Genomic DNA, 261,281 nt, shown 5'->3' with positions numbered 1-261,281 from the left:
ACACAGCGCTCTTTATGCCCACTACAAGAATCATGCTGTTCTTCTCCCAAAGATGTTTGTGAGTGTAGTTTATCTGTTGTGCCTTAATGGAAATCGTAACGTTTTTGTCATTTTATCGCAAGTGCCTGTGACTCTGACACTCTCAGCCCTCATCCCTCTTTCCCTTCCCCGCCTGCTCCGGAGGTGAGAGGTCAGATGGACCAGGTCATCGCTTCAAGGCATCATCTGCTCTCATTAACAGGGGTCAGCACTGTGTTCAAGTGTATCCGAAACCTTTCATTTTTAAAGTTCCCCTTACCTGAGTTATGTCCTCACTGCAAACTTGACTCAGGTAAAGCCGGGTGTAAAAACACAGCATCAGAGCTCAGACTGTTGAGGTGATCCCTCTGCTTATCTCTGTGTCCGTGTGTGCTTTGTGTTGTGCCTGCAGCGCTTCTTCCCTGGTTGTGGTGTCCCTCTCCCGTCTGACCCTCAGTCCCAGTGCAGGTGTTGTGCAGTTCTAGAAGTAATGATTGAATAATAATGTCACTTTTTGAACCATCACTAAAAGTGTTTGAGTTTATGGTTGGCTGAACAAACAAAGCCAGCAAATTCCATCCACCCTGTAAAAAAACAACATAAAACTACAGCACTCACAACAAACCATCAGCAGACGTGATGCAGCAGCGTTATTCATTATGGGGTTTTTCTGGAGACACCCCCCCTCCCTTTGTCCCTCTGTGCCTTCTTAACTATTCCTGTGACCTGCTCTTTGATGTCTTTGATTCCTCATACAAAGCTGGTGTTATTTAACAAAATGTGAATTAAATCTTTTACTCGTCTTAAGCTGATTTATTCTGGTGTCGTGTGTGTATTATAAGTGTCATTATGTCGACTCAGAGCAGAGCTACAGCCCAAAGGAGTGAAAACAGTGGTGTAATAGTTAAGCAAAATGTAAAAAATAATAATAATTAAAAGCTAGTCGAATTCCAAAAAAAAGACACTGAGTCAGTTGTAATTAAAACCAGAATTCAATGATTTGCAAACAAGAGAACATAGATGACACATCAAATGTTTAAGCTGAGTCAGTGTGCCATTTTAAGAAAAATAAGAGCTCATTTTGAATTTGATGGCAGCATCGGGTTTAAAAATAGTCGAGACGGGGCAACAAAAGGCAAGAAAAGTAAGTAGTGCTAAAAAGAAGGTTAGGTTAAATAGCATCAGATCATTAACATGACTGGAGTGTAAAAAGAGCGTTTCAGAGCGGCACAGCTTCTCAGAAGCAAAGGTGGATGGAGGTTTACCAATCTGCAAAAACCTGCCTGTACAAATTATGGAACAATTCAGAATAATATTCCTCAACATAAATGTCTGTGATCTTTGGGCCCTCAGATGGAGCTGAAGTGAAAACAGATGTGGTTCTGCCATGAAATTCACTGCATTAGCTCAAAAACACACCCAGAAATCACCCGCTGTGAACACTAGTGATGTGTCGGTCACGAACGAAACGGCTCTTAGAGCCGAATCTTTGAAGTGAACTACGCGAGCCGGCTCCTTATTGGGACCCGTGGGGTTTTTTTTTTTCTTTCTCTCACCCTCTCTATCGCACGTTTTTTTACTCTTCACTCCGCACGCGAGCCTTGTGCTTTGCCCTGGGAAGAGGGGGGAGGGGCGGTAGTTACACTCGCAGTAGCACAGGAACAGAGACGGAGGGAAAGAGAGAGAAAGAGAGCCAGGGACAACAACGTCACATTAGAAAGGTATAGTAATCATCCACAACTATTTTCAGTTGCGGATGATAAAGGATTCAGAAAGTTTATTCATGCAGGCCTATATGACAGAGAATATGCATCTGCTTTTTGTTTTCATATTTTAATTTATATTTAATTGTGTTGTGGTTTGCAGTGTTTTGTGTTGCTTCACTTTAAATTTGTTTAAAAGGAAAAAGCTGAAAATTTAAATAGTTAAAAGTTGAAATGTAAATAGTTGGTTTTTGTATTATATGATTTATTAATTACATTTTATGTGGAGTGAATAAAAAAAGTATATTTACGGTGGCTGCTAGAGACAAAGCACGTACAAACTCCAAAACACGTAAAAACTCCGAAGCACGTACAAACTCCAAAACACGTAAAAACTCCGAAGCACGTACAAACTCCAAAACACGTGCAAAACACAACAGAAGTGCTCCAGCATGCTAAGCGCAGTGTTGAGCTTTTGTTACCTAGTGGCTACACAAGCCAGGAAGTGCCAACGACCGGATTTGGTGTGTGGTAGTAACAGGTAAATGAACATTTTTTTGAATTATTTGAATATATATGAGTGCTTGTGTATAAATACACAAACAATACACATAAGCTTTCAATTTTGTAATTTAAGTGATCTAGGGTAGCTTTGTTTTGGAAGTTCAGTTAACGCTAGAAATGTGTTTTGGAGTTTGTATGTGCTTTTTGGAGTTTGTACGTGCTTTTTGGAGTTTGTATGTGCTTTGTCTCTAGAGGTCACCATATATATTTATATATAAACATATATAAATAAAACCACGTTTTTTTTTACATTAGTAATTCCTTTTGTGCATAATTTTATATTGTTGTTAATAATAAATTAATTAAAGCAACAAAACAACCTGAAGAGCCGGTTGGGAGCCGAAAGAGACAGCTCTTTTTAGTGAGCCGAGCCGAAAGAGCCGGTTCTCTATAAAGAGCCGGAAATCCCATCACCAGTGAACACAGTTCACTGTACCATCCACAAATACAGGCTGAAGCTCTACCGTGCAGAGAAGAAGCCATACGTGAACATGATCCAGAAACACCATCTCCTTTGTGCCAAAGCTCATTTAAAATGAAGTGACGTAAAGTAGTCAGTCAAACTGAAATTTCAAATTCTTTTATGGGAAACACTGATGACTCCATAAAGAGGGACCATAAGGTTTATTATCAGCACACAGTTCAAAAGCCAGCATTTGGTATGGTGTGTCAGTGCCTGGGAGATTGTACATATAGAAAGGCATGATCTGTGCTGAAAAAATAATGGCTCCCTCTTGTTAAATCATGAATTTGCTGTGATTAACCAAATTTGTTGGAAAGCTGAGTTTAATTCTGCCAGCTACACTGAGGCCTGATTACTGCCAGAGCTGCTGAATCAAGAAATCATCTGACAAAGTGAAGCAGGTTAAAAGTTCCCAAAAAGCAACACATGATGTCACGATCTAAAACTCAAGAACAGCTGAGAAAGAAAGTCAGTGACACCAGTCTGGAAAGAGTTACAGAGCCAGTTCCAAGGCTTGTGGGAGAAAACTTGGAACATTGGTCAACCTTCCGGGGAGTCGCCAGCCTACCAAAGCACATCGACAACTCATCCTGGAGGGTTGCAAAAGACCCCAGAACAACATCTAAATAACTGCAGACCTCACATGCGTCAGTTAAGGTCAGAGTTCGTGATTCAGCAATAAGAAAGAAAGAGGGCAAAAATGGTAACGTTCTAAGGAGAAAACCACCGCTCACCAAAAAAGAACACAAAGGCTCATCTCACATTTGGGTGCTGCCTCCTTCAATGGCCAGTGAGAGTTTGGGGAAGATATTTTGTGGACTTATGAGACAAAAGTTGAACTTTTTGTAAGGTTTTAGTCCCGTTACACCAGGTGTAAAACCAACACAGCATTTCATAAAAAGAACATCATACCAACAGTCAAACATGGTGCTGGTAGTGTGATGGTCTGGGGCTGCTTTGCTGCTTCAGGACATGGACGACTTTTTGTAACTGATGGAACCATGAATTCTGCTCTCTACCAGAAAATCCTGAATTTTATGCCCTGAAGCTCAAACACACATGAGTTATGTATGAGTTATGGTGGTGGTGTAATGGTGTGGGCGATGTTTTCTTGCTATACTCTGCAGTACCAACTGAGCGTTAAGTCTCACAGCATTCCTAAAAATTGTTGCTGATCATGTCACTTCCTTTATGGCCACACCTGTCTTCTAAGCAAGATAATGTCAAATCATCTCAAACTGGTTTCTTAAACATGGCAATAAATTGGAAACATCTGGGTCCACACCTCAAAGCCCGTACGGCCCTGATGAGGGCCAGGCAACGTTGCTGAGAAAGCGAAAGAACTGACACACACACGTTTCACTGACAAGTGGGTAATTAACTTACTGGTGTTGGAAACTATAACCAAGGGCACTGTTGAGAGAGCATGTTTAAACCAAAATGCATTCAAGCAAATAATATAATCCAAAAGGTTGGAACACAACTGGGGAAACCAGGAGGCAGACAACTGGAAGAGAGACTGACAAACCAACAAAGTTTGAGGGTGAGATGGAACTAGATATACACTGGGGGATAATGGAAACAGAGACAAAGGTGGCACCATGAAAGCAACAGAGGAATTAGACATATTGTCTAATGCAGGGGTGGGCAATCTCAGTCCACGAGGGCCGGTGTCCCTGCAGGTTTTAGATGTGTCCTCGAACCAACACAGCTGATTTAAATGGCTAAATTAGCTCCTCAACATGTCCTGAAGTTCTCCAGAGGCCTGGTAACGAACTAATCATGTGATTCAGGTGTGTTGACCCAAGGTGAGATCTAAAACCTGCAGGGACACCGGCCCTCGTGGACTGAGATTGCCCACCCCTGGTCTAATGAATAAATGCTTGAACAAATCCTATAACCTTGCATGAATGTGAACAAAATTTCCTGGTAATCATCTGATTGCTGTGAAGGCAACAGGCTTCAGTGTAATGACAAGTGTAAAAAAAAAGAAAGAAAGAAAGAAAGAAAGAAAGAAAGAAAGAAAGAAAGAAAGAAAGAAAGAAAGAAAGAAAGAAAGAAAAGAAAAAGGAAAAATAAACTTGCTCTGGGAACAATGAGAGTGTGCAAAATGTTCATTGGCAGTGAACACTCTGACCAGGTGGTGGAGCTATAGGACAAGTCAGTGGATCACGAGACATTAATTTTCATCATCTGGAAACAGTGGGTGTTTGTGCACAAATTTGTTGCAGTTGCACTGCAAATTTGTTGCAGTGTTTTATTATTGCTGTTTTAATATTTCATTCCAGGTGGTTGACAGAGCAGCTGACACTTGAGCCAGCACGGTAGCGTGGCTGGAAATATTCTGGCCGCTTTCTTCGTGACAATGTCACAATAAACAGAAGCAGTCAGCAGCCAAATTACTCATAAAAGGACTCAATAACAGATGGATAAGTGTTTGGACTTTCATTTAGTGAAATTTTAGGCCTCTAGCTTCTCGACTGGAATTCTCTGTAGAGTGTGTATTTGCATAAACCAAATACCATCAAGATCTCAGCAGGACACCAGGAGAGCTGAGGCTCAGAGAGTAGTGCTGGGGTGGAGCAACAGAGGGAAAGAGTTCATCACGCAAGAGACTAAACCAAATCTGGGCCAGAAGGAGGGCAAGAGAAAGGGTAAGAGTTTGAGGCCTAACAATACCACTTCCACTTGTCATAAATGTCATACACCACATAGACAACCTTTACTTCTAGGTTTAGCAATACAGCCTGCTTTTTGAGACAAAACACACTGTAGCTTATCTTTTTCAGGCCAGTCTTGTCCCCTCAGTGTGTGTGTGTGTGTGCGCGCGCGCCTGTGTGCCTGCACGTCTTCATGCCAGGACACTCTGCAGTGATAAGATGCCTTCCTCTTTTATCTCTTCAGCATTTAATTGAATCTCCCACTTTGAGGTCCTCACTGCGGGCTCCTTCGGATAAATTCAAGAATTGTAAAATCGGGATAAATCACCACAGTGCATGGATGTCAGTGCTGAGATTATTTTAAAAATTCCCTTATGAAGTGAGACACACAGAGTAGCAAGTACCAATGCGTTTATTTTACTTGGAAGGAAGCATGTAAAAATAGTAAACAAGAAGAAGTGCTTGTGTGAATTGATGAATGAGAAGTTGTCTAAAGTGCTCTGAGTAGAAAAGCGCTATGTAAGAACCAGTCCATTTACATACACAGTGAAAGCAAGTGCTCACCAGGGCAATACCACAAGATTAATTCTTCCAACACTGTCATGGGAACAACCTTAATGCTCTTATAATTATATAGAAACAGCTACATAATGTACTCGTACATGATTGTTACTGTGCGTTGGATCACAGATAGCAGAGGAGCTACGACAAGGCCTGAGAAAAGGACAGATTAGTGGGACAGACAGGGAAAGATTCATTCAGAGTGTACCAAAAAGACTGTTGCATAGCTTTAATTTTAGAGTGTTGCATAACTTCAATAATTTTCTATTAGTGCTTCTGCTGCCTTTTTCTGTTCAGTCTCATTATGAAGTCCAGCATTGAAGCAGTGTTTTATTATTGCAGTTGTGCATGCTGCCACTAGAGGGCAGAGAGAAACCACTAATGCAGATTCAATAGAAACCAGTAAATGTTGTCATTCAAGCACATGTCATTTTTGGATTCATTTATTTTTTTTCCACACGTGATGCCCTCGTTTGGTGTTTTAAGAATTATTTGCATGCACACAAAGACACATGGAGGGCGGTCTTGCTGTCACATTAATCCTGAACTGGGGTTAGTCATGTTGTCCCTGGGCTTCTTTTGCTGGTTGACATATGGCACTTATGTTGCTTTCATCACTCCATTCTGAGCTGTGATAGCCAGAGGCTCATCCAGTCTCGGATTGACATACCAGGCTTAGTCACTGTAACCACTTTCCAGTCCCACGCTGCAAGGCTCTGACAGCGTTTGCTTTCCAGTCTACACAAAGGTTGTGTAACTGCAGCATGCACCAGAGCAGCTGCATGGGAAGTGGCAGCACCACATCTGCTGTGGGGCTGCTGTTTTTGCTTTATTTTACAAAGGTGTCAATGCAGGTGCACACACAAGCACACACCCATGCTCCAGCACCGCCACCTTTAGCCACACCGTCTCTCTTTATTAGACTATAGCTCTGCTCCTGGCTCCACTGCAGCTTGCTGTGATATGAAATCTGACACTGTCAATTTACCTCCCAATCCGTCAGACTGTGAATTGGATTCAGATGGCAATGTGGTGAGGACAGGGGACTTGGAGCTGCGACCTTGGCAACCACTAGCCATCCATCCGCCCACATCCATATCCCAACAAGTTCCTTCAACAGTGAAATCGTTTGCAATCTTCCGTTAAATGTTCCCACTGCATGCTCGGTGTTAGATTGTTTGTTTGTGCTGGGGTATCAGGGGCAGTCTGAATTCCTCCCCTAGGCACTGAGGTGAACTAGTGTCAGAATTCATTTTAAATGTAAATATGGTTTTATTAAGTGCAAGCTGAAAGCTTGGTGATAAAAAAAATGGTAAACGGCCTGTATTTGTATAGCGCTTTACTTAGTCCCTAAGGACCCCAAAGCGCTTTACACTACATTCAGTCATTCACCCATTCACACACACATTCAGACACTGGTGATGGCAAGCTACATTGTAGCCACAACTGCCCTGGGGCGCACTGACAGAGGCGAGGCTGCCGGACACTGGGCATCTCAGTGTCCAGCATCTCATGCCTTTATCATCGAGTTCAGAGATCATTAGTTTTCCTATAGTGGCTATGGCCGTCGGTTTTGACTCCACCATCGACTGAATGTGAGTATGAATGGTTGACTGTCTGTCTGTGTTAACCCTGTGACAGTCCAGGGTGTGTCCTGCATCTGGGATAAGCCTCAGTCCCCCTGTGACCCTGATAAGAATAAACGGAAGAGAATCGAGGGATGTTATTGAATCTCTTTTAAAAGAAACCCAATCTAGATCCATTACTTTTTAGCAGCTACAGTGGAAAAAAAAAACTATTTGATCCACTGCTAATTCGTAAGTTTGCTCACTTACAAAGAAATGAAGGTTTCTCATTTTTATGGTAGTTTAATTTTATGGGAGCGAGACAGACTATCAACCAGATATCCAGAAAAACACACATCAAATAAACTTATAAATTAATTTGTGTAAAATTAATTTGTTTTAGCCAGAATTCTGACTCCCACAGATTGGCTGTATGCCGCTATGACACACAGATTACTATCTATCAATCAATTACAAATTGAAAGTTTGATTTGAAGTTGTAGACCTGCACAAGGCTAGAATGGACTACAAGACCATCAACAAGAAGCTTGGTGAGAATGTGACAACTGTTGGTGTGATTATTCAGAAGTGAACAAATGTGGATGTGTCTTCCAGTGTGACAATGATCCAAAGGCAACAAAAGAGTGGCTAAAGATTGAGCATATTAAGGTGACGGAGTTGCCTAGCCAGTCTGCAGACCTCAGTCCTATAGAAAATCTCTGGAAGGAATCTCCCAGTTACCAAGCAGCAGCCAGAAAACCTAAAGGATTTAGAGAGTTTCTGTAAAGAGAAGTGGTTCAAAATCACTGTCTCCAGTCGTAAAACCTCACTGGATCGTCTGCAGCTTGTACAAAACACTACTGCAAAGCTCCTTACCAGATCCACATCACACCCCTCACACTGCACTGGCTCCCCATTAAATTCAAAATTCAAAATGGTCACTGCACCCATTTCTCATTTTTCTAACAAAATATAAAGAAATTAAGGGAGACTCAAGACTACTATAGGAGAGTGAAAGGTACCTGGAATGCTGACTTAATTTGAAAACTTCAGCTTTGAGGAAGTAATGAAGGTAAATAGGGAGATGCATTTTGTTCTGGTTTCACTGACTATCTATAATCTTAACACAAAGACAGCTTCCAAGAATAGGCAGAATTAGAAAGAACAGCTTAGCAACATTGTCAACGTACCCAATGTACTCGATTAGTCAGTCAGTCCAATTATCAATACAAAATTAATAAAGTATTTCAGTGATACAATGTTACTACAGCCTGGGATTAAGAATCCTCAACATTCCTCTTCATAAATGGAGCAATCCTTTTAAAGTATTAGCATAGCCAAAACTCCGGCTCCTCTGTGAACACAACTAACAAACACATTAGGGTTTTGCTTGCAAACAGATTCCACCACTGCTTTGTGTTTTCCTCTTCGGGGAAGCCACATAAGTATCACTTTAGATTTATGATTGAAAAAGCATCTTCGAGAGCAAAAGTGCAAAGCTTTCATAGCCAGACATGCAAGTGTGTGTGTGTGTGTGTGTGTGTGTGTGTGTGTGTGTGTGTGTGTGTGTGTGTGTGTGTGTGTAGTACAGCAGCTTGCAGTGTGATACTGACCATCCCAAACCCTTGTGCTTTTCTCTAGGTGAATGAAATTCTTGTTTTATTAGTCTATTACTTAGACCTAATTAGCAAATATGTGTTCTGTGTGTTTCACCTTTTACAATTTATGAATGTATTCATAAACATGTGGGTGGGAATCCTGCTCAGGGCCAGACCTGTAGCTTTTCCGACAATGACAATATCACTGAGCATTGAAATAACAGAAACAAAGGGAAAGAAATGCTTTCTGTTATAGTTTATTCTTTGCATTTGAAAATACAGCACACACACACACACACACACACACACACACACACACACACACACACACACACACATGCACACACACAGAGGCAGAAAAAAAGTGAATGAATGAGACGTGTTGTATGAAGCACTTTAAATGCTCATGTAGAATAGAAAAGCACTGTATAAGAACTGGTCCATTTACCAGTTTGCACTGTAGTGTTTTAGTGTTTCAGGAAGTCCTAAAAACTCCCTGAAAAGTCTTCAATTAATCCAAAATAATGCAGCAATTGTACTGACAGGGACTAGAAAGAGAGAGCACATTTCTCCTGTATTGGCTTCCCTTCATTGGCTTCCTGTTAAATCCAGAATTGAATTCAAAATCCTGCTCCTCACATACAAGGTCTTAAATAATCAGGCCCCATCTTATCTTAATGACCTTGTAGTACCATATCACCCCATTAGAGCACTTCGCTCTCGCACTGCAGGCTTACTTGTTGTTCCTAGAGTATTTAAAAGTAGAATGGGAGTTAAAAGTAGAATGGGAGGAAGAGCCTTCAGTTTTCAGGCCCCTCTTCTGTGGAACTAGCGTCCAGTTTGGATTCGGGAGACAGACACTATCTCTACTTTTAAGATTAGGCTTAAAACTTTCCTTTTTGCTAAAGCATATAGTTAGGGCTGGACCAGGTGACCCTGAATCCTCCCTTAGTTATGCTGCAATAGACGTAGGCTCCCGGGGGATTCCCATGATGCATTGATGCATTTTTCCTTTCCAGTCACCTTTCTCGCTCACGCCGGGGTGGCTGTAGCTCAGGCGGTAGAGCAGGTCATCTACTGATCGGAGGGTTGGTGGTTCGATTCCTGGCTTCCCCTAGACTGCATGCCAAATATCCTTGGGCAAGATACTAACCCCAAATTGCTCTCTGATGCATCCATCGCAGTATGAATGTGTGTGTGAATGTTAGTTAGAAAGCACTTAGAAAATGTGCTTGTGTGAATGGGTAAATGCACAAGTTGTGTAAAGCGCTTTGAGTGCTCAGAAGAGTAGAAAAGCGCTATGTAAGAACCCATCCATTTACCATTCACTTGTCCCTTATGAAATAAATTTGGTCTAGTTACTCTGTAACTTGTAGTAATTAAAAAAGGGTCAGAAATAACAGCAGTTTGAAAAATATAACTTGTCTCCAAGAATACCTTCTAACTGCACTTTAGTATATTTATTAAACATTAATTAAGGAATACATTTCAACTTCAAAATCCTGAACTGCTAACCCAAAGTCATAGGGTTTCAATTTCTTTAAATACCAAACAACTACCCTTCATTCACTGGCACCATCAAAGAACCTTGAGTCCTCAGTTAAGCTGTATATTACAGGGAACAGAGCCAACGTTGCCTCTCCTGACTTACAGAGCTGGTCTTCTATGAAATACTGGGGCCAGGATGGAGCTATCCCAGCCGGCACTGAGCCTGAGGTCTTCACCGTTCTCCTCATCTCACTCTGCTATAGGCTTTCTAACTTATTGTCCAGGGCTGGTGGGACCGACGCCAGATTTATTGCAAGATCCTCAATTGATTACAGCATCGTCTCTTGTCAGACATTTCAATTTGGTTGGAAGAGGGAAAAAATGAGCTTTCCAGTTGTCTGCCATCATGATTTATGGAATGTGTTTGCAGGTATGTTATCATGCACGGAGAAAGAAAAAACTGACAAATCTGCCTCCAGGTTAGAGTAGCATTGCTGGGTTTATAACAACTTAAAGGAGTATTATTTTTAATTAAGAATATCCCACTCTGTTTGGTATGATGGATATGACTTTATTCATAAGGGAGCCGTGACAATGGATTTTATTAGCAAAGGTCAGGGTTCACAGTACCAGGGTTCACCATATATATAAATAATCATAGTCCAAAAGTATCTCAGTATTCTTTTAATATTACCCCCAAAAAAGTGTTTGTAATATCCAGGAGCCGAGTCTGTTGCTTATTTTTACTCTAGAGTTCCACAAAGATCCCAGTACCTAGCAGGACCATTAGCCTCACAATGGCTTCTTGGTGACATTGACAGAGCACTGATGAGAATTTCCTCTGATATGGGGCCATCAGAGCCTAGTAATGATCAACATCAGTCACTCTGTCAAAGCACATAGACAAAAGAAAGTGAGTGCGACAGGAAAAGTTAGTGAGAGGTAAGATCTTTAGAAAGGTGAGAGGACAAAGGAGGTGGCAGTGCAGAAACATTTAGAGGAAGTGAAGAAGAGAAAAGGGAGAGAACTGGACTTGTTTTCTTTCTGACAGGAGGAACTTCTTCATAGTTTGGAGGGGTTTTCTTTTTTAGCTCTTACCTTAGGGTAGATAACTTCCCAGCACAAGAGAAACATCCAAACTGTAAAGAAATACTGTTTGAGGTTCAGCATTTTATTTTTTTTTATTTTTTTTATTTTTTGTATTTTGAAAGAGAGAATTGGTTCATTATATTTAGAAAGTGTTCTGCTGGAGGAGAGTGAAAGTAAATGACACAGCTACAGGATCTCTTAAAAGGATGTTTCCTGACAGGTGACACAAGAACATCAACCCAAAGCAGCAACACAGAGGGCTCTGCATCCTCTCAGCTTCCTCTGATGGTGGGTGAGAGAGTAGTCAAATCAAATTATACGAGCTCGAGAGTTTTAATTCCAGCCATGGCTGGTACGTCACTCTCTCTAGCCCTGCAGGCCTTTCCATCAGCACTCTAAAGTGATAAATAAATGGGGTAAATAGTAAATCCACCAAAGGCTGCAGTGGGAAGGAGGAGAGGGAGGGAGAGTTGGGGGAGGCTCTCTGAGTCTTAATCCCTCGAGTGAAATAGCTGCAGCACAAGTCGAGCCCTGGAACCCAATATAGTTTATTTCACTCGCACTCACTCTTGTTTTCTCTCTCTATACAGCTCTACTCTCCTGTCTCCTGCACGTGTAGGTAAATGGTCCATTACAGTGAAAGCAGAGAAATAAACACTCAAGTGCAACACTTAAGGGAATCAGCTGACATCGTCATTTTCCCAGCTGGTTAAAATGTGTTCCATTTTAAATGCGTAATGCCCTTGAGGGTGGAAATAGCTAATCACAACTCATTCTAAATTAGTCTTGACAAATGGCAACCTGGCTTAATCATATCAGAACGCTAACTATGTGGAGTGTTATCAGATTATTCTACCTCAACGAAGACCCAGCGTGAGAGCTCACTTCTGCAGGGGAAGTTGGGATTTGTGTGTGCATGCATGGAAATGCATCATTGTGCAACGACGCAAGAGCATGATCGCATTCCATCTGCTCACCTGTAGAGCCAACATCACAGGGTGGGAAAGTTTCACAACAAGACCAGGAAATAATAGGAAGAATGTGTCAGAGTAACAGCTTACTGTATTCATATATCACTATGTTGTGGGTGAACTGAGCAATAGAAGTGCTGGTGCATCTGGTATGCTACCAAACACTAGGCTTTCCCAATGAGAACTACATCAAAAGGAATCAATACTGGCAATACTTAGTTTGGCAGGACGATACTCAGTAAGTCAGTAAGTCAAACTCTCATAATCATGAGGGAACTCATCTTCATCATTAAAGGCTGTGTACTGTTTTTAGCTCACAGTCCTACATTCAATCCTTTGAGAGCCGTGTCCTAGTGTAGTTGCTTTGTGATTATGAGTGAAGGTCAGCTTTTAATGCTGAGAAAATAAATAGTAAGCAACAGTTACTAGAGAGAAAACTTAAGAATACACTGGCTCTGTACATGGATTGTCAGAGAAAATGAGAAAAACTGCACGTTGCAAGTTTATGTTAGCACAATTCTATACTTGTGAGGATGATATACATATATATAATCATGGACAGGAACAAGCTCTGAGCACAAGATCCACTGAGGCTGGGGTCTATCACATCAGGCAAGACCCCAGCTCCAGGCTGTGTAAAGATGCCCCTGAGACAATCCAGCACATAACAGCAGGGTGTAAGATGCTAGCAGGCAGGGCATACATGAAACGCCATAACCAAGTGACATCGTATACAGAAACATCTGTGCTGAATACGGCCTGGAAGTCCCGAGATCAACATGGGAGACGCCCCCAAGGGTGGTGGAGAGTGACCAAGCTAAGATCTTGTAGGACTTCCAGATACAGAGGGACAAAATGGTGGTGGCTAACCAACCTGACATAGTGATGGTAGACAAGAAAATGGCCGTAGTGATAGATGTAGCATTTCTGAATGACAGCAACATCAGGAAGAAGGAACATGAGAAGCTCGAGAAATACCAAGGGCTCAGAGAAGAGCTCGAGAAGATGTGGAGGGTGAAGGTAACAGTGGTCCCATGGTAATCGGAGCACTAGGTGCGGTGACTCCCAAGCTAGGGGAGTGGCTCCAGCAGATCCCAGGAACAACATCGGAGATCTCTATACAGAAGAGCGCAGTCCTAGGAACATCCAAGATACTGTGCAGGGTAAGAGGGGAATTTATATACATTAGTCCAGATATTGTTCAGGAGGCTTCGTAGTAGGCCGTGCTGTTGTGTTCCTTTTAAAAAACAGAAGAAGAGGCTTCCTTCTGGCAGTACCTCCAAACAAGCCATACTTGTTTGATCTTTTTCTAGCTCTACTGTCATGAACTTTAACATTTAAAAAGCTAATCGAGGCCTGAAGCCTCTGACATGTAGCTCTTGGGCCTTTTGGAGTTTGACTGAGCACTGCATGGAATGACCTTTGGTTGAATTTCCTGGGACGCCCACTCCTTGGAAGATTGGCAACTGTCTAAAACATTTCCCACGATTGAATACTCTTTCTTACCATAAAATGAGCAAACCTTGAAAGTGTTTGGAAACAGCCTTATGATGTTTCTTACTGAAGTGTTTGTTGCTGAACAAACACTTCAGTAAGGTCATTACGCTGGCTGAGGGCACCAGAATGCTCCAGACCTGAAAACATCTGAAACCTGAGCTTCTGTGGAGGTTAATCGCCAGTTAATCAAGTACAGCAGCACAAGGCTGTTACTTTTCTTCTTAATTTCTATGGAAGTAGTAAGGGTGTACTTTGTTTTTCACACACTCCCTCTGTATTTTGCTTTAGTTGGTGCATTACTTGCGTAAGTGCTCAGAATGGAACTCGCAGGGACTGACCTGAAGTCAGCAGCAGCACTGGAAGGGGCCCGGAGGTGCACAAGGAGAAAACCATGGAGGAAGATTAGGAAATTTAATTTAAAAAAAAAACAAAAAAAACATGAGTTTTGATTTTTGCAGACAGACTGAATGATTGAACGTTAATATACAAAGTGGCAGAACCCATAAAGTAACTGAAGATTTATTTTTGAAACATTATTTTCCGTTGTTTTGGAGTTTTTAATACAGGATGTCATGCTGCATTCTTTGTGTTAATGTTGTTGTTGTTTTGATTTTTACGAGCTTCCCGCTATTCACTGAAGCCCATTAATCGCAATCTGAGCGCAGCTGAATGCGAGTAAATTACCATTTCTACACAAACCTTGCCAACCTCCAAGTCTCTCTTTTGTTCTATCCTCACACTTTTGTGTTCTGTGCACCACTCCGCCCGTTTTAGTCACCAAACAACACCTCAGCAGGGCCGCGCATTTAAGGTGTAAATGCAGCTCTGTGTGTGTGCGAGTGTGCGGTAGTTTCTCTGTGATTAGCATCCATTAGCATTCAACTTGACTGCAATTATATGCTTTCATTTTCTCTGTCACACGAAGAGTCATTGTTTATTATTATGGCTCCCTCGCGTGCCTTTGTGGCGCTGCCATCTCTCGTCATCAATAACGCTGATATGCCAAATGGGGCAATGAACTACTTTCACCTCACACTTTTGGAAATACAGAAAGATTGGAAAATACTCGTCAGCAGATTTAATTTTTTTTAAAGAAAATGTTGATATGGGCCCACTGCAGCACTGGCAGCCTTCAGTTCTCTGTGTTTCATATTTGATGCTCAGACATGATGACAAGTCTGTGAATGTGACAAGCTTGTATGTCTTGATTTTTCTTATCATCAAAATGGATTAATATAAATGTAAACCCTGGCAAGGACGAGTGAGTAGAGAATCTAAAATGACGAAAGTGCTTGTAGGAAACCAAAGCCTCGGTGCTGGCCTAACTTAAAATATCTGGATTCTTATTTAAGGAGTTCCTGCAAGTTCAAAAGAGTGTGATGCATTTTTCACAGAGGTTTCATCAGGATAGGTAAAGGGAAAAACAGGCTGTCGTGACTGAAACCAGCTCCCAATATTTTTTGCATGATTTTACCCCCTTTCAACCTGCTGATCAGTAATGCTTCCTCTTACGTTCAGGGCCCATTGTTCCCCTCTCACCCTGCAGTGCTCCCTGTTGTTTCTGACCTTCAGCCATCACTTGACTCAGCCACATACACACCTGTTCACAATTCCCTTTTCAGTTGCCTGCAACTCTCCTTTAGCCACTTACATTTTCCTTCCTCTTTCCTGCCTCTCTTGCTGTACACACACATGTATGTAGTGTGTATGTGTTACCAGTATGCATTGAATTAATTCTAATCTATAAAAATGCCAAAGATAACACAGGTTAGTAGATATGAAACAGTATTTATGTGTAGTATGCATCTCAAAAACCTGGCTTATGGCTGCATGGTGTGCAGTGTGTCCTAGAAAACAAGTGGAGGACAAAAGATGTTGTGGTAGGTATGAAAATAACTGTACAGCAGATGAACAGGATCTGAAAGAGTAATTAATATAAATGCTTTTTACTTTCCTTCCATTTTCCACTTTCAAATTTCTTGGTTGATCAATATGTGCTGAGGAGATAAGGAAAGTGGAAGGAAAGTAAAAAGCGCTACATCAGACAGAACAGAACAGAATCAACTTCCTGGGATTTCCTTACCTGGATTATTGACCATGGATCAATACATCACTTGCAAATATTTCCTAAGTAGCACTAACTAGCAATAGGAATGCCACTGGTTTTTCAGGCACTAAAGTTTCACATCAGTTCATCCTGATTTTTTACAGTTTATCTTAAGAAGTATCAGTGAACGTCTGTACCAGATGTCATTCAAATTGATTCAAGGACTGCGTTAAGATATTTGTATAAGTAGAACAACATTGCCATCTGTTGACTCATGTTACTGCAACACATTCTCACTCCTAGAAACATGTAGATTACAATACTGAAAAAACTAGTCATATTTTAAAGCAGCATTTACCTTTACCATCATTGTCCAAGGCAAAGGGATGGTCCTTTGGGATCTGCCTTCAAGGAGAGAAATGGCAAGAAATCTTAAAAAGACTCGGAGAGGAGTAGCAGATATCCAGTGATGGCAAAAGCACAGATACATGTTTTAAAATCATAAAACGTTGAAGTGCAGATTCAACTGATTTACTCAAGTAAAAGCAGAAAAGTACAGGCTCTGAAAGATACTCAGACTAAGAAAGTAGCTCTTTGAATGACGTATTTTGTGCAAACCTCACTGAAACTTTCCTATAGTGATATACTAACATTAGTATGTGGCAATGCAAACTTTCTTTCAGTTTGCCAAATCCAGGAACAGAAAAGTGAACATGATCAGGGATTAAAGAAAGATTTGGCAGTTTGGGGGAACAATAAGATCATGTAAGAGTCAATATCTGTGAATTTCCCAACTCTGATACAAATCTTTTCTTAAAAAAATCAGGAAATTACACATAAGCTTTAAATTTACAGTTTATCAAATGCCACTGAGCAGTCCTTACCTTTAAATCTAACATCTTTTCTTTCTCTCCTGTCCTTTTTCTTACCTCTTTCTCCATCTTTAAGTGAAGTAGGCGTTCATTCTGTTTCTCTCCTTGGGAAATATAACATCTGGACCTTTAGCTAGCAACACAATGGGTGACAAAATGCACACAAACACAAACGCTAGATTTGGAATGACCTGCCACTTAAAAAAAGTTACTCTCTTTATGTTCACACCTCTTCAGTAACACCAGCTAGATACTGAAGCACCTCAACCACAACCCATGGACAAAAATGCTGTTCTGTATCATACCAGTCCAATTTAACCCTGAGTATAGCACTATAAATTATGCATAAATTATATGATTTTTGCCTTTGTCACCCCTTTGTTTGCAATAAGTACTGGTGATTAATGCACCAATATGACTTCTCCGACCTTTGATTACCATCGCTAGACTTCCTGTGATAGTGACACCAATACAGCAGTTTTGCCTGTGGTCTCATTGTTTGTATTTCAGAAGAAGATGGGCTCCTGTTGAAATCTGTTGCACATCCAAGTAAGTTGAAAAATGATGCTAAAGGGGGTTTTGGTGTATCACTTTGTGTGTTTGGAGTAAGACCGGGATAGACACTAGCATTCTGTGTGTTCAAGACAAACCTCTAAAAAGTTAAACAGGAGGCATTTAGGTAAAGAACGCAGATAATACTCAATAAACAGCACAATTAGAAAGGAAGAGCTTCATTTGAGGTGCTGAAAATATAATTACTACACTGGTGTATATTCATCTTCATGTCATTTTTATACACACAAAGGATACTCTGGAGATCTGTTCCCCCACCCACGCTGTGAACCCAATTGAATTTTTTTTTTAATTCAGAACCTGTGAGGAGAGGGTGAATGAATCCATTATCCTGCTAATTAAATTCAAATAGTGGAAAGCTGTTGAGTGAAATCTTTTTTTTTTTTCATTCATATCACGTTTATGGTGCCTCTCATCATGAAACAGTGATAAGAGACATCCATTTATATACAAATGGTCTGAGGTACGCTGTGGAAAACAGAATAATCATTGCACCAATCAAAAATGGATTGGAGGGGCCACCTCATCTTCCGCTAGCATTTAAGGAAACGAATGTCAAATTTTATATGGCAGCAGAAGAATGCACACTTCCACTTGCTCTTGTAGACACGCACGAGCACTGCTTCCTCCTTTAAGCATGTGGAGGAGGGACAAACAATCAAGAGGCACACTATAGGCCAGGGGTCCCCAATCCCAGTCCGCGAGGGCCGGTGTCCCTGCAGGTTTTAGATCTCACCCTGGGTCAACATACCTGAATCACATGATTAGTTCTTTACCAGGGGCCCGTTCTTCGTACCTCGCTTACTACATCCAAGATCAAATCATCGCGCTAACCTTGAGCTCGCTAATCCGGTTCTCCGAACACACCTGTTGTTGACGATTAGTATAGCTGGATGAAGTAATCTGAGATCACTGGGTGGCTTAAAAGGGGCTACGCATCGATAGTAGAAACATTGATCGGCAACCCTGTGATTGGTCGGCGAAGATGTCGAAGGAGTGCGCTCAGTATTTTACGGCAGCAGAGCAAGAAATCTTGATTGAGGGATATCAGGAGTTTCAGAGTCTAATTAAAACGCAGGGGAACACTGCAAAGGCTGCAAAAGCAAGGAGAGAGGAATGGCAGAAAGTTGCTGACAAATTAAACTCGTAAGTGATCCATGATATTACATTATATCATGTGATATTATATTATACCACATTATATTATATTACACCATATCCTCTTTCACATTAGAGCCACAACAGGACCCACTAGAACATGGGAACAAGTAAAAGTGAAATATAAGAATATTCTACAGAATGGTAATATTTATCACTTATATTGCTTTTAGTCTCTTGAAAAGAGACCCTGCAATAATCTGTTTGTTTATAACAGCAACCAAGAAAAGGGCAGAGCAAATAAAGACAGGTGGTGGTCCTGCACCCCCTCGTCACACCCCGGCTTTTTGTACCGTGACATTTATTGACATTGTGGGGTTTTTTGTGTGCAGTTTTACATAATACTCCATCACTTTTACCTGTTCCCATGCGAGGGGTGACTGAAGCATGCACAGTAAGTTGGGAGATAGATCTATCTATCCATCTATCCATCCATCCATATATATATATATATATATATATGGATGGATGGATGGATGGATGGCTAGATCTATCCATCCATCCATATCCATATATATATATATATATATATATATATATATATATATATATATATATATATATATATATATATATATATATATATATATATATATATATATATATATATATATATAGAGAGAGAGAGAGAGAGAGAGAGAGAGAGAGAGAGAGAGAGAGAGAGAGAGAGAGAGAGAGAGAGAGAGAGAGAGAGAGTGTGTTAAGTAAATAACAAAAAAAGCGATATCTCTCTATGAGCACACTGTCGCGCTGAGCTAAAGGATCCTGTCTATCCCACAATATACGCTGAATTCTGAAAACTCTCCTTATCAATCTTGCACCTTCCGCAATGGGCTGCTCGCGTACAAACGGACAGGACATGGCTGCGACAGACTTCCCAAATCCACCTTCGCTTTTATAGTCGTGGTCTCTCATCTTGATTACACGAAGTCATTTACTATTACTACTCTAAAATATGAATTACATCTGAAATAATCAAATACATGACATAGAATGATTAATAGTACATTTCCCTTTTTTTTAGGAAATGACCTGTATGTATCTGTATGAAATCAATAAAAGAATGCTGCATTATATTTAGTTACATTGATAATATTTATTTATGGTAAAACAGTGGCGAAATATCGCTGTTGCTTTCATATAACTGCAGCGGACATACCTGAGTGGCCGCGATCTAATCCTGTTTACATAAAGTAAACCTGCTCCCGAGCAGGTTTACGCTTACGGATCTGTTGCTATGACAGCAAGTCCCAGATGAGCTTCGGAGAACCGAACGATCCAAGATCACGCGAAATCGTCAACATTCAAATCCGGCTAACTTACTTAGCGAGGTACGAAGAACGAGCCCCAGGCCTCTGGAGAATTTCAAGACATGTTGAGAAGGTAATTTATCCATTTAAATCAGCTGTGATGGATCAAGGACACATCTAAAACCTGCAGGGACACTAGCCCTCGTGGACGGGGATTGGGGACCCCTGCTATAGGCTCTCAGATTTATTGCTATTGCAGTGGAGACAGCCTCAGGAATTGTTATCCCTCTCTTCCCTATTCACGGATGGCGGCTTCACTCTCCATCTCCCATCTCCCAGGCATGACCCCATTCACACGCTCCACTGGCTACTTGCATTGTGGGCAAACGCTGCTGATAGCTGCGCTGCAGAGCCTGGTGAGAGGCTGACCTCACCTCTATCGCTGACACACAGATGGGGCTCCAAGAGTGGGAGGGTGGGCTGTCTACGTAAGAGAGAAGGAGGCAGCCACTGGGATGGAAGTGAGAAGAGACAGTTGAGAGAAGTTTAGTGATAGGTGTAAATCTAACTGTATGAGTAGCTTTTCTCTTGACCTCTGTGGTGCAGCATGCAGTCTGAATGACTGCAGCTAGCCTTAGCTGGCTGTCATTACTGTAATCATGACTGTTATTGTCACGGACCTGGGTTTGAGGGACCCAGGGTTATTGAATATGTTATGGGCATGTGTATTTTTGGTGCTGCTGTCGCTCGTCTTCCTGGTTTGTGTGTGTGTGTGTGTGAGGGTGTGTGTACAGAGCGCCGGTCTACAGGCATCATCAGGCCTGGTGGGTGTGTTCAGCCTGGAGGCTGGCCACGCCTGAGGCAGAGGATCACACACCTGCAGCTGATCAGGATCGTCGGGGGAGCTACAAAGCAGTGTGGCTGAGAGCGCCTCGACGCTGGATTGTTGCGTAAGACTCCACGTCAGTGTCTTCGCTTAAGTTAAAATCAGTTAGTGCATACCTGCGAGAGTGTGTGTCTTGACGGCTGCCTCTGGTATTTTTCCCCCAGGAGGAGCGTGGAAACAGGAGGGCAGCGAGCACAGGGAGTGCGAAGACACGGATTTTTGGGAGAAGACACGACATGGGAGTCAAGGGAGCACACGAGGATTTATTGTCATTTTCTGCACTGTAAATAAACGCACCGTTCACTGCACAGAGTCCAGCGTTTGGGTCCTCCTTCCCCACGGTCTGCCACTCAGACCGTGATAGTTATGGCTGTTGTGACTCATCAGCATTAACCAGGCTACAAGCAAAAATTGTATGTGTGCAGTCAGTTTCTGTGGTTGTGTTGCCTGTATGGAGCAACTAAACTCCTTAAGTTTAAGAGTAGCAAATGTGTCATTACTGGCAAAAGCACCATTTAATGCAATATTGTGCAAAAGTCTTGAGCCTTGCATGTTCTTCTATGCTAGGATGCTTTTATTACATTAACAGCGTTATTTGGGATTATTGTCATGCTTAAAATAATACCAGTGAGAGGCTTTCCATCCAGTACTGCAAAATCTGATTGTACTTTTCTGCATTCATAATTTCCCAGCAAACCCTGGGAGAGCCTCCACCATGTTTTAAAGATGGCTGTAGATGCTCACTGATGACCTGCTCCGTATCTACTGGCGATGGCTTGAACCAAAAAATGTCTGGGTTGGATTCATCACTCTAACACCCATTGACTCTGATATTCAGTCCAGCTCTTATATAACTTGTTGTACCTCAGCCCTTTCTCCATGTTATCCTTCCTTAAGAATGGCTTATTGGAAACCACCCTGAGGCTTTTCTGATGAGGGCAACAGTAGATGGATGCCTGGGGCCAGGACAGCTTTTTAAATGTAAAAAAAAAAACAAAACCAAAAAAGCATCATTTAAAAATTGCATCTCGCATTTACTCAGTATATCTTTTATGATATTTAAATTAGCTTGAGCTGAAACATCAAAGTGTGACAAATTCTTCATATAAGAAGAAATGAGGAACGGGACAAATACTTTTTCACAGCAGTGTAGGTGGGCTAACAACCCCAGAGAGAGCGTTGGAGTTTATTTACATGCCTCTGAAAATGGTCCGGTATAAGGACTGAACTGAAAAGGAGTCAAAAAGCAGCCAATGAAAAATTTTGAACTCTACTTTAAAAGCTAAAAGTCTGACTTTTTAAAAGAAAAATTAAGACCTACTAAGCACCAGATGATTTGTTATTAAATTCTGATGCAAAACTTCAGAATTGAAAACAGTACACTTCCTTTTTCATCCGACTACATAAACAACTGACAAAAATACACATAATTAAAAATACAAATGCCCAACCAGAAATGGAGCTGCAGTAATAGCATTAAGCACAACCGTGGCTTCACTCACCACAGCCAGACAGAGAGGCAGCATCTGTGCTAGCAAGCACAGGCATTTGAAATTAGTAATGAGCGATAGACACATCATGTGAAATGTCAAATTGTCTGTAGTTTGTGGAGGGCATTTCCCACAGGCGTCCATTAAGTGCACTGCTCCAACATACATCAGGAAAGCAGAAATATTTTAAATAAATAGTCTCATCATGATCTGAATTTTAAGTTAGTTACGTTTATAAATAAGTATAAACAAAAGAAAAAGAGCGAGTGAGTGAGAGAGAGCTGCACACAGGCCAGCATGCTTTATAAGTAAAACCAAAAACAGAGTGTTCATTTCTGCTTAACTAAAGCTCACTACTTACCTGTTCTCGGTTTATAAAACTACACTTAGTGTCTGTGAATAGTCGGACATATAAAAAATTGGAATCACTTCATTGTTAGTTTTGATTCTTGTGTGGGCCTTGAAGCTTTAAGTAACTAATTAAATTCCTCCAGTCGTATTTCAGAGGTGAAAAGCACTGTTGGTGCTATTAAAGAAAGAGGCACCACACCACCAGCGCAACACCAAACACATTCTGTCTTCTCTTTATCTGTTTCATACAGTTACAGTTATGCACACACACACATTTTTTTTTTTCATAGCTTTAAAAAAATTGGGTCACTTGCATAACATCAGCACTTAAGAATTATTACCTATATTTCTAACTTGGAAGTGTAAGCAAATCCAGGCTGTGCATAAAAAATGTTGCTTACCTTTGTGATGAAAGTGTGATTTTAAAAAATGGGTGACTGTTCCCATTTGTGACACAGAAAAGAAACTTTGATCTTAGAGCCAGCCTGATACGGCAGTGGCATATTTACTGTATTACACCCATGCAGTGAAAAATCCTCCACTTAAAAGTCTTTTTTACTCTGTGTTCTCTTTTTACATTTACTTTGAAGTCCTCTTCAAGAAGGAAGAGGTGAAAACCAGGTGTGACGTTAGGGTTAATTAAAACATTTTTGAGGGGAAAATTGCAAAGCTTGAATCAGTTGCAGGGAACCACACTGAGTTATTTTACCGTGCTTGGTTGTGGTTCACATTAACGTAGTAACACAGCAGATTGCTGCAACATTTGACCATCTTCATGTCATGATTGCTTGTCCAATGTACAACCCTAATTTGCAAAAAATGGGACGCAGTGTAAAATTTAATAAACACTAAATGAAATAATTTGGAAATCTCATAAATGCATATTATATTTATTGTACAGACCAGGGAAAATGTTTGAACTTGGAGATTTTACTCTTTTGTAAAATATGAGCTCTTTTTGAATTTAGGGGCTAAAACACATCTCAAAAAATTTGGGATCCTGGGAGAAAAAAAGTCAAGAAAAGCAAGTGTTGGTTAAACAAAACAGCTGAATGTAGCAATCAGGTTTATTTGCAAGAGGTCAGGAACATGATTGGGTATATAAAGAGCATTTCTCAGACGTTAAGATGGGCACAGGTTCACCAATCTGAAACGAACTGTGTCTACAAATTACGAAATAATTTCAGAATAATGTCGCTCCATGTAAAACTGTGAATATTTGCTCATGATGTCAGTCCGTAATCATCCAGTAATGGATGCCTGTGATCTTTGAACCCTGAAGCAGCACTGCAGTAAAAACTGGCATGAATCTGTCATGGAAATGGCATCATGGGCTCAGGAACACTTTGAGAAATTAGTGTCTGTGAACAGTTTACTATGCCATCCACAAATGCAGGTAAAGCTTTATGCAAAGAAGCCATGTGTGAACATGATCCAGAAATGATGCCATCTTCTCTGAGTCAAAGCTCATTTAAAATGGACTGAAGCAAAGTAGGAAACCCGTTCTGTGGTCAGATGAAATTTCATTTGGAAAACATGGACACTGGGTCCACCACATCTATAAAAGCACCATCAATGCTGAAAGGTATATACAAGTTTTAGAGTGACATGAGCTCCAACACAGATGACTTCTCTTCCTGAAAAGGGATTGCATATTTCAGAATGACATTCCTAATACTCCAAATGGCTTTATAGTAAAAGAGTTCGGGTGCTGAAATGGCCTTCCTGTAAGTCCAGACCTTTCATCAAGTGACAACATTTGGCACCTCATACGATGAAAAATACAAGAAAGAAGACTCAAATATCAAACAAGAACATTCCTCTCCTGAAAGTTTAGCAGCTGCTCTCCTCAGCTCCCGGATGTTTACAGACTGTTGTTAAAAGAAGAGGAGATGCTACTCATCAAACGTTTTAAAATGTACCGTTTAAAACAAAAACACTGTGTTTTCTATGTTCTATTGTCAATAATTGTTGTTTTTATTCAAATTTTACACAAAGACAAATTTTTTGGGACTTCTCTTTAAACTCTGGAGAGCTACTAATGGACCTGCTAGTCTTGAACTCACAGGTTTAGGTGATGTACTGAAAAAAATGCAAGATTTTGTTATCATTTTTAAATGTTTTTAGGTTTTCTCAGATCATTAAACTGTCTGTGAGAATTACTCACTGTATCTGTGGAGTTTGGTCAGAGAATAGGTGCCGTTAAATGAGATACGAGGTACTATTGTATCACACCTTTGAAGTGTTAAGCAGGAAGATTTAAAAAATGAACAAAAGTCAGTGATGGGATTGGGGCTGACATGCCTGGCCTGAGCAGCAATCTTTCTCAGTAACACATGTGGGCTCTTGGTATTCCGGTCCTCAACGGCAAAGACTCAGCATTCAGCCTGATTCATCGTGCTCACCAACAAACACCACTGGCCATGTTTGCAGATTCTCAGCCTTCCCACCCTTGTTGCCGCTCTCACTGGTGCGTCCACAGGGACTGAGGCCAAGGAGTCTGAAACAGTCCACTGTCAGCAGTAGCAACAACACAGAGCCACTGCTATGCACGTTCATCCTGGGTACACAGCCCTCAGCGGCCATCCTCAATCTCCACCTGCAACGTCTGACACCCAGATGTTGTCTCATTCAGCTTCCACTGCCTAAAGGCTCAACAGCAAACAACCAGCTGCTGATGCCTTCATTTCAGCACGCACCATTTACCAGCCAGTCTCAGTTTTGGCTTTGCTGTCAGGAGGAAAAATGTGATTTTTTTTTTCTCTTTTAAATGTGAGTGTGATTGTTTTTAATGTGCAATTAGTCGTATTTAAGTTTCATTTACAATTTTGTTCTTTGGTTCCCAGCAACTATTAAAACAAGATAATTGGGGTTGAAATGATTATTGTGTCACAATCTGTTTTGCAGTGATGTTCTCGTTTTGCATTTCAGATGCCAAATTTTCTTCCCAAATCCACTCCTCACCGGGCTGTGGCATGTTTAGTTTGGGCCATGAGTCATTCTTTCTTATTTAATTAATTTCTGTTCAATTACAATGAAAGGAATATATAAGAAATATTTTTTTTACTTGTTTTTTAGTTCAATAAATCCACTGTTTTTACACAGACTGACCAATGATGTTAAAGGATTGTGATCTTAACCTTGAATAAACTTGTTGTGATTATAGCCATTGTCGTGATCAACCAGTCCTGCTTTGCTGTGACTAACTTTGCTCACCAGAATATTTTCATTACCAGGACTTTGTCTGCTTCAAACACAAAGTCCTGGACTTTGTGTTTGAAGCAGACAAAGTCCAGGACTTTGTGTACCAGGACTTCGTCTGCTTCAAACACTGCAATTTCATTACAGGGGTTTTGTAGAGTTTCTTCCACCATATTGTCTATATACATTTACTGAAGGCTAGAAACCATGAATGAATAATGACAGCTGGATAATTCACGCTTTTTGCCCCGTGAGCTGCTCTTTAACACCTCAAAAGAGAACAAGTTCTTGTCTCTTCACCTTCCAAACAGATAAATCTTAAAAAACTGAAATAAAAACATCATAATTTGGCCCTAAATGGGAAAAAAAGTGCTTTTCTGGTTGAAAAGTGTCTTCAAGTTCAGTGGTCAGATGATTCACGGTTGTACCCAAGCATTAAGTTCTGAAAGAGCTGTGTCTCGTGCACAGTCGCTGAGGCAGGACAGAGACGGCCACCTTTGATCTCGAGCGCTCTCTGTGAACTCTGTTTTCTTGGAAACTGATTGACAGATAAAAGAACTCAAATAAAGGAGCAACAACAAGGAGGCCTGAAACATTTACTACAAGCCACTATTAAACACCTACCTAAGGCAAGATATTATTAGATATAAGATATTATTCTTTTAAGTGTGTCATGCCACTGTTGATGTCAACTTGTGATCATATAATCCTTGTGAGCGGCCAGTATGCGCTCTCTCAGTTGTAAGACTCCTATCTGAATCTAAAAGCAAAGACGCAAGAGCCAAAGAAATCTTCCACTGAGTCTCCCCCACTGAAGCCCCAGGCTCATTCATTCATCAGTTTCCAGTTCAAATATTCTGATTCATCAGTGCATCATTACTTCATCACATTTTTTTTTCTAATTGGACTCAGCTTTCCAACATAAAAAGACTTCCCAGTGTGCTCATACCCAAATTAAAGTTCCTTATTGTACATTTAGAAGTACAGCAGCTTGGAATTGGAGCAGTCCCCACTAAGGTATTGGTGCTGTAGCACTGACATGTGCTTTGCAGCTTAGAGAGGTCAGCATTGAACCTCTGATGACAGTTTTGTTTCAGAAAGGGAAGCTGAAAGCCGACCAGCTAATTAACATCAGCGAATTTACAGATGCACCTATACCAACCTTAGAATCAGCATAAATGACCTGTGTGTTTCTGCACAGTCAGAGCAAACTGAGCACAGGGAGAACTGTTCCTGGCAAATTCAAACCCAGAAGCAAATACAATACAGCTAAAGAGCTGCAAGAATGTATTAAGTGCTTTACATTCAATATAAGGGGAAAACATCTAAGAGAAAAAATTTATAGTTCAACTTTATTGGACAGTTCCAGCAAAGGGGGGGAGTATACACGGCAAAGGGTAACAGGTTGGACTCGAACCCAGGCTGTTGCTCTCTGGCCATGCTGCATGTGGTTGCCTGCTTACCTGCTGAGCTCAGCCAGCACCCTGTTGGTCGCTAGCTGACAGAAAACAGAGTGTATCCTGCTTTTGCATTTAAAAATGAGGGGAGGGAAACTCCTTTTTCTACCTTTTCTGTACTCAAAAAGGTGAAATTAGCTTCAGGTCCAGTAATTAGTCCTAGGGAGTATGTTTAACTTCACACAAATGGACTTTTAATGTACCCCTATTCCTGAGAGTGCAACAGTATGCCCACAAACCTTAGATAATGTGCTGCAATGGGCTGATTTACTATTTCTCGAGGTACCACTCATTTTATTTGTCCAAAGTACACTCAGCTGTTTGTTTATTCACGCACTGCAGCTTTGTATTTCTGTTCCCCATTGTCCTTTAGTGTGTTTAGTTTTAGTTGTAGCAGTTACTAATTGCTGTGTTTTTCACTGGAGCATTAATAATAGCAGTCACATGTAATCAGAGTGAACTTTTTTGTGTTTTTTCCTTTCTCTATTTTCTTGGCCTGAAAGAAGTTATTATTGTTACTATTTCAGCATCGTAAATTGCTTGTGTTAAAATAAGTGCTAAAGAGTTCCATCCATTCATTTCCTTCCATTAACCCAGTTCAGGGGGGTTGGAGCCAATCACAGCTTTCATAAAGCAAGAAGCATAGTGCACCCTGGACATCCTTTGCCTAGACAGGTGATCAGTCTGTTACAGGGCTCTGCTAAGAGTTGAAAACCTGAAAATTACTAATAGAAGCTCTACAATAGCATATATTTTCTCTCTGCCAGCTCTTTGGCTCTGTTTGAATAACTGTTTCCTCTGTATGTTGACCAATATTATCAGCAGAAACCTGTGGTCAGCGGTGGTCTGTCTGACCCCTCTCCCTATACCATCCCCATGTTTCTCTTTCTTTCTCGAATCATTGCCACTGTCTCTTCACCCCCCTCCGTGTCTCTCCCCTTTCAGTTTTCGCTTCTCCATCTGCCTCCCTTACAATTTCTCTCAGTGCCAGCTCAGACCTGACATTTGGTTTCGTGCCGCAAGCAGCAGGATAGATAGAGAGTGCGATAGGAGACTCAACGTGAGGAGGAAGAACACGGGGGGAAAAGTGGTACTACTAAAAAACCTTAGTAGAAAAAAGAGGTGATAATCAAGGCGGAGGCGTTAATGAAGAGATAACAATGAACGTGATGAATGTATGGTATGAATGGAGGTAGAAAGATGCAGAATGCAGGAGCCAGACCAAAAGCAACTGAGGAGGGGTGAGATGGAAAGAGGGAGGGAGGGAAGTAGTTTCCATAGTAACATGTAGTTGTGCGAGTCTGGGATGAGGTAGGAGGAGAGAGAAAGGTGGAGGGAGAGACAGAGATAGAGAGTTGTGTCGTGCTTTAATTGCTCCTCTCCAGTCTAATCTCCTGTAGGCCCAATGAATTTCTAAAAGCCTCCTCTGTCCACAAAGAGGACGAGACTCCCCCTAAAAAGCTGTTCGAGCTACAGTCTGAGGACAGAGTTTCTAAAGCTTATAAGCCTATAAGCTAGACCTGCTGCTCTCTGAGGTATACAGTGTGTATTTACTGATGACAGATAATGTACAGAGGAGAAAAATGAGACAAATGCTTTATATGTGTTAAAGGGCAACACCAGTTTCTTCACATAAACACATAAACATACCTAAGCCTTACTAAACGTAATCTTGTATTTACAGAAGCTTTTGAAGGCTTCAGTGTCTTGATTATTGGGTCACTTTACCTCAAAAAGAGCAACATCTGCTCGACCATCTAATTGACTTTCATGCCCTTTTTCTTTTTCTTGCACAATTTTAAATCTGAGGCAACGTTTGAACATGAACAGAGTTTTTCTTATTATTAACGTGAATCAGCATTTGTTGAGTTAGATGCATCATAAATTGTCTGAGTATTGGCTAGCTTCAATATTTGAGCACACGTTATTAAAAAAAATTCACATGGCAAAAGACAAGTAGTGACAACTTCTGAATGGTATATAGTTGAATTTCACAATAACACAAACTAAAGCTTGTAGAATACTTTTCAACAAGAAATTCAAGAAATTTGTTTTACATGAGCAGTTTTTGAATGTGCCATGTCCATATAACATAATTGGGGAAGCTAGTTAGCAACATTCAAAAACATCGTTTAGTTATAAAAAATCTATACACTCCAGAAATTGGTTCTATTTGAATTCAACTATCTGCTGATGTTTTTGTTTTTGTGGTACAACTTGTCATATTTGCTCAATCCAGCATGAAAGTTAAATGAAAATCGCATTTTCTTTGTTTTAGGAGTTAAAAAGTATTCTACATGCTTTATTTTGCACTATTGTGAAATTCAGAAGTTCAGAAGTTGTCACTAGTCATCTTTTGTAATGTAAAGTCTTTTAATAATGTCTGCTCAATTTTCTTTTTTCATATTTTAATAAATCAATAGCCAATACTCTAACTTTTTTTAATGCATCTGTCCCAAATTACAGATCCTTATTCCTTTTGATGGTAAGAAGCACCAATGAAATATTCAGGCTTTTATCTTCAATAATTTTTGAGATATTCATGTTCAAACATTGCCTCATATTTCGGTGTGTGGCCTGAAAGTGGGTCAATGGACCATCTTTAGAAAAAAAATTGTAAAGTTACTGATATATGAAACTAAAATTTCACAGCACTCATTTAAGATCATTTTTATGCAACTCTCAGATGTCTGAGCAGAGGGTCCATGTTGATTTGAGATGGAATTACTCAGTAATGCTGTTGAGACCTCCAAAGAGCAAAATGTTAACTTTGTACAAGCTTGGGAGGTTTGTTAGCAGAAATGTAGTTTGTTCAGTTTGTTGTTTGTCATCCCTAAGCTATACTCTTCATTTCCCTCATTCCCTGAGCATGGTGGAGATCATATAACTATGATGTTGAAGGATCTTAACCTTACAATATAAAGGTAAGTATAAAGTTTATTTTAAGAATGTTGCCCTACACACTTGGACAGGGTGAAGTTAGACAGGGCTGCTAAGTTTCTTTGGTTGCGGTCTGTAGCCTCAGTGAAATCTGGTTCTTTAACTAGTGAGCCTACCACTTCTGTAGGTGGATTCTGTTTACTTTAGCTCATGTCCAATACTTCCAGCTTGTGTACAAAAGCCCAGCTGGCATAGATGAGGAGGATATTATTTAGCAGTTGCTGACTTTGGTATTTCCCAAAATGTCAATCTATTCTTCAGAGTTTAGGGAACAACTGGCCACACGCCCTCTTTTCTCAGGGGTGATTCTGCCACTTCCTTCAAAAGTATCACACAGTCTCGTACCAGTAAAACCATAAAAGTTCTTATTTTCCATTTTCAGGAAGAAGAAGAAGACAGACTGCTGTGCTTTTAGCACTCCTTTCTTCTCCTCTGCACACAGTTACATTTACAGTTATCAAGTGTGTGGCATCGGGCCCTTGCATTTTTGCCAGAAGGCATATGAGCAAGATCCAAATGTGTTGCTCTCTTCAGAATCTGGCAGTGGTTTGAGGTGAGTGTATGAGTGTGTTTGTATTGATACACTGAGTGTGTATGTGACCTGTATGCACAACTGTGTGCATGCATGTGTTTGGTTTTTAATAACCTAATTCCCTTCAGAGGAGAGTAGAGAGGCAGTGGCCCAAGCAGCTGAGGGAGATAAAGCTCTCCGAGAAGGTTCTACTGCAGCACACACACCCTCAGCACCCAAATACACTCCTCATTTATCGCCCTGCTCGGGAGAATCTGTAAGAATATTCCAAATATTCCAGTGTCGGGAATCTCCTGAGCTGCTGTTTTCACTGGCGACCTGAATCCATACTTGCTTATGCGGTATGCAAAATGACAGCCGTGTGTGTGTGTGTGTAGAATTCAATGTGGCTTTATACTTACTAGAAATGGAGAGCAACTATAGTGGGCATAAGAGTGGAAGCAGATGGAAAACCCTGGTCTTCCCCTTGTCCAAAGGTAGCTAAAGCTACCCGATGCTAACTAAATTATGTTATTTAGCTTGCTTATTCAGCACATAGAAGTCCAAATATGATATACAGCAGATATAAACAGATCATATGTTACACTATGTATTGGACCAGTGTAGCGAGATACCATTGTTTTGTTGTTGTTTTTTTACTGTACCTCTGGTAAGCATTAATCTTACCAGCTATGTGGAAACAGGACAGAAGGACGGAACGGTATGAGTGATAAAAAGATCAGCAAACGTCAGCACTGAATTGTTTGGTCTTCAAATCAGTTCTTCCTTTCTTCCTTGAATTTCTCTCCAGCATTTCCCACAAAGACGGAGGTTTCTGGTTTCTGAGATGACCAATATTTCAAAACTAGGAGCTGGTTGCTGGCTGGAACTTTGACCTGCTGCATGTCCTTTCCAGCTCGTTGTCTCTGAAAAGCTAGCTGAGACAAGTCAGTTTTTTGTTGCCTTTGCCAACTCTCTCTTTCCTGTGCACCTTGCCTCCCAGTACTCCTCTCTACTTTCTTCATTTCCCTGACTAATCCACCTTTTCTTTGATAACCTCTTCCTTTAAGTATCTAACTTCATTTTGTCATTCCACCACCAAGTCTACTTGTCCTCTTTCTTCTGTACAGACCATACACCAAACGCCTTCTTGCCAGTTTCTCTGAGCACTACAGCTGTCCTCCTCCAGTCATGTCATCAACTCTTCTCCACCAATCAGAGTTGCTCTCATCTACTGCCTAAACACTGAACAATCTTTATCCTTCTTTAACTTCCCGTACTTAATCCTTGCCTCTGCTTTTACTCGCTTCCTCTTTTTGATGCTAAACTACACACTATCATCCAATGCTGCCTAGCTACCACGTTGCAGTCTCCTATCTCCTATCACCTTCTGTGTGAGTTGTTCACCCATCTCCACCTTCCTCCACTCTTATATGTTACCCTATGTTCCTCCCTCTTCTTAATTTATATGTTCACCACGGCCATTTCCATCCTTTTCCCAAAGTCCACTACCATCTGTCCTCCTGCATTTCTCTCCTTAACACCATACCTACGTAACACCTCCTTAATTTTAGCTGCCGCAAGTGTGACTCCACACAGAGTTGCAATGTGCATATGCTTACTGGAATGGAAGTGTGGATACATGCCTTATTGTCTTTGGCTATATCCTCTTATGCACTGGTATCTCTTTTGTTTTGTTTTTTGTTTGTTTTTAATTTAGTTTTTGTTTGTTGTTTTTTTTTATTCTTTCCATATGAGCACTGTTTTGTCTCAATCCATATGAAAGTGCAAAAACACAACGTCACATGCTCCTCACAGCATGTGTTTGTCAAGGTGAGAGGCCAGCAGCATTTTTCTGTTCCAGTCTTGGATGGGAGTGTACCAGGCAAGCTGCTGGTGGTACTGAGATCAGTTACCATCTGTGCTTTGAGTGGTAACAGAGCTAGCATTAGCAAGTAGGGAAGGGAATCGATAAGAATTTAGTAATTCTGATTCCATTATCGACATCACTTATCGATTCAATTCATTATTGGTTCTCACTGGCTGCACTTTGGGAGACACCACAATTGTGCATGTTATTTGCATGCTGTGTGGTTACATTTCCATGCATGTTGGAGGTGTTTCCTCTCTTTGTTATTACAAGTGTTCAGGTCCTTACTAAAAAAAAAAGCTTATTACACATATTACAAAGGACACTTTGCCTAAAAGTAATGTATTAGTTTACTTCATTACTCACCAGAGAAAGTAATTAGTTAAACCAACACAAGCCAACAAACTGCTTTCATTTTTCATCAACATTTTTATTATCCTAGAAAGTATTGATGATATTAACCATGTCACACACTGCTTAAGCTGATTTTTTGTTATTAATATATTGTAATATACTTTTATTTTGATCTGAGCTCATTAACAGCTACTTTTTAGAAACATATGTTCCTCACTGGAAAGCCACTACAAAGATGATTTTATGTATGAAGAGTATGAAGGGTTTAAATGAACGCCTTGAACATTTGCAGCAGTAATATTAATCCATATAACACTGGCTGTCCTGTCCTGCAGAGTAATGTCCCTCCATGCGTCACAGTCCATAAGTTTAGGTTCAAAGCTTGTATGTGCACGAAAATGGTGGAACAACTAAACAGCTGTCCATCCACCCATGTTCTGCTTGTTATCTGAATCTGTGGGTCGCAAGGCAGCAGCCTAAACAAAGAAGTTCTGGGTTGCTCTACTGAAAGCACAAGCCTGAAACAGCTCATCTAGGAGGTATCTGCCTGACAAAACCAAAGAACCTCATCATCTGAAAAAAGCAAAACCTCTGCTGTTTGGATGGTCCTGGGAATTCTTTCCAAAATAGTTATGAACAGAATCAGTGACAATGGGCATCCCTGGCAGACTCCAACTATCACAGTGAACAGGTCTAACTTACTGCCAGCAACCCAAGGAACCCAACTCAGACTACTGGGTGTACAGGGACCTAATGGCCCATGACAATAAAGCAGAAATCCTCTATTCCCAAAGCACTCCCCACAGGACTTTCCAAAGTACGCATTCAAATGTCTTGTCTAAGGGCACAAAACAACAGGCTGTAAAATAACAAGAAACACAACAAAGCACCAACCAGAGAAAAGAACAACAACCATTAGCTGGTCAGTGTGGTTGCAAACTTTGCAAAGTGTGAACTTTCAGGAAACATTATCTTTGCAAACGAAAGGAAACTAAACACATTATTTATACCTGAAGGATACACAGAATGCATTTAGGCTAGAAATACCCAATCTGATCTCTTTGGAAAGAACCTCCACAGGGTATCTCTCCGCCTCTGAGTTGTCAACTGAGCATTTCGAAAGCTTACAAAAGAGCCTGAACTCTTACGAAAAAACAGTTCTTTGTAGAATCATTTACCAGAACTCCGCTATTAAGCTGTCAGCATATTTGTCAAGCTGTTGTCTTTTTTAAACCCACCCACCCGACTAACCAGGTCTGTTTCTGTTTGATGTGAAAAATGAACCGTCCTTTAGATGAGTAAGAAGAAGCCAGAGGAGGAGAAAATGAAGTCATATGGTGAGTGTGATGGCAAGCAGTGGGAAGAAAGGAAAAGAGAGGGTGAAGAGCTGCAGGAGGTGCATCCTTGTGGCCCGAGGGTGAGATCATGGGGAATGAAAGTGATGAGCTCATTTAAAAGCAGCTTCCTCTGTTGTGTGTACCACATAAGGAGCGTACTACTAAAGATGTGGAGCTCAAGGTCCCCACTGGGCTAAAATTTGACATCTCCACAGGCAGGTACTGGCTTTATCAAGATGTCAATAATAATGAGAATCCTCTGCAGTGTTAATCATCATTTACCGTACAACACGCGGGTTCTTGAAGGATATGATAAAGAAAGCAGGTCATATATTAGCAATCGATAGAACTCATAGAAAAGATATGGACACAATAATACAGTACTGTGCAAAAATCTTGATGCACCCCTCAATTCTTTACTTTTTGAGACATAGGTGCAGTGATTTATTGAAACATTCATGAAAATAGAGCATATAAGTGAAAACTTGACTTTGTACAGTTGTAATGAGGTCAAAGAGAGTCAAAGAAAAGCTGAAGTTGTTACAGCTGCAAAGGGTGAGCTGACATCATATTAAACACTATGTAAGGTAATAGCAGTAGCAATAGCACTTTTTCTGTAGAGCATCAGACATGACAGCTTCTATCCATCCATCCATCCATCTTCTTCCGCTTATCCAGGGCTGAGTCACGGGGCAGCAGCCTAAGCAGGAAGCCCAGACCTACCTCTCCCCGGCCACCTCCTACAGCTTGTCCGTGAGAACACCAAGGTGTTCCCAGGCCAGCCAAGAGATATAATCTCTCCAGCATGTCCTGGGTCTGTCCCAGGGCCTCCTCCCCATGGGACATGCCCAGAACACCTCACCTAGGAGGCGCCCAGGAACCATCCTTATCAGATGCCCAAACCACCTCAGCTGGCTCCTTTCGATGTGAAGGAGCAGTGGCTCTACTCTGAGCCCCTCCCAGATGGCTGACCTCCTCACCCTATCTCTAAGGGAGAGGCTACCCACCCTTCGGTGGAAGCCCATTTTCCACCACTTTTATCCACGATCTCATTTTTCGGTCACTACCCACAGCTCATGACCGTAATTGAGGGTAGGGATGTAGATTGACCAGTAAATCGAGAGCTTCACTTTTACACAGGCTTTATGACAGGTTCCTTCACCTTTTAAAGAGGGACAAGTTTTAAAATTCGCATTATGCTGAGCACATTTATCATATAACATGTGAATTGCCCAGCCTCGCCCCCCTTAGTTCCACCTTACCACCTTCATGCTCTGTCTCCGCAGTCTGATGTGTGATGTGTGGAGGGTCCAGGCTGTGAGGATTATGGCAGTGGTGACTTTTCCCAGGAGAAGCTGGGACCCTGTTTACTAGAAGGTTTTAAAATTTCTGTACTTTTAGGTGACAGAAGGAGACGTGTGGCCTGGTCAAAACACAGAGAGCTGCACTCTAAAAGATCTTTAAATATAGTAAACATACCTTGTGTGCCACAGACTGCTCCCAAACACGAGGGGGCAAATAATACCTCTAAAACACTTAAGTTGGCTTTATTAAACGTTAGATCTTTAGCTGGGAAAACATTTTTAATTAATGATTTAATCACTGAGCACAGCCTTGATTTTATGTTTTTAACTGAAACTTGGTTGGACCAAAGTAACAGTGGAGCTGTTCTCATTGAGACGACCCCTCCTAACTACAGTTTTATCAGTGAGGCCAGGGTGAGCAGGAGAGGAGGAGGGGTTGCTGTCTTATTTAATGAATCATTTCAATGTAAGCAGCTATCTCCTGGAAGTTTTCAGTCTTTTGAATATGTGGCTTTACAGCTAAAGGCCCCATGCAAAGTTGTGTTTCTTAATGTTTACAGGCCTCCCAAATACTGCACAGACTTTTTTAATGACCTCAGTGAACTGCTGTCTGTGATCTGTGTTGATTTCGACTGTGTAATTATTGTTGGGGATTTTAACATCCATGTGGACAACCCTCAGGACAAAGGGACTAAAGACCTGAGTAACACTCTGGGCAACTTTGGGCTGACTCAGGATGTAACAGAGGCCACACATAATAGAGGACACACTCTTGACCTACTGATCTCCAAGGGCCTGAGCATTTCAAAGGTTACTGTGTCTGATGTCGGCCTGTCTGATCATTACTGTGTTTTCTTTGAAAGTAAAATCTCAGCCCACACAAATATATCAACAGCAGTGATCACAAAACGGTGTATAACTGAATACAGTAGTGAGATCTTTAACCAGGTCTTCCCATTAACACCTGACCTGTCCAGAGGTTCAGTCAATGAGCTCGTCACTAGCTTCAATGCTAAAATGTTAAATGTAATGGACACTATTGCTCCCATTAAGGTGAAGGTTATCTCTGGAAGGAAAAAGTCTCCATGGAGAAACTCCACACTGGTGAAAAATGAAAAAAGAGAGTGTAGGAAAGCTGAGCGCAGATGGAGAAAAACAAACCTCCAGGTTCATTATGACATCTATAAAGAGAAACTTCACAATTATAATTTACAACTGAGGAGTGCAAGGAGGTCCTACTTCTCTGACATCATCACCAAAAACAGTCATAACGCTCGGGTCTTATTTTCTACAGTTGACAGGCTAACAAACCCTCCTGTGTCAGTGGCAGCTGAACTTCATTCGACCATGGCCTGCAATGACTTTGCCAAATTCTTCACAGAAAAAATCCAAAAGATTAGACAAGCAATTGGTACATCAACAGCAGATCCAGGACATGTACTGTGTCCACCAAAAAACTGTTTAAACACCATCAAACAGTTTCACCCTATTAACAGCAAAGACCTGGAGGACATCTTAGGTCAACTGAACTCCTCCTCTTGCTGTTTAGATGTCCTGCCAACAAGTTTTTTCAAAAAGGTCTCAAAGACTTTGGAGTCAGACCTGTTACAGATCGTAAACTTTTCTTTAATGTCAGGTGTGTTTCCAGAATCACTAAAAACTGCTGCAATAAAACCTATACTGAAAAAGGACAATCTTGACAAGACACAAATGAATAACTACAGGCCGATCTCAAATCTCCCATTTTTAAGTAAGATCATTGAAAAAGCAGTTTCTCAACAGCTCAATTACTTCTTAACACAGAATAACTGCTATGATGCCTTCCAGTCAGGTTTTAGACAGAACCACAGCACTGAAACCGCTCTGACCAAAGTGTTTAATGACATATGTTTGAATACAGACAGTGGAAAAATGTCAGTCTTAGTTTTACTGGATCTCAGGGCAGCATTTGATACAGTTGACCACAACATATTACTCAAACGACTGGAGAACTGGGCAGGTCTTTCAGGAACTGTACTAAACTGGTTCAAAACATACTTAGAAAACAGGAAATACTTTGTATCAATAGGTAACTTCACATCTGAGCAGACAAGTATCACATGTGGAGTTCCCCAAGGTTCCATCTTGGGACCCCTTCTGTTTAACATCTACATGCTCCCACTGACACAGATTATAAAGAACAACAAAATAAACTATCATAGCTACGCAGATGACACACAAATATATATCACAATGTCACCAGGAGACCGAGGCCCTGTACAGGCTCTTGGTAAATGCATTGAGGAAATTAATGACTGGTTGTGCCACAATTTTCTCCAGCTAAACAAAAACAAAACTGAAGTAATAGTCTTTGGTGCCAAAGAAAAACGATTACAGGTCACCAGAGAACTTCAATCTATACACCTAAAAACCACAAACCAGGCGAGAAATTTGGGTGTAGTGATGGATGCAGACCTAAACTTAGAAAAACACATTAAGACAATAACAAAATCAGCTTACTATCACCTCAAGAATAATTCAAGGATAAAAGATCTGATGTCTCAACAGGACCTGGAAAAACTAGTCCATGCATTCATCTTTAGTAGGCTTGATTACTGTAACAGCATCTTTACAGGTCTACCTAAAAAATCAGTCAGACAAGTACAGCTCATTCAGAACTCTGCTGCTCGAGTCCTCACTAAGACCAAAAAAGTGGACCACATCAGTCCAGCTCTGAGGTCTTTACACTGGCTGCCTGTCCGTCAGAGGATAGACTTTAAAGTTCTGATGCTGGTTTATAAAGCTCTGAATGGTTTAGGACCAAAATACATCAGTGACCTCCTGACCCAGTATGAACCTTCCAGATCCCTCAGGTCATCTGGATCCGGTTTTTTATCAATTCCCAGAGTCAGAACCAGACACGGAGAAGCTGCATTCAGCTTTTATGCTCCTTATATCTGGAACAAACTCCCAGAAAGCCTCAGATCAGCTGAAACACTCAGTTTATTTAAATCCAGGTTGAAGACTCACCTGTTCTCAGCTGCTTTTGAATAAAGCACCAGATCCACACTTTTAAGCTTAAATTTCAAAACTTACATTTTAACTACTGATTTTATCTACTGTTCTGATTTTATCTACTGTTTTAATTTTTGATTTTATATACTGTTTTGTTTGTTTGTTTGTTTGTTTGTTTGTTTGTTTGTTTGTTTGTTTGTTTGTTTGTTTGTTTGTTTGTTTGTTTGCTTGTCTTAATCAATTTCAAATCATGCTTTTTATTTGTTTTTGTTTTTAATGTCTCTGTAAAGCACTTTGAATCACCTTGTTGTTGAATTGTGCTATATAAATAAACTTGCCTTGCCTTGCCTTGAAAATAATGTATAAATGTAATAAACAGTTGGGAAAGAAAGTATTATTCCATTAAGGTACTGCAAGATTATTATGGTCAGTACCTGAAATAAGCAAGATAATAGTAAGAATGCTCACTATTCACCATATAGACATACCGTCTAACCCCTTGGTGTAAAATATTTATTACTATTTGTATTTTAGAGTCCCAGTTAACCTCTTGGTTAGGTAATGAGTAATGTGAATCAGTCAGAAACTGACAAGAATTTTACCCCTTCGCCTCCCCATGGAGGTTAATCCTTGAAATGGATATAGTTCCATTTACTCACATGCTTGCACGTGCTTTAAACTGGCTCATTACTTTAAATCTGATGAGTGCTATCCCAGAGGCACATTACCATTTCACAGGTCGAGTCCTGCTGGTGTAACAAGGGCACATCTCAGTGTGACGTCCTCCTCAGCTTGGCCTTTTATCCACTTACTGTACGCCACCACCTACATCATGAAAGGAATGTCAGCTCCTGGTGTATGTGCCGTTTAATTTTTTCTATTTTGAGAACATCTTTCAGTAATCTCTTATTCAGGTTCCTTGCTTGTAGCTTCCTCCCATCTTTGCATCAGTTTTAGCTCATTCCCTGATGCTACTGGTATTTCAGCCAGTGCCCCCTCCATTAAACCATCAGCATTAACCGTTACATATTTATGTAAGTAAAGTTAGCATCATTAAACAGTTTATTACTTCGGACTTGGGGGTTTTATTAGAAAAATATATTAATAGCATGCACAAATAGAACCTGGTGCACTCACTCCTTCTCTTATCGATGTGGACGTTCAAAACACTAAATGAAACCCACTAAAAGACACTAAAAACACATGATTTCAGTTATGATCCTGCGGTGCATATGATAACTTAGCTGACAAATGAATATCAACACAAGACAAACCTTTCAGTGTCACCATGTAATTTACATCTCTGTATCATCAACATTGCTGACTTCTTAATATGCTGACTTTGAGGAATAGAGGGCACTTTCTGTTTCTACTTTATCTGTAGTTGTACAGCTTGATAAAAAAAAGTGACAGTAAGGTTTTTCAACTCGCAACAGCCTGGGAAGAAAAAAGAAAAGAAACGCTCATTGCTTTAAAGACTTTCAGCTGCATGTGGCAATCCTGCCATTTTTAGCATCTTGTAAAAGCACGCCACTACCGTTGCAAACAATTGACAAACAATAGCCTAGCTGAAAATCCAGCTTCATACTGGAGGCAGGCATCCACAATAAGATTTATGAAACGTGTACATCAGACTATTTGGTTCTTAGCAACTTACGTGAGTCATTCTAGATGAACGATTAATGCTTGCTACCTGCAGGCCGCATTGTTCTATACAAGGGAACACGTTTACCTCAAGGTGAAGTGGAGAAAGCAGTGATGTTACTACCTGAGCACCACTAATGCAAAAGAGCAGGAAAAATATCCAACTGAAGAAACTGAGTCAATGTTGGGTAAGGAGGAAGGAATAAAGATCACACTTTTGAAGACAGTTAAAAGAAAAAAAAATGTTACAAATAATGCAAAGCTTCAGGTGATGATGGATATCAAAACAAGCAATGATATTACGTCTGTGTTAAATATATGTTGTTGTTTGTGCAGTGGCACTTCAGGCTAACTGGAGTGTGATGTCATGCATGTTTATAAATAAGGGTTCATCAAACAGTGATGCTAATAGTGTCTATAATAGATTACTTTGTCTTATACAATGAATATATGTCTTTTCATTACCACAGAGGCTATGTTTTTGGTAGCGTTTGTCTACAAACATGATAGCTCGAGTGGGCTCATGTTAACAATCGATTAGAAATAGTCTTACATCCACCCAAGGTCCTCAAGGTCAACTTCATGATTTCTTGGTTGAAAATTGGCAAAAAGGTTTAACTTGGAAATTATGATTCTTACAAGTTTGGTGCATACTGTCAACATATAGAAAGTACTGTATAAAGATTTAAAATATCACGTCACATCTGACCTCTGACCTCTCTTTGAAGGTCAGTAGATTGAGCTGAAGGTCAAAGTGATAATAATGTTATAGAAGCTTTTCAATACCATAGCAACTGATTATACCACTGATTGTATTGACAACATAAAGGCATACAGGGAATGATATGTGGGGATGGCTTTCAGGTGTGTGTGTGTGTGTGTGTGTGTGTGTGTGTGTGTGTGTGTGTGTGTGTGTGTACGGGTTCGTACTATCCTGGTGGGGACCAAAATCTGACTTTTACTATCCTGGTGGGGACTTTCTGCACCGTGGGGACCAAAATCCAGGTCCCCTCGGGGTTGAAAGCAATTTTCACACTCAAAATGCGGTTTTACTGTCAGGGTTACAATTAGGTTATGGTTAGGTTTAGGGTAAGGGTTAGGGTTAGGCATTCATTTTTAATGGTTAGGGTTAGGGTAAGGGGCTAGGGAAAGCATTATGTCAATGGGATGTCCCCACGAGGATAGCAAACCAGACATGTGTGTGTGTGTGTGTGTGTGTGTGTGTGTGTGTGTGTGTGTGTGAAACCTTTGTATGTTCACACAGATTTGTGTGTATGCGTTGTTTGTGAATCTGGCCCACTCGCCCATTTTTACTGCTTTCACTGTCATCTTCTGTGTTCTCCTTTATGCAAAGTGGGAAGCAGATTTATCAGTAAGCTTAGACCAAAACTTCTGGTCTCAGGTGTGCTTAAAAACCTTTAAATTGATTAAAAATCCCAGTCTGCAATTAATACAATACAAAATACTACATAGAGTGCACTATACTGGTCATCGGATGTTCAAGATGGGCTTTACATCTACCAACAACTGCTCACACTGTCAAGGCAATACACCAGACAATTACATCCACGCTCTTTGGTTCTGTCCACCAGTGCAGAAGTTTTGGCATGAGATATGTGAAGACTTATCAAAGTGTCTGAAATGTAACATTCCAGCCTCCCCTTTAGTATGCTTGTTGGGAAAATTGGATGATGTCACTACAGAAACTAATACAGTCCACATGGTTTTTACTGCCCTATGCATTGCCAAGAAAACGGTCCTCATGAACTGGAAAAATAAAAATAATCTTAATCCTAATCAATATAAAAACCATCTAATAGATCACATTAGTCTCGATACAACCTCTGCCACCACATTAGATCAATCCCTCTGGGCTCCTTTGATCGGCTCCATCACCTAGTGGGGGTGGGGGGGTCGTAGTTTGGTCCCGCCTTAGCTATTGTGGTTGATGTGGAGGTTGGGATGGGCTTAGGGCGCCTGGAGAACCCCTAGAGACGTTATCCCTGGAGGGCTCAACCCGGGGGGTTGTGGTCACAACCTGGTTAGTGGCTCTGGTTGCTCTTAGAGGGTGTTCTCCTCGTGGCTGCGTGCAGCGGGGCTGGGGGATGGTCTGTACTGGCGGACGTAGGTTACTGGCCTGGTAGCCTGGCTGCCCCTGAGTGGATCCGGGGCAGGCGGGGGGGCTTGGGGTTCGGGGGTGCTTCGTCTCCATGATGGGGCTCTGGCTGGGCCTTGGGGGCTTCGGTCCTCGTCGGTGTGTCACCGAGGTTGTGGGCGGGTGGGCGCACAGGGGCTCAGCCCTGGCGCAGGGAGCCTCTGGTGCATCGGCCTAACTGGGGGGCTCTTCAACTGGCAGGGAGGTTGTTCCATCCTTGCAGAAGTCCACTCTGCAGGTGGGGGAGAGACATAGGAGAGGTGGAGAATAAACCTAACCTGGGTGTCTGTTGTCTTGTGTAGTCTGGGAGATGATTGAATGTTGGGGTGGGTACAGTTTCCTCTGCGGTGGGGTAGGGTGGGCTTCCCCGGGTCCTGTGGGGCTTGGCGGTGCTGCTACCGTAGGCCCCGGTCTGGATGGGCCTGGGCTCCCTTGCCTTGGTGGGTACCAGAGGACGGGGGTGCCTACTGGTGTCAGCGGGGGAGCTGGCCCTAGGGAGGGGCATCTTGCCCCTCCCTTCTTTTCCTCCCCATCCCCGGCTGCCTCCCTCTTCCCGCTCCACCACACCCACCCACACAGGTAGGGCCTTGGGGTGCGGGTGTGTCACCAGGGTGCAGGGGAGGCATTCCCCCCCCCCTCTGTCCCCTTCTGGCCACCTGTGCCTCAATTTTATTCCACAACTTAGACATCCACATTCCTCACACTCTCATAACACACACATATATATAGGGCCTTGAGGGTGACCAACGGCGTCCAGTGGACGGTCTGTGTATTCAACCTTACCTCTGGCACCGGTGCCCACCCCTCAATTTTAAATCCATGTAGACATTGAGGGTTCTCGGGAGGGGCCGTGCTAACACCTGCTGCTCTCTGGCAGCAGCACCATGCCCTCCCTTGTTTTAAATGCACTTTAGAACAACACGCAGCAACACTACACATGAGCGGGAGGAGGGAGGTATGGGGTCTTCACACACCCCCGTTCTCTACTAGCCATCGGGGCAGGGGGCTGGGAGGAGGTGTTGGCTGTCCGATGGGCCTCCCTGCTGCCGCGGAGCCTGGGGCGGTCTGCTTGCCTCCACCCCGGGGGAAAGGGTCACATCTCTTGGGTCTGGGTGCCGTTTCCCCCTCTGGGGGTGAGGGTACCTGGACCCGGGGTATAGAGTATGTTTGGGGAGTGTGATTGTGTGTACATGTCCATGTATGTCTATCCCTACGTTGGGTGAGTGCTGAGTGTTTGTATATGTGTGCATGAGGGTGGGAATGCATGTTTGTGTCTGTGTGTGCCTGTTTGTCTGTGTCTATATGTCAGGTCGGGTCTTAGACTCCACCTCTCTGGGAACACCCAGGCCCTCCAAAGTGTGGAGGTCTATCTCCCCTCACCACACTCCCTGCCAGTGACTGATGCCCTCAGGGGTCGGTGTATTGGTGGTTCTTGGTGTCCGGGGCTGGGCGCTCAGGTATGCACCAGCTCACTCCCAGTGGCTACTTGGCGGGGCCTGGTGCCTGTCGCTCGGTCAGGCCTCTTCCGGGGCAAAGGGGACCCCCCGGGCCTCCGGCCTCGGGGTCTGCGGCTCGGTTCACTCTGGCACAGCTGGCTGCCGGCAGAGCCGGCGGGCACGCCAGTGCAGCCCCCTCTGGCTTCTGCTCCGTGGCTACTGGGTGACCCCTCGTCTGGGGATCTCCTCAGCCCTTCCCAGGAGGGTGGCACGGATGCCCCTCCGGTGGTCCTCCTTGGGCTCTCGCACTCTGGGGCCTCTGGATGTCTGAAGACTGGATCTTCTCCATGCCTGCTTTATGCCCTGGGGGACGGGGCTATGGCCCCCCACACCCTCTAGCAGACCGTTACATGGAGAAACCTTTTGTATACAAGCGCGCTGATCCACACAGGTGTGCACACGGGTGTTCACTGTTCGTAGACATGAACTACACCTTTCTTAGCTGCTACTTCAAAGCACATTGTGCGCTGTCTGTCCTGTGTGCTGCACAACAACATTCAATATTTAGTATTTACTGCTGTTCACACTTAGCTAGATTAACGGGATGGTGTTGTGTTTAGTATGTTGCTCTGTTTTTTTTTGCTTGTTTTCTCTTCTTTTTCTCTCAACAGGTGATCCAGGAGATTTTTTTTTCTTTTTCTCTTTGTCTTTGTAAGTGCCCTTTCTCACTGTCCCTCTTCCCTTCTGTTTTTCTTTTCCTTCCTCTCTTTCCTATCCCCCAGTCATGTCTGTCCCATCTGTAACAACCGAAAATAAAATAAATAATAACAACAAAGGTTGATCAAATGGACCAATACGGCAATGCCATGATGATCCATTTGGCAAAATAAATCCATTTGGTATCCTTGTTGGTCTTCAGACAACAATTCTGACGGCTAAAGATCCAAATGGGACAGACAAAAAAAACCCAAAAAAAAACAAAACAAATTTAACGGAGAGAACCTTTTTGTGGCTGGTGGAGCGGGTGTGTAGGTGTGTCTGAGACGAACCAAATGCAAGAGCAGTAAAACAGGTTTCTGAAATCATGACAAAAACTGGAAAGTACCTTGTTTTTTATGGCTCACTTTCCAGCACACTTGTTTTTCAGTCTCTTGTTTCTTTGTGTTTCACTGTTTGCACCACTCTTCGCTTGTACTCCATGGATACTGTCAAGTTAGTAAATGTGTTTTTCCTAATCTGTCTATTTTGCGTCGTGCAGTGTGCCGGGCTCTTGAGGCCACTGTTAAATTGTATCTGCCGAACCCAAAACACACTCAGTGTAGCAGCGGTTAAATAATAAAAAAGGTAATGGACTCATTTTGAGCTTGATTAAAGTAGTGAATGATAATCAGTTTATGTAAGCTAGAGAAGGGTTTGTGTTTTTGTATAAATATGTAAACCCCGCAACTGAATGACTGCCCTACTGAAGGTCTCTAACATTATTGGATTTAAATGACACAGAGACAGCACACTTTAGGGAAAAAATCAGAGTAAATGAAATTAAATAACTGGCCTCACATATTTCCTCTTGCAGCTGTGCCACTGGGTCATGATGCCTCAAGGTCACCAGAGTGTTTTCCAGCTGGAATTGTGCAGTAAACAAAAAGTGTGAAATAACTCAAAACATGTTTTAGATTTTAGATTCTTCAGACCCTTTGCTTTGATTACTGTTTTGCACACTCCTGGCATTCTCTCAATGAGCTTCATGAGGTCGTCACCTAAAATGATTTTCCAGTAGTCTTGATCGAGTTCCTGGAGATGCTGAGCACTTGTTGGCCCTTCACTTTTGCCTTCACTCTGTGGTCCATTTCATCCCAAACCATCCCAACTAGGTTTAGGTCAGGTGACTGTGGAGGCCAGGCCATCTGGCGCAGCACTCCATCACTCTCCTTCTTGGTCAAATACCCCGTACACAGTCTGGAGGTGTGTTTTGGGGTCATTGTCCTGTTGAAAAATAAAATGATGGTCCAACTAAATGTGAACTGGATGGGATGGCATGTTGCTACGGTAACCACGCTGGTTCAGTGCCTTCAATTTTGAAATAATCCCCAACAGTGCCACCAGCAAAGCACCCCCACACCATCACACCTCTTCCTCCATGCTTCATGGTGGGAACCATGTATGTAGAGACCATCTGTTCACCTTTTCTGCATTGCACAAAGACACTCCAGTTGGAACCAAAGATCTCAAATTTGGACTCATCAGACCAAAGCACAGATTTCCACTGGTCTAATGTCCATTTCTTGTTTTTCTTGGCCCAAACAAATGCTTTCTGCTTGTTGCTTTTCCTTAGTAGTGGTTTCTTAGCAGCTATTTGACCATAAAGACCTGATTTACACCATCTCCTCTGAACAGATCTGTCTGCTACTGGAACTCTGTGTGGTCTCTAATCTAGCATACTGTTAACTTGCGATTTCTGAGGCTGGTGACTTGGATGGATTTATCCTCATCAGCAGAGGTGACTCTTGGTCTTCCTTTCATGGGTGGTCCTAATGTGAGCCAGTTTCATTACAGCATTTGATGGTTTTTGCAACTGCACAACTCCAGAATGACTGACCTTCAGTTCTTAAAGTAATGATGGACTATCATTTCTCTTTACTTAGTTCATTGGTTCTTGACATAATATTAAGTCTAACAGTTGTCAAATTGGGCTGTCAGCTGTGCACCAACCTGACTTCTGCATAACACAGCTGATGGTCCCAACCCCACTAAGAAGGCAAGAAATTCCACAAATGAACCCTGACAAGGCACACCTGTGAAGTGAAACGATTACAGGTGACTACATCATGAAGCTCAGTGAGAGAATGCCAAGAGTTTGCAGTGCTGTCAACAATGTAAAGGGGGGCTATTTTCAGGAATCTAAAATATAAGACATATTTAGAGTTATTTATCTATTTTTCTTTGCTACATAATTCCATATATCTTCCTATATTTGATGTCTTCAGTATGTATCTACAATGTACAAAGTAGTAAAAATAAAGAAAAGCCATTAAATGAGAGGGTGTGTCCAAACATTTGACTGGTAGTGTATGTCAGATTGCACCAGTGTGGTGTAAATAAATCCCCCCTTGAATGAAATGAGATAACACTCACTATGTGGTGAAACAACTACGCTATTCAAAGCATCTTTGCTGTAATTTGCAGAAGTAAGAAGTCATGAATTGCATCTTTAATACTGTGGAATTCACTCCTTATAGTATATTAAAGCAGCATTAAGTGACATTTGGTAACAATACGATGTTCTGTTGGCTTATATGCAAACAAATTAATTCATTACACAGTATTATTGGAAAACAAGAGTTATGTTTGCACCTGATTTCTTGGAAATCTCTTTAATTGTGTCGGCTTGTGTTGCGAGGAAACATAACAATAGACTTGCATTACGAAACCAGGGAGAAAAAGAAAAATGCCACTCCACTCTACCACAAGATTCAGATTGTCAAACACAGCTATTTAAAGCAATAAACTAAAAAGGTGGGGTCTTTTCCACAAGTCCATGCAGTCTTTTAATGATATCTTCCTGGAACAGCCGTGTTGGGAACAGGAGATTTCAAAAAGGCATTAGTCATTGTCTGCCAGGCTCTGACAAAGCCTTTAGACATTACAGGTCTGACATTAAAGAGGCTCAGGCAATGAGTGCAGTAAACATTTTTACCAAAATTCCAGCTTGCTTCAAGAAACAAACATGCTCAGACAAAAGCTAAATTGTCAACGCGCTGAAAGGAAACTCAATACTCCAGGAACAGGGTGCCTGAGCTTCTGTCTGCAAAGTGTAAAGAAACTGGTGGCCTCTATTTACTAGTTTCATCAACTTGAGAATGCCAGGAATATGGTCAGATGTGGTAACCTCTCACAGGAACAGCCAAGGGAAGAAGACAAAAAGTATATAATCATCACTAATTATGAGCAATCGAGAACAGATACTGGTTTTACAAAACTTATTCTGCAGATTACCTCATTTTTATTGATAGGTAACACAGAGTCTGGAAAATGATGTTTTTCTTCTGGTTTGTTAGAAATTAACTACTTTGTGTCTCTCCATAAAAAAGAAGTATATCTTTGATAAAAAAACAGTTCACTATGAAACTACAAAGCAGGTGCACCACGATGGCTGGGTTACCGTGGTGACATAACCCACTTACCACCAAGCCACCAACCTCAGACACAAGAAGCCAAAGCTAAAAGTGCATCTGACTTCACCATGAAATGACATTACTGGGAGACAGATTATATCACAACCACTACCAGACTTTCTTTATGTGCTTCGCCAAAGGATGAACACTACATTACTACCCTGTAATGTCATTGGTGCGATCACTTTTGCAGTGACTGAATGTTAAGTGATCAGCCAGTTGTCCAAAAAGTAAGGAGTGGGTTCTAAATGTTGAGACTACATTGAAAATCTGTCTTATTTTCACAGAAACCTGGAAATAATCAGTGAAGAATATTTTCACACAGAAGTTCTGACATGTAAAATTAGGAACTATTGAGGTTCTGCTTTATCTCTGTGTCAGTAGTCAAACTGAACTGCCCTCTGTTAATTTATTTGTTCAAAAGGTCAGACTTCATTGAGCAGTACCCTTCCAGTGAAGCAGCATTCAGAGGGATTAGATCAACTAAACAGAGGTTCAAGTAAGGTGACCTGCAGAGGCAGCTCACCTGTAACTAATATAGATGTTAACTCCACTGAAATCAGAACTATGCTTAAGTGTCAGAGATCATAATCAGTTGTATCCAAATCAGGATCAGGAAACGCAAACATGAAGGTCAGTATATTACAAAGCAACTTCATACACTTGCATATACACTCATTTGGCTGAAATAAGGTTCTGTAGGGATCTCAGAAGAAGCATAGCATCTCTGTGCCACTTCTTAGGAGAAAAAACAAGCATTTCACAGAGGCAGAGAAACATGGCTGTGGTATTAATTCTGGGGGTGTTTTACTATTACAGGACCAGTCACCTGCTGCAAATCAACTCCACCCTGACTAAGGAGAAGCAGCACTCGATTATTCAGAGACATGCTCCACCCTTTGGTTTGCATGTGTTACGGGTCCCAAGGATGAAGACCACGATGACAAATATGTTACCTGTAAAAGCAGGTGAAGAGCAGAGTAAAGAAGACACGATGCGTCTCTGCTTTCCTCCAGAACGTGTCTGAGTCTGATTTATTTCACACAAATAAATGCTATATAAACACTAAACATGAGCTTTCAAAATACTAGTCAGCTGGTTCCTTATTCACATCAATTACATTTACTTATTTCACAACCTCAGTGAAATATACTCTCTTTAACTGGTTCAGTTTCTCAAATTCACACTTCTTTACATAACAGTTACATTCCTTTACCATATCAATAAACACATCACATTGTCTTCTGCAGTGTCTTACTGGCTAAACAGTTATATTCAATAACGGCATGAGTAAATATATCACATTTGTTTTCTACAGTAATTTACTGGCTAAACAGTTATAATCAATAACGGCATCAGTAAATACATCACATTTATTTCCTTCAGTAATTTACTGGCAAAGTCACTATTTAGTGTATCATGAAACCCAGCTTATTTAATTGTGAATGCCTCTGCTAGCTACACAGAGTTGCTCAGAATGCTTGTGTTACACTAGCTAATCTACTCAGTCACTTTAGCATAACTATTAACATTCACATCTCACAGAACTAGTTTGATTGGAACATTACAACACGTTTGCACAGAGCATAGGAGCGTACTGACTCTGCTTCACGAGCGCTCTACTTAACGAGCGGGCTCGCGGTGCGGCCGCGCGGGACACTCCTCTGGTTTCTCCCGTGTTTACATATAAATAACTCGGGCGGACCGCCTTAACTCTCTCATTCACATTAACGTGGGTAACCATGGTAACGATAAACAACATTTTCGGTGCGAGCACCATTTACCGACCTGTAAAAGCAGGTGAAGAGCAGAGTAAAGAAGACACGATGCGTCTCTGCTTTCCTCCAGAACGTGTCTGAGGAAGCAGCGGAAGGTGGGCTCCATTTACTGCACCCCGAAACCCTGGAGCAACCACCAAAGTTCCGCCCTCACTGCTTTCTAACATAAAATGAATCCCTTTTACATGGATTTCCTATCCTTTTAAAGAAACTGAAAATAAATACATATAGTAATGAAAAATGTCCCGTTACATGAGGGTTTTACACAAAATAATATTAATGTGGTCATTCCCTCACAGGGGTGCCACACGCTCCCCTACAACAAAAGTGGCTCCTGACACTTGAAACAAATTTGCACTTACAGTCTCTGTATTCTTATCAAATCTCACACAGTGAATAATCAAAACCCTTAAACTGAAACGTCAAGCACTTAGGAATGTTTGGTTCTCTGGGCTTTAGGTAACCACCATAGTTTATGGCTCCTTCCTAATAACTACATATGGGGTAGAGAAGAGAGAGATATGGGAACTGGATGACCGGTGGGCCTTGGAATGAAGGTGAACATGATTGTGGGGGCCACAAGGCAGCCGAAGGCACGAGGTAAGTATCTACCATGTTTACAGTCGGCCACGACTGGTATGTTGGATGACCTAGTGATGAATATGTTAGCATTTGGCCTGGACGCCTCTGTCGGGTGGATCGCCTCAGTGGGGCAGGTGAGTTCGACGGAGAGTCTGCTGCCTGCTCATCACAACACTCATGTCGAGGTGACTCGGGTTCTACTTCTGACTGAGGCAAGTTAAGGGCTGCCGAACTGTCACTCCCCTCGTGGTCATACTGGTGAGTCTCAACTTCATCCCCAGTCTCAGGCGCCATGGGACCCTCTTTCCCTAGTTGATCCTCCCCGTGGGCCCCAGCCATCTCTGACAGGTTCTCAGCAATGTCCTCGGCATCCGTTACAGGTGTCCTTCGTCCTGGCTCTTCCAGATCCCTCGGGCTCGGAACAGATCCTCCTTCAACCCGAGTCTGCGTCGGCCTCCCCAGTTCCATTCTGTCCTGGCTAACAGCCTGTTTCTCAGAAGGGACGGGTGTTCTGGACTCAACCTGGATCGGTGGTACCCTCAGCCAATAGCCACTGCCTGTGTCATCATCTGAATCAGAGGTCTCAGCATTTTCTATCCGTCTTTCCCTGTCTTTATCCCTCACTCGATCATTGGCCTGTTTGTGTGTCGATCTTAAGGTTAGTTTAGTTGGTTGTGGTGGGAACTCTACTGGCAAATCATTGACCAACAGGAGCAAGTTTCGGTGCAGGGTCCGAGTTCTTCCCTGGTCATTACCCTCTGGATGGACGACATACACTGGGTTATCCGAAACCTGTTCCTTGACCACATATATCCTGTTCTCCCAGTAGGAGCGCAATTTGCCGGGTCCACCACGCTCGCCTAAGTTCCTCACCAACACTCTGTCCCCTGATTTCAGTACCACTCCCCTCACCTTCTGATCATAGTACGACTTCCCCTTAGCACTAGCCGAGAGGCTATTTTTGGTGGCAATCTGATAGGCCTCTGTCATTCTCTTACGCCACTTTTCAGCATACCCCCTGTGCGACACTGGTTCAGTTTCCTCAGCCAGGCCGAACAAAAGATCCACCGGAAGGCGGGGGTGACAGCCAAAAAGCAAGAAATGTGGGGAATAACCAGTGGACTCATGACGAGTACAGTTATATGCGTGTACAACCTGCGGGAGATGATCTTTCCATGTCTCCTTTTCTTTGTCTGTCAGGGTACGCAACATCTGCAGCAAGGTGCGGTTGAATCGTTCTGCGGGATTACTCTGGGGGTGGTAGGGGGATGTCCGAGAATGACCAACCCCTGAGAGCTGCCCAAGAGTTCGGAAGAGCTCATTTTCGAACTCTCGCCCCTGATCATGATGGAGTTTGTTGGGGAACCCGAAGCGAGGTATAAAATCATTGTAGATCCGCTCTGCTGCGGTCCGCCCGGATTTGTTCTTGGTCGGGTAGGCCTGAGCGAACCGTGTAAAGTGGTCGACCACCACCAAAATGTATTCATACCCGCCTTTGCTTTTCTCGAGATGTAGGTAGTCTATACAGACAAGTTCAAGCGGTGAGTTGGACTTCAGGTTGCCCATGGGTGCACGCACATGAACTGTGGGTTTCTTTTGTTTAATGCAACAGCATTTCTTAGTGACGTAGTCCTCTATGCACCTCTTCATGTGAGGCCAATAGAACCTCTCTCGTGCGAGATGGAGGACCCTCTCCGTACCGACATGACCCATCTGGTCATGAAGATGTTTCAATACCATAGGCTGGTACAGGAGAGGTAGGACTAGTTGTTTCCGTTCGGGTGTTCGTCTGTACAAGATTCCATTTTCGAGGTGTAATCGGTCCCACTCGCGGAGGAGTTTACGAGCAGATCCTTCTAACGACCTCCTGATACTCTCACTGAGTCTGACATTAGACTCTTTAAGTCTGATGACCTCCTTCATCGTGGGGTCATCCCTTTGTGCCTGCATCAGGTCATCAGGTTTGACTTCCTGGAGAGCCGCGCCTGGCTGCAGCATAACGTCCTGAGAGGAAGCCAAGAGGACCGCCGCCCACGCAACTTCTTTCTGCTGGGCTATTCTTGCCCCCTCCCAAGCCGCTCTTACCACCTCCTGTGACAACTCTTCAGTACACGCTGACGTGAGGTTGTTCACATCCAGAGGAACACGAGACAACGTGTCGGCATCTATGTTTGTTTTCCCTGGCCTGTATTTGATGCTAAATCGAAAATCCGACAATTCCCCGACCCATCGATGACCAACTGCGTTCAGCTTAGCTGTGCTCATGATATACGTAAGCGGGTTATTGTCTGTGTAAATGGTGAAGTGTGGTGCGTAGAACAGATAATCTCTGAACTTTTCGCACACTGCCCATTTCAGAGCCAGGAACTCCAACTTGCCACTGTGCAGGTGGTAGTTCCGTTCAGCAGGCGACAGGGTTCGTGACCCATAGCCAATGACGCGCAACTTCCCGCCCTGCTGTTGGTAGAGCACAGCGCCCAGTCCCTGCTCGGATGCATCAGTGTGCAAAACAAAGGGCTGGTCAAAGTCTGGATATGCTAGCACTGGAGGATGGACTAGCATGTCGACCAGTTGTTCCAGTACCCTCTGATGCTCAGGAGTCCAGTCTATGGGCGCCCTCGATGGCATTTGGGGCCCTTTGGTTTTACTCTGACGGCCAAGAGTGGGCCGCTCTGAAGACTTGCTCTGGAGTAGCTCGTACAGTGGCTGAGCTATCCGCGAAAAGTTCTGTATGAAAGAGCGATAGTAGCTGAGGAAGCCCAGGACCCTCCTAAGATCACCTACTGTCTGTGGTGACTTGGTCTTCAGAGCCAAGACAGCCTCCAGATCCTTTGGGTCAATCCTGACGCCCTCAGCGCTAACTAAGCGCCCCACATAACGAACTTCTGCTTTGAAAAGCTCACACTTCTCAGGCCGCAGCTTCACACCATGGACCTGTAGGACCTGAAGCACTTTGCGGACCACCTCAACATGGGCTTCAAAAGACTGTGAGTAACAGAGGATGTCGTCAAGATATGGTACGCAACAGTCATCCCTCAGCGAACCTAAGATCTCTTCCATACTTCTCTGGAAGGCGGCGGGTGCATTAGTAAGCCCGAACGGGATTCTCACCCATTCGTATAGGCCCCAGGGTGTGGTGAAGGCGGTGAGATGGCGGGAGCCTTCATCCACAAACCCCTGGTGGTAAGCCTTGCCTTGATCAAGGATGCTGAACCAGGAGTATCCCCCTAAGGTGTCAAGTAGGTCGCGTATCCGAGGTAGTGGGTGTCGGTCTGGAACCGTTTTCTGGTTCAATAGACGGTAGTCTATGCAAAGACGGAGTGAACCGTCTTTCTTCCGTACACACACGATGGGAGCAGCATAAGAGGACTTGGATCTCACTATCCATCCCTTCACCAGGAGGTCTTGCACGTAATCTTTAACCTCCCGTAGCAGCGGCTTAGGTATGGAAGTATATGCTCTCTGCACTGGTATGTCATCCTTTAGGTTTATCACCATTTTCAGATCAGGATTACAACCAATATCATTCCCATCCCTCGCAAAGGCCCTGCACTCATCGAACAACATTCTTTCAACAATCCCTTTTTGTTCCTCCTCCAAATGTTCAAGGTTCACTGGCGGATGCCATGACGTTGGGAGAGGTTCCGCTGGCTCCACCGTTACCTCGCGAACTGTTACGGTAGGTAGGGACTCGTTTGGGGCCTCGGCCTCCACAATACGTTCAACCGGCTGTAAGGTGCCCAGGGCCGTCTTCCTCGTCAAGGTGATATCATGTTTGGTGTCGTTACTCAGAGCAATGGCGACGTACGGCTTAGCTGGATTCTGTATTTCAACTAACCCCGTCCAGACATCCAACTGCTCTAGGGCCTGGTTACCCTCATCAGCCTCAAACAACACCAAACAATCGGACGGATTCATGGTTGATGGAACCCGGCACCTTACCCAGGTGACCTGTCCAGCAGGGATAATCACATCCCTTTCACCTGTTCTCAAGCGCCCTTGTGTCAAGTTTGGCTCTACTGTCTGGATAAAGCTTACCACCACCTCAGCTTTCTCAGGGGGAAGACAGATGGCATTACACAGCAAGGTAACAAGAGTAGGTATCAACCGCTCTGGTTGCCCCTCAATGATCTGTTCCAAGACATTGAAACCGATCAATGGTTTGTCCATAGACAAGGTACTGACGAGGACCGGAGTACTGACGGAGAGGCTGGGGTCTTCACCCCCCGGTAAGTTGATCATGATGGGTACCCAGCCATCAAATAGTATGGTTTCCCCATTGACTGCGCACACTTTTAACTCATCAATTTCCTCGATGATCTCTGACAAAGGTCGCATGACTAAGTCAGGCAAGTATCTGTCTTTCCAATCTCGACTTATGATGCTAACTTGAGCACCTGTGTCAAGTAGTGCTTTCACTGCTAAGCCATTCAAATTACACTGTATGAGAGCTTTCTTACCGATTAGCTTAGCAACTGCCCCACGTTTAGTGTGGGTTGCCATAACACCAGACGTAGCGAGTGCCTCACCCTGCTGCCAGTTAACTACTTCTGATGTGACTGGTGAGGGGGGACTGGGCTTGCTACTGTTAAGGCTAGGTTGGGTCCTCACCTCCCTTAAGCGCTCACTGTGGGGCTCTCTTTTGGACACGGTCACTGGGCGCCCCGCTGCAGAGACCGATTCACGTTTCCCTGGTTCTTAGATTTTTTTAAGCAGCCAACCGCCCTGTGACCCTCTTCCCCACAGATGAAGCAATGGCAACAATCTGGACGGTTCTGTTCAACACAGTTTGGACACCCAAAGGTTTTGTCTTTTCTGTTTCTTGACCTGTTTTGTGAGTATGGGTTCACTAGGTCTGAGGGTCGTGCTAAGGTCTGTTGTCTCATCGCCTCCACCAGCCCAGCAAGCTCATTAACTTTAGTTGTGAGTTCTTTAATCGGGTCAGTCTTGGTCGTGTCAATTGGTCGGTCTTGCTTTCTACATTCCTGGAGGGTGTTGAGCTCAGACTGAGCACTATGTGCGCTAGTTGTGTTCTGTCGACGGGACGAGCCTATTCTCTTTTGCCTCTCACTTTCCTCGCTAGTGATTCTCATTATGTGGCGCAAAATTGTTTCATCACTCACCTCTCCGCTTGACAACAGAGGTTTTAACTCTCGCCTAATGTCACTGTGCTTATACCCAAGCCCCTGGTAGACCGAGTGCAAGAAAACATCCTGAACAGTAGCTGCACTGTACTTTATGCCTGCATCAGACATTTTGGATGTGAAGAGGACCCGCTGCTTCAACCCTATCACCCGGTAGAGAAACTGCTGTGGTGTCTCACTCTCGTCTTGTCTGGCACACATTAATTCCTGAAAGAGTTCTGTACTATTTTTCTCTCTCAGGTGGGCCTGGAGGAACCCCTTCAGTTCAAGTACAGTCAAATCGTCTTTATTGATTAGCATATCTTTAAAAGTTCCAGGCTTTATTATCCTGAGCACTCCACGAACTATCTCTGCGTCAGGGAAGCCTTCTCTAATCCCCTCATCCATCTGTTTGCAAATGTTGTTGTAGCTAATGTCGGATGAATGGTCACCAACTTGACCCCCTTGTACTCTAAATTCTCTTCTCTGGAGATAAGAGAGGTCCCTCAGAGAGATCATCCCCTCACGAGTGGGCTGGGCCCTTGGCTGCCCGGGTGGGTGGGGTTGTAGTGGGTCGCTCTGTGTTAGGTTAGCTTGAACTAGCAAACCCGTTGGCTGTCGAGGTGACTGTTCAGTGGGGACCATTACACTTTGTCTCAGTCTTTTACCAAGCGCCTCATAGCTATTTAACATCTCCTGCAGCTCAGCGTTAGTGATATCAGGGATAGAGCTGGCTAGGCCAGCCGGACTAGTTGTACCTGCAACTGGCGGCCGGTTAACCATGTTAGCTATCGTGGTCACCGGAACAGGCTGTGTAGGACTGTCCCCCATGCCACTTGAGGGGCGAGCTGGTTGCACGGTTTGTGTAAATGTCTGTGTAACAGGTGAATCTACGTCCTCACTATCATCACATATGTGTCGATTTTCAATCACATCATCAATGAAGTCCTTTAACATTAGCAAGTCCACCATCCCACCATCTTCTGCCTCAAGCAATGGCTTACTGTACATGAAAGAACTGATGTGGTCAAAGCAGCCCTCCTGGTCTGTCACGTCGAGCTCTGGCTGACCCGGGTCGGCTGGACCCACCTTCTTAGCGACCTTGTAGAGTTCTCCCGCTGACAGGGTGAGTAGGCTTCTCCTAATGTCCCACACTAGGCTCTTCCTCCCGCCCTCGGCCATGGCTGCAACTCCTTGCTGTCCCTCTCAATGGGCCACTCAGCACGACGATGGATCAGTCTCGGCTCCAACTCTCAGCTCGCTCAGCCTGCATCAGCTCTCGTCCTGGTCCCAGATGTCATTTATGGATCAGCCCCGACCGCAAGGTGGCGCCGATCCCGGACGAGCCCCCAAGATTTGTTACGGGTCCCAAGGATGAAGACCACGATGACAAATATGTTACCTGTAAAAGCAGGTGAAGAGCAGAGTAAAGAAGACACGATGCGTCTCTGCTTTCCTCCAGAACGTGTCTGAGTCTGATTTATTTCACACAAATAAATGCTATATAAACACTAAACATGAGCTTTCAAAATACTAGTCAGCTGGTTCCTTATTCACATCAATTACATTTACTTATTTCACAACCTCAGTGAAATATACTCTCTTTAACTGGTTCAGTTTCTCAAATTCACACTTCTTTACATAACAGTTACATTCCTTTACCATATCAATAAACACATCACATTGTCTTCTGCAGTGTCTTACTGGCTAAACAGTTATATTCAATAACGGCATGAGTAAATATATCACATTTGTTTTCTACAGTAATTTACTGGCTAAACAGTTATAATCAATAACGGCATCAGTAAATACATCACATTTATTTCCTTCAGTAATTTACTGGCAAAGTCACTATTTAGTGTATCATGAAACCCAGCTTATTTAATTGTGAATGCCTCTGCTAGCTACACAGAGTTGCTCAGAATGCTTGTGTTACACTAGCTAATCTACTCAGTCACTTTAGCATAACTATTAACATTCACATCTCACAGAACTAGTTTGATTGGAACATTACAACACGTTTGCACAGAGCATAGGAGCGTACTGACTCTGCTTCACGAGCGCTCTACTTAACGAGCGGGCTCGCGGTGCGGCCGCGCGGGACACTCCTCTGGTTTCTCCCGTGTTTACATATAAATAACTCGGGCGGACCGCCTTAACTCTCTCATTCACATTAACGTGGGTAACCATGGTAACGATAAACAACATTTTCGGTGCGAGCACCATTTACCGACCTGTAAAAGCAGGTGAAGAGCAGAGTAAAGAAGACACGATGCGTCTCTGCTTTCCTCCAGAACGTGTCTGAGGAAGCAGCGGAAGGTGGGCTCCATTTACTGCACCCCGAAACCCTGGAGCAACCACCAAAGTTCCGCCCTCACTGCTTTCTAACATAAAATGAATCCCTTTTACATGGATTTCCTATCCTTTTAAAGAAACTGAAAATAAATACATATAGTAATGAAAAATGTCCCGTTACATGAGGGTTTTACACAAAATAATATTAATGTGGTCATTCCCTCACAGGGGTGCCACACATGTGCACACTGGAAAAATTCACAAACTCTTAGAATGTGCAAAAGTGTTTGTAAACTGAGAAAGATGCTGCCTGAGGCTGAGGTGGTGTGCAGTGACAGGACGTCAGCAGACAGATTTATAGAGGAGTGGGTTTCCAGGGAGAAGGCTCACTGACTGGGATTTAGAACACAGACAGCTGAAAGTAAGTACAAGAAGCAGAAAGCAAAGCAAGCAAAATGACTGAGCCTGAATGTGCAACCACTTGAACTACTGTAACAATCAGTCAGATAGTCCTTAAGTACTTCAGATGGATGATTAGCTGTGCATATGGGGTCATTCAAAGATCCAGCCCGGACTAGGATTCTCACAGGACCTGACAACCTCAGGAAAACCTTTTCACACACAGATACACCAGGCAGAGTCAAACAGAAAGCAAGAGATACAGAGACAGAGGAAAGGAAGGAAAAGCAGAGGAGGGGGCTGCCACCACTAAAGACAAGGGGAGACCATGGCAAAAAGAGCCCCCCATTATCAAAAAAAAGAAAGAATATTAATATAAATATTCTGCAAAATTACTGAGGAGACAACGAAATCTGGGATCTATTTTTTCTGGGAAAAAAATGTTTCTTCTTCAGTGTGCCACAATAAATACAACTATATTCTGTTGATAAAATTGTAGAAAGAGAGTCCTAGATGCCTACATTACAACTATACTCATGTATAGAAGCAAAGCTTGGAAAATAAACAAGAAAACTGCAAACACCATCAATGCAGCAGAGATGTGGTTCATCAGTAGGAGGATGAGAATATGGTACACCAACAGAATGACTAATGTAGAGGTTTTAAAAAGAGCAAACACCAACAGATCACTTTGTAGGAACATTGGAGAGAGACAAGCAAGATTCTTTGGACACATTATGAGAAGAGAAGGGTCGGAATGTGACGTTACATGTGAAAAAATCCAAGGGAAAAGAAGCAGAGGCAGAAGGAGAGAACCCATCAAAATACCAAATTTGGTTACCAAGAGGTATTGCCTCTTTGAGAGATAGGGCGTCTTGGAGGACCATTAACCCTAACCCCGTTCAGCAAGACTCTTAAGAAGAGTATAATTGTAAGCTCTGGATCATAGAAGTAAAACAACAATTCAATTCAATTCAATTCAATTCAATTCAATTCAATTCAATTTTATTTATATAGCGCCAAATCACAACAAAAGTCGCCTCAAGGCGCTTTATATTGTACAGTAGATAGCACAATAATAAGAGAAAAACCCAACAATCATATCATATGACCCCCTATGAGCAAGCACTTTGGCGACAGTGGGAAGGAAAAACTCCCTTTTAACAGGAAGAAACCTCCGGCAGAACCAGGCTCAGGGAGGGGCGGCCATCTGCTGCGACCGGTTGGGGTGAAAGAAGGAAAACAGGATAAAGACATGCTGTGGACGAGAGACAGAGATTAATAACAGATATGATTCGATGCAGAGAGGTCTATTAACACATAGTGAGTGAGAAGGTGACTGGAAAGGAAAAACTCAATGCATCATGGGAATCCCCGGCAGCCTACGTCTATTGCAGCATAACTAAGGGAGGATTCAGGGTCACCTGGTCCAGCCCTAACTATATGCTTTAGCAAAAAGGAAAGTTTTAAGCCTAACCTTGAAAGTAGAGATAGTGTCTGTCTCCTGAATCCAAACTGGAAGCTGGTTCCACAGAAGAGGGGCCTGAAAACTGAAGGCTCTCCCTCCCATTCTACTTTTAAATACTCTAGGAACAACAAGTAAGCCTGCAGAGCGAGAGCGAAGTGCTCTAATAGGGTGATATGGTACTACAAGGTCATTAAGATAAGATGGGGCCTGATTATTTAAGACCTTGTATGTGAGGAGCAGGATTTTGAATTCAATTCTGGATTTAACAGGAAGCCAATGAAGGGAAGCCAGAACAGGAGAAATATGCTCTCTCTTTCTAGTCCCTGTCAGTACTCTTGCTGCAGCATTTTGGATTAACTGAAGACTTTTCAGGGAGTTTTTACGACATCCTGATAATAATGAGTTACAGTAGTCCAGCCTGGAAGTAATGAAGGCATGAACTAGTTTTTCAGCATCACTCTGAGACAGGATATTTCTAATTTTAGAGATGTTGCGCAAATGGAAGAAAGCAGTCTTACATATTTGTTTAATATGTGCCTTGAAGGACATGTCCTGGTCAAAAATGACTCCAAGGTTCCTCACAGCATTACTGGAGGCCAAGGTAATGCCATCCAGAGTAAGGATCTGCTTAGATACCATATTTCTAAGATTTTCAGGGCCGAGTACAATAACCTCAGTTTTATCTGAATTAAGAAGCAGGAAGTTAGCGGCCATCCAGGTCTTTATGTCTTTAAGACATTCCTGCAGTTTAACTAATTGGTGTGTGTTACCTGGCTTCATGGATAGATAGAGCTGCGTATCATCTGCATAGCAGTGAAAATTTATGCTATGTCTTCTAATGATGCTACCTAGGGGAAGCATGTATAATGTAAATAGAATTGGTCCTAGCACTGAACCCTGTGGAACTCCATAATTAACCTCAGCATGTGAAGAAGACTCTCCATTTACTTGAACAAATTGGAGTCTATTAGATAGATATGATACAAACCACTGCAGTGCAGTACCTGTAATACCTACAGCATGTTCTAATCGCTCTAATAGGATATTATGATCAACAGTATCAAACGCTGCACTGAGGTCTAGCAGGACAAGCACAGAGATGAGTCCACTGTCAGAGGCCATAAGAAGATCATTTGTAACCTTCACTAAAGCTGTTTCTGTGCTGTGATGAGCTCTGAAACCTGACTGAAACTCTTCAAATAAGCCATTCCTCTGCAGATGATCTGTTAGCTGTTTGACAACTACTCTTTCAAGGATTTTTGATATGAAAGGAAGGTTGGAGATTGGCCTGTAATTAGCTAAGACAGCTGGGTCTACAGATGGCTTTTTAAGTAAGGGTTTAACTACAGCCACCTTGAAGGCCTGTGGTACATAGCCAATTATTAGAGATAGATTGATCATATTTAAGATTGAAGAATTAATTAATGGCAGGACTTCTTTGAGCAGTTTTGTAGGAATGGGGTCTAAAAGACACGTTGATGGTTTGGAGGAAGTAATTATTGAAGTTAACTCAGAAAGATCGATTGGAGAAAAAGAGTCTAACTTAACATCAATGGTACTAAAAGTAGCTGTAGACGATATTACATCTGTGGGATGATTATTGGTAATTTTTTCTCTAATGATAAAAATTTTATTTCTGAAGAAGTTCATGAAGTCATTACTAGTTAACGTTAAAGGGATTGTTGGCTCAGTAGAGCTCTGACTTTTTGTCAGCCTGGCTACAGTGCTGAAGAGAAACCTGGGGTTGTTCTTATTTTCTTCAATCAGTGACGAATAGTAAGATGCAACACAATCCAAAATTCTGCCAAATGGACTCCCTTTCATGTGTCTCACCTTGATTTGGTTCACTAGCTTCCTTTCCTTAACTTAATTTAAAACAAAGGATGTGTAAGACATCGTACTTTACAATAAAACATGTTGACAGTTTTACCTAGACTGCAGTTTTTAGCTTCATCGCCTCGCTGTGAAATCTTGTACCCCTAATAGGCTGAAACTCGAGTGTCACTCTTGAGTTGAGTATGCCATTCATGCATCAGTTTTGTTTTTGTGCATACAAACACACCTACTGTTTGTATTCAGCACTGCCATCTTGGATTGTTAACTCCGTGTTGGTGGGGTTGCTGCAACTTTCTGAGTTGGAGCTAGAACACAGCATTAATGCATGTTTATGGAGGCAGTAGGTCTGTCCACAATTAAAATCATCAAATGGATGAAGTGGTTATGTTCAATATTTATATCTGATTGAATTTTCTGGTTTTCTGGATACCCACCACCCCTGTGCTACCCATGTAAAGTCCTGGAAATACCCCTGGCATCAGCAGCATAATAATCTCAAACACATCTCAAAGCTCTGAACAACCACTTGCAAACCAAGGAGTCCACTGAGGATGTCCAGAACAAAATCACCACTACTAAAACGCCTGGGAAAGCCGAGCACAAGAATCTCTTTGACACAATGTTAAAATCAACATCAATCTGAACGCAATAAAAATCTTCTAACGGCATCTGATTTCTGAACCTGCTGAAAATTCTCCCAACTGCTTCAGACAGACGTGCGCCTTCATGGAAGAACAGGCAGAGTGAATAATTGTGTTTTCCCCTCCTTCGTCTCTGCCGCCGAGCAACAGCCCATTAAAATGTGTCCATTACATTTCTTCAGCGTGTCTTTCAACTCATCTGTCTGGGGACAAGTACCGCGGGGCACATGAAATTGAGCAAACACCAAAAAGAGCTATTTTTCAATGCAACATATTCACTTGGTGGTTGCCACGCCACACAGCAGAGCTGGAAATGCACACATGAACACAAGTGCAACGATTAATTTCTCTAATAGTTTTTTAAGATGTAACATGAGCCTGCCCAGCTGATTAAGTGCGTGTAAACACACATGTAGATGAAAAAAAGGGTGGTTTATGTCCTCTGTTTGCCCTCTCTCTGGGAAGAAACACCAGATCGAGTTTACACAGGTAGGCTTTTGTGTGTCAGACCCCAGCAGGCAGCATGTGATTATGTGTGACAACTAGTTTTTTTCTACTTCTTCTTCTTTGTGATTTCATTAAGCCGACTACCCCTATGAAGATGAATGCCTTTGAGTAAAATCTACTCAACACAGTACCTCGTGTTTGGGAGTGAACTGCAGGAAGAAACTGAGGTGAAGATTGTTCTAAGGCCATCGTGAAAACAAACCAGAGGAACATGCTAATTCAGCCTCAGGCTTCGGCAGTATGTCGTGTCATGAACAAGGCCCAGTGGATTAAAACCTTGTGCGGTTTTGAGCCTTCAAGTGCTTACTTGTGCTCCTTTCTTTGTGACGTTATCATGGGACATGTAGACTCTCTGGGCAGCAGAAGAAAGAAAGATTTTCTTGGCCCTCGTTTTTGTTTTTTGTGTGTTTTTTTTTCACTCAGAGACACCATTTGCCATTCATCTCATACCTCCTCCTCTAAGCCCTTCTCACCGCCTCCTCCTCCCCACTGCTCCCATGTCCCCGATAAGCACCCTGCAGACAGCACCTCTGCTGCAGTCAGCTAGACCGATGAGCTTCCTGTTTCTCTTACTCACTCACACACAATTATAAATGAATGCAAAGACAAACGCACACATCCACACACCTTGGTTTTGATTCATTGTGTCAGCCACACCGGTAACCAAATTATTCATCTATCCTGCAGGCTGTGATGTCCATTGATCCGTCCCATGTAAACCATCATTGATTTCTCCTTTGTTAATAACAGATGAGCTGCTGTAGTCAGTACGAGGACAGATCTTTGGACCGGGAAGGCTAATAATGATCGCCTCCTGTGTGTTGCTTTTGTTTGCCCCAGGGACAAGATGAAACGTAATTAGTCTCAACTATACAAAACAAAATTTGTATGCCAATTACCATTGGCAGGTTTTGGGTCGGCACGGTAACACGGTAAAAAAAAGTGTAGCGTTCTTGACTCTTGAGTGCTGAAACACAACTCATTAATCAAATTTTGAATTTTTCGGGTCAAACTCACAGAAAGGAAAGATACAAAAACAATAAAAAGTAAGACCGCGTGTTTTTGTATGAAGACTGAAGAGTCAGATGGAGAGACTGTAGAGCCTTAAAAAAACTCCTAAATGGATTCCTGCAGCAAAAAGGATGATGCATTCCACATGCAATACTTTTCCTAAAGCCTCCTAGTGGGGGAGTTTGGTTTACTCTGCTCTTGAAAAATGGAACAAGCTTTGCTTTAGACTCAGCCAGGGGCAAGACTTAATACTCCAAAACCCAAAACCAGCAGAGGATATCATTAAGCAACACTGTCATGATGTGCCTGTGTGATGTGTACCAGTGTGCTTCTTGGGGCTGCATACAGTGTTTCACACATCAGAATCAGTCCCCAGCGACGGGCTGTTTAAAGAGATGTGTACAGAGCAAATACAGTTTGTTCTGAAGCAAGTAAATTAAGCATTAATGGACTGTGTCTGCCAACAATTTGAGTCATAAACCATCTGTTTTTTGAAATCTAATCTCACATAGTACATTCAAAATTTGCTTGAAGTTCCTATATTAACATTTCTTTCTCCTCTGTCACAGACTCCTGCAAAAATAACAGGAAAAAATCTGTAGCTTGTAGAGACACCTTCAGCAGAAGTAACTTGAAGCAATCATTTTCCACATTACTTTATCAGTCTGTCGAATCTTTGTGGAGGAATTTTGGCCTGATCTTGTTTACAGTGTTGCTTCAGTTCATTGAAGTTGGAGGGTATTTGTTTATGTACCACTCTCCTAAGATCCCACTACAGCATTTCAATCAGGCTAGGGCCTGGACTTTGACCGGACCATTCGGACCACTTTGACTCTTTTCGTTTTTAGACATTCTGTTGTACATTTGGGATCATTTCCTGTTGGAGAAACCAAATATATCGAAATAGAACAAAATTCTGAAATATCCAGATGGTACTCGAATTATACCTCACTCCCACTAATCTCAAATTATCAAATTTGTTGAATATTTTCTACTCCAGCTTCACCAATTTGTATAAAATTTTTATGGTTCAAACTTATACATTATATAATGATTGATGTTCATTTTAGCATCATATATCACATTTCTTTTTTAAAGGCCTGTCAAGCCACTTTCATGACATTTTTCTAACACACTGAAATCTAAGGCAATGTTTGAACATGACTATCAAATACTATACAAAAGTTTGACATTTTCACTGCCCTTTCTCAGGATCTGCAACTTGGGACAGATACATGAAAAAATGTCAGCATATTGGCTACTTGACACACTGATTTGTTGAAGTCACATTTGACTCTAGGATCCTTTGGTATAGATTAATTCATGGTTGACATGTTTCAGGGACTATAGTATAAGACAGATAACAATAATTTTGAAAAGTGAGTTATGAAAACGTAAAGTATGAGGCAGTGTTTTAACAGAACCAAAATATCATGAGATAATCTAATTTGAATAGAACAAAACTCTAGAGTTTCCTGATGGTATTTTAATTATAGCTTGGGAAATAATTTGGTTAAATATCTGCATATCTTTCATTTTCATTTTCAACACCTGAAAGTGGCAAATCATCAGATTTTTAGAACAGCTTCTGTTAAACCATCTCCAATTTGCTTAACATTTTTCTGATCCACAGTTTGAACATATATAATGAGTGATGTCACATTTTAGCTTCATATATCAAACACTTTTCTAGATATTTTCTAGAAGCCAGCTAAGCTGACTTTCAGGGCCCCCCTTATTTCGCCCACTTTGAAATCTGAGGTCATGTTTCGCAATATGTGAGAAAATGGTTTGAAAGTGGGTCAAAGGACCATTTTTCAAAAAGATTTGTCTTGAAAAGCATTGGATATATGACATTAAATTTCACATCACTCAGTCAAACTTTGTCCCATGAAATTTGTATGCAAATTGGAGAAGGCTGAGCAGAAGGCTTGGGTGATTTGAGATGGACTGACTCTACTTTAATCTCTGGCTCTCTTCCACAGCATGTCTGTTATCCTGTCTTTCTTCTCTCACCCCAACCAGTCGCGGCAGATGGCCGCCCCTCCCTGAGCCTGGTTCTGCCGGAGGTTTCTTCCTGCTAAAAGGGAGTTTTTCCTTCCCACTGTTGCCAAAGCGTTTGCTCACAGGGGATCATATGACTGTTGGGTTTTTCTCTGTATGTATTATTGTAGGGAGATCTGAATGCTTTTCTTACTTTGTATGCTTGTGTAGCCCTAATTTAGGGTTGTGCACATCACTTCCTTTTTCCTTCTGTTGCCCTAATTCCGATGTCATCATCGGGTTTCATTTCACATTTGTGAAACAGGGATATATTTTTTACTATTATGCAAAGAGGCATGTCTGCTGTCCATGTGCAGATTCACGTTGCTCTCGTAAACCATTTTTAGCAACAGCAGGCAGCTACTTTCAAAGGAAGCACATTCCAGTGTACAGTGCAAACTCAGCACCAAACTGCAAACAGAAAAGGAGACTGAAAGGTGTTTAAATTGAACCTATTTTGTTTATCCTTTCTGGAATATATTTATATACAGTCATAGTGGTGGATGTTCATTTTAAATATGGGAAGACTTTTATATTGAGACTGTCTGAAGGATGTCTGAAGGTAAGGCATCACATGACTATAAACCATTTTTTTTCCTAAGTAATATTCTAACTGACTAATATTTATTTTAAAACATTTACTAAAATTTCAGTTTAGTTATCTTGAGTCGGTTGGATTTTACATTGTAAAAACCCACTTTGACCCAGTGTTCTGTCAGTGCTGGCCTGAATATGGAGAAATAATGTGAACAGGCAAATTGATATCCTTTTAGCACAGTTAAGCACAGTCTGTGTGTGCTTACATAGAAGAGAGCAGCTACCTGCAGTTTAACTGAATATGTGACACATCTTACCCTCGGGGTCACCATCTTGTTTATGTACTGGAAGGGAGGACCAAAAAACAATATTCAGCCAGTAGAAAGAGGATATGTCACACAGTACTGATAGTCATGCTAATGATAGCTTAGTAAGTGCAACAGATTTTTACGCAGCATTAATGTTACACATGCAGTGAATCTGTAGTCTTCGGTGTAACAGAAGAGTAGTATTAGGTGGTTGGCTGGACGACAATTAAATGTAAATTTTGGTAAAACAGCGCTACAATTAAGCCTTGATACTCAGTTCCATTAAGAGCACATGCTGTGTTTAATTTGATACAATAGTACCCAGTGAAAATTCCCTCACAATGCAAATAAATACAGCATGCAGGTATGAAAGTGTACCGACAGAGGTATCATAAACTGAGGAACAATGTATGACTATGCAAACTGTGTTCAGTGTTCAAAACATTCAGTGAATCAGCCAAAAAACAAAACAAAAAGAAAAACCTAAAAATACACCTAATTTAAAATTGTCTTTTCCTTTCAGGATTACTTTGTTACGCACCTCTTTGTCACTTTTAGTTCACTTCCTTTTTAAGGTCACTTTCTCCTGCACTTGTGGCTCTGCAGTGGATCTCCTCTGGTATGTCAGAACATCGTCCCCATTGTCATGCACCACAGTGCAGAGTGATTCTGATGAATGTTCTCCCTCAGACATTGAGAGTCTCAGGCTGAGGGACAAATTCACGTTGCAAGGCACAGCGAATGGTGGACGAATGACGGGCATTCTCCAGATCATACTTATTCCTGCTCAGCTCTGGACACTGTGGACTGTGACTGAAATATGTTGAAAACAGTTCAATTTTTCTCTTCAATTCAATTTTATTTGTATATCACCAAATCACAACAACAATCACCTCAAGGCGCTGTGGAAATCCAGCACTCACCACCAACATTCACAGTTCAAGTAACTTTAAAAAGAAATTCACATTTCTCTCTCTGTGCGTGTTTAATGAACGTGGTGAAATCAGAAGGAACAATCCAAGTGGTCACAGCAAGGCCTCCAGGAAGCAATGAGGGGAGGGAACATAAGAAGAGTTCAGATGATTATGGGCTAGTTCCAAAAACGTTCTGGTCGCACTTCTCATACTGAATAAGCAAACCATAAGAATGACAATTCATGTGATGATTCGTGGTTCATTGTCAACAAAGAAACAGAGCTACAATTACTATAATGACTTCAAACACAAAGAAACGAACGCAGTCAAATTATGATCTCATGAAATAAAAAATGTATATACATACTTAAGTGTGCTTCCTTGACAGCTACGCACAGAGTGCTTACTCTGCTCTTTATCATAGAAAATTCATAGTTGAGGGCGAGGAGGAGATCTAGGAGTGAATAAAAACAGATTGTCAGCAGAGTTTATTGAGATCCTGTCACTGTTCAGCAGACGCTCCAGGGTAGCTGATGACTTCCATGAGATCACAGGAAAGCTGAAGACTTGAACACAGTCTCTGATCATACCTCCTCACATCAAAGGAATCACACAAAGAACACACACTGTATTCTTTATACTCACCCTCACTCAAAGTCTTGTCATTTTTACAGCCAGTGTTTTAGAAGTGATGTTACCGTCAAAATTACTTTTTTTTTTTTTTACACATTCTAAGTCAATAATGAACTACTCACATAAGACTAAAGTGCATATTTTCAGATTTAATTCAGGGGGTTAACAAATGTTATGTATTGACATTGTAGAAATTTGTAAAACATTTGTAAAGGCTAAAGAAAATTAGGTAACTGACTGACAAGTAGTTTCATGACCAGGTGAGGCATGTTCATTCATTATCATGGCAAATTAAACAGAGACCTGGAGTTGATTGAAGCTGCATTTGGTAGCTGCTCACTGGAACTCTCAATAAGAGGTCCAAAGTAATGTAAGTACAAGTGAAGGAGGTCATTATTAAACCTATCAGAGAGACCTCAGTAAAATCACATAATAGGGTGGGGCTAGGTTTCACAATGGTTTCACCTGAAACCTTTGCTGATTGTGACCCACACCTGTTTTCATACCTTGGCTCATGTGATTAGGCAGAGGATCAATAGGGGTTAATATCATTATTATCAAAATGTGATCATTTGCATAATGACCCAAAGCATACTGTAAAAGCAACAGGCCATTCTTCAATGGCCAAGTGCTTTTTTTATTGAATGCAAAAATGCATTCTATTCATCCTATTTAAATGTATGTTAGTCTGTCCCATTAATTTCGAACTTGAAATACAAGACTGTAAAAAATGGTTGTAATTCTTAAAATACTAAATGGAAAACTTTTATTTTAAAAAAAATCTTGAATTAAAGCTGAAAGTCTACGCTTCATATTGTCTGATTTAAAATCCACTGTGGTGGTGTACAGCATCTTCTCTCGATCAGACTGTGTAATGCCAAAGGCTTTGAAGCATCAGTTATCTGTCACATGCACTGTTCCCTGAAACATGACTTTCTAGCTTTGCTGTTTTGTGCTTTTAATGGAGACAGTGATCAGCTTCCCTCTGACCAAGATGGATTAGAGATGACAGTCAATCTGAAGACTTCAGTCCTTGCAAGAATGCAATTTTGTGAACAAATTTTCAAAGTAAAGATTCCAGAGAATCTCCACTGTAGGAGTGAGCAGAGTGGCTCCTTATCAGTGACTGAGAGTGCCACTGACAGTGTGTTAAAAGCTTATTAAAAAACTGCTGGGCCACCAAAAATGACCATAATCTCACAACTAAGTGGGAAATAACTGGTTAGTGGGCCTTTAGCTTTATTGGCAGTGATTGTGTAAACTACTTTGTGCAAAGTAGGGTGAAAAGGTGTCTCAATTTACTAAAGAATTTGTACAAAATGTCCCACATTTAGTTTTTAAAAGTTAATTCTACAAGAACAGACCTTTTCCTAAAGTCAGGCTTTTATTCAAATGCTGAAAGCTGCTGAATAAAAAACAGATCTTAGAAAAGCAGAGAAGACAATGATCACAGGTGAACTGCACGTTAAAGGGTAATTTTGCTTGACCCAATGGAGAAAACTTCAAATCATATACAGACTTCTGCAGAATAGGAAATGGAGCGTCAATAAATAACTGGGGGAGGCCCGTACAAAGCAACTCTCACAAGTCTTTCAATTTCACACTACGGATAATATGATCTGGAGTCCTGCAGTACATCTAAATCTCACAAGAAATGAGATGTGGTGATCTATGGACTAGCTCAACCTAACCATGACTGATTGCAGTGGAATGAGCATTTTTACAGATGTGATGAAAAAAAGAAAGCATGTGAGAAGGACAGCAAACAAAGACTGTACGAAATGTTTTTTAGCTATCTCACTAAGATATTTACTTAGTGATGAAGTTGGGAAATTGCATTAATGAAAATAATATTTGTCCTTCACATGCCCAGGTTGAAAAGGTAACATGCAGTTGGTTTTTACTTCTTTTTCATTTTTTTCTGTTTGTTACTTTTGAAAGAAGTGTAAAATGTCCCACAGCACCCATACAAACATAATTGTTGTTCGACATTGAGCTCTTTGGGCTTTGGTCACTTAGCACACACTGAAATGCACAGCTTTGGTTCTGCAAAATATTGCAACTCTAAATCAACAGCTACAATGTGTCAGACAGTAGGACAGTAAAGCTGCAGTAATACTTGTTTCTATTTGATATGTTTTCATACTGAGAGCCTGCAAGCCAGAGTCTTACAATGGAGCACTGTAAGAAAAAAAAATCCTATATATCAGTTTGTGTGTGTATGTCTTCAGATCCTCTCTGAATCATGAACAGTGACTTCTGAATATTTACATTTTTCAAAATATAGTTTTTATTCCATGCATTTCTTTAGCTTTATTTCTTCTGAACCAAAAACCTTCAGCACTCAGGAGACAAAACATTAACTCAAAAGGAAGTTTAAAAACTTTACTCCCTCGGAAACACAAATAATCCAAAAAGTAGGGATTTCAGGGAAACGTGGACGAAGGAAACACACTACTTAGAAGGACATGACAAAGCACACTGGGAGACTAAGACAATAAACACACACCAGGTAACTGGGAGATGGGAAACACTAGGGAACGCTAGATATCAATAATATCATCAGGATAATCAGAAAAACTAGAAAGGGAAGGTGAAACTGGATACCAAACACACAAGACAAAGGCTACCAAAATAAAACAGGAAATAAATGAATTAGTGAATGTCACAGTTGGAGATCTGACAGCACACTGGGAACAGCGGGAAGGTAATTTGGGAGAAGGAATATCATATCATAGCCATAACTGGAAGCAAAGTACAAAGTACAAAGTACAAAGCAGAAAAGCACAACAACTCAAACTCAATTCAACTCAAACAATTCAAAGATAACCCATCAACGAATCTCACAAGTCTAAAACACAAAACTTTGGGTCAGTGACCCCGGGAGCTTGACACCAAATGCTGATTGTTGAGGCTAATGTTTAGAATGTCAGTAAATGCATAATTCCAGCAGGTACTATCATGTGACATTACAAACAACATCTGTTCAAAAATATATAAAAATGCCACTAATACACAAATGAAAGCCACTTCTAATAAGATAATGGACAAAGGTACCATTAAGTAATAGACCCCAGCATAAAAAACTTATAAAATTTTGAGACTGGTATCAGTAAACTGTTCATTGACAGCATACAGTGGTCATGCTGCAACATTAAAACCATGTGTATAATATTGCGTAAATACTTCTTGAGTTGCCAGAGCAGGTTTGACCTGTTAGATGTTAGAGCTCTGTGGGTGTGCTGAGAGTGTCTTGCACATGGAGGTGGGAAGCTTTGGGTTGGGCTGCTCTGAACTGGCCTTTTTTTTTTTTGGTCCACCTTGCAGATGCTTGATCACATTGAGATCAGATGTTTCTCAACCTGCCCCCGAAATTTTTTAAGAGTCTTCATTTGGAGAGGCTGTTTCCATCAGGCCATGCCTTTGCTATGAGGGTTTAAGTGTGCTTCATGGCTCAGTTAACAGTGACCTTAAATCTGTGCTGTCCACTAACCTTATCCAATGATCTCTTGTTTCTTAAGCACTTATTTCTTAAATCCAGCTAGACCTACAGTGTAACATCTATGTCAGTTTTTGAGAGCAGGGCTCAGTGGTGTTTATTAGCCTTTATACAGTATGTGCAGCATTTCATGTCCCCTTTAAGGCTAACCACACACAGGAATCAGATGGGAACAAAGACCTTGCATACCTGCACCAACTCGGATCGTTGGTTCTCACTGGTATGAATTTATCTGACTGCTTCATTGAAATTTAAAATAGAGAACAAAAAAACATTTTATGACGAATGAATTCATATAGTACACACACAAAATGTAATGATCTCATGCACTTTCACCTGCAGCCCAGAGGAACACATACCAGCCTTTAGCCTCTACAAACAGTTATGGGAATTGTGCACCCTGGTTTTTGGTGGTTGTCTGTGGAAACTTTAGCATAGTAAGTTGTTTTTGTATTATTATTATTTTTTGGAACTGCAATACTGAATTGGTTAAGCAACACTTCCAGTAAATATTGAAGTATTTTGACTACAATAGCTCAGCATGTGAGGTCCCTTGGCTCTATAATGAGCTGGTGTAATTAGTGATACAATTGAGAAGAAGTCTTTCATCGGCTCTGAATTGCTACACAAACTGAAAAAAAAGCCAGCTCAGTTTGAGTGTCAAGATTTGTGTGCACGTGTACAGTAATTGTCATGTAACGCTGTATGGCAGGCAGAGGTAGGACATGGGAACAAGACTGACTGGGGAGACAGAAAGGGAACACCGAACTTGTAGGCAAGAGTTAAACAAACATGAAGACGAGGCTGACAAAACATGGAACATGGAACACAGGGGACGCATGGAAACAGAACCTAAAGGCCAGATGACAAAACTAAGAGCAGAAACTACAAATATAACACAAAGCAGAAAAACAACTCAAAAAACCAGAACCTGGAATATGCAATATTAAATAAACCAAAAACACTGGGTCACAGACTCAGTGCTATGACAGAAATACTACAACGTCATTCAGCAGAGAAGCAATCTATAATACATCAGCTTCAGGTGTAATTCTTTCTTTTTATAGACTGGTGAAAGAGTGTGAAGAGCATCAGGTAAACACAAAAAAACACACACACATACACTGCTGCCCCACCAGCCGAGTCTAGAAGGGTGTGTTGGTTAGAGATAAGATTTCCTCTGATGTCCTGATTTTCTCTTATTCCTAAGCCAAATTGCCTCCTGCTCATCACCTCGCAACATCCTGACTTCCTTGCCTGCACACACAGTCTCACGTGATCAGCAAGGGCACTTTTTGAAAAAATTATTTTTATTTTTTTTTTCATTTTTTGTCATGACCCACACAGAAGATTTTAGTGCAACCTAAGCAACCATGCACCAAGGGAATAAAACAATACCTACAGTAATTGCTCTGGGGCTCATTTAATTACATTCAGTCCTTTTTGTTGAAAAACCATAAATAAAAGAACAAGCTCATCATCTTGGGTTTACTAACTCTGCTTAATTATTCACACGGCATTAATTAGGCAATCGGCTGGCAATGTATTTATCCCACCAGAGCCCCATGAAATATGAATAGACAGTGCTTGTCTGTATGCTGTGCCTACATGTCTACACTAGCTCAGTTTCAGGCTGTATTTCGGTGGTAGCTGATTAAAAAGCAGTTTAAGATTATGAGAACTGCCATGACAGAGGATAAAAGTGCAAACTGATATTTTATTTAAAGTGTGTCAAATTATAATTGTACACCATGTATCAGTGCTTGAAACTGTGTTTAGAGGTTGTTACTATATGAAGTTTCAGTCTTTCTGTTGTTACAGTATAATGTTGTGACACGGTGAAAAGGGCAGATGTTTTCACTATAAACTGCAACAGCTTCTCTCCATATAGAAATGAAGCAGCTGGAAATGTGTACTCATGAAATGTATCCTTGCATTACCATTAGCATTTTAGTAATAACGTTACCCCCTGTTATAGCAATCACGAGATAAGCATCTATGCGTTTCAGTTTTACAAAACAGATCTACTGTCATTGTGGATCTTAACACTAGTGGTTGAACTAGGTGTTTTTATAAAAGGGACTGAAGTGAGACCATTAGTGATGTGCAGCCGGCAAACAAGCTAATGTTTGATTTGTTGTTTTTTTTTGCTTGGCTGGTAGACCAAGTAGTCAGTTCTTTTGATTACTAACTCTTATCATTTGCTTATGCAGGCCATGTAGAAGAACACGGCCTGCATAATGGTAAATTTAGCATTGCTGAAGATTGCAGAATGTTACTTAAGCTTTTAAGATAATGACTATTTAAATATGTGGATGCATTCAATAAAATGACAGACACTTAACAGACCATTGGCTATGAGGGTTGGCCAAACTCATATATTGAGACTTTAAAGTGGATTCCGCTATGAGGGGTTATGACTGTCCTGCTATCAGGCCATAATGATAATAATAATAATGACAGAGAAGTGCATTTATGCAGACTTTGCCTAATAAGGGAATTACTCACCGTTTATAGATCTGTGATTGGGCCGCAGGGTACGATTTGAAACTTTTAAAAAACAAAGCAAAATAAAAACAGTAAATAGACAGATGGAATGACCAACTTAGAAGTGATAAGAAAAATAATGAGGTTTACACGAAATCAGTGGAATGTGGCTTGTGGATTTTTACAAAACAAGTTTATTTTATTTTATTTTTAATAAAGTCTTTTGTTGATCTTTTTACAAAATGGGTAACTTTATTACTGAATAATTACCTCAGAAAGCATTTTCTTTATGTTCCTTAATTTTTATGTAAAAACATAAGTAAATAATTCCACACACAATAATAAAAAATAAAATTCTGTGTCATCAGGTGAATGTTACATTACATCATTTTCATATCATTTTGCGCCCCTGTGAAATCACACATAGACATGATAACATGTGAAGGAAAATTCACAAAGACAAGACAAGACCTTTATTAGCAGAGCAGGAATTCAAAACAACACACACTGACCAACGTGCTAAGAAGCAGCTGGCTTCTTTTGATACTCTACCTGCCTCATGTGAGTATCTGGAATGACCCAAGTCTGAAGGCTAACGAAGCCAAATGAAAATCTAAATATATACATAAACCAACACCAAACCAAACTACAATAGAAAGAATGAATTTTCACATATATACAGATCTCCGTGAATAATTAAATAACACATTTAATCAGTTGGATATTAGAATGTTTTGTTTAAACTCCTCTAACCTGTTACTTTGGTTTGCCCCAGGGGCTCTTAAGCAAGTGATTGAACTTCTTTTACTCTTTTGCTCCACATCCTGCTGAGGGGAAAACCAGGAAAAGGTGAGCACTGCTAACATCTATATTAGCATACTTTTTTAATAAACTATGAAATGCTAACTGAAGTTTAACAAGCCAAATAATTGTCGTGAGCAGTTCTGATTAAGGTTTTCTTTTCAACGCAGGAGGGCCAGCCACACTCTGTTTGTCCACCTTCCATAATCTGTCAATGCAATAATGCTCAAAAGAATCAACTGAACTCAATAAAGAATTTCTCAAAAAAATGTGTCTGTCATTAGACTTTCTGTATCGATTGTCCATAAACTAGTAAAAAATAAAGGTAAATATAATGGAACCCCTGGTCTCATTAGATTTTGATCAGTGATTTCTGTAAATACTATCATGGCTGCCACAGTGAGACTTGGGTCACTTCATTCAGTTAAAAACCGTTTAAGCAAACTTATTTGAAAGCAGTCCCAGTTTGTGGTGGCCATACCTCTGACCACTGCTGAGCAGCAAGGTTAGATAAATGTCTCAGGACAAATGGGTTTGCATTTAGACCACCGTATTTTAAAGATACTCAATAGGGTGAGAATTCAAAGCTATTTTAACCTGGTGAGTCTCCAATAAGTGATTACTTGTACAATTCAAATTGGCACAAAAGCTTTGTCACATGTTCCCAGGACAATTTCTTTTTTGTCCAGGCAACAATTCAAAAATCTAAATATTCACTTACAATCTGCAATCTAAAGAGGCTGGATCCAGGAGTTCCATTTTTTAAAACAAAGATTCATGATTAATTTGACAGTGGCGACCAGTGTGCTCTAAGAGGATAATTCCTCAAATATGTGGGCTGTTCATACCTAGAGCCCATTGTACCTTCAGGGTCTTGTTTTGTACAGATCCATTCATTAATTATGTAAAACAATTAGGCAAAACAGGCTCAGCCTGGACAACTAGGGAAAAAAGTTAGTTTTTTTTTTTTTTTTAGATGAAAATTTGTTTCAAAAATAGTTGCTGATTATTCTTTGACATAATTTTTTTTTAAGCTTCATGTACCTTTAATCATTAAAGAAAAAAGTCAGGCGTGACCTCTTGAATACTCAACTTAAATACTACACTTCCTAACATTTGCGAACATTCTTCATTCATACTACTCGCTTCCGGGTGGGAACTCAATTTCTATCCATTGAAAAAGTCCAGAGGAAACTGCGGGTTTAGAGAAATCTTTACGGCGCCACCGGTCCGCCATATTGGCTCAAAGCCTATTAACCTGACAGGGGAACCGTGAGGAAAGGCTTGGCGCCAAGATGGAGGATAAGGGAGCAGTTTCGTAACTCCCGTGTAGGAGGAGCTTGGTTTTCTGGAAGCTCCGTAGAGCTGAGCGTCCGGGCCAAACGGGCGATAGTGGGAAGAAATAAAAGGTAAACCAGAGGCTGCAAAGTCTTGTCAAGCCGAGGTAAAAGACGAGGAGTGCGACGCGCGTGGTTTTGTACGCCAAGGACTTGAACCGGGTCGTCCGTTACACTACAAGAGGACTCTGTGTATATGCGCGCGCACACCCCCGAAAACACTGAAGAGTAAACCCGCAGCTGTTTGGGATGTGAAGATCACCGTAACCCACCTGGTTCAGCGCTGTAACCCGAACCTGATGCACAACACTGCCTTACCGGCTCGTTTCGCCCTTTGTCAGCACAACACTGAAAACGGTGACCATGTCTGCGTCGTTACGGGGATTGTCACGCTGGTGAAGTAGTTTACTATGTTGTTTGACAGCCCTGTGAGGTTTGCTTTTTGAAACGCGGGGGGGCACGATACCGGGAAAGGCGGGGCCGAACCCTGGAATACGCAGCTCTTCCCTGTGCCGGTTCACTCGCAGCGGGGGATTTTTATTTTTTGGGGGGAAGCGGGTACAGGGGGGTCGACGAAGGAGGCAACAACTGGGATTTGGAAACCTTTCTTTGCAACTCTTTCCCGACTTACCCTGCTGCTGGCGACACGAGCGGCGTTTTGTCAGTTATTCCTGACACTGTCGTCTGCCCGTAGCACTCCTTTTAGGAACATAAATTGAGGTTTGGGACGCATTTCTTTTTCTTTTGGTGGGGGGGTGGGGGGTGGATAATTTTTCCCCAACCGGGGTCGGACTATGGCGGACGACGACATTCTCTTTGAAGATGTGTACGAGCTCTGCGAGGTCATCGGCAAGTAAGTGTTGCTCTGCTGCTTTTTTTGTTGTTGTCATTTTGCAGTTTTTCTCGTTGGCTTTCCGATTGCCCCCCTGTGATGTTCCTGAAGATCTGGCACACGCGCTCCTGCACGCGCAGCCTGAAGCGTCCCCGCGCGCGCCCACAACAAGCGTGGCAATATTTGTGTAGGAACTAATGGCGAGTCCTTGGTCATCAGAAGTGAACGTAAACAGACCCTAATCCTACTTTTGCGCCCTATGTAGCACTATATCGTTCTACAGAGGCGCAAGCCTCCCCCGAAACAACTTATCACGGGAGATGTAATTGTCTCTTTATGATGGCACGAGCTCATAACACCAAGTTTTATCGCCCTTATTCCCAGATGAAGCTAAAGAGCCGTTGTGCCTGCGTGGGTTGTGTGTTACAGTTGCCCATACACGCACTACTTGGCTACGCGGCTGTGCTTTGACTTGGTGGCACTTGTCAACTTGCTGCAGAGATTAAAGGGCAGGGCACACACCATCCATGAGTCATGCTCTCCGCACATCTGGCGAGCGTTAGTGACCGAAGGTCTAATCCAGACTACTTGGGAGTAACATTCCCTGCACGGGTAAGCTGATAGCAGTGCATGCATTTTGGGAATGTTTTTGTACAGAGAAGCTGTGTTTCTAATTACCCTTCTGAGGAATGGGATCCAATATTTAAGAGCCGTTATGCTCACACTATATGAATAAAAACTGCGAGGCTTTTGTTGCATCTTCTGGGACTGTTACAGTCGCAGTATAAATGAGCAATAAGACCACTTTAAACTCTCAAGATAATATTTTCGTTGTTAAATGTGGCTGGAATTTCACAAAGTTTGGTGTAATTACTTTTGTGTAATCCTGTTTGGCTGTAACAAAGCTGGGTATATCATTAACCGTTATCCGTGTAATTATAATCTGTTGCAAACCAAGCAGAATGTATTGATGGTATCAGTGTGTGAAGGCAGGTGTGGCTGTGAATGTTTCCATGCTGCTGTTGAAATTACTAATAACCAGCTCTACCCACCAAATAGATGGTCCGGTTCTTTTTTTCCTCCTCCAATCCAACAATCTGGATTCTGTAGTCCTTAACCTTCATGGTCTTTCAGTTTCGCTTGTCTTAATGGCTGCAGCACTTGAAAGCATGCCTGAGGCTTCCCAACTTGTCATTGCAGCGCTTCATAAAGGAACTGAGGATGGTAAGAGAAGAGAAGCAGCTGCTTTGTTTTGTTGAGTAGTGGGAATCTGAGGGGGAAAACTGTTTCTGCTCTGAATAAGTGAGTGTGTCATCCAAACGTCTGGTGCTGAATGAAGCACTTCATTGGGCGCACAAACAGAAGCTCCGTGTGAATCAGTTGCTTGGCAGGCCCAGGCAGACGTAGTCAGTCAGTCATGGCAGGGCTGACTGGTTATGGGACTTCTGCTGTGTCACTGAGATGGTTGGCTGTGTGACGGGGTGATAAGACCTGCAGCGCATGCACTACATGTTTAGGCAAGCCTGAAAACACCATGTGTGTTCTCTTTATCCCCATACAGTCACAAGCAATTTCTTTCTCTCTCACTCAGATACTCACTCAAAAAATACAATCATTAAAAAGTCTTGAGCCAGGATCTGAGACAAGCGGCTTTGAGTCAGCCGCACATAGACACACTCGCCCCCAGTTTTGCATAGCGCAGCCCTTCCTTAGTGTTTCGGACAGTCTGTGATTTACAGTTTGCATGAGGAGAGAGAGCGGCCCTTTTATCAGCCGACCTGCTGTTCTCCGTGTGGAGGGCTGCTGCAGCCACAGCTTCTCTTTAAGTCTCCACTGAAGCACCAATTGCGGCTTGTCATCCTGAAAGAGACGGGCTTGACCGGAGGAAAACCCAACCAGATGACGACACCGCAGTCAGCAAAGGCATGACTTTTAAAAAGCCTGACACCCTGGATGCTCGTGTGTGTGTGTTTTCGGCAGGGTTAGACCCACATACTGGTGGATTCAGGCCTAAAAATAGGCTATTCTGAGTTGTGCTCAGATAACACTGTGTGTGTGTCCCAGATCGTGTGCTTTGTTAGGTGTAGGGATGGTCTGGAAAACGTGCATTGTTTGAAGAAAAATTTGTACCACGCTTGTATTTCATTTTATTTTTTTGTCTTAAGCATGCTGACCTCGGACAAAAGCCTGTCACCCACGCGTGCGTGAGTGCATTGTGTGTACATCTGTCTTGTTGCTGTCACATTGATCCCGCCTTCTGTGCTACTGCATCCTGAGGCATAAAAACAAAAGGATGGGGCGAAGGAGGGAGTAAATAGAGATGTTTGGGGCTGGAAGACAAGAAGGAGTAGAGGAAATTTGGGTTGGAAGATGAGAAAAGAGAGGCTGCGTTGGAGATGGGATGAGTGAGGGAGCAGGCGAGGTCAGGGGCACAGTAGACGGAGGCAGTCCATTAGTTTGAGTCACACATTAAGAGACATCCTGTGCCTTCGGGCCATGCTCTTTTCGAGTTCATCCTTGGAAGAAGTTGTCCGTGTGTGCCTGTGTTTCTCATGGCAGGGGGGCATAACACAGCAGTGTGCATAAAGCAATGGACTCCAAAGAAGAGGCTGTTTACCATCGTTTTGTTTTTGTTTTTTTTTTTGTTTTTTTAAATCCTTGCAGCTCTAAACTGTACTGCAGTTAATGCTTGATGACAACAGAAACATGCTAATTTCAATGCATCCAGCCTATGATGTCATGCTGTAGCTGCACGGTGTGGTCTGCGCTGTATTAACAGCACCGATGCCACAGTCACAGGCCATTGAGAGTTTATGCAGCGAACCATAGGGTGTGTGTGCTCTGACATCTCCTCTGTTAATGAAGCCCGAAACAGGAGCTAATATTACCCAGCTGAATGGATCAATGGGCTTCCTGTCCTGAATATTTGGCCTTGCTGTGGATTCAACAGTGGATATTGTTCTAGAGCATACATCACCATGGAGCCGATCCGCTCCACTGTGAATAAAACAAATTACCCTCCATTTGCATACCTCATAGCCTAGGAGGACACTCGGGGGTGCTGTACAAAGCCTGAATGTCATTATAACTCTCAGCCCAAGGAGGTGTGTGTTAAAGTGTGTGTGTGTGTTTGGTGCCTGTTGTCAGCTCTTGCAGTCGTGTGGTCTTATGTGTCCTTTTTTTAAAAAGAGGTGACAGGGAGTTTTAGCCCTAAGGCCTGGCTCCATCTCCTGTGCATGTGTGCCATTCACCTCATGGAGTGAAGTGCCACTGCTCTGTAACCCACAGGGAATGAAATACCTGCTAGTTCACTGTTTTACTGGAGACCTTTTCTGCTTCATGTGGAAGGAATTATGGTAATAACAAGGAGGTTTGGTAAGTCTCCCTTGTCCTTGCTCTTTCCTCCAACTAGCCAGATTACTTAATTACATATTTTAGAGGCTGTGTTTTGTGGATTTTTTTCCCCACATTGCCCGTGTTAATTAAGCATGTGCAATGCTGACCTAGATCAGGACAGACCCATTCCCAGTCAAGGTGTTCGCGGCCTTGTGGTTGGTTTTATTAAGTGGTTACAATTGTGGCTAGCTCCTGCTAGCTAATGTTGAGAATGACCGGTGGGCAGTATCAGTGTGGATCAATGAATTGGCCAGAAGGGTATGACAAAGAAACGAACACAGTCATGGCACTGCAAGGCCCATGGGCTATGAGTCAGTAGGTCAAGCACTGCTTTGTTTACATTGTCAGAAAAATTTCATTTCAAAAGGCATCCTTCTAATAATGGGAATTAATGGCACTTGGGTTCACAGTTCAAAGATTATTCCCCAAAAGTAAAAAAAAAATTGCTTGTATTACTGTTGACATGCTTCCCAACACAACAGCTATTTGCTATGTGTCACTTCATTGAGTTTAAGTTATTGAGTGAGACATTAAGACTTGTGTTTGAAGCATATTAATAGAATAATTTGACAAAAACTGAGCTGCTGTGCAGTGCAGGCAATCCAAGGAGTTTACGGCCAAGCTTTCGCAGGTGAAATTCTAGCGTTTAATTCTTTTAGTTGGCTTTAATTAGAAGTTGTCTTTGTTGAGGATTCAAGTTGCATAGTCCAGAGAGAAATGGGTGATGCCACAGTTGCTTTTTTCCCCCCACAGGGTGTTTGCTGTGACTGTTCTTTAGCACCTTTTCCATAAATCCATTTTAATTGGGAGACAACAAAAGTTAGAGAATAACATCAAATTACCAAAAAAGGTCATTTTGACAATTTTTAAATAATGTGTCAACAGTAATGGTTGTGACTGAATTGGGACCATGGCCTTGTGGGAATACATTCATAGTGTTGTCTCCAGGGCCTATGCCTGCTGCACTGTTTGTGTGTATATGCAGGCAGCTTGTATTATGTGATCTTTGCCTCTCTGTCGGGTTTTGGAGGGAAATATCTGCTGAAAGGCTGGTTCCCACATGCACAATTAAACATAGATGATTTAACAGAGAGATCTTGCTCTGAACCACTAAAACATTTATCTGTCTTCATCAAGCTGGGGAAAACACCCTTAGCAGATCCTAGCAGCTCTACATGTGCAGCCCTATGTAAATAAAACTACATTTGCTATCTTGTTGAAACCACCCTCACAAGAACAAGGTTTCTTGATGTCACACAATGGCTGCCTCCTGGAGAATGCCTAGTTTGTGGTCACAGGTATGGCTTTCACACTGAAATGTAGAATTTCTTCGAGTGGTATTCCTCTGTTTGAGAGTAAAGGAAATGCTGATGAGGGTGAACAACATTTGATGAATATTTGAAATGCCCTCAGCCTAATGACCTGAATCTTAGGACACCAAGTACCACCAATAGCTGCCCACTTTAAAGTGGATTGGATAGATTCTTATCTGTTGCCCCACTCTGAAAAGATAAATGGATCTTGCATATTTCAGTGTTGCATTCCAGGCTTGTGTTTCTAAAAAAAATAAATAAATTGCTTTTTTAGGGTAGACACAACCTATTCTCTACTAAACACTCAGTCTGACAGGCATGGATGGAGTCACAGGTTCATTTTAGGTTAAATGCAGATGTTTGTTCACATCACTGGGGTGTCATGTATGCATAGCAGTACTTTAGTGCAGCATAAATGAAGCTGTTTTCTAGGGACCTCTTTGTACTTCTTGATTTCCACATGTTTGCATAGTGGGAAGTAAAAAAAAGTGCCACCTGACCTTTTTACTAATAGAGCAATCAGTCATGTTCTTGAGATGACACGAAAGAGAGGCCTGTTTTTATGTGGTTACTTTCACTGTTGTCAGATTGCAGGAGTATTTCACTTTCCTTAGCAGTTGCTTTTAGGACTAAAACATTCATACAGGCTCATCCCTCTGTCGTGGCTTGAAATTTGGATTGAAGATCTCAAATGTTTCTATAACTCTTGGCTCCTGGCTCACTTTACAAGTGACAGCGATCTCTTATGGTAGCATGTTCTGCTTGGAAATGGTCTAAAATGGGAATTTAAACTTGCTGTTATTTAATTTGCTTGGCTTCAAAACATTGGATAATTTCCTTAGTAGAAAGACGTGTGTTTATCATCACAGACACTGGTATTCAAGAAGGAGGATGATCATTTTCAAAGTGCAGTAAGCGCCTAGATTTTGCACACATTTCTAAGGTAAACTCCTTTTCTTGCTTTCTATATTCCCTAGTTTGTGTCTTTTCTTCATTCTGGAAGGATCAGCTGTCTTATGGTGTATCACTATAACCCCAATACCAAAAAACCTGGGACATTGTGCATTCTGTTTTTAATTTACATATTGAAAAATGTAATATAGAAAACATCAAATGTTTGAACTGATAAAAATGTACAATTTGAAATTGATGGCAGCAACATGTCTCAAAGTTGGGAACAGTTTTACACTTTGCCTCGGTTCCAGTCTTTTGTTACTCGTGTCCCAACTTTTGAGATGTGTTGCTGTCATCAGACTCAAAGCAAACTAATATTTATCATGTAATAGTAAATATTGGGTTTGATATGTTTTCTGTTGTTCTATTGTGAATAACATAAGGGTTTTGAGATTTGCAGTTCTGTTTTTATTTACATTTTAAACACTGTCCATTTATTGGACTTGGGGTTGTATATTCATAGGCTGTGTTCACACTTGTAAAAGAACGTGTTGAAGAGCCTGTTTAAGTGCCAAAACATGCTGGTTTGAAAGAAGTACAGTCGGAGCCACCAAGTCAATAACCATTCACATAACAGACACTTTTACCTCCCGTGGGGAAAAATGAACTGTTCTTACTGCAGTCAGCCAGCTTTTTCTTACAAACAAGAAGTAGACCTTAATCTACCAGCCTCCAGTGATTTAAAAATAATTTTACCTGGCAGAACACAGAAGTTGTTCATTTGCTGCTGCCTTGATTGGACAGTTATTTTGTGGTATTTTATAATGGGTGATTTTTGACCCCAAACGAATGCAATAAAATCTAAAAGTCCCACAAAGCAAACAAGCAACCCCCATTTTCTGAGGGGTGAAAATGTCAACTTTTGGTTGTAGTCTGATGCTGAAAACAGCAATTTTTTTAACATGCTTCCACAAGCCAATAAACTATCAAGTTAGAGCTCTTATTCATTGATGGGCAACATTATCTCTCTCGCAAAAGAACTTTGAAAACAAGTTTGAGGCACAGAGGTACTTGCATAAACCTTTACTAAGAAAAGATGCACGTACCAGTATCAGTATAAATGATATAATCCAGTTCTGTATCCTATTTGAAAATTATGATACAATTTAAAGCATTGAGCAGTATTGGCCTAGAACTCCGTAGGAAATTGCTGGTAGCAAATTGTTTGACTTTTGGAGTGATGAGGATTGTTTTTACATTGAAAGGGTTTAATATTCTTGGTAAGCATGCCGACCTAATAATCAGCTCCAGTCTGGTAGGAGTATCCACAGAAAATCAAACAGTTAAGTCACAATTAAAGACAGTGTAGAAAACACTGGCCACTGTTTTTTAGCTTGATGGGATGCCTGTACCTCACAGACATATTGCACAGAAAATAGTTGCATTGAATAGAATAGCTTTTTATTTATTTTGCCACTTTGCAAAAAATAAATGTTAAGACTCTTACGTCAGTAAAACCGTTTTAGCATCAGCACCATAATATTCCATGCTCTCTCTCTGGACATGGGCATAAACCTCATGACCAGATTTGAAGAATTCACAAATAATAATAATAACCATCTGACTTTCAATGAATATTTAACAGTAAATTAAAAACCCCCAACTATACTAGCAGGAAGTTGTTGTAAAGTGATTTATGTTTAGCTGAGAGAGGGCCCTCAGTGTTCAGCCAGCTGTCTTGTCCCTCGTACCTGCCCTGAGTCCCAGATGAAGGGCACTGAAGCATGACAGGCAGTGCACACAGTCACATAAGACGTACCCACCAGTTAACATGTGCACTGTTTTGTATGTGTGAGCACATGTGCCTCCAAGTCAGGAGTTTGCAGTCACAGCAGGTTTCTGTTGGCTAACAAGGCTAAAGTGGCTTCATTAATGCATTATTAATGCAATATCATTCAGCTGACCCGCATGTCCGAATACCCTCCCACAGAGCTTTCATGTGTGTATAATTAGGTTTAACAGCAGGTTATAACACACAAAGGTTCATTTACAAAGGTGATGACATTCTTTGGAGTTACCGAAAGCTGCTGATGCAGTAAGTGATATTTCAGAGCTTTACTTTCACATCCTTTCTTTTGTTTCGGGTTTATTTTCTCTGCCCTCGTGTCAGTGTTGGGACCTCCTCAGTCTAAACCAGTTTCCATACCGCATGCCAAAGCACACACTGTCACCCGAGTTACAGCTGAGCCTGAAGGAAAATAAAACACCCACCTTGTAACACACAGGGAAAAGGCATTTCTGCTGTTTTTTGTAGGAGTAGCAGAAAACGATGTTCATTCTTTGAACCAGCACAGACTATCAGAAGCTACTGGCTCAAAAATGTGTTTACTGGTTTCTTGCAGCAGCCAAATGAGAGCTGTGCCTAAATCAGAAAAACTGCTAGGCTTAATGTCTGACATGTGCTCTCAGTGACAGTTGGTCCTGTTTGTTCAGTGGAGGAGGAAGGAGGAAAAAAAATGTAGGAAGAGAGAGGTTAGACTTACACACTCAAAGCGGGAACCCTCCTGTGCTAAAGATGGTTTGCAGATGTTGAGAGACTTTGCAGTGATTTCATCTGTGTTCACTTTCATCTCTTTCATATATGGCACAAAAACACAAAATTTACCTGTTGCATACTTCAGGCTAAGATGTAGTGTTTTGCCACACAAAGAAAAATTGCACAAGCTGAGGACAGTTACAAACAGAGGTCACAAATAACAGGTCTGCATTATGTGTTTACTTTCTGGGAGACATAACAAGAATCACAAGAACCTGGAATGTGTGCTGTGTCTGTGATATAATGAGAGCTGAGAGGTAGAGCTGTGCTGGTCATGATGTAAAGCTGTGCTACTGCTGTGTTTAAGTACCTCAAAGTGTCTTAGCATGCATATTAAAGGAGCTCAGAGTCATGTGATGTGCTCAAATATCGTGGTTCTGGTTAGGATTATAGCAAAACTAACCAAACTATTTTTGTCAAGGTTCAAGTATTAGGGGGATTACTTAAGGGAACAGTGTAGGGTGGGGGGGGGGGGGGGGGGGCAGCTTGGGAGAGATGATTGTGCAAAAGTTTTGGATTGTATTGGAGAGAGAATAGTAGATGCTAACATTTCCTGTGGAACTGAAGTGTATTTGTGGCAGGGGCTTCTTGTGCAAAGGCATATTGATGCTTTATTAAATAAATTCATGAATGATATGTGTACATCATGACAATAACAGAGTAATAATCAGCAACTCCCTCTCCACTCAGTTCATTATTCTGTTGATGGATTCCAACTCTGTCCTCTCAAATTGTGAGAAGGACTGCAGACCTTGTGTTGCTCTGTAGCCTCAGTAAGCCAGTCCGTGCTCACTGCAGATTCTGCTTGGAGTGGTCTGTTTATTTCACAGTGGACTTGTAGAGAAGAACAAAACCTACACTCTATCTGCAGTCCACAGTTGGAGAGCTTTGTCCAAACATGGCTCAAAAGACTCTGGAGAGTAGCTAACATGAATGACCACTCAAAATAACATTGTAGATGAGCTAAATAAAACTTTGACAGTATTGCTGATAGATTAAAAAGTAAGATTTTTGTTTAAACCTCTTTATTTGTATCATCCACTAATATACTTCCAACTGTTTTATCAGCATTAAACAAAAATACAGACACACTGAAAGACTAAGAAGGCTGCGGACATTTGGCCCTTTAGCGCACATACTGTAATTTTACACATGGTGTGATATCAGAATTGAACACCATCTTTAGATAAGTGGTCGTATGAATTTGCACTGAAAAAGAACTGGACCTAGGGTGGATCCCCGAGGCTTGCCAGGCTCAGTTGCAGCAAACTTCTGAAAACTTTGTAAAGTGCACGGCAATTTCTGTTAGATGGATAGAAGTCAAACTATTTCCTGCCTTAAGGCTTTCTCTTCTTAGTGGCAGGCCCGTGGTTGATGGAGACGGACATGAAAGCCTGCTTATATACTGCTGTTATACATGAGGTTTTTCCCCCCTGCTGTATTCAGTTTCTATAGAGCTACATGACTAGAAACAAGGATTACTCATTAACTTTATTGTTAAATATCAGCCCACTTTGCTCCTTATGTTCTTTCTGTCTCTCAGATCCTTCTGTTCTTCACACTGTCTCTCTGATGGCTGTGTGCAAAATACAGTTTTATTTAATTAACCTCTATTTAGCGAGGCAGGTCTATTAAGAAGAAATTTCTACTTCCAAGACAGGTTTAGGTGCAAAACATTTGCATTTCTCTTCTTCAGTGAGCTGGTGCTGTGTTGATTCATTTAAATGTACTGTGTGTCTCAACACTTAACAGGATAGAAGTGGTGGTTCATGTATCTGTCGTGTTGCTGCTGGTTTTCTCAAGCTCCTTAGCTGTAAAGTGAAACAGAAAAAGCAGTTGCTAAATGGCTGAATTGTAAACAAAGCATTACAGGGCTGCACCTTAGTGTAGGAATGACCTTTGGCAACTGATAATTCATTCTTTGTTGGATCACTGTTGGTCAAACAAACTCAGATCCACCTTATATATGTGTTTGAGTTTCATTTAAGATGAATGTCCCAGGCGAGCATATTTTGACAAGGGTTGAGACCAAGTTTATCATATAAATGTGTTTCCTTAATAAGCAGAAGAGTGGCTATGAATTTCTTTTTAAATCATTTGAATAGTCAATGTTTAAAAAAAACAAACAAACAAAAATAAACTGGGAGAGTTTTTACCTTCGCAGGTGGGATGTAACACTTCCACCAGAAGGTGGTGATTAGTATACCTACAAAGCCCCAATCAACAATAAGAAAAGAAACTGAATTTGCTTTCACTACCAGGCCTCGGGAAAGCTCACGTACACACAGGAAAAACATGGAAGACCAAATACTGCTGCAAAAGTTTAGAAATTCATTCAGAAAATTACTCAACGCTCAAAGCACCTGGTAAAGCTAGCTCATTGCAGGTCTGCCACAATTATGTGTAGTCAGATCCTGGAGTCTGTTAGTCTGACACTTAATTCTTTACAAACCTATAAAGACTTCTAGGCTCTAACAAGTTACTACTCCATTAAAACTGTTAATTGGACAGAAACACACACAGAGCTACCTTGCTTTGCTGCCCTGGGGGATGAGTATGAATTTGTCTAAGATCTACATAGCCGTTAGTTAAAACATTAGCATTTACCATTCAGATCAACCGATTTTCACTTCATATTTGATTTAGTGATGGGCCTTGTCACATGAAGCTGGTTGTGTTTACTTTAGTGCATCCAGTTGTTCCAGCATCTGGCTTAAATGCCAATTTAATTTGTTTACACTGTAGCCAATTCATACCTGACTACACACACACGCACACACACGCCTGTATAGCTACAAGCTGTGTTTGTGTTGTATGTGCAGCATGTTCACATACCTGTGCTCTGTGGCTGCATGTGCAGTCAGATGAGTCTGATACATTCTGATGGTGGCCCCAGTGTAAATGAGAATAGATGAGCTCCATTTATTTCATTCAATTAGTCTGTGTTGTTTCTGTGTTTAACATGCTTTTGTCTGAATGGTAATAACGGGCACCTGAGAGAGGAAGTGCTTGTGTGGTTGGAAGAATGAGAAACCCTGATCACACTCTTGCCACCCTGCCACCCAAACAATGGTGGATATTGATTAGATGAACATTGAAGATGAAAGTTGACTTGAAATGCACAGACAAAAAGGAGGCAGGATACTTTGCCAGAGCTGCTTGTCAGACGGTACCTTTAAAACCACCCTGCCCTCACATCTATTTCCATATCAGATCGGAGGAGAATTGGGGGTCTATTCAACCACACATCCACACCGGCCTCACACTGTGTTAAACCAGATATGAAGAGTAGACTGCTTATAACCAAAGAACATAAATATTCAAGAACTCCTGCTCTTTGGACTTTTGTTCTATTTCTACTTCATAGAGGAAGTTTATAATGACTGGGTTGTGTTTAGCCACATCCCAAAAATGTGCATTTTATAGGGTAAATTTTTTTCTTCTACAAAATGTCATTATGTTTTTAACAGAAAGGGTCAATACAATTGATAGTATCAAGGATGTATGGATGAATATCATTCTATATTAGGGCACGTGTCACTTTGATTTCACATATTAAAACAAATACAACTTTTTATAAATGCATAACAGTTTCTGTTTTGATTTCTCTATTCTTCTAATGGTTGTTTTAGTTATCATTTGACAAAAGGTGCCATCAAAGAAACTATGTATAAATCTATAATGATTATCTCCTCGCCATGCTGTTGAGTACGGCTTTCGTGAATCACCTTGAATTCCAATACTTGGAAACGCCTTTATATACGCACGTTCATAAACACTCTAATTTTCCCACTGGACATCACCCTGCACCCGTTGACCTGCTGTAGCCCATGGCTGTGGTGTAGTTTAAATTTAAGTTTAAATATTTATAATGGTCAAAGATGAGATGCAGTTTATGGTACACGTGGTTGTCAGGCACAGCCAATGAAGATTACACCTTTAGATTTCAGCGCGTGTCTCAGTTTTATTCAGCTGGCTGTATATTGGGAAGATGTTTAGCAGTCAGCTGCTGAATGTGGCTGCACCCACAGAAATCGGAAGAAAACTCATGAAAAGAAACAAGATGGATGAGAAAGAGATGAAGGTAAAGTGATAATGTGGAGGTTAGGAGCAGCAATGTGGAGGGTCTTAACGGGCTGCAGCCACATTTAGCATGGGGTGTTATGGCTGTGTTGACATATTGTCTGACAGATGGGTGACACATGCTCAGTGTCCCAGCCCCATTGTAACTGCAAGGGGGACTTGGTATCAGAGGCACAGATCAAGACTTGCTGAAGGGAGCCTGGTGGAAAACCACATTGTCTTACTTCAAGCTGCCACAATCTCACAGCACAGTGCACAATTAGCACCTTAGTTACCCCTTTATCTGGCTTCCTGCTCAGTGTCTCTGCTCATAGGTAAAATGCCACTTTTATTCATACCTGTAAGTAAAATCAGTAAATCCTCAAAAGCCAACAAGTGTGCACTGGCAGCATGTTTCCTGTTTTCTGTCTTTGTGCTTTATATGTAAAAATCGCTGAACCACAAAATAATACTGCTCTGGACCTGAAAAGTCCAAACTCTGGTGTCATATTTGCATCAGTCTCGTCTGTCTCCTTTCAAGATGGTCAGCCTCGAGTTTGAGTAGTAGGTGGCATGATTCGGCTGTCCCACTCAGGATGATAAATGGATTATCAGGAAGCTCTATTCTCTTCCTACCTAAAAGCCACGTGATGTATACTGAACCACACTTACACCAGCACTCCACGCACCGTGGGCTCTCTGACTCTTTTGTGTCACTCCCACTGCTGCCCTTGTGTGGTGTCTCAGCTCTTATTTGTTCCCTTTTTCTCTGTCTGTCAGTAGCTTAAATGGAGCTGTCATTACTCATCCCTTCCATACAAGTGCTCATATAACTCCTTGGAAAGGTGGAAAAGAACGGCACCACTGTCACTTTTTTTTTTTTTTTTTGACCTTCTCTGCCCTACCATCTGGAGCACGATGGGGAGCTGATGGCCATCAAACTGTGTATGCCCTGTGAGCGGGTGCGGTGAGGAAATATGCTCCAAAATATCTCTCATCTAAATCTGTCAGCTAAAGGCGCACATGCACAGCAGCATGAATGTGACAAACACTCAGTGACCGTGTTCACCTTCTCCAGGACTAGTGTGCTCTTCATTGTGAGGAGCCGGTAGTGTTAAATCACTGCTTATTTGTTCATTTTGTCCATTACGGATGTGTTTGTGCTTACAGAGGAAATGGACTGCTAGAGATGTGGCTGTATTCTCATTCACACACATTCTCAAATATTTTCCCTCTCTTCCAGCCTCTGACTATACCTCCTAGTTGTTTGCTGCTGGGGCTGGTTGAGCGGGAGTGATGAGAGACTCAGTTGAGATCAGGTGAACTCTGGAAGAATGAGTCATTGATGGGGAGGAGGAGTGGGGAGGAGGATGTCTGCGTGAGGCATGATTACAGCAGCTTGTTCTCTGGTCGAGGACAGCAGTGTTACAGCTGCCTTTAAATCACCTGCTGAGATGAGAGGGGGAGTGTTAGCTAGTGTTATCATCATGGATTTTAAGGAATACTGCCACTGTAACTATAAGATTAAGATTATGAAACAATACAATTGCTATAATATAAATATAATCAGTGGTGTAAAGTATAACTGGGCCATACCTTGGCACCCTGGGACAGGGTGAGCATGCAAACGCTGCTCAGCCAGGGTTCAAACCAAGAAACTTCTTGCTCTAATACTTCTTTCTAGTCCACAGAGTTCGTGTGAAGGATGCATATGCATGTTTTTTTTTCTTTTTTCCCCCATTTATTTAACGGGTTACACTGAAGTAGTGGGTAGTAATTGAAAGGCAGGGGGGTACAACCGGAAAGCTGAAGCCCCTTTTCCATTAGTACCTACTCGGATCAACTCGTCTTGGTTTGCCAAGGTTTTCAGAGTTTTCCATTAGGTCATAGTACCTTGTACCAGATACAGTCTTAGGCTACGTTCACACTGCAGGTCTTAATGCTCAATTCCGATTTTTTTGATCAAATCCGATTTTTTTGTCTGCTTGTTCACACTGCAAATAAAATGCGACAGCAAACGCGCTCTAGTGTGAACCCTCAAAGCGGCCCGCATGCGCAAAAGAAGACGTCACACACAACGCGCTCTGTTTAGACCCAGAGCAAATAATATTGTTTGACTGATGGCCCTTAATATAACGACTTCGGACTTTACGTTTCCCAATTTTTGCTTTAAGTTATTTTGTTATTTACATAATAATGTAAATAACCTAATAATTATCCTTATTGCTGTTTTAGAGGAGCGGTGCTTCAAAGGATAGTTGCAGATTTCTGTCAGAATCTGCAGATTATACAGTACAAATAAAATGTTCACGTTTCTCCAACGTTGTCTTCCCAACAGTTTCACTGACATCTACGCTGGATGGCCAGGAAGCGTTCGCGATGTCTTATCGGGGGCTTCTCCGGAGCTGATAATTGGCGTCTGTCTTGTGTCAGTGACGTAAAAGACAGATTTAATGCGACTTGACCATTCAAACAGCAGTCGCTTTCTAAAACATCGGATATGTATCGGATTCAGTACCACATACGAAAGTGACCCATATCGGATTTGAAAATATCGGATTTGTGCCGTTCACACTGTCATACCATGATCGGATATGGGTCGCATAGGGTCAAAAAAATCGGATTTGATGCGCTTTCGCCTGCAGTGTGAACGTAGCCATAGTACCTGCTTGCCCGGGGTTCCGAGCAATCTGAGCAGGTACTCATATGTGACAGCATCAGACTGCATGCCACCGATTGGCTGGTCAGTAGCGTCACTCAGTAAGTCATGAGAACGTCTCATTTACGAATTAGGAAAATTTTTTAAAAATTACGCCATTTTTTTAAAAACCCGGCAACACGGGAAATGGCTAAAAAAACCCAATGCTGTATTCCCTGAGTCTGACAAAAAGCCACAGACCGAGCAGCTGGAGTAGTCATACTTCGACGTCCACCTTTTCTGTAGTGTTCGTGTCACATATTAACCTCTTAAGCCCCAAGCCTAACTGATCTCCTGCCTTTTGCCCCCGTATTAAGTGGTTAATTACATCGTGGGATGTTCGGACGCGTTCCTATGATGACAACCATGGACGTCAGGTTGTACCGGATTGTAGAGGAAAACCATTCGATCCAAGTTGTGGCGAGTCGATCCGAGTAGGTTATAATGGAAAAGGGGCTTTAATGACCAAATCCACCTATTTCTATTTGTGTTTATGGGCCCCAAACCTTCTTAAAAGGAAGCTTTTTTTCAAACACAAGGACATCAGTCCATAAAAAAATATGCCATGTTTAAATAGACAGAAGCTTCTTCACTCACACCTCTGGCAGAGCAATTCATCTGCCAATAAGGTAGTTGGTAGGTCAATCCCTGGCTGCTTCAGCCAAAGTGTCCTTGGGCAAGATACTGAACCCTGAGTTGCTCCTGATGCGTTCATCAGTGTGAATGTGTGGAGCACATAGAAAGAAGTGCTTGTATGAATGTAAATGGTCTGATTCTTATATAGCGCTTTTTTACTCTCCCAGAGCACTCAAAGCGCTCTATACAACATGCCACATTCACCCAATCACAGCCATTTACACAAGCACTTTCTTCTAAGCTAAGCTTCAGTGCTTCCTACTTAACATTCATACACATTCATACTCTGATGCATGCATCGAAGAGCAGCTTGGGGTTAGTATCTTGCACAAGGATACTTGGCATGCAGACTAGTGCTCGAGTAGAGTAGAACAGTGCTATATAACAACCAGGCCATCTACCATTTACCACATACAGCTGTCCAACACTGGATTAAGGGAGTCTGTGTCCAATTCACATCCACATTAGCTGCCAGCTGTGTAGATGTGAGAAGGGGGCCAAAATTTCGACCCCCTTCAGTGCTTCTTTCTTCCTCGACAACAACAGTTTTACCAAACTTTAATGTGAACAGCTGAACACTACAGTACAAATAACTTCCAGGAAACAGCAGGCCAAGCTAAGCACTAATACTGGCTCTTGCTGTGCTTAGTGCAGCTTTACAGAGGGAACTGACTGCTGTGTTTTAGTCATCTACCAATTATTTATAAAAAACAAAAAACAAACAAGAAACAAAAACCCCAAAAAGCTGAAATGCTGCTGTTGAATGAAGTCTTCAGATCCATTTCCCAGCTCCAACGTGTTCTCAGTTTTGCATCTCTGGTCTGAAACTACTCATAGAAAAACTGAGCCTGCAACTCAGAAATTATTTTATTTTCCTTCCACCAAGTGGATGCAGCTGGAACTGTTATTTATAGTTGATGTGCAATGAATGACTGCACACATGTGGTAGGCTGCTTCATTTTGTTGCCTCTTCCCAACATGTGCAACAACAGAAAAAGTGATGGGTTTAGCTATACTGAGAGAGTTCCTGCTCATAGATGGTGTAACCCAGGAGCTAACATTTCCAGATGTTCCCTGCAGACGTCACATGCAGGCAGTTGGAGAATTACTGCGATGAAGGGAGGACAGAGCTAAGGATACACTCACTGAATGGGCAGCTTTCTGAGAACCACTCATCATCAAGCATGAGTGAGTGACTGAAGTGATTTGTCATGGGAAATGGCAGAAAAAACTAAAATGCAAATATCTCCAGCTGTCTTTGTGAGAAGCAGTTTAAGATTTGGACCATTAGATTATGGAACTATATTAAAGTTCGTGCTCACACTGGTGCTGCCAATATATAATCTGGTATTACCTGTGTTGGTAAGCTAATATTAACTGCTTGCAAATTTAAATTAGGCACAGTGGGCACTGCTTCCCCCCATGGATTTCCTGAAAAGCTCTGAACTCACCTCTGCCAAAGCATCTGACCGAGCGGTGCTCCTGGCTTGTTGTGCGAGTGTGTTCCTGGCACATGCTCAGCTGGTGTCAGGTAAACATACTGAGGACTGGCATTTGAACTGAGAGGAGCACATGCTGTTTAAACACTTTGCTTCTTTACAAGCCCTCTGTTTGGTAAACAAACATCGCACATTCCTGAGTCCATTGTAACACACATGCACGTGCATACACATACACAAACACGCATACGCACATTCTCACTTACATGCTCACAAACTCCATATGGTTGGCCAGACAGTAAGGCAGGGTTTTTGCTCATCTCTCAGTAGCGCCTTTTCTGCCAAGTGTGTGTGTGTGTGTGTGTGTGTGTGTGTGTGTGTGTGTGTGTGTGTGTGTTTGCTAAAGCACTGGAGGAGGAAGAAGTGTGTGCTTGTGCAGGCTGATGTCTGTGGCTTGGGTTTGTCCCAGTCATGCCCCACTGTGTGATAGTGTTTATACACATTGAGCCAATATATGTAATTGTATCTAAATAGCACTCAGCTATATTCTCATTTCTGCATAAAACAGTTGACGCCTTAGGCCCTAAACTTACAGGAAGGCCCACGCTTCTGTGTAGACTGTGACCTTCAAGGTTCTGTGCAATTATGCACATTGAAATACTGTTGAGAAAAACGTTCTCACATCCTCACATTTGCACATTCATACAGTCTCACTGCATGACATTACTTAACACAAATTAAGAAAAGACCTGCAGGGGGGGCATTCACAGTTTTTCATCTCTTTTCTGTCTTTCTGGTTTTCCCTTTCTCATCCCACTGTTCTTTTAAAAAAAAAAAGCAATAGTAAATGATGCAATGATGATAGGAAAGGAAGGTCTTCTGCTGCTGTTGATAAAATGGAAAAGATGCAGATGTCCGTGTAGCCAGAGATAAAAGTGGGGTTGTCTTTAAATGCTGCAGTAACCCAGTGAGTACAGGAATAATAACTAAGCGGCTTGGATGGCAAGGAGTTGATGAGGAAATCTGATTCATGTATCACAAACTGCACAAATATCCTATGTCTCTGAGATTTGTTGTCATGTTTGCTGCAGACAGTAGCAGTCTTCATTTCACCTGGCACTTTCAGGCAACCTGCAACCTGCCGTCCTGTCCCACCTGTCAAAACTCCTTAAGTGTCTGGGATTGGCCTGTGGCAGATGAGCTGACATCTATCTGTCACAGTCTCCCTCACACTAACACACTGGAGATATTGTTAACTCTACACTGGGCACCTGTGACACTTGGAAGTGCTCTTGCAGGTCACAGAGATTTTATTAACGCTTTGGAAATATGGGTTTGAATTAAAGGGTCCTTTGCTGATCTAGCAGCTTGGCGTGAGTTGGGTTAGACTCAGCTTCCTTCTTTTTTGTTCCAATCAGACTCAGTCACCTTATGGAGGGAAATGTAAGTTCATTAGCTCTCATTAACTTTAACTGAGATCATGTGCCCCATTCTGGCAAAAACTGGCCTAAATAGTCTCTTTAAACATCTGTTCGTTCCCCTCTTCCACTTGCTCATCAGCACTACTTCATGTTTAGCCATTAAACTTCAGGAGTTTTTCAAAAAATGTCAAACAGAATTACCCAGAGTCCAACCAAAATGTTTTAGCCACAGTTACGTAACACAGAGGAAAATTAAGGCAGCAAATCCTCAGGTTTGATGAGCTGCAGCCAGAGAACGAGGTGCATTTTTCTTGATTAGTGACTCAATTAACTGAGTAATTTTAAGAAGTACAGCAACCACTGCACTAACTGAGTAATGGCCTGTTCATTTGAAAATAAAGAGGAAAAATCACTGCATTCATTATGTTGTTTCCCTATTTAGTGTTTCTGTTGTCAGGCAACTGAACCAGCATAAAACACTTAATTTAATCATGGCATGTTAATACCTCTTAATCGCACTGAAGGGCAATTGTTGCTCTGGGACACACATTACTGTTTGGTGATTGCCAAGCAGCAACTTCAGGAGCTGGAAAGTTAAACCAGCTCTGAATTGATAAATACAGTTAGCCAGACTAACCAGGCTAGACTGGCTTTAGCTGAAGCTTGGCACCCCACCTTGTTCAAATATGTTTAGTTCTTGCTAAAAAACAAACAAATAAACAAACAAATGGGGGGCAAATGTCATCAGTGTTTTTGTTTTTCCACCCTGTTGGGTATTTTTGAACAGCTCTGATTATACATGTAGAAACTGCTGGCTTACTGCGGACCTACATGCATTTTGATTTTGCGTGGATATAGTCTGTGCGGTGGACTGTGAGAAGAAAATCGACCAACTCTTAGTATTAATATTTGTCTTTATGTGGTCACTTGGCTGTGTGAAGTATGTATGTGAAAGACTCGGCACTATTGTCCCAGCTGAGCGTCGACACCACAGGGTGTAAACTGCTCTCTTTCACTAAGTAGCCACAGAGAAGAAGCAGAGTGCTTGGGTTTGTGTGCATGTGTAATCATGTGAGTGTAAGTTGGTGTCACCCTGCCTTATGCAAGGCGTATGTGGTCTGTGTGTGTTTGAGGGGGTGTATGTTCATATATGTGGGCTAATCTTAGCTTTAGCTTTGGATTAAGAGTAATAAGCACATGGTGAGTCCCCCTGGACATGGCTGAGGAGCTACAACAAGCTATACACCAAGAGGCAGACCTCCGTAGCATGAAAATTTCACCTAAACATTTAAAGGCATCCAAATAATTAAGGAATCATACATACGAGCATTCAGTCACCAGACCTCAATGTGAATTGTTAGCTATTTTGGATGGGCATGTTGGCAACAGTCTTTGGTAATCGCCACCATAATTAAAACGTAAAATGATGATGATCCTTGCTCAAAAAGGTTCCAGAAACTTTGACATTTTTTTTTCAAAAGCACTTTCCAGCCCTAACATCATTTATAAAGACACTCTGTGTTGTTTTTTCCTTTTTAATTAGCTAGCAGTTGTGTGTCAATCTTTAAAACATCATTGCACTTGTATTTAATTTAAGAAAATTTAAAATAACCCATGAGATCTCCAGCAGTGACACTTTCTGCCTTTAGCAAGCTTGCAGAGTAAAAAAGTCATGTACTGCACCCTTTTCTGCTGAATTTGCTGCAAACAGGTGGGTGTCATGTGTTCTGTGTCCTGCACTCTCTATCCACCATCACATAAGCTGAATCAAGAGTGTAACTGAATAAAAGCTAGTATTTCCAGTAGTCAGAATGAGTCAGAAACTGACTGGCAGGCTGAGTGCTACAGGTGAGAAAAGGACAACTTTTTACCCTGTCCAGTTCTCCTAAAATTGTGAAAATGCCTGGGAATGTCTTAATGTTATACATATTAGAAAAAGATTGCTTACAGGCTTTTTACTCATTTTTCTGGTTGCAAAGTTGAAATCCATCTAGAAAAGGGGCTGTTGTGTCCGCATCAAAGCGCTTATGAAGAAATAAAATTAATATTGAGCAGAAGTGAGTTCAGCTCATTGGTGCGGGCCTCCACGACAGTCCCAGTTTCTTATGTACTTTCTTAGGGAAATATTATTTGTCCACCCAAATAGGCCTTTCTTCATTTCACTTGCTGTTTATTACTAAACATTTGAATTTGCTAAATGATGAAATAAATGCTACACATGCTAATGTATTGATATAATTAAAAAAACTTATTGTACTCAAAATGATGTAAAGTGTATTAAAATGGGTTTCAACAGGGCAAATAAAATTAAAAAAAAAGCGTGCACATTGCACTACTAACTACTTAGGAGTATATTTAAAAAGAACAAAAAGTCAAATGAATATATAGAAAATACAATACAAGAGCACATAATGTTTAGTATTGGCAAACCTTCCAGGCACCTTTTAATGGCATCAGTTGGAGAATCAGCACCACCAGGTCACAGTAGTGTGTAGAACTGCACTGTTACTTGCCAATTTCCTCAAAATTCTGCTTTTTGATAAATATTTGGAAATTAGGGTAACTCTGCTTTAATTGCAAAACATAAATAAAGATGAGAGATGCCCAGAAATGTTGATATACACATCTTTCTGGTCATCCTTTTAAATCTGGCCTGTAATTGTCACAGTTGCACAAATTAGTTTAGGCTTGTTGTGGTGATGTGTGCCTGAACGGTATAATTTTCTAAACAGCATTGCTACTGTTATTAAGCTATTTTCTGAAAAACCTCAGAGCGCTTATTGAGCCCTGCTGCTGTTATGGAGCACCATTTTTGATTAATGACAAACGGAAACAAAAGCTCCATCCACAGTAATAAATTGCAGCTTCAAGTGGGAGGAATCCACGCTAATGTCTGACCATACGTCTGTGCAGGCAGTGAAAACAGGAGACAAAGCCGCTGATAATTATTCATTTCAAATGAGCGGCGAGAGACAAGCGGTGACATTTAGCAGGAAAAGCTTTAGAAAAAAACAAGAAAAGGCAGATGGCAGGCTTGCACTCGCAGCCAGTAACAAATGGAGCTTTTGCCAGAACTGCAGAATGCAAAGTGGACTGTCCAAGGTAGGAAGTGCCAAAGAAATGATGTCACCACAGACTGATAAAAATCAGAAAAATTTTATTAAATATTTAAATGTTGTTCTAGGGCTGGGCGATATGACCCAAAATTCATATCTCGATATTTTTTACCTGGATGGCGATATAAGATATATATCTCGATATTTTTTTTTTTTAAAGCCATAAAGTAAGAACAAAAAGAGAGTTCTTAGTCAAAGCTGTGTCCCAGATGTCACACAGGCACTTTTATTAACATAGAGCATAGATGTACATGAAAAAATTACTCAAAAATAAATTATGAGCATTTATTAAATAATAATGCTCCATAAATAAAAGAAAACAATGTTGTTTTTGTGCATAACAAAAAGCTCACAATTGTGCAGTCAAAATGTAAACTAAAAGACGCTGAGCATAATAACAAAGAGACAGATTTCACAGCAGCTCTATTCCCAACTTCTACTGCGTGACTGACAGCCTTGAGTTTGAAATCCTCTTTGTAACCACGTCTCTTAACAGGTGCCATTTATGGTCCTTATACACAGTACGGTAATATTACGTTGAAGCACAGTACGTATCACTCCGCGAGGCTCCTCGGTAGCTGTAATTAGTGATGGTAAATTCGATTCTTTTTACTGAATCGAGTTTTAATGAGTCACTCACCAAAGTGAATCGGGTTTCTTGAGTCATTTGAGTCACTGAGTCAGTTGACCAGAGAGTGCAAAAATGTATATTTTCACTCAAACTTAATTTGTTTCTCTTTTAATGTAAATCCTACTGCTAAGATGAATGATTGTAAAAGAAAACAACTATTTTCTTTAGAGCAAAAAAGAACAAAAAAATTCTAAAGGGAACATTTATTAATTTTTATTTTATTTGTATTTTCCTTAAATGTGTCAAATATATATTTTCTTATCTAAATGTCCACTGAGCTGTGAGCCAGGGGGCGGTAAAGGGCCTTAACATTGGTTGCCAACCAAGAAGAAGAAGAAGAAGAAGAAGCTGTGAGCCAGGAGGGAGGGGGTGAGTCAGTGAGTGATTCGTAACAGGAAGGGAGGGGGTGAGTCAGTGAGTCAGTGATTCGTTCAACTCGTTTGAGCTGTGAGCCAGGAGGGAGGGGGTGAGTGGTTCGCCTTACGCTATAGGGCTTTGGAGCGTGATGTCACGGGAGCGGGGCCACGCCTCCTCCCGCCATGACAGTAGGCCAAGGAAAGCACACGGAAGCGTCAGCTATGGTTCGTACGTGCTGTGTTGCAACGTTAGATCACACGATATGGAAGGCAAGAAGCTGGAAAATTGGCTCTCTTTTCATCGTTTCCCCTCCTGAAGGCAACGGGAGGGATCTCATGTATCCGATATTACTAAACGAAGACGTCAGGCTTGGATTGCAGCGGTCAGACGAGCGGATATCTAGTTCTCTGCCATCCCCAATTTTTTGTTGGTTTGCTCGCGGCATTTTCTTTCCGGTGAGTTCTAAATAAATTCATATCTGTCTTAATAGGCTTTTAGTGTTATTTTGAATGCGCTGAGGTCATAGATAATTAGATAAAACATGTAATGTGTGATGCTGCAGAACCACGTCATGTTCACGGAGTAGCGTATTATTTGGCATTATTGCAGGCAAACCAGCATATGAAATATGAAACAGAAAAGAAAAGTATGTTTATTTTTTTTATTCAAGATCTGTTGACATGTACTTAGCAAGTACATACACATGAAATGCAAACTATTTACATGGCAACGCACAGCTGGCAACCTCTGGCTGTATCTTGGTCATATGGTCAACGTACTCACAACGTGGAGGCTTAAAAACGGCCAAATCTTGTACCCAACCGTTTGTGAATTAGATGTGCGCCTCCAGGAATTTATAATTCCGAAAATGATTCGCCGTGTATGCGCTGACTCCACAGACAAGGTATGCGACGATATCGGGATAGGACAACGGCGGTAGGCTGTCTGGGTTTCCACTCCACTGCCTTTTTTCATACGGGTCCACATTACCGATGCACGCTATTTTTTCCATGTACCGTTTCTTGGCGTCTGGGCGCAGTCGGTCGCGATACAGCCCTTTGTCTTTTGCGTTGATTTTAAGCGTGGTTCTGGCAGTCCTGCTTCCAACACAGTGTGTTTGTTTTGATTTGTGGCCTTCTGACATGGCACCGCGATCCCACAATGCACTGCAGCGTGACGTCAACTCCAAAGCCCTATGATTCAGCACAGCAAGGGAGGGGGTGAGTGATTCAGTGATTCGTTCAACTCGTTTGAGCTGTGAGCCAGGAGGAAGGGGGTTAGTGAGTCCTGAGTGATTCGCTTATGCTATGATTCAGCACAGCAAGGGAGGGGGTGAGTACCTCAAATGTGCTGTTAGCATGCTAGCTGAGCGATGCTACTGTGAACCGAGGAGCTATTGTCTTGATGTGAGCTTCTACTCAGGGTTTTTACTTCCAGTTCAGAGCAGGAATGTTTTTGTTAATAAACTGGCTGTTGTTTATTTCCCCACAATTTTAATTATAAGCTAGATATATTTCTACTAATGGAATTAGTTTGCTAACAGCAACAGGGATGAGTCAGTGAGTCAGTTGCGCTTGTGAATCATGATTCACAAGTCAGTAAAGTGATTCTCGAGTATTGAACGATTTGTTCACGAATCGAACATCACTAGCCGTAATGCTCCGACAATCCATCAAGCGGTGCAGCTCCGTAGCTTACCAAAGTCGTACTAAAACATTTTTTGACAGATTGCGGAGCGCTGTGTACCACATAAAATCGGTTCGCGGCCATCAAGCACAACCAGAATTCATATATAAGGCGCGCTGTCAACTTTTGAGAAAATGAAAGGATTTTAGGCTGTGCAGCGCCTCTGGGCTGCATGGCGTTAGCGTGGTTAGCTCGTTAACACGTTGACGCCGTCCAGCCCCACGCACGGGGCGATGCGCAGTAACTCGTTAACGGAGATTTGCCGTGTCCATCTTGTCGCTGCCTGCAGGTGAAGCGATGAGGGAGGAGGGGGAGTTGTGTTCAGTGAAGGAGAGAGGCGAGGCCGAGTAACGTTGCGTAAAGACAAAAGTGGATGAAAGAGAGGCAAACTTGTGGCTCCACAACTATAATTATAACGTAACATAGACTATATCGATATAAAGGATATTGTCACATCTTATATCTGGTATAAAAATATATCGATATTTTTTAAAAACTCGATATATCGCCCAGCACTATGTTGTTCCATTCCTTGCTGAAAACCTGTCAATTAGGTGCTGTTTTGCACACTTCAGACAGGAATTTTGTGTCTTTTATGGAGGAGAATTTTCTGTCCATGATGTTATAGTGCTGCAGTAATGTTGACTATGGAAGTTTCTCCCATCTTCAGTGTCCCTGGAGCTGTTGATCATTTCTCTTACTAAGGCCCTCTGAATGGCTAGATGGATGAATGCATTTATTTTCTCGATTTATTTCATATCATGTTTCTGTAATGTTTTTTATTAAATATATGAGCTTCAGAGGAAACCTGTTATTTTTATTTCCAATATTTTTATTTTTTATTTTTTGTGAACTCCACCAGGGTGGCTTTGTATGAGTAGCAGTAAAAATAATGCTTATTTACATTACCCTTTTTGCTGACATCATACTGACAGAAACGATGTTTAGAGCAGTCTGAAGCGTAAGGATTAGTTGTGAACGCACTGACTTGTTTAATGTGAACAGCACCAACTGCATCTGTCTGTCAGTCTGCCTGTCTATAACACAGTGGGAGTAACTGATGAGAAACTGAACCTCGTTACAGTTTCATCATCAACACTGAGCAGCTTCTCTTGTCATCACCATCTAATCCTTGGACCCTGCCATAGCTTGAAGGAGTGAGTGGGCTTTGGGTTGTACCGAAGCTTTCACACTCCCACAGATGGTGAAACAAGAACAACGGTAAAGGTCAGAACTTTTCTTTTCACTCATAGGTCCTGCTAGGGTGGTCAGAGGCCGAGGCACTTCGGTCTGTTTATAGTGCAGAGAGGCTTGTTCGTTGAGACAGGGGCTGTAACCACAATGCACTAAGGATCAGAGATGGCCTTTACAAGCACACAGGAACTTCTTGTGGTCCAGAGAAAGGCTTTGCTCATAGCTTTCTGCTGAGTGTTGAGTTCCTCACCTCTGATGAATACACACACAGACACGCACCCATTTTCTCTCGGACTGCGCTCTCAGACAATTGACCATGTTACATAGATTTTGTGTATTCTGTGTGGAGTGCTGATTGGGCCCGGGCTCTGGAGAAGCATCACTGGCATGTAGATCAATGCCGACTTGCACAAGAAATCAGATATGTCCCTGTGCCGTGTGGCTCTGCCTTTGACTGTGGGAGGAGAGCATAGAAATGTGTGAAATGTACATGTTGAGGTCAGGTTGTATGTCAGGAAGAAGATTTAACACTGAGCGGAATGAAAACAGCATGATAAGAGAGTGTACAAGAAGGTGGAGTTAAGAGGGAACACCGTAAAGATGCAAAACAAGGTCACTGTGCTGCACTCAGTCCAGTGGTGCAGCGCTGGTGTTTTGATGAGATGGTAGGTGCTGACCATTTGTGACCTTTCACTTGTCCCCTGATAAGGAAGCAGACCACTGAGGAAGCTGTTGGATATAGGCAAGCACTGCAGATGTAAAAGGGTTGATTGATCTTCAGGGTTAAACTGCATTTCTTTTTAAGTCACTGGGCCTCAAAAGACATTCTCTCACCTCTTTTCGTGTAATTTTACTTTGACTGCTTTTCTTTTTTCCCTTGTTGTTCATCTTGAAGACTACTAAACGTTTTGGTAAGAAAGAACAGAATGGCCACTCAGCTACTTTCAGGTCTGTCTGAGAACTTGGAACAAACTAGCGCAGTGGTTTTCACAGCCTGTGGCAGGCCTGCTTAGTCCTGGAGAACTTGTAGAGTTGGCAGAAAACTGTGCTCAGGAAAGGCTGATGCTGTTCTGAGTATAATGATATTATGGATGACTCAAGCCAGTGCTGGAAATGTAGCCAGAACCTTCATTTTCATGATATACTGAAGCCATTATTTAGGTTATTGCCCAGCGTAGGTTTCGGACTCTTGTATTAAAGCTTAAGTGAGTCAGTTGTAGTACCACAACTCTTCTATTCTCATACACTGACTCGCATTGAGAATATTCGAATGAACAAACAGGCTTTTATAGTTAGGACTGCAACATTTATGTGGTTCACAGTAATGCAAGGGGAAACAAGGCCAGAGGATGTGGTTTAATGGGAACTTGATCAGACGTCCAACCATTTTTCCAGATGTGTTGTGGTTTGGTGTTTGCACATACCAACACATATGAATGTGTGACTTATTACAGGCCGGTTACAGTTTATGACAAATCAGTGGTGTTTATGCTGGCTTAGAACTTAAGCAATTAGAGCAAGGAAAAATAATTTAATTTAATTTAATTTAAAATTATGGAACAGTTGAGACACCAATTGCATTGCAATTTATTTTAAAAGTGTGCTATGTGCGGATGCAGTTAATGTGAAATTCCAAGCTGATGGAAAAATAGTTTTCCCAAAGCCAATGCTGATGAACGTATTGACATTTGGCTTTTTCATTTTTTCTTTGTCTTTTAATAACAGCTAACTGTAAGCATAGACTAAAAGTTTTTAGCTGTAATTATTGGTTTAAATGAATGATAAAAAATGTTGTAAGAACATAGATATATATTTAATGTGAACAAATTATTGTAACTACAGGCTAAAATGTAGCTGAGTGACTGTGTTCCATGGCTAACTGTAATTACAGGTGACTAAGATTTATTAGCTAATATGTGGTTCTGTGTTAAAAAATGATTTTAAAATTATAGTCCAAGGTTTTTCCTTTTTCTTTTTTTTTTTAAACTTGTGCTAATAGCTTACTGCAAGTGTTAGCTAATATACCTTAAGCACTAATAAATAAAATTATAACACTGCGCTCTATGCTTACCATTTCTGTGTACAAATGAATAATTGCAACTGAGCTAATAAGATACTGACTATATTGCTATATCAACACACTCTAGCAGGCCTAACACACAGAGACAGACATGCATTTACACCTACTGTCAATTTAAAATAACCAGTTAACTCTATTTGTATGTCTTCGCACTGTTGGAGTAACCAGAGGAACCAGAGGAAATCTATGCAGGGCTTCTTGTTATGAGGCAAAAGTGCTAACCAATACTTTTAGTTTTTAATTCTTTATTAAAAAACAAAAAAACACTTAATTTTAAAAGATTTCTCGAATTCTTGACTCATCCTGTGTACCAGTAGGCCGGTATTGGCTTATAAAGATGTTCAGGCAATGTATTGGAATGTCCTTCCCACTGTTGGGCTAAAACAAAACCTACGTACTGCATCTTTTTTCTTTTTTTTTAGTGCTGCAGCTGCAAATAGTCTTCAGTACTAACAAATACACAACCATCAATTTTCTTTGATATCATACAGGCACAGGTGGGGAGTGACAGTGTCATATATGTGATTATTTATTTATTTTTCCCATTGAGGCTCAGACAGTGTGTGAACAGGAACCTATAGAAAACACATCACCAGTTTTGACTTGCACGTAAACATCGGTGTAGAATAGCGTATAGTGTGACATCTGTTTGCATTGCTGCTCTTTCCTGGTTCAGAGAGTGCTCTCCCTGTTATTCACAGCACAGAATGATGAGATCAATTTTCCCCAAGATGAGCTTGTTTGTGTTATCATGTCTGCTCTAGATTACCATACATCTCTGTCCCTCTTCCTTCAACGGTTTTTCAGTTTTCAGCATTGACTGCGATGAAACATAATGATTCCTCGGTGCTTCTTTAACATCCAATGCTGCCATGCTTTCTTTTCATTAGTTTCAATTTATTTTTCTACCTCATCCACCTTTTCTTCTTTCCTTTTGCTCCTCTTTTCTCCATCCTTTGTTCCTTTCCTAATTTGCTCAACCCTTCCTTTACTCTGCCCCTACAATGTGAGGCCACAGTATGCATGTTTATCTTTTGCCACCTTTCATTCTTGTTGCTTCGTTCTCGTTCGGCCCTAACACGTCTCCTTGCTTTCTCTTTTAGGCAGTGCACTAAATTAGGTTCAGGACATCGGCAGTCACATAGAACAGTGATTACTGACCAGTGAAATGATCCTCATGGCCCAGTGAATCATACACACACACACACACACACACACACACACACACACACACACACACACACACACACACACATATTTGTGCACAGACACAGAAATCTCTGGCAGCTCAGGGGAAGTTTGGGAGCAGTGTTATGTAAGGAGGCTTACAACTGAAGTGTGTGTGAAATTTGAGGAGACAGGGAGGAAATCTCCTTCCCCTGACTCATGTGAGCCCTGAAAGACAGGAGTGCAAGATGCTGTGAAATGTTTGTTTATGTGTGGGAGGAGGATTAATGGTGCACGTGTGCTCATTTACATGTCTCTTGATTTATATAAACACACTGAATCGTATGCTTGCTTGGGTTTTTTTTTCTTGCGTGCCCAGTTTTAGATCAGTGGGGCCATTAATTTTTATAGACTGCAGAGGATATGGCAGAGCCAATATGCTGACCGCTGTGCAGATTCACTTCAGAGAGGACTCAAAGTGCACACGGACGCTGTTTTCTCTCTTCGCGCTCATCCCTATCTGTCTTGATCCTGATTAATAGCTTGGAGAAATAAGATTGAACCTTTAATCAGCGAAAAGACAAATTCATAGGTTGTTTTGTCAGTCGAAATTCAGCAGCTTTTCTGTTGCACTTCACTCCCCCTTTCATCATTTAAATGCACCGCAGTGTTAATCAAAAGTTCGATTGATTTCATCGATCGCTCCGTGCCGACACTCTGCGGTGGGAGCCATGTTTTGGAGTTGGGGCTCGGCATGGGGGAGGATGCCGGGGATTTGGTGTCAGAGTTTCCACTCCTTATTTCTGAGGACCTTGTGGTCACTTGAGTGCATCTGAGCAGCAGGCTGATGGCTGTGGTTGGATTCCCAGTAGAGGAGCTTCAGGCTCCTGGGTCTGGCTTAGTGTAATAAAACCTTTAGAATGTATTTCTGCTCTGCATACAAGGCCGGGCAGCTGTCCGCTGTTTTAACGCTGTTTTGGTGCTGTGTGCAGCACCACCCTAAATATGAACCTGATCAAGCAGTGACCACAGAAGCCCTGGATCATGAAAAATAAAGTTGGAGAAAGTGTTGGATTTTTTTGTTTTATTAACTCACTCTTCATTGTGATTAGACTATGACAGCTTTATAGCTCTCTCGAGCTGTTTATTATTGGCATAATTTACTTTTTCCCTGCTCTGCTTTTGATGCAAAACTATTCTGCACTGGGAATGCTCCCAAATTAAATCAAATGAAAAACGCAAAGCAGATAATCAGGCCTTCTGTCTAAGATTTCACAGCACTTTGTTAATGACGTTGGATCAGCAATTGATTTAAAAAATAAGATTAGTTTTAGTTCTTTGCTGTTAAGTGCTATTTAAGAATTTAAAGACCCCGTTATAGTGCTGATATTCTGATTTAGTTTTAATTAGTCAAACAAATGAGGCCACGGTGAAGACAGAATTTATTTTAGATCTGGATTTATCTCATGCCTCTGGTTTGTTTGTGCTAGTGCTGTCTGGATAAAGAACACTTAACCATAAATTCCTCTGCTTCCTGTAATTAAGATGCCTCTTCGTCAGCTGAGAGTTTTCCAATTTGTTCTACTAAAGAGGGTAAATATTTCACTAATGATATTTCTTGTGTTTTTCCACTCCAGTCTGCCACATGAGAATAATTTCTAAAATCTTGAGCTCAAAACCATTTCACTAAAACTTTGGTGGAATATGTCATCAGCATCAAGGGAATTTTTTTTTTGAATAATAACTACATTGGAATATTTGGTCCAGTAAAATGTGAAAAGACTAGAGGAGTTCACAATTTATATCCCATTCCTATGTACAAGGAGGCAACGAAAGGTCTTAAACATCCATGAGTGTGAAACAGTGTTGCATTCGGTTCGAGGGCTAACAAGTTACCAATTCAAAAGTACTTTTAATAGTTATTGAATTGTTTAGCTATATATATATATATATATATATATAGTGATGGGAATTCCGGCTCTTTTTAGAGAACCGGCTCTTTCAGCTCGGCTCACTAAAAAGAGCCGGCTCTTTCGGCTCCCAACCGGCTCTTCAGGTTGGTTTATTGCTTTAATTAATTTATTATCAACAACAATATAAAATTATGAAAAAAAGGAATTACTAATGTAAAAAAAACGTAGTTTTATTTATATATGTTTATATATAAATATATACAGTAGCCACTAGAGACAAAGCACGTACAAACTCCAAAACACGTACAAACTTCAAAACATGTACAAACGCCAAAGCACGTACAAACTCCAAAACACATTGCTAGTGTCAATTACACAATTGAAAGCATATGTGTATTATATATTCAAATAATTAAAAAAAAAAAAGTTCATTTACCTGTTACTACCACACACCAAATCCGGTCGTTGGTACTTCCTGGCTTGTGTAGCCACTAGGTAACAAAAGCTCAACACTGCCCATAGCATCCTGGAGCACTTCTGTTGTGTTTTGGAGTTTTCACGTGTTTTGGAGTTTTCACGTGTTTTGGAGTTTTCACGTGTTTTGGACTTTGTACGTGTTTTCGAATTTGTACATGCTTCAGAATTTGTTCGTGTTTTGGAATTTACATGTGCTTTGGAGTTTGTACGTGTTTTGGAGTTTGTACGTGTTTTGGAGTTTGTACGGGCTTTGTCTCTAGGGGCAACCATAAATATACTTTTATTTATTTACTCCACATAAAATGTAATAAATAAATTATATAATACAAAAGCCAACTATTTACATTTTCAGCTTTTTCCCTTTAAACAAATTTAAAGTGAAACAACACAGAACACTGCAAACCACAACACAATAAAATATAAATTAAAATATGCAAAACAAAAAGAAGATGCATATTCTCTGTCATATAGGCCTGCATGAATAAACTTTCTGAATCCTTTATCATCTGCAACTGAAAATAGTTGTGGATGATTACTATACCTTTCTAATGTGACACTGTTATCCCTGGCTCTCTTTCTCTCTCTCTCCCTCCCGCTCTGTTCCTGTGCTACTGCGAGTGAAACTACCGCCCCTCCCCCCTCTGCTCAGTGCAAGCACAAGGCTCACGTGTGGAGTGAAGCGGAAAAAAGTGCGAGAGAGAGGATGAGAGAAAGAAACAAAAAACACCCCCACCCCCACGGCTCCCAATAAGGAGCCGGCTCGCGTCGCTCACTTCAAAGAGTCGGCTGTTTCGTTCGCGATCGGCACATCACTAATTAATTAATTAATTTATTTATTTGTTTGTTTGTTTGTTTGTTTGTAAGGTAAAGACCCTACAGTAATACAGAGAAAATACCAACAATCAGACGATATGCTCCTATCAGGAAACACTTGGTGACAGTGGGAAGGAAAAACTCCCTATTAGCAGGAAGAAATCTCCAGCAGAACCAGGCTCGGGGAGGGAAAACAATCTGTCATTTCATGAAGTCTTATTTGCAGATGGCTTAAAAAAATGAATCAGTATGCTCATTGTGAGTGGGAAATCATTAGCAAATGAGCATACCCTTGATATTCCTCATGTCTGATACCTAAATTACAAAAATTTACAAGGTCAAGGTGCACTTGATGTTTCAAAGTATCATCTGAAATGCAGGGGCGGATCTAGAGAAATTTTCTTAGGGTGGCATGAGGGTGGCAAAGAAATCAAATGGGGTGGCAAAATCAAAGCCTTTTTTTCACCCAAAACACATATGCAGGTGGTTACATATGGTTAAAATGATTCAAATGCAGTAAGTATACACGTTTTTCATATAACTATAGTCTATAACTTAATTATTGTCTGTAGCCCACATAATTACACACTTTAGTTACATAAAACAAGTGAGTTTTGATGTTATGTACTGTATAGCCTGTATAATAAATAAATATGTAGCCCAATAAGTATAAAATCCAGAAAGCTACACAACATGGGGTGGTTCATTTACAAACACAAGTCTAACTTAAGTTTCACACTGTTTTTTGTTAGAAAACAATCACATTGTTACATGCTTAAATTACACAAAATGTCAGAAATCTGCACTGTCATGAACAAAAATTTAAACCTAATTTTTCATGATTTGTTGGATCAACCCACTGAGGTCTGAAATACAACTGGCCATTTTTGACTCCTTTTGAGTTTACGTTTGTATTTCACGCTCAGATTGTTTCATTTTATTTTTTTCTCCTTGCCTTGTTTGGTATCATTCTTTTCAGCTCAACTGAATTTAGTTGTTTTTTTACTGGCATACTGCATTAGTATTACTGATCTGAAATCACACAAAGAACTTAAACTCCTAGTAGTATTTTTTACTGTAAAAAAAACCCCACAGACATGTTGAGTAAATTTTTATAACTTGAAATGCAAATATAAATTGTACATTTTGTAAACATATACAACTATTTATCTAAAAATGCAGCCAATACACCTGCCGGGTTTTTTTTTTTTTTTTTTTTTTTCATTTTTTACAACCATTTAAAAATATTACTAAAACTAAAGTGAGAGAACAATCAGGTTTTGCAATAAGATGCCCCACAATTGATGTGTGCCAGTAAAAAAAAAAAAAAAAAAAAGTTTGTCCACCAAAAGACAGAGGAGAGCACAGGGATAAACCTGCAGGCCTGACAACAGGTGGTGTTTCACTCCGCTGGTTTTCTACTTAGTGACAGTGTTTACATTGCAAATGTGCCTTAGTGACATTCATTAGTGCCCTCACTGACACACAAAACAAAACAACGACTACACAACAGAACAGCTACACAAGACAACACAATACACTAAGTATACACTCCACACTAAACGTCACAAATCTCCCACATCTAAAAACTCTCTCTCTCTCTCACTCGCTCGCTCTGTCTCGCTGCCGTTACCGTCACTCCCAAAACTTTCCCCTCTTCCTAAACAACCAAATCCCACATGTTGACTTTTTTTTTTTAATTGGTCGACATGGTGCATTTTTCCACCGATAGGAAAGAGGTGGCTTTTTTTCCTTTCTTTACTGTTTTCGCGCTGTCCTTAGAAAACGCTTAAAACACACACACACAAAAACGTGACGACAGTATTTAGAAAAAAGCCTGGCTTATATATATTATCATAACTCTGGATTTACTGGCCTGTAATTAAAATTTAAAAACTTTGAAGTCCGAACTTTCAATGTGGGCTGAAATAGAAACTCAGCGTGGCTGCAGCTTGTTGCTATGTCAGCTTACATCAGTCATGTGATTTGGAGGTGCAGCGTGTTCGTGGACCACGGAGGGTTAATAACACTCACCTTCCTTCCATTTACAGAGTGTAACATCCAACCACCTGTGCAAAATCCGAAATTCCCATGGTGGTGTTCAAAATGTGCTCTGGCACAATCATAAGCATCGCTTGCTACTGAAACCAAGAAAAAAGCCGGTCCTGCTATGGGCTGAACCATTTGTTAATGGTGCAGGGGGGGAACACTATCCAATATATTCAGTTTTAGCATTTATATTCACTGTTGACTGTAACTACGCTCAAACTGTTAATGCTATCTTATTTTAATAAACAACACTGTCATATGCAAAACTGGGGTGGCACTTGGGGTGGCAAGGGATCATTTTAGGGTGGCACTTGCCACCCCATGCCACCCTTCTAGATCCGCCCCTGCTGAAATGAGCATTTTCCCATAGAATTTTATAGCACCTGATGGATTTTTGTGTGTCACCCCAAACCTTTTTTGGACTGTGTACGGCATCTGAGAGAGAGATCTCCAAACCACAGATAGTAGGAAGCTCCATGCTGTTGTTGTTGTGGGCAGCTCTCAGATTCTGTACCTGTGATGGATGTAGATCCTGGTTAAAAGGTTACATCATGTTATGCTATCGTGTAAATACCTGTTCCGGTCTCCTCTCCGACCTGTAATCCATCACTGCGCTACAAGTAGAACCAAAACATCCCGAGGCAGGAAACTCGCTTTCAGATTGTGTTTGGGCATATTTTCAGGGAGAGCCCATGTAAGTACAGTTGTGTCAGTGTGCAGTGTGGTTTTGATCCCAGCACATTATGAGAAGGAAGAGTTTGTTCAGGGATCCTGGCTGTGTGGGCACAAACAAACCACAGACATATGCTTGTGGGGCTGTGAAGCCTTCTGTGGATGCTGCAGGATGTGATCATAAACATGTTCCTGACCTGAGGAGCTTGCCCTTTAATGCTTTCTTAATGGGCCCCTTCTGATCTCACAATGGCCCTGAAGCTCATCAATGATTTACCAGTGGGGATGATGGTATAGGACTAATGGTGCATCCTCCCCATTAGCGATGCAACACATGCACAAGAAGATCATGACATCAGGCAGTGGTTGGGATTTTTATTTTATTTTTTTTATTATTTTTTTTCTGGGGACATCTGGAGATTTTCAGTAATTTTCACCTCATGGAAATGTGTAGCTCTTTGCTTTAAAAAATAAATAAAAGAGAACCAATCATTTATAACAAAGTCAGGTTTCACCTTTAAGTTCTCCTAAGTTCTGTTGTTTCTCACCCGAAATGCTGCCAGTAGGACACATGTCTGCTTTAATATTTGTCATAATCCTTTCTATGTTATCTTTAATGGCTTATAAGTCATTGAAGATAAAGAAACTCCTCTGTGGAGTTTTCCCCCTACAGAGGAAAACTCTGAAATCAAATGAGCTTTTGCAGTTGTGAATAGGTCCACATAAAACCACTGGAGGAGCTGCTAGTGAAACGCTGTGTAATTCTCTTCATAAACCTGTTTTGGTGGTTTTGTAGTACCTATAACCTATAACAAAGTAAATAATGAATCAAAATGGAAGTGAGGTTTTAAAAAAAAAAAAACTAACAGCAAGAATAAATAATTAATAATAAATTTGGAGTTTGGCACCTTGTGCATTTTGATTGCTAAAATAGTGGTGACTGGAAACTGGAAAGAATGAGCTTACCTTGCTCTCCTGATCAACAGAAGCCTCTGCTTGAAAAGCTTAGGAGAATTGGCAAAGGGGTGTGATAGGTGTTAGGACCACAGTGCACCCACTTACTGTGGGTCATTCAATAACATTCAATAACAGTAAGTGAATCATTCAGTAACACAGACTATTAGAGTAACAGGTGTGTAGCATCGCTAACTAGCTAGCAACAAGCCCCCAACACATTGCGTATGCTAGCAGCTAATCTAGCAAACGAATTAACAACAGAGTGATTTTAGATGTTGTAGAACTATAAGATGATAAGCTGTGTGTCTTTTTCATAACAGTGATGTGGTTGTATTTACCTTAATTTAACGAGTTGTCAGTCGCGGTAAACCCATCAGCTAAAAAATGGAGCAGCCAGGCTACGTAAAAAGTGTAGGGGGGCGTTTTTGCGGTCATGTCCAGCGGGTGTGTGGGCGGGAGCGTGACGCAGTCGCTCCACCTCAAGTCACTACTGCGCAGACTCTGGCTCCAAAAATGCAAGATGGCAGCCTCCACAAACGGAATATTTTGGCTTCATTTTTGCACAGTGGGAGGAGGTGCTGTCGCGTCGTCCATGTTTTCTTGGTTCTTCATGTGTGTAAAATGTAGAAATCCACATAAAACGTGGCAACCCTATCTTCTCTTTTCAGCTTGATGCTTTGATTTTGTGATCATCTAGCATGAACTACTTCCAATAATACTATAAAGAATGGGCCCTTCTCACTCTACTGATTAGGTACTTACTCAAAGTTAGGCAACAAATCAGCCAGTTAATCCAGAGAGTGCCTCCCTCCCTCTCTCTCTGTCTGAGGGCAGCCTCGAAACAGCATCCGGCAGCAAATCTCACACTTGGCTCTCGACCCAAAACACACAGGGAATTTGTACAGGAGGATTTTCTTTCTCCTGTCTTGTTTTAGTTTGTTTTCTTATTCTTTTTGGTTTCTTCTGTTTCCCTGCCTCTTGTGTCCTCGCCATGTCCCCTCCACTTAGTTTTTTTTCTTTTGACGTCCGCTCACTCTTCTGCTATTGTTAATATTCTCACATCCTTGTGGGGTTTTTTGGGTTTTTTTTTTCTGAGGCGTCATTTACTCCTGTTCATTTAACAGAATGTGAGTTTACACTCTCACAGTACTGTGTGCAATAGAGGGCACGAGCTATATATCACTGCAGTTTCGTCAGCAGTTGCTGCAGGCTATGCTTGACCAGATCAAATGGAGCTGGATACAAAGGTATCATGGGGACGTTTCAAACTGCAAACATAAGTATAAGCATGATGGCTCTGATGTGAAAACGCACATTTTACACACTGTGGGGATGGAGCTGGACTTTTTTTTTTTTTTTTTTTTTTTTTAAGGTAGTGTTGGAGAAGCAGATGTTGTCCAACATGAGGACAGTGCTGAACATTATCTCCCACCCACTCCATGATGTGCTGGCTAGTCACAGGAGCACGTTCAGTGAGAAACTGGAGTTACCTAAATGCACCACTGAACGACACCGGAAATCATTCCTGCCTGGGGACATCTCTCTGTACAACTCCTTCATCTAATGTACAAATACACACTGCAATAGTTAATATCACATCCTCTACAGAGAAAATAACCAAGTCAGTTTGATAAAAGGGGCACTTGAATATCAACCATGTATACTGAATTAGTGTAATATGCTGGAATACTTATAATTAGACCGATTTATATTCATTAGAGCTATTTTGTGACTTTGTAATATATTGTATGATTGAATTTAGTTTAGTTAGTTACTGTTTTTACTGTCTTTTTGTACACAGCTGTGACCACATAACTTCCTCAGGGATGAATAAAATGTTCTGGTTTAGAAAGCAACCATGTAGGCAAGGCAAGGCAAGGCAAGGCAAGTTTATTTATATAGCACAATTCAACAACAAGGTGATTCAAAGTGCTTTACAGAGACATTAAAAACAAAAACAAATAAAAAGCACGATTTAAAATTGATTAAGACAAGCAAACAAACAAACAAACAAACAAACAAACAAACAAAACAGTATTTAAAATCAAAAATCAAAACAGTAGATAAAATCAGAACAGTAGATAAAATCAGAACAGTAGATAAAGTCAGTAGTTAAAATGTAAGTTTTGAAATTTAAGCTTAAAAGTGTGGATTTGGTGCTTTATTCAAAAGCAGCTGAGAATAGGTGAGTCTTCAACCTGGATTTAAATAAACTGAGTGTTTCAGCTGATCTGAGGCTTTCTGGGAGTTTGTTCCAGATATATGGAGCATAAAAGCTGAATGCAGCTTCTCCGTGTCTGGTTCTGACTCTGGGAACTGATAAAAAACCGGATCCAGATGACCTGAGGGATCTGGAAGGTTCATACTGGGTCAGGAGGTCACTGATGTATTTTGGTCCTAAACCATTCAGAGCTTTATAAACCAGCATCAGAACTTTAAAGTCTATCCTCTGACGGACAGGCAGCCAGTGTAAAGACCTCAGAGCTGGACTGATGTGGTCCACTTTTTTGGTCTTAGTGAGGACTCTAGCAGCAGAGTTCTGAATGAGCTGTAGTTGTCTGACTGATTTTTTAGGTAGACCTGTAAAGATGCTGTTACAGTAATCAAGCCTGCTAAAGATGAATGCATGGACTAGTTTTTCCAGGTCGTGTTGAGACATCAGATCTTTTATCCTTGAAATATTCTTGAGGTGATAGTAAGCCGATTTTGTTATTGTCTTAATGTGTTTTTCTAAGTTTAGGTCTGCATCCATCACTACACCCAAATTTCTCGCCTGGTTTGTGGTTTTTAGGTGTATAGATTGAAGTTCTCTGGTGACCTGTAATCGTTTTTCTTTGGCACCAAAGACTATTACTTCAGTTTTGTTTTTGTTTAGCTGGAGAAAATTGTGGCACAACCAGTCATTAGTTTCCTCAATGCATTTACCAAGAGCCTGTACAGGGCCTCGGTCTCCTGGTGACATTGTGATATATATTTGTGTGTCATCTGCGTAGCTATGATAGTTTATTTTGTTGTTCTTTATAATCTGTGCCAGTGGGAGCATGTAGATGTTAAACAGAAGGGGTCCCAAGATGGAACCTTGGGGAACTCCACATGTGATACTTGTCTGCTCAGATGTGAAGTTACCTATTGATACAAAGTATTTCCTGTTTTCTAAGTATGTTTTGAACCAGTTTAGTACAGTTCCTGAAAGACCTGCCCAGTTCTCCAGTCGTTTGAGTAATATGTTGTGGTCAACTGTATCAAATGCTGCACTGAGATCCAGTAAAACTAAGACTGACATTTTTCCACTGTCTGTATTCAGACATATGTCATTAAACACTTTGGTCAGAGCGGTTTCAGTGCTGTGGTTCTGTCTAAAACCTGACTGGAAGGCATCATAGCAGTTATTCTGTGTTAAGAAGTAATTGAGCTGTTGAGAAACTGCTTTTTCAATGATCTTACTTAAAAATGGGAGGTTTGAGATCGGCCTGTAGTTATTCATTTGTGTCTTGTCAAGATTGTCCTTTTTCAGTATAGGTTTAATTACAGCAGTTTTTAGTGATTCTGGAAACACACCTGACGTTAAAGAAAAGTTTACGATCTGTATCTGTATCTTTATGAGATAACTCCTCGTTTATCTCAGCCTTGGCACCAAGCACAGATGGATGACGTATGGAATAAAACAAGTTGGAGGTGAACAGTTTCACCCCTGACTTGTTAAAATTAAATCCATTTGCTTTAAACAGATGCCTGCGTTCCCAAAAAATATTAAAGTTGTTGATAAAATGCACTGAGTGGTCAGTACATGCTGATATAAGCCATTTATTCAGTGCAAACAATCTGCTGAATCTCTCGTCTCCTCCTCTGACGGGCGGTACAGGCCCACTGATGAATACAGCTGCATTCAGAGAGTTTACAGTATTTAATAATCCAGTAAAGTCCCGTTTCAGAACCTCCGACTGTTGTTTGGACACATCGTTTGACCCTGTATGCAGAACAATATTTGTCACAGTTGGATATTCATCTGCAATCTGAAGAATTCTCTCCTTCAGGTTGTTGACCATATCCTTAGGAAAGCATAGGACTTTAGTGTTCTTACCGCACATCCTTTGTACATCCTTTACGGCAGAGTCACCCACAATCAGGGTTTCAGGCCTAGCCTTTAGCTTTCCCTGTGGCCTTTTACTTTTCAACAGATTTTCAGACCTTACTTCGCTACTTTTAGATGGATGGTTGTCCGATATAGATCCAGGGTCCTTTGATAGTGGAGCAAATCTGTTCTGCAGTTTCACATTCAGTTGTTTTGGAGGTTTGTTGTTAACCTTTCTATTCACGGTTGTCCAGTCCTGTTTCCTCCCGTATACAGGGGTAGAAGAGCTTCTCTGTCTCGTAGGAAGTGAAGGCCAGTCGGTTTCAGAGATTTCAGCTCGCTGTGTTCTGCCTGTGATACGTCCTCCCCCTTCTAGGAGACATGATTTGTGTCTTGGTTTTGCACCAGGACAGTCCAAGGGGGGATTATCGCTTGATGATTTATAGTAATGCACAGAGTCTACTTTCTTGGTCATGTTATCTGTGCTCCTTAGCTGTGTACTAGCTTGCTCATCGCCATTGCTTTGAATCAAAGGCAAGGTTGTTTCATTTCCACACAGTCCATTTACCTCCACATTTACTTCTAAGCGATGAATTTTTGTCTCCAGTACTGCAATCTTCTGCAGGAGTTTGTGGTAGTCATCTGTGGAGAGGGAAGGCATCTTGTTGCTAGTTAGCCTAGCTAGTTAGCCTAGCAGTTAGCACCTTTCCAGGCTATTGAGGCTGTTCGGAGTCCAGACGCTGTAATCAGGCTTCAGCTGTGTCTAGGCCACAGACACACGGAGCGCTGAGGATAAGGTAACTAAAAATGTTGCTGTTTCTGTTAAGAACACTTTAGTCCTAATGATCTATAAGTGTCCAGAAGCTCTCGCAGGTAGGCTCATACAGAAAAAAGGGAAAAAATCAGCATAAAAATCAATAAAAGAAGCAAAGCATTTGAAGAGCAAAGAGAGGAAGCGTCCACACTCACAAAAGGGGGCGGGTTACAGTTGGGCTGTATGTAGCTGAAAATACAGCCCAACTGAAAAAGTAACTACATGAAAATGTGTGTTTTTGGCAACGCAGCAACATTTCAGAAAAAGTCACTTCAGAAATGATGATGCAGATGGCATTTTTTTAATTTTTTTTAATTTTTTTTTAAACCTGACTTTAAAAAAAATGGTTTTTGGGGAATAGACCAAAACAGAGAACACAAAGGCAGTTTGGGAAACTATGCAACAAAACCTAAAAAAATAAAGCATCAACAAATTGAAAGCCATAATGTGGAAAACATGACAACTACGATGGCAACACCAATCCTGAAAATGCAACAACACTTTGACATTGTGAAAAATAATGAATTTAAAAAATGGCAAATGGACTGGCTCTTATATAACACTTTTCTTTTCTATTTGAGGAAGCAAAGTGCTTTCCTACTACAAGCCTCATTCACCCATTCACATTAACACTGTCTTCTATGTGCTTTTATCCTGACATTCACACAGTCACTTGATTGAGGACACATTTTTTTCCGCTCGGCAGTGTCCTGGCTGAAGTCTAAACTTTGAAAGGATGCAAGAGGATGTATAATGAGGGCATATAATTAAAGGAATGTTGTCCTTTTCTGTAACATGAAATGTTTTTAAATGTTTGCAGCTCAAATCCACACTGTAAGAATGCAGCAGTCAGAATACATTAGGCAGAACTGTGTTAATAAACGAGTGCACAGTGGTGCTGATATAAGGCATCAGACGGCAAAATTTGAAGAACAGGCTGTCTGATTAAAAAGTCAAAGAAATGCAAAGATCAGTTTAAGTTATGCAAATGAATTCAGACTGAACTTGCTTTTAATTCAGGATGAATAAATCAACGGTGATTGACTGAATCACTTGTCTTGTCGGATCAGTTAGTGGGGATCTGAGCTCAGGATCAGAAATCACTGAAAAGGGACGGGAATATAAGTGAGGTCCTTTTCTGTTCAACCACCTGGCAACTGGCTGCTCGCTCATTCATCCACAGCTGCGTGGGAGGATGAGGCAGGAAAGGCCTTGAACTGCAGGACTCAGACCTGTCACTTCTTTTTTTTTCTTTTATACCTTTCTTCTTCATAAATGTCCAAAGCACATACGCACAACAGAAAGAGATTGAACAGGGGTATTTGTTCCCTTGTTTTGTTTTTGTTTTCCTGTTTTCTTCACAATGAAATGCAAGCCAATGACGTGCCTGCATGAGCCAGTCATTAGCTGTTCTGTGCACTGTGGAGCTTGAAGTTTCCTGGATGAGTGAGGACGAGTAACGCTACATTAAAAGACACGTATGCAACAAAATTAGAATTTTGTTTTGATGTTGGTTAAGAGTTTGTTCCTAAAAAGCAGCTCATCCTTTGTTTGGAAAGACTTTGGATTTAGGGCAAGTGACGCTAACAGAGAAGAAATGATTGGTCACATCAGCTCAGACATCCATGAAAGCAAGCCGATACAGCTCATCAACGTTTCCATCAGTCTCACAAAGATCACATTTCATTCATTTGGGCAAATATGTGTCCAGTAAACACAGTGAGCAATAAAGGCTTCAGGGAAAATGGTCAATAAACTGGCCAAAAGATGTTATCCCCTTGTGCAATTATTGTTCCACAGTGAAAAGTCTGTGTTGTATGCAAAACCTCACAAGGGAAATGGAGAGGGGTCTCACAGCTACGAGTTTACATCAGTCATACAGATACAATGAATGGAGCCAAATATTTTTCTTTTAAGCGATCCAATAAAACATTTTTTAATGAATACTTGTGATCAAAATCATTTTGATCATCATTTTGGCCATCATCGTGCAGATCTACCTGTGGTAGAGCAGGGGATTGCAAGTATTGGTTGACAAGGCAGGCTTAAGATAAATCTGTGATAGGTGACCACAGTCGGATGTCCTGTCATGAATAATCCTTCTCCTCCACCTCCCCTCGCCCCTTTTGCTCTTTCATTTGCTCTCTCATCCTTAGTTCCTGTGTTTCTGTCCTCCCTGTGCTTTTTTCTCTGGGTCAGGGAGCAGGTAATGTGTGCAATGCGTGCACACACATCCTCATTTAGAATACATTTTGTTTTTGATGGGCCTCCCAGCATGTGTTCCCGTTTCTTCCTAATTGTGTAGATTTGTTGCTGCTTTGGCCTTCTTCCACAGGCCAGCACAGCCTCAGCCAGAAGGAAAGCAGAAAAGAAAAGCTTTGGCTCACAACCACAGGAGGAAATGCTGTGGTTCTTTTTCCACAGAGCTCCTTTGGTTTTGGAGCGTAGTTGGGTCGGTTAAAGGGCCGGATACTTGGGAGTTTGAATCTCAGTGAAGACAAAAAGGGGACCAAAGCAGGGTGCTGACATTTTCCACCTCAGTTTTACTTCCTTTTTTTCTCCAGCTCCATCTCCACTCTCCTGTTTCTCCTGGGTATTTGCAAGTTATTAGCAGCTAAGTCAAAGCTGTTGCTCAAGTCTTCCACTGGCTCTGTGGGTGTAAAGGGGAAAGATGAAAATACAAGTGGAAAACCCAAAGCTGGAGTTAGGGCTGCCACGCTTAGTCGACTAGTCAGATTACGTCGACTATCAAAGTTGTTGACGACTTATTTATAGTCATTATCCCCTTGTGCGTCATTAATAGTCGACGCGTTGTTTGAAGCTTTGTAAGATTCCGAAAGACGCGGGAATAAGTAGTAGGATTTAAGAGTGTAATAACGGACTGAAACAGAAGATGGCAGCACTGCAGGTACAAGGATGCCAGCTGCCGTTAAACCCCGAAGAAGAAGAAGCAGTGTACGGTATCGTAGCTGTGTCCAAATTCAGGAACCGCATCCTCCTGTGCCCGCATTTGTAGGCTGATTATGTTACAGCGACACGACGAAGACTGTCCAAATTCGAAGACTCCGACAAATGCGGCCGACAAATGCGCCCTTCATTTCCCCAGATTTGAAGGATGGGTCGGGTGTGTCCTTCGTGGCCCAACCTATCCCAGAATTCATAGTGTGGCCCAGCTCAGTTTCCAACAATGGCGGCAGCTAGTTAGTTTTAATATTGCTCTTATTATTCTTTCTGGGTCACAAAATAAATGTTTAACATATTTTCAGGCGAGAATGTAGCTGTGTAAACTTCAAATATCTGCTCTTTTTATCAAGACACCACATATTTTCAAAAGCGCTCCGACGTTTTCGGAGACGTCTGTTACCCACCAGCTCGATAGGTAGCCGGGGTTCAAGGCTCATTAGAGTCGGTGAGAACACCGGACTCCCGGCAAATCGTTTTCAAAGCCACCGCCGTCTTTCGCTACTCAGGTTAAACATGTCACCTATTGTAGCCAACCTTTACATGGAGGAAGTGGAGAGGAAGGCTCTTGGCTCTTTCAAAGGAAGAGTACCCAGCCACTGGTACAGATATGTAGATAACACCTGGGTCAAAATCAAGACACGAGAAGTGGAATCCTTCACTGCGCACATTAACGCTGTGGATAAAAACATCAAGTTCACCAGGGAAGACACAAAGGATAACTGTTTGCCTTTCCTGGACTGCGCCGTGCACATTGAAGAGAATGGCAACCTCAACATCAAAGTTTACCGGAAGCCCACACAGACGGACCAGTACCTCCTCTTTGACTCCCATCACCCTCTGGAACACAAATTTGGAGTAATTAGGACCCTACACCACCGGGCAGAACATGTTCCCTCTAAGCCTGAGGGAAAAAAGAAGGAACACACACACGTAAAGGAAGCACTCAAAACATGCGGTTATCCTGACTGGGCATTCATAAAGTCAGCAAAGAGGCACAGAAAAGAAGATCAGACACCAGCGAGGGAGGATAAGAAAGACAGACGCAACAACGTTGTCATCCCCTATGTAGCCGGTGTATCAGAGAAACTCAGGAGAGTCTTCTCCAAGCACGACATCCCAGTGTACTTCAGACCCAGCAACACACTCAGACAGAAACTGGTTCACCCGAAAGACAAAACTCCAAAACACAGACTTAACAACGTGGTGTATGCTGTACAGTGCAGCGAGGAATGCCCAGACCTCTACATTGGAGAGACCAAACAGCCACTTCACAAGCGCATGGCACAACATAGAAGAGCCACCTCCACAGGACAAGACTCAGCAGTCCATCTGCATCTTAAGGATAAAGGTCACTCTTTCGAGGATGCCAATGTTCACATTTTGGACAGAGAGGACAGATGGTTTGAAAGAGGAGTGAAAGAAGCATCTATGTCCACTGTGAGCGACCATCTTTGAACAGAGGCGGTGGTTTACGACACCAACTGTCTGCCATCTATAATCCAGTTTTGAGTTCCCTCCCCAGACGCCTTAATGCCCACTCACATCCTGGGCCATCTGACCTCAGGAATTCACATGACAAGGTGGGGCCAGGTTTCACAATGAGCTCACCCGAAACCCTGGCTGATTAGGTCCCACACCCGCTTTCACACCTTGGCTCATGTGATTAGAGGATCACCAGGGGGTCCTTTGTCCCTCTTTGGGGGGATACTCCCACTGGGTTTAAATCTGGGACTCTCGGCCATTTGACCTTAGAACTGAAGAAGCTTCTCGGATGAGAGGTGAAACGTCTTCAAGCAACTTAAAGAAGTCCAGACGCTTTTCTTTGCAAATTAATATTTAATAAACTGTCATCTTGGCTTTATTTTTAGTTAGCACATACCTTAAACACTAAAAGCTGTAAGCTAATGATAGTTATATAAGAGCAGATGCATGCTGGTGCAATAAGCTGTACGTTTTACGTCCAATGGATGCATGATCTGATTAGTCGACTAATCGCAAAAATAATTGGTGACTAGTCGACTATCAAAATAATCGTTTGTGGCAGCCCTAGCTGGAGTATAAACCTGCTCTACATTTAATATCTTGCTTCTGCACGGTGGTTTTATTTGAGGAACGCGACTTCCCCAAGTCACCTTTGAAATTACAGGCAGAAAATCAGAGAACCCGAAGATGTAATGGCGAAGGAGCTGTTTTCCTCTCCTGCATCTGGGTGCGTCTTTGTGACGACTCAGTAAGAATTCTAATGTTTCCATCCCTTCCCGTTTCCGTTCATTCGATCTGTCATTTTCTCTGTGATCCCACATTAACACATCAGAGCTGAGAGCTTTCATAAACTCCTCCATCTCAATCCACCCAAGGACCTGGGGATTAATGAGGATGAACTCTCATTGGCAACCAGCGATGACAATGACATCACTGGCTGAAAAGTTGCTCTCATGCTGCTCTGATGATCGGTGCAGTAGCATGCTGACTGACACTGTGCACAGGAAGCAAATCAGACTTACCATTTTGCATTAGCTGTGTGTCACAGTGGCAGCCTGAACTCTTGTAACCACTGTAAATAAAACTCTTTGGCACTCGCAGCAGGGCCTTGTTTTCTGCTCTGAACTTTGAAACAGCTTTAGGCAGACACTCGCAGAATCCAAAACAGAGCAAATGAAATATATTACACCTTAAAATGTACTTATTGTCCTTAAATACATTTCTCTCATGAAAGTGGTTGTGTAAATGATCCCAGCCATACAGAAGCCTTTGACGTCAAACTGTAGCTGCAGCTGATACTGCAAAATCAAAGTAGAGAGCATTAGAATAACTACCAAGTTAATTAACAAGAGTGAAAAGGAGTCTTAATGAAATGGCTGGGTTGGCATGTAAGTGAGAGTTGTAAAGGAGCTGATGAATCGAGTAGACGCTGAAGCACAACGGCTGCTCTTGGGGGAAAAGATTTTGACTTGCAGCATTTTGTTCCTCTGATATTTTTCTTTTTTGCCAAGAATAAAACCCAACGGTCTCTCTCACACAAGTTGGGTTTGTTTTTATCTCTGCCCCCTGTGCCTGTGCGCAGTTCTCAGTATAATGTAGTCTTGTCATTTGTTGATACAACTCGGGAGCACTTTGGTTTGATTTGGCAGCTCTTCCTGTTATTGTTCTCCTTGTCAGTGTTTCTCTCACTTGCATCTTTTCTTTGCACTTTCAAACCAAAAATCTGAGGAAGATGTGAATCAAGGTTACATTTTTAGAGGACCTGGATGTCATTTGGTCTGTGAGCTCAAATAGCTCTGAGCCATTTTTGTATTTGTACGTTAGTTGTACGTACGTTATCTGGTAATAACCCTAACTAGAATTTGTGATTAGAGTGTTTTAAGCCACTAAATGTGCAAGCGTTGTCTGGAAAATAGTAATTGTTTATATCATTGCACATCAAACTACAGTTTCCATTTTCATCCATCAGCCAGTGGCTGGAATCATACCCAGATATAAAAGGTTCTCTCCAGATCTAGTTAGCCTGCACCGTAGTGCACACCATACTTTCCACACCTGCATCACCATGATGACACACAAATAAATAAAGGGTTTAGAATAAACGGCAATTGTTTTTGGCTTCCTGACAATGCATTACAATAACCAGTAATCTGCAAAAGTGTCGGTTCCTAATCATGTTTATAGTTCTTATAATGATCTGTCTGAATTGCAGTATTTTATTTTATTTTTCAGTTTCTCCATGGGGCAAAAAATATTGTACTAAAATTGCTGACACTATGAAGAGTCAGCTGATTGTTTTTTAATAACTTTGTCATCAGTTTATTAAATATGCTAATGTTTACATATGAATATTTTCTAGATTATTGGCACTCAGAGTACATTTTTTCCCCACATACAAATTTCAGGGCTGAAAAATACATATGTCCTTTTATGAAAGAAAGATGGAAATCATATGGGAGTTGTAGAAATGGATCCAGCACCTGGAGAATATAACAAAATACAGCTCCCTGATATCAGGAATATTCATAACTGATACGGAGCACTGCTAGCATAAACATGAACGAGTCCAGGCTGCATTCATTTGTACCTTTTTCTACAGCGAAGCCCCGTACATTCACCAACTATCATTACATCACACATCAGAAAACACACTGAAATATTACGTCATTGTTGTGGGGAATGTTCCTTGGCCTCTTACCTCAAATGCAATTTATCTAAGCCCAGTGGCCTGATACTACTCCTGGCACTGCATGAGTACATCAAGCACACAAGCATATCACACCCTCTGACTAGCCTCTCTGAGAGGGGGTCTTCAGGAAAGCCTGTCAGCTGTGCTGCTCTGTGTGTGTGTGTGTGTGTGTGTGTGTGTGTGTGTGTGTGTGTGTGTGTGTGTGTGTGTGTGTGTGTGTGGACTGTCAGTGAGCATTCAGGTGCTGGCATGTCCAGGCTTCTGCCTAGTCCTCATGGGAGGCTAAATAAACTGCCCAGCTCTACTGCCTTACATACCCACTCTGACACAGAGAGGAGGGAGAGATGACAGCAGGAGTACAGTTAGAGGAAGATGTGGATGTATAGGTGCAATTTCTTGATTTCTTTCTTTTTTTTGTTTTACCTTTTTTCCCCTCTTTTCATTCCCTTCCTGTCACGCTCCATCTGGCTACACTTTCCTCTAACTGCTGCACTCCTCACTCTCTCAATTGTTCTTCTGCACACTTTGCCATTTCCCTGTGTCTGTACTCTGGAGCTCCTGGGTGGATGCTAGGAAATAAAATTTAATTGAATTTGTAGTGATGCTGAATCCACTTGAAGTGATCGTCGGCAGCACACAGCAGTACTCACTTGTTGCATTATTGGTAGCTACTCTAACATGGAGAACATGGACACCCAGCTATGATCAGAGACGCAGTTGTGCTGTGAGTTGCTGTGTGTGTGTGTGTGTGTGTGCGTGCGTGCGTGCGTGTGTGTGCGTGTGTCAGAACATATTCGGCAAAGCTTTGATTTTCAACAACTTTTCATTAGCGTTCTTGTCTCACTCAGCTGCTCATGCCTAGCAGAAGTCTGCATCCTATTCAGCTTAAACCATCAGCGGTATCAGTTCTGTTTGAGGGTGGATAATTATTTTGTGCAAGGCAGAGCAACCTACATTTTTACAGCTGCATCATGGGAGTCAACTGAATACGATGTCAAGAAACACGTGAATCGTCCCTCCTCTGTCAGCATACACAGAGAAGTTCAGTGTCACCTCATAACAGGGAAAAGAAAGAGAAGCGTAACAATTCTTTAGAACTTTTTGGGCAGTGCAGACAGTGTGGACCAGCATGGGTATGCATGGGTCAGCTTTGCAGGCATGTCATCATGTTGGAGAAGCATGCTATTTCATATGACTGCCCTCTGTCTTTGTTTCCACAGCTTCCCATCACAGTGAGGCACCATGTCATGTTAGAGCCAACATTGAACATTTAACCACATTGCTTTAGCCAGCTAGTCGTTAGCTAGGGAATTTAAACAAATCATCTATTAGTCACACACGTCCCTAGTTGGCCGCTGCACAGGTGCCTTACAAAGCTATAATTGAACTGTAGTCAGGACACCAGTGTGCTTATATCACAGGTGATGAACTAAGCATGTTTTATTTTAGATTTTTAAAAAAAGTCCATCTTAGTTAACTTGGTTAAGCTGTAACTAGGCAGAGGAGCTGGTAATAAGTTCTTAAAATAAGAGGCAAAGTCATTAGAGCAGTGGCTTCCCACCTGCATGCTCTTTATTGTATCATGATGCTTTCTTCAGGATGTGAGGCAGATTAGGAAGGAACAGGGGGAAGGAACTCTTTCAATAAGATGGCTTATCTGTGTCATTTTAACATAAAGTGCTTAAAATGCTGAAGAAAAGTTATCTTAAGAGGCCTTAAAGGCACATCAGACTTCTGCTCCCATTCATCAGGCTCTCTATCTCTGTTTCTCTTTATCATATCACCAGTGAAATGAAATCATCACGCTGGGCAGGAGGGGGGGTGGGGAGGATTCTTTGAAGTGGGGTTGTATGAGGTACTTAACATAGTCAGTGTGTTGCCTACAGTTGATGGTGCCCCCAATTTGGAGGAGCAGACAGAAGGAGCAGCAGGGAAGCTAAGAAATGTGGCGCCATAGACGGGGTCAGAAACAAAATGAATTCTAGCCATATTTAAAAAGAGGCCCAGTTGTACAGTGCAATGAGAATACTTTCACCAGTTTACCCTGTGATCAGAGAGGCCGTTACATCCATCTGTGACGTCTGCAAAGCCACCAGACTTCACTGGCATTTTACTACAGCAAATCCATGAGCTTCTGGACTTTTTCTGCTAGTTCGTGGTCTAATACAGCATATATAGATATAATGGCTTTAATCCGCATTGGAAATTCCAGTCTGAAGGCCGTAAGGGTAAAATTGAAATGTTATAAATGTAGGGTACTCTCGCACTGTGTAGATTTTTTTTTTTTTTTTTAGTGGGTAAAAAATATTTTGCAGACATTCTCCTTTTTATAAACTAAGTAGGCAGTTGTTGCTGGTGTTGAAATATCAAGGGTACCTGCATGATTTTCTGCCATTGTATCAGACTTGCCATCACACGTCAACTTTTTTGGAGAAGACCTGCGACTGGCCAAAATCTTCTGTCCCCAACTAGATTTACTAATGCCTAAAAACAGAGTGTAGAGGAGGAGGTGCAGGAATCCAATTTCCTCTCTGATTGCTTGATTTAGAATATGCTGAAAGGTTAGAATCAACTTTTTGCACAGTCATGCCAGATCATTAATGTTCATAAGGTTCATGGTAAAGCACTACAGTGGAGAATATGTCTGAAAATGTGCAATGTAATACCCTCCTTTAAACAATTTTGTGACTCGAGTAAATAAACTTGCTCATTAGCACTGTAGTGTTTCTAATATTCCCTAAACCAATCCCCAAGCCCACAGTCACCTATACAGTATAACAGACAGAGCACGAGCTGGCAAATATTATGTGCTAACGCCTGTGTGAGATATAGGTCAGTGGTTATTCTGTAAATAATTATTCTTCACTGCTTTTGAGAGGCTTGTCCCTAACAACTGAAGAGAAATCATTACCATTCCGATTATTCACACATAATCTGTCGCTGCATCCGCCCTCAGGTTATACCTTTTTCTCTCGGGATATTTGCATTCCGCAGCTTTCTTGTTTTCTTTGTTTTTGTACCTCCCTTGCTTTGGGAGAGGTGGAGACTTGTATTTTTTTTTCTTTCTTTTAATGTTTGCTGTGCCTCTGCTTTGTTCACCTTAAACTGCAGACTCAGGAGTTTTCTCAAAACACACCACCAGTGCCTCTGTTCTCTGCGTCTACGTCCCCAATGTACTTAGCTGCATTAGTGTCTCATGTACGCTGTTTTTGCTCCAATTTTTTTGTCACTTTACCCTAACTTCTTTTTATCAGGATCAAATGCCCCGGCGGCAGCTGAGTGAAGGCTGTCTGAAACCTTACTGGCAGCAGCTGAAGCATCTGACTGGCTAAGCTGTCAATTACATGCTGTTTAACAATTCCCCCAGTATCAAGGGGACCACTCTTTGGTTTTCCAGGATGGAACGACTGGGGAGAATAATTGGATGGCCAGTCAATCTGGTTTCTCATAGCTTGGCATCAGATTCCTTAGAGAATAATTTCTCATGACCATCTTGCCTTTCAGCTAACACAGTCTTCATCTCATTTATCTGTTGACCAGCTTTTTTTGTAAAAACATGGTAACTAATAGGGCTGGGCCATATTATACTGTTCACGGTAATACCGGTATAATGTTAGGCAACGATAGGAAAATGAAATATCGCGATAGAATATGGGTCAAACGCGCATGCGCAGTGCCTTTGTTTTCATACGCACATGGCCGATTGTTGAGTGAAACGGATGAACCAGAATTAGTTTGTAAAAATGGTGCCACTTCAGTGATGTGGAACTGGTTTGGTGTTTGTCCGTCAGATACATAACAAAGCACATTTTTTTTGTAGAACGTCGTTATTGCCATATTTGTCGGACTAAGGTGCTCGTAAATCTGGGAGTAATCTGGGTCCTAAACTCCCTCCGCTTCAGGTCCCAAAGTCAAACAAACACTGCAGCATCACTAAGAGTTAAAAACTGTCTAAATTCTTTCATCTTTAATAAAATGATCAGCATTGCTGCTTTACCAGGTGTAACTATGAAGTTTAAGATCCAGGCATACATGAAAACAGAATTTATTACATTTAACGGAGTTAGAAGTTAGCAGGAAGCTAGCGGAAGTTAGCTCGCTAGTTTCGCTAGTTACCTAAGCATGATATAGCATGTTCTGACTGAGAGATTTCTGAAAAAATTCAAACGTACAGCTCTGCTATCACTTCCAACATAAATGAAGACAGGAAACTAAACAGCAGTGACGTTTGTAAGGTTACTGAAGTTGGGCTAGCTGGTATGTAATGATGTGCTACGTGATCGCTAGCGACACAGCTATGTTAGCATAACATAAACAGTGAAGCTGGAGGAATCAAGGCTAACACTTTTCCACTCAATAAAAGTTAACGTGAAGTTTCCTGATGGTTAGAGATAAAATGCAATCGCATAGCAGGATGCTGTAAACAGACCAAACTAGTCAGGAGAACAACTGAGATAATCCATCCACAATAGAAGGTTAGTCATTAATATACTGCAACAACATGGGAATAGAGCAGCTGTGATAGAATACAGCATTAATGAATCAATGGTACAGAAGTGGAGGAAGCAAGAAGAATGAGTTGAATAAAGTTTGATTTATCTGACTGCTTTGTTTCGCTTAATGTGCCTTATAATCCCGTGCACCTTATGGTCCGAAAAATATGTATTTGACTTTTTTATTTGGCAGACTGCAGTTTAATGTTGCAAAGCAACTCTTTTTAACTTCCGTGGATATTATACATGGTTATGCTCAGGATATGTCAGCCCATTTCTACTGGAAATGCCTTTTGGTTAAACTTTCAGCAAGGAATTTGCATTTGCACTGTTAAATTTTTATATAGCTTTAATGCACATAAAAAACAGCTTCTTGTTTAAGTGAAAATAAATGGATGGTGTTTTTTTGCGCTAGTAAAGTTGTGGAGTTGTATTTTGTCTCGCATCAATTATATCGTCAGTTATATCGTTATCGCAAATTTTCAAATATATATCGTGATAAATATTTTTGGCCATATCGCCCTGCTCTAGTAACTAACAGGAAAACAAATCTTCAAAGAACAGATAAAAGTAGAGCCCTAATCACCAGACATCCCACAATACAATATTATCATGATATGGAACTGCAAATCATGTGAAATCAATTCTTTTTTTCTTTTTTTTTTTGCTGCTAAGTGAGATTGTCAAGCATACCAACACACACGTCACTAAAATCTGCCATAAATGTTGCCAGTCAGTCAGAAATCCACATTACATTCGCGCTCATCAACCTTCCTGTTCTTCAGAAATTTAACCAGAATGCAACCAGCTAGCAGCCAAGTGAGTCGAGCCCCCTCGAGTTGGGCTTATTGACAGCCTCATTCAGACTGATGGCAACATGTTAGCAAGTTCTCTTTATAAATTACACAGCAATTATGTACAGACCTTTGACAGGCTCTCTGAGAGTGATTGCAGTCAGTCTGAGTCAGACTGTGACTGTTTGCAGAAAGTTTGTCCTATCAGACAAAATGAGCCCTCTTGTTTATAGTATTCCCAGACTATTTTAATTTACTTAAAAAATATGAAATCATTTAGATTTGGTATCCCTGTATCGATACAATATCAACATGCAAAATATCATGATACTATGCTATATACTGATAATTGCTGATTTAATTGCTGTTAAAAGGTTCAGTATAAATATTGAGTAGTATCCCTGCTGCTGAGCCCAGACAATAAAGGGGTTAATCCTTCATACTGTGGTCCCTGTGGCCTGGATAGGCATTGCAGCAATGCTGTGAGTTGTCATTTACAATAAATTTTTAATTTCAAGTTTGAAATTACCGTAAATTTTTTATGAAGAAAAATTTACTTTCAAAAAAGCAATCAGAACTAATGAGACAAAGCCATTGGGCTTACATGCTAAATTATCTGATGGAAACTATCCTGAACCCTAAAAGAGGGTCAACAAAGGGATTTGACAGAGAAGCAAGAGAATACCAAGTTCAAACAGAAAGACAGATATGAGTGCCAAAAATGGATTAGTGGCTGTCACATGGCAGACTATGCAAAAACATTATTGCTTTCCCATTTCCACGTTTCCCACAGAAATGGAGAAAGTACTTCACACAGTTTCTTAGATAAATTGATAATGGAGCAATAGTAGTTGCTAATCAGTTCCTCATCCCATCATTGGACTCAAATTCCACTGTCTTGAACTGTGGGTAATGAGATGGTGGTCCCTGGCCTGTTCTACAGAGTCAATGAGCTCCAGTTAGCAACACATGACCCAGTTTACGAACTGCAGCAGGTCCTGCATGGAGTGGTTCTTTAGCTTTAGTTGGCAGCTCCACTTTCACACTGTGTGCACATACAAGGTGAACAACATTAGGTGACTTCAAGTCACTGCAGGTGAAATGAGGACTGGCAACGAGAAGTGGGCAGGGCCTTGACATAAACTTTTCTCAACCTCCAGGCAAAAGTGAAGAATACCACTGAGATTTGACCGGGTAGAAAATCCATTTGGTTAGCTCAACGACTGGAGCCTGGAATGTTTGCAAGCAATCGGCCATCAGCTGCAAAGCCTCATGCGACGAGCGAATCATTTCTAGTATGGACGCAGACCATAGTGTCCAACCTGTCAGTACTGAATCGCAACTGAGCAGTTTTTCCTTCCCACTGTCACCAAGTGCTACTCATCGGTCTGTGGGTTTTGGAAGTTTACCTCACATGCCTTCAGGCAACTGCTGTTGTGAATCAACGCTGTATAAATACAACTGATTTGAATTACTTTCAAAGTTTTTGTTTTGTTTTCTGCTACTTTGCATTTGCCTGCAGAATGATCAGCATATGATTGTTCCATGCAGGCCTCAGCTGTAGGTCACAGCGTGCGTCACAGTTTCCAATCCAAAAAAAAACCCCACTGAGTGCGTTACTTTATAGTCATCATCACTGGCAGGCCTTTAACAGTACGTGGGATTTCTCAGACACATGCCTGCGTCTTTGTGTGCCACTCCCTCTCACTTATCTCTCTGACTTGCCCCTCTCCCGCGGCTCTGTGGGAGGTGTAAACATGCTAATGACATTCATTTACTGTCGATTCTCTTTAATGTTTCCTCCAGGCTGACGTTTCATTATGGCTCCTGATAACATGAAGTCAGATCCAGTCCTAAGCTTTTCAGTTCCTCTTCATTCTCCTCAAATCAGGCTTTTGTGCGAATAAGGATGTGATTCTATACCTTTGCAGGAATACACAGGCTGGTTCTACTTTGTCTGATGATGGCATTATTTAGCTGTATTCACATTATTTGTGCTGATTTTTGGGAAACAGATCAGTCAGCTGAAACATGAATCGACACGCTAGAAGTGGCAGGCTAATCTAATAACGCGAGAGAATGTGACTGTCATCTCCAGCTGAGAAGAGCAGCCCAGTTTAAAGCAGCTTAGTGCTACTTCCTCTTTTGCTGCTTCCAGTGACCTGCCTGACTGACATGCACGCATGCCAGGTTAGAGTTGGGTGTAAGTGATGCCATAAACTTGTGTGTGTTGTAAAGCTGGTGACACTTACAGAATAAGACACAGGGTGATTGATGCACTATATGAAGTCGGGACGGAGTACAAATCACCTTTTACTACACACAAAGATGCAGATGGATGGTGTGCAATATAGGGCACCCTATCTTTTTGATGCTGCAGTAAATTTTCCATGGTTACCCTGAGGTGGATTGCAGTGAATGTTTCTCTGTTCCAAGGCTTTTCCCCCTCATCCTCTCACTCAGTCAGTTATTGTATGAGCAGAGTAAGACTCCGGGCTACCTGTGAGGTCAGCTGAAGTGCAGGGAGTAAAGGTCGGGAGCTGTTGTACAGTCATTAAGTGCTTATGGCTGTGAACTGTGGGACTAAAGGTCACACATGTTTGGAGCCAATTCCCTTTGCTCGCTCCCGCACCTAGTTAACACACTTTCTCTTTCACTTTAGCTCATGTGCTACAGCTCTATTTGAACACAGTTGGGCAACCTTACACAGTGAATTTAACCCTGATAAGCTTTGGATTTGTTGGCTAAGCTTTCTTTTACAGTATAAAGGCGAATTTTCCCAGAGAACTGCACCTCACTGGATATTTACCTTTTTGGTCCATTCTTTGTAAACCCTTCAGATGGCTATGTAGGAAAACCCCAGTAGTTAAGCACTTTTTGAAAACTCAACCCTGTCCGTCTGGCATCAACAACCACGCTATGTTTAAAGTCACTTAAATCAGCCTTCTTCATCATTTTTATGCCTTTGAAGCAGGTCGTGTTGATCTCTTATGCTCAAATGCAGTGAATTACTGCCATGTGATCGCCTGATTAGATATTTGTGTTAATGAGCAATTGAACAATTTGTTTTGCTGGTTTTCTTTTTTACTGTGTAACTTTTTGTGTTTGTCTGTGGTGGTGATTCTCATCCTCATCTGTAGCTGCTGACTGTCATCAGGAGGCAGTGTTCAAAATGTGTTGAACAACTGGTAATGTGGGTGACACTTTTTTTTTAAGCTTTGGATTGTTCTGATCAGCTTGTGGTAAAGTGAAACCAACAATAAATGTTTCCCATTTCAGTCTGTTTTGTTTTTTTGTTGTTGTTTTTGTTCTTGCTCACTCCCCTCTCCTGTTCAGCCATTTTTTCAGCCAATAAGCATTTCACCTACTCACAGTGTCATTACGTCATGTCTGTGTTCGAATACAATGCAATGCAAAAATCCTACGTTAAACTAATTGTTTTCAAATTAGATTTTAAACTTAAACTATTGTTTGTTTGTTTTTTACAATTCTTTAACATACACACAGTTAAAATGAGGGTTATATGAAACATTGCCAAAGTTTGAAATATTGGGGTCAGTGTATGTACAAGTATTCCCTGTGAGCCAAGCTTCACTCTGTTCTAAATACACTGTTTCAGTTTTGTTTTTTGTTTTTTCATACTCTTGAGTGTATGATATCACAGACAGTGGACGTCCCTATTATGGTTATCCAGACACTCGGGTGTGGCAGTGAGCTGTGGACCTACTGTCCAAACCTTTTAATGAGGGGCATCCAATCAGAAGACAGCTGATTTAAAGAAAGGGGAAAGGAAGCTAAAAGGCTTGTTTTAAACAGAAGCTGAACTGAGGGGGCTGCATTAAGACCCAGAATAACATAAACAATAATCATTTTTAACTGTGAATCATGCAGTGCTACTCTGGTGGAGTCCAAGATAAATATACAGAGCTGGGTGTCAGCTTAATGACATTGATTTATTTTTAAACGTGGTTCTTATAGCATCTGTTTTTACTGGCTTAGTCCTATAACAAAAATAAATGGCTCTGCCAAAGCTTTGCATATGTAGTTGCTCATCTTTTAAAAGGTAAGAGTTAAATTTTCAGCAGCAGTAATCATCACTATAATTTGATATGTGGGTAAACAACATGTTGTGACCCTGAGGAACCCACTGTGTGTAAATACTAATTGATAATGAGATGATGAATCATAAATGCAAGGAAAACCAAAACAACATATTGCTGTAATTAGATTTGAGTGACCTTGTTGAACCTGTCCTCCATATAATCTAGTGTACTGGTATCTAATGGGACTTCATGTAACGCATGTTTCAGTAAATACTTCACTGAAAACGCTGTGTTACAAATGAATAAAGGTGGCATCCTCACCCTCTCACTTTTCCTCTCCTCTTCCTGTCCATGCTTCTCTTCTTTCTGTCTCGACACCACCTCCCCCCTTCGCTCTCATCCTCTTCCTGTTATTTCAATGAGGGTGGCTAAAGTGCAGGAATCATCAGAATAGCCCATGTGCAGCTGACTTCTGTTCAGAGCCATAATGCCTGACACTGCGTGCAGCTGAGCCCCATTCAGAGCCAGAATGTCTCCTCCATGTGCAGTTTGACTTCTTCCAAGACACCCTGTTCCGCCACTTCAGCCGTCTGTAGTTCAAAGCCACCACCACCCCCATCATGCTCCTTCTTCTCTCTGCCTTCCTTCGCCTCCTACCCATCGTCTGATTTCTGCTGTGGGTGCTTTCTGCTTTGAAGTGCGGCAAGCCAAGATTGCGCCTCTCTTCTTACCTTTTTCTTAATGCTGCGACTAAGCCAATCATTACAAACAGGAAAACAGCTAACAAATAAAATAAAAACATTAAAGTGGACCTACTATGTTCATTTTCATATTTTTTTTATTTGACTCTCTTAGAATAGTTGTGCAGGATGCACAGTTCAAAATTAGCCTTACTTACCTTAAACTGGGCCTCGGCCCTTTAGTTCATCCTTGGAATCCACTCAGCGTCCCCTCAGAAGAGCTGGAGGAAGTGGCTGAGCACAGGGCGGTCTGGGCGTCACTGCTAAGCTACCCAAACCCAGATAAGTGGCTAGATGGCTGGGTAAATGGATGACTTACGTCTATATACGTGGAACTCTTTATTTGAAACTGTGTTCATGTTTAATATGAATATCTACCAGTAGTAGTACACATGAGAGTAATTAAGTAATTCAAAGGTGAATTTCACACTTCAGAGATATCAGCTGTTCCACCAAAGTGAACCTGCGACATAAACATGGGGTAGAGTGAGGGCCTGATGGTCATGTAGTCACATAGTTATTAGAATGGCAGCTGTCCCACAGTCACCTACTGTGAACATGGTGTGGAGGCATATGGAAATGGAGCATCGTCACATTGCACATGTGTCAGGATTGGCAGAAAGGGAACAGTAGCTTTAAAGTAAAAAGTAGAGTGACTTTTGCCAACTGGATCATGAGCCCTGCACCTGAATGCATCATTTATAGACACCAGTGGAGGATACAAGCTGCTGCTTGTAATTAAATAGACCTCCAGAGCTAACAGGCTAAGAGAAAGTACATTATATCTCCTGCTGTGGCACTTCTGGGTAACGTTCAGATTCGTCCTATCATGAGTCTCAGTTTTAAACCCCAAAGCAAGTACACGGCTGAAAGGCTGAAGCCATTCACTGAAAATGTTCAAGTCTTTAAACGTCAATCCCTAATTGCTGTTTAATTTTCTGTCAGCTGACTAATGGTTGAATGTACAGCTAATTTCAGCTGTAATTGTGAAGTGATGATATTAAATGAATTCTCAGAGTGGACTGCATTTGACAAAACTGTCTGCAGCTCAGTTGTGATAAAACATGAAGATGCTCCTGCACTGTTATTGAGCTCTGCTTGCTTCTGATGAAGTGTATATTTGAGCAAAGCAGGGCATGACACAAACAGTTGGAGTAGATGAAAGAGATGAAATGATTAGAATGTGATGGCTGAAGATCAGGGTCACTTCCTTGTGTTTTCCTGGTCCTCTTGGGACGTTTTTCCCAGTTCATGTTATTTTTTTATTTCCTCAAGTGAGCTTTTTTTTTTTTTTTTTTTTTTTTTTTTTTTTAAATCACATGACGTCCCATCTCACCTCCTCCTCCCGTGTTCTCGCTTGTTTTTGTTGCGGCTCCTCTGGGGCCTCTCGTTCGTGGCTGTATAGAGCGCAGCCTCGAGCGAGTCTTGACATTTGTGGCGCTGCTGCAGAGGCGGGTGGGGCAGAGGTGAAGTGACTGGACTGTGGTGCGGGGGGACGATAAGGCAGACGAGGAGATCCCAGCTGCATTACTAATGAATTGTCTTTTTTCTTTTTCTTTTTTTTTGACCTGGTGCACCTGGTCCAACAAAGTTGAAACTCAAATGCAGTCCTGCAGAATTTCTGTGGCTGTCAGGTGCCAAACTTCCAGAAATGGAGGAATTCATTGTTTGCGAGCTGGTGTTAGCTTTTAGTTGGAAAGGTAGATTTCCCCACAGAGCCAGTCAGTTCCTTTCAGTCCAAAAGGCTTTAGAAAAAAGCTGGAAGAAAGCCATCATCATCTGTGTCATTCTGTCCTCTCTTTCAGTACACCCTGTACGCTTACAGTTAGGGAAAGCAGTGAACAGTTTTTATATTAAATAATTAGACTGACACTTTGCTTCTTTAGGGTGAACAGGCTAATCACAAATGGTGCATCTTTCTAATTAAAACTATCAGTCATCAGCAGATAAGTGAATATAGTGATGGGCAAACACATGGATTTTAACAAGTGAATGTGGAATTTACCACCTCGCACCTCGTGTGCCTTGCTTAATTGCATTTAGAAGCTCCCTATAAAATAAATGACTATCATGGGATGTTGAGGGGGGGAAAGAAACTGAGGAATGTTTCTGTTCACTAAACCATGACCTGGTGGTGTGTGTGTGTGTGTGTGTGTGTGTGTGTGTGTGTGTGTGTGTGTGTGTGTGTGTGTGTGAGCGTGCTGCATGCGTGCACCGAGCATATAAACATTGTACAATCATTCAGGTCAAAACGGCGGTTTATTCAGCAACACTGCTCATGGTGTTTATTTCAGTCTCAGTTTGATCTATGTTTACACCGCTTGCGTGCACAGAAATGGAAGAGTGTGTGTGTGTGTGTGTGTCTGCATGTTTGGGCACCGTGCCGTCCTACCTCACCCTTCTGACGCTAAGCTGCTTTAGCTTGATCACCATCTGTTCAGCCAGTCTGTGTTTGTGCACAGAGACTCACACTCCTCTTCACCCACTTGTGTGAACACACACACAGACACACACAAACACATACACACAGACAGAAAAACTGGAGCAGCACCGCTTGTGTTCAGACCTTAGCCAGCCGCCCCGGTGCTGCCTGCTGCAGAGACAGCGTGTTGTTTAGCTGTGAAATGGGAGTTTTCACATTACTGCTGAGGCTGTGCTGAGTGCAATTTGCTGTGGGATGTGTAATTCACAGAAGGCTGCTGCAGGTAGTGAGAGTCATACTGGAGGGTAGCAGTGTCTCTGCGCTAGTTAAAAGCTGCTCTTCTGGTGAACCCAGCTGACTATTGCATTTCCCAGTTCACCCACAGGACAGTGTGGAAAAGATCAAAAGCCACAGAAACATGCGGTGGTGCTCAGCAGTGAGCTGTCATTTTTATCCAGTCAACTTCAGACTGGCTCTCAAGCCATGTTTTGTTTTTTGTTTACTTATAGTTTTTTTTAATATGTGGATCGTCTTTACATGTGCTTTCAAAGTAGCTTGAGTTGGGAGTATTGTAACCAAGGCAACAGATGGAAGATGACAACTTTTTAAAATCTCTATTCTAAAGTTGGGTATCAATATTCAAGCAGGTTTTAAGAAAAATGGCGTTCGGTAGGGCTGATTCATTATGACAGCATTGTTGATCACAGTTATTATACTCAGTATTGCAATCTCAGTTATTTAATATGACAAAATCAGGCCTATTCCTACATTACAGGGGATATCCTGCAACCTTAGATGCAATTGAAACAAGAATACATCTGAGAGCTCCGTCAAGGCAGCTCACTCTCTGGGCAGGATTTACTTTCAAGGAAATCATTTAGTATTTTGTAAATTTTCATGCATGTCAAATATTTACTTAGATTACAGAATTACAGGATTAGAGAAACCTTCTGAAGGTGTAGCTTGAAAGATGAGACATTTCATGAAAGTTTGACCTTATTTGACCTTGAAGAAGAGGTCAAAGGTCCAAAGTAAGCAATATTTAGAATCCCCATATATCATCCCCTATATGCCCATATGGTGTCAATATAAACAATGGCTTCATCAGTGATAATACTATACTTTCTGTATAGTATTATCACTTTGAGATTCATATCAATCTACTGACCTTGAAGGAGAGGTCACATGATACTTAAAATCCACTCTATATACCTACAAAGATTTATTGTAAGGAAAACAACAGTTATTTGATGATGTTCGATTACACATTAAAACATCACATAGAGGAAACAGACCAGCAACTGGCCAGTCACCTTCCCAAGAATACTTGGGAATACTGTTTAGGTTTGGGGGGTTTTGTTGGCCCTGGGCCCTGGGCCTTGGAGCCAGTGGTTACATTGAACTCTGTTGGGTATTTACATTTTGTATGTTTATTTATTTTTTGCTTTTAATGAGAAATGCCAGATTTAGACTATTTACTAGCTGCGCAAATTCTTCTAAATGAGAGAGGAAAAAAAGTTTTGAGGAAAAACATGTTTTATTCTGATTTAGTTCCACAGTGAAGACAAAAGGGGACAATTTGCATGTAGAAGGAATCACAGTTGGTAGTTTTTTGTTTTTTAAACCCCAATTCTCATAAGATAGGAGAAGAAATATATTTGCATACCTCCACTAATAAAGGAGGTGTGCACAGAACACTCACCTCCATCATTTGGCTGCAAAACCTGATGGAAGATCAGCATAATCCATGCTGCTTCTCACTCTCTGTGTGGTTATACGTACATACACATATGATTACATCACAGTCTAAAAGTCCAGTACATTACTTCTCATCCTCCATCTCATTTAAATACCACCTTACTAACAGCAATCAGTGGACCACGACTGTGTGCTCCTGTTAAACTTGGTGCATCTGGGGACAGTTTCCAGGGGTAATCAGACACAGAAAGAACGTGGATGGGATTATGCTCCACCATGTCTATTCTTATACATTCTTACTCATTGCTTCATGTGTTTGAATCTGCCTCCACCCTCCGCTGCTAAACCTTATGCTGTCAACACGTTCGCTTTTTAATCACACATCGATACACATTATTCTTCATTGTGTCCGGGTCACTTCAAACCTATTACCCGGGTGCTGTGAGTGCACCTGCAGCCAGGCGCTGTATTTAGCCGGTGTCCTGCTGCTGTAGTGCACTGTAACCCTGACCTGCTGGCTTGTTAAATCTGAACCATCAGTGGTAGACCTGTGTTTATCCCAGTGACCGAATTGGATGATGCACACGCTCTGCAGGAGGGATGATTCGTGGTGTGGACCTCAGCGATGAGAGCCATAGTCCAGCTCTGGCTTCATTGCATGTACTGATATTCTGCTGCACTCAGTACACTCGCCTGGGGTTACTATTTCAACACTATTTTATTTCTTTTGTTTTTTAAAAACAAAAAAACCCCATCCTTTGTTAAGTCTTTGAGCTTGTCATCACATAATTTTGTAACAGTTCACTAGCAGAAAATTGATGTGACACAATAGAGGCATGGGCTTAATGGAGCCTTCTTTCCCCTTAATGCAGCTGGCATGAAAAGTTTTAAATTAATTATGCATCAAATGACTGTTTGTATATAATGTGGTCACTCACAGTAATGAACACAGAGATTCATCACATGACTCTGAAGCCCCCCCTCTCTGGAGTATTCAGCCCTTTTCACTTTGCTGGTTTTGGTTTTACATCCCGTGTTTTCAGTTGCACAGTAACAACAACTGCAGTTTTCTGCACTCACTTAAAAAAGCTACCTTTGTCACCTGGGCACAGCATAAAGTACGTATTTAGTATCTACAGAGCAGACATTGCCCTCTAGAGTTGCTGGAGTCCAAAACAAGGTTTACTTCAGCACAGAATGCCTGCTCTGGACGTTTGTTGGTAGCCTGTAGGTGCATCACTGTGCTCTGGAAAGCAATATGTATGTGGCACCTTTAGCTCAGCCTCAGACGAAGAGGAGTTGTATTTGTAAACGAAGTTCCTTGTAGATGAAGTGAAACTGTTTGTCCACTGCAGCCGTTCTCTATGCTTCTCATGTATGCTTTTTGTTGCAAGCCCCGCTGTTATTCTGTTTTCTGACAAGCTCAGCTTTTTAATAAATCTCCATTAGAGACGTGCATAATATCTGGTTGTCAGGCTGCAGAATGGTGCTACTTTTCCAAAGACTGTACACAAGTGGCTGCATGTAGGTTGACAGCCCACAGTCCCCTTTTCTTTGTAGCCAAACACAAGCTCAGGACCACAACTTCCACCTAAGTTTTAAGTGTGTTACATAGTTGGGAACTGAAAATGTGATATGGCGACAGCCCTGCCATGCACGCTGAAAAGTGACACTGCTCATTGCAGCAGTGTTTGAAATACAAAGCTTATTTCTGCTGCCACCATGTGCCAGTTTTTGTTCGCTTAATGGATTTTCGTTAACAAGCCACGTGTACCCTTTTTTCTCCATGTGTTCTTCAGGGGTCCCTTCAGTGTGGTGAGGAGATGCATCAACAGAGAGACGGGGCAGCAGTTTGCTGTCAAAATCGTGGATGTGGCCCAGTTCACCTCCAGCCCTGGTCTCAGCACAGAGGGTAAGAGATCACTTTTCTGTCATCCCATTAGTCACTTTCTGCTGTTTGCGCTCGTTCCTCAGTATAACTGGAGGTAAGTGCTTTTATTCATCTTGCTTTGTTAAATACTGAAAGTTGATGCTGAGGAGAGGTCAGATGCTCGCCCTTGTTTGCATGTGTGAGGTTTTTTTGTTTGTTTATTTGTTTTGTTTCAAACAAATCCTCTGAGCACACTTGCTCTTCTAAACACTGCCCTACTTTTCATTCACTTGGTTGCTCACAGCCACATCAGGGAGATTCCCAGTTCAGTCATAGTCGTCTGATGTTGTCTTTGAGCTTTTACCACTGAAGCAGTTAATTACTGAGCCATTCTGAGGGCACCTTGAGAGTGATTGTTCAGGAACGAAGTGTGCTGTCTCTCCACTGTTCACTGCCTTTAGCTTTGATTTTAGTGAAACTTTCCAAATCAAATGAAACATGATTTTCATACCATTGACCATATTTTTAGCTTACACTGGATTTGTGGATTCAGATGGTAAATTTATAGTTCATGTGACTGTTAAAGTAACAAAATTGTTAAAAAGAAGCATTATTTGCATCATTGGCATATTTATTACTTTAATGTGTTGATGTAGTGTGGCTCCAGTCCAGGAAATTCTGTCAAGCATTGTCTAAACAAAACATGCAGAGGTCTTATCGGATATCTCCCGCAGGCTGAAGGAGAGGTGGAGGGAAGGGCTGAGAGAACAAGAGAGGAGGAGAGATTGAATTAAAGATATTTGTAGGGTGGAGTTGAGGTGATAAGAAAGAAACTATTAGGTGAACTGAGAAAGCTAAGGAGAGATGGTAGAAAGAGAATCCAAGTAGTGTGTGTGTGTATTTGGAAAGGAATAAAGAGACCTGCTCTCTTCCATGACATTTGCTTATGAAGGTGCTGGATGGAACAATACTATTTAGCCTATTAAGAGACAAACAGACAAAGAGACAAAGAATTTTATTCACCGAGTCTTGTGTTTAACCCTTTAAAGACTGAACCATGAAATAATTGCTGGAAAATTTTAATTTTCATATTTTAGTTTTTTATTTATTTGGATTGTTTATTTAACCTTCTGACAATTTTTTTTAAATCACGCTAGTGATGTAGAAGTCTCAGAAACTCATGTATCAAGTATGATACACTAGGCATTAAGGGGTTCTTTAGGTCAATACCGGTCCGTGAGTCGTTTGGTACCGGGACGCGAGAGTTGAGGCTCGGGTGTGAAATTTATGGTTTTCAGGGTTTTTATTGTTAACTCGGTTTCCCTGGGTCTTTTCCCATGTGTTATGAATACATTTTCTATATATTTTCATGTACTTTATATTTGTTTTGTAGTTGTGTGTCTTATTTTGAAAGAAATAGTTACACGTTACCATAGTGACCAGAGAGCATTAAGGGGCAGAGAGGAGGATGCTACTCTCAATGTTGTTGGCGCATTTTAGGAGGACGCTGCTAGTAAAGTTACACAATTACATAGTAAATTCGTGTTTATTATTATATTTACAAAATACCACAGTTTTTGTCTTGGTCATATCATTTTATTTTGTTGTATTATCTGCAACACCTTAAAGGCCGGTCTGTGAAAATATTGTCTGACATTAAACCGGTCGGTGGCACAAAAAAGGTTGGGGACCGCTGCTCTAAGCGATCAGTGTGAGTAACGGGCAGAACGATTACATTCTCTTCCACTAGAGGGCAGTACTACTACCTGCTCTAATAAAATGGGTTGCCAACTGCCAGTAAAACAGAAGAAGACAAAGTAGAAATTACATAATAGTCATGCTGTGAGTCAACACAGTGCAAAATAGCAATAGATAAATATTAGAAAAGAAAAAGTAGTCAATCTGACCTGGGTCCTGGAGAAAATTCAGACCGAGATGAAGGCCCTAGCAAGAGTAGTGGTCAGAAGAAAGCAAAAAAGGTATACTGGGGACAAACCGAGACAATTCCACTATGCCTGGTATGCGGGAAAAAATTATCAATATGCTTTTTGTGAGATTTTTGTTGGTGCCGTGCCGTGTGATTTTTCTAATGTGAAAGATGTGCCATTGCTCCAAAAGGTTGGGAAACACTGTCATAGAGGATGTTCTGATTGTTCTCTCTAAAATTGTGTGGTCTTTGTGAAGTGGCCCTATAGAAATATGAATATGAAAATATAAAACTGAATTGAAAATTGAGTTGAGTTATTAATTAAGGTTAAAAGTGTTGCGTGTGCTTTGTAATTGTGTATTACTCCTCCATATATTGCCACTGAAAGAGCTGGCAAGTCTTTGATTGGCCGTGTGACCGTGCATATATGCTATGCTCTCGAGACAATTAATGATTCTCAGAGCGGCTTTACTGCCACATTACGCAGTAGCCTTCTTTACCTTGTGTAATTCATTCTCACTGATCTGGGCTACATAATCCAGCGTGAGACTCTGTAGTTTAGTAGAGCTTCAATACAGCACACATAACACGCTCAGCCAATTGTGCAGTGTGACTTTAGAGTGTGACTTTTAAAGTGATGTCTACAGAAAGCTGCAGATCTTTAACCTCCTAAGACCCGAACTCTTCCACGGCATGCATTTTTAATTTCTCTTTGATATTTGGGCATATTGGGGCCCGATGAATGTAAAAACAAAGAATTTCCAGATTTTTTTTTTTTTACCTTATTTTTGTTTTTAAGAAAAATGAGAGCCACATATGAGGATATTCGTTTAAAATTTTGATAGAACAGTAGCAGTATAATGTCCTCGTCAGTGTTGGGTAAGTTACTTTAAAAAAGTAATTAATTACTAATTACTAATTACTTAGTCAATATTGTATTTAAAATACTTATCTAATTACTGTGTCAGAAAAGTAACTTAATTACTAAATAAGTAATTAAACTAAATACTTCTTAAAATCCCTATAAATCTTGAGTGGACAAACAATAGAAATTAAACTCTTAAAATAATAAATAATTTTTTTTTAAAGACGGAGACTCTACAGTACGCAGCGGTAGCATGTCTTCCACAATGTAGCCTGCAATCATTTTTTAAGCTCACTTTCAGACGCTTTCTGTGCTGCTGAAGTAAAATCAAGTTTTGCTGCTTAGCAGGAGTTGCCGCATTGTTATCCATGGATGATGAACAAGGATCACTCAGAAGTGTTCGTCTATGCTCTCGTGTCAGGCGCTTCAGTAGATTACTCCTGCTATTAACAGCAGCCGATAGTTTTTTCTCCCCAGGACATAGCTTACATATTACTGTAATATTCTTGTCTGCTTGTTTCAGAAAAGTGAAGAGACGGGAATATGTCCATTTCATAAAACAGCCACTCGCTTCAGCCGAGTCCGACATCTTCCGCTTTAGAATACGACTATGCAGCAAACTGGCGCGAAATGACGTGCAGCTGCACTACAGCGATGTTAAAGCGGCAGAGTTTACTTCTACGTTTAGAAGATAGATTATTGAATTTAAATAATGATATTCAGCGAGTTTAATTATTTTACAATGTAACGCAAGTACATTGTAAGTAACTGTAATTAAAATACCTAAAAATGAACAGTAATTAGTTACTCTACTTTTTCAGTGGAAAAGTAATTTAATTACAGTAACGCGTTACTTAGTAACGCATTACACCCAACACTGGTCCTCGTAAGTGGATATCAGGCCCATGTAGAGCAAAATTGAGTATTTTGGTCTAAATAACCCAAAATGTGATGTCCACATATGTGGACGCCAGGTCCTAGGAGGTTAAGCAACTGCATATTCCGAGTCTGTGTTTGAGTCTAGTTTTGTGACAGTAACGCACAATAGGTTTAATAAACCTAAAATAAATAACAATAATCTAGCAATGTGAAGAAACAATGGCAAATCTGAGAGATTTAAAGAGAGAGCAGTGTGTAGGTCTGGTATCCTAATGAGAATCTCACATCCTTTTTTTCATGTCTCACCCTTTTGTTTTACCTCTAAACAAGTGTTGCTTCAGAAGAAAAGATAAAGAGCTTTTTCTCATGTTACTGACTGAGTACAGGCCCTCTGTTAAACTCAACAAAATTATAACACACATCTAATTGAACCGTTAGTAAGTCTTGCAGCCAGTTAGAAAACAAGCCCCACAATGAGATTCAAACAATGGAAAACAATGCACAAACAATGATTTTAAAAATTAATTTCTGTTCTACAGTACTGTGCACCAATTTTGAGCTACACTAATATATCCACACATGCATATGTAAAACGTATCACAACTTAGCTCTAACACTGGTTGTTTGCTGTTAGCTCTAAAACTTTGCATATTTCAGCGAGGTGTGCAGTGTATTCACTGAGACCTAATCAGAAATGCTTTTAAAAAGCCATTCTTAAAGAAGAGAAATGATGAGATGCCAAATTACACAAGAATTGGACTCAAAAGCAGTGACAATGGGTCTTTTAAGTCTACAGCTATCTGTAAAACACGGTGGAGCCCCTATCATGGTTTGGGCCTGCATTTCATCCAGTGATGTTGGGAATCTTGTACTTACTACTTTGATCCACCATGCAGTAACATCTGGAAAGTGTCTTATTGGGAAGAGCTTTATTTTTCAGCATGAAATGATCCCAGAGCACAGTGCAGTAAAAGCATACCTGGATAGAGAAACACACAGTGGAACACTATCACTAAGCAGAGCCCAGACCTCAACATTATTGAAGCATTGCGGAAAGAATAGACAGAGCTTACTCATTCAACCAGCATGGAGATTCCTGAGGACTGCGTTCTAAGATGGTTCAGGCTGGGTTGAGGAATGAATACCAGATATATACTTTTCGCTCGTTAGAAATGTATTAACTCTGTTTTTGCCTTACATACTATACTATTTGCATTTATGTTTGCATGTTTAAATAAAACACAGCGTAAAACCTTTGCACAGCACTGTGCATCCCCAGCAAACTTTAAAAAACCCCAAAACATATTTCCAGACGTAAGACAAAGTTGGAAATTAAATATCTGCCTGCCTTGTTTATAGTTACACTTCTTGCATGAATATACGTCCTCCTGCCTTCTATGTAAATAAAATGGTTAATATGCAATCCTGCCATCCCCTCCTTATTCTAATATACTACTCCATGACTTTAAATGCATTCATGAGCTGTTTAGGAGGCAGCTGTTCTTGATTTGACCTGCTATCTCCTTCTGTGCTTCACCTTTGAGCTTCTCTACATTGGTGCTGGCTGGTAGCTAAATAACTGTCAGCTTTCACTGTTGTCTTGAACTGCTTCACAGTCCGTCAGATTTTTCGGCACCAGCTGCTTAATTGAAGGTCAGTGCCTTCGGAATGTCAGGGCACTTTAGTCTCAATTAGGTTGTTTCCTCAGTTCTGTAAATACAAGTGTGCCAGGAACAATAAAGAGGAAGTCGGACAGATTCGGAAATAGAAAAAACTCAGAAAGCAGTACTTTCATGAAGGCAATTGATAGTGTTTGAGCATAGACAGCCAAGTTTTTTGATTAGCTGTCTATGAAGTCATAAATGTTGAAATACCAAAAAAGTAAAGCACAGTGAAGCTGAATGGAATTATCACTAGTATTCAGGATTTAGTCATCAAACTGTTTGTGGTGCCAGTGGTTTTATTTCGTTTCACTGCCACTTTGAATATTGTAGAATACTCTCTAGATCATAGTGTCCTGCTTTCTCACCTGGCACACGATTGAACTAAGTTGGTTTAAATCATAATCAGAGAGCAGAAGCTTCTCCGGGAGCCTTGTTATGTTTTTAGCCTCACTGCTTACCTGCCCTGTGGTATCCCACAAAGGTCGTCTTCTTTTTTCGTTATACCCGTTCACACTAGGATCTAGTTTTAGATGACGCAGCTTCCTCTTTCTTTGCAATGAGGATGGCACCTGGTTCTACCATTGAAGTCCATTAACTCAAAGTCAAAGTGAACTTAAGATGACCTAAAACCCTGGATATCCTTAAACCTGCACAGGAGCAAAACTGAGCTTCTGTTATTTAATAATTGGTGACGACCTGTGCCACTGATTTATACTTTTACATTTACTCTCTGGATTTAATTTAGACTGTGTGTTGAAATATGTAGTTCAGTTTGTAAGGCCAGTTTCTGTTACAGCCAGGTGGCCTGTGTGCCGTGTGGGTACAACCACAGACAAAACATGGAAACAAACTTAAATTTAACCAAGGGTGAGACGTTTATTATTTAGGCTTAATACAAAATAAGGGAAAAAACAGAATGCAAAAGTAACCTAAACTGTAAAAACTACACACACAATAAATACACATGAGGGTGACGAAGGCAGTGGAAACACACGGGGAGCACAGCTGGAATGAATAGACTAATGACACAAGAAAAGGCAAGACTGACCACACTGAACACAGGATGAGAGACTGTCAAAATAAAACAGGAAACATGCAGACTAAGACACACAGACTTGACAATGGGAACATGGAGACGAAACACAAAGACATGACTAGGACCTGGGGAACAAGGGAGCGAGGGACACGGAACGAGAGTGAGATGACGGGCTGGGCAGAACACATGAACAGACAGAGACATGAAATGAAACATGAGAACAGAAAAAGGAGACGATACACAGACATAACTTAAGGAACATACGAAGAGGACACTACAGACTCGCACAGGAAACAGGGAATGACACATTGACAAGAAAACACGGATCATAAGTCTAGCTTAACTTGGAACATAACTAGGGCTGCCACAAACGATTATTTTGATAGTCGACTAGTCACCGATTATTTTTGCGATTAGTCGACTAATCAGATCATGCATCCATTGGACGTAAAACGTACAGCTTATTGCACCAGCAGCATCTGCTCTTATATAACTATTAGCTTACAGCTTTAAGTGTTTAAGGTATGTGCTAACTAAAAATAAAGACAAGGTGATACTTTATTAAATTTTAATGAAATTTACAGATTGTTTTGGTTAAGTTTAATAAACTCCTTGCTATCTAAAATATAACAGGACACCGGAGTATATTCTCGAGCATCTCACACTTCTGATAATCAGTTGTCTGCTTGACGTTTATTCAGCTGTGTAAAAACTATAACTTTAATCTCAGCCAAACCGATTTACTCAGGAACAAATAAAATACTGAAAAAAGCCAAACAATAACATTTTTAAGTTATCTAAATGACTTATATATCATGTTTAACCCGAGCAGCGAAAGACGGCGGTGGGTTTGAAAACGATTTGCCAGGAGTCCGGTGTTCTCACGGGCTCTAGTGAGCCTTTCCCCCGGCTCGCTATCGAGCTGGTGGGTAACAGACGTCTCCGAAAACGTCGGAGCACTTTTGAAAATATGTGGTGTGTTGATAAACTGAGCAGATATTTGAGGTTTACACAGCTACATTCTTGCCTGAAAATATGTTAAACGTTTATTTTGTGACCCAAAAAGAATAATAAGAGTAATATTAAAACTAACTAGCTGCCGCCAGTGTTGGAAACTGAGCAGGGCCGGCCGCGCTATGAATTCTGGGACACAGCTTCTTCTTCTTCGGGGTTTAACGGCAGCTGGCATCCTTGTACATGCAGTGCTGCCATCTTCTGTTTCAGTCCGTTATTACACTCTTAAATCCTGCTACTTATTCCTGCGTCTTTAGGATCTTGCAAAGCTTCAAACGATGCGTCGACTATTAAATTGGTCGTCGACGATTTTGATAGTCGACGTAATCGTGACTAGTCGACTAATCGTGGCAGCCCTAAACATAACCAGGACTAAACTCCATACTAACTGTAAACACTAGAACTTGAACTTTTCCCAAAAATACCAAAAAGGGATCAAAAGTACAAAAGACACTCAGATTCCTCGGTCAGTGACCCAATACACTGACAGTTTCTTCGTGCTCAGGTTTCTAAGATGAAATCATTCCTTTCTTTTAAAGACCTGCGGGCGGTTGAGCTGTTTGAACTGTGGGAAGAAAACAGCACAAAAAAGTTTTTGGTTTTTTTAATGTCTGTGATGTAGAGTAACAGAAACGAGCGGTGTCTCATCTTAAAGCCATGATTCCTTCTTTGACAAAATAATTTTCTGTACAGCCATTGATGAGCGTAAATGGGCCGCTTCTTCTCTGTGCTGTTTTTCTCTACTTGAGCACTCTAAGCACATCATACAACATGTGTCATTCACACACACATTCATACAAGCACTTTTTTTCACTTTCTACCCAACGTTCACACACTGATGAACGCACTGAGAACAGCTCAGGTAACATGCTCAAGGACACCTTGTCATGCAACCTTGTATCAGTGTTTGAAGATGCAAGTCCAGTTTACCCAGTTTGCTAAACTTTAGAGGGGGCTTTTTGATTGCAGCATTAAGTGCAGTGTCGTGTGACCCAGGCCCCTCTGCATGCTCATTGCAAAGAACACCTAATTATGTGGCGCAAGATGCTGTCTGACAGAAAGTGGGACATCTTGTCACCCTAATAGCTTCTGAATAGACCCACCTATCTGCTGCTGGTCCTCATATCCGGCAGCTGATGTTGGGGGGCATAAATCACAGCAGATAATTGGACACCATCTTGATCAAAGATCCATCAAAGGATGAGCTACCTGGAGTTTGCCCATGTGTTTCTATCCTAACATGACTCCACGATGCAGTGGGAGAGTGGAGGGTTTGGAATGGTGAAGGGCCTCTGTGTGATTCCCTGAGCGTGCAGCACTACTACAAGATGCTCTGCAGCGAGGGTTTCTGTGGGGGAGGTTTAGCACAAAGCTGTAGCCTTCCCCTTTATCACAGTCAACTTATTTTTAAACTGAAGATGTCTTGTTAAGCTCTGAAGGCAGCAAGGGTTTCTGCAAGTTTTGCTTTTAATGCCACTGGCAGCAAATAAATCACTCATATCCAGCACTGTGTTTCAGACCTGCTGATTTAGAAACTGGGGGTATGGTTAGCCATTCTCCTATTCTTCATACACAGCATCTGCTACCACAGTTATGGCATTCACATAGTTAAAATAGATCCTTTACATCAAGATAGGTTAAGGAGGGGGAGGATTTATTTGAGAGATCGCCCATTATTAGGTGTCATTACTCAGCACATCTTTGCCATCTCTCTTCTAACTTTTACTTTTACTTACTAAGTGACAAAAACCTGGCCTAAACGATCACTAAAAAGCGTGTGCTAGCTCTCTGTCTGTGTATGTCTGCACTCTTACAGTATACTACATGGTTAGCACGCTCCCTAGTCATTCATATCCAGTTGCAGCCTCTCCCCTGCACTGCTCAGGAATCCATCAAACACTGCGCTCCCTCCAGATACCAGCCGGCTGTTCTCATTGTTGATTTGTTTTTATTCTCCCCCCATCCCACTCCCTCGCTCTGTTGCCTGTAGAAATCAGAGCAGTTTCACTTGAACGGGCGTCTGTAACACAGCACCGCAGTAATCAAGCCGCCTCGCACGTACACGCACGCAAACACCCTGCACACAGCTCAGACCAAGGGAAGTGGGTCAAATGGTTCGTGTCTTGGCAATGGATTGGTCAGCAGAGGCCTGGTACAAAGACACACACACTAGCGCACTTACACACTAGTGCACTCACACACACACACAAGCTTATTTCTCTTCAGCCTGTCCGGAGGTCTGTCTGATGAATAGGTCAGCCCTCTGAGGGGAGAGAGAGAAAAGCAAGCTAGAGAATGAGCAAAATTCATCATGTGCCATCGCCTACTCACTTCCCTCCACCTCCTTTCATTTTTCCACCTCCCTGATTCCTTCTCTCTCCGCCGTCTTTGCTGAGCTTAGATTTGTGCCGGTTTCCTTTCAATAAATAGGTGTTTAATAAAAGATCATTTATATTCAATTCAGTTTTATTTATATAGTGCTAAATCACAACAGTAGTCACCTCAAGGTGTTTTATATTGTAAGGTAAAGACTACAAAAACAGACAAAACCCCCACAATCAGACGATCCCCTATGCGCAAACACTTGACAGTAGTGGAGAGGAAAACCTCCCTTTTCACAGGAAGAAACTTCCAGTAGACTCAGGCTCAGGGAGGGGCGGCCATCTACTGCGACTGGTTGGGTGGAATGGGAGGAAGACAGGACAAAGACATGCTGTGGAAGAGAGCCAGAGATTAATAATAGCTAATGATTAGAGTGAAAAGATGAGCGAAGAAGCAACTGACAATGCATCATGGGAAGCCCCTGTCAGCCACCAGCATAGGTGTATTGGAGCGTAACAGAGAGAAATCAGTCACTCGATCCAGGCCTAGATATGTGCTTTGTCAAACAGGAGAGTGTTAAGCCTAACCTCAAACAGATAGTAAACAGGAATCATTATACCCACCTGCTGGTGCGAGCCATGCTTTTGGTGGTTGTGACCGGGTGTGGTTTGTGGTGTAGCTGCACCTCATGGACCAGGTGCTGCATCCACACAGTCATCAGCGAGAGACCGGTGATCAGCATCGCGGAGCACGACGTCCGAGCGGCATTGAGGAGAGTGAATACAAGGAAAGTGGCGGGGCCAGACGGCATCACCAGCCGTCTGCTGCGCTGCTGTGCTGACCAGCTAGCAGGTGTGTTCACTTACATCTTCAACGAGTCCCTGGCGAACTCCAAAGTCTGTGGTCCCCACATGCTTCAAAAGATCCACCGTCATCCCTGTGCCCAAGAACAGCAAACCCTCATCCCTGAACGATTACCGGCCAGTTGCACTGACCTCGGTAGTAATGAAGGTGTTCAAGAGGCTGCTGAAGAACATCATCTCCTCCTCCATCCCAGACACCACAGATCCGCTCCAGTTGACCCAACAGATCCACAGAGGACGCCATCGCCCACGTCCTGCACACCACCCTCAGCCACGTGGACAAGAAACAGGGTAACTATGTGAGAATGCTGTTTGTTGATTACAGTTCAGCATTTAATACAATAGTGCCCTGCAGACTGTTCACAAAGCTGAGGGATCTGGGACTCAACAGCCATCTGTGTGCGTGGGTGTTGGACTTCCTCACTGGCAGAACTCAGGTGGTGAGGGTGGGTAGATGCGTCTCTAACAGCATCACCATCAACACAGGAGCACCACAGGGGTGTGTCCTCTCGCCACTGCTCTACTCCCTCTACACTACAGACTGTGTGGCCTCCCACGGCTCCAACACCATTGTGAAGTTTGCTGACGACACAGTGGTGTTGGGCGCCATCTCCAACAACGATGAGGCGGCCTACATGGATGAAGTGAAGAATCTGGCATCATGGTGCCAGGACAACCATCTCCAGCTGAACGTCAGCAAGACCACGGAGCTGGTGGTGGACTTCAGAAGGAGTCAGCACAGAGACTACAAGCCCATTATCATCAATGGAGCTCCAGTGGAGAGGGTGCAGTCCTTCAAGTATCTCGGTGTCCACATCTCCTCAGACCTGACATGGTCTGCCCACATTCAGGTCCAGACCAAAAAGGCTAGGCAGCACCTGTATCACCTACGACAACTGAGGAAGTTCAGGGTCTCTCCAGAGATCCTCAGGATTTTCTATACAGGCGCTGTGGAGAGCATCCTCACACAGAACATCGCATCCTGGTTTGGGAACAGCTGTGTTAAGGACCAAAAAGCTCTTCAGAGAGTGATCCGTACAGCAGAACACTGTTGCAGGATTGCTCTCCGGGCATCATCCGGGCAAGGACAGAGAGACTCAAGAGGAGCTTCTATCCCCAAGCCATCCGGGCCCTAAACCAACCCCCACCCCACCCACCCCACCCCCTCAGCTGGTTGTGCACCTATGTTTTTGTAACCTCGTGCAGGCAGCAAGGCCAGCACGGACAGGTTGAAAACCTCAGTGCACATATGATCGTATCAGTGAGATCAGTGCAGGAGCTCAGAGGTTCCCCTGGATTACATTGGGGGGTGGGGGGGAGACTTTCAGGAGAAAATTTACTGCTATACCAGCGCTGATGCAGAGGTTTCTGAGTGGCAACAGCTATGTTCATCTACTGCAGCAAGTGACACCCGCTTCTATAGATAGAGATGCTCCTGTGGTGAACAATGAAACCAATGTGACCACCATAAACAGAAAATTTTCTTTCTGTTTGTTGTTGGGCCATCACTTAGACAACCTATAAACATGTTTGGATGAGTAATTCACCGGAAATTTGATTTTTTTTTTTAATTCTATTTTTAAATTTAGATGGCTGTTGTGGAACAATCTTCAGCCAGCTTCATATGGGGTTAATGTAAACATTTAAACACTTTTAAAGAGTTTAAACAAGAACAAAGTAGATTTGATTACTAAAACAATTTTAGTTAAGGAAACATTTCAATGAAACTTGCAGGTCAGAATATGGTGTGAAATGAAGTAGAGCTGATGCATTGTTTGGGAGGTTGTGGAGTAGCTTTAAGCTGGGTTTGCTGTTTATGGTATAAGAGTCAACCTAAGCATAGAATGCCCTCCACTGCTTTTTCATTTCCACACAGTACTTTATTTACAGCTGTCCACATGAACCATTTTAGCTCTTGTGGCCTGCTAAGTATATGCTCTCCTTTCTCTGCTTCCTCCAGCTTTCACCAGCCAGTGTGTAGAGAGTGAACCTCCATAACTGGCGAGCTGATTAGCCAGTGCACAACAGGTGTGCCACTCACCTCACCTGATGCTGCTCCCTGAACCAGACAGCTCCACCTCTCCTGTCTGCAACTCAGCAGAGCCCACAGCACCAGCACGACATTATACATGTTGTTTTTTCACAGTTAGGATTAGAAAAGTTTTGGATGGAGCTCGTGCTTTCTGTAGAGGAATTCTAGACTAACCTAAGATAATTGAATCTTTTAAGAATTTTTCACGCATGTACAGATGGGACAGTAAATGGTTTTTCACTTGCCAGCTCTCTGGTTTTTAAAAAGTTAGTGTAATGTCTGATTGCACTGATGTGAGAAATGCACAGGCAGTCCTCCAGTGAGTTCAGAGCTAGTGGGTGGTCATACTGCGTCTTGGCTCCTGCATGTTCTAGTCAGACAGTTTCCTCATCTAAACTAGGCTATTTTCAGAAGTGAATTCTCTCCTGCTGTGTGCTACATGAAAGGAGAACTTCGGACAATGCCCCCACCTGATTTTCCTACCACTTCACTGAGTTCATGTTTGGGGAAATAGTGTATCTATTTATCTGAGGCACTGGAAGAAGCTTGGGAGAGTAATTAAGATGGGTTCAGGAGTTTCATATGCCATTGATTTTAATTTCAGTATGTTTCCATAGGCCCACCCTGTTGCCTTTACAATTTTCTACAGCTCATCTGTAGTCTTATCTTTCCACTCTGTCTGTTTTTTGGTTTTGTTTTGTTTTTTGCATTTTAAGTCATTAAGTCTTTTACTCTCTCCTGCCTCCTCACGTTTACACTTTGGATCGTTTAGGATTGATAGCATTGCTCCACCTTGAACATCACCCACAAGCATATGCACGCACGCCAAACTTAACGAATTAGAAGTTTCTTCCTTTAACTTTTTTTTCTTTGAGCTGGATAAAACTGGTGTGACAACAGCTGTTCATTTGATTAGGCAACTTCTGCAATCTCCAGCAGGAGTTACAGTGCCGGGCATGAGCAGCCCAGTTCATCAGATGACATTAAAAGTGGCGGACCGCATTGCCCTTAAGGTAACACTTATCCCAGCTTTAGCGGCATTAGCATCACGCGTCGTGCCTGTCCTCCAAGGGTTGGCTTAATGTTGGTGCTCAGGCTCACGGCAGCACAAGTTGCTTGTGGCTTCAGCTCCGAGCTTAATTAAATGTCACTGGATACATGACGGAACAATGCGCTAACTTTTTGTCGTAGCTGGGGTGTGTGGGTGTGTGGTGATTGTGAGCTAGCTCATGACATCTTACCAGAAGCATCTACTCAGCCTCGCCTTTTTCACCATTTAGTCTTCCTGTCCATAAATCACCTCCAGCAGCCACAGCTGGGGAAATATCTCACTGGGGGGAATGTGGAATATTTAGCTCTCGTATACCACATACTCGAGTGTTTATATATAGGCTCAGCTTGGCTGTGCTTCAGTTAGAGATGGATCTTAACAGTTAATACAGTTAAGTGCTCTTGATTGAGACTGTGCTCATGCAGAAGGGTTATGTATATCATGTATATTTCTTTGGTTGGCTTCAACCTTCAGAAGCTCTCAGAGCAGCTGCCAAGCATGACTGAATAGATCAAAGGAGTGGGAAATTGAATGGAGGGACGAGAGAGAGATAGAAAGAGATGTTCAGATGTTCATACTCAAGGCGAATCCCCATTGTTTGTCAAATCCAATTTCATAACCTGCAATGGCAGAAACAAGCGGTGAACAAAACACTGACGTGTCACGTCACCTTTTAAGCTGATACAGCGAACTTATTAGCAGATGATTACGCAGCCAGCGACACTGCCCACCTGATGAATGCAAATGTTCTCTCCCTTGCCTCTCACTGTGTCTGTGTGAGTGGCTTTGTGGGGCTTTTTCACTAACGGCAACTATACAGTGATGTTCATATTTATTTTCAATTTGCGATCAGAACCTGAGCAATTCATGTCCATTCAATTTTGGTAGCTTAGCTGATGAGAGTTTTTAGGATGGATACAGCGACACAGTGTTTTAAGGCTGTTATTCACTAATTGCCTCATTTAGATTCATGATTAGGCAGAAGGAAAAAGGGGTCATTAGCGAAAAAGCCTAAGGTTGTTCATATTTGCCTCACAGATTTGGAGCTGCTCCTGATTTGAATGGCACTGGGGTGGGGGGTGGGGTGGGGGGGGGGGGGTTCCAAAAAATATCTTCAGGCTAATGATGATGAAGGAAAATGAAGCAGGGAGAAGGAGTGTGTGAGATGCAGATGTCATGGATTATTAAAGTTTGGCTGCTGCTCTCTGCTGAAGCTTTTCAGTAGCCACTGTGTTGTTTAATTTTCATGCAAGTCCCCTTTTGTCCGCCGATATGCTGCAGATTCATGTCTACCTTCCATCCTTGCTCCATCCCATCTACATGACAGAACCATTTTCATTTGCATCAGACACAGTGACAGAATATTGATTGTCTGAGCTGTTTTTTCTCCTCCCTGTGCGCATCATTCTTGTCAAAGCTTCCATCAAATATCCAGGTTTTTTTTTTTTTTTAGCTGTTCTTTATCTCATGAGGAGGAGGGATTTGTATGGTTGTGTGTGTTTGTGGGGGTTTTCTTGTTTTTTGGTTGGCTTCTTTTTGTGTGTGCATTTTTTTTCTTCCTTTTTGTCTGTCATCTCTCCCCAGCGGTTCCTCTAAACAGCCAGCCCGCATTGTTCTTTTCAGCTTCAGTAACCCTCTCCATTAACCCTCCTATTCATTAGGAACCAATTAAAATGGTAGATGCTCATTGCCAAGCAGCAGTAAGAGGATCTAAAATAATGGGATAGATACAAACTGCACTGCACTTGAACCAAAGGAGAGCAGAGACTTACCAATTTCTGGAGTTCAGGCCAAATGCAGCAATGCATTTTCTATGCATTTTACACAAGTGCAGCTAAGCTACATAACTTCCTCTGGGATTCTGAAACCATGATGTAGACAAGCTCATGTCGAATGCTGAGGCAGAGAGACAGGAAAGGTTCAGTTACTGGATTAATGTAAGACAAACAGCCATACGTCTCACAGAGATGTGGTTCATAAAAGGCATCTCATCCCTGATAAGAAACGTAGAACAAAGGGGAAAACACATCCTATACATTTCTCTCAAAATGCTGCTAGTGGCATTGCTCTGCATGCCAGCAAGGTGCTGGAGTAACCAGATGAGATGGTGTTCACTTTTCATGGTGAAGCCAAAGCAGGCAGAGGAAAAGAATCAGCTGGTGACACCATAGCACCTTCACACATATGCTGCAGCTGTCACTTTTATCAGCATTCAATATAGAGCCATATGTGAGAATGCACATCTGCACTTCAGTGAGATCATATCATCAGTCTTTTAAGCCAAATGAGAACAGAGCAGCTAAATGTCCGAGCGAGCTAACGGTGACTGGCGTCTCCTGTGTGTTCTGTCCCGACAACAATCCTGTACCAAACAGAGTATTTCCATTTGAAGTTTCTAAGGAGTTTTTTGAACTGGAACATGGATTTAACTCCAACTTCTCTGAGCAAGTACTTGGTGACAGTGGAAAGGAAAACCTCTCTTTTGATTGGCAGAACCGATAGGGGAGGGGCAGCCACCTGCTGCTCACATCAGTTGTAACTACACTGATGTCATCTAAAACTTGGAAATGTTTAATGAGAACAGTCACCACTGTAGCATTATAGAAGTGACAGAAAATAATAAAATATATCCCGTTTTTAAGACTAGGTTCTTCTTAAATTAGCGTGGCCAGAGGGCAAAATCTCTTCTACTTAAATGGTACTTCTTAGGTAGTACAGCTACTCCTTTATTTTCCATGAGGTCGACACAAAAATGGATCTGCATGTTTGATTTGACACAGTTTTTACATCTAACACAGCTATCTCTTTTATCCAGGCTAGGTGTCGCCACTCAGACAACACCTTCAAACCATTTTTTATTTGATTTTAAAGTTTAAAAAAATGTATTCATTTTTTAAATTTGTAACCACCAAGAATGTTTCAGAGAATTCCCTCTATATCATATGTGACTCTCTGAGCTTCTTTGCTGATGTGTCATCAAAGGAGGGGTGGCAGTGACTGTGACAGTGGATGTGACATCAGCTAAAAATCGGTTTACAGTCAACTTTGTCACATGGTGCTGTTCGCCAGGCCCCACATGGCAGTTATAATGGAGCCCTCAGTCAAGCTCAGGCACCCACAACAAAATTGACTTCATCAAGAATGCAGGCTGTGCACATTCAGAAACGGGCTTGTCACGGGAGCTAACACCCATGCCTGAAGCACGTAATTGTGAGGATACCTGGTGTTAATTGGGAAATGTACATTGCACATCAATAGGATGTGCAAAGTCAATAATTGTTGGTCTTTTGTTTTGTCTAAATATGTAAAGTCTTTTAGTTGTGATGGTCTTAAGTGCTTAAAGAAAAGTTTCCTATCAGTCACATTGACAGAGAGATCCATGTGTCCATACGCAACAGTCTCTGTTTTTAAAGATGATCATTTGCTGCATGGTTTTGATCTTAGAATCAGCACACCAGCAGAGATCTGGAGTCGTAGGCAGGAAACGCAGGCTTCAGAAAGTTTCTGTGCAGCCTGTTGAGGGCAGAAGGTTAGGCTGTATATTACATGTGAAATATGTGATCAAAGAGTTTTTCATTTTTACTTTTTAATGAAAACCAACACCTTCTGAGTTGTCACTTTCAGGCCTGTGAAAGGGCAATATGAGACTTGATTTACAAAATCCTTTGATTTTACTTGAGGGTACGCAGCTGACTGGTTGGATGGAATTGCACGCGAGGTGGTGAAATAAAAAGAACACCCCTGTCCTAAATGCACAGTTGTCTTCAGCTGCAAAAAGTATTGGCCTAATGTTACACTCTGTATACAACACTGCACCACTTCTGCTCATCTCCAAACTCTCTCTCTCTGTCTGTTCTTTGTGTTTTCAGATCTGAAGAGGGAGGCCAGTATCTGCCACATGCTGAAGCACCCCCACATTGTGGAGCTGCTGGAGACCTACAGCTCAGATGGGATGCTCTACATGGTGTTTGAGTTGTAAGTCCCAGGCTGTGATTCAGCAAACACACACACACACACACACACACACACACACACACACACACACACACACACACACACACACACACACACACACACACACACACACACACACACAAAACATTCCTCACACCAACACATATGTAGGCTGAAGATAGGTAATGGGGGACGGGTGTCACAGTGGGGCACATCTGTAAGGGAATGCGTAGTGGGGATGGTACAGAGGAAAGAGGACACAGAGCAGAAGGATGACAGTGTGAGGAGGGCGTGGAGAGAAAGTGAACCCTGCAGTGGTTTTATGTAATCAAAGCTGATATGAAAAAGCTTGTTAGATGAGGGGTTTTTTGTGGGGGGGCAGTGTGCAGAGGATGAATGCAGTCTATATATATACAAGGGGAGGGGGGAGGAAAAAAAAGATGAGATTAAGATTTCACACTTGCCGCTACTTCCAGCTTTTCCAAGAGCTGCATCATCCCCCGGAGCTCCTCCCAGCCTGCTCCGTATCTTCATCTTTCCTCCTCTTCCAGAACTAATTCCTTTATCATTTAATTCTGTTATCGCTGAGCAGGCGAACGCTCGGGTTTCGTGCGTAGTTCTATCACATGGCTTGGTGCACCGGGAGAAAACTTTCAAGGATATGCAGACGAGCGCCATTTAAAGAGATTTTCATGGTTTTTGGAGCTCATTTGCACACACACACATACACACACTGACACGCTCATGAGACCACAGGCAGATATCGGAGCGCTATGGGCCTTGGAGAGGGGAATGGATATGGGAGTAAGTGCAGTGGTTAAATGTGGAGGGCCTCGTGCCGCTCTTTTTCTCAGGTCTCACTCCTCACTAATCACAAAGGCTAAAATGTGAACGTGGTGCGGTAATAGGAGTGCAGAAAAATATGGATGTGCTGTAGCCAAGTCCTACATCAGAGTCCTGTTTAATTGGCACAGAGGCTAAGTGACAATAAAGAGTAGGCTTCCAGTAACTGGGAACAGAACAATTATGAGAGACAGGATCAGCTGTGGCTAAATGGCCTGGCTGCAATTGTGTGTGAGTTGTGTGCATTTGAGGATTGTCATTCCATCATCTGTATATGTGTGTGTTTTTTAAAACAGCCACCTAAGGAGGACTGAGCCTGTGCGCAAAGGCCTAATTGCCTTAAAGTCTGCTCCCAGCAGCTTAATGATCGCGAGCGCAGCGCTTTCCTGTGCATTGAGACGCTGTGGCCAGAGCCTTGTTTCAGCTCGGTTGAGGAGCTGTCGTTTTTAGAGCCATGCTGTTATTGTGAATCCCTCCAGAGGGCTTTCATGAATGCATCACCATTACAGCAACAGCTTCTCCTCCTGAACACTTGGATCATAGTGGGGAGCTCCATGCAAATGCTATCATCACCGTGAAAAGAACATGATTGCTCATGATTTACAAAACTGAACCTCGCTTTAGCGTGTAGACTATAAAATTAAGTGATTTTATGTGACAGTCAGCAAAAATCCTTCATTTCACTCATTCCCATTCCCATCCAAATTCATTCAAGAGAGTGAATGTGCACCAGTATGCAGTTTTGCCTGTATTCTCTATGCACAAGCTGCAGAACAAGTCTAGTCTTGTGATGTCAGAGCACGTGATCTAACCTCTTGTTCAATGGGAAAATCTAAGATGCAATTTATTTATACCAGATTTTGGGAAATCGTTTCAATTATTTGAAATAATTTCCCCGTTCACAAATTTGGTTATAGCAGATAAAAAAAAAAAAAAGTATAACAAATAGCTTAAATAGGCTGAACAGTGTGCAGTGTGGCCAAACCAGGAACTAAATCTAATCTAAACTCTAAATAAATACAATGCAGTAAAATCAGAGTAAAAATATTAATATATTTCACAGTTAACTAAGCAGAAACAGAATAAAAATTCACTACACACACCCGTCTAACAGTCATTACCTCCCCCAAGGACGTATTCACTGTTAGGCTGTTCGACATGACTGAATGTTTTTGGTAGTATTTGTTATTACGTCTGTAAACATGAGAGCTTAAAAATGTTTGAATGAATTCTCATCAAACTTTGTAGGTGTGTAGAGTGGGCTCATGTTAACAATCTATTTGTGTGTGCATTACATCCACTGAGATCTTCAAGGTCAGCTTCATGATTTATTGGTTAAAAGTGGTCAAAAAAATATTATAAAAACTATGATTCTTCAATCAATCAATCTTTATTTATAAAGCACTTTTCATACAAAACAAACTGTAGCACAAAGTGCTTTACATGGTTAAAAGCAGCCCACCCCACCCCACCCTCCCACTCATCCCCCGCACTCTTGCGAGTGTGGTGTTGAAGAGAATAGAATATACTGTATAAAGATTTACAATATCATGTTACATTTGACCTCTTACCTCACTTTTAAATTTCACATCAGCCTTCCTTTCAACTTGAACCCCAAATCCTGTATATCTTTAAACATAGTGTTTTTGCCTAGTTAGTTAGAAATATAATTTAGTGTAATATTAAATAATAAGCACAAGTTATTGACGTCCAGTCATTTACAAATCTTAACCTATTATTCATTACCTACTCACAATTGTTTTTATGAAAGTAAATACTGCTCAGAGTGTGAGATGCATTGGTAGAAGTTCTTGTTTGATATTTGTTAGAGTTGTTCGATGAGATATGAAAGATATTCAGAAGCCTTGAATCAATTTGTTAGAGAACGTGCTGTCTGTCCACTGAGTGGTGTAGAAGGTTGTCAGGACTATCCGTGATGGATATCAGTTTGTTCAGTGACCTCCTCTACATCTCTGCTCTGATGCAGACTCAGCAGACTACAGCAAAGTGTATGCAGCAGTTTGATAGAAAATCTCTAATATTTTCAAGAATCTCGACTTCTTTAGGAAATCGAGATGGCTCGTCGCCTTCTTCTGTACAGTCTCTGTGTTAGTCTTCCAGTACAGTGTGTTGATGTGCATATACTTGTACTCCAAAGCATGGGCATGCTGTCCCAGGATAGACGCAGGCTGTTGTGGGACAGCTGATCACCATCTCTCTGGTAGTTTTTACATTTAGAAGTATTTCTGCCACACCACGCCACCAGTAATGCTCTATATCCTTCAATTATACGTCTAGCAAGTTGTTGTTTTTTTTCCTATGTATTTGACAATCATAAGTTTTCTTATTTTCTTATTGTTGCTTGAAGCTTATCAACATCATCATCATCCAGTCACTGATCCAAACTACCTGAGGCCCAACACTGACTGCGTAGAATTTGCTCATTAGGTACAGTCACCAGAGACTGTCTGCTGATGCAGACATGGACAGACTGCTAGTCATTCCTCTTATACTTTCTAGTGCAGTCTCTCCATCGAGAAGACAAAGAAAAGAAAACTGGCAGGCACAAAGTCTCCTCAGAGCCTCGTGCTTACCATTTGAAGATGGAATTTAAGTCACTTGTGGAGCGTAGCACTCACTAACATGGAATCCATGATACGCCTTGAATTCTTAGTCTACATGGCTATGGGTTTAACTGATAGGGCAGCTCAACATGGCTTAGGTGGAGCTGAAATCCCTTATTGGGACAGGAGATTCAATCCAGAGGCTCCTGAAAATACAATTGAGTTATTTATTACAAAGCGGTTTGTGAATATTTGCAGTGGAGCCTCTTTATATTATATTATTTAATTTTTATTTATTCATTTATTAAAGAAGTATGTCTTGTTCAATGTTACAAAAATCCCTCACATCAAGTAGAATTCTAATATTTGGATAAACACTTACAAACATTCAGAAAAGTCGAGTACTTCAAACAGAAGACATTCTACACAGGAAAAAAGTAGGTGAAAATACAGCAGAAACGTAGACTGTATTCAAAAGATGGACATAGCCACCACAGCATCATTCAACAGTCATTTTAAACCGTCAAGTTTAAAGTTTATATAAATCAGATGTACTAAGTGTACGATGTGTCTGACTGAGAAACTCACAGCATGCTCATACGTTTGCAACCTGTCAGTTAAAAAGTAGCCAGGCGACAAATCACGACCTGCTTTACTTTCATTTTAGTTTAAATAGGACATCGAGTGATAGATAAGATTTAAAACTGGTGAATGAGACCATAAACAAATCAGGAAAGTCTTCACCGAGATCATAGGCAGATTTATTTTGGCAGTCCGATTGTATAGCTGACTACATCCATCTTTTATATACTGTCTGTACTTGCTTTGATGTTCTTGGTGGGGTACTCTGACCTGCTGAGCTAACCTTTTTTCATGAGATAAGATCGGCTTCATTTAGCTCCGTATTTATCTGTTTATAGTAATATTTTATGGGTCTTTTACTGTATTTAAATATTCCCTCAGGGTTTCAAATAAGGTTTAGGTAAAATGTTTTTGTATATTTTATTAATCCCCTGTAGGAAATTACTCTCTGCATTTAACCCATTCATTCAGTGAAGCAATAGGGACGGTACCTTGCTCAGGGAACCTCATGATTTGAACCCCCGATCTTCCTACTGAGCTATCTCCTCCCCCAATAATGGTGTTATTAAATACACTTTTCTACTTCCTAACTCCTTAATAGTTTCTGAAGAAAATGCTGAAGCATAGCAGAGGCTTACAGAAATATTATCAGCATCATAGCAGCTTTTTTTGTGCTACATGTAGGCGAGCTGGTCCAGCTGTGCCTACCTCAACTCGCAGACGCTAAACACAATTACTGCTACTGACCTGTTTCTCCCATTTCGCCTTCACAGCCAATCACAAAGAAGCGCAGCACTTGAAGTTTTAATAAGAATGGCCTTTCTTTCTTACTTGTATTTGTGGCCTGACCTTCATGCTAGCCTGACCCTCTCTCACCGTGAGTCTCTTTCTCTTCTAATTTCTGTGTGTATTAGTATGGATGGAGCGGACCTGTGTTTTGAGATCGTGAAGAGGGCAGACGCTGGCTTTGTCTACAGTGAAGCCGTGGCCAGGTGAGATTTTATGGCTTTGATTTACTTCCTTGAAAGGCTTCCTGATGCTTTTTTTAAATTATTTGAATCAATATTTGCAACCATGATTAACACAAACACTTAACTCTGATGTAACAATGACCTTGCACTTTCCCCCCCACTTAGTCACTACATGAGACAGATCCTCGAGGCGCTACGCTACTGCCACGACAACAATGTCATCCACCGAGATGTCAAGGTATTTTTCATCTGCTTAGGTGTCCAACTACGAAGTGCAGCAGCCCACATTTGAAAGTTCAGTTGTTTCTGTTGTCACGTGTGTTTAAATGCAGTTTATTTTATTACATTTTCCTGCATTTTGGTGATGCATACTAGGTGATTAGACTTTTATCTAGTTTTGTCAGTTTTGCTGTTTGCTAAATTAGAATTGTTGTGGCTCTGGATTGGCTTGTCTTAAATTTCCAATCCAGCTTGTCCGTCTGTCCGTTATGCACAAGAATTGCTAACCCTCCTTAAGGTTGGACGATTGGACGAATATATCGACCATCGACGATAGGCTGAGCCCTTCGCCAATTGTTTTTACAAGAGCGATTTATTATTTTTGCCCATGAGTAAGTTTGCTAATAATGTTGGTTGAAGCTAAGAGAAGCAGTCAACGGGAAAAATAATAGCGCTGCTTTAAAACATTTTATTTAAATTTAAAAAACCCACAATGGTGGGGAGGGAAACAAAGAGTAACTGGCTTCTTTTGGGTGGCTGTAGCTCAGGTGGCAGAGCAGGTCAGCCACTAATCAGAAGGTCGGTGGTTCGATCCCAGGCTGCCTCCTGGCTGCATGCCAAATATCCTTGGGCAAGATACTAACCCCATGTTTGCCTACTGGTAGTGGTCAGAGGGCCCGGTGGCACCAGTGTCCGGCAGTCTTGCCTCTGTCAGTGCGCCCCAGGGCAGTACGTTCACATATATTCAACCTTTTGGTGACCGTATTTACTACTGACCACGTAGTTTTTATACTTCTGGGGGCGACCGTGGCTCAGGGGCTTGGGAAGCGCATCTGTAACCGGAAGGTCGCCGGTTTGATCCCCGGGCTCTCTGTCCTGGTCGTTGTGTCCTTGGGCAAGACACTCTACCCTACCGCCTGCTGGTGTTGGCCAGAGGGGCCGATGGTGCGATATGGCAGCCTCGCTTCTGTCAGTCTGCCCCAGGGCAGCTGTGGCTACAACTGTAGCTTGCCTCCACCAGTGTGTGAATGTGAGAGTGAATGAATAGTGGAATTGTAAAGCGCTTTGGGTACCTTGAAAAGCGCTATATAAATGCAATCTATTATTATTATTACTTCTGAGTGTAAACACTTTCGACTGGTGGTGAATGACATTAGTTTCGTCCTGGATATGACTGGTTGTCACCCATGCCAACTTCTCAATAGACTTTCATTTTCACAATGACAAGCAAAGTTTCGCTTTCTTTTTTGTACTTCACACAGTTCATTAACCTGTAAGTCGTGGTGGGTCATAATCTGGGTCAGCTACAGCATTATTGGCACTCTGGTTAAGTATGCTGTTTTGACAGCGTTTGGCTAGCTGCTTGTTTCCTACTACCTATCAACAAGCTCTGTAACCATTTGAGACTGGAAGAGCCATTTGCTCGAGTTTTGAAAGCTAAGAGACACGCTTTATCCTGTCTTCCTTTGTTCTCTCCAACCAGTCGCGGCAGATGGCCACTCCTGACCTGGTTCTGCTGGAGATTTATTCCTGTTAAAAAAAGAGTTTTTCTTCCCCACTGTCACCAAAACGTTTGCTCATAAGCGGTCATATAATTGTTGGGGTTTTCTCTGTTATTTTATATTATTGTAGGGTCTTTATCTTACAGTGTAAAGCTCCTTGAGGTGATGCTTGTTGTGATTTGGCGCTATATTAATAAAATGGAATTGACTTAAATGTTTGTCCATTTTTGCTCAGTAAAGGAGTTCAGATGCTTAATGACACAAGGTCTCCTTTTTCAGGTTTTTCATTTCGTAATGCACCAAAATTTAAATGGATCTGGATGTGCAGGCAGGCCATTTTAGCATCTCTTCTATGACAGAGCCATGTTGTTGGGGTTCATGCAGAATGTGGTTTGGCATTGTCTTGCTAAAATAATTAATGTCTCGCCTGAAAGGTGTTTGGGTGGGAACATATAGGTCTGCAAAACCTACATATACCATTCAGAAGTAAATTCACCTTCCCCTGGTACATTCGCAGATGCTGGTGTAAGCCCACAGAGAACAGCTATGATTTCCAAAAGGAATCTTTTTTTAAAAATTTTTTTATTGGTTATCGTCACGGACAGTTTTTCACTTTGCTTAGTTATCTTAAATAAACTCAGGCCCACAGAAGATGTGTTTCTGGCTCTGATTTATTCAGTATACTTTTACCTTGCAATCATGGATGCAGTAAGTGACGTTCAATGACGGTGGGTTTTTGAGCACATGGTGTAATTTTAAGGTTGGAATTGTTTTCGGTCAATGCTGTAGGCCACAGTCGATCAAGTGTTTCACAGCCTTCATTACAGAGTTTGGGTTTTCTTAATATTTCATTGATGTTATATACCGGAGATGATGAAATCCTCAAGTGTTTTTTTTGGTTTTTTTGGTTTTTTGTTTGTTTGCGTTGATGAACCGATTGTGAGATTTTCCACTATTTGTTTTATCAGTAGTACACAAGCAGTCGTACCCCTCTCCCAGTGAATGCTGGTATCAAATTGGAAATAAGGAAACATTTTTCACGGTTTAAACATTTGATACGTTGTCCTTGTATTGCTTACAAGTACATTTTGGGTTGTTGTATTTTCCAAAGCATCCCGGTTTTTTGGGGATGGGGTTGCACCAGTTTACCACAGTGCACTTCCACTATTATTTTCCCCCCACATTCGAATCATTGGGGCAGTTCACCAGTGTAGAGCTATTAAATATGAAGCAACAACAGGAGTAAAGGTTTGATTTGTATTAGCCAGTAACTTGACATAGTTTCCAATATGTTTTAAATCGAAAAAATTAAAGTTCAGTTAGAACTAATGTTTGAAAAACTGTAGCCCTTGACTACATATTTAGGGTTGAAAGAATTTGAGTAACAAATGGACTTGTTTTTCACTGCAGAAGACACAGAGGGGAGGAGATTGGTTGGCTGTTGTTGGCTCTGGTACCAAGCAGGTCCACAGCAGTACAGCTCTTCTGCGTGAGGCTGTAATGGAAAAGAATGTCAGCAGGGCTTCTCTCGAAACACTGTGGCTAAAGCTGACATAACAAGCTATGAGGGGAAACTCTGTGGATTACTTGTGCTGCTTTTTTTCGCTCACGCCAGACTATGTAGAACTGGTCTGACATGAGTGATGAATGTGTGATCAAAAGTAGAATCTGTATCATTCTGCTTATGATGCCTTTTGCATCTAAAGTAGTCTTCTGCACTCTCTCAGTTCCCTGTCGTTGTGAGTTTTGTGTGGAAATGAGAAACAATAGAGTTGCTAGTGGATGTGGTTGGACCAGTGTCACACTGATTCAGTGACTCTTAATGTGCTTAAGCAGAGAAAGGTTGGTTGTTTTTCATCACCAAAGTAAAATATTACACTGTTCTTTTGTTTTAAAGTTAATGCTTTATTACTGTTTTAATTAGTTACATGAGGTTTGAGTTATTCTGTAACATGTCCCGACATGCAGTGACCAGTATGGCCCTTTGGCTGCACTCTCTGACACACTCCATATCGTAAAGAGGCTCTTACTGCTGGCCGTGGGCCGTGGGCCATTAGCTTTGCGTTAGCTGTCTGTGCAGTTGCTTGGAACAGGCTGATGTATTATCAGCAGTTGTTTCTGGCCTGGACATAGTCTGCACTTACTGTCGCATTCTCAATTTTTCATTGCTTCACTATTTTCCTCCTCCCTGAACACAAACTGAAATCAGCTGACTACGTTACATGTGCACAGCGAGGAAAAGGCATGCATGATTTTTTTTTCTCTCTCTCTCACTTATTGTGCAGATAACTGAGGAACCTTGTAGCACAAGTAATGACACAACTGTAACTATACTGTGACTACAGTAAGGGAAACTGATCATGTACTTTAGATGTCATCACGCTGCTAGATGAGGACAAATCAGCATCAAGGCTCCTCCACCGTGATCACAGTCAGACTTGGTGTGGGATATAAAACGCTTTAATCAGATGTCATGTATACAAAGTGAAGCAACTCGTAGTGCTGAGTGTTCCTAATGAAGCTCTGGCTCCAGCCTGCTGTGTGATACATGGCAGTAAACAGTGGACTGGCAGCTCCTCTATAGTTTGTGCAGTGGTAAATCTAGATGTCGTGATATGAGAATTCTTCATGCTACTGCCGTGGGATTGATATGTAATGCCTTCTCTTACGTTTCCCGTCAGTATCTCTCTAACACCGTCTGCAGCTATTTGATTATGTGCGTGCCTGTGTGAAAAGGTCAATGTAATTGCTTGCGTCAGTGTGTCAGTTGTTTGATTGCACGTCAGTCTTTGGTATTTGTGTGTAGCTATTGTGTCAGTCAGTTTTAACCAGATTTTATGACAAGTAGAGCTAGCTTAGGGAAAAAAAGAAAAGAAAAACTGTTTTGCATTCACATACCCTGCTTCACATTTTTCTTTAGTGTAAAAGCACTAAAATTCCCTCTGCAGTTAGTGAGGTTAATGTTTTTACGAGATATTCACAGAGCTTAATTAGAACACTTTAATATATGTACTTTACTGACTTGGACAAGGCCCATAATGCATATTTTGTCACAGTCAGCTCCCAGCTGTTGTATTACTATCTTTCTCTTCAGCATTGTGCCTTGGTATTAGTCATCATAGTCTATATAGTCATATCTCTGTCTTCACTCTGCTGCGCCCCTACATGGATCCCTGCTGAATCACTGGCTTAGTCTTATTGTCTTGATGTGAGCGATACCAGCCTGTGAGTTTGTAGGGGCATGATGAGATGATAAAGCTGCCTGTTTGCAGTGACAGTATGTGTTTCAGTGCCATTCACTGTTTAGGAATTACAGCCTTTTTTATATACTGTCCACACATTTCAGCAATTTTGCACAGAGCGAAATCATTGCCTAAAAACTGTATTTTATAATGCTAAATAGAGTGGTTAGTACTTTTCTACTCTACCATGAGTACTTTATACAATATGCCTTATTCACCCATTCACACCAACATAAGTACATAGTACTTTCTGTCTAACATCCACACACATCCAGTGCATAGGAGAGCAACTTGGGGTTAGCATATTTGACATGGAATCAAACCACCAACCTTCCAGTTGAGCTACAACTACCCCCCTACTACTTTTACAAGTCCTTCTCTGTGATCTGGTTGTATTTGTGACAGAGTAGTTATGTATTCTACTGACTGTTTTATTTCTGGAGTTCAATGAACCCCATTATTATCCAAAATCCTATCAAAGTTCTTTTCATTTTATATTTACATTATTACTCATCGACATCATTGAGCATTTAATCTGAGGAGCATAAAAATGGTTGCTCAGATCCTGCCATGATGTTTCAGATGTCAGAATTAGCTTTTAATTTCACTTTTGTTGTTGTTGTTGTTGATAATTTTCCATCTGATGTGCAGCATCTTAAAAAGTTTTCATCACTGCACTTCATTTCTGTGGTAAAAACTTGGCTAAATACCATAGATGTTGGTATGTGTATCGCAGCCTCCGTGTCAACAAGTTTTCTTGTATGGAGAGTACAGAGTAGGTGTTACTGACACTGTGCTGGTGAGCAGCGTGTTTGTCTGCGGACACATTTAAATTCAAGGCTTGTTGTTTTTTGGCCTTGTATCATGTGTATATCTGTATAACGCTGTTTAAATGTAACACAGTGACCCAGCCCGCTCAAACTGAAACACCAAATCGAACTCACTTCCTCCTGCTTGTTGTTTCACCTATTTGTAGTCTCATGTAAAATGTCTCACAGTAAAGCCGGAGAATTTCCTGGAACTGAAAGATAAGTTGAGATCTTTACTCGCAGTAAGTTTCAGGTATATATTAAACATTCATGCTGCTGTAATTTAACAATTTACAAGTAAAGCTTAACAATCCAATCCACGTCAATACTAACCAGTCAGATAAAAGTCATTGATCACATTGGTCCTTTATTTTTATTTAAGAGTGTTAAATGTTACCTCCAGCTTCTCATTTGTCAGGATTTACCACTTTTTTGTCTCATAGTATTGTTTTGGTATTAATGTGTGAATAACAAAACTGTATGTCTCAAAACCAACACGAGGAGGTCGCAGCCACCACAGACATCTGATTAAAATAGACAAGTCTAGCTCATCACTCTAAAATGGCTCCATCTATTTAACTGCAGGATGTTGACTTGTAATCAGCTGCATCAGCACAGGCTTGCTATGATGAAGTTATCAACACAGAAACAAATTAACTGCAGTTACTAGTGATCAATAAACTTGGTGATTTTACTGAGTTGTAGTTGACTTTTAAATGTGACACATGAATTACAAATAACTAGTTTGTTATGTGATGCAGTAACTATGGGATGGTTGATGTTGACAAATGTTGTTTTGACTGAGTTACAGCCCCTTTAAGATTCAAATGTCCCAGCTGTAATGTCTTGTTTTTGCCTTCGACTGTGATTCCTTCTGTTTTAAAAATGAGTTCAAGGCTGATTGTGAGGTCAGACTGGAGCTTTTTCTCAAGTTTGACAGATTGTTTTTTCTTTTTTTAATGAATTGATGCAGTTGTTGTCACCAGTGCCTCCGAGCTAAAAAAAAACTAAAAATACACGCACGTAATGTTATTTAATTGCATTAATTATCTTTACTTTCTTGTGACTAATGAGTTTAGTTCTCTAGAAATCTGCCTCTGATACACAAATTCTCATTTGAGCACACATGCTTTCAGTGAGAACAGCCTCACAGCTGCTATTCCAAACAGTAATTCTGATCACAATTTAATACATTTAATGGGAAGCCTGTGAACTGTAGCTCTGAACAAAACCTGGTTTACATGCTTCCTAAACAGTCACTTGTTGGGTTAAATGCTGGTATTTGTATAGACAACCAGAAAATGTTCACCTATACATGAAAAAGTCAATTTTCTCCAGTCGTGTTGCTGCATTACATAAGAGACATAAAAATAAACATCCTCTACTACGAGAGCTTAAAATGAGCACTGCTGTGATGATGTGTGGCGTTTCACGTGGTGTTCTGTTGGGTAATTCCTAATGTCAGCTTCACTTTGCTTTAGGCAGCTGTTGCCAGGTTGTCAGCTAGTTCCCCTGCACTAAAACTACTTAGTCATCGCTGTTTTAAATGGAACATCTGTTAATATTTGAATCTAAAATTAGCCAGATTATTAATCCCTGGATTGAAAGAGCAAAACCCGTGGACTAAACTAGTCATGTCCAGAATAATTCATTATTGTGGAAAAGACAAAACAAAAATCAGGAGTTTGTCTTTGTAAAGTTTTATTTGTCAGATTTCACTGATACATTTCAGATTTTGAAATACTTTGATTACACAATACTACAGCTAACACAATAATCACACTATACATATAGAGGGGGAACATTAATGGAAAATTAATTTACTCTCCCCTCAATTGCCCTTCACAACTGCAATTACAACAGGCTTAATGTGCTTTAGAGTTGATTACTCTGCAGCAGTCTAGTCAAAGGAGCCATCATTCAAGCCCAGCCGTGCAGCACCAACATTTTTTCACAGATTTAGGAAGACAGCAGTTGTACAGGATAACTTTGAGATGGCTTCAGGACGTGCATCGTGTTGTAAAATCATCCCCCAGATATGGTCGCGCATCTTGTTGTAACCTTGCTGATCTCTTACCCCAATTCGGAGACGGGGGTCTTCCTGCTAAGTAGACGGCAGGCATGACGTGTGCTGGACAGACTCGGTGAAATCTTCTTCGATTTTAAGTTCAGTGTCTTGCGCTATGTTTTAAATTTCAAAGTCGATTTCAGATTTAGTTTCATTACACAACAGTAAAACAAAAACAATATCACACTGTATCTAGAAGGGGAACATTGTACATCTAAATAGGAATTGGTGGAAACTAATTTTCCGCTCTGCTCTCAGTTGTCCTTCGCAACTGCAATTACAACAAGCTTGATGTGCTTTAAAGCTGACGGCTCTGCAGCAGCAGTGGGGTTTGGATCCATCTCCTCAAAGAAGCCATCGTCAAGGCCCAGCCGTGCAGCAGCAACTTGGTTGGGTTTCTGAGAGTGGCGTTTGTCCAGGATTTCGTGGAAGATGGTTTTAGGACATGCATCATGCTGTGAAATCATACCCCAGATGTGAAGTTTGATGACACGTCCCGGCTGTGGTCGATCGTCTTGCTGTGGAACTTCTGTGCCATCATCCCAAATCTCCCCAGACTCGATCCTCTGGAGAACTCGTTGTAATCTTGCATCACTGTTGATCTCTTCCGTCATTTGGGAGAAGGGAGTTTTTCTCCCAAGGAGTCGGCGAGCGTGGCGTACACTGGAGAGGCTCAGTGAAACTCCCAGATCTTCCTCAATTTTTAGCTGAATGTCTTGCGCAGTCATCTTGTCATTGCTTTTTGTTATCTCATCAATGGCAGCCAAGATATTGCTGTAAAAGATTAATAAGAAACAAGAAAACATCAGACAAACAGAAAAGCAAAAGGTATTTTCTGCAGTCAGTAATTCAGTCCTTTGATTACTTACCGACTTTCGCGGCAGGGTTGTCTCTCCTTGTAGTGAACCCTTGCAGTTCTCACTGAAACTTTAATGCCCAGGCTGGCAAGATATTGCTTGAACTCGTGTACTTGTCTCATTGCCCTCATGAGATGAGTCTCCTGGGATTCCTCCTTGCTGATGTGTGCCATGTCTGCTGTAGTACAGTATGTTGCGATCGGCAGCTTGGTAAATAACAGGAGCTTATCTGCTTTCATTTATATAGTTCAACTGGGTGGGTTCCAGTAAACTTCTGAAATACCCCATACTTGACCTAACCAATGGGAGTCCATTTACAATCTCTGTTTAGCAGAAAAGTAGGTCAATCATGTAGTGTGTAAATTGTGGTCCTTAACGTGGATGACGAGGGGAGGTGCACGCCCACCAGGTGCAGGCAGAAAGGCACTGAAATGTTAATGATGTGTTTGGCTTGTTTTAACTGCCAGACAAAGAGCTCAAAAAGCCCCAATCAACTTCAACCAACGACTGCCACCTAGGAGACATCCTTGATTAGGTATCACTGTCGTTAATGATCCTATATGTATGTGAAAGAAACTGCTGTAACTGACAGAAGGTGCAGTTTCAATGGGTCCCAGAAGCAATCTCTGAAGCTACTATATTATCACAGCAGTGTCTATACATAGTGAGCCAACAGCTAATGGTCACATGATTACTAACAATACTTAATAAATACAGAAATCTTACATGTGAACTAAAATACACGGGCTAGTTTGGTACAAAAAAAACCTGCCTGACGAGGCATTGATGGACATGTTTATTCAGACTCTGGATGTCAACAAGACTGCAACTGCTTTCAAAGCATTATTCATGTGTTTTATTGTAATATTTTTACTGATTTTCTTAAATCTTTGAATCTGACATGTGCCCTCCATAAAATAATTAATAAAGACTAACACTAAATCTAATAAAACTAAACTGAAACAAGAAAGCTCACTCTGGACACTAACTGAAGCTAAACTGAATTTACAGTTAAAAGTCAAAAATGAAATAAAAATAAAAACTAATTATAAAATATTAAACTATAATAACTCTTAAAACTCTTGACACTTGAAACCAAGGACCAGCTGGACATCTAAAGTTGAGCCCTGTAACGAAGCAGTCCAAAATCCATCCGGTAACGAAATAGACTGATATAGTTCTGAGCAGTGTTATGACTCTAACATGAATGTATGAAATTGTGCTAATTTTAGTCTTGGACCCTTAAAAGTCTTAGAATTTAGAAGGGCCCTAAAAGTATTGACTTTTGACCTTTTTTTTAATCTGTTTAGAGAACTTTTGAGAAGCTTTTAATCCTGTCACTGAGAAAAATTCTAGCATACAGAAGCATAATGCAACTGTCATTAGAGCCGGGCTATTTTTGGAACAGGCCAGACTCTTATCCACGCTCCAAGCTATACCAGCGAGAAAATCACGATAAACTGACTGAAACCTGCAAGTGATTTAACTTGCTTATCTTATTGAATATAAGTGTTGAGTTAGCAGCTAAACTGGTAAATTTATATCAAGTTATCACATTTGCCTGGTTCTTTTTTTAATTCCTAGAACTTCCTCACAGTTCAGTTAACTCCCTGAGGCTGTTTTCATCAGAGTTGATGAGATACATTACATAACTTACAGCATATGGCTAAACCTCTGTGCTTGGTCTGGTGAGGGAGTTAACTCAGACCAAACCTGTTAGTCAGTCTGATGATTTAGTTTTATTAAGTCAGGCTTAGTGGACTGCTGGGATCACGAGGGAAGCTTGCCAGCCACACTCCTTTATGGTTAGTATATGATATGTGGTATTAAAAAGGCACCTTGTGTTAGATCAGTGAGGTAAAAATGCAGCTTTGACATTGTCCCACAGTAGTATTAAACTTCTGTTATCAGTATCTAACAGTGACTCTGAGCCCCTGTCTCCAGCTCATTAGATGTACTGCTGAGACGTATGCCCTTTACAGGGGACACAAACAAAATAGAGCATACACATGCAGTGCTTCGGCAACAAAACTGTGCTTGTTGAATATGGAACAGTGTGAACGTGCCACAGCTTTCCATGCATAAAAGTCACTGAATTCATCCCAATCTTCTTGTTCATAAATCACCATGATGGCTGCGTATTCATCTTCCCCCTTGCTTCACCACAGACCTCCACCAGTGACAGCAGCACCAGCGCGCTTGTATGTCTATTTTTGTGGATCTGTGTGTTTGTCTTTGGCCTCTCTCACTGCTACAGATTGTGTGCATGCAAATGCACCGCAAACAGCGAGGCAGAATGAGTTTATCTGCGTCAGCTTTGAAAGCAGAAGTTGAGAGATGAAGAGAGAAGCCAGCACAAGATTGAAGGTGAACTTTTGTGTTGTGGGACTGTTCATATATCTGGTGTCTGTGCTATACAGCCAGCTGTTCTGAAGTAAAGTCATGCTGAATGTTGAATCTGCAAAGCATATCCGGGCTCTGTGTTGAGCCGTCTGAGGAAACCATAAACACAGCAACACTTTGATGTAAACCTGAGGAAAGAGAGAGTGGTGCTGACACAGACCTATACCTTAGTTTGCAGCAATAGTATTTCTTCATTCTCCAGGTGCGCTAAGGTGAGATCTGCAGTCAGATCTTCTGAATGTAAGGAACAGGAAGTGTTCCCTCTGTGAATTTTATAGTTTCCATGTCTTGCATATAACATTGTGTGTCTGCAAGAAAACTTTGCACAAACTTCATGCTTCAAGCCTTCTAGTTAAATTTGTGCTCGTCACGTTAGAGCTTACTCAGCTGTACGCTCAGACTCTGTTTGCGCTTGTCCCTTGTTGAGCTTCTGGTGGTCTGTGATAGGTCAGTTTTTCTTACTGTGTTGTAAGTCTCAAATGTATACTTGTGGGTAATATCTGCAGAAAGAAAGCAGCATGTTGGACAATCTTAAAAGTAAAGATGAGTCTGTTCAGGATACAAAATATAGGAACAGTGAATGTAAGTTTGCACATGTTTTATATTGATATATGGCTGTGTCTTTAAATGTTGCTGGTCTCACTAGTCTGCAACAGATAAACTGATTATTCAGATTTTAATTGTGTTTATAAGATCGTCACCTGCCACCAGCCTTCACCGATGCCAGCTCTCTTTCTGTGATGGAAAACTGAAAACAAGCAACATGGAAAATGGGACCAATGCTAACCAGCAAAGTTTGGCAATACTGTGATGCTGAAATTGGACGGCTGTGTGTGTTAAAGTAGACTATAACCCACTTAACAAGCAAGTTTCTGGTGCTAGCTATGCTAATGTTAGCAACCCTCATCAAATCAGCCTGAACGGTCACACACTTTTTATTCATGTATCATTTTTGGTATGCCAAGTGTACAGCACTTTGTGTTCAGCTGTGTTGTTCTGAAAGTGCTTTATAAATAAATTGCTTGCTTGCTTACACGTAAGTGACATTTGAAATACAATGTGACTATTGAAGAATCCAATTAAAGGTTTCAGATGGCTCTTAAATACGCGCTATTATCTGCATGTACTATAAACAACAGCACAAACACCACAATGCTAAGATAGCGTTAGGTGAGCAAACTTCTATTAAATCAGCTCAACTGAAGTGTGTCCAACACTGGATACACTGATTGTGAATGAAGTATTGTGATTAGAGCAGGGCGATATGACCAAAAATATTTATCACGATATACGTTTGAAAATTTGTGATAACAATATAACTGACGATATAATTGACACTAGACAAAATACTTTACAACTCCACAACTTTATTAGTGCAAAAAAAAAACCATCAATGTATTTTCACTTAAACAAGCAGCTGTTTTTTATATCCATTAAAGTTATATAAAAATTTAACAGTGCAAATGCAAATTCCTTGCTGACAGTTTAACCAAAAGGCATTTCCAGTGGAAATTGGCCGACATATCCTCAGCATAACCATGTATAATATCCACAAAACTTAAAAAGAGGTTATACACACAGAATACGGTAATATTATGTTGAAGCACAGTACGTATCACTCCGCGAGGCTCCTGCCTACGATAGCCGTAATGCTCCGACAATCCATCAAGCGGTGCGGCTTCGTAGCTTAGCAAAGTCGTATTAAAACATTTGACAGATTTTCGAGCGCCGTGTACCACATAAAATCATTTCGAGGTCAGTAAACACAACCAGAATTCATACGTAAGGCACACAGGATTATAAGGGGCACTGTCGATTTTCAGAAAAATCAAAGGATTGATTTTAAGTGTGCCGTATTTTCCAAAAATAACGAAGACCCACTAGCATGCTCTACCAAAAATATTGCTTTGTTGTGTATCAGAGGGACGAAAACTAAACCAGTTCCACACCACTGAAGTTGCAGCATTTTTACAAACCAATTCTGGTTCATCTTTTTCATTCAACGATCCGCTTTCGCCCTTCTCATTCTCCATCGCCGCCATTCTTTTTCCGCCATGTGCGTATGAAAACAAAAACACTGCGCATGCGGGTTTTACCCATATTTCATTTTCTTATCGTTGCCTAACATTGTACCAGTATTACCGTGAACGGTATAATATGGCCCAGCCCTAATTGTGATAATATGATGACATATATTGTTTATTGGGGTTTTCTGGTCATTTGCACCTCGACTCGACTAGAGGCAGCGATGGCTGCTACTTTTCAAAGGACAGGTTTGTATTTCCTGCTATGGCATCGTGCCCATTTATATATTCAAGGCAATCACTAATACTTTAAAAAGTCAGCATGTTTTATTATTCTGATTACGATTATTATTATTATTACATTTATACATCTTAAAATGTCAGTGACACACAGTTTTGTAAATATCTCAGCTTACTGGCTGCTAGTTTCAGCCTGTTTACTGGAAGACAGACTGAGTTGATACAGATATCTGTCTGTCACTGTGCTTACATGTTAGACCCTATTCTCGGCTTTATCTGGGGTGGCTTTGAGGCAAATGCCACTTTCTACATATGAATGGGGAAGTGTGATTGATAGGAGACTCATTTCCCCACTGACTGCTTGTCAGTGACTTGAATGTCAGCTGTTTTTACAAGGTAAAACGGTCATTCTCCTCTCGGACCTCTTCGCGGTACACTTGGAGGACTATTAGCAGCGTCGTTAGTGCTGTTTGTGTGATGATGGGTGGAGTGAATGGCTTTTTTAATGGCTTTCAATGGGCCTTGAGGTGTCGACCATGAAACTCAGTCATTGCAGTTTCACAGTTGAGCACAAATGTGCACACTAATATGCATGGCACGTGCACTGCTGCTTTTAATGTGTCTGTGTATGATGGCAAAATAACACCTCTGAGTAGCCCAGTGCTTGTCAGTTTTTCTTACGAATTTGCAGCTACATTTGTTTGTTTGTCTAATCTAAACAGAGATGACTTTAGTTTCCCCTACCCTGTGAAACGTGCTGGGAGATCAGTTAAATCAACCAGTCCATACATATGTATAAAAACAATGCTGGTTTCCTTCAACTGAGGCAAAGTGGGAACTGTTTAGACACAGAGTAGAGGTCAGAGTTGGTCTGGGTTCAAAGGATCAAATACTTCACAAGGGCCCACGTTTTCATGTTTTCATGCCCATGCAGAAATAATCATAGCTGGGGGGTTTTAGCCGTCCATGTAAAACAGGCAATATGTTTAGCGCTGTTCCCCCTCTGCTTATGAATGAAAGCGACTATTAAAGTCTCTGCTCCAGTGTTTAATGGGATCCTTGCTATCAGATTCAAATTTGCATCTGTTCATATTTGGTTTTATTGGCTAGTGAGTTGTCATCAATTCAACTAATGCCTGAGAACAAACACCAGAAAAATATTAATAGTTATAAATTCTTTCCTTTCCCATGACTGTGAGACATTACAGACTCCACGTTGGCCTCTGATCCATCTTGTTTGCCCCCCTTCTAGAAGGATGGAGACACTGGCTGACTTTTTGCAAAGAAATGAGAATGTGAACTAACATGTTGTGTTTATAATACTGGCTCTTCTGTGCTATTTCACAATTGCTACAATACCAAAATCCTTCCTGAAATGCTGCTCGGGTTATTTAACTCCGCTAACACGGAGGGTACTCTATCGTTTATTGGTCAACCTCAAAGATCTCAAAGACTTCAAAGACCACAAAGTTTCAACATCCTGCTGTGATATGTCTGGATGCTGTGATGTGTCTAAGATTGTACCTCATTTTAGTTCACAGCCCACACCAATATTCTGTTTTGGGCATAATCGGTCCAATATTGTGTAGTCAACCAGGAATAAAATATTTTTCTCTTTCCCCTGTCCCTCTGTCCTCTCACATGTATAGACTCAAATTGAGTAACAGCAGAAATGAAAAATTAGTGTGACAATAAAACGATTGCAGGCTGCTGCTAGTTTGCAAAGTTCTCCTTATGTTAAGCCTTACAGCTGATTAAAATGTAAGGAACATCAAGTGTTGTATTAATGGCAGTACATAGGAGCTGCTTCATTTGAACTTTGACTGTTTCATGCAATTCCTGTATGCGGTGCACATTTGAAAACCTAAGGACTTGCAAAAAAAACAAACCCCTAAAATAAAACAAACCCCTGCAATCTTTACTACAGCTCGCAACTTTTCAGACATTAGCAGCAGAACACCTCCTGAAGCTGCTGGCAGTAATGCACTTTTGTGTCCGAGTGCATGTTGCATGAGCCCAACAAAAGGCATAAGAAACCACTAAGTCACAGTCCTCAGCAGCAGCAGAGGAAAACCACAGGAAATAATACAATGTCTGAGGAGACCCACAAACAATGCACACGCTCTGTAACTTGTGTAAACAGAAAGTGTATACAGATGCAAAACACGCAGAGGTCTTTTGTTGATACTCCCTAATGCAAACCTCTGGCGTTTCTAATGAAGCTGAATGATTGGGAGAGTGATGTGAATAACATTGGCAATCAGTGAGCTGCCACAGGTTAATGGGGGTAAGTAAGTGTGACTTTTTCAGCTGCCCTTCTTGCTAATATATTTCAACTGTTAATTGATAAACGAATACACAGGAAAATGAAAATAACCTCCAGCCATAATATTACACCAGACCACAAGTCCTGACCATCATGTTATGTCATCATGGAATGTGTTTTATTACAGAGGTTGGCTAAAGTTTACAAGTTTACACATCTGCCATACGACTTCTGTCCCATATATCCTGCAATAATTGCTCATTTTTTTCTAACTATAGTCTGCTAGCCACTACAGCTAATGTGGCTATCATGTAATTGCTACTAGTTAAACGGCTAATGTTAGTGTGTGTGCCTTAAAGGTAGTTGAAATGGGAAATCTCTTAAAATTCAATGTTGTGAATGTACCAAGTATGAGCGACAAAACAGGAATATGTAAGGCTGGGCAGTACTGTTAGTAACGGGCTGAGTGGATCTTTTATGCACGGCAAAAATTCAAAATCTTACCAAGTATATTTGTCTAATTTCTAGTCAAAAAAATCTTATGACACTTAAAATAAGACACAATCAGCTACAGAGTAACATTTCAGTGAGATATTTGAACTTGTTTTAGACAATGCATCTTGGATCTGAAAATTTTCATTTGTTCCATTGGCACATTTTTTTTCACTTAAAGATATTTTTGGTTGAAATAAGTGGGAAAAAAAATCTGCCTATTGAGCAAGTGAAAATTCTCCAGATCCAACATGCACTGTCCTAAAACAAGTTCATCTATCTCACTGAAATGTTAAGATTTTGAATTTTTGCAGTGTGAAGGCCTTCCTCAAAACAACACTTTTAACCTAACAATAACAAGAATTCCTGTTCATGCTATAGTAAAACCACACTGGGTTGTTTTTGCTTTTGTTTTCTGCTACTTCTCTGTCTGTTTCCCCTTATAGAGTTTAAGAGATGTGAAAGACCCCAGTTAGCACTAATGTGTCAAGGAGCCCTTGCCTTTGCAAGCTTAAATAAGATTTAAGTGTGAGGTGTCCAGCTATAAAGTAGAAGAAAGTATTTAACAATTCAAAAGCGATATCTCAGCAGGTGTAGTCACCAGTTACATGAAAACCTTCACTTATTTTCCAGCTAGCAAAAAGCTCCAAAAATGGCCTGCAGCTGAGCTTAGCACATCTCCACTTGTTATTTTCCTCTTCTTCCAACCACCCCCGACTCACTGTGAATTCCTTCTCTCCTGGCTATGTTTCTTTGGCGTTGATTTATTTACTTATTTATTTTTTTCCTCTGGCCTGTGCCTGTCTGTCTGTCTGTCTGTGAGTGAGTATTTGGGGGAGAGCACACTGGAGGGTATCTGATACTCTCTGCTGCCTGCTTCAGTCTGAATAGCTACTGAGGCCCCTGGGGGCCAGGGGATACACATCTGCAGGAGCCACACTTCACAGAACATTGTCTTCTTGAAAATTCCCTCAACACACTCTCACACAATGTCAGCACAAACAGTAGTGCACACTCTAAACCCTCAGAATCAATGGACACACAAATACTGAAAAAGACTTCACACACAGGCATCAAACACTGATCACTTGTTGTTGCACATGAGGAACTCACTACGGACATTTTCATGCATACACGAGTGCAACACCATGATATCACGTGAATCAGAAAGAGAGAAGAGTGATTTTACCATTTTACCACTATTGTATTTGTAATGACTTGTACTTTCAGTTTACACCTGAAAGGATATTTCTTTGTTGCAATGAAATACTATCTACTTTACTACCTTTAAAACCTTTATTTGATTTGTCATATAAATTTTTTTTATTATATAAAAAAATATACCTCAAAAATAAACTATGAAAAATATCTGAGTCTTTCTGTTTTGACTGTTAGGTCTGTTTTATTTATAGTCAGTAGCACATTTAAACAGCAGAAGCTGACGTGGCCTGTGCTTTAGAGACGGGCACATTTACATTCCAGGTCTCTGAAGCGAGATCGATCAACTGCAGACCAGACAACAAACGACGGAGGCTCCAGAAAAGTGCAATCAAACTATGAGTTTATTACACAGGAGAAGAAACATCAGCATATGTCCTCTTCTGACAAGAATACACTGAATGGGGGTTTTATAGAACAGAAAATGTATGCCCCCACGTACACGTCAAGTACAGGTCAAAAATACATTGTTGACAGACATGAGTACATCTTGTACATTTTTAATATCTATAAACAGACAACTTCTCTTTTCTGTAACAGTTGCCTTTTAAGGTAATAAACTTCAAGCCTCAGGGTCTCTAATGGCTAATTATGGACCCTCGTCATCAATCTCTAAGCAGACGGATTTGCAGCAGGTCTCTAAGAGAAGCAGAAGACACTTGGGCCTTCGCTCAGGCCTGCTACTAGATTAATATGTGTAATGTAAGTCTGCATGCAATTAACCTGCTATGTTCTCATCCTCCCTCAACATGTATCACCTGGACACTCTCACCAGGGAAGCTTAAGACCCTCTTGGATGGAACGTCAATCCTAAATAAGCACAGTTATGCCTTGTGTATAAAATGAACTAAACCTGTGAATAGAAAGGTCAATGTGATCACAAACATCTTTAATGTAATACGAGCCCTATAAGAAATATTACTGATAAAATAATACTGTAAAACATATTCTTAATGCATTCATCATAAGGCAGATTATATGACAGAAATAAAGAATTTCTGAATCCTAACATTCCCTCTTTTGACATTCCATCAAGGAATGTCACCAAACTTCATGTTGTATCACTCCCTTCCCCACTCTATGGGTTCTAAGTTCATCTGGTAGATGCCCTCAACCCAGCCAGGGTTCGCAACCCTCGCCATTATCTTTACCAACAATCCTCTGAGACAAGGAATGATACAACAACCAGCGATGACCAACATTCCCAAAAATACAGCCAATGAGCATATCACTGACATAGCCACACCTTTCCATCGTCCAAACACGGATGTCATCCAGGACTCCAGCGGGTTTTCAATACCTGAGTGCTCATGCATGGTTTTAGACAATTCGATTTTGCACTCCCGTCAGTGAACTCGGACCTAATTGTTCCGCGAACCCCACCATGGCGTCCCTGGTCAGGTTAGAGAGTCTCAGCAGGTTGTAATGAACATAATGCGGTCAACATTTTTATTAGGCGTTACCAAAAGAAATATACTCTCAAATCCTGCAGCTATCGGATTTACCAGCTTGTACTCGTCTGGAACTCCCCTGGGCACTCCTATGGAGTCTATCCAAGTCGGTGAGTTCAGGCGAGGATCATAAGCCTGTGTACCCTGGGTCCCTCTTTTGGCCAAAACATGTCTCTTACGTCTGGCGGCTAAGGTACGTGTGTTACGTTGTGGAATAGCCTTTACCCGGTGCCCAAATAAGCATAAGCGGAGCTCCCAATCGCATGTCCCTACGCTACCAAAGGAACACGAACCAACAGAGTGTTTTCCCCACAATAATAGAGCCCACTTCTTGCCCAGGTTCCAATTACCATACTAGGGTCGCTTACATTATTTGTGGTTCTTCCCTGAAGTGTGACCATTAGCATACCAATTCGGGTCGATCTCTCCCACCTTGTACTTCTCATCATCTGTAGAGAACTTAAAACACGTGTAGTTATCTTGTTTGGGCATAAATGGTCCCACTGTTGTCTGCTTTGAAATGGGAGGGAAAAGTCTGGACAACAGAGTACAGTTGCCAGTACTCACTACACTCCTTGTTAGCTGCAACATACAGTCATAGCCCCACTCATCCTCCAAATGCAACAGTGCGGGCTCTGTAAACAAACAATTTTTTTTATTATATAAAAAAATATACCTCAAAAATAAACTATGAAAAATATCTGAGTCTTTCTGTTTTGACTGTTAAGTCTGTTTTATTTATAGTCAGTAGCACATTTAAACAGCAGAAGCTGACGTGGCCTGTGCTTTAGAGACGGGCACATTTACATTCCAGGTCTCCAAAAAAGCCTTTTTCACAATACATGAAAAGCTTAACAGTGAGTTTTGCTGTATTAACTAATTATTATTAGTTAATTTTTATGGAAAGTGAAAATCACAGTGGTCATTAAAATGTGTTCAGAATTAGTAAATTATTATCATAAGTCATGACACGCTGCTCTCCCCTATATAAGCTTTACTTAGTATTAGATCAATTCCAAAGTTTGTGGTATCAAACAGAAATAAGTAAATGGCAAATAGCAAAACTGCTGTATTTACATAATGTAAACAGCTATTGACGTCAAAGTTAAAGAAACCTGAAACATCAGAATAGATAATAGAGCAGACAAATGAAATGCGTGGAGAGGAATACAGCAGTGGCCTCCAGAAGGACAAAGCAATACAACTGTGGGTAGGAGCTTTAAGGTTTGAGATGAATCTTAGATATAGAGTAGTAGTAGCAACAACAGAAAAATGAGGACTTGATTCAAAAGTAAAAACCTACTTTTAGCTTCAGTATTTCTGCATGGATTTTCCTTTTTTAAAAAATATTGTTTTCATGACCGTAGAACAGTCAGAGGTGTTTGTCAAGAATTTAAAAACTAAGCTGTATTTCGGGTTTAGAAGTGTTGTTTCTAAGCTCTTGACTGACTAATCTTAGATGTTTCTTGGCTTCTTTTTTTGCACTCAGCCTCAATAAGCTGAGAAAACCATGATTCCTAATGGTCATCCAAAACACAAAGATTTAAACGTCCAGAATGTTTGAGCAGAAATCTTGCTTAGATACACCTGGGCTGGTAAACTCCAGGGGCAGACAAGCACAAATCTATTTGTTGTTACCTTAAATGCACATTTAAAAAAGCAACTTCCCTAAACACAAGACATCAAAGTTTTCCCGAAACTGAATTAACACTGAATTGTCAGAGCCTCGCTGCACGTGCCTCACTGTTGCCTGGTGACTTTTTCTTTTTTTATGTCGTAATCAATGCAATTCCACCATACACTGATATAGAAGACGGTAGCAGTTTTACCAGGATGCAGAGATATAAGTGTCAGACAATTAAAAATTTCTCGGAGGAAGTCCCACGCTCGCTCAGTCTTCAAGTGAAACCTACACTATTGTCTACCAACTGCAAGGTCAGTGGTTTGATCCCCATGTGTCGACACATGCCGTCCCAGTGTAGATTTTACTTGAGGATTGAGCGAGCGTGGGGCTTCCTCCAAGAAACACATATTTTACCCCTAATGTATTTATCTGAGTGAGTGTGTGAACGTTAGATAAAAAAGTACTTAGCTATAAATATAAGCACTGTGTGATTGTGTGGTATGATGAATGGGACTGAGAAAATGCTGTGAGTATATAGATTTCATTTACATCAGCCTCATACATTGATTGTTTTTTATGGTTTTAATGGTTTAGTATTGCTTAATAAGTTTATATCATATTTTTAATGACAACATTTTATACTTCAATTTTGAAATAACCATTTACTTCATTTCTTCTTCTCCTTTTTCTGCCTTCACACCAGAAAAAGGAAACAGACAGAGCACAAAGTGATACAGAACATACAAATATTTATTGCATGATATAAAAATAACTTTTCAACAATAGCGAAATGTAAGTAGGACCAGAGTGTGAATGTGTAGAAGCGGTTACAGAGAGAAAGAGAAAGAAACAATGCAGCTGGAGGCACAGAGTACTTTAACTTCAATATACTGAGACTTCATTTAAAATAAACACAAGTAAGGATATCACAAAGCAAAGGAGTGTAATTCACAGAGCTTCACAAACAACAGTAACACCACATCCCAAGTATCCATATTTAACTGAAAGCTACTTTAGGCTGCTCCATTGTCACAGGTGGTCCGACCAGATAATACAGGAAAATGAAATTTGGAATTTCTTTAGTTTATTCCTCAGGTTCAACTAATGCATGTGTGTATGTGTGCAGTTCTTTTAAAGTCTTAACTTTTTAAAAATATTTTCGTTTAGTTTTCAGGGCCTGACGGTCTGACATGTTCTTGGTGCTCTGTTATTTTAGTGCAGTCCTGCAGTCTCACAACCGAGCAATGGCTGAAGCTACAGCAGGACAGAGCACGCGTGGCCAGTGGCGAGTGCTGATGTCTGATATTAAAAGACCACTGCACAGAGGACATTGAGCTTTAACTGTTAACGTTTGGTCAGCGCGTGTCTGATATGCTGATTTCTTTGTGAAGTAATAAGATACTATCAGACACAACGAGGACATCATTTAAATGAAAACTTGGATTAAAGCTGCACAAGAGAGAAATTTAGACTGTGAATACAGTCCTGGTGTATTTGGTAGAAACTGACTGTGTTACTCAAACTGACCAAAAACTTCTTGCTTTGAGTTGTAGTAATGATACAGACTTGTGAAAAGGGAAGTGTTGTGCCACTGCCTTTCTCCTACTCACTGCTCGGGTTTTTTCATGAGCTGCTTTGTAAGTAGAAACTTTCGTACATTTGCTTTCCCATGCAGTCAAAAGATGAGTATTATTAACTATATAACACTTGCATGACTGAACTCCACAGTGCCAGAAACTGCGGTTTCCTCCTTCTGCTGTTCGGACTTCGGAGTGGCACTTCCTGTACCTGAGCAGAACATCTGCAGTGTTGTGGAGTTTTTCTGGTTCCACCTTAAAAGTTTGAGGGTTTCATTGCGGAACGTCCTGTCCAGCACATAGTACATGATGGGGTCAGTTGAGCTTCTCAGTGCAGCAAGAAGAAACAGGCAGTTCTTCAGCTAGAGAAGGACAAGAAAACCATCATCATGCCAGATTTCCACATACTGTGGGACATTTTTACTTTCAATCTGTATATGAAAAGCAGTCACCTCGATAATGCCGGAGAATGGGTGGCAACTGGAAGTTTCTTTGGTGGGGGAACATTGAAGGGGAGTTTCATGGACCAGAGAAATGAAGATGGGTTTGAAGATATGGTGCGGCAGAAGGCAAACAGAAAGAATGACCTGTGTGGAGTTGGTTTTTTAAAATTTAATGAAATATGTGAAGTATATTGAAAATTTATTTGGCTCAAGAGGTGGGGATTAAGTGACTAAACAATAACATTATTTTAAAGTATAAAATTACTCATAGCCACCTGGATGACCACAATGTTTCGGAACACCCTGCTCAGCAGTCTCTGGGAGGTTGTGACTGGTGTGTTGCGACGTGAGCGCCGGATATGCCTCAGCACCGTGACGTAGGACAGCAGCACCAGCAGGTACAAAACAAAGAAGAAGGCTGTAATGACCACAGTGGCAGTTTGAGACAGACGGCCTCCGAGTTCCACAGCAGGGCTGTAGCACACCTTCCCACGTCCTGATTTGTCATTTTTGGTGGTTTGGTTCATAGCCTCGTGCACTGCGTAATAAACAGTCACTGGCACTATGCTCCCCACTGACATTAGCCACACCGTTATGCACACGACGTTGGCGAAGGACACTTTTTTGAGGCTAGCGAAGAAGGCGTGTGGCAGCAGGGTGGTGCAGGCGCTGGGCCTCGAGGCGTGGGTGTTCTGGATTAGGGACGCAAAGCGGCTGAGGGCCACCCAAGTGAGCATCATTAAGCTTATGTAGATGTTAATGTGGAGCACCGGGGTAATGCCGTGCAGGACGAGCTGACACAGGACATCATTCAGACCCCAGACCAAGCCTTCAGCATAGTAGGCTGCGAGGAAGGGCGTGGTGATGGACAACAACAGATTGGATATACTCAGGTGGCACAGATACATGTGGATGGGGGAGAAGTTGGAGATGCACCGCAGGAACACCCAGAGAGCGAGTGCATTCCCTGGGAGGGCGGTGAGGAAGAGGAGCGCATAGAAGGAGGGAAGGAAATGTAACGTTGCAGCAGTCGGGCAGAGGGAGAAGTTACAGGTGGTGGACGAAGTGTTTTCTGATGGAAACGTGCCCTCCATTTGATCTAGAAACAGATGTTAGTAAGCTGGCTTTTAAATCTTGTTGACATCAAGGCTTCCTGAATTGTCAAAACATTTTTATTTACTTATTTTTTAGCAAAATCAGACTTGACCATTACTTCAGAATGTCTATGAGGAACTTTGAGTCTATTCAGTGACAAAGCTACAAAATCAGCAGCTCAGATAGTCAGATGTTATAAATATAGACTTGACCAGAAACCCTTCTTAACTGTACACCGTAACCTGACGTGCAACTAAACGTCAGGTGGGCATAGCCCGCAACCACTCTGAAGGTTGCATGGAAGGTTGCAGCACAGGGTTAAAAAGAGTTTAAGGTTTCCAGCTGAAGCATAACTCAGGCACAGCATGTGTCCGAGTGTGATAGGTGTGGGATCATGACAGTTCATGATATCTTAGTAACCCACTGCAGGCTAGCATGTTATTGTTTTAGTTTTTTTCTGGGTGAGAAGCTAACCTCTTATGTGTTATGTGCATGGCATGTCAGTGCACTGGTGTCTGTGGGTGCAGAACTCCTCAAGCCAACATGTACTTTCTCTAGTTGCATAGTTTAACTTACTTAATCTTTGATATTTTGTTACAGTTCTGCTGTGCATAGATGTAGATGTAGCAAATATTATACAAATTAAAACTAAAACATGCAAATTAATATTGAATTACATTTTTTTTAATTGTCAGGAGGTTAAACAAACACTCCATTTTCAAAAACTTTGAATTTTCCGTCAATTATTTTACAGTTCAGGCTTTAAAGGGTTAACCTGAGCTTTGCAAGCCGTCTAACTAAATTTGTCGTCTTATATCAGAGTCATATGGTTAGAGAATGGCCAATACTGAAGTGTCAGGCTTGTAAAATAGACACATTTTAATGCATGTTTTACAGGGATGACTGGAGAAACTGATATGCTCCTCTGTAAAACACCATAAAGTATTTAAAGAAGTTTATTAAGTAGGTCACAGAGATGACAGTTTCCTGTAGGTTTAACACTTGATCAGTGAGGACATGATGATGCTCTCCAGTCTTAACTTGAATGTCCAGCACTTCTCAGTACAAGTTGTTGGAAAAGCAGCAAAATTGGCAGCAATATTTTCTTTCTTTCTTTCTTTTTTTCAAAGTGATAAAATGTAACATTTAACAAATTAAGTGCACTTGACTAACACAACATTGCACAGAGATGCGTTTGGCTTCATGATACATACCAATAACGGGTCCTCTGAGATGTTTCAATAAAAGGCTGTAGGCATCAGATGGCACTGCCCCATGTGAAGTATTCTGAGGGTAGAGTAGAAACGGTGGTTTTAACAGCAGGCATGACACGCTGCTTCTCTGCAGTGTCTTCCTTGTTGAAGTGGCGCTTTATTGTAAATGGCAAGTTGTCGGTGGGGTGTGGTATTTTCGTAACTTATTCTGTGTTTTGTCTAGCAGGCTTCCTCATTTAGTTTCAGGGTATGCTGTGTAGGACTTGAAAATAAGGAGCAGTTGTGTGTTGCATGTTAAGTGTTCAAATCAGTGATTCAATTTGATATTCACTTTTAAATAAAAATAAATAATTTTCTTTCATTCAAATTAGTTTCCATCTTTCTGCTTATTTACTCATCCGTTCATCTTTTCTGCACACAATGTTTGGCTTGGGTTGCAAAAATGTCTAAACACTGTCCCTTTTCTGCCTTGGGGTGGCGCTGTTGTTGTAGATGAGAAACAGAAAGAGTTATTTGGTTCTTGAGTCCCTATACACACTTCCCTTCCATAATAAGGGACACGCTGCATGATAAACATTGATTAGCACAGGACTATTTATATCCTACTTTATTTAGAAAAGCACAATTTGATACAGAACAAACTTTGAAAACAGACTTCTGTAAATGTCAGAGCTTTTCTTAATACGTAAAAGGCAGTTTGTCCTGTGAAGAGTGGTATTTATCAGTGAAGCCCCATGCTTTCACTTCAGTAAGCGTTTCTCTGGGGTTTTTTTCTAATGCTGTTGTAACTATCATAAAGTTCAGGCTTTGATCGAGTCTGCAAAGTTCCTGTCACCTTTCCTTCACTTTGTCTTCAGCGTGTTTTGTTAGTGACGTATGGTCATCTGCAGGGTCACACAAACGTTTATATTTAAACAGTGTTTGACAAATGCTTTGATAAATGCAGTGAGGGGAAAAGAGTATTGACTTGTTATCATGTTTCTATCTGTGTAATTGTGGTTTGTGTCTCTCGTTTATCAGTGCTTATACTAGATTAATGCAGCATATGGGCGTGAAAGGAACTGCTCAGTCCCCGATTAAGTTCACAGTTTCACTCGAGCAGTATAGTATGAAAACATCAGCTTATGTAAAAAAAAAAAAAAGCATTAAAGTCCAAGTGGTCCTGCCTTTGATGGACTTAAGTATTTTTATTTTTGCTTTTTTTTGTCACATCTGGCAAAGTTAAACACCCCTAGCTACGTGTGTATGTGTGTGTGTGTGTGTGGTGAGGGGTTGCTACTGCTACTTTGCCCTGTATCTTTGAAACTATTTGAATTCAAACATCAAAACAATGCTGATGATGAAAACTCAAAATGTCTGATGGCACACAAGTACATTCAAGTTTCTCTATAATAAGAAAGGACATATTTTTTAATTTGCAGGATTACTCGTAACATTAAGGACGGATTTACATGAAAAAAGTTTCCAGAGGTGGGGCTCAGGAATTTTTTGGGATTCTTTACCATCGAAGACAACACATCCACAAACCCAGTTACAGAAGAAAAGATCCACACTGGTACAGAAAACAAAACCCACAGTAACTTGCGGGACCACCAGCTTCAGTGTTCCTGTCACTGAGTGTCCAAGTTTCTGGTGCAGATAGATATTCCTCTGTCGTTCCAAGTCTTATATATTGAGGCTCAGTGGAAAGAGCCCACTCCCATCATGACACAAATGTTTACTCACAGGACTAATCATAGACCCTACAGTGTAACAGAGCCAGTACATTTCCTCTGCATAAAATAATGTAAAGTCGTCGTAAAACTTTTCAAAATAAGCCTTAGTTCAAAGGTTTTTCTTAGGTAAGCACCAAGTAAAGGCGCACACAGGCAAGAGCAGCAGCTGCCCTGTCGCGCTCCTCTTCTTCTGCTGGCTTCTGTCATATTTACATGTTGTTTACGTCAGTAGAGTTATAGCTCTGCTGTGTGGGGATTTATAAACCGCTTTCTATCTTTGTATTACTAATTAGACTGGTGTTTGGCTGTTCTCTGTCAGTCCTCCCATTTCTACTATCCATCTCGGCAGTGGAGCTGCTCCCACTGATGCCTGTAACATCTCTTAAGCAGATCACGTTGTTCACCAAGCGCAGCACCTCCTTCCTCACTGAAGAGGATAACAGGAAGTACATGACAGGGTCCAGGCAGCTATTGAGGGCAGAAAACAGCAGAGCCACCTCGTTGGTTTTGTCAGCGACACACATCCAGAAACACGAAGTGTTTGTGATCTGCGTTTTTATGTAAAACACTCTGACCACGTGATAGGGCACAAAACAGATGCAGAAGAGAAAGAGGATGAAGAAGGACTTCTTGGCGGTTCGAGTGTAGCGAGTGGAGTTGGGCAGATCTGGATTTGCTTGTGACGTCCTCAGCAGCTTGAGTGCGATCTTCCCGTAGGACATCATCAGAGAGATGAAGACTAGCCAAAAGAGAACCACCATACACATGTTGATGTAAGCCTTCCACTTTGTATTATCCAGCTTCTTGTAGTGGAAACACCTGGATACAGGAAATACATTTTGTCACACAAGTTGGCCACTTCAGATCTTTGACTTTAACAGTAAGGTAAAAAAGAAGATTTAAAGGTTTTACCAACCTGCCCACATGAGGAGAGTCATTCTTTGATAACACCATCACTGAAATGATACAAGTGGGCACAATCCAGACAATGGCACACAGGGCGAAGCTGAGCTTTGTGGAGCAGAGTTTGCGCTGCATTCCTACACTTTGGTGGATCTTAAAGTAGCGATCCACACTGATCAGCCCTAACAGAGTGATGCTAATGTACATGTTCATGTAGAAGAGGTTGCCCACTACTTTACACAAGATGGGATCCAGATTCCATTTGTCACCTTGGCTGTGATAGAGTATCCTGAATGGCAGACAGACCACCAGCAGCAGGTCTGCAAATGCAATGTTAATGAGAAACACCCGCACAGAGTTCTTCTTGGAGTGGACGCAGAAGAAAACCCACAGAGCCACCAGGTTCCCGACTAGACCCAGGATGAAGATTATAGAGTAGCTCACTGCCAGCGGGACCTGCAGTGTGTCGTCATCTCCACACGGGTCAAGGGTTAAGTTTGTTGTTTGGTCCTTACAGGAGAAGTTTTTTGTCATGGTGACCTTTTTCAGGGGATTGACAGTCCTGCAAACAGATGAGGGGAACACATGGAATAATTTGCATTTTGGGAAAGGGCTGTCATACGTACAGGTTTGTGGGTGTGGGTGTGAGCATTAATCTGCCCTGTAAAACACAATCTAACCATCATACCCTCAGGAACTGGAAAGCCCTAGAAATATGTGAATAATCTGTCCAGGATTTCTTTGGTATCTTTTGAACATTACTGCAGCCAAGCAGTTTTAAAATGATGTCTATGTACTCAGGCAGTTTACTTCAAGAGAAGTATATCAAAAGATCAGTAACTGAAATGCCAGTAAAAGGAAACTGCTTACTCTCCTCACAGCTCAGCGCGATTGTGTTGCACACAGTGTAAAAAAAACAAGGAACTTGTCAAAACACTCACCTAGTTATTGGAGTTCATTAAAAAAGAAGTATGCATTTCTTTCTTTGTGTAAAGGGCTGTGTGGACGGTGAGGATCAGTTCCAATCTCACACGCATACACACTTATAGTTTTTGCAGTCTTTTTGTCTTCCTCTAAGGTACTCCAGGATATCCCTGTAAGTTGAACGTGCAGGAAAAATCCAAATTTGCCGCTCTGAAAAAATGGAAAAAGTTCCTTGTGTTATCTCATGTTCGATTTTCTCCTGTAGTCCAACTCGCGTTGAGCAAATACTATCGTCACAGAACAGTACTGTGTAGACTCAGCTTCTATTTTTTCTTTTTCTTTTTTTTTCTTTTTGGCTTCCCTAACTGTCCTATCTCACTTTCAAGATAAGCGCCTGTCCACAGCTGTGCAGTCAGAAATGCTGAAGTGCAGAATGCGGTAATGTTGCACAGAGGAAATTTCATACTGTGGTCGGCCCCCCTCTTTTCTTACGAGCACCATACAGAAGCAGAGAGAGAGAGAGAGAGAGTGAGAGAGACGGTGTAGGCCTTCTGATTATACACATGAGGGGAAATACTCACAGGGCATGCTTCACTTGTGTACAGTATGCTTTCCACCTTGGACTCTGGCTATTGGAGGAATCTGCAGAGTGTGGTCAACTGTGGTAATTCCCCCCCCCTTTCAAAATGGTATTTAATGTCCTCACATGAGTTAAGATTTTTAGAGAGAATTTAGAAAGGTCTGAGCAAAAGCAGAAATTTTAATACTCCGTTCAACAGCTACCGCACAGTAAAACTGTTTCTGTCAACTGTTTTTCAGATCTGTATCAGTCCACATTAAACCACAAAGTAACACTATATCATAGAAGGGATGCTGCAGATGACCACAAATGTTAATGAAATGAAATGTGAAACTAAATAGTGTGCAAAACTGCTCGACTGAAATGTTGCGGTTGCATTACTTGATGCTTTGGGAAGAAAATACCGATCTGTGTTTTCATGGCGTGTGACGACAGCATGATCAAAAAAGCAAAAGTAAACGTTGGATTTAAAATAACTGGAGTTGTATAAAGACACTACAGCAAACTTCCTACTCTGATCTTCCCACACTCTCAGTTATTTGTGTGTGGCCATGGTGGGTGGTGGTTTGGGGTGTGTCTGGCTCGTGTAATGTCTGTTATTTATAGGAGAATTTTACTCTTTAATTTGCTAAAATCTCTGTTTCCTTCTCCGTTCTCTCATTCTCAGCCTCACTGCGTGTTGCTGGCATCTAAAGAGAACTCAGCTCCAGTGAAGCTGGGCGGGTTCGGAGTGGCGATCCAGCTCGGAGAGTCAGGACTGGTGGCAGGAGGTACAGTAAACACCACAACACAGCGGGATTCTCCCTGCATGCCTTGTCACCATTTGTTTAGGGAGATTTTTATTTTTTCTGACTTGTGGGAAAAGTTCCACTAAGATGGGATCAAAGAGACAGAACACGTCTCTGCTCCATAATTGAACTTATTGTTAAAGACACCATTTAAACACTTGTTACATAAGGGACACAGTTTTTATGACTCTTGTGACATAAAGAAGAACTGAGAAAAACACATAGTTATGACACATATCGATATAATTTAGAGTGACTTTCCCAGCATATTATATATAAATACTTTACTTTAAATTATGGAATATGATACTCATGATAACTGAGCGTGTACATTCATCAGTACATCATTAATAGGATCTGCCAAAAGTTTACTGGACATATTTTTTATACTTCCAATTTGACTGACTGGAAACAATTACAAGCTGGAAATCATTTGAATTGTTTATTCATGGATTCCAGTTTATAAATGAACAACTTAAAACTGCAACAGGCAGAAACCTGTCCTGAGCCCCAATGACCATTCACAGAGACAGTGCACTCCCCTGGGTGAAAGTCATGGTTTTAAGTCATTAAGCTACCACATCTCACTGGTAAAGAAGACTGGTTGCAGTGAAATAGTCAGTGAGCAAAAGTGAAATGACCAAGATGCTGTAATATAAGATATAAGATATTTTGGCGCCTCCTTTATGTTCTTGAGCAGAGAATACTCTGGAGCGTTCTTTATATAAGGAAAGCCGATGTTGGCAAATCAATTCTGTATTACTGTGTTACTCTTATGCGTTGCTAATATGTGGATATTTTTTAAAATTCCAACAGCTGTTAAACCCACAGATGATTTGTAAAAATTATGGAGCTTCATTAGTTGTGTCCTGTGTGAAACACTTTGTAAGGTGGGTTTATCAGAGTGAATTAATGATTATAGTGTAACTCAATTTACATAGTTTTCTCCTCATTTTGGTGTTATTTAGAATTAATTTCACTTCAGAGATCCTAAATGCTTTAATAAAGGTGAGATTTAAAGTGTTTTCATCTTAATGATGTTAGTTAAAGCACAAAAATATGAGGGGACTGCAGAGTGGGTAATATTTGTTAATATAATAATGCCATTTTTAAGTTGTAATGAATGAATTGCAATGAATGAATGCTAAATGAGTAATGGGGGAGCTAAATAGCTTGCAAAAGACAACACATTGAGAACACATGGATTTCCGTGGTGCATCTTTAGGAGATCATACTTTCAGCACATCGTGCTGTCAGGCAACCTGGGTAATTTCAGTCAGGAGCTGAAAGTCCTTTCCTTCACATCTTTTCTTGACTTTGTGATATTTTCCTCTAAAGTTCAAGTTAAAGGCTTTTATGAAAAGACATAGGATGCAATTTTTTGTTTGTTTAAAAGCAGCCTTTCTTTTTAGGCTACCTCACCTGATCCAACCTGAAAGTGTACCCGGTCACAGCCCTAAAGCCTTAAAACATAGGAGGAGGTGCAGAATTCCACGTTCCGTCAAGAGCACTTAATACAGTTTAACACTCATGACACTGTGTTAAGATGGTATCAGTGTTTGTTCAATGATGCCAGAAACTGACATCCAACTTGACTTTTAAATGGAGAGCTGTCACATGGAAATTTAATCATTTTTGCTTTTTAAGAATTCATCGTCAATCTGTACACACTACGCTTAAGGTATCAACTTGGTGAAAACATTGTGTACCATACCTCAGCTAGAAAAAGAAAATCAAGTCTGAGTAAAGCTCAAACTTTGAGTCTCTGTGTGGGAGTGTTCACGGCGGAGGGAGGCTTCCTTTGTCAGGAGGCATACTGGCAACTTCCTTTATAGACTGCTGATCGCAACCACATCTTGCAGATTTGGAATCAGTGTGTTGGTGCCGTTGCTAATTCTGACCAGACATTGATTTTTGTGCTGGTTATTTCAGTTATTTCTGAGTCAGTAGTAACTCCTGTGCACAGTAACTGATGTCCCGTACAAATGAAGTACCAGTTTTATGAGTCAGATTTTTTTCAGCATCTGTCAAATGCAGATGTGTAAAAAACTCAGTTGTAGCATTTCTTAAAACCTTTTAAATTAATTAATTTTATTAATTAATTTTAAATTAAAAGTCTTTACTTGGAGAGAAATGCACTGCTCAGCTGGTTAACTGCCCATTTGACTGTTGAAACCAAAGTAATTAAACAGTTTTGCAGCATTTAAATTGCTGCAACTAACTTGGGATAACATCATAATTTTAGTTTCACTCTAACAAAGGACAGATAATGCAAGTAGTAGACAGTATCAGCTACTGAGAACTTGTAAGAAATGTAAGAACACTGCACATTAGAAACTATGTCTTAGTTTTAAACCTGGATGAAAACCGTGCGCTTCCTAGTTTGCATCAAAATAGGAAGTCACCCAAAGTAAAGTATCATTTCCTCTTTTCAGTTGATTGTGAGACATTACTTTCTGGTAGTTGGTAATTAGGGAAAAATGAAGGAAATAAAACTTGAACTACTTCCTTTTCAATTTCAGCAAACATAAGAATCGAAATGATTAGAAAACCAACAAGGAAGTCTCGCTGTGCGTGTTTTATTGTCAAAATGTTATCATTTTGGAACTGTTACCTGACTTGCATGCTCTGTTTGTAACTCCAGGTCGCGTAGGAACTCCCCACTTTATGGCCCCAGAGGTGGTGAAGAGAGAGCCGTATGGTAAGCCCGTGGACGTGTGGGGCTGTGGCGTTATCCTCTTCATCCTCCTCTCGGGGTGTCTCCCTTTTTATGGCACCAAGGAGCGTCTGTTTGAAGCTATCTGCAAGGGCAAATACAAGGTCAGGGTCCATTCAAAGTACGGCCACAGTCTGAGCTCCGCTGTGTGTTCCTTATAAATCCTACAAAGACGAGAGCCACCACATTAAGAGCAAACACTGTAGAGGTGGATTCATGCCTTATCTGGTAAATGTTTCAAAGTTCAGTCTCCTATTAAACTGCTCTAGAGCATTAATACTAACATTCATTAGACATTCTCTTTAATAACAGCATTATTAATACTGGATGGAGCAGATGGCTGGACCTTCCTGAGCCTGGGTCTGCTGAAGGTGTCTTCCTGTTAAAAGGGAGTTTTTCCTTCCCGCTATTGCCAAGTGATTGCTTCAATTTAATTCAGTTCAATTCAGTTGTATTTATACAGTGTCAAATCACAACAACATGGCCTCATGGCCCTACTATTGTAGGGTCTTTACCTTACAAAATAAAGGCGACTGTTGCTGTAATTTGGCGCTATACAAATAAAATGGAATTAAATTATTTTTATGGAAACTAATCCTGTACCAAACACCCAACTTCTTTTAACCTGGAACTGTTGTCAAGTTGTGCATAATAATACGAATACCACTGTACACTCGTACATGCTGAGAATATGATTTTGGCCTTTAACTTCTATCTGTTGGACTATTCACCTGTTTCTTAAAATGTTTTTTATGCCTGTGAAGCAACCTAAACCTTTATGAGATACTGGGCAATACAAATACAACTGAATTGTATTCCGTTGTATTTGACAACTGAATTAACAACTGAATTATATATGTAATTCAGGTGTGTGTGTGTGTGTATATATATATATATATATATATATATATATATATATATATATATATATATATATATATACTATCACACCCCACATAAATGGCCACTGGAGGGATTGCAGTATTTGGCTTCATTTATTATCCCCAGAGACTGCTGTATGTATAGCACAGGGACAAATGGATGATTTCATATTCCTGTTTTGGTATTTTCGTGTGTGTAGATGAATCCCCGCCAGTGGAATCACATCTCAGAGAGTGCTAAGGACTTGGTGAGGCGTATGCTGATGCTGGACCCCGCTGAGAGAATCACAGTCTACGAGGCTCTTAACCACCCCTGGCTCAAGGTACTGCAGGGCACTGAGAAACATCTCATGGTGGTTGGCGCTGTGAGATCTTAAAGTCTTTGTGTCAAATCTGATATAGTTTGACCATTATGCTGGGCTCCATTTTATCCCTTTGAGGAATAGTAAGCGTGCACTGACATGTATCCAAAGTTTTGACTTCTGTAAAACTTTTAGCCTTTTTTTGACACAAGTGGAATACTAATGCCACGTCGCCTGAAGTCGTCACGCAATGATCAGTCAGCTCTTCAAGCAGGAAAGCAATGACAGGAAGTGCCGGCTCAGTGGTGTTGGTGCTTGTCATGTGTTGTCAGAGGAAGCTTTTATTGTGTCTTCTTCTGTGGGCAAGGATGGAGGGCTACTTAAAAATGATTTCTTGACAATTCTGCCAAGGGACTTGGAATTCATCTGGAAGTGGCCTGACACATCAATCAAATCTCTGAGTTTTAAAGGACACCCCTACTTTCAGTGTTGCATTTTAGTCTGTTATAGGTGTCCCTGATTTGCTAAAATTTAGACACATCAGTGTTTGTCTGAGAGATCGAGCTGGAGCAGTGCAAGACTCTGTTTAGTGTTGATTACGTTCCCCTTTTTAACAGAATGTCACACAAACCCACACAGTTGTGCAGTGCATGAAACCTAACCTGAATTCTTCATTTTACCAAATTACATCAGAGGCAGTGAATCAAAAATGGATCTTCTGCAGTGCTTCTTGTAGCGTTTGTGTGGCAAAACTCCCACTGCAGCTTTCTGACAGCCTGACGGCAACACAAACACTGTGAGGCAGCGCCATGTGGCTAATTAGCCAGAACCACGTTATTTAATAAGGTTCTGGCATAACGTTTTTGTTTGCAGCAGCCTGTCTGCAAGTGATGTTACTTTGTGTGATTTATTGTTCTCATCAGAACAGTACCTGATAAACATGCTACAGCTTTTGTTTATTTGTACCTTTAACCTGTTTCCACATATAATCTGGAATATAGATTTAAAAATGCACATAGGTTTTTACACCTGAAGAGTTCTTTTTGGAAGTTGCATCAGAAAACATCCAACCACATTTTGCCACTTATACACTCCAAAGTCTGTTGAAAGATGTTGAAGACATTTAATTACGCTCCAGTTCAGCGATCTGCTCCTGCTGTGCATCTGCCATCACACGTAGAGTTTTCAATGAAACACAGAAGAGAAGAACAGAGTGCATATGTTAATAGAGCAGCAAACATCATAACATATTGTAACATAGAAGTGATCGAAGCTGTAACAGGCCACATTGCTGCAACATGTGGCTAATTTTCTTGAAAGCCTAAGGTTTGACTGCAACCACATTACTTTAAATCATGCTTTAGCCTTTAACTGAACTTTCTATTGCAGTGCATTGTGGGTAATGTAAGTGCTAGTTTTGAGGGAGGAAATGTTTGGAATAAAGAGACTGTCCACCATGAGTCTGGGAAAATTTCAAGAGTACAAAATTAAATTATTGGACAGTTTTTATTAGATTTGCAAGAGAACAAGCCCTCATCTTCCCAGGTGGATTCTTTATTTCCTCAGAGTATGAACACTGTGCAGATTGTGTTTACACAAACTGGGATCTGTGGGTTAGCTGGTCTTGCTTTGATCCCAGTGCATTTTACTACCATTTATATCTGCATAACTGTTTGGGGGGGGGGGGGGGGGGTTGTTCCTTGTCCTCCAGGTACAGACAACATTTTAATTTCAGGTGTGAATGAATTATTTAGTCCATACATAATGCATGTCCTTTAACACACCCTTTTTCATTTGACCTTCTCTGACTGGTAAAAGCCCACTGCTTTCAAAGTGTAGTGTCCAATAAATGCTCCATGCTATAATGACAGCGCCAAACATGGCTCAGCAGAACTCTTCAGTAGAATCATCCCAGTGTAAGAAGTCAGTTTAAGCTCGTGTAAGCTATTTTCCTCTCTGTGTTTTCTTTCTAAGGAGAGAGATCGTTACGCCTACAAAATCCACCTGCCGGAAACCGTGGAGCAGCTGAGAAAGTTCAACGCCAGGAGGAAGCTCAAGGTTTAATATTACAATATCATATTGTAATGTTCAAGACTTCTGTTCATGATATCATCTCAGTGTGTATTGATGATATACGTAGCTGGGGCCAAAGATGCATGTGCTCATGTTCCTGCTGTGGTTTCAGGGGGCCGTGCTAGCTGCAGTGTCCAGTCACAAGTTCAACTCCTTCTACGGAGATCCGCCCGAGGAACTCCAAGACTTCTCCGATGATCCCACATCCTCAGGTAGACAAAGACACAGAAGTCAAACTCTTCTTTGTTGTCTTTTTGGCTAAATAATCACACGTTCTCCCTCTAATTTCCTTCCTCTTTTTTTCTCTTTTTTTCCTCTTTTTGTTTGAGTTCTCCTTTCTCTGTAAGGCCCTGTGCAGGTTATTACAAGAAAGTTTGTGCAACAAGCTCTTAAATATACACCAAAGGCAAGAGCTGTAATCAGAGGATCTACTGAGTATCTCTTTATGAAGATTAATAGTCTCATACAGATTCCAGCAACTGAAAACACAAATAATTTCCAATTTAGGCAGTGTTAAACTCAGAGGCACTTGTGAAGCAACTGCTTCTGAATGTTTAAATGTTGATGGCAGCATATGCACAATGTTTTCATTTTTTGTGTATTTTTCTTAATGCTTCCCACATGCTAGGACTGCTAGCAGCAGAACGTAGGTACCTGTTTGTTCTCTCTGTGCTGTGCTTTGTGCTTTGTAGTAGTTTGTGTAGCCCTGTCACCATAACTGCCTTTGCCATTTGATATGTTGTTTCACATTTAACTGCTAAAAGCAAGTTTGTTGTGGCCATTTTATGCCACCTAAAATAAATGATTAGATGTTGTGTCCAAGTCTTCAAATGGTAGTGCCAGTCCTGCTGTTTATTCTGGCATGATCCCTGAAGTGTAGTTATTTTTATATTACAAACCCACACTTAAACACAGGAGCTGTTATAACAGTTTAGAGGTCATGCCCGTGTATGAGGAGTGATCACAGCCTTACCTGATATCAAATTTGTCCAGTCTCCTTTTAAAAAATCTTCTTGTGCCCCTCCTGTAAGGCTTGTTCTGCCCCATTGCACATGTATGCATTGTGCGCTGTGTAGTAAATTCAACTTAAGTCTTGTAACTCTGATAAGTAGAAGAAACTAAATTAGATTCTGTTTTTGAAATAGATTTTTTTTCTCTAAATGAGCTGTGCACCTGCCCACTACGATAATCTCACGCTGAGGGACGAGTTCACACAGACTGATGATCTTAAAGTAGAGATGTGCTAAATTTAAAATCGGCCAAAGTTTTGGTGGCTGAGGAACTGAACCGTAGAACAGTATTGTATACAAATGGAGGTCATTATTGTGACAGACCTAATCGAAAGTGCAGCCAGGCTGAATAACTGAGAAACTGTTTTGGCGTTTGAGAGGTGTGCAGATTTGCTGAGTGACTGATGGACTTCTGACGTGCGTGCTTTGCAGGTGCTGTGTCTCAGGTGTTGGACAGTTTAGAGGAGATCCACGCTTTGACGGACTGCAGTGAAAAAGATTTAGATTTCCTCCACAGTGTTTTCCAGGACCAGCATCTACACACACTGCTCGATGTAAGTGTCACACAAGCAGCAACACAAGCAAATGAGTGATTGTCAACACTTCACTCTAACAGCTGGAACAGTGGGGGATGGTGTGTTTTATTTTTGCTGTTGCATTTTTCCATTAATAGTTGTTTTTTTTTTAAATATTATTTATAAAAAATGAAACTTTAATATCATTTTCTGGTATTTGGTTTACAGTTGACTGTGCGTCATTAACTGTAAGGGTGGGAGTTTTGTGCAGATCGCACAATGATGTGTGAACTGAGCCTAAGCTAAAAATAGACATTCAGAACTAGCTCTGTTCCAGGTCATTGTCACTCAGATGATTATTCCAAAAGCATGCACAAATATTAGATGTATAGCCAGAGGTCCATTTTATTTCAGTTGCATCCCCTTATTTTAAAGAGTCCACTGTGGTTGCCTTTCATAGCCTACAAATCCAATGTTAGGCTGTTGCAGTGCACGGAAACTTCTGCACCCATTCTATCGCACATGAAGCCTGATCTAAAGATGTATTAATAACCCTGTAAATGTGCTGAAAACAGTGTAATGGCTGTGTCATGTAGCCATGGCCAAGCCTGACTGCAAGCAGATTTTTTTTCGATACTTCAGTAAATATGTGGACCTGTTTTTGGTTGTTTTTCTTCTTTACTTGCATTGTACTTGCTGTAATTTTACTGGCTGACAGAAATTCATTGTTCTATCCTTTCATCTCCACTTTAAACAGCTGTCGTGCAGAAACATTAGGGATTATTCCACTTAGTGCTTTCAAGGAATCTTAGGTTTAGAAGAAATCCTTTAATACACTGCTCAAAAAAGAATTCAGGAACACTTTGAAAACACATCACATGTAAAGTACAGTGTGTTAATACACAGAAACTGTTGATAATCCCAGCTACTCCTATGAAATCATCACTTAATATTACAGCTGTGTTTTACTGTGAAACAATTTCCACAGCCTCTTCTTACAGGTGTTGTTAACAAAGACCTTTTTAAAAATATGTGTTTCTTACTGCTACATAATCATGTGTTATAAACTTTATTACCTCTTTATTCTGCTTCTCGTCTGTGAGTTTGGTTTGGACAGAGCAGCCACTCTTTCTGCAGTGAGGGGATTTGGAAGGAGCCTCACGCATGAATATTAAAACCTTTTTCTGCTCATTTCCAGCTCTGCATTTTTTTTTAACTTCGGCCTCTGATAGTGAAGTTTTGCATTATTGACAGTTCAATTTAATGTTTTAGGGTCGAACAGCAGGTGCGTGCAGCGTCTGTGGTCAGGGACAGTACTGTATTATAAAAGGGACAAGTCCTCTCTGTGACATCATACACAGGTGAGTGTAGAAAAAAGTGTGTGAAATGGATCATTTAGAGCAGACAGAAGCGTGAGCTTTTGACGTACAGCCATAACTTGTACAGCTATGGCTTTCAAACTTACATGTTTAATATAGGCATGAACTTTTGTAACAATAAATAAAAGACAGAAAATAAGGAAAAGCCTAACAGGTCCACTGTAAACATGCTTTGGGTTTTAGGAAAGCATTTAGTGCCCCCATTCCACTACTGTGATGTACCTCACAACCAGTGTTTTTGGAGGGGGCACAATGTCTTTGTGGAAATAACCCCTTAATAAGATTCAGTCATTGCTTGTAATATAAGGCATAAATAGCATCTTTCCACACACGGGGATGCTCTTTCCTCTGGAGGCATTATGAAAAGGTCATGTTGTTTTTTAAGATGTGTCCTTAACACAGCAGCAGCAGCAGCTCGCTCGGACTTGACAAATGGTCCAATTGCTGCTTGTTTCCGTGACTCAGGGATGTTGACAGAAACATCTGAGCCGTAGGTGACAGCAGCAGACCATGACCTACAACTGGTTCGCCACATTCAAACCGTATTGGGTCACAAAATCGCAGCACAGAGGCCAGACCACGTTTAAGATTTAGTTGGACTCCGAGCACATCATTTTGCCTCTGAGGCAGCTGTGCTTTCTCTTCCTTTGATCCACTTTGTTTAGTCTGATTTCTGCGCTGTAGTTTGTTAAACTGAAAAAGCTGGTGTGAGCGGTGTTTTTATAGTAAATGAGGCACATCATTAAGTGAAAGATAATTACAATGAATATGAGCAAATGCCAGTTAATGTGCTGTGTGTTGAGATTTATCTCAGCTACTTTAATACACATATTTCTGCATTTAAAACAAATTGGTTAAAATCAATGGGAGAATTTAACTTAGGATTTGACTCCTTGGCCAATTATGTGTTTAGCTATTTTCACTCTAAAGTGCAAGTGTGGACAAATTTTTAGATACACTTCATCATTTAAAAGACAAACTCTTGTAACTAATGGCATCCCCTTAATATTTTTTCCATATTTAGCATGGCCACCAAAGATGGTACCCTGAATTTAATATCTTCCGGAAAACCATTGAACTTTTATGGGGATTTCCTTCCACTTTGGAGCTAAAAGAGGCCACCCAAACACATGAGATATCAGTGGAAAGCCCAGGATGTCCTCTATTTAGTACATCAGGACTTAGTAAGATAGCTCAAATAAGTCAAAAGATATAGACCAAAACCAAATGTCCACAATGTGACATAAATGTATAGGCTGGTTCTCGGGAGAATATTTTGTAGGACCACCTTTTGCAGCAACTGCTCAAGCTGTCTCAGCTTTGAAGGGCAGCGTCTCCAAGCTCCAGTTTTCAGAGTAGGCATGGTGTTCTTTAATTTTTTCCTTCTGTAAACACAGAGCTCATCTGAAAGGTCAAAGGCTCCAGTTTCATCTCATCTGACTAAAGGACAGCCTCCCAGAAGCTTTTGGGCTCATCAGCATGCATTTTGGTGCATTCCTGGTTTTGATGTTCATTAGTGTTCAAAATTAAACGGATGGTGTGATCAGAACACATTGCTTCATTGGTTTTGGATGATTTCGTTGCTCTTGTTCAATCATCCAAACCATGCTTCTGATCAACCTGGTCTTGCATTTCCTCTTGAGTCCCAGGAGGTTGGCCACAGTCTCATTAACCTTCTAATTTGCAATACTATTGTCAACTTTGGTCACAAGAACATGAAGCTCCTTGGAGATTGTCTTATGGCCTTTGTCTTTAACATTGCTATCTACAGAACTCGTCAACCAGCTCTCTCCTTTGCTTTCTCTCATCCATGTTCACTGTACACAGTGATATCAAACTACAGTTGCATGTTTTTGCCTTCAAATAGGCCGTACAGCAGCATTTGTTTTGATAATTGTACTCTATTACATCCCAAAGATAATACAGGTATATATTCGATAACTGCTTTTAACTGAACCATTTTTCAGGAGAAATGAAGCATTGTTTCAATGAGCTGTAAAGGTGCTTTGAATATACAGTTTCCAGTCAACAGTGCCAAGCCCTTTTACAAACACTCTGTGTTGTAAGCAGCTCAAATACAATAACATGAAGAGGTCAAACATCAGCTGCTAGTGTGTAACGGCTCTGCAGGCAGCTGTGGCACACGTGTTTAACATATCACGTTTTCTCTGTTCTTTACACCGAACAGTACCTGGATGTACCTTTAGCCTTTTCCACACATGCACTGCAGCACTGGTCTTTTTCTTCTATCACGTATCCAACAGGGGTGCTTGTGAGAATGCAAATGGCTCATGCAGACTGATTGGGCAGGTGGTCTTTAACCTGCCAGCTCCCAGGTCCATGTAATATTCAGGTCTATTCAAGCTGCATCGAGCCTGCTCTACCCTGACGGATTGTTTCCAGGAGTGCGAACATGGGTGGGTGGACGGGTCAGTAGTGTTCGTGGGAATTATGGTTAAAAAACTGTGTAATTGTTTTCTTTTTAATGTTTGTAGGCTCTCAGTACCTCCATACAAAGTCATAGATGTTTTTGACTGATACACTGTTGGAATTTCTTTGTACATTTTCACCAGATATTGTGAATTATTTTGACCATGATACTTGTTAAAACCTAAAGTCATGAGAACCCTCATTTGTGGCAGGCCAATATTGGCTTACATTAGCCAAAAATTCTGTTCCACTTTGTGTTTTAGTCAAATCTTAACACTAAATCACTAATGTCCTAACTCCCATATGATGGTGTAGGGTGGAGGAGTGGATGATTCAGGGGAAACTCCACAGTTATAAAATAAAAAAGTATAAATCCTTTAGTGTCTCTGTCGGGGAGCTGTATGGAGTGTAGTAAGTGGTGTTTGGAGATGATGACTAAGTAAAATGAAATGTGGGGGTATGGATTTATAAAGAAGTGACACCTTCCTGTGTCATGCTCAGCTGTCATGGTGGAGGGGGGTGACGCAGGCAATAGTTTTTCGACATGTTCTGGGCATGACGTGTAAAAGCTCAAAAGTCAGCAGTCATTTGTTCTCTGCCTCATCTCTGCTCAGAGATGGCTCTGTGGTTCAAGTTTCTGCAAACATATGCTCATCTCAAAATCAATAAGCTGCTGCATATTCCAGTCACAAGTGATGGACTGTAGTTCCATGAAGCAAATTACTTGAAATGGGCTGAGATGAGGGGAGATACTGGACTTGCACGGGAGTTATTAGAGGAAAAAGGGGGATGCTGACGAGAAGGTGTTTGTGTGTGTGTGTGTGTGTGTGTGTGTGTGTGTGTGTGTGTGTCCTGTAAGTTCTCCTTGTAGCTTGAGCAGGGTGCAGGAGACTTGTGGATGTGTGTGTGGCAGTGTCAGTGGGATTCTGGGTGCTGCAGATCTCTCCTGTTCACCCCGACTGAGGAGGGGGAGTCAGGAAAGGACAGAGCATCATAGGCCAGCCTCGGTCATTGAAAATAAACAATGGCTGGTATTGTCGGGCCTCAGTGCCATTCACAGCAAGCGCACCCTTCATCACTGTATGCGCGGCTCAAAGTCGCCTGCACATCGAGGGAATACACAAAATCCTGAAGACGGTGAACGGATGGAGCCTCCTGGCTTACAAAACTCATGTCTTGTTTGCGATCTGTTGGCTGTGTTTTTGTGACACTACACTTTCTGTCTTTTGGGTGAGTTTGTTGTCTTCTGGTTTTTTTCCCTTCTTCTGATGTGTTAGCACAAAGAGTTTTGTCAAGACATGCCTCAAGCTAATTCGAAGTCAGCCCGACATCCCCCAGTGTGTGTTTCTGGCGTTTGACATGTATAATGAGGCATTTTAGTCGAGTGCATTTGTATTTGTCCTTTTTTTTTCCTCATGTATCAGAAACTCAGGCTTTCGAGCTAATGGAGGCGAGGAAAAGGAAGTTACCCTCAAGAACCTGATGTCTGCATTTACTTGTCACTAATAAGTGACAAGTAAAGAGAAATTAGGAAATCACACTGTTTCTCATCATAAAATAAGAGCCGTCGTTTGTTTGTCGTGGCTGTTGCCACATGCACACGCCGTCACGAGATCATGATCGAATATGTGCCTGTGTGTGACAGCTGTAACAGTGAAATCTGCATCTGTGCACATATCTTTGAGTGTCTGGTTGGTTGGTTTGTCTTTTGTTACCCTTGATTCAGACTGCGGTCTTTGCTACACTTTTATGTAAAACTCCCTCAGAGGTCAGCTCACGATTGCTTAACACTCAACAAAAGCAGAAAGATGTTGAAAGCATGAGGACATGAGCGCAGTAAATATGCGTAAATGCTCAGTGGCTGCGGACGGCGTGTGGCACGGCACGCACTCGTGGTGCCAAGCACCATTCAGCCCTCAGGCTTTGGAGTTTATTTCAGGAGCCTTGGGTGGGTTTCCTGAGGAGTGTGCTGTTTGTCTTTTGAGGAGTTTGTTCAAAAAGAATTGGATACAAATGCACTCTTGAGATGTGTGCGTGCAATCTGTGTAGGTTTCTTTTGGGGGGGTTTTTGGGTTTTTTCTGGCGATGTCAGGTTGTCACAGCGGCACAGGCATTGGAACTCTACCTAATGTTGTAATCAGCATCTTTCTCCCCATTATACTGCTATTCACTCACAGTCCCTCCTCTCCTACGTCTCTCTTCCGTTGTCTGCCAGCCCTCATCAGTCCAGTTTAGAGGACTGATGTCCATGTGTGGATGAGCCATTAGAAACTTACAGGAATGTACCAGATGTGTTTTACAGCTCATTCATTGCGATAGCTGATGTTTTCTCGTTTCCCCCTACAGCTCTATAATGGAAAGAAGTCACTGTTCCCTTTTATAGAACTAAAATTAACACTGCATTCCATGATTTGAGTGTGTCATTACTGAGCCTCACCAACGCTACAAATAAAGGCTGTCCTTTATTAATATGTATGTGGAAACATTGTTACCCTGTGCAAAAAAAACAAGTGCATATGTAAAATTGGATTTATGAAACATGCACACCAGCCTGTTGTGCCTACCCAGGCTTTTCTTAACCACCTGAACCAACAGGTTTGTGCATTCAGTCTACATACCATATGCATATTTCCACACTTCTATTTCTCTATATAGAGAAACAAATTAAACTGGAGGTGAAGCGGAAACAGTGATGATAATGTTGTAAGAGAGAAGGCTGCACCACTGAGACAGGAAGGCAGGAGAAAGTCAGACTGAAGAGACTGAAACAATTATCCAAAGTGGATGCCAGAAGAGGCACAGCTTTGTGTTCCCACTGGAGCCATGGCATTTGAAACCAAAAAATAAGGCAAGGCTCTGATTGAAACAAAGCAGATCTGAATGTTGTTTCCCCTGAGAAATACTCAATGTGGCTCAAGTGAAAAAGCCAAAAGTTCGGGCTTCATGCTGCTCTAAGTGCTGCAATTCAGATTGGCTCTATATCATCATCTCAGGTGCAGAGCTCTGGCTGTAAACATATAAGCCCCACCCACCTGCTAAAATGTTTAGCCTACCTGGGATGGCCAATCAGAATCAAGTTTGCTTAAGGGAAGAGGAAGGGAGCTAAAATGGATCATTTCAGACAGACGATGAACTGATGGGCTGCACTAACACCTGGAATTAGGTAAAAAAGGATTATTTCAAGCTGTGAGTCATGCAAAGCTACTCTAGTAAAGGCCATGTTAAAAATATGGAGTTGAAATGAGCATAATGGGCTCAATTTAAATACAATTAGAACACCAGCCAAAGAACACCTGCATGTCTTCCTGTAAATTATTCAGAGGGAAATTAGGATTATCACTGTTTAAAAATTATTTTTTTAGAAATATAAATAAAAATATTTTGGGGCTTTTTTTGTGATCGTGAACCAGAAAATAAGAATCTGAGGCAGCCGAGTATTTAGTCGCACAACTTCAAACTTCAGTTTTGGGCATGTGTAGCACCACAGACGACTTCTGTTTGTGCATTTCACCCCCCTCCACGAAGGCACGTTTTTCTTAAGACAGCTGCAGACACTTTTGATTCAAACTAGAAGCAAAGTGAATGTCGCTACATGTACTTGGTGTACAAAATGCAAAAAGATTTTTTAGGTTAATGTTTATCATCGTGCGCTGCATGATGTCGTCTGCTGTCGTGGTTGTAAGAGGGAGAACAGAGCAGCGTTGAGTCTAGGGCTGGTACAAACACAGTTTGTCTGTGACTCTCAGTGTCTGCCTCCGAGAGTGCTTTTCTTTGTACACATTATGCAGCCTGCTCATGCACTGCAGAGCAGGTTAAATGAAAACTACAAGTTGCTCCTCAAACATCACATTGTTGTTGCTTTGTATATGATTAGAGCTGCTTTCCACAGCTGTGGTTGTCTGTGTCTTTTGTTCCAAAAAGCCACCCTCTGCTTTGATTTGAGCTTCAGCTGCTGCTTTTGTTTGGACTGTGTACAGGGCCACTTTTCTGTCCAGACATGCAGTCTCGTTAATAAACATCGGCGATGCAGAGCAGTGCTGTTTATTAGTCAGAGGATTTTTATAAGCTTGTGTCTGTTGTCTTTCAGTCAGAGTGATGAGGAAACAAGGTTGTGGCGGTTTTAGGACGGGGGAGGCAAACTGTAAAAGTGGCATTAGCACTCAAGCTTACGCTTTTTCATCGAAACTGCTTTAAGTTTAAGTGTTACATCAATTTTAATTTTGTGTGCACTTGATGCAGCCAAAGAGAGATGTGGTTGTTGTTGCTGCTGAAACCTTGTGAATTTCTACTCATAAAACTTGGAAAGGTGTACTAGTTGAGCAGTTTTGTGCACATACGCACATTGACCGTGTTCTGATAAACATGAAGACTCTAACCATTTTCTGGGTTTAAATATAATGTATATAATGTGTTTAATATAATATATAAAGGGGAAAAACAGCCTGAAGAGCCTTAGTAAGGTGTTGGGCCACCGCCTGCTGTCAGAATGTCTTTGTGCTCTTGTTTATTAGTGAATGAAACATCAATGTTCCTAAAACATCCCCTCATTCAGTGGTTTGTTGAAGGAGCTGGAGAGCAAATCTAAAGGTCAGAGGATGGAAGTGGTTGAATGGTTCTAAGGTGCCACACATTATTTTGCGAATGTGTGCTGTTCTTGTGGATTTCGCCTCTGTCAGTGCGCCCCAGGGCAGCTGTGGCTACAATGTAGCTTGCCATCACCAGTGCGTGAATGTGTGTGTGGATGACTGAATGTAGTGTAAAGCGCTTTGGGGTCCTCAGGGACTAAGTAAAGCACTATACAAATACAGGCCATTTACCATTTCGCTTAGCCTTGGCCACAGAAGACATTATTCAAAATACATTTATCCATTCTTATTTGGTCTTTGAAGAGTTTTTCTTTTATGTTGTCGTAGTGTTTCTTTTTGTTTTGTTTTGTTTTTTATTAATATGGTTTTCTCTCCATATCTTATGTGTCTCTATACACTGATCAGGCATAATATTGACAGGTGAAGTGAATAACACTGATTATCTCTTCATCATGGCACCTGTTAGTGGTTGGGTTATGTTAAGGATTCTCTTGTCCTCAAAGTTGATGTGTTCGATGCAGGAAAAATGGGCAGGCGCAAGGATGTGAGCACGTGTGTGACACGGGCCAAATTGTGATAGCTGGACAACTGGGTCAGAGAATCTTCAAAAGTGCAGATCTTGTGGGGTGTTCCCAGTCTGCAGTGGTCAGTGATTAAAAAGTGGCCAATGTGGTCCGATCCAACAGATGAGCTACTGTAGCGCAAATTGCCAAAAAAGTTAATGCTGGGATTTTTGTTGTGGTTGTTGCTCTTTGTTGGTGTTTTTTGTAACTCGTATATGTATATTAGAACTCTAGTTAATCGTGGAAATAAAGTGGAAGCATGTACACATTCCCACATTTTCAAATGTGTTCAATAAAGCGATATTGATGTAGCATCAGGAAATTACTATGTGAATGTTGCAGCCATGAACAGCTTTGTCTGATATAGCAAATATGTAGAAGACGTGTTGTTGGGCGTGTTGACCTCAGTGAAAACTAATTTCTGGTCACAATCTCGCTGTCCAGCTCATTGTCCTTGTGCTTTTTATCTTTCAGCTCTACGATAAGATCAACACCAAGTCATCCCCACAGATCCGAAACCCCCCCAGTGATGCCGTGCAGAGAGCCAAAGAGGTGAGAAAACGTGCATTATTTTCCTCCCACGCTTATATTCTTCACATCAACACTTGCATTCGTGTGATGTGTGTGATGAATTTAATACCTCGTATGGATGACACACTTAGTGCTTTTCTCTTGTTCACCACGCACTTCTGTTTCTGCTCAGGCTGCATTAATCCTCTTGCTCACTAAAACTCTCAACTCTTCACTGCCATGGATCGCTCTGCTCACCTTTAAAGAAGCTGCTGTTTGTTTGTGGGTCTTGGCACAACCAGGGGTCCTTAAAGTGTGTCTGGGGTGGCCTAAACAAAATTGAAAATAATTCCCTATGATTTTCTTGTTGCTGTTATTCTAATAAGACATTAAGCACTAGAGTCTATGGAGTAGTATTTGTACTTGAGGTTCTGTTTCATTAAGGTCTGTTTATTTAAAAAAAAAAAAAAAAGCAAAAAAAACACCTTCTGTTCTGTGAAGGAGAGGAACAAGGTACAAAAATACAGTATATTTTGCCCCCCTTTGTTTACATGTGATTACACATGTGACACCTGCACTGATAGCCCCTGTCGTCTTCACAGTTATCCCTTAAATACCGGCTCTTCATGGAGTGCAGCTGTGCGGTGGGGTGACTTGGTGCTGTACTTAGTGTCTCTCCTTCAGGAAATATATATATATATATATATATATATATATATATATATATATATATATATATATATCTTTTACACACATACTACCAAAAAAGAGCCTAACCACCAGCACCCTAGTGCATGACAGAAAAGACAGAATGAGCCACTGAAGGAGCTTTCACATCCAGCTGATAGTCGCTCATAGCATGTCCTTTAAAAAGGGCCCATGAGGTTGCCATTGCCCTGGTAGAAAGTGCTTGCACACCCTGAGGCAACAAGAGATCTTTGGTACTGTAAACTAGAAAGATGGCCTCCACAGAAAGAATGGAAAAGCCTCTGTTTAGATAAAGCTTTATATTTGGCTAGTAAAACAGAAGAATATTGCCTGGTATGTGTGGAGCATGGTGACAGAGCTCATGATGGAGGCACTGAAGACTAAAGTCTAATAAATGTTGTCCACCTGAGATGCAGTGCTTAGACAGAAGACTTTAGAAGCCACCATAGGGCCAGATAAGCAACCAGGCACAGCTCAATATGTGTTCGGTTAACTAAGCCATCTTCCACCCCACCGTCCAGTTCCAGTTACTATCCATAGCAAGGCACAGGGACGTGGGTAGTCACTGATTTGACCCTTGTAGAGGCTGGCTCTAAAACAAAATCCGGGAACAGGGCCGCGTGTATTTTTACAATTGTTAAGGGTAGGAAGAAAACCCTGAAAACCAGTGGAGTATGCCACTCCACCTGCAGCTTCACCACTGTGTGGCAAAACAGAGAAAACAGATATGTTGTCTTTCCCAGCACTTCCTACACAAATGTCACCTGTCTTCCTCAGGGTTGAACGCTAGAGCTGGTTACAAAACACATTTTCTTTGGGTTCAGTCAGCATTCTGCTAGTGTTGTAGACCCCAGACAGGCAGGGCATCCCTCATGCTGTTTCTTCTCATGTAAAGAGAAATAGTATTGAATAGAAGATCTCTTCATTTGCTTCAATTTGATAATAATAATAACTTTAATTATAAAGCGCTTTCAAACAAAGTGCTGAACAGTTATTTGAAGATAAAATACTCATACCAAAATATTCAGCATATCCATCCAAATAAGAATGGATACTACTGCATGGAAAACTTGAAATTAATGCTTCACAGGCAGATGGTACCCCATCTGAAGAGCGGTGGCTAACTTCAGCACTGTCAGCTAAGCAAACTTCATATTTGTTAGAGGTTTTCTGAGGAATGATTGTGATGACAGCAGGATATATATGCTGGCAGGGTTTCATATATGTAATCTGCCTTAAAGGGGCGAATATACGTGTTTTAAGATAGGAAACCCAGTGTTCCTTCTGATTGGCTACCAAACAAAATGTTTAAACAACAGGTGAGTGGGCTGTGTTCCCAAGGTGACCATGTTAGACTCTCCCTGCTCTGTGATTTCATGCAAAGCAAAGAGTAGAAAAACTGTCTGAAACCAAGTGTTTAGAGCAATCTGAGCTGTTGGCTCACATAGATTAATTATACATACACTGACCTCATTATTTGAAACCTTGACCTTGTTTAAAATGAACATCGACCATTGGAGCATTATTTGATGGAAAATAAGTGAAAGCATAATAGGAGGAGCATAATAGCTTCCTTAAAGCTGCTAAGTGTAAATTTGATTCTGTTTGACCTGCAATCAAATCAGTCTGACAGTGAATTATACTTGATACAAGGGTCTAATGGCAGTCCAGCCATAAACACCCACAGCATCAACTTTACACGTTGATAGCTTAGTTGCAGATCTTACATTCTTAAATTTAGCAGCGGTGTGCTTTTACACTTTTCTGACTATTATTAAGCAACACTGGCTCGTCTTATGTCGTGAGGGACGTTTCTCTTGTAAAATTGAAAGGGTTTGCATTTCAGAGCAAAAGCAAGTGACAGGAGAGCTATCTGTTATAGATGCCACTGCTGTACTCTCTTATTGCTGGAAGATGAACCTGCAGACACAGTGTAGATAATACTATAAAATCTATTCAAATAAATAAATAAATGCATGCTAATATGTAGAGCATACATAGCAAAACCTGCATAGGTGGCCTGTAGCTGGTTACTGTAATGCTGAATTTTTGGTCATCAGATTGCCCCAATCAGAGTAAATAACAGTATATTATTAGTGACAGTATAGAATTTCTGTGAAACCACTGAAAAGGTATCTTAGCCTACTAACACTAGCTAGCTAGTCAATGGCACCATGCTACCGTTTTCACTTATTGACTACATATAAAAGATTGATATGCCCACTATGACATCATCCACCGGTTTCTGGTCTCTACAAGTTGCATCCATTTAGCACATGGACGCAGATACCTGCTAATCAGTGCTAAATAACATATAGACACAGTACAATAATGTCACTTACCTAATCTGGAACATATGTGTAGCACACAGCAACCCATATTATTTGTCATTGTTCACTTAAAAATAAACATTGTTGAGAGGCACAGTATAGTAACTAACAATTGTGGATGTGAAGAGGAGAGCAATCTGCTACATTGGTCTATGTTACCACATCAGCCAGTCGTCCCTTAATTTAAGCCTGAACAATATCCAAATGGAGAAGTTTAAAGTTAGTTAGTTATTTTATTTTGTTGGCTTATTTGGGGCATGGGGTCTATAGTGATGCTTTTGCAGCCATCCTCTAGTGGCATTAGAATAATTCCATTTTCTCAGTGAGCTGCTGTCATTGATGACACATTACCTAATCTGAAGTGTGAATGTGTTCCAACAACATGCCAGTAGTGGCAGCATTATAGTGCAATAGTACATTTTAAATAAGAGAGTATAACTGCTCTACCTGCTGCTATACCTGGAATGTTGGACCTTGGGTTGATCTTTTTAACCAGCTACTTGAAGCCCTGCGTTTTCACTGCATAACCACATGAGTTATTTCCATCCACTGTTTCCTCTTCCTGTCTTATGGCGTGCAGCTAGCAATGCTTGGTTAAATCATTTACTTTTGGTTTGCGCATATTTTCTAGTATTTGGCTTTGAAGGAAGTTGGTTTGGAAACATATTTGACAATGCTTTATCTTCTGCTTTGAGTTTGTGTGGGAGCCCCATCAAAAACCTGTCCATTATGCTAGCAGTGTCCAAGCGTTTTTGTTTGTTTGTTTGTTTGTTTGTTTGTTTTTTAATTCATACCGCGCCCCCACTGCAATTGCTCTGCGCTGACCTCCACTGACCTCGTGTGTGTTGTTAGCCCAGGCCCCGCCTTAAGAACACACTGGCCTGTGTGTTTTAAAAAGAGACCTACAGCTTCTGTATTTGACCTTCCTCATTACACTCTGCTAGATGAGGCATAGACACAAAAACACTAACAATGATGGGTTTGTTAATGCTCTTAGTCTGGTTTTCTTATAATAGTCTCCAGCATCTGACGGTGACTATGATGAGCTCACAAACATGCAGTTAGTCTGACCTCACCATCGAGCAGAATGCAGAGAGAAGCTGCTGCTTAACAAGAAGGCTGAAAGAACAGGGAGCATGTGAGAGGAAAGAGTGGGACTGTGGTGTGCATTGTGAGTAGTTTTCTGAACAGCCATGCATACAGGCAGCTGCACAAAATGTTGCTGTGTTTACGTGTGTGTGCTTTGTTAAGGGAGCAATTAAAAAGTCCAACAACTGAGAGAGTGGGCGAGGGCTGGCGTTGTAAATCCCAAAGCTCTCCAGACAGGGAAAACCATTTACTGGGAGCGGGGCTCTGTTTTTATGTGGCTTTGGTTCATGTCAAAGAGATCTGGCTAATTAACGCAGCTCTGTGTCTGCGGACTTCATTTGGGCTTATAGATTCTGGTTCACATTTTCAGAAAATGGATCAAGAGTTCGCGATGAAGCCACACCAGATGCAGTTAGTTTGTGGGAATAAAAACAGCGTTTTAGTATTGCTGTCGCAGACTTTTGTCTGTCTTTTATTAGTTTTAGATCTTTTTCTACAGAAAACCTACTGTCAGACACTTAAAAACACACTAAATGGTGTCACCAAACTTTTTTTTTTTTTTTTGTACAGAAGTATCCTGTCTGTTTATACTATGATTTTTAAGCCATATAATTTGCCTGAGCCAAGAAGTGCAGTATATGGTGGTTTGGAGCCCTTACACCATTATATGTGGAAAACACATGTTCACCATCAGGGGATAATGTTTATTGTTTTTAATTTATTGAATGATGGTTGTTTTGATTTCAGAGGAATTGGTCATGCTTTTTCTTATGAAAGTGTCATGTAAATACTGTTACAATGGTGCATGTTCATCCCAGCCATCATAGGGCGAGGGGCGGGTACGCCCTGGATAGGTCGCCAGTCTGTCGCAGGGTTTTTGTTTTTCTTAATTTGAAGCTCGGTTGATTACTTTGAACCCAAGTCAATTTAGTTTCTTTCAACTGAGACTTAAATGGCAACAAAAAACTTAAAATAGTCCATTTTCAAAGACTTTCATATGATGATATGATTGAAACTAGGGTTTGATATTACATGGATGGATGGATGGGATGAAAGCAAACCGATAGGAGTTGGTCTTTGAATGATCAACGATCAGATTTGCTGCACAACTCTAGCAGAAAGATCGATGTTGAGGATCGTTAGTGGGATGATTAGATCTTTAATATATGACCATATTGCTAAATGGGTGCTGCTGTCTCTGGATTATCTCTACCTTCTCTCAGATTTTCAAACTGTTTTGTTAAGTGAAGACTGATATGTTCCCCCTAAATTGGCAAGTTGGGAGCTACTTTTAGTCTTGATTTGTGAATATTGATGATGGTATATTTAGTCCTAGACCTGTTCATGTTCTCCTCCAATTTGGCATTTCCTGACTGTTTTGCACTGCTATGCAAGGGAATTCCAATTTTTAGTTCAAGTAAACAAGTAAACTTGTACTGGCCTCTAACTTCTTCAGCACAGTTTGACCTCAGAGTAACGTATCGTTTAATCTTGGTTGTGCTTTCAGGGACTACCCTGCCTTCCTCCTCTGCTTCACCTCTGTCTCTGCTGATTCACTCTGGTTAACGCTGAAGTGCTTTGAACCAATCAGACGGTAGCTTCCAGTGGGCTCCTGTGGGTTTCTGCTGCAGCAGGGCAGTTTGAAAACTATTCAAACTTCAGCAAAGCTTTTTCTTGCTGGCTGCACTAATACGCTCCTTTTTACCTCTACACTGTCATGTCTAATCAGTAAAATTAAAATGAGTTTTGTTGGTGTAGTTTTGGAACTGTTCTCTCTCAGGAGGGAAGGTTTCACTTTGGCTGTTGATACTAATCTCACAAACTACCCAGATTTACAGCCTGTTTAAAAAGCGGCTTGTACTGATTAAAGGCTGGGGTCGAACTTGATTTAACCCGACCTCTGTAATTACTGACCTTTAACCCTTTACCTGTGAGTCCTGAAAACAAGAGTCAACAGCTTTTATAACGCTTCTTTGTGTCTTCCTCCACTTAAGATTTCCTCCCAAGATGGAGCCTGTGGCGCTTTGAAACTTCTGGAAGATGTAAGACCTCATTACACTACTGCAATGTTCACTGGGCATCAGTTAGAAGTAGTCTCCATGGCTCTGAAAGTGTTACAGTATTGGATGGAGTTTTACTTAAGCGTGACTGCTGCAGTTTTGATAGGGGGGAAATGGCCACTCTTCTTCAAGTCCACATAAATATATTTTATAATCAAAATTTTAAGGGCAAACATTAAGCCACAACATTCTGTAATAGAGGATATAACCTCATAGAAAACCAAGGTGAACACTGCACTAAATTTAACTTTTCATTTTCTCACATCTGAGCTGTGTACCATATAAAAGATGATGTAACTTCACTCATTGATTGGCATTCAGTGTTAGCAATCTGACTGCTGCCATGGTAGTTTCCAGGAGCTAGAAGCTACAACATACAGATGAAAGACTGGAGTCTTAAATTGTTAGTTAAGGGTATCTAGCTTGGTTAATTTTGTAACATATTGTAAGTATTGGTTTTAAAACAACAAATTTTAACATGAGGCTATGAGGCTTGACTCCTGTCCAGGCAACCTTAAATGGAACTGTAGTTTCTGCTAATTCCACATTGGCTCAGTATTTCCGTTCTGGAGGATTGCCCCTTGGCCTAAATACAATTGTGACATGGGGTCAGAGAAAATGACCTTCTGCCTGTCATTTGACGGAATGTATGAGAAATGATCCTCAGCTTACACTGTGTATATATGTCGATCCATGGATCACCCCCTGCTTAGTGAGGCCCTCAATTTGAGGTTATCAAGCCTCAAACCGAGTGTTTTGATTGCCCCCACATTAGCTTTTTAAAACCAGTTTGACTGGAGGACACTGCGTGTGACTTGTCAGTCATTGTGTAGGCCTTCTCTGAAGCATCCCCCCTTTTAATTTTGTTGGGGAATATAATTACTGAATAAAACAAGACTTATTTTATTAAGAACTAAAATTGGTGATTGAGATCATAAACTCATCAAAGCAGATTTACTAAGGTCATGGATCAGAGGAAGCGATGTGCACTTCTCTCATAGACTTCTAAACCATCAGAAACTGTATCTCTTGCTCCCTGCTGGCCACGAGAAAGTATGCAGGTTTGAGTCACTATTGCAGTGGTTTCACTTTTTAGATCCAGAAAGGTTATCCATATTTGTAATCTATTATCCTGGTATTACTCCAAAGCTGAAGAAAACTTTTTTTAAAATATAGATGATTCTCACGTAAATTCATAACAAGAGCTATGCACTAAAATGTGCATTTTCTCACACATGCTCGCTTGCCCACCGCTCACTACAGAAGATTTTGTTTTGCCTGGTGTATTGACACCAAACATCTGATCTTGCCTGATGTGGTTACCACTGCACTACCCACTAATGGTAACAGTAACCTTTCTACACTTTAGTGTGGAATTCATTGGTCAAAAACATGAACCTGACAGATCTCTTAACCAAAAAAACAAAGACCTAATGCATTTGCGTTTCTGAAACAATCAGTAGGTGTGATTTAGACTAAACTTGCCAAACGTTTTCTCTTCAGCAAGTAAAAAGAATTTAAAGGTCCACCGCATTTAGCCCAGAAAAGAACAGCTGGTGCCTGGTGGGTGTTTCTAATTTCTATGGACATTTATTCACCGTTGACATGGGAGGTGACGACATACTCTGTCACTGTTGGGGTTTTTTCTGTTGTTGTTGGGTTTTTTTTGTTTGTTTGTTTGTTTTTTTAACTCAGATTCACATAACTGTGCATTTGCCTCAGCTTTTTCTCTTTGTCCAGCTGGTGGAGTTTTGTTTCTCATTGCAACTGATGGCCTCAGTGATCCCTGGTGTGTAACTAATGGATGCAAATCTATCTATCTCCGTACACGCATAATTTTAGTTCAATTCAGTTGCCAAGAAACAAACAAAACACAAGGTTAAAAGTGAACCTGACCTTTTTTCCTCTATAGTTTAAACAATAATGTTGTCCTGTAAAATGTCCATGCAGTTCTCTCAAGTGTTGAAATATCATCCATATCTGGCTATTAGATTACAGAGGAGATGCGATTTTTATCTCATTTGGCTGTACTTGTGACTTAGTTGCTGATGTATTAATGCATGTGGCTTTGACATGCCAGTAAGTGCCAGCTCTTGAGGGTAACAAGTAAATGTGATTATTACAGTTTAGCGATAATGAATACCTGGACCCATGCACATTTGTGAACTAAACACTGCTGTTTGATATGGAGAAGTACATTGAAACTCCTCGAGGAGGAGGCCTCACCTCTACAATACCACATTCACCAGTCAGGCGCAACATAACTGGAGCTGACATCAAGCCAAGTGGCTTCCACAGGGCAGGAGGAGGAGCAAAAGCTTGACCAGATTTCTTGACTTGCTGAGTGGTGTCCAAAGTTGGTCTCGCATTAGGAGGTGGTGTTGGAGAGGAACTGTGAATGTTGTTGGTCTGCGCTGCATACGCTGAAGTGGCCAGGTCGCATTGGAAGGAGTGATTTGGGCATAAAGAAGAGCTACTGAGGCATAAATTAAACTCTTCTCTCTGTGTTTCCTCAGGTACTGGAAGAGATCTCTTGCTACCCAGAGAAGCACGAAGCTAAGGAACTCAGACGGATACTAACCCAGCCACATTTCATGGTGAGTGGGGAAAAAATCCCAGAGACACACATTAGGAGGTTCTCATTTCCATTTCTTACAGAAATGTGCACAAGGCCCTTTAACGAAGCATTTAGAGTCCAGATATAACAAATCAGAATCTCTCTAAATGTTGTAAATAGCACTTTTACATGGTCTTATTTTTGTCTGCACAGATTAGATAGGACTAAAAACAAAACATGCACAAGAAAGATGGAGTGTGTCGCATTGGTATTGGTTTATTTAAGTGTTTAAAGATCAAGTCATCTAACATGAACTGTGTGGAAATGGAAGGGTGTTTCAAGTGTCTGCGAATGTGACGGGCCAGATTTCCCGCTGTTAACCCCTTCACATAAATACATCTGATTTTCATCACTGATCAGTGTTGCTCAATATCACGTGGACAGACCGACAGAGCGAGGAGACGTAAAAAGGCAAAACGGTATCAAAATGAAGTGATAGGGAGAGCAAAGTTGAGGAAAAAGATTAGTAATCAAGACAAATGGAAGGAGAGGGTCCTGGCTGTGAAGTGAGAGAGGAGGGCAGGCGTAGACGGAGGTTAGTAAGGCGTGTTTGATGCGATGTGCTGTGTCGGGTCAGAGGCCTGGCTCCTTCATGGTGCTACAAGAGCGTAAACTGACGTGTTCCACATTCCAACAAGTTCAAGTGAGAACTGAATACAGACGATGCCCACGGAGCCATGCCAGGATTTTGACTCGTCTAGCTCTGATGTGCACACATGAGAGTAGAATTGACTTTCTTTGTAGGTTATTTTTATCAAAATAAATCTGTTACTTTGGGGTGTAGGATTTCAGATTTGGTGTTCAGATGGTATTTGAGGTATAGAAAAACAGAAAAGTGTAGCTAAAGTTTAGCAATCCTCCCCGCATGGCTGCTGCCCCTTTGCAGGCAATCTTTTTGAAACTGAAATGGTATTACCTTGGCCTCCAGCAACAGTGTGATAAATCTTAAAGTTGTTTTTGACCAGGAAACATCCTTCAACACATGCATTAAACTAATATGTTTTGAAATGGCACTTTCATTGCTATGTAGATGATACCCAGCTTTATTTGTCTATCAAGGCAGATCATTTAAATAAACTAGTTCAAATACAGACATGTCTTAAAGAAGTAAAGACCTGGATGATCTGTAATTTCCTGATTCGATATTTAGATAAAACGGAGATTACTTTACTTAGCCCTAAAAATCTTGGTGTCTAACTAGATGCTTACATAGATTACTTTGGCCTCCAGTAACACTGTGAGAAATCTTGGAGTCGTTTCGACCAGGATATGTCCTTTAATGCACACATTAAACAAATATGTGAACTGCCTTCATGTTTTTGCCAATATCTCAAAAATAAGAAACATCCTGTATCAGAGAGATCATCAGAGCAGAAAAACTAGTTTGTGCATTTTTAGCTTCTCGGCCAGATTATTATCAGATCACCCTAAAAGCTTCCTGAATTTAAAATTCTCACATACAAAATCTTGAACAAGTGTATCACAAAGTTTAAAAGGTTTAAAACTTTTCTTTTTGATAAAGAGTTAGAGCTGGATCAGGTGATCCTAAAGCATTCCTTAGTTATGCTGTAGCAATAGGCCTAGGCTGCTGGGGCCTTCCCATGATGCACCGAGCACCTTTTAATGTCTAAATAAAGAACAGGATCTGTGTAAGCTCACGTCATCTTGTTTGTCATGTGAGTGGCAGTGATGCTGACGTGGCAGAATCCCCACAAACCCCACAGTCTAGGTCACTATTTATGAAATTTGCACTGAATACCGCATTATTTATTCTTTTTCTTTTTTTCTTCTTCTTTTTTTTGACATGGGGATCAGTTTAAAAAGCTTAAAACACTGTCCATTAACTATCTCAGTCTAAAATTTTCTCTTGTTTTAAAGTTTTCCCACACAGCATGAAAGGATCAGTTGAGCGCACGTACATGCACCTACAGACACACACAGTTTTCCTGCAAGTTGTGCAACATGAAGTGTCTTCTGCGTGTGATGTATTTTGACACTGGAGTTAGAGAGGCTGCCGCTGCTTTTGTGTCTCTCCCTCTCTGATGTGCTCTCCCTCCTCGGGTGCGCGCGCTTGTGTGTGTTGTTTGCGTGACACTGAAAGAAGACAGTGACAGGTTTCCCCCCTTTTTTGGGCTTTGATTGCTGTCTTCTGAAGTTCAGACGGGTTTGTTAAAGTGCCACTCAAGGGAAGGGCCTCTGCGTCTGTCAGACAAGTGGAGTCTAACACTCTGTGGGCGTGAGGGAGCAGCAGGCTCGTCTTGTGGAGATGCAGAGCTCAGACAGATGCAGGGGCTACGGACTAAAGGCACCTGTGCAAAGGATCTTTGTAATGTGTGGCAGAGCAGAGAGTCAGACAAAGTCAAGAAGCAAATCCCTTTCTGCTCTTCAGAGCTTGGATAAAATATTGGCCATGTTATTTTTAGTGAGCTCATGTCTTGAGGGAGTTCAAGACCACTGAAGGCTTTGTCTTCTGTGAATTTACCATAAAAAGAGTATGGATTGCAAATTTTTAAGCTGAATGACATTATTTGTACAAGAGTCAGTGTTGGAGTCATACAGATTTCACCAATTCTTTGTATATGCCAACAGATGTGCTTTGGAGTTAGTCTCATTTATGCTGCTCACACATAAAGCAGTGCCCAACAATCACTTGTTTTCATAAATGGTTTCTGGTGAGAACAACTAGCTAGCTAAAGAGAGTATTTCTTCACCAGATAAGACAGTGGTACTCATATTCAGTCCTAATTCGTCTGCTGCCACAGGAAAGGGGGAAACTCTTCCTCAACATCCTGTGGCCTTGCCTGTACCTCATCTCAGCCTCCCTTTTACTTTGGAAGAATCGCAGATATTCATGTCAGTGATGCCACCAGAAGCCGACAGTAAAGTTCCATAACTGGTGCACTCTTGTTCACACAAAATGTGCCTTTACCAAGAAGAGTGAAGTCCTTTATGGAGTGTGTGTGTCTACAGGCATTGCTGCAGGCCCATGACGTAGTGGCCCACGAGGTTTACAGTGACGAGGCTCTGCGGGTAACACCTCCACCCACCTCACCCTTCCTGAACGGAGACTCCCCCGAGAGTGCCAACGGAGACATGGACCTGGAGAACGTCACCAGAGTCCGTCTGGTCCAGTTTCAGAAGAACACAGATGAGCCAATGGTACGCCCTTTGGGATTTTGAACAATGCTGAGTTGAAATGAATGAAATGAAAGTGAGGATGCTTTCAGAGACATGCCTATTATTATTTATACTTTGTTTTAGCATTTAAAGGTAACTTGCCACAGTTCCTCCCTGGTTTTAGTCTTCTGTCTCTTCATGTCAGCTCACACTGACTGTATAATGCTGATGTTGGGGCTCTTTGGGGGCCATGCCGTCTGTTGGAGGCTTGTTCTACTAGTGGCTGAAGAGTTCTTCATGATTAATCGAGATGCATCATAATTCATGGTTAATGATCTAAAGAGTACGGTGTTGTATTCACTGTACTTACATTTGATCTGGGATGACATTGGGACTTTTTACATGGTATCAGTAACCATTTTCAAATTTATGCCTTTGCAGGGTATCACATTGAAGATGAACGAATCAAACCACTGCATCGTCGCAAGGATAATGCACGGGGGGATGATCCACAGACAGGGTACTCTATTCCATCTTCTGACTGACGTCAATAAGCGACATTATATAAATCTTGCCCACAAGACTTTGACTCATTTGTTAAAATATTCTGCCTATTTTTTGTATACAATACTCTAATTTCGTATTTCAAGTCCTCAATAAATATTTTTACTGTTATTACCTGAAATCTTTAAAGAAGAGGAAGGTTTTAGAGCTTTTTAAATTAACGGTGAGTAAAAGAAGAAAGTCCTCCTCGATTGTTACAAAGGATGCCACACTGTAGTTGCTGAAGAATCAAACTAGTCCGGAGGACCTCTGCTATGGCTGCATCTCGGATGCCTCTGCAATTAGAAAACGTTTTACGTTTGTCTTTCTGCTTGTCTCTCTTTTCCTTTTTCCTGTGTTCAGGAACATTGCATGTTGGAGATGAGATCAGGGAAATCAACGGCATCAGTGTGGCCAACCAGACTGTAGAGCAGCTGCAGAAGATGCTGGTGAGTTTTGCTTTTGTGTTTGTTTGGGTGGGGGGGGTTGTTTGTTTTTGGAGTCACAACTGACTATATTTGGACAAGAGGGTCTTAACAGGTGTAGTTAGCATGAACTGTACCGATGCAATTTACAGAAGAGAATTAAATGAAATTCTCAAATGTTTATACACCAGAGCAAACCTTTTTTTCCACTATCTCTGCATATGAGAGAAAATCTCACAAGCTGACGTGAAGATGAGACAAAACTCACTATATTTCTGTGTCTGTGTTTCTGTGTGTTTGCAGCGAGAGATGCGCGGCAGCATCACTTTCAAAATAGTACCAAGCTACCGGACGCAGGGCTCATCCTGTGAGGTAACAACACCTCTTCCTCCTCCTCACTACTTTTTTTGAGCTCTTGATCTAGTTACTAACTGCTTGCCTGGTTACTGAGTGTGTATGTGTGTGTGTAACCTGAGTAGGTTGTGTGTACGGGGTGTGCTGTGCGTGTGTTTTGCTGTGTTTTGCTGGGGCTGGGCCAGATAATCAGCACACCAATTTCACAACCAAGATACCGGAACTCCCTCTTCCCTTCTCCGCTCTGGAAATAAGCCACACCTCTCTGTGTATCCCATCCTGCTCCTGCATATAGAACAACCACTACACCTACACACACACACCATACAGACGTGGACGATAGTAACCTCTCGCGTCATGGTTCAACTTAGGCCAAGCTCCAGCTCATGTGGCGCATGAGGAGATGTTTCAGGATGTTGCTGATGTTTAGATGCTGAATTGTTATACAACTGAAGATGCCTCAAGCATCTCTTGAACAGCTAAAACTCCATCTTCCTTCATCTATCTCACTACATGAGAGCTGAGTTTACAGGAGAGGACGTAAAGTCCAACACAGGATATTGGGTACTGCAAAATACAATGCCAGTATACTAAAACTGAATGGAAGCCAGTAAAACTCAAAGCTTAATTGCTCTTTGTCGTGTGCTATGGGATGCCAATGAGGGCTAACTCAGGATATCATTTGCCATAGATCAGGGGTGTCAATCATGCGGTCCAGGTGCAGAATCAGACCAGCAAAGACTCCAGGTCTGACTGACTGGTTGACTTTGGAAAATGTGAAGTAGGACATAGATTTTTTTTTTTTTTGCTTGTAAGTTTCACAGCTTTTCTTGCTGAAAAGGAACTCTCCTGCAGAAATTCATGCTATACACGTAACTAAGTAACAGATTTAATAACAAAAAAATCCTGTTGTTTTGCGATCTGTTATTGAAATGTCTGGTTTTTCAAGATTTTTCAATTTTTTTTAAAAATTAGATGATGAAATCATTCTGAGATGATAAATGTAAAGCAAGTGTGCAGTATTACATTTTCAGAGTGGCAAACAATTTAAGGTTTTTTTTGTTTGTTTTTGTTATCTTTATCTTTGTAGCTTTTGAAGCAAGTAGAACAAAGAGCTTTCCAGTGTACAGGAAGTAAAGTCCAAAAACAATATAAGTAGAAACCAGCAGTTCAGACAACTGCAATATCAGCATACTAAAACTGACAGAAATGAGCTTTCAAAGCTGGGGCACCAATACTTTGGACCAGCTAAGAAAAGCTAGACCAGCAGAGCTGTGAGGGACAAAAGGAAGTTATACATACATTGTGGTATCCAGCCATCTAAGACCGTACATGTAATTAGTTAGATCATTTTAGAACACACTGAGACCAGTGCAGAGGTCTAAAACTAGAACAGCATGGTTAATGTGGTTGTTTTTAACAGAAACGAAAAAAAAGGGAGACTTTATTTTGAAAAGTCGTGCACGCAAACCACAGCCCTGCTTTGATTTAGGTCATTTTTAGCTGAGAACAGAGAGACTAACTGCAGACATTACAGACTGTTAGCTCACTTTAATCATTATTTCTGCTTATAATTTAGCTTTCTCTGAACAGAGCCTTCATATTTCTCTCCATTTACAGTTTATTTTCACAGTAAAACCTATAACATTGTTGTATTGCTGTCACATTTGATAAGAAGTCATTAAGTGTTCCATTAAAAGAGAAATGTGACGGTGATTTCAGCTCTTTTGGTCCTCCAGCACACACCTGCTGTTCTGAACACTGAGACACACAGTCAGGACTTTTGAGCTCTGACAGCTTCAGTTAATGATGACCTCATGCTGATCAGACTAGCATCTCATGTCAGTCTAGCGCCTCTCTGTGGTTATTTAAGGCTGTGCATGCTAGAGTTCTGCTGGTGCTGCTGTCTCCCATGTCTTGTTGACGCATTTCATTACGTCAACTCTGTGGTGGGTCTCTATTGTGTTCTACAAATACACCCTCTACATCTCCTACAGTCGCCCCCAGAAGTGTGGGAGTGTGTGCGCTTGTGTGTGTTTGTGCGCCGGCTGTGCACTGCTGACCTGTGTGTCTTATTTCAGAATGAGTCCCCCACCACCTCCAGGCAGTCCCCTGCCAATGGCCACTCCAGCATTAACAGTTCTATCTTGGTAAGGACCCCCACCCCCAACCATAAAAAAACAAAAAATCCCACAATCAGACTACCACCCAGCCATTTCCTCCCTTTTTTTTTTTTTCTTCTTTCTGTCACGCTGTTGTGTCATGGTATTTCTACATGTCCGTGTTGTTACATTCAGTTGCTGCGTGTGTTTCTCATGAGTTGTTTTCATTTCATTTTGCGTTAAATCGTGTCACAGTAGTGGTAGCAGTAGGATTAGATGTAGACGGGTGATGCCGTAGGTCTCTCAACTCACTCCCGTGTCATTCTCCCTGTTCATCTGTTTGAGCCAAAGGCCCCCCGTGTCCGATATCTCAGTTCACAAATTGGTGTGCCTCACAAAGCCTGCTCCGTTGCTGTGTCTCATTGCTAACAAAAACACACTGAGGCTCCAGTGGTCACGATGGTGCGAGGAGACGTGCTCCTACTCTGCTATTCTACTAAACCCAATCAGGTTCCACAGTTTCCCCTGCCAAGGCTCCAGACAGACATGTGGTGTGATGCTGCAGCTGCTTCGCTTGCTCTGTGCTTGCTTGGTTGCTCCACAGCCAGATCTGCTTTAACAGATGAGAATGACTTTTTTTTTTTTTTTTAAACATCTAGATTGCATGTAAAAGTTCTCAAAGGGTGTGCGTGTGTGTGCGTGTGTGTGCGTGTGTGTGCGCGTGTGTGCGTGTGTGCGTGTGTGTGTGTGTGTGTGTGTGGACGGGTATTAACATCTTCATGGGGACCAAAAATTGATAGTTTACTATACTTGTGGGGACCAAAATCCCGGTCCCCATGAGTTTGAAGGCATTTTTCAGACTCAAAATGTGGTTTTACTGTCATGGTTACAATTAGGTTATGGTTAGGTTTAGGGTAAGGGTCAGGGTTAGGCATTCATTTCTGATGGTTAGGGTAAGCGGCTAGGGAAAGCATTATGTCAATGAGATGTCCCCACAAGGATATAAATACACACGTGTGTGTGTGTGTGTGTGTGTGTGTGTGTGTGTGTGTGTGTGTGTGTGTGTGTGTGTGTGTGTGTGTGTGTGGTAGTATATTTCTTAACCTTTTCTTTCTGTCATCAATGGTTCACTTTCACAGGACCTGCCATCTGCCATCCAGCCCAAGGGTCGACAGGTAACTAACAATCACTCACTAGCTCTTTACAAATGCTTGCATCACACTCCTTTACACAAAAGTGTGTGTCTGAGTTTCTCCCAAACTCTCCCTTCTGCTTCTTAAAACTCATCAGTGTGATTTGGTTGCATGTAAGTCAGGCTGTTTTTATCTGTCCCAAACTACTGATGGACAAGAATTTTGTGTGATTACAAAGCCTGATATATCTTATTTTTGCGTGTCGGTGAGCTTCACAGAAATGCTGAAACATCAGGGAACCTCCTGCTCATACTGGGTGACAAATGTTTTTGTTATAAATACACTGCTCACTAAAATTAAAGGAACACTTTGAAAACACATGAGATCTCCAAGGGAAGGCCCAGAATGTCCTCAATTTAGTACATCAGGACTCAGTAGGATAGCTCAAATAAGTCAAAAGATATAGACCAAAAACAAATGTCCATTACAGAGGACATTAATGAATAGGCTGGTTTTCAGGAAGATATAGCTCCAATTTACAACAGCAGGTGCCTCAAGGCACTTTAAATTGCCTTTTATAAGGTAAAGACCCTGTAATAATACAGAGAAACCCCCAGCTGTCAGACAGCACCCTATGAGCAAGCAGGAGGACACCACATCATTTGATGGAAATGAAAATTATCAATCTACAGAGGGCTGAATTCAAAGACACCCTGAAAGTCAATTTCAGTCAAGTCAATTTCATTGCAGCAAATCAAAATGGTACTCGGTGGTTTGTCAGACACGTTTGTATGTGTGCCTGATCATATTGGAGCATGCTCCTAATGAGAGCCTGGATAGTGTCCTGGTGTCTCCTCCCATATCTGGACCAGTGCCCTGCTGGAGGTCATGTTGTAGCTCTGGCAGTGCTCATCCTGTTCCTCCTTACACAAAGGAGCAGACACTGGTCCTGCTGATGGGTTAAGGACCTTCTACGGTCCTGTCCAGTTCTCCTAGACTAGCTATCTGTCTCCTGGAATCTCGTCCATGTGCTTGAGATGGTGCACTCCAGTTTCTGTAGAAACAGGTAGCAGCAGGTTGTGGTGGCTGAAGGTGACATCAGGATGCTGTTGTAGAAATTGCTGCTTTTCACTTCATGACTGCAGTTTAAGTAGCTCATTGTGCTGTGTCATCTCTTACAGAGAAGTTTCACTGAAACCTGTGTTTAAAAAAGAAAAAAAATCTAATAATTGAGCATACATGAATATGTACTGTATCTAAACTCTCCTAAGAATGAGAATCTCTGCTACTGTCTGGCCTGTGTGCAGACCTACCGGTTACAGAAGTCTGCTAGCAGGTCCGTCTCTAAAGGCCACTTTATGAAATGTGCAGCACGGGATTCCCAAATGGCACAGAAGGAAATTGGTGCAGCAGCCAGAAAATCCCCCTCATCGTTTCATAGTTGGACCTTTTCTGTTCCCGTTTCAGTACTCGTTTCGTACTCATCCAATTTTATTTATACAGCACCATATCACAACACAACCCGTTCTCACTCCCAAATCGTAACATTTTACGCTAGGTGACAAATCGTCAACATATTACGTTTTTGGGCACCCAAGGCGTTCCTACGTCACGACATCGGAAAACTGCGGACACATGAGAACCGTTTGGACTCAATCTACACATCTTCGCTTTTTCCCTTAAAATCGCTTTAGAAAACACTATTTCACCTCATTAAAGTGCTGGTTAAGGTTAGGAATAAGGTTATGGTTAGGTTTAGCGATAAGGTTAGGTTTAGGCTTAGGTATACGGTTATGGTTAGGTTTAGGCATAAGGTTATGGTTAGGTTTAGGGATAAGGTTAGGTTTAGGCGTAGGGATACGGTTATGGTTAAGGTTAGGAATAAGGTTATGGTTAGGCATAAGGTTATGGTTAAGGTTAGGCATAAGGTTATGCTTAGGCTTAGTGATAAGGTTAAGTTTAGGGCTGCAGTACAGGGCTGGAAACCGCCGCGTACCATAACAACGTGGAAGGTCACCTTTCGCGTTCCTCAGGAACGCCGCAGGACGTGACAAAACGTCGGGATGTTACGCCTCGGGAGTGAGAACGGGCTCCACAACAACAGTCATATAAAAGTACCCAACAATTAGATGACCACCTTGGCAACAGTAGGAAGAGCGGCCATCTGCTGACCATCAACCATCAGGGGAGGGAGACGGGCAAAAAGACACACTGTGAAAGAGAGCCAGAGATTAATACTACTGCTAATAATAAAAATAATAGTAATAATAAATTGCTGTTTTAAGTTTAATCAGTGTGTATTTGCCACACCGTTCATATTTGAGGTTTTACTTTGGCACGTTATGCTATTAGAGAAAAGCTGCCATATAAGTAAAAGGTATTGGAGAAGATAAAGTCAGATTAGCAATGAATGCAGTACAGAGGAAGTCGTATTTACAAAGTCGGAATCATGATCAGTCTGCCATGGTGCAGATTCATCATACTCATGACTTTCATATGCAGGCTCAGGGGAGCAGGTGATGCCTTGCACAATGAACTCATGCCAAAGTGTTCTAGTTGTTTTGGCTCAGTAATATTTTACAGTTTTTCAGTGCAAGCACAGCAACGGAACCAAAGTTCAGTTTGGCAACGTCAGCGTCATTCAGAGTGAAGCAGAGGTGGGAGCATAGAAGCCGGGAACACATTCATGTGAATGTTCCCTAAATGGTTACATTATGGCTACGTTCACACTGCAGGTCTTAATGCTCAATTCCGATTTTTTGATCAAATCCGATGTTTTTTGGTCTGCTTGTTCACACTACAAATAAAATGTGACAGCAAACGCGCTCTAGTGTGAACCCTCAAAGCGGCCCGCATGCGCAAAAGAAGACGTCACACACAACGCGCTCTGTTTAGACCCAGACCAAACAATATTGTTTGACTGATGGCCCTTAATATAAAGACTTCGGACTTTACATTTCCCAATTTTTGCTTTAAGTTATTTTGTTATTTACATAATAATGTAAATAACCTAATAATTATCCTTATTGCTGTTTTAGAGAGGAGCGGTGCTTCAAAGGATAGTTGCAGATTTCTGTCAGAATCTGCAGATTATACAGTACAAATAAAATGTTCACGTTTCTCCAACGTTGTCTTCCCATCAGTTTCAATAACATCTACACTGGATGGCCAGGAAGCGTTCGCGATGTCTTATCGGTCCTGTCCTGTTCACCCTGTAAATGTGTTCACTAAGCATACTTGTCTACATACACTGATAATCAAAGTTTATATATTGTAGTGTAAAATTATTCTTAAAGGAGGCTTATTTTCTCAGTTGAGACTATTCTTTAATAATTTACCACCCCATATTTTTGTAATAAAGAAACCTGGGGAACTGTGTGCCTTGATGAAGCTGCATGGCATGCAGGAATTAGTGGAATCGTGCTTTGGGTAAACAGAGTACTTGGTAATCATTTCTTTTGTTGTATTTATTTCTAGTAATGAAAATATCGAAAATCGCCGGCCTCATCCTTTAAAAGAAGAAATATAAGATTCTGGAGCCAGGCCAAAATATCCCATTTAAATTCTATAATTTACACCAAAATAGTGTGCAGCTGTTCAGCTTTTATCAGGCTGAAGACAGGAGTGGACACAGTGCATCTGGATCCAAACTGAGCTTTGTTTGTAGGGTGGGCGGGGAAATTGAGTTTTATTGATTTGGAGAACATAATGCTTCCCTTTGAGTCAAAGAGGGAAACAGTCATTCTGTGTGATGTGAGCAACAAAACTGGCCTGCATCACTGGCTTACACACACACACACACACACACACACACACACACACACACACACACTTGTAATCCTTTCATCCGTGCCCACTAACAACCACAGCTCCACAGACAAAACACATGAAAGGGAAGTCGTACTGCAGTGGTCACTCAGTGTTGGACAGCTACAGAGTGAAGAAATGTGCCTGTAGTTTGGCTGAAAACCAAACGAGACCCATGAAAAAACTGGATCTAAAAGATGCCTTAAACTCAGTTCAAGTTTAAGCAAGTCCAGTTAGCTCTGATGATTTGAGCCACATCTAAGCACTAAACAAAGACTTGGTGACAGCTCGTTTTGAAGCTTTTCTTTTAAAAAGCTGTACAAGCTACAGCACAGTTTCTGGCTTTCTCACTGTGATTTGTGTTTATCCAGTCAGGATTCTGCATCATTGATCAGATGTGATGCAAAATGTGTCAAAATCCACAGTGGGAGAAGGGAATCTTATTTTATATATATAATTTCACCAAGTAGTTAAGTGCAGTTGCTTTTTTTTGTCTATGAAGTATCAGAACTTATAAATAACTGCAGTGCCCTTCCCATCCTTAAGAGTAGCTGACTATAATTTGGATCCAGCTGGATTCTTATCCCATGTCAGGGTTTTACTAGAAGAGCATTTATGAAAAGCTGTGACCGCTGCTGTCCTCAGCACTTCACAAACCTCTTAACAATCTCTGTGGTAACAATGGCACAGGCATTGTTGAGCCTTAAAGAGCACAAGGATCCCCCTTAACCACTGGTTCCCAGTCACATTAATTCATGCAGTAACATCTCATGCGATGGTTATATCGCTGTGAGTACAGACACTATGAGTGTCATCTATGAAAAGCCAACTAAAACACCGTCCTTCCTAATGGTCTCCTGTAACCCTCATCTAGTCACAGTGTTATGTGTGTGTGTGTACCTTCCTGACACATTATTAATCCCCTCTGAGGTAATCCAACATTATTTATCCAGAACCATGACTGTCACACGATTTTGCAGTTTTTCCTCAGTTGCTTTGGCACTTTTTAAAAAGATTTTAATAGCTCATCCGGTCAGAGGGCCGATGACCTCATGCCATGACGAGTTGTCCATTATCTGTCCCTCCAAGGTTCAATCGCTATTCCTCGTACAGCACTGATTTTAGACTTTAACTTGTGCACAATGATAATATAATGGATCTTCACCCAAACTGTGCTCAGGGTCAAGGATAACGGACTGCCCCTGTGAATCACAGTGAATACTATTTAAATACTGATCATACACTGAGCACTCACATTTGCTTGGATTGTGTTTGTGTGTGGGGGGGGATATGTACTCTTGTGTACCTGCTTATATTCTGTTGTCTTCCTCTTACTGTGCTGCCTGACATCCTTAGTCCTATTCCAAGGACAGACTCTTGTCCCTAAAATACTTTATCTGAGCTGGCTGCTCTAATTGTATAAAACGCTATATGTCTGTTTCACTCAAGTCCTAAAAATATATTTTCCAGTACTCATACTCATCCAGTTTTATTTATACAGCACCATATCACAACAACAGTCATATAAAAGTACCCAACAATTAGATGACCACCTTGGCAACAGTAGGAAGAGCGGCCATCTGCTGACCATCAACCATCAGGGGAGGGAGACGGGCAAAAAGACACACTGTGAAAGAGAGCCAGAGATTAATACTACTGCTAATAATAAAAATAATAGTAATAATAAATTGCTGTTTTAAGTTTAATCAGTGTGTATTTGCCACACCGTTCATATTTGAGGTTTTACTTTGGCACGTTATGCTATTAGAGAAAAGCTGCCATATAAGTAAAAGGTATTGGAGAAGATAAAGTCAGATTAGCAATGAATGCAGTACAGAGGAAGTCGTATTTACAAAGTCGGAATCATGATCAGTCTGCCATGGTGCAGATTCATCATACTCATGACTTTCATATGCAGGCTCAGCGGAGCAGGTGATGCCTTGCACAATGAACTCGTTAGCATACTTGGAATAGTAAAACTGTTCATGACAGAATATTATCTATTTTGCTGATACATATAAAAACCAAAATTAGTGTAAATTGTGGGGAGTTGTTCTCAGTAGTTTGACTAAATGTTCCGGAATAGCTTCATCTATCATTCAAGAACCGATCCAAAGCAACTGACAAAAACTACAATGCTGTGATAGAAACTCAAAGCAAAGTGGCATATAAAGAACACACCAGCAGGGGGCAGTGGAGACCACAACATACGATGCTGTATTGCAAGCTCAGCAGCCTTAGAGCTGCAGAGCTTAAAGGCCACTGAACTGCCTAATAATTTGCCACATTAATGAGAAGTAAATGTCTAAACCCTGCTATTAACCCACAACCTTCCTCCCTGCCACCGGCCTCGGCCGCCATACTGCTGTTTTAGACATTACCTAGCCGTTTTTGCTGCATGATGTATGTGATGCTTTCAAATCCTAGATTGTATCCAGACCTCCAATCAAGGACAAAATGTCAGTGAAGGTAAGAGACAGACTTCCTCTGCCCCCCCCCCCCCCAACTCCCACAGAAATTAAAAAGAAAAAACACCTCTCAAACACTTCTACCTCCTCACTTTCCTCACACACTGTGGAAAAATATCAGCTGTGTGATTAGAAATGTTTTAAAGCAGGATAATGACTTGTAGTTTGATCTAATGGACACACAAACAATGCCTGTGCTGTAATTACCAGAGAGTTGAGAGCCTCATTAATAGCCCAGCAGTGTCTGGGTTTATCTCACTGCAGGAAGTCCACTCAACCTGGCAACAGTACCCCCCACCCACCCCACCCCACGATCCCATGCCCCCTGAGAATCCACTGCTCATTACTCTAGGCCTAGTTCTCATGATATGCAAAACAAAGCACATCATCTAGACACATTTACCCCCCCACCCCCCTTGTCTGCATCTCTCCCACCATGTCATTCAGCTTACATACTACCTGTCTAACATCTGTGCTTTTCGCCGCAGATCTACGTGAGGGCCCAGTTTGAATATGACCCCTCCAAGGATGAGCTCATCCCCTGCAAGGAGGCCGGCATTCGCTTCCGTGTGGGCGACATCATCCAGATCATATCCAAGGATGATCACAATTGGTGGCAGGGCAAGCTGGAGAACACTAAAAATGGCACAGCCGGCCTCATCCCGTCACCAGAACTACAGGAGTGGTGAGAAGAGCAACGCACTCTCTGATAGCATGATGGCAGGAAGATAAAAGTTTCCACTAAAATTAAAAAAAAAATAAAAAAATCCAGGACCAATACAGTAACTGTAAAGATGGAGATGTCACCCTGGTTTGTGAATTACTGTTTTTGAACTCTTTCGAAAGTCAACTTCTCCCTGCTTTATTGTGCACTTTATTCTAAACGGGATCATACTCTACAAAGTGGTGTATTGAAAATAACTTGTAACTAGCTACAGTGATCATCTACGCTTTGAGAAAGTTTTCACTAAGCTATTAGGTAGGCTATTAGGAAAAAATGCAGACATCTTAAAAACGCAGTCTATAGACCAATATTTCACAATATAAAAAGTAATTACCAGTTCCTCTAGCCCCATCTGTTTTTACTCCAGATTTCAGATTTCTGCTGCCTGTCTCTCTGCTTAGTTGTATTATCTGCACTTTGTTCTAGTTCTGTACCAGTTCCGTCAGAGACTCTTTCCCCCAACTTTGTGTTGCATCAAAACACAAGGAATTAAAAAAAAAATAAGTTGGAGTTGTGTGTTTTCAAATAGCAGTTGGTAAAATGCTGGGAAGAGCCCCTTATTATTCTGATGGCAACATGGCTTTATTTTCTCTTTACAGCTAGAATGTTTCTGTCCAGCTTTAATTGTAAACTAAGTTCAGTTGTCTGTCTGTGTGGTAGGCGGGTGGCATGTATAGCCATGGAGAAGACGAAGCAGGAGCAGCAGGCCAGCTGTACCTGGTTTGGCAAGAAGAAGAAGCAGTACAAAGACAAGTATTTGGCAAAGCACAACGCAGGTACGCAATGTACAATCACTCACATATCTGTATTTATTTATATGCATGTGCACACAAAGCAACAAGCTGCAGACTGTTTGCATGCATGCATCTGCTTTTTTTTCCACCCTGTGTGTGCCTGTGTGTGCACACACTTTTCTCTCAGACTGTTTGTGCAGGGGAAACTTGTATGTAACAAGATCTTGTAATATTCATCTCAAGTAGCAGAGCCAGAGCCAGGAATGACAGGAAAAGCTGCCAGAGCAGCAGAAATCTTATATGAGCACAGAGGCAGTTTAGGGAGATGTGGGCAGCTTGTGGATAAAGACTCTAGCAGATCTCTGCATTATTAGCCATATTTTTAAATGGCATTAGAGGATGTGCATGGGCATCTTCAGTACACGTGTAATAAAGAGGTCCTGAAAGAGCATTATTAGCGGGGGAAATAATATCAGTTTAGACGGCATTTCCAGCCTTTTAATGATTGCAGTATCATTTTCTGCTCTGCAAATATATTATTTACCAACCACAAATTAACTGAGTCATCAGCTGTCTCTTCAGTGTGGCTGCCATCCTGCTGGGAAAAGCTGGGAAAAGTAGTCCTTATTCTGCTTTGCTGTGTCGAACAGAATACACAGTGTAGCAGAGCATGAATCAGTTCTTCACACACTGCAGGCTCTGGTTAGAGTGATCCCCAGCTCACAGCAGAAGGACTACAGTCACCAGCTGCAGTCCGAGATGATGGAGCTGGAATGAGTCCAACCACAGGACACAATCCTCTGTCCTGAAGAAAGGAATAATGTCAACGACCACTACAATCAGGACTTCTGTAGCATGAAAGATGGCTCTTTTATGACACTGAGTGGCTAAACTTGCCTTTATGTAGCTTTAGTGTGTGACGTCAACAAGCAGCAAAAAAGAAAAGTTCAGAACATCAAAAAGCATTTGCACAGTAAAAGATGAGAATAAATCCAATTTTAATTAAAAATAATAAGTTATATTTGTTCTAATCATGTGATCAGTCATGATCAGGTTGTTAGAGGTGAACAGGATCTGTTTGCTACACAGTAGAATTGTTTATTCTTGTATAGAATCATGACATTGTCCTTTCATTTCAGAATGATCAGTTTAAAAAATATATTAAGTGATTTTAATATCATGGCTATGAAGTAGTTACATAAGTTATTAGGGTGAAACAAGGGAGGCGTTTACAGTGTGGTGCACTGTGGCCTTCTCTGTCACTTCTGATCTCAAGCTTGTGTAGCTCAGGTAACTAGAACTTCACATCCCCCCTGTACAAACACGTGCATGTAGCAGCAGCTGTGTTTGATCACATGTTCCTATATGGGAACTTGGTAGTCTATATTGAGAACCAGTCAGTGTCTACATGTCCATGTTGAGCTGAACAGAAGTCTAAAGAAGCTGCATGCTTATTATGATTTGTGTACTGCTCCTCTGGTTTTCTATGAACCATTCACAGACTGAGCCCAGAGAGAGTCGAGTAGTAGTGTACTGAGTAATGAGGAAAATGTACTGCTAATTAATTCTTTATTGTATGTCACATCTGTGCAAACAGTTTGTCTCAAAGGATTATGGGATAAGTCATGCTGATAATGTAACCAAGGGTGCTATAGGGTGTGTGTGTGTGCACATACGTGTGTACAGTACAGTGTGTGTATCTGAAAATCCACTCTTGTGAGCATGTCTATAAATCCGTGCACTCTAACACCCTGAGTGACCAATGCATCACTGCCCATATGAAGGACGGAGATAGAGTATTTTCTGTCAGTGCCAATCAGAGCTCTTCTTGTGCTGTTGTCATTCCTTTGCTTCAAAGTTGGCATTGAAAAGATCCTACCTTGCTTGCTTTTAGGCAGTAATGGGGACTAAAGTCATTTTGTGAAAAAAAAAAAGTGTTCTAAAGTTGACCTGAAGCTGCAAATTAACAGAGTAAAGATCTCTGTTTTTTTCCTGTGAACGGTCTGTTTTTCAGGCATTTCTGTGCACAAAATGAGGACTTTGTTCCCATTCGCTTCCATTCAAATGGAATGCTTGGATGTTTTCTTTGAATGGACAGTATGAACAAAAAACCGTCCAAGGTCCTTACAGGCACATGGACTTGTGAAGCCGTCCTGTGAAAGAAATTGTCTGAACAGTCCAAAGCATGTAACACACTAGTGAATGCATGGGACCCACAGTTATCTGCATGCCATCATTTAGTGTTCAATTCAAAATAATCAAAACAGTGAGTCCGCTGTAACTCCATCCAACATTTTACTGATAACAGGTTCAGCAGTGTGTAACAGTTTGATCAGAACCACTACAGTCAAAAACAATTATTATTTTCATCCTCTGTCATTTGTTTTTGGTGGACTGCCCCACCTTACATACACATGCATAAAGCAAGCAGCAGCAAAACCCCCTGCAAACAACACACCATAGATATGTTGCATAAATCACATACAGCATGACAATAAAAGCTTGGGGGGTAGGTGGGGGTGGGGGGTTGCAGTAATAGTAGGCAAGCCAAAGCAGCCTAAATGGTGTATCCAAAACAATTAACCAATTAGATCAGCTGATCTCTTGGGATCAGGGATGAGCTTGACTTTGTAGCTACGCTCGGTTTCATGTTAGAGACCATGAGACTAAAGTGTCAGTCAGATGCGTTTCCAGTTATTTCCCAGGAATTGTTTTCCTTGTGAGGGAGCTATTCTCATGACAATCACTTCATCACATTTACAAAGACAGTCCGCATGGACTGACTTCAAGCTCTGCTAGTTTAGTCCATTGGATCACAAACGTTTTCTGCTATGCTCCATTTCAGAAGCTGAAAAAACGCCACGTCCCTCAAATAGGATCCAAGTTGAATTTTAAGAAAAATGAAACTCTGCGTGATGGCACCATGAAGCTTAGTTTCTTACATATTTCTCCCTCCCTCACCATTTACACCCCATCAATGAGCCTGGCTTCATCACTGCCTAATCTAGAATCATTTTCACAGACAGTAGAGTAGAAGGCCCACATTCAATTATTACATTAAGTTAACATAAATGTTAGCAGAAGATATTCCTTGTTGTTAGTCCTGTGCTGTGTATCTTAATGAGATGGACATGCAGAGGGAAGAAGAGAGGTAGAAACTGCAATGGCACAGCTTTAACAATCAAACAGAAACATCAGACTGTTGATGGTTGAGCGAGAATTAACCTGACGCTGTATCCCCAATCAAACAGTCAGGCCAACGTTTCACAGGCAGAGCAACAGGTGCACAAAACATTAGCTTTACTGCCAACATCCAAAAACGCACTGAAATGCGGAGAAGCGTCTGTAACTGTCTCTTATAAATTCATATATCCTGAAATAATGAGCAACTCCTGAATTCCTGGAACTAGTAGCAATCACGTTATCATCAGTAACACATTTTTAAACATCTAGATATGGTAATCACTGCAGGTCCTGGAAAACACCGGATTACACAATTCTGTGTGACTGCTTTATTATTATTTTATATAAATCGTCATCAATCATCATTTATAGCTGGAAAACAGGGTGACAGATTCCTGGGAAGTACCCACTGCTACCCCTCGGACAGCTGGATGCAGATGCAGGATGCCTCCATAGTTGGATGCAGCCGGGCTCTGCTGCGCTGCTTGTGGTTGTTGGTGACCATCACCACCAACCACCCCCAACCCACATGTCACCAGTTAGTGTGAATAAACTCTCTAACAGCAACAACAACAGTATTCTGTCTGCATCCATCTCTGCTGTCAGCACTGTGTGCTGCTGCACAGCTGCCCAGCTGTTGTATCTTGCTGTTTTGCGTTCTGTAATTCTGCTGTTGTAACCAAACCATGTTATGACCCCTGCTGTTCATCTCTCTCGCTTTCTCCTACTGAACGGCCTCTCTGCATGTAAGTAACAACCAGTGACAGCAACCAACTCCTCCTCTTTTCTCTCGCTCTCTTCTTCTTCTTCTCTGATTAACTGTGTAGATTAGATCAGCTGTCACTGCCAGCGTTTCACTTTTGTTTCTGTTGCTCTTGACAAAAACAACAGAAGGCTGAGGCAAAACTGAAACCGTGTAGCTTACTCTGTGTGTTTTTAGACACTGCGTGCTGTGATGGTGACCCTAACCTGTCTTCTCATTCATGTTTGGTGTAGTGTGTTCATCTACGAGTCCACTAATGTAACCAGTCTTTGAATAACCTTTTCAGTCCAATATAATGTCGCTGTCACAGTCACCATCAGTCTGTCAGTCTTCGTCATCAGTCTGAGCAGCAGCTGCTGACTTGTGAGTGTTATATTTCGCTTGTCAGCAGGCTGAGATGTTGGCTGCACAGAGGCTCATGTTTCAGAGGCAGAGAGCACATAGCATTAGTGAGCTTTAACACGCGATACGCTCTGCAGCCCAGACATTCTGCAATTTCCTCTATTTAGTCTATTTGGAAGTCTTTTGACTCCTACCTGCACTTAACTTCAAATATTCTTCTATTGCAAGAATACAACCCAGAGAAATTACATGTTTGGTTCTGCAAGTGAAGGCTGTATATAAGAGATGGACGTAGCTTCCAGGTCTGAAAAGTAAAGCCAAAGCTGAAGTGCCATAATCTTTCTTAATGACCTGCAGGGGGCGACTCCTCCAAAGTCTATGTGAAAACAACAAAGTCTCAGTTTCAAGTAATCAAGTAAAATTCATTAATTAGAAACTGTCATTTTGAAAAGTGCCAAGTGCTTTGAAACTAATTAAAGATTGCTCATTAAAAGAAAAGCAGATTCAAAGCAACATTAAAAGACAAACCACAGTGATTAGAGACAGAAAGCTAGTCTGTAAGGTGAGATGTGGCACAGACTGAGCTGACCTCACAATGAGTGGGGGGTAATTCTGGAGTTAAAATAGTGACGCACAGTTCCCCTTAGGCCATGAGAGTGTTTCCTGCCATGCACTGTTATCATGAAGTTCTTGAACCGAATTCTGAAGCCAGTGCAAATCGTTCAGAATGGGTATAATGCGTCCTCCTCATTTACTGCATGTCAAATGTGTAGCTGCCACATTCACACCCATTTGCGGTCAATTAGATGCAGCCTCATTTAAACATGAGAATAAAAAGTTACATTGATGATTCCCAGTTAAAATCAAAAAGTACACAACAGAAGGATCACAAACACTCAGCTGGCTTTATTACAAGACCTTACAAGCAATCAATGACATCACCATGGCTTTGTCTATCCTTTATATACCACAATGAGTGAGAGAGACTTTTTGACTGAAAGAAATATTTCTTACTGTGTCAGTCAAGTTTTACTTTATGCAGCCAGTCATGAATAGTCTTTAAAGTCCAGCTTAGATTCACTGTAACAAAAATCCTCACTTCAAACCATCTTATGTCATTTCTAGGGTTGTTGGTTCGGTAACATTTTATGGAATCCCACACCAGCATCAAATTCATTTAATGAACCTCTTCGAATCTCAATAAAGGGCATCTATGCATCTATTAATCTTATATATGCATACATGTGTTATATATGGTAATAACTGGCAAATGTACAAGCACGCGTAATGAGAAGAAAGCTCAGGCTTCAGACAGGCTTTAATCTGCATGATGTCACCGAGCGTGGATAATATATTAGGCACGCAGCCCCACCCACTTACTGTTCAAACCTCCTGTGTGCGAAGGGCAGCCAATCAGAAGGAAGATGTTTTAAAGGGAGCTGAAACTGATGTTTCAGACAGATGATGAACTGACGACTGAACTGCAGCAAAGTATGAGACAAAGATTTTTAACTCTAAATGTAAAGCTAGTTGGGGTAGAGACAAAAAATATTGATCTGAAAGTAAGCATAACAGGTGTCCTTTAAACCTCCACCAACAGCGAGTAAAAAGTAGAACTGAAAGCTCCGGTTCAGGTTGAACAGGTTTTTTGAAATATCCCAGTTTTCCTGTGTAACTGCTGACTGAATGAGCAGCAGAATAAATGAGAAGCTGGCCTGCATTTAAAAAACCATCATGGAGAGATCAAAGGTTCTTTTAGAGATTCATTTGCATTTCAGCTTAACAATTATTATTCGAGCTGGGCAGTGGATCTGTCTCTGAACCCAACTCTAGTTATTCCCACCCACTGTTTCCTCATCAGGCCTTTTTTCACTGAGATTTTTAATCTGCTTTGGTTTCTCTTCACCTCGTAGTTAGCGGATGTGTTAGATATTCTCTAGCCTCCTTGCTTCCCTTACACTCTAGTTTTCTAGCTGTTTTTATCCCACACAGCTCTCTGCACATCCTCCTAATCTGCATCTGTCTCTGGCGTCTCTCGTCTCCAGTGTTTGACCAACTAGACCTTGTCACATATGAGGAGGTTGTGAAGCTTCCTGCTTTCAAGAGGAAAACACTAGTTTTGTTAGGTGAGTAACACCAAGTGCAGCAGCAGGACACTAGAACATCTGCTGTGGCCTAAATGACTGTCTGTGTTTGTCTTTGTCAGGTGCTCATGGAGTGGGCAGGAGACATATTAAGAACACACTTATAACCAAACACCCTGACAGATTCGCCTACCCCATCCCACGTAAGACGCACAATCGACAGTCTTTACGAACGCTGCTGTGCAAGTAGGGAGGTGTAATTCTCTCACTTCCTGTGTCTGATCCTGTGTTCTCACAGACACAACCAGACCTCCAAAGAAGGATGAGGAGAACGGCAAGAACTACTACTTCGTTTCCCATGACCAGATGATGCAGGACATCAGCAACAATGAGTACCTGGAGTATGGCAGCCACGAGGATGCCATGTACGGGACGCGCCTGGAAACCATTCGCAAGATCCACCAGCAGGGGCTCATCGCCATACTGGACGTTGAACCTCAGGTGCGTGCTTATGTGAGGGCACCAAGTCTTCATGCATGGAGTATGTAAGGACACTGAACTCTAACATGTGTTTTCATCAGGCCTTAAAGGTCCTGCGGACGGCCGAATTTGCCCCGTACGTCGTGTTCATCGCTGCACCAACCATCACACCAGGCATTAATGAGGTAGGAAAACGACAGACGCACTCAGCATAAGGCTGGTGATGTTCTCCATCTCTCCTGATGTTCATTAAACAACCAAACCTGACTCTACTGTATTTTTACTGTCTTTAAAGTTGATCTGTTATGCTCATTTCAAACTGCATATTTTTACTTTTAGACTTGCTTAATTTATATTTCCAAATAATCATTATACATCTCTTATATTTTTATACTGTTGAAAAAAATTAAAGGAACACTTTGTAATGGGAATCTCAGTATCGGGGAGGGGGGGATCATGTCTATACTGATGTGGACTGGCTAATGTGTCCATAACTTAAGGATGCCAAATGGAGGGCTGAAAGTCAAGGTGAAAAAATAATCCGGCAGGTTAATTCATTTAGCTGAATTTCATTGCACCAACTCTAAATGGTACTGAGTGGTTTGCCACACATGTTTGTATGCATGTCTGATGACGCTGCACATGCTTCTAATGAGTGATGGATGGTGTCCTGGGGGCTTTCCTCCCAGACCTGGACCAGGGCATCACGGAGCTCCTGGTCTGGATGGATATGGCCCAAAAAGTCTGAGTTACAACCTGGTAGCTTCAGATGGACCAAAACATTATGTCCCAGAGATTATATTGGATTTAGGTCAGGCAAGTGTGGGGGCCAGTCAATGGCATCAGTACCTTCATCCTCCAGGAACTACCTGCATCATCTTGTTGCATTAGGCTGGGCATCATCGCCGTAGGGCCTTAGGAAGTCTGTTTCTGATTGTTTAGCCGGAGACATTCACACCATTGTCCTGCTAAGGGTTATGTTGTAGCTCTGGAAGTGCTCATTAGGGCTGGGTATCGTCACGGATTTCTAGAATCGATTCGTTTCTGATTCACAAGGTCCCGAATCGATTCGATCCACGATTCGATTCAATTCGATTTGAATCTGGGAAATTTTGACAGTCAGAAATATTATAATTCAGATCAGTACATTTACATATTTTTGTATCTATAAAAAGGAAGCTGACATACGCAAGACTTTATCAAAGGTGTAAGCGTCACAGCAGATGCCTTTGTGTCAAAGTAGCTGAAGATAAAACACAGAAAAACATGAAGGTGGTTTTCCTGGCCTGGGATTTTATAAAAATATTCTGCAGTACATCAAAAATGAAAGAAAACCATTAATCAACATATGAACGTTACAGCGGTTTTATTAGAGACACAGCTAAGCGTTTTGCATTTTGCATAATTTTAAAAAAGTTTACATTTGTTCAGTATTGAACGGCAGAAATTAGGTTTTCTTTTTGGAAGTATGTAAAACGAAAAAAAAAAAAAAATAGCGGCCGACAGCGCTGTAAACAACGGTAGACTTGTGCGTAACAAGCAAGCGAATAATGCAGAAAACAGATTTTTAGACGGGAAACTGTTCTTGAAGTACAGAGAGAGAGAGAGAGAGAGATGTGCATGACATGTGATTTTTATCGTGGTGGAAGCAAAACAGCAAAAGTAAGAGGGAATTCATGATGATGTTTATGTGAAGAGTAGTTTGGATCTTCTTTTGCTGCTGGTTCGGTCAATATTGTTTGGAGAGAGATAAAACTAACAGCTTTAGAATCAGCGCAAAAAGGGCGTGAACACAAAGCGCGGACCCGCCGACAGATCAGAATCAGCGAGCTGTCGGCTTTCAGCCCCGACTGTGTCCGTGCCGTCGGGTGAGAAAGGCGACATCTCACTGATTCTGATCCGCGGGTCCGCGCTGTGTGTTTACGTCTTTGTGCAGAATCAGTGTACCTGCTCTCATTTACTGTCTTAGCTGTTTGGTGGTTGTTGAAATTTTGTGAGGTTTCACCAGAGATTCTGGCGTTTCGGGCAAAATAAATTTATATTAAAAAATCGATTCAGGATTTTAATGAATCGATTTCACGTTATCCAAGCCAGAATCGATTTTAATCGATAAATCGATTATAAAAACCCACCCCTAGTTCTCATCCTGTTCCTCCCTGTACAGAGGAGCAGATAGTGGTCCTGCTGATGGCCCTGTCCAGCTCTCCTGGAGTATGCCTGTCTCCTTGAATCTCCTCCATGGTCTTGAGACCGTGCTGGGAGATGCAGCAAGCCTTCTGTCACTGACACATATTGATGTGCCATCCTGGAGGATTTGGACTACCTGTGTAATGTCTGTAGGGTCCAGGTATCACCTCATGCTACCAGTAGTAGCACCGACCCTAGCCAAATGGAAAAATGGTAAAAGAACAGTCAGAAAAGGTGTCCTCCACCTGTACAACCATTCCTGTTTTGGGATTGTCTCATTCTTGCCCCTATACTGTATCTGTTGTTAAGACCAAGCAGCTGAAACTGATAACAACCCCCCCTAGTTAACTCACCAGGTCAATATCCAACAAGTTTGACTGACCTGATGCTGCACTCTGATTAAAAAGTGTTCCTGTAATTTTTTGACGTGTGTGTGTGTGTGTGTGTGTGTGTGTTTTAAAGGAAATTCATAATAAGTCACCTTTTAAAATTGTGTGCCACTGATTTCACCCAACTGTGAGACATGTTACTGTGTATGTCTGAGCTGTGTGTAATACCTGAATTATTCTTCGGGAAATCTACATCTTCCTTTAACATAACCGGAAAACGCTCTCAACCCTACATCCTGACCTTCCATGTAACCTGGCTTAAAAGGGTTCCCGGTTATGTTGTAAGTTAGGACTTAGATTTCCTGCTGAAGGCTGAATCAGGCTTCAGGTTTGAGTTCCGCAGGTCGCATGCTGCTCCTCACTCGTCTCTGCACTCGTCTTTTTGTTTGTTTGTTTTGCACGCTGCATGTGTTTGTTTGCATGGCACTCCGCTCAGATGCCCAGGTGGTGTCGAACACTGCCAGTAAGTAAGACCCGACAGAGCAGATGCTTTAGTGTTAGTGTGTGTGTGTGTGTGTGTGTGTGTGTATTCCATGATTCTAGTGATAAGTTCTGCCAACTGTGTTTTACTGTTTTCTTCCTCCTCTGCTGGCTGTAGGCCAACACGCTGTGTGACACAACACAGCCATCTTGCAGGTTGAGTGTGCATCACTGTGGGTCTAACACGGTGAAACGCGTACAGTTCAGTGTGGAGCTTGTTCAGTGCTGTAGCAGACACAGGGTTGGGCTTTAAAGCTGGCAGACAGTCTGGTCTGCTGTGCTAACTTCCTGTTCCATATTTTAGTCAGCCTTTCAAGCCAGAAAACCATCTATGGCCAATTCATTAGGTTCTCTGAGTTTAATCTAACAGAGTATATAAAACCTTGTTTCAGGAGGGATGCAATGTTTTGACCAAATCCGGAGTTACTGTAGTCTGTTCCTGTCACTACATTGCATTATCCAGTGAATTGGTTCTGTTACTTAGCCTTTACTCTACTCTGATCTAAGACAAATAAAACATAATGGAGAAATGGAATCCCACTCCTCCAAAGAATAATCCTTACTGCTGTGTGTTTATGGTGGTGATGGAGCCAGCTGTCTAAGATCTCCAATAAGTGTTCGATTCATTTTTGATGAGGTAACTATGAAGGTCATAGCATATGACTGGCATTTTTTTAAAAAGTACTCAGCGAGTAGTCTCATCTCAATTAACATTTCAGTATATTGAAATTGTGGAACAAAAGCTCAGGTTTTAACTTCCTGTTGTGAAACTTTGAGTAGGTGTAAAATTGATTGACTTGCATTTTTTTTTTTAACTTTTTGTTTCTCAGCCCTGAAAACTTCATATTTATTTGTCCTGTACTAAGCTGTTGAGAGAAGAAAGTAACCTCCCCAATGTACAATGTACTGTAACTTTGGAAATGTTCTGAGTATGAAGGTAAAAATCTACTAAATATACTCGTGAATTTACTGCTCCTGTCCCTAACTGAGCCTCAGCATTTTCCAATTAATGTGCTCTAAAAAGGTCTTAACGTGGCAGTGTATCGTGAGCCTCCAGTGGAGGCTTTTTTGTTGTTGTATTTTTTTGTATTAGTTGTCTCTCTGATCCTCTCACTGATATCTTTAAATTGATAAAATTATGGAAACTGAAAATGAGATGGTTAGTTTTAGGTATAAGAACCTAAAAATGTGGAAAATCCTGTGATAGACTTTACATCCCACAGTGTGTAGGGGCCCTAAGGATTTCTTCTTCTTTTTTTTTTTTTCTTTTTTTTTGGTCCTGTCTTGCTTTCACCTTTTTTGTCATTTTCACTCCTCCTGCTCCTCCTTCAGGACGAGTCACTCCAGCGGCTGCAGAAAGAGTCGGAGATCCTGCAGAAGACCTACGCACACTACTTCGACCAGACCATCATCAACAACGAAATCGACGAGACCATCAGGCACCTGGAGGAGGCCATTGACCTGGTGTGCACCACCAGTCAGTGGGTCCCTGTGTCCTGGGTGTACTGACCCGTAACATCTCATCCGCCTTCGCGCTCTCTCCCCCTCCCTCTTCCACTTCCCGCCAGCAACACCTCGGCCGTCTTGCCCTCTTCATAACTACAACACCGACACAGAAGACACTAATAACAGAAGCCGACAGGGCAGCCCTCTCTACACTGCACTCGATCGGAACCGACTCAGCGTACTGTGAAAGCGTAACAGCATTCAAGCGTCGGACTCTTGCCCTCGCAGATGACCTAGTCTCATAGTGTTGTATAAAAACAGAGTAAAAGTAAATATTGTCATGTCTGTACTAGCTAGGAGGCAACATTTTTGTAGATGTTTGTTTTAAAGAGACAGTACTTGTCCCGTCCTCTCATGTTGGTGCACCTGCAGTAACCCTCCCATCACGGCTGTTGGAAAAAGACACTGTCTATCAGCAGATGCAGTAAAAGCACACACTGCAATGTCTTTCATCTGTAGATGTTTTTTTGTTTTTTTTCCCCTCTCCAGCTGTTAGTGCAGTCACACGCACCTTTGGACTACCGGGTACTGTCTCTTCTAAATAAATCCATAAATGTTTTTAGAGATTTGAATGAGGTTATCATGCATGTGGACATTTGCAAGCTTCCATGCTGTCAGTCAGTGTTCCCCGTGTCCCTCTGTAAACCCTCCAAGAATTAAAAGAAGACAAAATATATATATTACCAGAAAGAAATTTAAAAAAAAAGAAAACATTCCAGCTGTTTGGAAAAGTGAACTCAACCAAAAGGAAAACAAAAATGTTAAAAATAAACCAAGAGTGACTGAGCCAGATGTTGACTTGACACCTATGCACATCCCTTGCATTTCAGGTGATGTTTCTAAATTTCTAGAATTATCGACCATGTAAGTGAGATGTGTTTGTATTTTTAAAAAAAAAAATAACAGGAAAAAAAAGGAAGAAATCTAATAAAAGTTTTGATTTTTTTTCTCTTTTTGATTTATCGTACACCTGGTTCAACATTTGCCATTTCCAAACTGTGATGTCCAAGAGTGTAAGTGTTTCAATCCAGTTTAAAAAGCAGCGATAGATGAGATCTGTCTTGAAACTGTAACCGTGTGCAAAGCAAGTGCAAGTGCACGCTTTACTTTGTGCAGAGCTGACGGCTTCACAGAGGATGAGGAGGCCGTGCGTGCCGCTGAATAACCACATACAGTATATGAATATGACTGCCCCTCGGGTGTAAATGACTCCACAATGATGCAGGTTCTTCGGTATGATCAGTTTTTTTTAAAAATATATTTCCTTTTATGTGTTGGAAAATTAAACTTGAAGTGTCTCTTCATTTCATTCTTTTTGCAGCGTCACAGGAAAAGCATCTCTTCTAAAATCCAGCAAAGACCTGCTCAGGGTGGTGCTGGTCACGCTGTGCGTGTATCATTTAGTATTAAGAGCCACAAAAATGCACTAATGTGTGACAAGTTCACTCAGAGATGGAGAAAGATATAAGGAAGGGGTGAAAATTTTTTTTTAATAGATAGGGACTTCTCACAAAGCTGGAAACTCAAAGGTCACATGTAATGAAAAAATGGATACATTCAAATTTAAGTAATAATAATCTTCAGTTTCAGTTGCCAGCTTTATGCTGGGTTAGAGGTTGGAAGATAGCCATGATAACTCGTCTAGTGTCTGCTCATATATTGGGGAATGTGGCTCTTTTCCAAAAAGCAGTAAACCTCGGAGCACTCACAGCACCAGCAGCCTGTCCACAAAGAAAGCAGATCTTGTAGAGTTCACAATACAAATGACTTTTTCTGAATGGGTCATTCTAAGCTGATATTTGGAGGCCCATGAACTTTATATTACTTTTTTTTTTTTTTTTTTAAGTATTTTCCCCGTTCCTTAGTTTTTAAATGATTTTTCCATTGTTTGTTTGGGGGTTTTTTTCACACGCTTCAGATCAAATACATTTTAAAAGATAACCCCAGATAAATACAATATGCAATTTTTGATTGATGAATTCATCTATTGAAGGAAAAAACCTATTCATACCTGCATTTTTCATTGAGCCAGGCTAGTTGCAAACTCATGTTTGTATAGATGTTTATGGGAAATCTCAGACCAGTGTCTACGTCTAACTTGGCTAATATTTACATTTACTGAACTTTTACTTTAGTCACCTCCAAACTCGCTGACGTAAAAAGTCCAAAATGTAGGTAGTATCTTAACCTCCTAAGACCTGAACTCTCTCATGGCATGCATTTCCCTTTGCTATTTGGGCTGTTAATTAAGAAGTTTTTGCATCCAAACTTATGTTTCAGTGTGAAAAAAAAAAAAATCAGTCAACATCAAGGTCCTGATGTCCCTGAACAAGAAAGGGCCTTCCCTTTCTTGTTCAGGGACAACTGAGACTCTGGCTTCATCCAGTTCTCACCACAGGACACAAGCAGGGAGAATTTTGTGGTTTGATTCTGGAGCTAAAGCTGTGTCATGACCGCTTTCATACATATTTCAGGATGTCAGTTTGAACTCTTGTTAACAGAGTTGAGAACAGAGAAATCGTTTCAGAGAGCCGCCTGCTTCTGAGGTAAAACAGTATTGTTTCATTATTCCCAGATCCCTGTCTGTTTAGTACAAGTGTGTGTTTTTGAGCTACGAGCAGATTTTCAGACTGGGAACATACGTCCATCTTATTTACACAGTAAATAGTCCAAAGGACCACATTAAAGTTGGCTTCCTGTAAGAAATGCTTTGTGCACATCCCTCCAGCCTCAGCACTGCCTGTGAGTAACTGCAGCTCAATCCAAACCAATGAATCCAGGCAGGTGCTTTCTGGGCTGATCACATGTTAGTTTTATTGCAGCATAAAATCAAAAGGTTCATACTACACTTTACTGCAATACTAGATTTTTAATTCACATTTACTACGTTTTGAAGTAGCTCAAAGTGAAGCCAGCTGCAATTATTTACTATGATTTTAGGTAGTTTAGTGCAGTGGTTCCCATCCCAAACACTGAGTATCTAAAGCTCTATGGACAAATCTGCTTTTAGTTTTAAGACTTTTGTCTAATCCTGATTTCGCAGCTACATTTGAACTAAAAATGCTCAAATCTTGCTCAAATCATCTGCCTAATTATAGTGGTCACCTTGTTCTGCCAGAGCCGTTCTCTTCCATCAGAGTCTCAACGTGTGCCTCAGGACGTTGGCAGGAGATCCTTTAGTTCCTGCGGGCTGAGAGGTGTGCATTCGTTGGATCAGCCTGGTTATGGTGAGGTCAGACCGGGAAAACATGTACACATAAAGCAGAGAGGCAGTACCAGCAGCAAGGGCAGATGAGGCAGACCACAGTGGATAAAAAAAAATATAACGGGCATGGATTATTGAGGCCAGATAGGGTCATTACACAAAATCTCCCCAAAAGGAAAGCCACAGCCTGAAGTATCACGTCCATCTATCCAAGTTTCATACTGGCAAACTCAGGAATACCTTGATGGATATGGCCCAAAACTCCTCTTCTTAACTCATTAGATTTTGGTGGTTAAGGCCAGTGTGAAAAGGTTACACATCATTGTAATGTTCTGCAAAACACACTTCTGCCCTTCATTCAGCAGCATTAAGGAATGGAGGAGGAAACAGCAACAGGAAGCTGTGTTGTTTCACACAGCATGCATTCATACTGCACTGCAGAGAGAAAAACGTCTTATCTTTCACATTTCCCAATATATTTTTCATATCATCAAACAACTGGCTAATTTAAATGTTTCAGATGCAAATGACCTTGGTACTCTTCACCTTGTGGCACATATGAAGATGAAGTTAATCATGTATTTATGTGTGTATGTGCATGCATCGTTCCACCAGAAAGAAAAGCCTGACTTTTAGTTAAAGTCATGCATAATAAATGGAGTCCAGCATGTCATACATTCCTGAGGCTTATATACCTCAGGTGAATGTGCATTAAGCTGACCTCTCTGTTGAAACACTGCATTTGGTGATTTCAATCAATGCAAGTGAGCGATTAGAGTCCTCCAGAGCTGAAACCTGTGGTTTGCTGTTGAATAATCCCATAGCATTAACTTCAGGGGGAAAAAAACAAGGAGCAGAGGACAGCTGTGGTTCGTTTTGCTTCTTTTTTTTAATTCATTTTTTATCAGGTATGGATGTTAAATATCTCACAGTGGATGTGTTACCTAAGCAAAAAGAAGAAAAATGATTGATTTTTTAATCTGGCTTCTTCACCTTCTCTGAAAGCCCCACATTGACCACTTGCACAACTTCATTTGACATGAGTGAAAACAGTAATACAGTATTACAGGTCACTTGCTCCCCAAGATGTTAATTTAAAGTGAACAGCCGTGGGAGTGGGGGAAAATGTACAATGACCACGCTCCTCTCACACACTTTTATCACTGAGGTGGAGGCAGAGATCCAGCTTGGATCAACAGTGAAGAACGTACACGTGAAGATTTGTTGAGTCTGACACAGAGAAATAAAATATTAACATTCACTTCATGCAGAAGTTTTGATGTAGCTTTTTTGGCACTTTAATCACCACAGGGCAAGTGTCATCTGATTTTATTAAATGCAAGAAAACTCACATGAAAATATTTTAGATGGATGTATTGCCAGGGGAAAAGTTTCCCATTTAAGGTGATACAACTTTGTGGCAAGTAGTTGCTTATATATTCAGCATTTACAGAATATACTGTTATAACCTTGGTTCTCTGAGTGAGAGGTTGCCTATCTTGATGCAATAGACAATGTAGGGTTACGCTGTAACCTTGGTTCTCTGAGTGAGAGATGGCAAACTTCGTTCACCACTTCAGGCCAACTTTAAGAGTGAGCCATCACAGACATCTCCATAGACCTTCATATTTAAATTACCAGCTGACACAAGTGTAAACAATAGCTATTCATTGGGCTTCACATTTTCTAACTGGAGTCACTGAACTTGATCTTATACCCGTATGTACCATGAGGGATTATTTTAATGTAGTTATATGGCAAATCTCCTGCCTTATTATGTGGTTACTAACAGACCTGTAAGTTTGGCTTTCAGTTTTGATGAGTTGCACTGATTAGCAACTATCTGTGTCTATGAAAAACAAAATGCAACAAAGCTAACTGGCTATAGCTGAAATTAAAAGAAAAACAAATGAAAGTGCTACAACTGAGATTTCAAATCAGGACATTGGAGTGGTGAATTAGAAATGAGGTCTCCATTTGTTGTGTATCATTGCCACCTTTACAAAGTCAGTGTGTTTTTGGGCTCCACCAACTCCTGAGGGAACTAGCTGCTGCTTTAGCTGCTAAATGCTCATTTCGTTGGTAAGCTAGTCTCTAACACTATCTATCAGACTGTTGGTAATGCAATAACAGAGTATATAGTCATTATGTGATAACTCGCTGAGGTCTGAGTCATCATGGGTGACAAACTGTACTTTAAAGAAGGCCAAAACTGGCTTTTTTGTGTCAGTTAGTTTGTGATTGCCATGACTTTGGAGAATATTTTAATAAAAAGAAAATATATATATTCTTTTTTCCTTAGGATTAGATTAAAGCTGAATGCTGTATGGCAACAGAGGGTTAAAACTTTAGACATGACAGTCTAAGTGCATAATTCCCAGATGACTGCTGTTTATCCTTGAGATAATAATACAGTTGATCTAGAAGTATTTACTTAATCCTGTGGTCTGAGACATCATCAGTGACATCTACAACCCTATGTCACTTTTGTTTGTATTAAACTGTTCTTCTAAGTCTTGGTGATCGGAGAATGAGCAAATTAATCATTCTAATTGGCAAACACGTGCCCTTCTCCAAAATACAGGGTTTGGAGAACGTTGGCACCTATGATGACTCAGAGAGCTAAACAAGCATAGCCCTGCCACCATGCATAAATACGACCACAGGTAGTAAAATATTCAAAGCACCAGTAAGTAACAACACTCAGTGCATTATGGTGCAGTAAATGTTGTTAAGATAATTCCAACATGTTATATGTTGAGAGTAAATTTAATCTCTAAATGTACTACTCTATTTGCTATGATTGTTATGTGTGCTGCACTGAACAATCCTGATACTACATCACATATGTTACATGATATTTCCATGAGATATGAAATAATGTTTCTAATCTTCAAAGCAGAAGGATTTTCCCCTTGATCACAGTTTCTGTTGTTTCCAGTTCATTTCCTAGAAAGGTTTAATATGTAATCATAAATTCTTGGAAAGGTGCCTGGAAATTCCACTGAATAGAGATAATGCTATATTAATTAATGCAAGTCTGTCATAGCAGTTATCACATTAGAAATTTGTTCAGATATGAACCTTTGCAGCCCTGCGACAGACTGGCGATCTGTCCAGGGTGTGCCTCTCCTCTCATTCCCATGGCAGCTGGGACAGACTCCTCCTGCTGCCCTGTGACCTGGAATTGGACGAGCAAAAGAAAATGTTGAGAGCGAGAGGGACGAGGTGCGACATCAGCCTCCTCGCTTGTCTTAGTCCCAGCATAATCCCACATTAACGAGCCAAACAGGCCACTGGGCGGATTAAGTGAAACGGGTCAACCCCTCGACTGATGCTGAAAGGAGTCACTGAGCCAGCACATCGAAAGCTTAATTATTTATTTTATTTAGAAAAATAGATTTTGACAGAGCATTGTGTCTAATAACAAAACTGAACTGCACCACAGGCTGTCTGACCAAACTACTCACACTCACCGGGGTAGAAAGAAAGCAGTCGCCTGTGTTATGGTATGTCAGCCACACAAAGCACAATAGTGTAAATGTGTACATATGCATTAAACATGCTTTGACACTGTCCCCCCATCCACAATATATGGCAATGACTCACCACAGTCCCTGTATAGAGAGAGATTATACCCATGCACTAGAGGCAAAGATAAAGTCCGTCTGTGTTACGTTATAGCACACACAAGCAACGACGACACCGAGCCGCGTGCGGTAAGAAGATTAATGCATTTGTGGAAAAGCTGCAGAGCCTACACACAAAAAAAGAGCGGACGTGTGTTTAGGAGATAACTACAGGAGCTCTCATCTCCTTTAACATTGTGAATGAAAATACAAAAACAAAATAGTCGGACTATGTAACGCTATGATCATAATTAAAATGACGACTTATGCAACAAAAAACAAGATGTTAGCTTACACAGTTTGAGTTTCATTGCCACTGCAATTGCACAGATGAATCCTGCCGCTGTACAGATTTGTATATGAACGAGGAGGAGCATGATCACATATGAAGTAGTATATATAAATCTTTAATCTATAACCAGTATGGTAAACCACATCCAGTCCTTCTTACCTGAAAATATTCAGTTTCCCCTGTTTGCATTTTATCAGGAAAACAATCGCAAAATCCTACGACAGCAGGGCAGACTCAGAGCATTAACACACGCAAACATGAATAGCAACCCTTTTATATTCGCATGAATAAATAAAACCATCTCTCATCTCGGGAGCATTTTTTTTTAAAAGCTACCCATGTTCCTCATGTGGGTCACGAAGCAGATCTCATCTCCACTGTTCTCACGTGCAGTACAGAGAGAAAAAAAGATCTGACTGGACAATCAAACCCAAGCTGAGCCACATTACAATGAAGCAAAAAAGAGACTCGCTTGGCCAGGCCCGTTGACCTGTGACCCCTGCAGAGAGCTGCCCATCCTCGCTCTCAATCAGGGTCCCGTTGCGGAGGCTCTCTGTGCCGTTCCCCATCTGATCCCCGAACTCCGGGTGGATCAGTGTGAAAATGAGGCTTTTGAAGCGGTTCTCTGTGGTGGAGGCGATCTCCGAGGAGGCCGTAGTTAGGTTGAGATCGGCGGGGTCCACACATGTGCCGTTCACCTTGGCGAAGACCACCTCACCGAGATCCAGTCCGGCCACAGAGGAAGGTGAAGCGCAGGGGATGTCCCGCACCAGCTTGTAGTTTTCCATCCACTCCTTCAGCCACTCAAGGGAGCAGTCGCACTCCCAGGGGTTTCTGAAGAGGTAAAGCCGGCCCAGGAAGTAGATGGGCTGGAAAACAGGGAAGGGAAGGGTGGTAAGATTGTTGCTGTTCAGGTGGAGCGTGATTAGGCTGGTCAGGTTCTCAAAAGTGCCCTCCTCAATGTATAGCAGCTGGTTCCTGTCTAGGTACAGGACCTCCAGCTCCACCAGGTCACTGAACCAGGTCTTGGACAGATTGGTCAACTGGTTACCCCCGAGGTTGAGCATCTTGAGCCGGCTGAGGCCTTTGAAGGCGAGCTTGGGCAAATCAGACAGCAAGTTGTCATTGAGGTAAAAGTTCTCCAGCCGTGTAAGGTCCTGGAAGGCCTGCTCATGGATCACGTTGATGCGGTTCTCCTGGAGGTTCAGGTACCTGAGAGAGATAAAGATGTTTGAAAGAATGAACTGGTTTACACAATAAGAGAGGATCAGTGGCTGTGTTAGATTTAGACAGCCTTTCTTTGCTACCAATATTCAGTTTGTCATGCTTTTGTTTCAGCACAGAAAATCGCACATGCTATCTTAGGCACTGCAGACTCACACCAGGAACCACACCTGCACAAAATAATTTTCTTCCATGTCATCTGTAAAATCTCTGAAAACAGGATGGGAGTAGTGCATGAACTAAGGATGAATGCACAAACTTTGAACTGCTGAACGCTTAGTTCAAACAGAAGATGAACTGAGCGTGCAATGAGACCCTGCATGAGATAAATAAGCAGTATTTTGAACTGTGACTGTGAAATAAAAATCTGTAGCTGGAAATAAGCATAGCAGGTCTGCTTTAAGAGTTTATGCAAAACCTCAGTCAATAAATGAATGCCTGGTTGTAGCTATGTGAGTTCATGCATGAGCTTGGAGCCTGTGGCTTACTTGAGGCTACCCAGGCCCAGCAGGGAGTTGTAGGCCACCGCCTCTATCTTGTTTCTCTCCAGATAGATGTGAGTCAGGTTTTCCATGCCTCTGATGGCCCCCGGGATCCTCCTGAAGTTGTTTTGGAAGCAGAGCAGCTCCTTCAGTGCCGTTTGCTCTATAAAGATACGATCAGGGATGCTGAACAGGTTACAGTCGGACAAGTCGAGGCGCACCAGCTTCTTCAGCCCTGTGAAAGTTCGTGTGTGAAGGTAGCTGATGTACTCGTTGTGTGCCATTTTCAGCTCCACCAAGTTCGAGAGGCCCTGCATGACAGAAGCTGTTAGACAAGTCTGAAAACTCTAAAAATATAAAAATGAATTTTAACAAATCTAATAAAGATACAGTAGTGCTTGAAAGTGTAGATTTTGTTTTGTATTTCTGCATGTTGATGGGTTTCCTCACATGATCATTTAGGCAGTTTATATATATATATATATATATATATATATATATATATTTTTTTTTTTTTTTTTTTTTTTTTTTTTTGTGGGGAAGATTTATGCAGGATCTTATATAAATTCTCTTCATGTTATGAAACTGGTGAAGATGCTTCCTTATTAGCTTGTATTTTCTCTTTGATTTCCGGTAGTTTTTGTTTAATCTCTGGTCTGTTAAACTCTCCAGGTCAACAAAGTAGTGCTAAAAGGAAAGAAATTTACAGCATTTCCATAGCAGGAGACAAACTGACCTCTGGATAGAAAGCTGTTTGTTACGTGTTTGTTTTTTTGGTTACAAAATCCTTCAGCAGAACATTCAGCAAACCTTAAAGGCTCCTGGGGTAATGAAGGAGATGTTGTTGTGGTCCAGAGAGAGAGACTTGAGGGAGGGCAGTGTACCAAAGGCCCTTTCTGACAAGAACTTGAGCCTGTTTTTGTCCAGGTTGATGGCGGAGGCCTCACACGGAAACTCTTTGGGCAGCTCAGCCAGGCCGGAGCGGTCGCAGAGCACGCTGCAGCTCTTCTCCTGCGTGCAGGTGCAGGATGGTGGGCAGGCTCGAACACAAGCCCATCGTGCCAGCACCGCCTGAGGCAGCAGGCAAAGCACAGAGACTGAAAGGAGGACAGGATGGGTGTTATTTCAGAGTGTGGTGGTACTTTCAGTATTTTTACAGGAATTGAAAAGCTTGGTGAAAGAGTGTTGACTTTTGGAGGCCTAATTCTAACTAAACAAGTGCACTAAGTAAGAAATGTGAGCTAATGCATAATAAATGAGCCACCAAAAAGTCAACTGGTGTTAATATTGTTCTCTATGATGTCATCTTTTGTACTATTAACAATATTTTCTTTTTTTATTAATCAGGTCATCGGTTGATTTGAAATTAAAAGTGACACAAATATTTACATTGTATAAATTTATACCGTGTTGTTTCTTTATTTCATTTGTCTACTCTGTCTTTAACTAAATATTTAGGCTGCAGTGTTTTTCATAACTGTTTTTTTAAATGTAGTCAATGAATTTTAAAAAATCACATTAAAATTTAAATGAAACAAATAAAAAAATAAATAAAGGACAATAAGCTCTACTTGTTGCAATATAATATAGTTTAGAGTTGTGAAAGAAGTTTTAGCAGCAGATTTTCATCACTCTGACTCCGCACTTTTCTTCAGTATGACCCTTTTCAAACTACAGGGCTTTACCACATCCCCTTATATCAAGCCCTATTATTATAATTATTATTATATAATGCTTCAGTTTCTCTATATCAAGACAGAAAACCTTTCACACTCCTGCCCATTTAAAAAAAATCATCAGTTGCACAATGTAACAAAAGGAGTTGGGCTCATAACTTGGAGCAACTTTTTGTAGTTTTGTCATTATACACCATCACAATCAACACATGAATGGTTGCAAACCTTCAACTTTAACTGAAAGGGTTTTACAAAACTTTTCCATGAATTGTTTTGGAATTGCATCCCCTATTTCCAGTCAAAAATTGACTGGAAAATTGCCTAACAAGCAGTTTCGTGGTCAGGTGAGGCCATGAAACTGTATCATGACAAATGAAGCAGACATAATATCTGAAGTTCAAAGTGTTTAATCTTTATTTTATAGCTTTTCGTTGTAATTTTAAATATCAGGCCAAAAGAGATGTTGATAAAAGTTAGGGAGGCCATCATTACCACTGGTGTAGAGTCAACAACCTGTCTCTGAACATGGACAAAACAAAAGAGATGACTGTTGACTTCAGAAGAGCACAGAGAGATCACTGCCCACTTAACATCAATGGATCCTCTGTGGAGGTCATCAAGAGCACCAAATTCCTTGGTTTGGAGAACCTCTTCTGGTCCCTCAACACCAGCTCCGTAACCAAGAAGGCCCAGCAGCGTCTCTACTTCTTGCGGAAACTGAGGAAAGCCCATCTCGCACCATCCATTCTTACCACCTTTTACAGGGGGACTATCGAGAGTGTCCTAAGCAGCTGCATCACTGTCTGGTATGGTAACTGCACTGTATCAAATCGCAATACCCTACAACGGACAGTGAGAGCAGCTGAGAAGATCATTGGAGCCCCTCTTCCCTCCATCACGGACACTTATAGCACCCGCTCCATCCGCAAAGCCACCAGCATTGTGGAGGACCCCACACACCGCTCACACACACTCTTCACCGTGCTGCCTTCTGGAAAGAGGTACCAGAGCATCCGGGCCCTCACTACCAGACTGCAGAACAGTTTCTTCCCCCAAGCCGTCAGACTCCTGAACACTCAGTGACTGGACTGACACACTCACATACGCACACCTTCATACATGTCACTACCAAGCACTTACTTGCAGTATCTCACACTCATACACACACACACCTACAGACACCAAGTTACTTATGCACAATACTCAGCATTTTGCACATTTCCACTGCACTGTCTTGTGTCTGTATCGTTCTGTTCTGTCTAGTGTTGCACTGTCTTATCTTGTTTATTTTTGCAATTTTTTTTGCAAATTGCACTTTACGTAGTCCTGTGTTGCCTGTTATATGTCATATGTAGTAGTACTCTGTACTGTACCACTGTACATGGTTGAAATGACAATAACAGCCACTTGACTTGACATTAGATTAAAAACCAAAACAAACCTTTCAGAGAGACTGTGAAAACTTTAGAAGTGGCCAAATCAATGATCTGATACATTGTTAAAAAAAAGCTCAGCAGCACCAAAAGGCCTGAAACATAACAGAAGACAACCAAAGGGCGTGATGACAGAATTATTTTCATGATTAAGAAAAACAACTTCTAACTGAAAAACATTCTCGAAGAGACAGGAGTCCACTGTCAAAGTTTACAATTAAGAGGCACCTTCATGAAAAGTAAAATAAACAGTTTACGACTAAGTGCAAACCACCGGTTCCACTCACTCAGTTTAGACTTTGCTTTAATGTGTGATTGTCAGCCTAGCTGCTGTGTTTTGGACTATTTAAGAACTACTTTACATGCAGAAGTGCAGGCAAAAAGTCTAAACAACAATCTGAGTAACTGTGTACTAAGTTTTCACAGATGTTTGATTTTTGCTGTGTTTCTTGGATGAAAGAAACAAAATTGGATGAGCTTCGGGATATTAGAGGCATTTCAAAGGCAGATAATCTGATATTGCTTGGAGACCAGTGGAATGACTGACCTTACATGCACTTCACTGTTCATTCATTGAGTCATGCGTTTCTTGGTCATGTGTTCTAAGTACATTTGGAAATTGGAATGTGTAAACACCATGAATGGTACATGAATATGACAGCTATTTCTAGTATAAAATAAATATATGCTGCTTTATCTGACTTGTCATACTGCTCAGCCACAATCCATCCATCCATTCTCTTCTACTTTCCCTTTCTTGGGGGCAACAGCCTAAACCAAGGGTGTCCAACTCCAGGCCTCGAGGGCCAGTGTCCTGCAGGTTTTAGGTGTGTCCTAACCCAGTAGGACATGCCCAGAGCACCTCGTCCAGGAGGCAGCCAGGAGGCATCCTAATTAGATGCGCAAACCACCTGAACTGGCTCCTTTTGATTTGGAGGAGTAACAGCTCTACTTTGAGCCCCTTCCAGATGGCTGTACCTCTCATTCTTTTTGTGAGCCCATTCAACCACCATTCAGAGAAAGTTCATTTCCAACACTTGTATTCATGATCTGAACTGTGAGGGTAGGGACGTAGATCGACAGCTTTGCTTTAATTCTCAGCTCTTTTTTCACCACAACAGATCAGGGCAGTGTCTGCAGTGATCCAATCTGTCCGTCAAGTCCTGGCACTTGTGAACAAGACCCAAGATACTTGAACTCCGCCACTTTGGGTCAGCCACCTGGAATGGCCACCTCACCTTTTTCTACTGAGAACCATGGCCTTGGACATGGAGCTGCTAATTCTCATTCCTGCAGTTTTATACAAAGCTGTGAACCACTCAAGTGCAAGCTAGAGAACAAAATCTGCTGAGGACAACAGAACCACGTCATCCACAAAAAGTAGAGACGAGATCCTGAGGCCACCAAGGTGGAATCAACAAAAAAAAACTTTACAGGTTTTCCTTTTGTTGCTGTTGTTGTTTGTTGACAATGAATTTAATTTTTTTGATCGTTTATTAATTACAGAAATTATTTTTATGCATCCAAAAACTGGTCAGAAATACTGTGACAGATTCAAACAACAGATAGGATTTTTTAAAAAGTGCTTGACTAAGATACAACAAATTTCATTAAAAATATTATAAGAGGCAAAACGACTAACCTTGAACATAAACTTTAATTATCATTGTTGAACAATAACAGTAATACAATTTAAAATACTATTTATCCAATCTGAGAAATTCTGTATATGTGTACCCCACTACAAGCACATTTCATGACGTGTGTTTCATAATATTTCCGATTCAGAGTCCCTTTATTTGTTATTTCTACGTATTACTGTACATGAAAACAATATTGTTCGACTTAAACTTTTCGCAAGTTTTTGATGTCTTCGATTCATCAAATCCTTCAAAGTCTACTATCACCAGTAAATAAAAAGATATAATGAAATAAAAATAAATAAATACATCTTTGATATTAAAAAGATTTTTGCAGCCACAGCAGGACACTGCTACTTAACTAATGACTAGATGTTTGAGTCACGTCGATGTGTGCACCGAAGGCTAAACTGGCTGTTTGAAACGATGATGTGATTAAGAAAGAAGAGCTTATATCAGAGATTAGCTCCACAGCAATAGGTATTGTCTGCGCCTGGGCTTTCACTCTTGGTCTGGTTCACATTAGCTCGAATTCAGCCCTGCCTTGCAGTTTGATCGGTCAGTCTTTGATGGAGCCACAGCAATTCTGAAAGCAGGAGAAGAAACTAAGCCAAATGAGCCCAGAAACAGTGGAAGAGAGAAGAGATTGAGACTGACCAGTGAAAGTGATGACAGTCATTACTGTAGCCGCTCATCTGGGACATGCCAGGATTAACGGAGGTCTGAAATGGCACAAAGAGAGATCTTAATGATGAACAATTATGAGTTATATAAATGCTGCTGGAGATCTTTAGATGATCTAGTGTGGTTGGATAGTTTTATCTGTTAACGACAGGAAACAGTTGGTCTTTACAGCAATGCTAAATTTACAGCAAATCACAGAGGAAATCCAAGAAATTCAAAGCAACATACCTGTAGCTCTTTCCACAAAGTTGCATCCATGTGTACCAAACGTCACTGCCCAAATAGTCATGCAAGTGTCCATCCCATGTCAGTCCACAAAGGGCACCTTCAACAGCATCACTGAGCGAGCTGAGCAGAAGCTTCTGCCCGCCACGGTTCTCCAACAAAAAATGTATGCAGCTGCGTTTTTTTACCCTTCATCCACCCCACTTCACCAAATGCGCGTGCGTGTGCCTGTCTGTGTTTATGATGGAAAACACACATCAAAAAGCCATCTCTTAATGGCAGTCAAATCCCCTGGGTAGAGTGGAGTGATGGAGAGCGGATGGCAGGATTACAGAAGTAAAGTGAACCTCTGTCATATCAAACTGCAGAGACAGAGCAGTGAATGTTGGATGTCAAACTTATGAAAATAATGCAGATGCTGAAATGGAACAGGGATTTATCGAGTCGTCAATGCTGGGTCGGAGAGAAGCGATTGAGAGCAGTTAGTTAAATAAGGCTGCCTGTGCCATACAAGCTTCATGGATCAGCATCTTTCCACATATCTGAGGCCCTTAAATGACCCTAAAACCTCATTCTCACAACATGACACAGAAATTATACAACAGGCTTTCAATGGGTGTCACTGACTCAGTGGTTATGAAACCTACTCAGCACATTAGAGACCATGTGACCTTTTAAGAGTAACATGAAAACCCCTGAAAATTGGACTAAACATGCTTTTCATGTAGGATGAAAGATATATATCTGTTGTGTGTTCTGACTGCCTAAAAAGCTGCCACAGATGGCCAAAGTAGAGACCATCTGTAGAGGAATAAAACACAGGTCAGTTTTTTTTTCTTTATTTTATTAGAATGGGTTTCACTAGAAAGTTCTACACACAAGCTTCCCATGCTCCTTGAACATGTGGTTCTCCACAATAGGTGGCGATAATATTAGCATACAGGGAAGGGCAGCCCTCTGAATCTAGGTCATCCCTGAGATTTAGGTCACATGTCTCGATGACTGAATTCAGCGACCTCATTGCCGTGCACTGGCATGAAAACATCATCAACAACCTGACTTCGTCTTTGCAGCTGTGAGTGAGGTATTCAAACTTTCTGAGATCTACTGCATTCACACCAT

At 41.3% G+C, this 261,281-nt stretch overlaps 4 protein-coding genes across 19 annotated transcripts; 1 reads left to right on the top strand and 3 right to left on the bottom strand.

Annotated features, from left to right (window-relative positions):
- Positions 1-76,385: 76,385 nt before the first annotated feature.
- On the top strand, positions 76,386-246,614 carry caska (calcium/calmodulin-dependent serine protein kinase a). 16 transcript variants are annotated; one of them, XM_063499139.1, is made up of 30 exons: positions 76,386-77,231; positions 140,788-140,900; positions 158,381-158,486; positions 163,369-163,446; positions 163,591-163,663; positions 192,959-193,061; positions 195,724-195,899; positions 196,877-196,999; positions 198,953-199,036; positions 199,164-199,263; positions 199,680-199,697; positions 200,494-200,615; positions 210,009-210,086; positions 216,166-216,213; positions 218,748-218,828; positions 221,819-222,007; positions 222,407-222,485; positions 222,872-222,957; positions 223,237-223,305; positions 225,369-225,437; positions 226,529-226,564; positions 232,757-232,798; positions 233,286-233,482; positions 234,182-234,297; positions 240,604-240,669; positions 240,750-240,830; positions 240,926-241,128; positions 241,209-241,292; positions 244,120-244,146; positions 245,496-246,614. In XM_063499139.1, exons 1-30 carry the CDS (start codon positions 77,173-77,175, stop codon positions 245,670-245,672), a joined length of 2,883 nt encoding a protein of 960 aa, XP_063355209.1. In that variant the 5' UTR covers positions 76,386-77,172; the 3' UTR covers positions 245,673-246,614. The 16 variants fall into 16 exon arrangements, with proteins under 16 accessions (XP_063355209.1, XP_063355208.1, XP_063355210.1 ...); XM_063499138.1 differs by having other exon boundaries at positions 240,589-240,669; XM_063499140.1 differs by lacking the exon at positions 199,680-199,697 and having other exon boundaries at positions 240,589-240,669.
- LOC134645769 (probable G-protein coupled receptor 82) lies at positions 184,632-188,284 on the bottom strand. The gene is made up of 4 exons (XM_063499357.1): positions 188,170-188,284; positions 186,136-186,959; positions 185,870-186,004; positions 184,632-185,779 (listed from the first exon to the last, which is right to left on the bottom strand). The coding sequence occupies exons 2-4, from the start codon at positions 186,952-186,954 to the stop codon at positions 185,537-185,539; spliced, it is 1,197 nt and encodes a 398-aa protein (XP_063355427.1). The 5' UTR covers positions 186,955-186,959; positions 188,170-188,284; the 3' UTR covers positions 184,632-185,536.
- Positions 188,871-191,994, bottom strand: LOC134645696 (probable G-protein coupled receptor 34). The gene is made up of 3 exons (XM_063499237.1): positions 191,729-191,994; positions 190,801-191,349; positions 188,871-190,703 (listed from the first exon to the last, which is right to left on the bottom strand). Exons 2-3 carry the CDS (start codon positions 191,319-191,321, stop codon positions 190,142-190,144), a joined length of 1,083 nt encoding a protein of 360 aa, XP_063355307.1. The 5' UTR covers positions 191,322-191,349; positions 191,729-191,994; the 3' UTR covers positions 188,871-190,141.
- A 5,625-nt stretch (positions 246,615-252,239) lies between the features above and the next one.
- On the bottom strand, positions 252,240-260,453 carry nyx (nyctalopin). The gene is made up of 5 exons (XM_063498988.1): positions 260,163-260,453; positions 259,908-259,972; positions 255,312-255,598; positions 254,508-254,812; positions 252,240-254,007 (listed from the first exon to the last, which is right to left on the bottom strand). Exons 2-5 carry the CDS (start codon positions 259,927-259,929, stop codon positions 253,179-253,181), a joined length of 1,443 nt encoding a protein of 480 aa, XP_063355058.1. The 5' UTR covers positions 259,930-259,972; positions 260,163-260,453; the 3' UTR covers positions 252,240-253,178.
- Positions 260,454-261,281: the final 828 nt, after the last annotated feature.

The sequence above is a fragment of the Pelmatolapia mariae genome, linkage group LG16_19 (assembly GCF_036321145.2).
Source record: "Pelmatolapia mariae isolate MD_Pm_ZW linkage group LG16_19, Pm_UMD_F_2, whole genome shotgun sequence".
NCBI classification, from domain to species: domain Eukaryota; kingdom Metazoa; phylum Chordata; class Actinopteri; order Cichliformes; family Cichlidae; genus Pelmatolapia; species Pelmatolapia mariae.
The sequence above is the reverse complement of the archived record's forward strand: the minus strand, read 5'-3'. Positions and strand labels throughout refer to the sequence as shown.

Coding starts and splice junctions, on each gene's coding strand:
- caska (XM_063499138.1), top strand. CDS start 77,173: ATGGCGGACGACGACATTCTCTTTGAAGATGTGTACGAGCTCTGCGAG. Junction 140,901..158,380: donor CCCTGGTCTCAGCACAGAGG/GTAAGAGATCAC, acceptor TTGTGTTTTCAG/ATCTGAAGAGGGAGGCCAGT. Junction 241,293..244,119: donor TCACACCAGGCATTAATGAG/GTAGGAAAACGA, acceptor CACTCCGCTCAG/ATGCCCAGGTGGTGTCGAAC.
- LOC134645769 (XM_063499357.1), bottom strand. CDS start 186,954: ATGGAGGGCACGTTTCCATCAGAAAACACTTCGTCCACCACCTGTAAC. Junction 186,005..186,135: donor GAAACATTGTGGTCATCCAG/GTGGCTATGAGT, acceptor AACTCCACACAG/GTCATTCTTTCTGTTTGCCT. Junction 185,780..185,869: donor CATTCTCCGGCATTATCGAG/GTGACTGCTTTT, acceptor GTCCTTCTCTAG/CTGAAGAACTGCCTGTTTCT.
- LOC134645696 (XM_063499237.1), bottom strand. CDS start 191,321: ATGACAAAAAACTTCTCCTGTAAGGACCAAACAACAAACTTAACCCTT. Junction 190,704..190,800: donor GACTCTCCTCATGTGGGCAG/GTTGGTAAAACC, acceptor TCCTGTATCCAG/GTGTTTCCACTACAAGAAGC.
- nyx (XM_063498988.1), bottom strand. CDS start 259,929: ATGACTGTCATCACTTTCACTG. Junction 254,813..255,311: donor TTACCCCAGGAGCCTTTAAG/GTTTGCTGAATG, acceptor TCTGTCATGCAG/GGCCTCTCGAACTTGGTGGA. Junction 254,008..254,507: donor CTGGGCCTGGGTAGCCTCAA/GTAAGCCACAGG, acceptor TATCTCTCTCAG/GTACCTGAACCTCCAGGAGA.